General features: G+C 40.3%; 3 protein-coding genes across 3 annotated transcripts; 1 reads left to right on the top strand and 2 right to left on the bottom strand.

Moving 5' to 3' along the window:
- Positions 1-3,488: 3,488 nt before the first annotated feature.
- EEFSEC (eukaryotic elongation factor, selenocysteine-tRNA specific) lies at positions 3,489-184,851 on the bottom strand. Its single transcript, XM_063121614.1, has 7 exons — positions 184,542-184,851; positions 133,544-133,751; positions 122,380-122,476; positions 117,959-118,123; positions 74,868-75,509; positions 60,735-60,891; positions 3,489-4,399 (listed from the first exon to the last, which is right to left on the bottom strand). Exons 1-7 carry the CDS (start codon positions 184,849-184,851, stop codon positions 4,215-4,217), a joined length of 1,764 nt encoding a protein of 587 aa, XP_062977684.1. The 3' UTR covers positions 3,489-4,214.
- A 4,407-nt stretch (positions 184,852-189,258) lies between these two features.
- On the top strand, positions 189,259-214,358 carry RUVBL1 (RuvB like AAA ATPase 1). Its single transcript, XM_063121363.1, has 11 exons — positions 189,259-189,492; positions 192,225-192,311; positions 194,837-194,969; positions 196,309-196,460; positions 200,533-200,622; positions 201,451-201,600; positions 203,734-203,797; positions 205,054-205,252; positions 207,795-207,897; positions 212,570-212,661; positions 213,785-214,358. The coding sequence occupies exons 1-11, from the start codon at positions 189,352-189,354 to the stop codon at positions 213,942-213,944; spliced, it is 1,371 nt and encodes a 456-aa protein (XP_062977433.1). The 5' UTR covers positions 189,259-189,351; the 3' UTR covers positions 213,945-214,358.
- A 31,633-nt stretch (positions 214,359-245,991) lies between these two features.
- Positions 245,992-260,888, bottom strand: SEC61A1 (SEC61 translocon subunit alpha 1). Its single transcript, XM_063121364.1, has 12 exons — positions 260,777-260,888; positions 258,710-258,777; positions 257,685-257,750; positions 257,511-257,589; positions 255,317-255,448; positions 255,050-255,159; positions 253,026-253,179; positions 251,874-252,034; positions 250,210-250,407; positions 249,292-249,483; positions 248,022-248,098; positions 245,992-247,208 (listed from the first exon to the last, which is right to left on the bottom strand). The coding sequence occupies exons 1-12, from the start codon at positions 260,781-260,783 to the stop codon at positions 247,022-247,024; spliced, it is 1,431 nt and encodes a 476-aa protein (XP_062977434.1). The 5' UTR covers positions 260,784-260,888; the 3' UTR covers positions 245,992-247,021.
- Between the last annotated feature and the right edge of the window lie 13,023 nt (positions 260,889-273,911).

The following is a 273,911-nucleotide window of genomic DNA, read 5'->3' on the forward strand; positions in this document are numbered from 1 at the left end:
GTCCAATGGGGGCAATTAATCACTAACCTCTGATGCCACAAGGAAAAACAATAAAGAGCTGAACTTGAAAGTAGGAAGCTTTCAATTAACATTAGAAAGGACCTTCATTGAATGGAATTTATTTATGAGTTGACAGTATAGAAGAAACATGGCTATGGGGTGGGGTATATAGGCTTGTATTAAGTGCTTGTGTGGAACCTCCATTTGAATTCCACTTCCAGCTGGTTATGGAAAAGCAATGCCTTAGTAACCCTAAGAGGTTCTACTATGGAAGCAACATTGGTAAACACCCCAGTGTTAAAAACTTACACTTATGGAATTCGTCATAAATAGTCACAATTAGGCAGAACTTGTATTTCCTTTCATTCCCAATGCACAATTGGTATAACTGTGACAAAATAAAGAGTGTTACCATATGTGTTATTAATCTCTGGTTTCATTTACTGTGAGTCAGTTTGAGAGTTACAAACAGAAAAGTAACTCAAATTCAAATTAATCATCATCATTATTGTCATCATATTCAAGCAGCTATTGAGCTCACTGGGATATAACCTTAAATTAAGCTGAAATGAATTCCAGCAGAGGGGAGATGCTGTTGAAAAGCTGTGCCCTCCTGAAAACAACTTTATATATGGTGTGTTCCATCCCCCCACCCCACCACATGTGCACAAACTGTATGCACGCACACACTTCCCCAACCAAAGCAGAATGCATAAAGTCATGTGCAATCATCACCACTATGGCATTTTCAGGCTTTTTTCAATTTCTCTTTCAAACCTTTTACTTTTGCAGCAATTATGAAGCATTGTCTTATGCAACATATGCTAGCAGTACAACATGTTCCACAAGATTTAACTCCTTTTCTCTGCTGCTATTCTGGAGCTTCATGGCTTAATGATACAGAGTCAGTAGATCACAATATGACCCTGTTAATATTTTTAATGCCATTTTTACAAATTACACCATAATGCACCGATTACCAGGATGAAAGCAAAATCTCGGCTGCGTCTGTCTGGAGCCCAAATAAAAGAACGTTTGAACATCTGTTCATCCTACAAATGTCTTTAAAAGCTTTGATTTTCCTGTAATCATTTGGTTCCACCATTTCACTCATTTTCTGAATGTGTATCCAACAGCCTCAGGACAGTAGCCAGAGATCAGTGGTAATAGTACATTATAATCAAAGTTCCTGGGTGCACTTCTGTTTTCCTTTCAGAATTAACTAGAAGGGGATGAGGGAAAGCAGTTCTTAGCTTTCACTCCTTTAAAAAAATACTCAGCTCATAGTGGTAGGCAAAGTGAACGAACAGAAAAACCTTCAGAGAGAAGTCTAATACGAAACGCTAAAGCACAAGGATATCTTTCAGCCATACTGTGGGGTATTAAGAGTGTATAACTATTTCTATTGCCCACAGTTCACACCTTTAAAAAGAAAGAAATAAGATATTAGGTTCATGTCTACCTAAAAGCTCTGTAGTATAGCGACTTATTTATTAATTATATATTAGAGTTTTTAAGCTGCATTCTCTTCAAGAATCTCAGGTTCTCCCTGACCCATTTATCTTCATTTCTTCATTGTGAGGTAGGCCAAACTAAATGGTCTGAAATCACCCAATGGGTGTCATTGCTGTGTGAGGATTTGAACCTGGACCCCGCCAGTTGCAGTTTATTAGCCTGCTGGGTAGCCTCAAGCAGCCCATTAGTGCCCCAGCCCTTTTCTACTACATTTATATGGTTTCCCATCAAGATATAATTTCTGGACAGTTTACAAATCTGCATATTATATATGTAATATGCAGATAAAGATACTGGCCCACCTTGCAAGATTTTTACCCCCATGGATTACTGAGGTATATACAGGCAAGAAAAATGCAATATAGATAACTAGTTATTAATGAACATATTTTCAAGAAAGTATAAAATATGAAACATGGTTCTAGATGGCTGAGATGGTATTATAGAGGTACAGTCTCCCCACAGTTGTGTTACCATACAGAGGCCATTCACATCCTCATATAGCAAATTTTGCTATGAAATACTCTGACAAGAAGAGAAAGTGCAATTTTTCCTCTACAAAGATAACGTTCCCCCCCCCCCCCCACCAGTGGGTCTGGTAGCACAAGTCATACTAAGTAATAACTGAATTCGCCTGCCTAATTCCTCACGGATTATGCTGAAAGCATACCCCATAATCCTAAGGGATGTACTAAAGCTTTGGCTGGGACTCACTCACTCAGCAGAAATTGCTCAAGATCACTCCACGCAGCACTTTTCTCAGTTTTGACTTAAAGGAGCACAGTCCAAACTAGGTTAGGCACCAAATTTGCCATGTTACAAGGCTACTTAGTAGAAAATGTTCTCATGGCTGTTTTCTTTTATACTTCTTCACTGTTTCCGAAAGACACCATGAGATCACATATTATTTTGTCTTTCTACTGGAAAGGTTCTTAAAGTCAATAGTCAAAGGTTCTTAAAGTCAACACTCTCCTCTTTTAAAAACTTGACTAAAATAAGAGACAAAACTTTGAAAAACAAGAAAACTAGTGATGAAAGGTCACTATTTTGGGTGCTGAAAATTGATTTGCTAACTGATAGTTAAGGTCAGAATACTTAAAATCCCAGTCATAGTGCTTAGTAATAATAAAATGCCAAGCACTCACAATATTAAGCCATCACTTTTTGACACCAAGCATTATGCCGTACTAAGTCTAACTAAGCCTAAGTATGTGTAACTGAAATATTCTTCCTTACTTCTATCTCCCTTTCCTTCCTCGCTTATCTCCCAGGTCTTGAATTTTGTAGACTTGTCAGGGCAAGAGTCTGTCCTCTTGTACTCTGTCAAGTGCCATGCGCATTGATAGCGATATATTAAACAGTCAAAAAAATAATAACCCTTTAGAGGCAATGGACTTTGTTTTTTGGTTTTTGGGTGCTGCTGTACCTCCAATAGTGCCCAAAGATTTCCCTAAAAGAGTCCACCAACTGGGTTCAAGCAACACAATAACCCACAGTGGCTTAAATAGTCAACAGATGGTTATTTAACCCACCATGGGTTATTGTGTTGCATGGCAGGAGAATTTTAATCAAGGGTTGGTTAATTGGTCAACACTGTGCAGAATTGTTTGGGTTGCAGCTCAGGTAACAATATAAACAACCAACGTGTGCACGGCATGTGTGAGGGCAGGGGAAGAACATGTGTGAGGGCAGGGGAAGAAGCCATGGTGGCTTCTTCTCCTTATGTGATTGTCCAAACATCCTCTCGCAAAATACAGGTAACACACAATCCAATGTACTGACTGTGGATATGTAGGGAGTGAAAGCCTAGACAATTTACCTACGCGCCATATTCAGTATGGATTACATAGGCTCTATCCCTCTTATTTCTGGCTTTGTTGAGTGATGAGTGAATTCTTCTTAAATAGAGGAGGATACAAAACTGAAATGGCTGAATAAAAATCTTTATATTTAAATAAAACCACTTGCCTGTCTCAAGTCATTTTTCTGTTTAATTCTTATAATTTGACACTTTGGTAATAACAATTAGGATGCTTGCAGAGATAATGAACATAATTCACCTTCAACAGGACGTATTAACAGTAGCTTTGACTTGCTTATTTTCTCGGCTTTCTTAGAGGAAAACATCAGCTAGCAGGTTCAGAAAGCTTGTACAAAATTATTATACAAAAATAGTTCTGAAGCCCTGAAACAGCAAAGGTTAACAACATATACCATGAAATTATGTACATCCCTGAGGATGTTCTGACACTGAAGCCAGTTATAAATGGTACTCAAGATACAAACCTCATTTACAAAATAATCCCTGCTTTACCAATAACGCATTTGGATTACTAAACATAAAAGAATTTAAACACCTAATTTAATTTCAACATGAACAGTGTTTCATTTTGCCTTCCCATCAAGTCGCAGTTGTGAAATTTCACATATTGGTTCGATTCTCTGGCTAACGTAGAATATGAGGAAAATTCAAATATCTAAACAAAACTATTTGCATGAGCTGTGAAAAAAAAATAAAGAATTTCAACAGGTGCCATCTACCTGCAGCACACTATATTGGAATAGCAAAGCCAGAGAGAGAAGAAAAGGGGGGGGGGTCTGTAGGCCAGTGAGACCAACAAGAAAGGAGTTCAGTCCATGAAACTGCTTTGCAAGTTATTTTGATGTTCAACTTTTATAAAGGATATTTCAAATGTCTCTCAAGACTGAATCATTTTCTTCTGTGCATCAAAGATGTATCTTTTAAAGAGAAGAGTGATATGAACAGGCTGGACTGAGTCAACCTTGTTGCTTTCATCCTCTTTTGCTGTATCCCCCTTCCCTGCCTTGGGCTTCTTCTTGGAGATGGCAGTCAGAAGTGCCTTTGTTTCTGGCCTCACCCCATCTGAAAAGAATAAAGACATGTATTAAAAAGGAAAAACCTCTGGGCAAACATTTCAAAATTATTAGTGTCAATCCCAAAGTGGTTTGAACGTGAGCTCATCCCCCCAGGATTCCAAAGTAAGAACAGGAGTCCAGAAAATCCAGGAAAACTGGCAGTTCTACCACCTCATTTCAGACCTTCATTGACTAACAGGATAAATAAGTAAACCCCCTGAAAAGAGGTTGGCTACATTGCACACATACAGGCACATTATACATTTTAGCCTCTTCTAGAATCATCATCTTTACCATTCGAAGCCTACATTTTATAAGCAGCAGATAAGGCGGCAAACCTCATCCACCCTTAAAGGCGTCCTAAAAATAATTTTAGATAAATAAAATCTCAGGGAGAAGAGCCCTACTCTAGGCTTCTTCCCAACATGCTGGTTTTCTATGGGTACAGATTTTGGGATTCAGATTTTTTGGGTATGAGAGCTCTCTATCATCTGAGCCCCCACCTGGAATCTGAAGAGCTAAGCCCCCACAAAAATATACGTGAACCTCGACTCCTAATCGCTGGAACAAAAATAAATTAAAAAATAGGATTTTAATAAATTTGACAAAAGTTGGATAAGAATAAATAGAATGACAATTGCTTCACAATCCAGATTTTTTTTAAAAAAACATAGTATTAGTTGATATTTTATTTGACATTTTATACTTCTTTTTAAAGGGGCGGCAGTAAGTAGAATGAATTTTTTAAGTTTAAATGTTTTGCTGGTAATAATGAATATACCCCTCTTTTCTTCTTAATCTTCTGAGGTTTTATTTAAACTTATCACATTGGAGACGTTTAAAGAGATATATGGGTAGTCCAGTCCAAATGAAAGCAAGAGAGCAAAGGAGAATAAGTGCTGTCCAGGAGCTGCCAGCCGCTGAGGCCTTTCATTTCTTCAGGTGGATAACTGAGATCTCCTTAAAAGCATATTCAGTGCCACCTAGCTGAATATTCAGAAAATGTAGTTCTTGGGCAATGAGCCAATTTCAGCTCAGGTATTTCTAACCTGTGGTGTCACATAACCTTATCTCAAACACTTAATCAGCTTCTCTCCCCTCATACTGAAATTCAGAGACAGATTCTCATATCATGGCCCGACAAAAAGATTGAGATGCTTATGATTTACTGGAGACAGGACGTCTACAAACACAGGTGATCTGTTCCACTGCAGACAAACTAAATGGCCATTCACAGCTGATTGTGGCGATTCAGCACCGGAAATATATTTTTTTCTTTTAGACTTGTCAGGCAGAGATATCCACCCTGTGGCAAGCACAGCATTCTGCAAAGGCCTAAACAAAGGGAGAAGCCACTGTAACAAGGCCAGAAGTTTACTGTCTTTTCTCTCCAATACTTACAGCTGTTTTTCAGACATGACACAAGAATATCTCATGGATCACCTGACCTATGAAATATGATCACGTGAGTCCAACCTCCCACCTGTTGGCGATCACTTTTGAATCCTGAAGTAATTGTTATATGGAAGAAGATAGTAATGAAAAAGTTTAGGAGCCACTTGGCACACTGCATGTTTAGGTGTACACCAAGATGCTTCCCCAAGCTCCTTGGAATAAGAGAATAACAACAATTAATATGTAAAATGGTGAATGCAGCAACACTGTCATATAGACTGGCTGATCAGCAGCTCCCTGCTGAGTGCCTACTCAGTAGCAAACTCAGGTTTAGCCTGCATAATTCCCACATAACACTATGACATGTTGTGGTTCTTCAACAGGGAACTGCAGTCTTGTGAAAAACCAGAGCTTCTCAGAGTATGTGGGAATTATGTAGGGGAAATCTGAGTTTGCAATTATAATAAATCCAACCTTCTCTCCACCACCCCTTTCTGGAAATATATTTCAACAAAGAACATAGGCAGCTACAGATACCAATCTGCAGATGTATAACACTCCCAGGCTAACACAGCTTATGTAAAAGAGGTACTGTAGAAATCACCTGGAAGATGCATGACCAGGTCCTCCAGACTATTAATTCCTCAGTCTGAATCACCTTCCTGGAAATTGCTCAGCCCCCATAGAAATACTTAGGGTCTCTGAGGTTTTCCTTTGTGTTTGGGGAATATGGGTGGAAGGGTACTGTTGCAGAATGTCCTGCATGTGGGTCTCTGGTCGACAGCTGGTTGGCCACTTTGGGAACAGAGTGCTGGACTAGACCCTTGGTCTGATTCAGCATGGCTCTTCTTATGTTCTTCTGTTTGACTGCCTGCAAGGACTGAAGACAATGCAAAGCCAGGTTCAGAGCCCAGATGTGCCTCATCTCTTCCCCCACTTGTAAACTGTTTTGGTGATCAACCCTTAGAATCCTAATCCATCGGTGTTAGTGAGCTAGTTTGATGTTTATTTTATCTTGAAAACAATTGACCATTTCTGAACTACTCTCTAATTGATTCTTTAATAAATATATTGAATCAGAAGCTGGACTTGATTTGATTCTCTTGACAAGCCTGGATGTTGGCCTACCTACCCCTGTGATGGACTGCTTGGTAATTATACTAACCTGGTTGTTAAAGAAGTTCAAGGGAGCCTTGGAAAGGGGGGGTATCCATCTCCATAAAAACCATCATCATGGATTCCAATGTATCCAGGTTAGGAGTTATTAAGTATTAATATTCCATTGAAAATATTAATAAACATTATTTGGTGGTGGCAGCTTACTCCTGAGAAATATAGACAAAGGGTTTTTTTCAGCATGTCCTACCTTGCAGCCTGTCCAACCAGTTTGCTACAGTTACTGGTGCCCCCAAATGCCACCCCCCTACTCTGATTCTCTTAGGAACACTTTTATCCTGCTCTCCCCCAAAGTTGCTGAGGGCAGCATCTTATATGTAATGTGTGAAAAGGATTTGTCCATGAGTGAAAAGCACTCCTAACTATGCAATATCCTAAAATGGACTCAATAAAGCATTCCCCACTCCCTGCCATAACAACATGTCAGTAGTGAGTGATCAAGTAGCAGGATCTGTCACAGGTTAAATTTGGCACCTGGAAATGCAATTTGGTCCCACATTATGGGCTCTGCCAACAGTGGAGGGGATGGCTGGGAAAGAATATAATATTATATATATATATATTGCATACATTAATCACATGAACCTAAAATATCTCACAAACTAAATTTAACCCCTGAACAACTCCTCTCCTCAAGGCTACTGTACATTTTGCTTCTTTTAAAATCTATTTTAAAGTGTTTTATTCTGTTATTTTATTTTATCTTTTATACCGCTCTGAAATTTTCAATGGGGAGCGGTATATAAATATTGTAAATAAATAAATAAATATGTGACCATGCGTGCTAGAAGCAACTATTCAGTTTCTTAGTTTTGCTGTTTAAAAAAGTTTTCCAGTGTTCCCTAGTAATTTTAATACCAACTTGTTTGGCAAAGAGAGAAAAACAGAAGAATGAGAAAGAGAAGAAGCTAGTCCTCTCTGTGGAATTATGTTACCTGTCACTGGGTTTATTTGTAATTAGAGGAATCAGTTCCCCAAGCTTTCTTGCTTTGTAAAGAAAAAGCACTTTAAAGCTTTTGAACAACTCCTATTCATTTAAATAGGGCTTGCTAAGAAGGGTTTTTTGTTACCCCAGACCACCTATGTGTCAAAGGTTTTAAGTATTTGTAGACTGCTCAATATATTATACAGCAAGCACTGTTGCTATGTGTGCACCACTGATTCCACATAAAGTGTGGTCATCACACAACCTGTATATTTATCTGGGAATTCTGGGTCAGAGTTCTCAAACTTGTGCATATGAGTATTTAAAATGTGTGTACACAAAGAAACAATATCTACACTAAGTAGTAACACTGCTATAATACTGATGTACACTGAACAATGGGGTTTGCTGTGAAATGCATGGAGTTGTCCCATGCTGTGAAATACAGAAGGGATATGCTACTTTTCCAGTTACTCAAAGTAGTTTACAACAATGGGGGTTGGGGGGGGAGATTAAAAAATAATAAAGAAAATCCAATAATCACAGAAGACTTTGAACTGGAAGCCAACTTTGAAAACGTGCCACAGTCCTAGCTAAGACAAAGCAAAGAGGTGGTTGCATTACCTCTATTGGAAGGTTGCAGAGGTTTGGAGCAACCCCTGTGAAAGCCATTCTCCAGCCTGCTGCTGTACCTATTTGCCACAAAGGCACCATGGACAACAAAGATTGTTGACTTAGACTTCAAGAGGTGAGTGGGCTCATATGGGCAGAGACAGCCCTTAAGGTATGAGGATGTCAGGCTGCGTAAGGCTTTAAAGGATCAAAACCATCACCTTGAATTGGGCCCAGAAGCAAAATGACAGCCAATGCAACTGGTGCATAACAAGTTAGACAGAAATATAAACATCCCATCAACCTTAATTTACATGGGAAAGGAAGGAAGAGAGCAGAAGGAGCAAAGAAAATGTATGATAAACCAAGTTTCAAAAAGGAGCATTGCACTGCACGCTATATTCTGGGAGAAGAGAAGAGGAGGAATATAAGCAAAATGGCGCTTCATTTGCAAGCTTTTATACTTATTCAGAGAGGAAATTATCTCCAAGACGTTTTTGTAGCAGGTGGGGTAGAAGAAATATGGTAGCTAGCTAGTGCAAGTGAAATCACAGGCTGCCAGCCAAAAGCAGCTCAGGTATTACTGCAAGGTATCTAAATTACTTAATCAGATCCTGCGGCCCTCATTTTACAAACAGATTAGGCGGCGGCTGGCATCACACCCTGACAAATGGCATGTGGTGGGTTTTTTTCACTCTGGTGCCAGGAGGTCTATGGGCTGAAGAGGCTCTGTGACACCAAGCAGCACAAAGAGAGAAAGCACAAGCAGACAGGCGGAGAGGCACAATCTAGGTTTCATCTACCTCAGTGGATTTCTCACATTACACACAATGCATACTTTACATTTTACAAGACCAAGGAAATGAAGGAAAATATATCTTTCACCGAATAAGACATCAGCCCCTTAATAGCTGAAATGACGGATATTTTTAGATGGAGGTCTAGTTTAACTTACTTACATTAAGGGTCTAATCTCTTCTGAACAATGACTATGTAAGCTTGAATACATAGTGAGAAATCTGTTCCATTAATTAAGTGCTGCCTGTACTACTCGGATTTGTAGCAAATGTTAATAGATTTCTCTTCCTCTGTTGGACAATTACCTTATTTTGCCAACTTGTTAATGGATTAAATTGAAAAGATCCATGTGTTTAAAAAGCAGCAGCAGGAGAGAAAAGGAATTTAGCTTCAGAGTTCTAATACGCAACTGGCCCAACATTGCTCAGGAATAGCTTCATATATTAATACTATTAATGGGAAGTCCTGTGAGGCATAATAGCAGAAAACTTAGAAAATTCTTTCCCACCCATCACCTGCTTTTCCCTCCCAATGCATATGAATCGCCCAGAGAGCTTCAGCTATTGGGCAGTATAGAAATGCAATAAATAAATAAATATGACAAATAAAGGACAAATAAAAGGAACTATGCACACAGTGCATAGTTAAATTATGGAAGTCACTACTACAAGATGTAGTGATGGCCACCAATTTGGATGGCTTTAAAAGGGGGTTGGATAAATTCCCGGTGGAGAAGGCTATCAATGGCTAGTAGCCCTGATGGTTGTGTGCTATCTCCAGTATTTGAGGCAGTAAGCCTGTGTGCCCCAGTTGCTGGGGAACATAGGTGGGAGGGAGCTGTTGCACCATGTCCTGCTTTGTTGGTCCCTGGCCAATGGCTGGTTGGCCACTGTGCGAACAGAGTGCTGGACTAGATGGTCTGATCCAGCATGGCTGTTCTTATGTTCTTATGATTATTGCAACGTTTTTGGCATACATTATTTTGCAGCAGGCTAACCTGTACAGGGGTTTAAAGAAGCCATAGCTCTTAACCTATCATCACACTTGAAGAGATTCTGCTTGCTTATGCTTCACTACTTTCCTTCAAGTTGGTTGTGCATCAGCTTTTACCAACATGCAACCGTACTGCACTGCGGCTCTATGCCCAACAATCTTAAGAGCAGACACACACCATTTCTAGATCACTCTCTTGTGGTTTGTGCACCTGTAGGAGTAGTGCTGATGCTTCCTACAATACACCTGTTCTTGATTTATGGAGGACAAAGTACCCTGTAACATTCCTCCTGCTTCCTGCAGTTTCAGAGAAAAAGAGGTAAACACGGCTGGCCCCTTTGTGGTAAATACCATGTATGCTCTGAACAGCTGAAGGTGGCAGGAAGGAGCCAACCTAGGATCCTGATTAGTATATATTTCACAGCCCATTAAGGTATCAACTTTGCATATTTAAATGGGAAAAACAAACCCCACAGGAAAATTAATTCTAAGCAACCCAGGGGCTTAGTGTAGAGGAAAGTTTCAGCACTCCTGTTAAAGTTGTACAACATTTTCCTAACTAACATCTAGCCTTGGTTACTTTAACTCTTTTCTGAAAATAAATTGTAGCCTAGATTTTTATAATTGCAATGCAAATTTTCATCTCTAGCTTGAGTGTGTAACTGAATATAAACATATGCAATCAGAGTAATTTGGTATTCAAATTACATGCTACAAAACATAGGCTTTTATTTCTTCAGGGAACAAACTGCAAGAAATGGCAGAGGTTTCTTTTACTAATAATTCTTCTCTTCTACCATCTACTGCCTAATATTTCATATCTCTCTAATCAAGTCTAGGCAGAAGAACCTAAAATCCTGCTAAAATGGAGCCATTAACCATTGATGTCTTCCTGTATGGGAAAGCTTTCTCCCCCATATTCAACATCTGTAATGGGTATTATATGGAACGGGCATGGGAGTGCCCCTTTAGTTAAGGTGAGTCATTTAAAAAAGGTTCTGCTATTATAAACCTCAAAATCCCTGTAGAACTTGAAATTTGGCTTCTATGATCTACCCGATGAGGTCTATCGTTCTGCAAAATTTCAGACTAATCTGATAATAATTGTCGGTTTAAAAAGTTAAAAAGTGCTGAAAACTGACACATTTGTAGTTTTTACTCCAAGCTGCAGCTTGGCATATCATATATTTCTTTACCATTTTGGTGAAAGCTACTGATGTACTTTATTCAGGTTTATTGAAGAGGTGTGCCTTTCAGTGGTGTGGTGAAGTTCTAAGCAACGGTTCAAAAGTTATTAAAGTTTTTTGCCCAATGAAAGCCTATGACAGCAACTGCTGCCAAAGTTACATTGGGCATGCTCAGTTTCACTCTGAAGCTAGAGTGCTGGTAGGATTCCCAAGTTTTTCAGAGGATTTCTACTACAGAGGGCTTCTATGTTCATATTCTTTAGTTAAGGAATAGGACTTCACCAAATAAGACTACATGTTACTACACAAATTGGAACCCTAACTTGGGAGGGGGTCCTAATCTGTCTTAGCACCCACTCCCATGCCTATAGTTTATATTGCCAAAAAGGTGTCCAGTTGGAATGTGATTTGCAGGCAAAGAGTTAAAAAATCCTACCCACCAACCTAGGATTCTGAACCATATGAGGTCCCATGAGTTAACTTCTAAGTAAATAAACAAACAAAATCTTTAAAGTAACATGCAGTTTGATCCTCAGAGAATTTGGGAAGGATGGGAATGGAATGCATAGGTGGAGGGAACAGAAGGATCAGAGCCTCACAACACATTTCCGAAAACAGAAATACTGCAAAAGGGCCTGATTCTTGCTCTTACTTTCTGTGTGGTGGGAAAAGGTCATGCAAGGATCTGTTCTCACACTAGGGATGTATTCACAAGTCACACTGAACATGCATTCACATTCTATACATATCCATTAAGATGGTTATGAGAATCCAGCCCTTTTGAGTCATTATCATTGTGTGTTAGCTCTACAGGTGAAGAGGGGATGCAGAGACAAGGTCAACAGCTCCAGCCCTTTCCTTGCTGTTTCCATTGCTTTTTACATGTGTCTGCAGAAGAAAGCATCCTCTATCCACAGAAATTCTCCCAGAAATAAAATCATGATTACTGTTAGTTAAGTATTTATAATCCCATTTATTATATAGACAAACCTACAAGAAAACAGATACAAATTCATTGGGGAGCAGATAGCATTGCCAACATTGTAATTTTAAATTTCCTTTTCAAAACCCAGAAAAAAATCAATTATATATATATTTAAAAACCCTGCTGGTTTAAGTCCAGAGTTAAAGTTATCTCATCTTGGCTCAGCTCCACAAAAACAGGAGAATGGAAACTAAAATTCATACCTTAGCAGGCACACTCTGTGATCAGTGATGATGTTGTGCAATGTCACAAACTGTGCTTGCCTACAACTCACCCTCCACGCATCACACTTTTCCTAGGTCAGCAAAGATGCTTCATGTTGTCCTGGTCCTGTATTGTCTTATGAAGCATCTGGCACTGCCAAAAATGGGCTCCCTCTCACTGTTTAACCCAGCCTGACAGCTATTGAGGTAAGCAACAAACAGGCATGGGTCAACTCCCAGGAGGATTCCTCTAGCAAAACAGTAAGGCACAGATACTTCATAGGGCAAGACGGGACCAGGACAATGTGGGGCATCTTTGCTGCTCCAAGGCACTCCATCCTCTGTCTGGATCTGGGTCTGAAAGACCAATGAAAAGTGTGGGTGCATGGAGGCTACATTTTCATTCTTAGCTCTTATCCTTCACTTCTCTTTTCCCTTTACATCAGCCAAACTTTTAAAGGAAATGCTCAACCCTCACTCTCTTTTTAAAAGAGTGAACAAGCAAACAAAAACGCAGAGGTAATGGAAAAAATGGGGAGAGATGACCTCTACTTACTGGGAGAAGTAAGACAATCCAGTACTTTCTCTGCGCCTGCTTAGGTTGAGAAGGGGATAATAGCCAAGCCACTAACTAATAAGAATATTGTGAACAGGTGCCATAATATATGTTAGGACTGAGCTTGCCAACAGAGCTGGGGAGGGAGGAGGGATACATTTATACAGCTGAGCTCCAAACCCACAAAGAGAAGTCTGTGCACTGACCATATTAAGTATCAGAGAATGGAAAGTGCCAGTTTTTAATGTGATGACAATTGCACTCAAACACAGATCTGATACTACCCATGTCAAGAGCTCCTTTTATGCTGAATTATCCCAAGAAAATGCATAGGGTGGAAAACTCCATAAACATGGTGCACTACAAATATCTTAGCAACAGCATACAGTCGTTATTGAACTGTAGATACCTGCAGCGTGAAGAGATGCAAGATGCATACCCTGTATACAGAGGTTGGAAAGACCTCTGAGCCAAGGGAGGGAACCAAGACAAAATCATTCAAACAATACTGGAGGAAATGTATTATTTTAGATGTCTCTCTTGAACCATGATTTCCTGTTGTGGGAATGAGTCTTGGGCTTGCACACTGCCTCATCTTCTCTCTGCGTGGCCCTTTCTACACCTAAGGATTATCCCAGGAAAATGTCATTTGCATGCACAGGGATGATACCGGGACGATCCCAGAGGAAAAGGCAGGTGTAGAAACGCTCGCTCACTCTCTTTTTAACCAGAGGAAGAGTTTGGAAATATTCTCTTCTGATTTCAAACTAATCACAGTTCCCTGTGACATCTGAACTTAAGAAATTATACTTTGTTTAAATTATGTTTAATGAGAACAAGTCAAAATCAAACAGAAGCTTTATCCTGGCTTGTTCTCACTGACCATAGTTTAAACAAACCACACTTCTCTGACACTGGAAATAATAGGACCCATGTTTTAAAACCAGAAGTGGATGCTTTTGGACTCCTCTGGTGCATGAAAGAGGAAGAGAGCAGGAGTATGAAGCTCATCCTCATAGTAAGAAACCATGGCTTTCCATTATGGCTGAAATAAAGGCTGATATGTATACTACTCACATATTCATGCCATAATAGTTAGGTATATCTACATTCTTGCAGTTGGAACCCATTGCATTTTTCCTAAGAGACACTTCAAACATTACTACAGCAGTGATTTACACCATCAACTATGAGGGAGGGGCTGTACAGAATTCAATTGATATGAGGCATAGTCAGAGAACCCTGTGCCCCTGCCCTTATTAACAGGGAATTGTAACAGATACAGGTTGCTCTTAATCCCTGCACAGGCCCTGCAGTCTAGGACTTGGGCCTTCACATCACACCATGCTGAACCGAAAAGCTTTCTTTACACCACATACTTAGCACCACTTTTCATTAGGACTAATTGTCGCTTTCATGTGGCCACTGCTCTCTCTAGTTTAGACATGCCCACCACTGTCAAGAAACTCTAACATCTATTCTTGATTTGCTGCCAGTATCTGCACATGGATTATCTGACTCCTTTCTGGAATTCAGAGTCGTGTTACTTATTCTTATTGAAGGTTCATGAAGAATGTCGCCATCCCCCACTATTGTAAGTGGGATGCCCAATTAACTTCTTTTGTACACTCTAGCTGGAAAAACTCTGCCAACAGCAGCTTCTTGCTTCCCATCTGCATTCATATGTGACAGGAAACGGACTGAGGAGCATAAAACTCATTAATAAAACAATTTTGATACTGGAAGTAATAATTATGGGAGGAAAATGCACTGCTTTCAAATGGAAAAATGGACTTTCATGCCTCTCTCTCTCTACCTAAGGGCAGAAAAACAGAACAAATCCAAAAACGTAGCAAAGGGTTAGACAGAGTCCTCATTTACAATGGATTATTCACAGCCATTTTTCACAGATACAGGATTTCCTTAAAATGAACCCTAAAATCTTAACCCTTCACCCAATCACAAATGAGCAAGTCAGCTCTGGTAGAGCTGAAATCATTACAGTGTTAGATGAGAAGCTTCATTCTATATCAGAGAAAGGGAGGGGGGGAAGCGTATTCAAGTAGCTGAAAACTCCCACTTATAATTACAGCAATACAGAAAAGGGATCCTTTTACTAGGACTATCCAAACTCAACCACACAAGCAAGTCAGCCCTGGAATCTGTATTCCTCCAGATGTTGTGAGACTCTGCTCCCCTCAGTCCTAGTCAGCAAAGTTGATTGTCAGGGATGATGGGAGTTGTAGTCCAACAGCATCTAGAGGGCTTCAGGTTACCCTTCCCTGCCTGAAGTGTTCAGAAACATCAGCCAGCTTTGGTGTCAATGTCGATAACATGTATACGGACTTCACTTAGATGTTGCAAATATTCTGTGGAAAGAACTGAAAATTCCAATGAATATTCTATTTTGATTCAGATACTGGCTCAATTCAGATGTCATGTTTTATGATCTCTAAACCAAATTCAGTTTTTAAACCCGCATCAGTCAGTGAATGAGCAAGGCCCAAGCATCGCTATATAATACAATATCTGTTATCTTCCCTGAAGAGTTTCCAAATTCATTCTAAGAAAGGTGTTGCTCTCTCAGTTCAGAATCAGGATTTAGTCTGAGCTTTTCCTGAGCACAGGGGAGTGATTTCCCCCCATCTGCCTTCTTGTTAAGATTTTGAATACAGATAAAAATTGGAGCTACCCCTATCATTCCCAGCCTTAGAAATTCAGTATCTAAATTAAAACTACTGCTCTATATTCAAGCTAGGTATCTGGATCCTCTTGTTCACATGAAACCTACTTCTAATGCCTTGATATCTTTTTACCTGAGATTCAGGCCCTCTTTTCTCAAAGAACTCAGAACATTTTAGTTATAAAAGCAAAGAAAAAAGTTGCTGTTATATTTTGGTGAAAAATACTTTTGCTTGGTTAAAATAAGTTTTTGACTATTGGAGGAATAGTTTGGGGCCATGTATATACAGCAGTTGCTAAACTAATGTTAAAGCTGAGAGAAAAGTCTCTGGTGGCTGTTTGTGTGTGTATGTACGCACGTGCGAAGGAGAGAGACCTTAAAACCAGAACTACCAGTTTTTTTCTGTGACTTTTCTCCCCACCCCACCCCAGACTATCATTTCCCACAGGATTCCCACTAAAGTGAGGGCAGAAGGCACTGTCCTGACTCTGCTTGGTTTCAGATAATGAAGCATCATTCTGAAACCAGTAAGAATGAGGGCAATGCTTCCTATCCTTATTCTAGACATAAATCTGGAAAGGGATGGCTGTCACCAACCATTAAGAGACCCAGTTTTGCCATCACGCCAACAATACGTTCACTTCCATCTTCACTATCTTTCACAGCCTCTTGAAATGCTGCAAACAGTGCAAACTTCACATCTTGCTAATGAAATGGTGAAACTGAGGGAAACATTTCAGGCCAGCTGTAGCTAACATGCAGTAACATGAAGAAAGGTGGTAAGTGTGGACAGTCATGTTTTATCACATGGTTACAAATGCAGACTTCGGACGACATGCTAATCAACAGATGTTTCCTATTCTGTTCCTATTAGCCCCCCCCCCCCCCCCGGGTTGATTAACGAGTTGTCCGAACTCAGCCAATAAGTAGCAAGGGAGGAAATCCTAGATTGGCTTAATTGTGGGGAGTGGCCAGCCATATGAAAATTCCTCTTTTCACAAGAGCATTTTACAAAAGCATGAACCTTGGCTAAATACACATAAAATACACAGGGCTCCATCACGCCTACTGTTTTATCCAGTTTTCATCCATGGTTTCCCCCTCCATCTCCTTAACAAGTTGAGCGCTGGGCACTTTCACATCTGTGCGTTGTTGTGCTTTTTCAAGCTCATGTATCTTTTCACCTGGAGTGCTACTATGCTGGTGAAATCTCCCACTCCAGCCCTTGGGAAAAGTTTACAGAGGAGAAGTGAAGGTTTGTTTTGCTCATTTCAAAGGGTGGGCAGAGGAACAATCATTTTAACTAATTTCTTTTGTCAAGGTGGACAGGTCCCCTCCTTTGCTCCAAGATAACCAAAATGCTTACATCTGCTTAATTTTTAAAGATAGAGACAAAAATTGGCACAGTGATAGCTCTTAAGGAGGGCTTTCGGCATGTCAAGTTTGAATCAGATCAGTTCATCCCCTGATGTTTTAGGAATTTTTTAAAATTTCCTTCTTAAACCCTTTTCCTCATAGTCCACCAGTGTGAAGGATCACTTTTCCTTTCCTTTGATCATGCGAAGCTGTGGATCTCCAAGTTCATGAATACGTATAGAACTGACTTTTAATAGTGTGGTCACTAAGCTTTTTAAAAAAGTCTAAAATAGCATATTGGAAAGAATTGCTCTGCAACCCTATGCTTACTTCTGAGGTCTTACTTCTGTTCACTCAGAATTAAGTTTCTTTCTGTTCAATGGGGTTTACTCAAAGGTAAGCAAGCATATGATTTAGTATGACTTGGATGTAAATACATTTGAAATCGATGGGATTTACTCTTAAGTAAGGGAACCAGCAGATCTGTAAGGGGTGTTTAAGGGGGGAATTAAGTAATTCATAAATAATCAAGACATGAACCGATCTGATTCAAACTTGGCATGCTGAAAGCTCTACTTAAGAGCTATCACTGTGCCAGTTTTGACCTCTTTATCTTTAAAAATTAGGGAGCTGCGGGCAAGGAGATTGAATTTTCTACATTTCTTTTAAGGTGAAAATGCCTACTCAGTTGTAAGAACATAGGGTTAAATGGGACCTCTCTCCCTCCCCCTTTACAGTTGAGCGGAGATCCACCCTGCCATCCTCTTCTGTTAACAAGACCACCCTTAGACACACACGCCCCCAACAAAAGAATGGGATGGTAGGATAGAATGCAATGACAGCAATACACAGGAGGGAGAGAAAATAATCCAGACTTTCCCCACTCCAAAAAGAAATCATACGTGGAGGGGAAGAGGCAAAATGAATGTCAGATGAGTGGATGATGTCATGTGAGTACTGGGCTGCAAAACTGCATACCAGGCATGGCGAGTGTGCAATAAATTGCTGGTGTGATGGAACTCATAATGTTTGAGAGGGGGTGCGGTGGCTGAGCTGGGATTTTTACTTGCAATTCATTTTAGCAGTACTAAAAGTGAGGAGCAAGGATTGCTGCATCACTTTTTATCGTGGAAGCCACATGAAAGAAATCTACCACTTTCAGTTTTGTTCTCTCTCAAAGTCAGGTCTGATGGGTGAAGTTCTGGAGGTGCTTTGTGAATATTTGTGGGGGAGGGGCAGGGGGACATCCCAGAGAGACTAATGCCTAGGGTGTTTTTAGAGTTGCCAGTTTTCCTCAGGGTAGTTAATTTTTTGATCCTTTTCTAATAGTGTCCTAGAGAAAATGCTTTGCTAAAGTTGCAATCCTAAACGCACCTACCTTGGAGTAGTCCTGCATATAGAGGGCTGTTTAGTTCTGAGTAATCAAAGAATTTCTACATCAGATTTTGCCTCTCTGCAGGGAGTCTCTGAGACTGGGCTGGATGTTCCCAGGCTGGCACAGATCTCTTACCTGGCCATGCAAAGCATTTGACAGACAGAGAAACCAGCAATACTTCTCCAGCTCAGATTTCAATCTGAATGGGACAATAATTCAGGGACTTGTAAAACTCACCTCTCCTTTGAGGCAGCCATTAACCCCACAAAGTTCTGATTCAGAATTCACTGGCTTCTCTAATGTTTATGGAAAGGGGATGGAAATCTGGGAGTGGAAATATCCAGTTGCCCACCCAGTCCTAGATTTGTGGTGCCCTTTCACACCCATGCTTTTTCTTTGGTGCACTTCACTAGGGAGCAAAGTAAACTGTTTATGCTTAGGCTGGCTTCCAGGATGTAAAATCCCATCATACAAGTAGTTACTTCAATGGCACTACTTGAGTAGAATTTATTCTGTGCTTCTGGTTATTAGGGAAAGAGTTCTTTTTCTTGATGAGAAAGACAGAGTCTGTCTGCGAGCAGAGGAATAGCTTAGGTAAGTTCTGGCCAAAGCTGTGTTTGGAAAATCCTCACATCAAGAAGGGATACAACTCTTTCATGCACAGTGCCAATTCTACACAATGGAACTCTCCAGCAGTCCTTAAAGGCACATTTGTATCTTGGCTTTCATTGCTAGCAATCAAGAAAGAATGCAAGAAAACAAAACTGTTTCCCAACCACTGTTTGCTGGTGCCATAATTAATGTAATCAAACAATTCCACAAATTGCTTCCAATTGCTGGCGTCACTTTCATGTGCAGAGCCAGACTTTCAAAGACCGGCCCTTCTTTCCCTAAACCCTTACAGTGGGAACAAGGCTTTGCTAAACAGTTTAGGATAATTTGTACTGTAACAGGTCCCCAGGCACTCTTGACACAATTTCAATTGCCATCTAATGTTCCTATGTAATTGAAAGGCAACTACTATATTTAAATAATTACAACACTAAACAGTTCAGAAGGGTCAGTTCAGAAGTTCCCACAACTGAAGTGGAAGTCTTTGGGAAGAGTAATTTTTAGGGGGCCCTATAGTAGATGGTGTAATATTCTCTTAAAGATGGAGGTTTTGGTTCAGTTCCTTACTTTCAAACATTGCACATCAATAGAGCTTCAGCTTCAAGGCGAGTAGAGCTGAAAGATCATAAACATTCAAAACTTTACAGACCCCTAGAACATTCCTGCTTGGCACACATCCTTCCCCATCCAATATAACAAGTCAGGAGGAAAGCTAAATCTTTCTCCCCAGCATGCTAGTTTTCTATGTGGAGAGAGATTTCTTTTGCCATTGGGAATCATTCAAATACATGGCCTCCATTCTGCAGCCTGAAGTCGTCTTGCTGAGAAAGCTCTTTGCCTCTTGATTGTGTTGAGTATATAAACTAGGACTAAATTAAAATGGGGTAGCACTCATCCCGATGGAGCAAGTATGCAGTATGGGAGTACTTCTCAATTCAAATCTGTCACTGGAGGCCCACCTGTCGGGTGTGCTTTGAGATGGATTCCTGCATTGAGCAGGGGGTTGGACTCGATGGCCTTATAGGCCCCTTCCAACTCTGCTATTCTATGCCCTACCTCACAGGGTTGGAGGTGCAGACACCCTGGTTTGTCACAGTGTTATATTATGCTTTATGTAGGTTATAGCTGCCCTGGACTCTTTGTTAAGAAGGGTGGAATATAAATCAAGTAAATCAATAAAAGGTACAATATATACAGTTTTGGCATTGTGTGTTATTGTTATATATGAATCGGGCCACAATATTTTATCAAACATAAGTAATTATAGAGACTTTTATTCTTAATGCATCTGTCGCACCTCACCTACCATCTGTTTATATATACAGATGTAGGTACATACTTTAGACGCAGCCCTAAAATTAGCTTGGGTTAGGCAATCCTTCACTAAACATGGAGCTGATTTGGTCAATGTTTTTTTTAAAAAGCTTTTTGGAAAAAATATCACTGAAATTTGACTAGCTCTGGGCAGATGCCTCACATGTTTGGGTGCTTTTACAAGGCTTTGAGCATTCAGGAACCGCTCAGAAAAATCTATAGCATCACCCACACCTGTATAGATTTAAGAGTGTTGACACTTATGCTTCTTCTTCACCTGGATCCAGTTGTTTAAGAATAAAATATGCAGAGGAAACATGATCCAGTTTCTTATAACGTAGGACACCACCTGTGATTAGAATAGTAGATGAGATACAAACTGCGTGTCAAAACAATGTTTCTGAACGATGTTGTACAATTTTCAAACCTCCGCTATGCAAGTAATGCAAAGTGATATCTTGCAAACTGTACAGACCGGGGTGAGAAAGAATTGTGCGATTGATGCCCAGCATATGAGGTGGAGGGCTTATCATTCCTAAAGGTGGGAAGAGAAAGAACTGAGCTGGCCTGTGTAGGCCTCAATAACCTCACTCTATCTGCTTGCCTGTCCTGCACACCTGAAAGCCTTTAGAACACAGCCCTTGAAGAAGCTCAGCACATCGAACAGGTGGCATAGGAAGCACTTGCAAAGAACACAACAACATGGGATCAGCAGCCACGAGTCTTCATGTTCATTAAAAGACCAGCACTAGATAAATTAGGGTCTCCAGCTTACTGTTAGCTGAAACATTAGGACACATCCCAAGTGTTCCACGTAATCCTGATGGGGAACAACAATGGAAAGTTTTTAAAGAGGTTAGGCTTTATCAGACGTAATTAGTTTCCATTATCTCAGGGATGATGTGCATTTGTTGCCACTCTTCAGTGCCTGCTTGCTGATCAGAGGGCTGCAGTTAAAGCAAGGGTGACCTTGTGTTGGCTTTTCTTTTTCTTTCTTTCTTTTTTTTTTAAGATCAAAGATCACCTCTGTCTCTCATATATTTCTGTCCAAAAAGATTTAATTAGCAAGATAAATATTGACAGTGAAACAATGATGGGAGCTCAAAGCTTTACTATTTATTTTCTATCTGGGACAGTGAGTCCAGGTTTTGTTTTTTGTTTTTGTTTTTTTAATAAAACCTTTGGGGATAAATATCACACTGGAATTGCTTACTAATATTGGAAAATTCGTTCTGCAAAGGAGCTACAAGAAAACTGGAAAGTAAAGTTCCACTAAGCATATTCTATTGCCCAGGGTAGCAGTTGCTCAATAGTTGCATTCCAAAATAAATTGAAAGGGATATTTACAGGAAAGAGTGCTGTTGGTTGAATTAGTTAACAGGTAATAAGGTGGTAATCAATATAGTGATAAATGTATTACACAAGTATGCAAGGTTATCATGCACCTTCAGACTGCCATTGCAAGTCAAATGTAACCTGTAACACCCTCATGCAGCTCTATTCTTTGCCATTCTTGGGTTGTGTTATGACAGAACTACACATTATTATTTTCAAAAAGGGAGCGGCCACTAAAAACAGCAGCCCATGTCAAGTGTCCCTCCCCCTGTGGACCTTGCATCGTCTGGCGCAATGCAACCCATGTCCTGACATCATTATCTGCCACATCAGAGTGGCTACAAAAAATGCACAGCGTAATGCAAAAGCCGCCCTGGACTCCTTGCGAAGAGGACACAAACAGGACACAAGGTAAGTTGTACTACATCTTAAAGAAGGGGAGATAGGGTTTGACATGGAGCTGCTGTTTTCAGTAGCAGTCCTGAACATCATTTAATATGCATCCCATTTTCTGCTGTTTCAGGGACCAGCACAAAGATACCTGGTGCTGGGCCCTGAAAGACCAGAAGTGTACCCATGAGCTTCAGTAACATAAAACAATCCCTCAATCTTTTCTAACTAGTTGGCGGGGTGGGGGAGGGTCACACGAAAGGGAACTTCATCATATCCTGAATATTTTGAGGAAGCTCCTTAAAGCAGGAAGATTGTGCAGTAAGGAGTAACTTGCACACAGGTTTCATACAACACGTCTACAATTGTTTAGATCAGTGGTTCCCAAACTTTTTCAGGTCACCACCCCCTTGGTTCCACAAACTCATGCCCAGTGCCCCCCCCCCTACACTATAAAAATCATTATTCAGAATAGCGGTTTTCAACGACCCGCTAAGGAAGATAACAATAAAATTCAAAACAGTAACAATTGATTGTTTATTCAAAATCCAATTAACTTTTTTTAGTTTATTCAATTAAACTTGATCCAGTGATATAATCTTTTCAGTTTGATAGTCACTAAGCAAGAATATTAGATATCACATTTAGTAACTAGGGTAGAGTACCTCACTATTCTGTAAATTCTTAATATGATGGATGGGGCTTGATGAAGTGATACCAGTTTCACTGGTTTAAAGTCACTTAACATGAGTCTTAAATCACCACGTTTAGTTATCTGGAGTTGATTTCTTTGCTTGGAGAGAAGTAGGCAGACCACACTAAAACCACATTCCACCAAATATGATGTTGGAAATGCAATCAGGAGCTTCTGAACCACTCTCCATTGAGCAGGATAGCAATTCACCATTAAAAGGACTCTTCTTAAATGGTATTAATACATGTGTGGATCCCCTATTTGGCTTGGGACCAAACTACCTTCTCCCATAAAAATGTCCCTCGGTTTTAAGACCTTCTGGAGAGGTCCTTCTCAGAAAAGACCACCTCGAGCGCCCCCCTGCCGCCCCTTTGCCTCTTAGCGCCCCCTGCCGCCCCCTTGCCTCTTTACGCCCCCCCCCATGCAATCCCACCATCCCCTTTGGGAACCACTGCTCTAAAGCACTAAGTACTTCAAATGTTATTTAATACTTTAGAGTGTTAAAAGCGAGTGGCATACATGATTTCAGGAAGCCCCCCCTATGCAATCCCACCGCCCCCAAGGGGGCGGTACTGCCCACTTTGGGAACCACTGGTTTAGATGCTTGAATCTTCGAAGCAGCAGTGGCATTCTAGTTTCTAACTGCCAAGCTTCCAGCTATGTTCAGAATAATCTCAACCCAACAAGTGTAAAAATATACATTAAAATCCTCAGTTTTACTCAACTGAGAATATGCCCCTTGCCAGGCTATTTTCATACCAAAGCATTTCCCAATTATGCCCCTCCAGATGCTTGCCTGCATCGACTTAAAAGTTGACCCCAATGTCATATGGACAACAAAAAGGGGTACCTCTGCTTTGCATCAAGGTGAGTGCAAAGGGCTAAATTGTCATCAGGGACGTGTAATGAAAAAAGTGGGGGCGGTACAAAAGCTTGGTGGCTTTTATACCACCTTTCAAGAAATGCAAACAATGCAGGGGGAAGTTCAGGCTGGCAGATCTGACACAGAATAAAAAGACAAGTTGTTACAAAGCAGCTTCCAATCAAAGAGCTATATTTGTGGGCTGGTAATCCTACCACCTTGCATGAAGCTCCTGATGCAGAGTAGGCACCATGGAAGCCAGTTAAGCTGGCCCAACTCCGCAGACTTATCTGGAGGCATCTGCTGCTTGGAGTTGGTTCAGAGTTTAAGTTGGGCGATATTCATCTTCCCCTGGGCTGCCTTTTTAAAGCAATCCGGAACAATGGGACTTCCAAATAAAGAACATTTAATTTTTATTTAATTTTTACACTTCTAGGCAAGGGCCTTTAATGCGATTAGGAGGACGGGAAAGGAGGAGGCTGGATAGCAGGCTTTGCTTTTTTTATGTTATGTATATTGTGTGTAAACAAATATGCAATTTGCTTTAAAAAGATAAGGTGATTAAATTTTTATCAGACTTGTACTCTGTTGTCACCACAACAAAGAGAATTAGAAAGAGGAAAGAAAGGCCTTTTCATTTGAATTGTGTTCTTACCAGAGGTTCTCCACAACACAGCTGTACAGCCACTCAATGTTCTCCAAACAGGCCCTTTGATTGCATTTTATTCAACTTGTTTGCATTTGGAGCAATCGAAAGGAAAAGAACGCTACACATTTTGATGTCTTAATGTTCCTTAATACCTTCTTTAATTTATATTAAGCTTCTTAGCTAGGGTGAGGAATTCTTCAAAAACAATAAAGACCTAGCGTAGAAATCTTTCGCACACCATGAAAATTGAAATTATAATATATTCATGGCTTTTTGTCATAAAAAAAATTATTTTGAAGAAAGATTGAAAGCAAAAACATTCCTGAAGTTGTATGAAAATGACTTGATCTACAGAAGTAGATGAAAGTTTAAACTAATTATTACATGGCAGAGAAAGTATTGGGAAAGGATGAATGAAATGTGAACAAGAACACATTTAACACTACAGAGTTTTCAGTCTTAATGTCCTATTCTTTTCTTTATAAGTTTCTGCTGTAAAGAAATCAGGAAATGTTGGTTGTACATTGAAGAAGCCTGCCCATTTGCTAGTATATCATCCACAATAAGTCCTATTGCTCCTTGTTTCTATTCCTAAAATGGGCTTTAAGAACATCTGAAGTTTTCATAACAAGGTGCCCTATTTATATCTCATGGAGTGAGCCAAACCCAACAATACACATTCAGTTGTTGGAATTCTTAGTGATGCATTCAATTCACCCTTTCCCTTTCTAACAGCGTAATAAGGTATCAAACTGCTTCTGCCCCTTTCACAAACTGAGCAATCATGCACAGCTGTATTCAAGTAAGGGGCAAAACAAGTTACATGCAAACCCTGGCTGCTGCTTTTTATAAAGAAAAGCTTCAGAAGGTGGTCATTTTGAGTAGAGAAGCAGCAGAAAGAAATGTATAAGGCTAGGGTGACCATATGGAAAGGAGGATAGAGCTCCTGTATCTTTAACAGTTGTATAAAAAAAGAGAATTTCAGCAGGTGTCATTTGCATGTATCAAGCACCTGGTGAAATTCCCTCTTCAATTAAAGCTGCAGGAGCCCTGCCCTCTTTTGTATCTGGTCACTCTAGCTATATTCCTGCAGCTTTAACTGTTGTGATAAAGAGGGAATTTCACCAGGTGCTGCCCTGCCTATTTGTTTTCGTTCTCTTCCACCACTGGAATGCAGCCCCCAAGTGCTTCTCCAAAATTGAATCTGGTCCTTTAAGAAATTAAACACCCTGCAGGTTGTGAAATGGAAGATAGCCATACCCTAAAACTTTGAGTTAAATCCTGAGACCTGGCAGCCTGATCCCAGAAAGCACAGAAGACAGGAAGTAAGTGTAGGATATGGGAAGCCTATGAGTACTGGCCCATACTCTTGTTTGTAAAGAGAAGAGCTGAACACATTCCAGCACACACAAAGCAACACAGGAAAAAACGTTGTCCACAGGCTCTCATGTATTCATCCCTGCCATTAAGTACAAGTCAAGTCAAAACCAATGGCTATAACTATGTCTTTGGACAACACAAATCAGGGGAAGTGGAGTAGGAACAAAGAGGAAGTTGCAAATAATGTATTTGAGAAATCTTGTTTGAATGTAAAGACCAGTGGAGGGGGGAAAGGATGAAGAAATCTGATCTGAATCTTCACATTCAAATTTAAATTTAAACCAAACTAATTATTTTGCATTCCTATATAACCTGCTATTCAATCGACAGCCACCTTTTTGTACTCCTCAAATCAATCTAAAATGTTTCTATGAAAATGTAGCAAAATGTCTACACTTTAATTTTATCTTTCTTCCCTGTTCTCTCCAGGTTGGTTGTTCCTCTGTCCTTATGTATAAGTTGAAGGCAGAACTGATCAACTGTAACCTCCTCTATTCCTGAAATCTATGGAGCAATTCTGACAGGTGTTGCTTATCCACTAGGACAAGGGGGAATTTGCTACCCATTAATCTAGCCCCATTTCTCTACTTTTCTGTGAAAGAAACATTAAGAAAAAGGCTAGGCTGGGCTAGGAAAGCAGATAATGGTACAATCCCAATTAATAGAGCTTTTGGCCTTAACAGTCTCTTTATTCAACTGAATTATAATAATCCGTATGCTTATACAGAGCCAATGGTTAGGAAAAGTGGCAAGGAAGTCAATCTATATTTGAAGTAGTACAGTCATACAGATACTTCCACCACTTCATGCACTACCATGGAGATGTACCCCAATTCAAGTGCAGACACCTGTTCACTAAAGGGTTGAAGCACAAAGAGTTTAGGGGTGAAGGAACAGCTTATCAGTCAAGTACATTCTGACAGGGAATAGCAGACACCTCAAACTCAAGAGTAAATCTGGTACTCATTCTATTCTGACTGACACTCTTACCCTATAGACCATTTAAGATGGTATGGTCGACAACATTAAACATTTACAGTGGCACATCTGCCTGTAATCCTAGCATGATATGTTTGCAATCAATTTGCAGTAACACAGGGATCAGCATGTTTGCTCCAAAGCATTTATATCTGGAAACCAACTTAGCACTGAGCTGTTAACAAGTTTGAAAATCAGCTGAAATCTAAGTAGCATGACAGAACTGGGTAGCTGACATGGTGCTGCTATAAGGTTACTTATACTATTGCGATCTCAAGCTACTGGAGATTGTGTGCGACTCAAGGAAACACAAGAGTGGGGCAAGTTGTATGGGTCTTTCCACCTGGGATCCTGATGGGTTGGGGAAAACCCAAATCACTTGCCACACCAAGATGGCTGGAATGTTCACACAGACTCATCAAACATACCCTTGATTCCCCTGCCCCCTGGGTCAGTTCTGACTGCGATCAAGTCGAATATGAGTGCATTCCACCAAACACTACTGGGGCACAAGCCTCACTGAAATGAACAGAGATTGAATGGAAACAGTATTTAGTGGACTGGACCCAGTAATTTATGAGACTGAGTATGAATATAGGAAGCCGCCTTATACCATCAGACCACTGGTCCATCTAGCTCAGTATTGTCTATGCTGAATGGCAGTGGCTCTCCAGGGCTCCAAACAGGAATCTTTCCCAATCCTACCTGGAGATGCCAGATTGAAGCTGGAAATGTCTACATGCAAAGCGTGAGCTCTACCAATGTGTTTCAGCTCTTCCTCAAGATACATGGATATTGCAGCAGTCAGCAAGAAAGGCTGGCTTAGGGTCAATTTAGGACAGCGCACAGGAGTAACTAACGAAGTATCTTCTATGTTTTCCCTAATCACATGCTGTCTATAGAGTTTTCCAATGGGCTGCCAATTACTTTCACCTGACGCATTATGATACTAGAGTGTTACACATTTCTATGGAAACAGGTTCTGTATATAGGATATTAAGCAAAAGTAATAAGGGGCAGCTTTATGTATAGGAATGCTGTATACTTCTTGCCTTTCTTACAACATTTATTCAGCATACCAAACTTGTTGAGAAAGTATACTTTTAGTTAATTTCATCAGTGAAAAAAACACTTGTAATCATGGAACCTTAAGATCAGCTTGCTGACTTCTAATGAAGGTGAGTGTGCTCAGCCATTTTAAATTAGAATAGACCGGCTACCCTATTCTCACCTTTTATTGAGGCCTATTTTAATATTTCAAATATACACTACCTAAATTTGTATACTCTTTAACAGTAGTTAATCTTCAATTAAAATACCTAGAGCAGAAACTAAGATAACTGGTTTAAAAGGTAAAAGCTTATTGACAAGGGTGGAAAAGTATTCTTCATATTGCCTTTTTTAATTCTGCATATTAAAAATGTCATTTTTATGACTTAAAAAAATCTTCAGAAATAATGAAGGCTAACAAAAGAGTGAAGAGCAGTAATTTAAAAAGCTCCATATGTGGCATCCTGATTACTGTATCAGTCCCATTTCCATAACGAAGGGAGAAGTCACTGAACTGCCACTCGTCCCTTTCAGTGACAAGAAAAGGGCAAAAAGGACAGTGTGCTCCAAAGTGTCACCTCTCCAGCTCTAGAAGAAGTAGCTGACGTTGCACAGTTGCAAGTATGTGGGTGTTGGTGTCTGGCACTTCCTTGAAATACAGTAAGCCCCAGCTCCGGTGGTCCCCCTGCACATGCACTTAATTTGGAAGCAGCTGGGTTCAAAAGTTTATCCTCACTTTTTGACCTGAATGGTTTAGGATGTGGGCGTGCACTTGGAAGTATACAACATGCCACACAAGCTGAGGAAATGCACTCCCAAGATGGAAAGTCTGTGTGCAAAGGAAGCATATAGGATATTCTTTGTTTACAAGAGTTATAATATGCATATGTGGCCCAAGATACATCTGACACACACTAGAGCATGTGGCTGGCAACTAAGCACATTCATTTATGCACACCACCTAAAAAGACAAAGAGCAGCCCAAGGAATAATTTGTATTTGTCTAAACTATTATCTCTAGCAACTGTACTTTAGATCTTTAACAGGCCTATGTCCCCTGAAGTTTGCAAACTCTGAACGTTTTTCTTGATTCTGTTTATTCAAGAATTACTGTATTCAGATGATCAAGCAGATATTCTTTCTTCTCATAACTAACTGAGCATAACTAGCAACTGAAGATGCTATCGTTTTGAGTAAATATATCACACCTGCACCGCTCATTAAACTAGAATCGTTATATATTAGGGTGACCATATGAAAAGGAGGACAGGGCTACTGTATCTTTAACAGTTGTATTGAAAAGGGAATTTCAGCAGGTGTCATTTGTATATATGGAGAACCTGGTGAAATTCCCTCTTCATCGCCACAGTTAAAGCTGCAGGTGCCCTGTCCTCTTTTAAATCTGGTCACTCTAGTATAGCTCCTGCAGCTTTAACTGTGGTGATGAAGAGGGAATTTCACCAGGTTCTCCATATATACAAATGACACCTGCTGAAATTCCCCTTTCTATGCAACTGTTAAAGATACACAAGCCCTGTCCTTTTCATATGGTCACCATAAAATAAATATATATATTCCCAATATGGATATAAAAGCAATGAATTTGGTAACAGCTTTATTACCCACATGCCTACATTTCTTTGAAGGCTCTGTAAATGTAAATACTACTGATGGGGAATACCATATGAACTATTATTAGACTACCTCCATCATACCTTTATCTAGCATCAAGGTTGGGCTAGGCACTATGTAGAACTTCAGTGTGATATAGCTCCAGTCCAGAGCGTCTACACCTATTCCTATTTGGCCTAAAATCTTCAAATAGTAGACCAAAACAAGAATAGCTGAGAGGACCAGGGAGAAATACAACTGTAAGTAGTATATAGGGTTAAGGAAGGTAGCAATGCAGGATGCATGCAGTAAGAAGGGAATGACGCAGCAGGAAAGGTTCAGGAAAGCTTTCCTGAATACCTGACTCTTGAGAAGGAACCCAAAGGAGGTTAGATAAAGGATTTACAAACTTTGCTGAAGTTCAGCATCAAGGCCTTCAAGTCTATTGCATTTACCATCAAGGAAGTAGTGGCCACCATACTTTAAGAAAAAAGAATATTACAGTAAAAATAAAATAAATAAGGGCCACCTAAAAATAGTAAAATGGAATTGAAGGATCACCTCTTTCCATATTTATCTATCTGGACGTTGAGAGCTTTTGGAAAGCTCCTGCTAGGGGAGCCTGTGCTAGGGGAGGCATAATGGATGACAACGAATAAAACGGTCTTTTCAGCTGTGGCACCCATGTTAATTTTGTTTTGGCATTATCATTTTATTCTTTGAGTTTGGGGTATGTTGAGTTTGGGGTATGTTGTTTTTTCCATTTTCTTGTTAATGAAGTTTAAACATATTTTATGTTGTGCCACACCTTGTGAACTTTTAGTTTTCGGGCCTGTAAATGTTGAAAATAAATAAAAAAAATTAAAAAAAAATTGGCTTGCTGTTGCCAATTTTAATAAATCAACAAATTAAATAAACAGTTATTTCATTGTTAGGTTTGAAACATTGAAGTTATATACACAGTAAAGTGATATTTTAGTCTTTCAGATATAAAATTAAAGAGGAAATTACCTCGGATACAGAACACAAACCAAATAAAATAAACAGGCATTAGACAGACAAAATGGTACAGAAAGGAAAGTTGTTTAACAAACAGCCCATACATCAGCAACTGAAGAAATGAGAATTAACACACTAACTGGTGCCCCAGGGAGAGCATTCAGCACAAAGATCCTACAGAAGGCGAGTCTCTGTAGACCAGACTACTTGACTGGTGCCAAAAAAGTCTCCTTCTTCAAAAGTCCCAGCCGTACAAAAGAAAGTTACTGATCACAATGATTGTGAATATCTTAGCTAGGTGTAAGAAGTTTCTAAAGGAAATTCTTTATTTGTGCCTATGTAGCTGGGTTTTTTAACAGGAAGTATTTTTGTCATCTGCAAACGGAAAAATTACTGTGTATGAAAATGAAGGAATCAATTGGTATGATATGTCTCTACTTCAAGAGAACTAGGGATTGTATCCAATGGCAGTTGACCTAAAGTCCCATTCATTTCAGTACGTCTACTCTAAGTAGGGCTAACATTGGATAAAACTCGCAGCATCCTTGTAGTAATCCAAGTGGCATAATCCAAGAGGCGAAATGTATGATCCTATCCCCAAAGTAGTCAACCCTGTAAATTTAGAGTTTCCCCTAGCAAGCAACAGTAACATTTTTTTCCCCAAAGCATCAAAGATATCAGTTCTAGCTGTGGTATTATTCAATATCAAGGAAGTATTCTTGAAAAAATGTTTTTGGCCACTCACATTCCACGTTTCAGTAGAAATCCGGACTCAGACCATTTTTTTTAGAATGTATTCATTTTATTTATTTATTTGTGACACATATTGCTAAATATAATAAAATCCCTCAAAAATCACAATACAATTTAAAGTACATTTAAAATACAATATTAAAAACACAACATTAAAAACACAACACAACTTCCAGCTACTGTTAAAAAAAACTTTCAAGTAGCAGTAAAATGGAGTGGCATGATTAATTTAATTACAGCCCAGGGAAAACCTGGGAAAACAAGTGTATTTTCAAGAGGAGTTTAAAAGATGCCACATTTTCTGCCTCCTGAACTGCACAAGGAAGGGTTTTCTAAAGGGTGGGTGGCACTACAAAGAAGGCACACTATTGGTGTACTGCATGGTGACATTCTGTTCGTTTTCTTCCTCTGATAAACTTAAAGGTTGCTGGATATGTATAAGGAAAGGTGGTCTGCTAGGTATCCTGATCCCAAGCTGGTTACGTAGGCAGTACAGTTCTTTAAAAGCAGATGTTATGTGAGCATAGCTAGGTGTCCCAGTGAGCATACTAGCTGATGCATTCTGCACTACTTGCAGCTTTTGAACCATGTACAAGGGCAGTCCCACATAAAGCACATTGCAGTAGTCTAACCATGAGGTTACCAGTGTATGGTAACTGTGGTTAGGCTATCCCTATCCAGGAACAGGAGTAGTTGGTGTACCAACCAAAGTTGTTAATGGGTTCCCCGGGCCACAGAGGCTACCTGGGCATCCAGTGACAGATGGATCCAGGAGCACCCCCAAACTATGGGCCTGCTCCTTCTGAGGGAGTGCAACCCATTCAGAACAGGCAAACATCCCAATTCCCAGACCTGGGAACTGCCAACCCAAAGGGTCGTCTCATTGGGATTCAGCTTCAGTTTATTGGGCCTCATCCAAGTATCACTGGTTCAGAAAATGCACAGCCTCTCTCAATTCACATGCCTCAGAGAAATAGAGCCGGGTGCCTTCAGCATACTGGTGACACCTTGCCCCAAATCTCCTGATAACCACCCCAAATAGAATCATATACATATTAAATAACATTAAGGACAGGTTGGTGCCCTGTGGCACCCCACAGTTCAGATGCCATGGGGCTGAGGTGCAGTCACCCAATGCTATTCTATGGAACTGTCCCCGCAAATACAAATCAAACCACTGTAAGCAGTCCAAGAGGATAACATGGTCAATGATATGAAAAGCTGCTGAGATCAAGAAGTAACAGGGTAGCACTCCCCCCAACCCTCTCCCAAAGTAGATCAAAAGCTGCTGAGAGATCAGGAAGAAGTGACGGGGTCACACTCCCTCTGTGCCTTTTCCATCAGGGAAATCAAGACTGGTTACATCCCAAAACCAGGCCTGAATCCAGACTGGAATGGATCGATCTAATCAATTTCATCCATAAGCCCCTGCAGCTGAGACAACACCACTCACTTGAACACCTTACTCTAGAATGGGGTGTTTTCAACTGGACAATAGTTAGCATAGATCTCTAGATAGAATTCAAGGGGCAATGTAATATATTGGACCAATCTATTGGCCATGAACTCACTAATTGCCTGTGGGCAAGTTCCTATCTCCCATCATCAGTTGCCCAGCCATAAAAATGGGCACAGCAGTGATTTACCATGTAGAATATCCTGGGCTACAACAGCATTCCAAGCTTGGTATTTGGAGCAAGCCTGTCCTACTATGTTGCCTCAGAATTGCAGTAAATTGCAGCTGGCCCTGTCAATGCTAAAATGGCTTCAGGATGCCACAGAAGTAGGTATCCACTACTTCTCTCTATGCACCGATTTTGCATTAACTGCACATTGGATGCAATATTACCATTTTCCAAATAAGCAACACAAACCCAGGCTGCTGAGCAGGAGTGGCATCATGGTCCAGCCCACATCACCAGTATTAGTCGATTGGTCATGACACTCTAGTAGTACACTAAAAGATGTGCCTCATCTCAGCATAGTTTTCTTTCCTGTATAATAAAAACAATCTATAGGCCACACTCCACAGAACCTTTTAATTATATTCAAAGGGTAGAATGCTTCCCTGTGATGATTTTTGTTGCTGCTGCTGTTAAAACGGCTTATGTCCCTTGCTGATATTGTCAAATCCAGAAATTAAACAACATTTTAAAGGAACATTTTGTTCATTTTCTTGGCGGGGGATTTGAAAGTCTAATGTTACATCAAATATGCTTTTGTTAAGTGCTGTCAAACATGAACATAGCTTAAGGTCATAACAAACTTTTAAGTCGAATCACAGGCAGCCTGTGCAGCCCCTGCCCTCTTTGTGAGGCCTCTATGCCTCTTACAGAAGGCCAATTATGTTAGAACAAGATGTGAAGAACGTTCTCTACCCTAGAGCCATACTTGTTCATTGATTTCCTTCTGTTTGTGCTTCCAGAGCATGAATATTTTTCTCTAGCTCCTATATTCCCACCACAAAATGGCGCTTCATTAGTATCACCCCCACCCACAAAGTCTTATCACTATATTAAAAGATTTGTAATTATGTTCTGAAGCATTAGTCTTTCACCAAGGCCAAATCTCAGGTACAGGTCAAAAGAAAGTTTAATTCAAAGATCAACTGTCTGCAATTTGTGGAAATTTCTCTTTTGCAGAGATCTGCATCTTCCAACATTACTTAATATACAGCTCAAAAATGCATGGCCATATGATAATTCTAGGTGTTTAATATCACCATGGTGGGGAGGAGAAATCCTACGTGCAGGTATTGGCTTTTACTCAAATCCTAATATCAATACATCCCCCTTTGGTGCCACAGGAAAGACTATAGACTACTGCCCAGGTCTCCTCCCCTCCGCTGGAAACACCCCCTTCTCCCCAGCTCTGCACTCCATTGTACGAGCGTGGAGAAGCATCCGGCATGGTTCTCTCCGCATTGGCTTACAAGGAATGGGGCAGGGAGCACAGTTTCCTGACTCCCAGCTCACAAAGCCCTGTCCACGAGCTCAGAGCCAGGTAACCAAAAAATCCAGATGCTGTCCAGGGGACATAGGTTTGCTCCCTTAATGAAGAAAAAAATGCATTCCTATAATTTTGTGTAGAAGAGCAGCTTTCCTGCCAACAATTCCAAATCGTAAACTATACAAACATGAAACATAAGGTTAAAAACTTTGTATCAAATGGATGGGTGCATGGTTAACAAGAAAATACAAGCAGATAACATGATCAAAAATGGATGTAAATCAGAATAAACACATCCTGGAAGCGAAAACAACTTGTGTGCATAAATCTTAAACACAATTTAAGATTGTACGCTGCTCTGAGATCTTAATGATACAGGGTGGGATAAAAAGGTTTTAAATAAATAATAAATAAATAAATTTTGACTAAGAGGGAAGGTATGACAAGGGAGAGAAAAACTCTTTAAAACTGACAGATTTTGGATGCTACATCATCATAGCTAAGCCCCAATGAATTGAGTTTCTGTTGCTTTTCCTTTGAAATTCAAGCTACGACTTCGGCAAAGTAACAAGACCTTTGCCTAGGTTTCCTGCATTTTAAAGTAAGAAAATCCAACCATAGTACCAACAAAGACAGTTGTTACTATTTCTTAAAGAGTAGAGCTCTAGGAAAGCAAGGCACTTCACCAAGTGCTAGAGATCTAGTTTGTTGCAGAGGTTCTTAGAGCACTAGGTTTGGATTTAGGTTCAAATTGCAGCTCAGCTAGTAAAGATACGGAGTAATCGTGGACCAACTATCTCTCAGCATAACATACTACATGGCATTGATGGAAAATAAAACAATACTATGAGCTCCTTGGAGAAAGCACAGGATTTAAATGCAAAAAATAAACTAGGACTGAGTGAAAATGGTCTCTGAAATTCTCCATCCTCTTTGTGGACAGCAAAATGGTGATCATGGTGGTGGGCATTTTCAAGCCCACTGCTTCCTTTAACAGCATTAAAATATACAGTGAGCTGGGATCCAGAGTCTCACCCAATATTCTCCACATTCATGAGCAGTGAAATGGGGGGTGGGTGGGTTTAAATGATTTTGCCAAATATTCTTGGGGGGGGGGTGATCAAACTTCCCAACAGCTCGAGGGGATCCCAAAAAAGAAAATTCTCTAGAAATCACTAAACTAAACACAGCAAATGCAAAGGAGCCCTAAGTTACCTAAAAAACCAACAGCAGAATTTTCAAAGTGACATATTAATTAAGAAACTTAACATGAGAACATAAAAACGTAAGAAGAGCAGTGCTGGATCAGATCAAGGGTCCATCCAGTCTTTAGAAGTGGGAAGGGAGCAATCTCAGCCTTGCAAGTACACAGAAGTAAGAAAGGAAGGGGGAAGAGTGCCGGATTTTCCCACTTCTTTCAACTCTATGTACCTTTCCAGGCCTGCGCTGAGCATTCCCACTAGTTAAGAACCTGACTTTGTTTGGGGCTTGAGATCAAGTTGTGCACAAATGCCATAAACAAACATTCTCTGTTGTTTTGCAAAATCTCTCCCTGCTACATATTTTTTTCCTTTTTTAAAAAATGAGCTTGGCAATGCATAATGAGGTCCTTATTAAGGTGCATTGGCTGTGTATCCTCTATCACTATTTCAAGCCACTGAAATTTGAGCCACAATCTGCTTTGCCTGGGTAGAGGCTGAAAGGAAACAGTTTGAATGTGGGCATAAGGGGGGGTTGGCATTAATTATTTTAATTGATATTGTGAGCTGCCTTTGACACACTAATCTACCTCCTACCACTGCTGTCTTGCTGAAGGAGCAGAGAGTTGCTCCTTCTCTTCTTCTACAGGCAACACAAGTCAGAGAGCTGGAGGCTACTGAACTGCCTAGATGCTTTATGTAGATATAATCCACAGGCCACTGGAGAAGTGAATAGGGAAGAGCTAAGAGGTAAGGATTACGCCCGTTAGCCAATCACTGTTTCTCACGGAAAACAACCATTTCCAGGAACCACCAATCAGCTACTCTCTCTGATGCAGCTGAGTGAAGCAACTTATTTTGCTTTTTCACTGAGAGTACGTATAGAAGTACTGAGCCTTGAGAGTAACCTCCTTTTTTCTGATTTTGTTGAAAGAGTGGCAAAGTGCGTGTGCATGTGTATGTGTCTGAGAGAGAAATTTTGTGTCACATTAATTCAGAGACACATAATTTTAAAGCCATTTGATCCTCTGTGCAATGAGGTTCCAAAGGAGTGCTTTGATGTGGCTGTTTGCCTTGTGATCTTCACATGCATATGCCTCAGTTTCCCCTTTCTGTGGTATGGGCTGCTGGGGATTCAAAACACTGTTCACACTTTGGGGCTCCTGCCCTCCTCCCCAACAGTCCCAGTGGGCACCAGCCATCACTGTGAGCACACTTCATAAACCTTAAGAGAGTTCATAAAAATAGAAAATATTTAGATTTTTTTTCTACTTAAAAACCAACCAACCAATGTAATGCTAACAATAATGTACAGTTACAATAAATACATCTCTAAATGGCTGTTTAAAGAGCAACAACTGAGAACACTCCACAAATCCCATGGCATGAGATGACTAGATTACCCTCCTATCCTACTCATCCACTTCAACCAATTTCGTCAAATCTGGATGTGGAGTAGTCACAATACTATGGGTATCAAGCCAATTAAGGCTACTGAGACTTTTCCATTCCTTACTGCTTTAAATCATACAAAACTATTTCCAACAACACATTCTCAGCTCTCATTTTAAAGAAATCCATCCGACCAAACAGTTTTCCATTATTTGCCATGAAAGTTTCCTCCTAGCAAATAAATTCAATTTGTTGTGTTAATCTGTAACATCCAAACCTCCCCACAAGAGACTCTCACTGGAACCATCTCTCTCCCTCTCCCTCAAAAATAAAAACACTGCTACCATACAAAAGTACCACCCACTCGTATGATTGTGGTTGAATATTCAGTTACATAGCAGCACAGCATAAACCTTATTCCTTGAAAGGAAGGAAAGATCTCTCCAGTGTAGAACTGCAGCAAAAGTCATTCTTAGTGGTTTGCTGACAAGACAGATGCTTCCCATCAACGATGTCATGTTTGTATTAAACAACAGATATTTTTTAACATATTGTGTTACACCATCCATCTCAGTAAATTGCCCATCTTGTAAAATTATTTTAATTATACTATTTTCTCTCCACTATCTTTACCATCTACAATTATTTATAGTATTATTGTCTTGGTTTCTAGCCTTAGCTATTAACATTGCTGCAACAGTTCCTAGATGGGGAGGCTTCTTTGATTTATTGCTTAATAACTAGCCTGAAATGCTCCAACAGGGGGTTGTTTCTTTCATAATACATCCCTCCCTCCATGTTCGCCCAAATATTCTGGGCACTGCTTTTGTCAAGGAAACAAGACCGGCTTTTCTAGTCCATGGCAAATCTTTGCCCTGACACTGCCACTTATTTGTGGGGAAGCACAGTAGTATAACCTCTGAGCTCCGTGGGATTAAATTTCAGCGTAATGTTCTCGGTAAGAATCAGAGCAGCATCACTAAAGTGCACCGGGAGGGTAAAACGCCAACCATCGAGATGGATGGTTTGTTTTTATTTTTATAGAGATTTTCTAAACTTCAACTTTCACCCTGTGCTCTTCCCTTCATCTCACTCTTTCCTCCTCCCTTCCACAGCCACCTCCAAATGCCCATCTGTCAGTTTCCTTTAATAGAAACCTATAATTCCTAGCTAATGGATGCACTTGGCTAAGGAAAGATAATCTCCTCGGGTTCGCTTCAGTTGTTTCATCCCTGTTATTATCATATTAATATTGATTAAATGCAAAGCGCAACGTTTAAGTGAGCCCGCACACATTATTTAAGGGAGACAAAAGCATACAATGTTGGGCCTGCACACTAATCTACATGAGAAAACAGTCTCCTCCAAAAATTAGCTGGGTCTAGTTTGAAGGGTGCATGGAGCAGGGAGCTGCCTATCCCAGCTATACCCTACATTGGTGTTGCAATGCTTCAAGGAGGCATGGGGCTAGGAGGAGACATCAATGCATGGAAGTTACTATGTCCTATTGCTAGGGGTCATATAGCCAAGCTTGACTCCATGTACCTTTGAAAATTGACCCAGGTTGGCATATATTTCATCTGAGGTTATTCATGCCAACCACAAGTACTTTCAGAGGAATATCTTATATTAGAAAAACCCCTATGTGTGTCGAACCCAAAGGGTCACCTGGATTTTCTAAATCGCAGTGGAATACTTGAAGTAAAACCCCATGACAGAGCGATTTAGCTTCTCTTGTAATCCCTTCTTCTGTTTTCAACATTCACAGAAATGAATAATACTTCTGTGCATAAGGTTAATTTAACAATGTATAGCAAGTACTTAAGAGAGGAAACTGCTATCACCAACCAGAGCCAAATGCTCCCAAATAAGGCATGCTCTTGAATTGAAACTAATTCTCTTAAATAACATGCTACAAATTTCTAAAAAATTGGTGGAGACAACAAGGAATTTATTTTATTATTTTCAAATTCCTAAATTAAATTCTCCTCAGTTCTTGGACTGATTTAGGTCCTCAACAACCAGGTCTACCCATAAGCCCACATCCCTGGCTGAAGATAATGCACCCTCCACACAGTAGATGAACTAGCAAAGACACACCATCCCGAAAGCTCACTAGGAGGACGAAAAGTGACAAGCTGTCACACATAGAAAAGAACTATCCCTATCCCTATAGCCTTGGCTGGAATATCTTCTTTAATGTGCTGCTGCAGAGTAAAGGAAAGCAGACCTGGTCAAGACAGCTACATCCAATGATTTGGCCATGCTTCCAAGGCAGCAGCTTTCCTTCTGCTCCCTGCCAGCTCAGGGCACAAATGGATGCCAGCCCCGGACACTCCTCATCTGATTTCAGGAGTAAATTAATTCAATTTTTCTTCTTCACCATCTTGGACTTCATCAGCCAGGTCAAAACTTTGGATTAGACCCAACATACAAAAAGTTTGCAGATAATGTGGTACAAGATTTAGCTTGATAAATAAATAAATAAAGGGTGGGACATAAACAGCAACAAATAATAAGAGTGCAATTGTTTTGGCCCCTTCTCTTGGCAAATATCAAAATCTGTTTCAAATATGGAGCAGTATACAATTTTGTAAGTAAAATAGATACTATTGAAAACTAGGCACCATCGAACAGCTAAGGAAAAACAACAAGAAATAGCATTCAACAATGTACATTATCTATACGATTCCTATGCCTCGATAAGACATATAAGATATCATATTTACAGTGAATAGAGGCTGGTGGAGTTTAACTCAAGTCAAACTAACCATATTCCAAGTTCAATTTTAATTTAATTAATTGAAGCAGCATTAACCCCTTTACAATGCATTTTTAACTTGCGCTAACCCAGCTGGAGCAAACCACTTTCCCTTACGTTATCAGATTGCCCTCACCACCCTTAGGATTGAAGCATGTGTGTCCAACAGAAGACAAAGTTTAAAAACCAATAGGCATTTTTCCAGATTTTTTCTCCCTATACAACACCCATCCTACATCCCCACCTCAAGATACTAATAGCATAGCACTCTGTTCCCACATTAATTATATTTTATTTTATTGGGGGGGGGGGAATTATGCTGCTGTTCAGTAAGAACTCTCAGGGTGGCATACGATCAAATAATAATGAATGGCTGCCCCTCCTACAGAAAAATGCAGTGGTTGTATTTGGCATTTCAAAAACAAATTGGAGGAGGTGTGCACCGCAGCATCTAGCACCCAAAAGAACAACAGAACAACATTTTCCTAAATGCTAAAGGTGGGGAGTCATGATGCTTTTCATCACTTTAAAATAAAAGTGGGGAACTATATGAGAATTCCCACATTTATGTGGCATAGTAGTTGAGTTTTCAAACTCCACATAATTTACAGGAATTGGGGGTGGGGAATGTGTCAATCATAAACACTGATGTCACAAGAACTAAACATTGATATTGAATGCAATCTGCTGTTTCAGAACTAGGAAAATGCCATTTTCTTTCACCGTAAGCCTTGCCTTACAAAGAGGCATCTGAATTCTGCACAGCAAATAAACAGAAAAACTATCTCTTAGGTTGCAGTGCTATATACTTCTACATCAAGCATAAACCCACTGAATGCAGCAGGACTTACTCCCATGTAAATATATAGAGAATTAGGCAGTAAAAAAAAATTAGATTCAGATGTCAAAAATACATTTTTAAATGAGTATTTCTCAAACCTCATCTTTAGAGTCTGATCACTAGCCATAGAATGCTGCATTTCCATTTGGGAGATGCCTCACCTAAAAAGGAATGCTAGGAGTTGGGAGTTATACCATGGCTAAGACAACTCCCCTGAGATGTCAAGAAGGCTAACCTAACCTTTTGAGATCCATATAAACAAGCAACTGAACATGGAAAGCATTGAACCAAGGGCCTGTTGTTTACCTAACCCCTGCACTGCAAGAGACATCAATCCCTGCCTTATTAAAGAAATGCATACACCAGCCCGGCATGCCTGCTCAAACAGCTCTCTCATATTCACAGTTTCTCAGAGGTCGGAGGAAGTTCTAGAGAGGCCTGTTCCATAAATAAATCCTTCTGCTTGGCGATAACTAAATTGTATTAAGGCTGGCTCAGACAGCTCCAATTAGAATCCTTTGGTGGATGGACTAGAGAACTCTATCCTAGATTGCTCACAGATAGGGGCTTTCTCCTTATCCCATTCCAAGTCACCTCTACCTTGCTAGCAAACAAAAAGTAGCAGAGAATCTGCAACAGATTTCCAAAACTGCACTAATAATGTAAGCACAGCAGAGTTTTCTCAAAGCTGGCCGTGTAAGTGTGACAGACCTAGGTCAGTATTAAATCACAAAGAATTCCAATTTATCCCCACAGATCAGGCCCACAATCACTTTTGAGTGGTCCCCGCTCAAGATACTTGCCTTTGGGATAAGGAAGGGTCCAGAGGCACACAGTTAACATATTTGTTTGTTTTGCAACACATAGAGTTTTCTCTACACTACGGTTGCCCTGAGTACTCCATTTTAAAAAATAGCTCTCCTTTAAATATTAACTTGCTAATTTTCTATTAGTGATATTTCTGACCAAATATGATATAATGATTCACTAATAAAGTAGCAGCACAGTTCTATGAAATAGTGGGATTCTATTTTGACTCACACACCAAGAGAGGGTTAATGTGTGGTGTAAGATTAAAGAGTAGGTACATACAGAGAGAACAGGCACTAACTATTTGGTGCCACAATGTTCCAAGAGGAGGAAAAATGGTTAGTTATTGAATTCAGATGAGCTCACAGACTCTGAAGTGCTGCTACTCTTTCTTGCTAGCCTTATGGCGGCAACTCAACCATAGTGCATGGTGAAAGGGATTCACTGAGCTGCTACCTGCAGAAACCTGTTAAATGGATAAAGCTGCTACACAAAATTTTTGCTTTATTAATGAGCATGCTCCATTATCTTGCATTTGTTCATGGGGGCTTCGCCTTATGATAAAACAGTTTGGCTTGATGCTGGGGAAAATGTATTCATGGCAGTTTGTATTCATGGCAGCCTCTCTACAAGCATATGGAATTTTAACTAGTGAAATCCTACAGCCTACTAAAAAAAGCCCAGAAGAATACATACAGGAGACACATATTCCTGTGAACCTCCATAAATCTAGCATGCCAACAGGGAGTTGGAAGGAGGATAAGGGTTCAATTAGTGATCAATGAAATTAAAAAAGATAGATCAGTGTCATGATCTGAGGCCAGATAGCTCAGAAATCTAGAGCCCAGGGTCCATGCACCAGAAAAAAAACACATTAGGGAGTACACACACATTTCCTTGATGTACAAATTAGACAGAGAGAACTATGTTTCTGTGGTACTCAACAACTCTCCCATGCCATCAGAAAGTCTTTGCGGATTGCACTTGTCTTATACAGCTTATTATTGATGGTCTTCTACCAGTTTTGTAGCATTTATGAGTTTTCACCACTACTGACATCTTTTCCAGTGAAAAGGCAACATGCAATTAAACACACAATTTTTCATTACACTATATATTCCATTTAGGAATAGAGTTTGTATGCTGGGCTGAAATGTCACAATGATTTGGTGAATTTCATTGATGGCAAACTTTTTAGCACTGAATGCATTGGACTTCGATCTTTTGCTTGTGCAATGTCACTTGGACCAGGCAAAAGCATTTTGGGAGCCTTTGTCAGAACTGAAAAGCAGTATAAAAATGTTTTCAGCAATAAAATAGGTAGGCATGAACTCAGCCAATTGACCAGCATCTGGCATCGCTGAAACATTTTCTCTTTCAGAATCATCAACTTCACAAACTTCGGATTCACTACTGCTAGACAATTCTTCCTCCTAGTTCATTCCTGATAATTTTGATCTTTCTGGGGAACTTTGTGTTTGTGTGACATCAGAATCTCCCCCACACACATACACTTTTGTAGGGTTTGTGAAGTCATTATCTAAAGCAGGGCAATTTATCTTAGAACGCATTGTGAGGCAGGAACGTATCATCAGTTGTATAATCATCCCTTGATGCTTATTAGGCTTAGCACACCTCTCTCTTAAAATCATAGTTACAGAAGATGTGATTTTCTCAAAGGTTGGGTGAATAGTTCTTGTATATGCTTTAAAACAACAAAAGAAATAATTAAGTCATATCTACCATATACTGTTTGGTGCGCTATCTATCTGCTTACCCATCACAAATACCCCCAAAGTATTCTTTTCTCCATAAGCAATCCTCCCGAACTGTAATATGCAATATTCTCCACATGCACGCACACACACACACACGATTGTTATTATAAAACAGCCGATCCACTTGATGGCGTTTTGTTTATTTTGTGAACCTCATACAAAAATGACAAGTTTCAACAATATGTGTCTCCCTCAAGAAGAGTAAACAAAGAGAACGTCCATCAGATGGGGGGAGTTTGCTTCCACATTCAAAGCATTTGCGAAATGGGGCTTTAACGCCCATGCAGTCCAGTCAAACGAAGTGTAAAATGAAATTATTTATTATTATTTTTGTAGAAAAATAGAGAACTACTAACACAACTAATTACTAACACTACTAAGAATTGAAGAAAACCACTCGGCAAATGCTTTCTCAAAGACGTGTCAAGACGTCTTGATAACAATTCGGTCTCAGAGAACTGAAGGGAAGGGCGGGAACCCATGGACATGCGCAGTGGATGGTGGGGGAGGGGTTCCCGCCAAAACTGTTTGCCTCAGCTTTAGAAGTTTCCCAATACGAGCTCAGAGCAGGCACAGAGCCTATATGTGTGATGCACATGAAGAATTATACTTCTCTGCCACCATTGCATCTACTCAAAGCCACTCAATGGAAGTTTCTTTTTAGCGGGGGAGGGGTCTCCTGTTAGACATGTGGCCTTTGGCCTGTGATTTCCATCATATCTGGCTGCCTATTTGCTATCGGACAAGGTTTAAGGTTCTTGTAATAGCGTACAAAACCCTAAACAACCTGGGACCAGGATGCCTGAGAGAGCACCTTCTCCCTTTATCAACCTGCCCGGTCACTGAGGTCATCTGAGGTCATGCTCCTGGTGGTTCCAAATAGACCTATCGTCTGACTGGAATCCACCAGGGGAAAAGCCTTCAGTGTGGTGGCCCCCATCCGATGAAATTCCCTTCTTCTGGAGGTCAGGCAGGTACCAGCTTTGTATTCCTTCTGTGCCTCCTTTAAAACATCATTGTTCCAGGAAACCTTCCCTTAATGACCAACTGCAGTTTTATTTGCACTTTTGTTTCTTTTAAAAATGTAAAAGAAACAGCTTTCTCCGCTGTGGCACCCCGGTTGTGGAATGAGCTCCCCAGAGAGGTCCGCCTGGCGCCTACACTGTACTCCTTTCGTCGCCAGCTGAAGACCTTTTTATTCACTCAGTATTTTAACACTTAATTTTAACTTAAATTATACTGTTTTAACTCTGTATTTTAACCTTATATCAATTTTGCTGCGTGGTTTTATCCTGGTTGTGCTTTTTATATTGTATTTTGTATTTGTGTTTTTTAACTTGTTGGTTGTTTTATGAAGGTTTTAATTTTTGTGAACCGCCCAGAGAGCTTCGGCTATTGGGCGGTATAAAAATGTAATAAATAAATAAATAAATAAATAAAATACTTTTATTGTGTTTTTATTCCGTTTTTATTCTTTTATTCTATTTGTCTGAAATTCTTGAATGGGGAGCAGTATTTAAATATTGTAAATAAATAAATAAATAAATAAATATCTCCCATACTGTTTAAAATATACATGAAACTGCTGGGAGAGATTATTCCATGTTTTGGGGTTCTCGGCTGAGCTAGAGATGTTTAATCTGGCCATAAGCACACATGCCGTGATTACAACCTAGCCAAAATGGCCATCTAAGAAACAGAAGATGGAGTCAAGATGAATCAGAGAAGATTGGACAATGAAGTGATTGAAAGGGTATACAGAAGTAGGCTCAGTCTGTGCAGAAGCAAGAAGTGAGGAATAGCAGAACAGGAGCTAGAACACCGCTTGAAACTAGGACATGATGGCTGCATTTGTATGTTATGCGAAGGTATGCTTTAGTGAGATGTGAACAATCTCAGTCTTCTCCTATGCTCACACACTCCCTTCCTACCCTCACCCTGCTGAATGGCCAGGAGCAGTGCAGAAGCTTCCACTTCTAATTTGTCATGCCGTTCAGGTCCAGGTAACATGACAAGCTGTGGTTAATCAAAAGCAGAAGTGAAAGCTTGTCAACTCGTCCTTCTGGCAGCTTGGGACAGGGAACATTCAAGCATGAGCAGCCTAGAGTCATTCACATCTTGCTAAACCACAAATTAGCATGACGTCCCATTGCAGCCCAGTTGACAGTTTCTGCATTTCATAGATCAGCATGGGGAATTGGGGTACACCAAAAGAGAAGCACTCAAATTCACACATCTTGGTGAAGAGCACACAGCCTAAACCACAGTTCTGACCCAACCAGAAGTCATGACAACATAAAGCCCTACACGGCTTGGGACCACAATACCTGATGGAACGCCTCTCCTGACATGAACCTATCCGTACACTGCGCTCAACATCTAAGGTCCTCCTTCGAGTGCCTACTCCGAGGGAAGCTCGGAGGATGGCAACAAGGGAGAGGGCCTTTTCAGTGGTGGTCCCCCAATTAAGGAATGATCTCCCCGATGAGGCTCGCCTGGCACCAACATTGTTATCTTTTCAGCGCCAGGTCAAGACTTTTCTCTTTCCCCAGGCATTTAACAGCATTTTGTAAACCTCCCAGAGAGCTTTGGCTATTGGGCGGTATAGAAATGCAATAAATAAATAATAAATAAATTTAACAATGCTAAGTTTGTTTGTTTTTTAACGGACCCCAGAACTGTTGTTTTTAAATGGATACCATTGTTTTTATACTGTTTATGTTTTTGATGGTTTTAAATTTTGTATACTTTTTAATGTTCACTGTTTTTAACTTTTCTAAACTGTCCAGAGAGCTTCAGCTATGGGGCGGTATATAAATGTAATAAATCAATCAAATCAATCAATTGATCATCCTTTTGTGATATTCACTCAGTTTGAAAGGTCACCCCATCATGTGCTTAGAAGGTAGATAAGATTTTCTTTTGGTCAATGCCACAGTAGTAATACTAATAATAAAAAATTCCAGACTTCCACCTCCTCTGTGGTCAAGCAAGACTTTTATACTGCCATAGTTTAATCCGCTCAAGAAACGATCATAAAGGAAAGTGATGCTTTCCTGGCAACCAGCCTCTTTCAGCCTCTGTCCATGTCATAGCGGCCAAGTTTTACAAAGCGGGAAGATGGAGATTTATGCTTGAAGTACCCCCTTAAGGATTTTCATTTTTTGTTTGTTTTAGAGGGTAGGGGAAGAGAGACTATGAAAGAACAAGCAGAGCTAATCTCCAGCTTTTAAACAAAATGCAACTTACACAGTTATTGTTGTTGTTGCTGTTTGCCCTTGGGATTTTGCATTCACCTCTCTGCTGAAATCCTCCTGGCTCAGCTTCATCTGATATGCAAAGAAAAAGCAACCCAGCAAGCCTTGTGGCTAGTGGCTCTTGTTTTTCTTTTAATAAATAGGAAGGCCTGACGCAAAGAAACCCGCCTAAAATCCATTTGGTCTAAAGACCAAGATTATCCTGTTTTAATGCAGGGGATTGCAAAAAGCAGGATCTCCCCTAACAAGTAAGCATACTAAGTGAGAAAATGTTGTCTGTTGGATTGCTTGAACATGTCAACTCATCTCTGGAGAGCTAAGCTGCCTTATTTGTACTTGTATCCATTAAAAACACACACTCTCATGAACTTTCTAAGGCACAATGTGTAATGTGCATCTTCGGCTAGGGAGCAGTATATAAATAGTGTAGATAATGAAAGAAAGAAGGTATGAATATAAAAACTGACTTGCCCATTACTATTGATTTGACAATGAAACTAATTAACTGAAAATTCCAGTAAAATCCCCTTCACCACAACCTATCTGTGGGCATGCTTTTTCTCCCAATCACTGAACTATATATTTTCTCTCTCCTCAACCCCAGTATAGTAAAGAATTGTACCAAGCAACCTGTCTGCATGGAAATACCATGAACTAAGAGAAATATTAAAGGACACACTTTGACTGACAGTCAGCCCCTGCAGTTTGGCCTATTTTCTGTTGTTCATTCCTAGTAAAACAGAATCCCTGGCATGCCTTTTTCTGAGACATTGGATGCCTTTCTAGCACATATGTATACTAGACTTGTTTGTCTTTCAAATCCCTTCTCTTGGATTTCTAGGGGTTAAATAGTTAAGGGAGAGACAGAAGGCATCTCCTGATTCTAGTGCGCACGCACATGGGCTCAAAATGTCAATGCACTGCTTTTTTTTCATCCCCTATAACTGCCTTCCCAGATAGTAAGTGTTGCTGAGTGTGTTTGAGCTGCATTCTTTCTATAACCAGATCCATCCTGAGATTACACATTCTATTAAGTATTCTTAAACTGCTGATAGATTTATTTATTTTTAAAGAAAGGAACTCTGATGGTCAGTCAAGTTTTAAGAATGGGTCAAAGCCTGGTGCTCAGCCCCAAATCAAACAGGCTCTTCAAGTGTTCCTGCTGAATGCAAGAAAACCTGGGATGGTTTGAAAGGAACACTTGAAGGGCCCCGGTACATGCCAGTCTTCTATCAGCCGCTACCCTTCCTCCCTCCCACCAAGAGGATAACAAACCTTACACAGGGAAAGGGAACATGGTAGCAGGCAGAGGAGAACTCAGAAAAAGGCAGGTGGGCCTCTCCTACAGGAAATGATGGACTGAGCTTCTTTTCTCATCAAGGGTCATGGGTCTGCAATACAAGCCCCATTATCCCTGGTAAGAAAAGACCCACAGAATGTAATTTTCCACCACGGAAGTCCATTGGACACATAGTTGAGTGATCCTGCTTCAAATTCTCAACCCATCCTGAGTCAATTTGATAACACTCCCTGTTTCACATTTTGCTTTGAAGACATAACTTGTGAGTGGTGTTCAAATTTTCAGTGCAACTTTCTGATAAAAACGTTCCAAGTCTTAAAGAAGAATATAATATATACAGATATACTTCATGATCCTTCCTAAATTTGTCAGCACTTGCTTGTTTATAATTTTTATGAAATCAGTATAGGATTTTTGTAGCATTTAGAGTAAGTTTATTTTTGACCAAAAAAAAGTATCTCAGTAGTATACAGATGAGACATTTTAATTTGCATGTTAAATCAATATTTCACAAAAAAAACCAATGGTATGTTATCCTCACTGAAAGTAATGCCAACATTTTCTTTTGAATTAAAGAAAGTGTTCCAACTTTTTAAAGACACAATAAATCAACAACAATAATATACTCCATTTAGGAAAAGTAAAAAGGCAAACAATACATAGTAATGCAAAATGAAAGAAAATACACCTTGAAGAACAGCCAGGCCTACAAGCAAGTTTGTCTACCTATCTACCTGTTGAAAATGCTCAACATGCCTGAAATTAATATAGAAGAAAACAGCTGATATTTCAACTTGGTTCATTTGTCCTTTCTTATGAAAAACATGATGTTCTATATTTAAAGTCAAACCAACTCAGAAGTGTTCACTGAATGGTTATGAATATGTTGGATATGCACGACTTCTTCTGAATGAAAAACACTGCTGCTTTTAAACAATATGTATGTATAGCAATCTCTAGCTATTCAACTCAGAAAGAGTAGGGAAAAACCCTGCAGGCAAAAGTGCCACAGAGCAACAGGAAGAACAAATCTTTTCTTAACAGCTACCTGATTAGGTCCAAGTCAGGACAATGAAAACCAGCCTGAAAGCCTGGGAATTATCTAGTGTATCCAAACCAAAAGGAGTTCAAAAATGAAAAACGACAACTTTCAATAGATGTAATGCAATAACAACAAATTGAATCCAAGCATGCTGTTATTCTATGGCAAATGGTAATAGTAATTGATATAGTAACCGAAATGGTGCAATTGACCCTGACCATCAGTTTCTCCACTACACTTAGGGAAGATTCTTACTTGCTAGCAGAGTTGTGGAAACTGTTTCCCATTGGCTCCTGTCCATTCTCCTCTGGTCATGTATGCAAGAAGGAGCCATGCGAGAAGGTTCAATAATGAGAGTCCTTAATATCTGAATATTAACCTCCCAGCCAGGTGGATGTTTTGCATGGGAAGCAACTTAGTCATTGATATCACTCTGTTACGGACAATCAGAGTACCACGGGAAGAAGCTGCTGGCAGGTGTAAACCAGTCCAAACATGATGTCAGTTCATGAACTAATAAGCATCTTCTCTGAAACAACATGTTCCTTGTCTTCAAATTTACTCTTCTAAACTACAATGCTAGGCATATTTTTGGGGAGGAAGTCAGTGGGGCTTAATGCCAAGTAAATGTGCATAAGATTGGGCTGTGTCATACTTTGCTGGTTGATCCCAACATGATGCATCCACATCTTTCATGTCTGCATATTAATGCCTAATTATCATATTGTAGACTTCCTATTTCCTTCTCCATTTCCATAACCAATCAATGCCCTTTAATACAATTTTCTTGTCCTTTTCTGAGCCCCTTTTCATTTTCTGAAAGACAACTCAGATAATACATGTTGAGAGGAAAGCAGGGCAAGGAGAGCAGGAAATACCACAGGAAAGAAGCAGGATATCAAAGACACTCCTTGACAGCCAAAAACACTGCTCAGCTCCCCTAAGGATTTTAAACTCTCAGCAAACATTGCCCACACACTGAAAAGCTTCTCTTTTCAACCTTGAAGCTAAAATCTATTCTTTATTTTTCTTTTCTCTGATAATTTTTTTATTGAGTATTCAAAATAAGATACAGTGAGAAAAAGCAAAAATGAAACACATTAATACTACTTCAAAATCCCTCCCCACGCTTGGTCCATTTCAGAGTTTTTCTTCCTCCATCTTTCATTTTTCTTTTTCTATTCCAGGGTAGTATATTAATCAATCGTTTACTTATATATATTCTTCTTTTCATGAGTCCAACAAATTTCTGTAAGCTTCTGCCATAGTTATTCTGTTCAATTCTTTTTTCATATAGTCTATGTATTCTTGCCAATCCATCCTGAAAGTATCTCTTTTCTTTATTCCTCTATATACACTTAACTTCTGTGTCAGCTTTTCATTTATTGCTATATCTCAGTTTTCTTTTTCCACATAGATACTGTCCACATCCGAGCTGTCTTCCAATTACTTGCTATTAATTGCCTTGCGGCGGTCAACAAAAATCCAATTAATACTTTTTCTTTTATCTTTCTATTTTCTTTAACATACATATTCAATAAAGCTAACTCTGGTGTTCTACAGATCTTTTGGTCGGTAATTTTTACTATTTCTTGGAAAATCTTATCCCATAACTTCCTAACCTTTCTACACTCCCACCACATATGAATTTGGGTTCCACTGTTTTTACATCCTCTCCAACACAAAAGTGACAGATTCTTACTGATTTTTTGCCAACCTCACGGGTGTCAGATACCACTTCTGGACTAATTTTAGCATGCCTTCTTTTATTCTTGTGGATGTTGTTTGGAAGGGGAATCTCTCAAAAAAATATTCTCCATTCTCCATCCTCAATCTCCTCTTCAATGTCTCTTTCCCATATCTGTTTTATTGTTATATTCCCCCTAATCTCCTGCTTTATTAAGATTCTGTATACTTGTGTTATTATGCCCTTATCTCCTACTTTGTAATTGTCTATAATTTTTACCCATTCTGTTAAGTCTCTTGTGCTTTGCCTTATTATCTTTCTGATACTTATAAATTTACTCATTTGCATCCATGACATTCTTGTATTTTTTGTACATTTCTTCCATATTTCCTGTGTTATGGGATGTTGCTGTTCATAAAAAAAATCTCTATTCGTTATTTTTCAAATGCACACTGAGAGTCCTACAATACAGTCTTACACATGTCCACTCAAAAGCATACCACATTAGTTTTAATGAGAGCTATTCTCATGTAAGGTTATATAGGACTGCAGCCTTAAGATGCAAAGTTCAGCACCTGTGCTTGAAGAAAATATAGTTCTACCATTATCTCTTATTTAACAACTATTTCTCCAACACAATAAAATGCTCTATGAAAAAGGGCAGGTTTCCTCTCTGTGCAATCTATTCACATATACAGAATGCACATAACTGTTTTTTTTTCTTTTCTACCACAGTCTGTGTGTGTGGTGTAGAAACTATTATGTGTCTCAAACTTAAGTCATCCCTCAACAATTTAAACTTCTAAGTTGTACTCATGAGAAGTGGGAGATGTTTGTATGCAGGCATGTTTACGGAATCTTCAAGAAATTAATTAAATTATTTCTAGAGAGGTTATATGAGCAAGCTTGTATGAAAGGAACTGTTATGTGAAAGAACAAGAGATATAACAGTGTGTATGTGGAGAGAAAGAGAAGAGGGGAATGCGACCAGCTAAACTTAATAAAAAAAAATCTTTTTAAAAAAAACCACAAACAGGATACAGACATATTAAAAAAGCAACACTGACCTAACAATGGAATGTGAACTATATTTGACTTAAACAACGTCATATTCACTACCCTTTCCCTTACTGAAAAGTTGTTAGCTCTTAAAGAAACAGATATCTAACAATTTCCCAATCATGCTTTTTTTTTTTCACAGTTCATGCTGTTTTGATTCTACAAAACTGTCTTATTTAGGCTACTCTACCTGCATTATGGGTGGCCAGCTTCAGGCTAGAAAATGGGTTGGAGAAAAGGTCGCTACAATATTCTGTCATGTCTTGTAAAATGCCTAACACAATCCATCCCACAAATGATCTAGGATGCATGCTGAGAATTGCAAGACTTTTTCCCTCTCTCTAAACAGGCATAGGATTGCACCTGTAGTGAATGAAAAATAGGAACAGGCAATCCTATATGTTATTATTTGATTTGTTGTGCAACATGGGACATTGCCACGGAGGTGACATCTAAGCACTGGATGGAAGAAAGTGTGTCTTTTGTTTTGCTGAGAACAAAGGATAGAAACACAACATTCCACAGTCTCAAAAAGACCTCAATGCCTGTTGAGACAATCACAGCTTGTGCTACTTGTTCCCCAGATGGTGGCAAGGATACATTTGGTATGACAACATTCTGTTACTTGGAAATATGGTCTACTAAACAGTCAACAGCTGCCAATATAGTCTAAGGTTTCTTGCCTTATACAAGGATTCTTTCAGACTTGACACTACAAGCTACATGGAAACATGTAGTAGAGCTTTCTCCAGTGACTGCAATATTAAAACTCCTTACTAACTGGAATTCCCAGAGCTAACTCCCAGACATGCTTCCTGTTTTGCAAACTATCACTGTGGAATGCTACCATTTGGACATAGTCTTAGTCTTATACTTCAATTTTACATCGAAATAAATAGGGCTTATCGAGCCCTATTTGCATGCTATTTATATATTCCAAGGAAGCAAAATGAGTGTACTAAACCCAGCTACTCCAAAGCCCATCAGAAAAAGTCAGTTCACAACTAATTTCTTTTCTTTTTATATATAGCAATGTGGAAACCTAAACAGATTATCTTATTTTAACCATTTATGTAAATTAAAAATAAGGTTTAAACAACAACAACAACGTATGCCCACAGGGAAACGAAGAGAGCAGCATGGCCATAGACAGAGTGTCAGACTTGATCCTTAGCTCCAATATTATTTATTTATTTAGAACATTTGTATTTGAAGCGGTGAACAAAAAGATAAAAGATACAAAATCTTCATATAAAAGATACAAAACAGGACAAAAGAATAAAACACCAAGTGAAAATAATTACTATTTCATGAACCACCCAGAGCAGTTCAGCTATGGGGAGGTATAAAAATGTAATAAATAAATAATAAATATTTTTAAAAGAAAACAGAATTCTGATAAAATGTGGCTGAACACTCAAGGAAGGCTTTCTGAAATAAAGGAGGCGCCAGAAACAGCACAACGTTGGCACCTGCCTGTCATCCAAAGTCAAGGAGTTCCATAGGAAAGGGGCCACCACACTGAAGCACAACATATGCCACTCAGAGTCGGTTCCAATGATAGATTGTCAGCTGACTTGAGGAAAATACTGTTCATATGAGCAATTTAACTTGATACTACAATCTCACACAATGCTGGGGCTCCTTTCCTGTGAAAACTAAAACGAGAACTTGCCATTTTTGTTTTCATGTACGGCAAGCCATGAGGTTGCATGAGTTCATGGCTCATGTGAGTAGACCACTCATGTAAGCATCTTCTCCCCCTCAAATCAGCCAACAATATACTGTTGGTTGGAACTGATACATAGGCCTTTTGATAGACCTAAGGTTTATCCTGGGATCGTCCCGGGGTCATCCCTGTTCATGTAAATGACACACAGGATATCCCGGGAGCAGGCAGGGACGACCCTGGGATGACCCCGGGATAAACTTTAGGTCTAGCTAAGGCCATAGTCTCAGCTTCCAACCTATAAAATGAGGAAACCAGTATTCTGATGTCTGAAAGAAATTCGGACTGAAAAGATGGCCATGTGTAACATAACTGGGCACACCCGAATCTATTCTCTGCAAGTTCTAAAGTTTGCAGTTTGCCATCTTTTTCTTTCACACCCAGTTTCTGCCAGTCCCTCCTATACAGTGCAGCTCTCCCACAAATTGCCCTGAGGGGGGAGGGCCCTCGACAACAGCATAGCATGGGTCACAGAAGAGATTCATAGGATGGGTTCAGTGAAAGTCAGGGCCCTACTTTGTGAAGACAGAACTGCTTTCCACTTCCGCATTAGCACCTTTGGATCTAAACTATTGTCTGCAAAATCCCTCAGGGTCTCATGACCAGTCTACTGGATTCTCCTCTAGATCCAAAAGAAAAGTTATTAAAGGAGCACATTAGAATAGTATATTTCATGAACATTTTGTAAACATCAGTAGAACTTAATTTTCACAAGCTGTGAAGTCTATGCGTTAATGATACTAAAGGCCGCTACAGATCACATCTCACAATCAGTATAATGAACACGTAGTATACTGTAATGAGCCAGAGTGGTTAAAATGCTGAGGTCTTCCTCAAAGCTAACAAAACACTGGTCATGAAAAAAAATGGTTTTGCCAGTCTAAGAAAAGCAATTAGGTACAGTTTAAGGCATTAATAAACAATATTTTAAAAATGTTCCATCAATAAATATCCTATTGAAAATATTTCAATTGCCATTGCATAAACCAGTAGATTCAGAAATTAAACTTTTTAGTAACAATGTAAGATTCTGGCAGAAATGCTAACATATATAATTTAATAGTGAAGTTACGGGTTCATCTATATTTTGGTTTGACATTTTCAGGAATTTATAAAATAACACTGAAATCTCTTATAATGTGTGAACAAAATTCAAACTACACCTTGGCAATGAAAAATTAATATCTGTGCTATCATCAGCAGCATTTAGTTCTAGTACTTGCATATGCTTGCAAGATGACATCAGTGATTCTTGTTGCAAAATGTTTCTTGTGCATTACTTTTGCTTTTTCCATTTTCCATTTCTAGAACTAAGGAACATTTCTTACATACATTATCTATTTTTGATCCTATTTTTATTCACGCTTAAAAGATTTCAGTTTGGGTGTTTTTTTAAAAAAAAATCTAACCCAAATATCAATGTTAGTTATTAAAGTGACTTATATTACCATTTCTTCCAGAATTTTACATTCTTACTTGCACATAACAGACACCATAATGTGAGGTATCACAGATGCACACATTAATAATTTATTTTTCCCATTTTCCATTATAGCTCACTTTAGTGGTAAATGTGCTTGGGGGAAAAATATAGTAAAACCTTATAATTACAAGCTCTCTGCCTGAAACCAAAATCGCTAATAAAGGCTGATCAGAGCAACCAGGTTGAAGGCAACTCCTTTCTAGATGTCTCAGAGATGGTTGACCAAGGATACTTATTTCCCCAATTTTGTTTAGGGTTTTGTATTTTAATTTTTAAAAAAAATCAGCATGAGGGAGAACTGTAAAGAATTATGCTTGATTGAATATGCCTGACTGAACGGGCTAAATATACTAAGAAATTAAAAGGAATACCAGCAATTCTTTTCTAGGGGGATGGGTGTTCCCCCTGGCTTCTGCTTTTCCTTTTGAACACTATCTATAAAAAGTAGGAAGGGGGCATGGTTGTCAGTTCTCATGCTGGAAGCCAGGGAGCTGTCTACAAGATGGTACTGAAAGTCCCTCATGTGGACTCTCAGTTCACAACTAGTAGTACCTTGCTGTGTTGGAAGCAATATGGAAATGTCTAACTATCCAAATAGCCCTCTGTAAGTATGAATTTAATCATCCAGCTTATGCTAAACCCTGAGTTTGAGGGAGTCTGAATGTGGCCTTTTATTCTGAATTTGCTAGCACTTTCGTGTTCTTTTCTCTGTTTGACCCTACAATAAATATTTACTCTCCTCATTATATAAATGCTCTAGGCTGATGAAAAAACCCTGCAAGCTCAGTATTATGTCTCAATGTAACATTACTGGCATTGGAAATTAGTCTTAGACAGAAGAGCTTATTGTGAAAGGTTAGGAAGACCTTGCATAATACAAATGGGGGTAATAAGAACACAAAGAAGAGCCATGCTGGATCAGACCATGGGTCAATCTAGTCCAGCATTTTGTTCACACAGTGGCCAACCACCTGTTGACCAGGGACCTGCAAGCAGGACACATGTGCAACAGCACCCTTCCACCCATGTGCCCCAGCAATTGGTGTATATAGGCTTACTGCTTCTGATACTGGAGGTAGAACATAGCCATCAGGACTAGTAGCCATTGATAGCCTTCTCCTCCAGGAATTTATCTAACCCTCCTCTAAACCATCTAAACTGGTGGGCATCACTACATCTTGTAGTAGCAAATTCCATAGTTTACCTATGCACTGTGTGAAGAAGTACTTCCTTTTATCCTGAATCTCCCACCAATCAGCTTCATGGGATGACTCTAGGTTCTAGTATTTTGAGAAAGGGAGAAAAATGTCTCCCTATCCACATTCTCCACACCATGCATAATTTTGTGCACCTCTATCATGTCTCCCCTTACCCTCCTTTTTCCAAGCTAAACAATCCCAGCTGTTGTAACCTTCCCTCATAGGAAAGATGCTCCAGTACCTCGATCACTTTAGTTGCCCTTTTCTGCACTTTTCCAGCTCTACAAAAGTATGGTGACCAGAACTGTGTACAGTATTCTAAGTGTGGTCACACTATAGAGAAGTATAAAGGCAGTATGATTTTGGCAGTTTTATTTTCAATTCATTTTCTATTCATGTCTAATATGGAGTTTGCCTTTTTTACAGCAGCCACACTCTGAGTAGCTATTTTCATCAAGTTCTCCACCAGAACTCCAAGTTCTCTTTCTTGGTTGGTCACCACTAGCTCAGAACTCATCAGGTTATGCTTGATGTTTGGAACTTCTTTTGCCCCAACATACATCATTGCTTCTGCCCATGATAAATCCTCATTTGAAAGTGCTCCAGAATGCTCTTCATCTAAGTTGGCAGGTGTCAGTGAAATACCTGAAGCAACCTTTCTGTAATAAACAGAAAAGAGGCTTCTTATTTCTATTTGCGTTACTTGTTACAATCCATGGCAACCTGCTGTGAATGGGAGGGGCCGAGATTTTGTTCCCTCTTGTTTGTTCAGGTAGGCAATGGTGGTAGTGTTGTCTGCTGTGACCTGTAAAAGTCCATGTTGAAGGTTCAGTTCGAAGGCTTTGTAAGCCGCCATTAATTTTAACTAGTTTATGTGGTTGGTGCATCAACATTGGTCCAATGTCCATGGACTCGCAAGCCCTGATACTGGGCACCCCAGCCGAGGAGGGAGGCATCTGTTGTTACTATTTATTTATTTATTTATTTATTTATTTATTTATTTATATGTATTTAATTTATATACCGCCCCATAGCCGAAGCTCTCTGGGCAGTTTACAATGCCTTGAACGCTGTGAGAGTGAAAAGGAACTCCCTGATTTAGAGAACTCAGCCGTGTCCACCACTAGAGGGAGGCCTGGATGAAAAGTGGCAGATTCATCTTGGTATGTCTGGGGTTCTTGGTGATGTCGAACGTCTGGAGGAACCAAAACTGTAGAGGCTGCATTCGGAACCTGGACTGCTATACAACAGCTGTTGTCGAGGCTATAAGTCCAAGTAAGTGTTGGACATTGAATGCCCTGACCTGAGTTGCTTTCTTGATACTTGTTGCGAGCTATGTTATCTTTTGGACCTGATTTAGTGGGAGAAAAAGCCCTGCTGATGGTAGAGTCCAATAGACCGCTTAGAAATTGGATGGTTTGTTGCAGGTGGAGATGAGACTTCTTATAATTTATATACAGGCCGAGTTGACACAGAAGGTTGATTGTGATGACGATGGACCTCTGTAGTTGGGGCTTCGTCTTTGCAACAAGGAGCCAGTCATCGAGGTAAGGATATACCTTGACGCCAGTAAGCCTGAGATTTGCACAGACAGCCATGCATTTCAAGAATACTCTCAGTGCGGTGGAGAGACCAAAGGGAAGTGCAGTGTATTGTGGTTAATCACGTCTCTGACAATAAAACACAGGTTCTTGTGGTGGGAGTGATTGATGAAGACATGGAACTAGGCATCGCAGAGATCGATAGATGCGAACCAGCTACCTTCTTCGAGAAGAGGGAGAAGAGATGTTAGCGAGACCTTTCGGAATTTCCTGACACAGAGTTAAGTATTGAGGTCACGCAGGTCCAGAATTGGATGAAGACCTCTGTCTTTCTTTGGTACCTGGAGTAAAACCTATTGTGAAGGTTGTCAGGTGGGACGTTCTCTATGGCCCCCTTGCGGAGCAACAAGGAGACTTCTGATGAAAGGGTGTTGTTGTTTGAGGTATACTTCACAGTGCCTAGAGGAGGGATGTCTTCGAATTCCAAACGGTAGCCTTTTTCTATAATAGAGAGGACCCATCAGTCGTTGGAGATAGCTTGCCAAGCTAGAAGAAAAGGAGCCAAACATTCTCTGAAAAGGCTGGGGTGCTCTGTTAACTGAGTCTGGCATGAGTCAAAACCTCTTGCAGTTTGAAGGATCGTTTCTTTTCAGGAAACCCCTTCCCCTGGAAGTGGGAAATTGTCTTCTCTGCTGTGGAGGTTTCTGCTGAAAGGAAGATTGTTGTTGATGGTATTGATCCTGAGAGAAAGACGGTCGAGGTCAAGACCATCGGTGATGTAGTGGGATATAAGGCTGTTGGAATCCCATTTTTCTCACCATCGCACGAGCTTTCTGAACAGCATCAAGTGTGTTGTCAATTTTATCATTAAAAAGACCGGAACCATCGAAAGGTAGATCCTCAATTTTTGCCTACATCTCTTAGGAAAGACCTGCCGAACTAAGCCAGGCGTGTCTACGCAAGGCAATGGCTGTGATGACGGCCTTTGACCTGCAGTCCACTTTGTGTTTAGATGTATGAATTTGTTGGCGGGATAGTTTAAAGGCTTCATTATGGAGGCGATGAGCAAGAGTGCACTTATCATCAGGAAGATGATCTATTAACGTTCCCATTTTTTCCCATAACAGGAGCTGGGAACCAAACATTGTGGCCTGGTAGTTGGCCACTAGCAAACCCAAACTGGCAGAAGAACAAACTCGGCAACCCAGGGGATCCAGACACCTTCCTTCTTTATCTATGAGTGAAGCATGTTGACATGGGGTCTTGCCTTGGGCTGCCTCTACAATAACAGAGTTCAGGGCCAGGTGCTGAAAAAGGAAAGCAGCTCCCACCTGCTGAACTTTATAAAGGCTATCCAGTCACTTTGACGTTGGGGGCATCAATGTTGGAGTGTCCCAGGAATGTTTGATGGTGTCTAACAGAACTGGAAGCATCGGTATTGAAACTGGATGGGTTATGTCAGTCGACACCGAGTCAAAGACTGGGTCTTGAATGGTGGGGGCAGATTGCTGAACAGCAATTCCCAATGCCTGAGCCATACGCATGACCTGGTCTGCAAACTGTCCCAGGTCCTATGACAGGGAAAGAGCTCCCTAAGCAGCAACATCTGCGTCCAGAGATGAGATTGACGGATGAACGGACAGAGAAGCAGAAGCAGAACAATAGTCTTCAATATCCGATGGTGGGTTGGCTGATGGTAGAGAAATGAGATCTCACACCTGCTGAACAGAAGGACGGGTACCGCCCACGTCAGGGAGTGAAGAAGGAACAGGATCAGGCTGCTGCGCAAGTAGTTGTTGCGAATGCTGGTCCGTCTGGTATTGATGAGCTGGAATATGTCTCAAGATACAACGTCGATACTCTCGTCGATTTCGGTAATCTATGTCATCATAGCAATGACGATCATAAGAGTCCCCACCTCTCCTATCATAGTAGCGTTGAGATTGTGGTTTGTAATCATAGTACGTGGATCGCTAAGAAGAGCGGCCCATATCAGAGCGCCTGTCCCATTCAGGGGGTGACCTCGATCGGTGTCGACCGTATGATGGAGGATAATAATCCCTGCTCGATGCTGCCATAAACATCGACTCCAGCGATTGCCGCAAATGATGTCGTTGTGGGTCTTCATGCTGTCGCGAAGGAGAGCAAGATTGATGTGGGGATACGTCTGTAATTTCTCCTTCAGAAGTTGAAGTGAGTGGGTGAGGTTCCAGCTCATTCCAGGATTGCACTGTTGGAATTGGTGAGCAGAGCAAAGGCGGCAGAGATGGTATCCCCAAAAGAGGCTGTATGCAGGGTGATCAATGGCCAGCCCCGGTCATCATAGTGATCGGCATTGGAGCTGGGACCAAAGCATCGGTACCGATCTCTTGAAAGTCTGATTGCCATTGGGGAGACCGACAATCGTCAGGGTCAATGCGTTCAACAATTAGAGGCCGCTGAGGGGACCGTGAAGGTGACATATTGGTCAACATGGTCTTGGCTACCTTTTTCTGTTTTCTCTTTTTCTTTTGGTCAAGAGAAGTAGTAAGTTTAACAGACTTAGCTTTTTTTGACAATTTCTTAGCTATGGTTAAAGTCACAGCTCGTGTTGGAGATGCCGACTGCCTACATGGTCCTGCTTCTTGGAGAAGCAAAGATGGAGGAGAAATACTGCCTGAATGTTGCGGCTCAGCAGAAGTGTCAACCGCCTGGAGAGTTTTGTCCCACATAATAGCTTTAAGTCAAGCGCAGCGATGCCTCAGAGTCTGCTTGGAGAAGGCCTGGCAAAACAGGCACTTCTCAACAACATGGCCCTCGCCCAAGCACAAGAGGCAAAGGGCGTGGCTGTCCGACGGTGGAAGCTTACTTCCACTTACAAAATGGGGCCCTTAAGGCCATATGACTCATCCGTATTTTTCTGGTGGCAAAGTGCAACCCAAAATGAAACTATATTCCTAAATACTAACTAACTAATTGTGGTTTTGTTTTTTTAAGAACACCTGAAAGAATAAAAAAGAGAGCTTCTCCAAAACGATGTTGCCACGATGGTGGTAGAAAGAGAAATGAGGAGAATGGGCGGGAGCCCCTCTGAGCATGCGCACGGCGCCCTGGGAGAAGGGTTCCTGCCCAGAACACCTCAGCTCTAGAAGTTTCCTGATGTTGCTCCACGCAGGCGCAGAGCCCACGGTGTGATGCACAGAGACCACGAAGAAGAAGCTGCTGTGCTGCAAACACTTCTGTCCCTCCCGTTTCCTTTTTCACTGAAAGGCTGCACTTTCCACAGGTACTGTAAATATTCAAAAGAAGGATTCCCCTTTTGGTTATGCCCTAAAAACCATTTCCCAGAGTGAGTGAATTTGATGATACCTACTATTTGTTTACCGCAGATACCTCCTTGGAATTTTTTAGGACGTAAGAAAAAGTTCTTCTGAATGTATCAAAGCAGCAAAGGAAACCACTTACCTGGAATACGAATTTTAAACTTTCCACTCTGCCCAAAACCACCTTCTATTATGCCTTCCTCTCCTGTAGATAGTTTGACCTTCAGTCCCACGAAAATTTGAATGTTGGTCTCCTTTTTGAACAGTGAACGACCAATCACACTGTAATCATCACAGAACTACAAATAAAAGCAAAAGGAAATTTCTAAGGTTTTTTTTTTTTTTTTTTTTTTTTTTAAAGCTATATTATATTGTGTTAACTGTGCTGAAGCCTCTACACTGATTGCCTGATTGATTGTGATGGCATGGAATGGTCAGGAACATTCAAATTTTTTAGGAAACATAGATACCAGCATTTTTATAGTCCAGTTTCTGTGAAGGAAGGGAGAGTTGTCAGTTTAACTGTGATTAAAATTGGCTGGCAGGAGCTGCAAGGGAGGTCCGAAGGCTGAGAACTATGGGCCAAAGATTCTGGGGGCATAGGGTTACAAAATATAAAGACGATACTTAATAGAACTGTTCTACCTTTGAGGTTGTACAGAAGGGGAATTCTGCCAATTCAGACTTCTATTGTAACCGCAGCAATATGACATATTAACCTTAAGGGAACAATGAAGGCCAGGAAGCAATGGCAGGAAGGTGCTAAATTTCATATTCTGATCAGAGCTAAGCAACCAACTCCTTCGCTGAGCCATTGCTCATATAAATCTACCTTAGCTATTCTCAACTCCGCACCACTTTCATTTCAACAGATTCTTTTGCCTGCCTGAATAAGGCAAAGTGCTACCAACACAGCTTTTAAAAATTCACCTTTCAAAGGAGTATGTAATCACGTTGATGTGTTAAACCCAGTGTCTTAAACCAGCTGTATTGAATTTTAATTTAAAGATTATTAAACCAGTGGGAGTCACCATTCCAAGTTTGGATTCGTAATTAAGCAATCGGGTACAAGAGGCAGCAAGCTTGTTACACAGGCAAAGATAAACGACCCTCCCCGGGGCACTAGCAAAGGCAAAGGTGCAACCAAGTGAGCCTAATCCCTAAGGTGTGAATATCTTTGGATGTTACTAACCCCTGAAGTCACTGTGCCTCTGTGTCATAAGAAGAGCCTTTACGTGAAAAGCAATAAGGAAAAGTTGTTATACTGAAGGGAAAGCTACCATTAGATTCTCCACCAAAATCAACATCACATTTCTGTGTCACGCTAAATAAGAAATACAGAACAAAACTAATCCTTGGGTGTGGAAGAAGAGTACTATTTAAAATGCAGGTTGCAAGTTTTTGAGTTGCATATAGTTCTTCTTGTAGCTAATCTGTATTGGTAAAAACAACAACAACCAAATGTCTTCAAAATATTGTTAGAATAAGTCATAAAACAGACGTCACGAGGTTCATTGAACAGTATTAGATTTGGACCTCAGAGGCCCTGCCTCAAATTGCCAACTTAGCAATTAAGTCACAAGTCAGGTAGTTTTGAACATGTATTATTTGTTTTTATTTGGGGCCCAATCCAGCCAGTCCCTTGAACATGCACAGCTGCCTTATGAGCACTCTCTCCAATCCAAGGAGGGCTACCGAAAGAGAGGGAGAAAAGAGGACAAGATTGACAATTAAATTGGGCTCTTGTAAGTGATTTCCCCCAAATAATTTTATTTATTAAAACATTTGTTTATTTATTAAACCATTAACAAGCTAAAACCAGTAGAAAATGTAAAAGCAATAAAAACAATTACAACTATGCTGCAGCTTTAGGCAAATTTATCCCGCAAAGGCTTTGATAAAAAGCCGTGTTTTAACTTGGCACCAAAACAAAGCCAGTGTCAGCACCAGTCGGGCCTCCAAGGGGAGGGCGCTCCACAACTGGGGTGTTACAACAGAGAAAGAGAGAAAATTATACTCTTCTTGTCAACCAACAGTCCTCAAAGCAGATAACAATATTTTAAAATAGTAATACAATTCAATAATAGAGACATCAATAATAATGTACACAGCAGGCGACAACATAAAATAGAAGAGCTATAAAATCCTCCCCCGCCCCCCCAAAGCCACTATCTTCAAGCTGAAGTTCCCAGTTTGTAAAACTGGAGTATAAATGGCAACAACGTTGCTCTGAGCATGACTTAAAGAAGCTGTGACCAAAATTCCATTTGCCTATCCATAGTGATAAACAGTGACCATTTTTATTTTTGCTCTACAATCTACACCTAATATAAATTATAAATTTGCATGAATATAATATATTAAGCCTGGTTTAGAAGAAGCAGACAATTATTTCTGTTTGCGGGAAACCTTATCTGACCACCAATTGTTTCATGGAAAGAAGGGGGGCATGGACCATTCGCTTTTAAAAATTACGTGATCAGAAATGTCATTTTCCCCCACCCCTAGTGTGAACAATTGTTGTGTTCAAAGTGTCTTTATTTTTACATGGTCCTCACCTTCTTTTGATATGTTTTAGAAAAGCTTATTATTTGCTCCCACTGAAACGCAACTCTTATTACTGTACCAGCATTTTAGCTCCAATCACTGGATTCTGCCTTAATCCCCTCTGAGTTTTCAGAACATCTACTACAGCAATCGCTTTGCCCATTAGCTGAGCAGCCTTTTGGGCTTTGGTTCTTCTCAGACTCTCCTCCAGTTTCTTCTGGTTATAAAATATGAAGTTTAAAACCTAGTGCTGCAAAGACAACAACGGATATGTACTCTTCTTCTGAGGCAGCAGACAGGGGCCTCGTCGTGAGGGCAGACTAATTTTATTAACTTCAGGGAAACTTCAAAAAGCTTAAGGGCTTTAATGCCAGACAGAGACGACCCCAAAAGTCAGTTTAAGTGCTGCATAAACAAAGGATTAGGTCAAGAAAAAGCTGAAGGCTCCTTGCATTTCTTGTTTATATTGTCATATGACCTAGTGGGAGTGGAAGAGGGTTGCCTTTCTGACTTTAATCCTTCATGGTGTACAGTGGCGCTTCAGTTCACTGACCTACATTACAATAATATTTTTTTAAATTTATGGGCAGAGGTGCAGCATCAAACTCACTTAAGGAGTTAAAAAAAAAGGAAAATGAACAGAGAGAAAAAGAACAAATGTTTCTGACTAGTAAATTCTCCCTCTCTTGCTTAGGTTAGCTCAGCAGCTTAGAAAGGGATTTCAAGTTCAAAGGGACTATTTCTGTTGCTCTTGTTTTATGGCTTAGACTAGAGGACACAATAGCATTGATTTTTATGAAATATTCCCTCCCCCTTGGCTTTTGTGTTTGCAGAAGGGGGAAAAAAACAAATAGTACTGTATTAACATAGGTGAAGACTCAGTCACTCTCCCTCTCCCTTACACACACAAACTTTAATACAGAGTACACAGTTTTAAAATCCTTTGATTTAAATATTATTTGCATTGCAGTATTATGTTTGCAATGCTGTAGCTACGTTTTGCGTGATGACATCCAGCAAAAAAAACCCCTCATGGTTTAATTCCACAAGAAGAAGGAAAACACACCTTAAACAGAGCCACCTTCTCCTCAGAGACTGTAAAAGTCAATTCTAATTTTAGAATAATGCAAATTACAGTCAGTCTCTGAAATATCTAATTGCTCATGTTTGGAAAGTAAAAGGCATCCACACAATTTTCTCTAAGGCCACAGGGAGGGTGGACACAGTGGACTGGGGAATGAGAAATGGAGCAAGGATTTAACGGAAGAAGGATTAAGGTAGAAGAGGAAGTGGGGGGGGTTGGTTTTTTTCCAAATTCTAGAAATAATGTAAAACTAACATTTTCACATCGCACAGGTCAGATACACATTAAAGAGGCTTCAACTTGCCACTGTTCACACTGCAAAGCTAGTGCAGGAAAGGTCAATAAAGGAAAGGAAAATAAAGCTGTCAACCCAACAACCATTTTTCAGTTAATAAGTTCAAAAAAACTGACTACTGCAATATACAAAGGGATTATTTGGAAGCAATGCTAAGGTATAGTTTAGCATTGTATGAACAGAACTTTGGCTCAGCAATTCTCCCCTCCTCTCTCCTTCTCTGATGCGACCATAAGGAGAACTGAAGCTTTTATTGTCATTTTCATTAACTGAAGTTGAGAGTTTTGTCTGAACCTGAACACAAAAGTTATATTCAGACACTGAGCATGAATTATTAGAATGTAAGCCTATGCGGTAGGGTTTTGCTATTTTATTGTTTTACTCTGTACAGCACCATGTGCACTGATGGTGCTATATAAATAAATAAATAATAATAAATAATAATAATCCCCTGCTCAGTGGAAGAATCCAGCTTAAAGCATCCCTAACAGATGGCTGTCAAGCCTCTGCTTGAATATCTCCAGTGAGTCCCCAGTCACCATAACCCTTCTGCACCTCTTCCTGCAGGTGGGGGTTGAGTCACTTAAGTCCTTGAAGATGAGAGTCTTCCTTCCTATCCAGCGTAGCCTGCTGCAGTTGCCCTCCAGCATGATTATCAGATCCACTCTAATTGGAAAGGTTCTGAAAGTGATTTCTTAGTTTGAGTGGTTCAGAAAGTGTTCTTGTTCTCCTGCAGTTTCTTCCCTTCTACAGTTCCTATATTCTCCCCAGACATCCTCTTCCTGTTTTGTCATTGCTCTTGTGGCTTCTGTATCCTGGCCTAGGTATCCACATCTTCTCTAATGAAGCAAACTGTGGAAACTCACTGCTTCAGTGCTCTTACCTTTGAACAAAGAACCAGTACACATGCTGCAGAGGCACATACCTTGATCTCGAATGTTTCCCTCTCCTCTGGTGTGGCTGCAAGGAGGAGATTAGAAGGTTTTGCTTCCATTTTGAATTAACAGCAGTTTAGGGTTATGCCCAAACTTTAAATGTTAGATGATCTTTATTATGGTTTACTGAAACAAACCAACTTCATAAACCACAGTTTGAAGTTTGCATGTTTCAGTAAACCATAGTTAAAACTAACTACCGAATGAGCTGGTTCATACAATCACAGCATTGCTTAATAAGCCAAGATATAAACTAGCTTTTTGGACACACATGCAGCAATTTCACTGTTGTCTTTGCAGTAAGACTGAAGAAATCTGGAACTCTTAAAATAGTCTCTTCTATAGTTTCCCATTTCATCCAACTTGGGAAAGTATGGTTCATCACTTTTGAACAAGCCTGAATATTAAACTAATTTCAAACCTAGGTTGTCAAAAGTAAAAGGATGCATGTGCACCCAAAAGGTTCACCCATATCTAGGCTTATTAAACTATGATTGTCTGAATACAACTGATGGCCTAAATGGCCCCTTCCAACTCTTTCATTCTATGGCTCCCTACTGAGAGGTACGAAGGCAGCAGAAAGTCAAGTGCACCTGTAAACTTGTGAAGTATGCTTTCTTCCTGATGTGCAGGACCTACAACGTGATGAAGAAGATGCTGTCTTCTCAAGCCCACCAATCATTATCTTGATCTTTCCTTGATCACCCATGTGTGAATGAATGACACTACAAAAGCACAACTATGAATATATCACATCTGACTACGAAGCTCTGGACAAAAAGGTGAAGTGGTATTCACTCTAAGGCCATAGCTAGACCTAAGGTTTATCTCTGCATCGTCCAGGGGTCAAACCTAGGTGACACACAGGGGATTCAGTGCTCAGGCAGGGGTGAACCCTGGATGATCCCAGGAGAAACCTTAGGTCTAGCTGTGGCCTAATTCTCCCTGTAAAGCATAGAGGAGTAAATGAAAAAGAATAACTTCACGGAAATGGCTGGTTAGGCAGATGACATTGATGACTGAAGGTTGATCTATTGGGTGCTAGTGTATGGATGGTGTTGCCTTGAGTCAGGGAATTGGACTAAATTACATTTTGGTTCCTCCCAAATGAGTTTGAATTTCTATGAATCAGACTCATGGATCCTGCAATAGACTGGCTTTTCCCCAGTTGCATGCATTCCATGGACTTGCATACCATTTTTTAAACTTCCTGGAATTTTACACTAATTCAGTCAATGAAAAATATATAAAAGGTAAAAACAAAAAACAAACAAAAACGCTGGCAGAAAATGAGCATTTTCCCGAAGGCTAAAGTGTCAACATGAGCATTTTGGGGGAATATGTGCAGGAGGAGGGGGAGATTTGCACATTTTCAGAAGTGCAAATTTGCCAAATGCAAATTTGCACAAATTCAAGAAATTGGAAAATATCTGATTCTCCCAAGAAGTGGATGCTGGAATGAAAGGCACCTGACAATCTGCAAAATACAAGCAGAACAGATTTTACAAAATCCATACATTCCTAATAGTAAAGAGAAATCATAACAATCAATTTAGATAAAAATCCCCTGTGGGATTGATAAAAATCAATCCCACAGGATTGTTACTTTTTAGAATGAGGGCTCCAAGATCAGAGCCCTCTACATAGCCAAAGAAAGCCCGGCAAGTGGGCTGGATGGAAAAATGAAAGTTAAAATGCTTCCTGTTCCACCTTAAAAAAAAAAAAAAAAAAAAGTGGGCAAGGTGGGCAATAGAGAGGCTCATGGGTCTAGTGGATCCATGTCTTTCCTTCCTCCATCTCTCCCCACCCAATGCCCCACCCCAAACCTCTGTTACAGTTATATTCTTCACAAGAATCTCAACTGGTATTTTTTAAAAAATACATAACATTTTTTACTGTATTCTCTAATGATAGACAACGGATTCTATTTCAAATCTGATCATATAAATCTATTTTTGGACTCGTGCAATCATGTGAAACTCAACTATACTCTCATCATAACCTGATAAGCTGATATAATCTTATCAGCTCTGTTACTAAGACAGATACTCAGTAAGTGACTCTTACGCAACTTTAGAAAAAATAATCACAACTGTCCAAACACCTGTGCAAGCCAAAACTTTTTAGTATATGGCTTAATCTTATAATAACTAGAGCAATGGCCATAGACACTTTTTATCAGCAAGCCCTGCCAAATTCTGCTGCATCAGCCAAAGCAGATAATTATATTGTTATCTTAAAAATAAAATATTCATTGTTTCTTTAGAACTGCCTTCACTGGAAAGTTTTGTGACCAATTAATCAAGCAATGTTGATCCATATTTTGTAAATTAACACATCCTTCACTTCTCTACCACTAAAATTCATAGTCGTCGTCCCCATCTTTTGAACACAAACGGTATTTCAAATGAGAATACCATTATCTCCACATTCCTGAGCTTTACAAAATTGCTCAATCGCAAACAGAACAGCAGCCAAAAAAATAAATACATCTCTCATGCTCCTATTTTACTGTGGATTTTAACCTGTGAAAGCATTGTGCATTTTTATTCACTGAGTGCCCTCATTGCTGTGTTATTATCACATTTAGCAAGCCATCAGCAGCCAAGCACAACCAAGCAAACCCATGTTCAGACTTCAAAGCAGCTGAAACGTTAATTGTGGTAAAAGCAGGTTCTGCTAGGCAATTCAGTTTACTGCCAAATGCTGACATCACACACACACACACACACACACACACACACACACACACACACACACTATTTATGTAACTGAATGTAAATGGCAAAATTAGGGAAAAACTAATTCACCAATTCTGCACCCCACGTACAATTGTCAGCACAGCACATGGCCAGCAAGGTGCCCTACAAAGTTTTTTGTGTTGCACACAGACCTTGTTAAAATTGTGCATTTATTTGATTTGTACCCCTCTTTTCTATCAAGAAAAACAGCACTCAAGGCAGCTTACAATCACAGATGGCTTACAGTCATAAAATCCCCATGATTTCTCTTTTATTGGAAAAAAGAGAAACTCTATGATTTCAGAGATGCTTGATAGCAATGTAAGTCTGAAAGCAGGTAGGCATAAGAAAGACTAGAGCAGGGTTATGGCATCTGATTCATTGGATGAATGCAGCATGAGATGTGTAAATGGTCATTGTGTCGTTACACCCCACAAGTCAGTTGCCAAATGTATGTATGAAGTTTGTAAGTCTGTGGTGAGTTTAGAATGTTGGCCTGAGTGGGTGGAGTTAGAATGTCTTGGGAGGGGGAGGAGTGATATATAAGGGAATGACTGAGGGGATTGAGGGAGACTTTTTAGGTACTCTTAGAGTCTTTAGCGCTCTCTGTGTGTTAGCTCTTGGTGTTTAGAGTACTTGGGTCTGGAGAGTTTGAGGATCAGTGTAAAGATTGGTGTCTTTGGAGTGTGGTGTGCACATAGTTGATGTATATTAAACAATACTGATAATAAAGAAAGCTCCAGAGTGATTGTGTGAGAGAAAGGAAAGCGTGTATGTGAATGGGTGAAAGGATTGGATGAAAGTTTTCAAAAAGTTTTTATTTTGAAACAAAGCTTGTGAACTTTTTAAAATAAATTTTAATTATTTTGTTTTAACTACCACAAAAATCCCACATGTCTGTTTGGCATATATCATCTGAAGTTTATACATTTAGCACCCACTCTGACAATAATTCACCTCAGCACATATAACCCACAGCGTATTATTTTATATATTGAAATCCTTCTCCATTTAACCCCTTTCTCCACATAGTTTGGAGAAAGGCAGTGTCTGTCCCTCGCCTCAGGCGTATCAAGCGGTGGTGCTTGGCTTGAGCAGGGAGTAGCTGCGGCCAGGCCTGGTGTACAGAGCCTGTGTCGTGGCAGTCATATCCTCACCCATGTTGATCCTCCTGCAGACTTGGGGCATGCCTACACCATAGGGTGTAGAGGGAGGGAGAGGGGAGGATCGTGAACTCACCAGCTTCCGCGATCCTCTCCCAGCATCTAGATGGCTGCATGGCGTCCTGGAAGGACATTGCGGCCGCCATTTTATTTATTTTTAGAAAGAGGGAGAAGGAGCGCAACTGCGCTCCTCCGCAAAAGGTAATAAAACAACAACAGCCCTGAACCTCCACCCCCGATGGGCATGGACTGCCTCTGTGCAGCTCCAAGCCCATTTTATAGTCCCTGCTACACGCAGGGAGGATGGTAGGAACCAGGAGCAGGGGCCACACGGCCCGCACACCGCAGGATGGTGCCTGGACTGCGGAAAAGTTGGATTTTCCTTGGTTCCTTATATCCCAGGGAAAGTCCTTGGGCGTCCCGGGTTGCCCCCAGGATCCCTTGTGCGTCATCTGGATGCACAGGGGCAATCCAGGGACTACTCCAAGTATAGGGCTGGTGTAGACATGCCCTCGGAATATTTTTCTAGTGTATCTTCACCTGCCAAAGAGCTTTGTGTATGGTTTCAGCAGGGAGCAAGTCTCTTTGAGGTAATAATGGGCTCAAGTTACAGGAAGCCAGATTCCGGCTGGACATCAGGAAAAACTTGTCCGACAATGGAACCAGTTAGCTAGGGAGGTTGTGGGCTCTCCCACACTAGAGGCATTCAAGAGGCAGCTGGACAACCATCTGTCAAGTATGCTTTAGGGTGAATTCCTGCATTGAGCGGGGGGGGTTAGACTCGATGGCCTTATAGGCCCCTTCCAACTGTACTATTCTATGATTCTATGATCACCCCTGTAATGTAAGTAAATTAAGTTCCAAGATGGAAGAAAGGTAGAATGTAAATGTATTAAATAAAGAAACAAGTCAGTATTATTATCCTTATTGTGCAGATTGGGGGGAGGGTGGGGAAAGTGGTAAGAAACTGTGGCTTGCTTTACACCACACTGCGCATCTGAGATTGAGATGTTTGAAATGGAAGTTTTCTAAATCACAGGTCACACTGGCCTCTTCTTCTGTGGACATGCATACACACACACGCATACACATGGTGTGGAACTGTTTTTCCACTCTGTGATTCCATGGCATTGGACTGGTGTATGCGTGTGTATAAGAAGTAATGTCACAGGCAGGGTGGCCTTCTCACCTGCTGAGAATCAATTGGGTGGTAAAGATCCAGGCATTACTGGGCCTGTTCACATGGTTACTTCCATACACTGTATTTATATATTACATACACACCAGAACTGTGTTGGGCGCAGGTGAAAGGAGGCACTTTTAGCCACTATGCTACATCATCTCTATTGAGAAAACTGGGTGTGTTTAAGCATTTCACGGGGGCTCTTTCCATGTGATTTGCAGAGCTAGGGTTTCCACTTTATGGAAATGGAGTGTTCAGAAAAATACACTTCCTAACAACCATGCATTCCTTTGATAGGATAACCGGAGACATCTGATAGCATTTATAACATTGTGCGAAGCAGGGGATCAGTGACACCACTAGGATAAGAAGTGGCTGGTGGCACTATAAGTAGTAAAAACTTGGTGGCAAGTCTTTGCTACTACCCGAATCCAAGCTACAGAAACCATGTTTGAGCAAAATAGTTTGGTGAGCACCATAATGGTCTCTACCAGCTTCTATTCATTTGTCATAACAAAACTAAGGTCTTTGAGGAAACAATGGGAGTAGGGTACTATAATAAGGAAAACATCAGACAATTATCGATAATCGCCTAATTTTAATTTCTTCAAGACAAACTGGTCATTTAAACAGTGAGAAGAATTACATGAATCTTACCATCAAGGATGAAGAACATGGTCATCTAAAACTATATTAAAGTAGCATGTTTTATTTGTGACGATATCAATAAAACCTGATTTCAGGAACAGACTCCCTTGAAACCAGCAAGCTATAGACGGCATGCCTCAGCCTTTCCTTCATTCTTAACTGTTTCAGAAGTTATGAAACTAATTTGTGCCCTACAATGTTTTTAAGGGAGCACCAATTCCTCATGGATATAAAACATATATTACCATTATTATTTAGTGCCTCACTAGAACATTGAGAATGGGAGGGCAATCACCCATTTCCTTCCTTGACAAAGAGAATGCAGTTTTCTATCAATGCCAAGAATAGACACCGTAAATTCAGTTATTCTAATCTCCAGACATCCATCGGCAGCAGGGTGGGATCATCTAAATCATTATTTCTATTAAACTAGAGTCTGGACTTTACTTTAAGCACTCAATGATTTCATCACCCATTTGTTCATACTCTCCCTCCCCCGGGATCAAACAATTAGCTGCAGTTTTCTCCAAAAAGCTTATGCAAGCCCCCTAGTGATCTAATATCACTAGCTGTATAACCTAGAAAAACTGTACCTCTGTGTCTCTTATGAACCTCTAAGTATCTAAACGACTGTGTCCTTGAACAGTTGGGTCATGGAACCAACCCAAGGGAAGGCAACACCCAGGACCTAGTGCAAGATGTGAGATGCAACTGGAAACAGGGACCACAGTGCTATCGGATTTAATATATATTTAAGTGAAAAATTGCCAAGGAAGTCCAACACAGTCACATTTGATTTCAAAACAGGAAACTTCTCTAAAATGGGGAAACTGGTAAAAAGTAAACTGAAAGAAGGAGTCAAGAAGGTTAAATCTCTCTAAAATGCTTTTAAGTCACTTAAAACCACAATAATAGAAGCTCAGCCAGAATGTATACCACAGTTTAGGAAAGGCAGCAGCAAGTCCAAGAGATCACCAGCATGGTTAACAAGCACTGTCAAGGAAGCTAATAGAGAAAAGAAGGCTTCCTTCAAAAAAAAATATGGAAGTCTAGCTCAAACAATGAGAACAAACAGGAAGACAAACTTGCACAAAGGAGATGCAAGCAGAAAACAATAGAGATGCAAAAAAGCATTTTGAGGAGCATATTGCTAACAATATCAAGGTCAACAATAAAGAATTCTTTAAATATATCAGAAGCAGGAAGCCAGACAGGAAGGCAGTTGGATCGCAACTAAGTTAAAAAGAGGACCAAAGGAATATAAGGAGATTGCAGAGAAACTGAATGAATTCTTTTCTGTCTTCACTGCAAAAGATGCAGGACAGATACCTGTCTCTGAACTGATGTTTTCAGGAACAGAATCTCAGGGACTGAGGCAAATAGTGATGAGAAAATATGAAATTCTCAAACTTGCCAACAAATTGAAAGCTAATAAATCATCAGATCCCAGATGCTTCCATATAAGACTTCTTAAAGAACTCAAATGTGAAACTGCTAATCTTCTTACAAAAAATATGTAACATGTCCCTAAGATCAGCTTCTGTACCAAAAGAACAGAGAATGCCAGTGCGACAACAATTTTTAATAGAGGGATCCAGAGGGATCTGAGAAATTACAGGCCTGATAGCTTAACATATGATTCATGGAAATTAGTTGAAAGCATTATTAAAAATAAAATTAGTAAGCATATGGAAGGAACAAGCCATACAGAAAAAGAATCAACATGGCTTCCGAGAAGGTAAATCCTTTCTCACGAACCTTTTAGTGGTCTCTTAGAGTGTCAATAAACATGTGGATAGGATGATCCAGCAGACATTGTTTATTTGGATTTCCAAAAGGCCTTTGACAGGATTCAAAAATAAAACTACCTTATACAAGTTTATGCTGCAACCACACTTGGAATATTGTGTACAGTTCTGGTCGCTGCACCCAATAAAGGATACTGTAGAATTGGAAAAGGTGCAGAAAAGGGTGACTAAAATGATGAAGGGTCTGGAGCAACTCCTCTACGAGGAAAGATTACAACAGCTGGGACTGTTTAGCTTAGAGGGGGGGAAAGTGAGGGGAGACATGATAGTGGAGTGCAAAATTATGCATGGTGTAGTGATAGTGAATGGGGAGACATTTTTCTCCATCTCTCATCATATTAGAACCCGGGGTCATCCCATGAAGCTGATTGGTGGGAGATTCAGGACAAATAAAAGGAAGCAGTTCTTCACCCAGTGTATAGTTAAACTATGGAATTCACTTGATGGCTTTAAAGGGGGATTAGACAAATTCCTAGAGGATTTATTTATTTTTATTTATTTATTACATTTCTATACTGCCCAATAGCCGGAGCTCTCTGGGCGGTTCACAAAAATTAAAAACATTCAAGATAAACATTCAGGATAAGGTTATCAATGGCTACTAGTCCTGATGGCTATATGCTACCTCCATTATCAGAGGCATTATGACTCTGTACACCAATTGCTGGGGAATATGGGTGAGAGGGTGCTACAGTGGCCAACCAGCTGTCCTGCTTGTGGGTTTCCCATGGGCAGCTGATTGGCCACTGTATGAACAGAACATTAGACTAGATGAATCTCTGGTCTGATCCAGCATGGCCTTCTTATGTTTTTTTGTTTGATTTCCTCAGCTGTCATAAAGTGCCCATATCATGCTTCTGGAGAAGTTTCCAGAACAGACAATTTCTAGCCCTATTGGAAATACACACAGACTCCAACAAAAATGTTAGCAGAACCACCTCCATTTTTAACAGGAAACTGTAAAATCTCCATTGCACACCAAGCAAAATGTCATAATGCCCTGTATGAGAATGTCTCCTTGTGTGCGTCCTTGCATCCTTGATTACTAATATAAACAAGAGTCCTGGCTCCAGCTGTCTGTGTCGAAGTTAACTCTCTGTAACTTACTGTCAGGCCAAAGGTATTGTTTACAGGACTGTTTAGCATAATTAGCTATGCCTCAGTGTTATGTTCTGATTGGTTAATGCTGCTACTGGGCCCTGCCCCTTGAAAGCTTTAATATTGTACCATATTCCCTATGTCTTTTGTCTGATTGCTCCCTTTGAAGAGACCAGGCCTTGATTACTAATCAATAAAGCGCTTTTGAACCCTCTGTCGTTGGAATGGTGGAGTCGTGCTTAAGGGCTGTTTGGATCTCGTCCTTGGGTGAAAAGAACATTGATCTAACAAAATCATTAGGTTGGATCCAGATGTATTCTGCTGAGGTCCACTGTCACTGAAAAAGGTGTTACCCCCCCCACACACACACAATTCTCCCTTTCACCCCTCAGCCTCCAACCCATTTCCCATGCTGTTCTGTGGAACATCATGAAAGATGGTGCCAGGTGGCAGGACTACACGAGGAAGTGGAAACTGGAGAAAATCACACCACTTCCTTCCTCTAGCAGGAAACCTCCACTAGATCCCAGTTCCCTTTGCAAATGGAAGGAGCCCTTCTGTTCATTAGAGGGATAAGTCTAGATCCCAACTATTGACACTGTCAGCTTTGTTCTAGCTGCATTTCCCCTATTACTACTCCTCTGGCTCCAGGTTAACAGTGCTGACCTCAGTGTTGCATACCAGAATCCCTCTTCTTTTCTCTTTGCCGTTCTAGGACTTTTGTAACAACCAGTGGCTTCATGTGACCCTCAAATTCTATTATACAAACTTACCCGTTCCACTTGCCCTTCCTTATGCTTCAGCTTGTAAACTTTGAGCCTTGGAAGACATGTCTCTGTGTAGTTTTTATCTTCCATTCCTTGAAGGAGCACACCATGAAATGCCAACCTGCAAGTGTTTGCATGAATATCAGTATCCAACTTTGAGCCAATCACAAGACACAGTTTAGGACAAGTTACTGGTTTTTCAAACTCAAGCAAGGCCCATTGTTGTTTTGGGAGCAACCTTTCTCCGGCCTGGTCATTCTCCTTGTTTTCCTCTGAAGGTTTTGAGTCTTTGGAAAGATGTTCTTCTTGATAAAGATATTCCTTTCCAAAATCAAAATCATTCTCCAAGGGTTCTTTGCTGAAGTCATCAGGTGCAGGGCTGAAGAACATCACTCTTCCCATAACAGTTTCATGGCCAACTGTGATATGAAACTTTGCCTTGGTCTGAAGACTGCCTCGGAAATAGGAGATTTTCTTTAAAGAGATGATAGCAGCATGAATTGTCTGGAGAGATTCAGGTGTACACACCAGACCTCGTTCCAACAGCTTTGGATCAAACTGGGTTACACAGATTCCTACCCTGTCACCCTGGATGGCACAGGTTACTGGAGTATGAAACATCTGCATGGACTTAACTTTCTTCGTCACCTATTTATGTGGATGGGGGGAAGCATAAGAAAAAATGTCACATTTATATTGTTTATTGTTTGGCTATTTGTGCATTATGCATTTAATAATTAAAAACATTTATACCCTATTTCCTCACACACAAAAATCATTTAGACCATGAGTTATTTCCAGACATGAAGACATTGCTCTTTTGTCGGGATTCATAGTAATTACTTAAGAAATCTACCGTACCCTCTAAATTATCAAATGAATACTTTCTCCTTAAGATTTCTTTTTCGAACTTTTGTCTCTTTGTACTAGAAAACAATACCAGGAATTGGCATCTGAATTGTAATAGCTGAAAGGACGCAGCAGATCAGTTTGAGTTTGCATAAATAAGGCATTAGCTGATTTATTGTTGAAAATGCAACTAAGCTAGACAGTAGCAACCTTAGAATGTTTTTTTAAGAAATACTGCCCTTCCCTTTCCATTTTCCTATTTTTTCCCATATGCATTTGCTGCAATCTCTTAATTAGAATAGCTGCATTTTTTTCCTGAGGTTAAGAAGTGCCTCTCTTAGATTATGTTGTGTTTAATATTTGTACTTCATAATATGCTATCTATCCATTAAATCAAAGGAAATATGTTTTGTTTTAACAAACACATATGACTTTCTAAGCCATAGAAAATGAGCAGCAATAATGTTTGTTATCATCTGGAGATTAATTACCCATTACTCAGGTCCTATAAACCTTCTTATATTTATCCTTTAAGGCAGAGCGGGACACTATTTTAAGATGGGGGGCAAATTGCCCTCACAGGTATTCCACTGACCAGATGACAAAAGGTTGATTGACTGCCCAACTTCACAAGTTCCTGCATCCCTGCTGTTATCTCCAATATTTGATCAAAAATAACTGGGGGGGGGGTCCGTGAGCACTGCTTGCCCTCTCAACTGGGACAGGAAGCACTGCGCAAGGGAATCCCCCATTATCTCAAATCACAGAATGGAGATAACAGCATGGATTCCTCAAGAGGGTGGGGCTTGGAGGTCAAGCCCTGCCTCCTGGAGGAAGCCAATGAAGGCTGTAGCTAAGTGGTAGAGCACCTGCCTTGCATGCAGAAGCTCCCAGGTTTGATCCCCAGCATTTCCAGGCAGGGCAGGAAAAACGCCTGCCTGAAACCCTGGGGAGCCTCTGCCAATCAGTGTCAACAATACTGTGCTAGATGGACTCAGTCTAAGGCAGCTTCCTATGTTCCAAGAACCAGGGCTCTGCAGGCTGATGGGAAATCTCCATGCATGAGATCAGGCCTGCAGTTCAGAGGTTCTCCATTCTTGCTTTAAGGACTGTATCCAATTGTGGTCACTCTACTGATGGAAAGCATCTACCAGCAGAAGGGGGGGGGGGCGATTTTAAGTAATTCCCCCTCTGCCCCCCCCCCAAATCCGCTTCAGAGGTTTCCCAAACCCTTCAAAGCAGATTGGACTGGAGCTGTAGGACAAAGTGGAATCACCAAAAATCATCTCCCTCCCCATAATGCAGACCCGGGTGGTTGCAGGCAGCACATAGAGAGTTTGTGAAAGACCTGGTGCTTTTCCCTATTACTTCTATGTCTGTGGGTTCTGTCCCAGCTGGGGGTGGGTTGGAGGGAGTAGGGTCTTTGGGGGTAGGGCAATGGGAGGCTTTTTGCATTGAGAATTGTGGGGTGAGTGGAAAGCGAGGGAAGGGGAGAACATAAGAGATGTGTATTTTAGCTGGTCACTAAGTCCCAGACATAGGTGTTTACAAAAATGCTCCTCCCGTCTCAGTGACCCTTTTATTCCTGATCGGCCACTGTGGAAACAAAATGCTGAACTAGAGAAGCCTTTTGAAAATTAGAACAATTCACTGAGACAGTTCATTGTACAGAATGTTACCTCATTGTGTGCTCCTCTTAACTGCAAAGGATGTGAAAAGAATAGAAAGCAAGAGTCTAAATAAGATCATCTTCGTCTTCTCTAACCCTAAGAAATCTGAAAGGAACATAGGGAGCTGCTTCAGATTGAGTCAGAGCCTCGGTTCATCTAACCCACAAATGTTGACACTAACTGGCAGGCACTCTCCAGGATTATTTCCTAGCCCTAGCTAAAGATACTGGGGGTTGAACCTGGGACCTTCTGCATGCAGACCATGTGCTCTGTCATTGAGCTACAACATACCTTGACCTGCTCTCCATTGGCACTGCTACATTATGCTCCCCTCTTCCTTTCCCTTATAAGCACCGTTTTGCCATGTAATCTCGTTAAAGTATTCTGAATTCTTAAAAAACAAAATTACTGCATATATAATTTCAAGAGTGGTAGCTGTGTTAGTCTTTTGTAGCAAAATCAAGGAGTCTTAAAGACTAAGAAATTTATTCTGGCATAAGCTTTTGTGAATGCTGTCCAACTCTACATCAGATTCATGAAGTATATTAACCTCAAACTGGCAGATTTATATACACGTGCTGGGCTGGGAGAGATGCACACCGTGTTGTCAGAGCGAATTCAAATGTACAGACCATTACCTTATCAGCTGCTATACACAAAGACCTGTTTGCACGTTATGGAGGCAAATCGTGGGTTATTTAATGTCCAGGTTGGGATGCCACACTAATAACCTACAGATGGGGCATTTGCAAGTTGTTTATGCAAACCAGAAGCAGCTTGTGCGCAGCGCACATCCCAGCAAATCACAAGTTAATTAACCATGAGTTAACTCACGATTTGCCATTGTGCCATGCGAAGTGGCTCCAAACATTGTTTAGTGATAACACAGACGTCATTGCAATGGTAAGCAGATTAATATAGGCAGTGGGATTTTAAAAAAGAGAGTTGAATCTCTTGATGAGTTGTACTTCAGCAATCTTGCTTTGATATCAGTCTCTGAAATTCCTTTGTTTAAAAATGGCCACCTTAAGGTAATGGTCACGATCTAACTGGTTCTGGCTCTTTGCTAGGCCAATACTGGGATGAACACAATAGAAAAGTCCATCTATAGGAACATATAGGAAGCTGCCTTATACTGAGTCAGACCATTGGTCCATCTAGCCCAGGACTGTCAACACTGACTGGCAGCAGTTCTCCAGCATTCAGGCAGGATTCTTTCCTTGCCCTACCTGGAGAAGCGGTAATTGAACCAGGGACCTCCTGCATGTCAAGCATGTTCTCTATACACTGAGTTATGGCAGTCAGAGGTAGCTCAAATGTGTGATTAAAATACTCTCCAGTGCATGTGGAGACCCCACCAATCCAACCTGGCTTGTCTGCATACTAATTTGGGACAGTTTACCTTATGTTAGCATTTTTTGTTAGCTTTAGCATTTTTCTGCATTACTGGGAAATTCTCTGACATTAATACACAGCTTGCAGTTAAATGCTGCTTTAATAAATAGCTTTCTAATTGGCAGAGGACTTCCAATTTGCTTGACTCACACCCGCAGTGAATTTGTTGCTTGAAATGCATCTACCCAAACTTGCCAAACAAACCTGGCACTTTTCACAGAGGTTTGTGGTGATAAAGTGAAAATCACCAGAACCAACGGAGCCACTTCACGCAAACTGCTTGCCATGTTCATGTCTTTGTTTACACAGAGCAATTGATATCATCTTTTATAAACCATGGATCCTATAGAAAGACAACTCAGGATAAAAATCAAATGGACACACACTTTGCCTTTAAGCAGGCTACTAAGTGGTAAAGCACAGATTTACCAGGCATGTAGTAGGTTTTCCAGAGAGAAGTCTGCGGAGCAGCCAAGGTCAAAATCTGGGATAATAATCAAGTAGAAACACGGTCCAAAAGCGGGAGCAGGTCAGGAGTCAGACTACCTATTGTATATAATACTTGTATCTTTCTCCATGGGGCTCAGTTTTCTCACTCTGCATTTTATCTTCACAACAATCCTGTGAAGTAGGTTAGATAGGAAATGAATCTAAGGCTACTGGGAGAGCTTCATGATTGACTGGGGATTAGAACCCAGGTCTCCCCAATATAATATAACACTACACTAGCTTGGCTATAAAAAAAAACTATGTAACCATCTTTGACAACTTTTGAATTTAATTTCACAACAAAACTCAACTAAAAGGCTTTCTCTGCAAAGGAAATTACTGTTCCTTTTCAAAATGAAAAAGCAATGCTGGAACTTCCTAAAAGTGCACTTTTAAATGTCACTATTTTGGTTCATCATAGTCTCTGTCTGTCCCCCATCTCTTCTACCCCAATCGCTAAGGTCATTAAAAAAATAAAAAAATAAAAACGGCACATATATTTTATTAAATTTGGGCAGTCACTCCAGAAGAAAATACGGTTTCTGTCCAAGACCAATTATATAGCAACTTCAGGTTCATCAAGAGCAATCAAGTAGCAGCTTCAGGTTCATCAAGAAACCAACCCTTCCAGTCATTGCAAAATCTACATAAGCAGATTCATGTTTAACAGGGGCATGGGTGAACAGGGGTGGCATCTTTTAATGCCTGGAAATAAATCAGGAAAGAATGTTCAATATTTTATCTGGATGATCACATTAATATTTCTAAGAATGATGTAGAAGCTTGTGAAATGGCTTTGGTGGAGAAGAAGGACTGTGGAAGTCCATGTGTTCATATACAGATAAAAAAAAAACTGCAAAAAGAAGAGATAAATTAAAAGCACCCAAACTGTTCAGGCCCTTAAGATAAACAAATGTGTTCAATATAAAAAAAAAAAGAACCTGTTATTTGAAGACCAAAGGAAAAGCCCACTAAGATTTTCAAAGCAGTTTAACTAATAGAAAACAGCATACAAAAACTCCACTAATGGCTTTTTCTCCCGATACAATGAAGCTTCTTTTCCTTTATTTATCCAACTTTCATTAAGTTATCGGTACTCCATATGCCATAGCTCTTAGCTTTTTCAGATAAGAGCCAAGCATCCTCCTACCTCCAGTGCTGTCACTGCATCTTACTGATACAAGAGATAAACACAACCGGGCCCTTCTGACAGTAAGTGGAATCACTGCAAATTCAGCTAAGTACTAACTTATTATAAAATGGAAAATAAAAATAAAAAACAGATTGCAACACATAGTTAAGATGCTTAGTAATTGAAGTGTTTATAACGTGTTAAATTCCTTCAACCAAGACATTAACACAACACGTAATCCACTCTGTTAAAATGAGAAGGCATAGGCACTTGAGCGAGAACTGAGAACACAGCCCAACTTGTGTTGTTTCCTCGTTGCCGAGAGGCAGAACTATGGCCTCTCTCCTCAGCAGTAGGGTCTGCTGAAAAGGAAAAAGAAAAAAAAACAACGTTCTGGTTGCACCCTAGATTCTTCCACAGGCACACATATTCCTGCTCTAGAGTTTGTTCAACAAATGTCATTCACACAAAATATTAGCATTGATTGACCAGGAAAGGGGAAATCATTCAAATCACTTATTTGATCTTGCATTAGAGTATAGCAACAAGACTGTATTATAAAGGTCTGTTTAAATGACAACTCTTTAAAATATCCATATTGGTACTTCAAGTCTCTAGAGTACCTGCCCCCAGAGACAAAATTCAGTCAAAATCTGACCTTCTGTTTTGAAATAAATTCCTGCTCTCATAGTCATGAATAAAAGATTGTAAATGTGACAAGAAAGTTACTGGCATGGTATTATCTTCTTGGCTCTGGTGACAGCACAGACCATTAGCTCTGAAAGATGTATCAAGTGTGCCATACATCTTAGTAAGATGCTACATCCTAAGTCTAAGATTGAACATGTTCACTACTCTGTGGGATCCTGGGAAAAACACAACTACAACCAAAGGACTTAAACACAGAAGCAACTAAAAAGCACATGCCTGTTTTACCCAACTGATATGGCATTTCCAGATGTTTGAAAATACGTAACTCCCTTTCTTCACTCTGCTCCATTAGCTGATTAGTAGACGAATAGGACACAGATTTGAGGGGCTCAGTGGCAGAGGGCAACATTCACACTGAAGGCCATGTCCCAGTTACATCATTACCAATTTTAAATAATTAACAATTTTCCTGCTTCAGTGTTTTCCTACTTCAGGTGCTTCTTCCCTCCCACCCCCCACCCCCCAACAATGCTTTTCAGAGCACAGGTGATTGAGTGGTGAGCCATAATAATATCAAAATACAAAAAGGGAAAAATATTCAACATATCACAGTTACACCAATTAAACAGTAGCTGGACTTTTAATCAGGGAAAACTTGCCTCAAGAAGAAAGTAATGTACATTAATCATAACAAATGCTCTTACAATACACTGGATTATTTTGTTTTGTTTTATTTTGGAATTTAATCCATAATATCCCCAAAAGTAGGCCTTTGAATTTTATGACTGTTTTAAACTGAGGACTACGTCAATATGTTCATGTTACAGAAGAGAACATGTTTCTTTTATACGGTATAATAGCAGCCTCTAAACATCTGGGAGCAAAACTCAGATTTCTCCTATCACCTGTTAATCTCACTCCCATTATGTCCATTGCTGGTCAAAGCCTAGAGGGGTAAGCACCTGAGAACCCTTCCCTACACTGCCTTGAAATCCCTAATGAAAGAAAGGAGGGATATCAAGGTATTCAATGTCTGTATTGATTAGACATATTTATCAATCGCCTCTCCACTGAATGGGCAATCAAGACAACGTACAAATTACACAAAACAAAAAAATAAAACACTCCTAATACATCAATACAACCAACTAAAACAGCAGCAGAGTTTTCTTTCAGATAAGATGGAGAGCAAACAGTAAAGCCCATTAAAAGTACCACAGCACAGAACAATACATGTATGTACCTAACATACTCTAAATAATGGGACATATAACAGGGCCTTGGATGATAATTGTGAGGTATGGGTAGCTGACATGTTTCAGTCGTCAATTAAAGAATAGTATTGGGTGAGGTCCAGAGGAGTGTAAGCACACCATTTGTGCATCCTCAGGAGTTATTGGGAAGGATTCCCTTGTTGCAGTTCCCAGCACTAAACACGCTAAACACTAAACACTAGATCAGGAAATGTTGATCTAGGGAGGTTGTGGGCTTTCCCACACTAGAGGCATTCAAGAGGCAGCTGGACAACTATCTGTCAGGGATGCTTTAGGGTGGATTCCTGCATTGAGCAGGGGGTTGGACTCGATGGCCTTGTAGGCCCCTTCCAACTCTGCTATTCTATGAGTCTATGATTCTATGATCTGTCGAGGTCAAAAAACAGCAGCCCATTGCATCCAAAGGAAACCTCCTTCTAGTGCACACTCACCCTCTTTGATTTGTGTGTCCCTTTGAACCTCTCTCCCAAAACACTTGAACATGCCTTTTCAATTCAGTTCAGTTTAAAAAGAGATGTGGTAGCGGGAGCTGCACCAAGTAAAAGTCACTTGATAACTCCAATGGGCATGTAGACAACACACATCTGAATCACAACCATGGTCAGAGAAATAATCAATGTTGCTTAAAAGGTTATTCATTCCTGAGTGTTACTATAACATAACCACCCACCATTATTGGGGAAGGGAATCCTGGGAGGTATGGTTTAGCTGTGCACCTTTATTTACTCTTTTGAGTCACTCTCACATTATGCCATTGTGCATCTGCTGTGAATTCACACTCTGAGAAATAAAGAGTGTGTTACTGATCATACTATTTCTTATTCAGAGGGAGGCACACCCAAGGCCCCTAATTAACTGGAAGCTTTTCATCACTTGCAACTTGCTCTAGCTGTAGATTATACCCTCAAGAGACTGAAACAAATTAAGGGGTTGGTTTCTCAGAATAAATGACAGCATAAATACGCATAAGATGAATTGTGAATCTGCATAAAGCAGCTATGTTTCTGAGAAATTCTTCTGCAGTCTTGATCTTAAATAATGAAGACTTTTGTAACACCTTAAAGACTGACACCTTTATCATGACATAAGCTTTTGTGGACTAGTATGTACTTTATCAGATCCAGGTGATCATAGCTTCCCTAATAATTTATTCCTAGACCAAAGATGTACAAACAAGGGATTTTCTATATTTTCTAGAAATATAGGAAATCACCACAGAAAAATAGCCATGAAAAATAAAGCTTTCCAAAACAAATTTTGATGCAACTTTATAAGGAAAAGCTAGTTCAGAAATTCATATAACAGGACAATAAAAATGCAAAAGAAAAAGCAACAGCTCAAGAAAACAAAAGAAAAACAGCATCTATTGAATCCTCCTCAAAAAGTTGAAAAATTTAAAATCATAATCATGATTCAGTTTGAACCAAGAAACATCTGCCTCTGCACTCAGCTGGGGGGAAAACATGAAGGTTTAAAGGTTTTGACATTCTGTAGTGAATCACTACGTGACTGTCAGTATAATCCCCTCACATCAAATAGTTGAGGGAGTTCTCCTTCTTTGATCGCGCCTGGCTGTCCGCAGGAGTGTCAGCAGTGGGATAACTGATGGACCACACAGCAAAACAACAGGCTGGTTATAACTTGTTTGTTTGTTTTTATTTCAGACCAGGTATTTATTATTTATATGTACATATCACTATATACAAGGAAAATGGTGAAAAGTTCAGTACAATTACTTTAAATATTCATTTAAGGTGAAAAGCTATCTTAGGAGTCACAATATACATTCAAAGGTATGTACGTAAATGAAAAAAATCCTCACATTTTGTTAGAAAACTGACTAAGTAATCTAAAACATCAAATGAGCCATGTACATGCACATCTACAACAATATACATGCCACCAGAGTATGTCACTGCAAAGACACAGAACATGGGAAACGTGGTCTGTTCTTCTGTAACATATGTATTATAAATCAGCTTAACATTTAATACCAATTAAACTTCAAGTTATCAAAACTTCTTTCAAGCCAGATATTTTTCTTTCTCCCTGACTCCCTCACCCATACACAAGGGAAAAACCAGGTAGTAAAATTAAATGCTGGGAAAATTATTCTTCCAACGAAATAAACCAAATTCCTCTTTTTTTAGCTTTAGCGTTAGGTTTAGAACAATAGCAACACTTTCATCCAAAGACTTCAAAGTGTTCCACAAAATACTACATCACAGTAAACAGAGGGCTGAAGCGTTTATAGAAGAACTTCCACAGGGATGGATTTCCCCCCTCCTCTTTTAACAGGATATTTTTGTTTATTACTAGTCTTTGAAAAGCATAAAAGAAGGGAAACTATAGGCTAGAGAAGTAAAACTTTTTATGTGTAAGCAACATTTGGAGCTTTGTCAGGCGGCTGGTTTTGGTAGAATGTGTGACATGTAGCCCAATGTGAGTAATATTATATCTCAAATAAAAATCAGCCCATGAATATACATAATCCAAAAGGTAATTCTCCCAATCTCTGAAATGTAATGGAGCTACTCTAGATCACTGAGGCATGAATATTTACCGTATTCAGGCTTTACTGCTCTCGATCTGGGTTCAATTTTGCAAATTAAAATGAGAGCTGTGTGGATAGAGAGATTAAAGAGCATCCCAACGCTTGCCTGTTTCCTTGGTGTGGCAGCAGTGATCCGGTTACCCTTCTGTTAGGTTATTTCTTTTTAGTTAACAGAGTAGGTCAGAAGCAATTAAGAATGGGGAGTAGAGGTCACAATTAGTTCATAACCTTATAGTTAAAGGATCAATTAAAAACAAAACAACACTCATAACTCCACCACCACCCACCCAGTACAGAAAGCATTTAAAATAAAATCAATACTGAAAAATAATATTGTCAGGTGTTTTCACTTCTTCTGGAAAAGTACTGGGGGTGCCACTTTCGTGAACTCATTTCTTTCTTATAATGCATTTCTTTCTTGTAATATCTTTCCTTGCTTATGACATCATCTTGATAAAATAAGCTCTGTATTAAAAACTGTCATATGCCCCATTTAAAAGGGCCACTGAAAAAGGAGCACAAGCAATTCTAAAGTAATTCTGTTTCCATTAGTGGTGATACATACTTATATTTATTTACCTGTGGCAAATTTTGCTTGAAATGTGATAAAATAGAAAACTGAAATCATGAACTTTGGGTATAAAAACAATGCAAAAACAATACACAGATACTGGTAACTTTAAAATAATATTGATAATTATATGTTACAATATTTTTCTGATAGGTTGTGAATAGAAAACAGCATCCAGAAACGTTAGGTTTATATAACTTTGGCCAAAAAAAGTTAAGTCAGTTGCTAGATTATGTGTAATTTTAAAATTAGTCAATTAAAACAAAACTGCGCTCCTCTCCTCCAAAATGTAAAAGGCAATAGATTAATCTTTGGAAGAAAATAAATAGGTATTCATGGTGCAATCCTAGGCTTCAGAATCACAAAATGGCTGTAAAGTTGCCATTTTAAAATCCTGGAAAGTAAGATATAGACTAAAGAAGAAAAGATTTTCCTCTCCAGTATCGCAACAAATAATTTTTTTAAAAAAGATACGTCTTAATAGCACCTTACAAGGCAATAATGTTGCAAATCTGATAATGCATGATTAAGGGCGCAATCCTATGCATGTTGCTGGCTGAGGAATGCTGGAAGTTGTAGGACTTTTTTCTGTCTAAACATGCATAGAATTATACCCTAAATGAATTACACATCCACACAGACAAATGTGTGAAACCAGGAAATACAGGTTCATCATTGTAACTTTGTCCAAATATACTCACCTAGGGGAAAATACTGAAAGCCTTGAGGCACCAGCACAACCCCCCAAAATGACTGTTAAGAAAATGCATCTAATAAAAGCAATAGCGCAAGCCAAAATAAAACATTTATTCAGTAACAAAAAACACGCTTTATTATAATTAAACAGTATGTGATGCTTTATGAAATATACTGAATTCACTGTTTTTTAGCCTTGAAGTAACATCCTGGTACCAAAGGGTTACTGTCATTTGAAAACCTTCACCAGCAGTCTTAATAAACGTTTAATATTTTTCTTTCTACTTTCTTAAAGGCCCCAGATGTGTTCTTGCAGATCAAAAGAGTCTAACTTATAAAGTTAAACTAAATCAAGGGCTTTTGTTCCAAGGCATCGTTGCTGAACTAATTATTCCTGGATGTTGTTTAATGAAACAGTGGTGCCATATATTAAAACATTTAACAGGATGAGTTGTATGAGTTATAGGAAAGGTCTGATCTTGGCATATAAATTTAACCTTTTCTTCAAAAGAGATTAAACAAACTACTCAGAACTCCCTAGCATCAGTATTGGGAGACCTAAAGTAAAGGCACTAATCTATATGAAAACTAAAGTATATTGCAATCTATTTATTTTTTATGGCATTTGAAGATGGGGGAGTTGACAAGTTCCTTAGACTTCTTCCCCAACTCCTCAAAATAAAAATACTAATTAAATCTTTCTCAAAATATTTCATTCTGAACCCAAGCCAAAATAATAGGACTTAAATGCAGCTCCTAGAAGGGGAAACATGCTGCACTGAAATATTATAAACTCCTATAAACGTTTTCCCATACAGCCAAAAGATTTTTCCTACTGATAGGCGTTTTGCTTTTAATTACCCTGTGACACAAAAGAAGATACCTTTTGACCAAATTAATAATATTTTCCCCGTTTGTCTCATGCAATCAAACATGCAAAGCCATTGGATGTAATTAATTTAAAGAAGTTTTCCATCAGAAAATGGAAACCACCATGGAACTCCAAGAACCTCTGTGAATAGGCTAGTAACGGCTTCCATAAGCCAAACACTTCCCTCCCAGTTATTTTCTTTATTGATATATTACAACCTGGCCAAGGAGGATTGTTTGCCATTGGTAGCTTACACACAAAATATAATTCTAGCCCTAATAATAGCACCACATACTGGTCAAAAGGGCAATCCACTATCACCCTACCGTCATATGAACTTCCCACGCGGTTTACCAGGGATGGAAATAAAGACTGGCAGAATCTTCCTCTTCCGTGTCTCTGAAACCTATGTCCACAATTTAATTTGAGATTAACATTGCAATCATATACATGCGTACCTCATTGACTTCAATGGAACTTACTCTAAAGTATGTGGGTATACAGTTGCAGCCGAAGCTGCTTTCCAGTACTTGGCCCCATTCCCATGGGCCCCTGGTTGCTGTTGCTTTTAGAAAACCATAGCAAGCAGTCATGGTAGAATTTAAGCCCTTAAAACTGTGGATTATTATTATTATTATTTATTTATTTATATAGCACCATCAATGTACATGGTGCTGTACAGAGTAAAACAGTAAATAGCAAGGCCCTGCCGCATAGGCTTACAATCTAATAAAATCATAGTAAAACAATAAGGAGGGGAAGAGAATGCAAACAGGTACAGGGTAGGGTAAGCAGGCACAGGGTAGGGTAAAACTAACAATATAAAGTCCGCACAACATCAAGTTTTAAAAGCTTTAGGAAAAAGAAAAGTTTTTAGTTGAGCTTTAAAAGCTGCGATTGAACTTGTAGTTCTCAAATGTTCTGGAAGAGCGTTCCAGGCGTAAGGGGCAGCAGAAGAAAATGGACGAAGCCGAGCAAGGGAAGTAGAGGCCCTTGGGCAGGCGAGAAACATGGCATCAGAGGAGCGAAGAGCACGAGCGGGGCAATAGTGTGAGATGAGAGAGGAGAGATAGGAAGGAGCTAGACCGTGAAAAGCTTTGAAGGTTAACAGGAGAAGTTTATATTGGATTCTGAAGTGAATTGGAAGCCAATGAAGAGATTTCAGAAGCGGAGTAACATGGTCAGAGCGGCGAGCCAAGAAGATGATCTTTGCGGCAGAGTGGTGAATAGAAACCAACGGACTGATGTGAGAAGAAGGAAGGCCAGAGAGAAAAAGGTTGCAGTAGTCCAACCGTGAAATAACCAGCGCATGAACAAGCGTCTTGGCAGAAGAGACAGACAAAAATGATCGAATCCTGGCAATATTATACAGAAACAAACGACAAGATTTAGCTACTGCCTCAATATGAGGAATAAAGGAGAGCGAGGAGTCAAATATAAAGCCAAGGCTACGAGCTTCCTTGACCGGAGTAAGTGTAACATCATTGACAGTAAGAGAGAATGAAAGATGAGGAGAAGGTTTAGGAGGAAAAACAAGCAATTCAGTCTTTGCCATATTAAGTTTCAAACGACGATGAAGCAGCCAAGCTAAGATATCTGAAAGACATGCCGAGATACGATCGTGAACATCAGGAAAAAGTTCCGGAGATGACAGATATAGTTGTGTATCATCGGCGTACAGATGATATTGGAGGCCATGAGATTGAATAAGCTTGCCCAAGGGCAACATGTATAAGGAAAACAACAACGGGCCAAGCACCGAGCCTTGCGGAACCCCTACTGAAAGGGGAAAGGAGGAAGACGAGCTGATTCTCACTAAAGTTGTGCCAATGGAAGTCTACTTGTTCAATGGTACTTCCCTTTCCTGTCCTCCCCACTGCAACCCTGTGCCCCCGCCAAATATGCTTGAGAGGATCCCCCAACCCTCCTGAGCAGATTTGTGGAGGGTCTGTTCTACTAGTGGATTGACACAGTTGGATACAACCCTATATCCAAACCCTGCAGATCCACCAATCAAAATTCTAGCCACTTAAAGCTCAGCCTACGTCCCTGACATAGCCTGACCCAACACTTGTAGCCTAATTAACAGATGTAAAAGCTGGAGCTCCTTTTATTGATAACAGTAGCTGGTATTAACTTGAAATAGAAAGTTCACAAGGTCTTGACCGAACTACTCCACAACTCAACTGTGGCAGCTGCTATGAATTTGCACACCTAGCTCTCCACACTTCCGTTAAAAGAAGTTCACTTTCACATGCAATATAGCCTATGAAATCATAAAATCTCACCTAACAATGTTGAACTGCTTGGGTTTGGGGTTTTTTTAAAAAAAAATCCCTTCATTTGTTTGCATAAGTCTTTTTTATTAACTCATAGAAGTTTACCCGTTATGATAGCTTGGGGTACCTTTGTATGTAAGACTGCTTATACATAGTAAGCATGGAGAATCATTAAACTTGCAAAAGAAAAGCTGTCCAAGTTTACAATTAGCCTGAATAGTAAAATAAACAGTTCAGCTTGCTTATTACATTCTGTCCCTGTTACTGCAGCAGCATTTAAATGCTAGATGCTTAGCTCCAAACTATTATCTTTTAATAAATCACCTACCTACCTAAATCTTTAAGCTATCATGGGGGGGGACGGGGGACGACAAATTCTTCTATTTACATTTCTGTAGCCCTGGTACATTTCAGTCCAAACAAGATACATGCTAACAGAGTGCAAATTGGCAGGGGCAGGATACTTTATCTGGGCCCAAAGGTCCAAGAAGGTCCCAGGTCCAAAGACCCAGGAGGAAAAAAAGGAGGCCATGCTTGAGGATGCTTCAATTTATTTCCTTGTACAGGGCATCCCGATCTTATGAGATTTGCTGAAGCCAAACAGAAACAATATTAGAAAAAGAATAAGCATCATGCTGGCCCAGGCACTCCTATACACTAGAGAGAAATAGAAAATACTTCTACAAAAAACTCTAGTGGCTTTTCATCCAAGAGACAATAGCCATTTTTACACACAACACTAAATCCATGGTTTGACACTACATGCATGATCTGGAATAAGCCCATGTGAGCTCCCGTGATCTACCCCTCCTCCTGCATGGTTGAGAGTTCTTCAGTAGTGTTTAATTTTGCTTTCACAGAATCTTGGATTGCTGGTGACTACAAACTACAAGTTAAGCTTTATAACAAACTCTGATTAGTTTAACAAACCAGCTTCATAACTCATGATTTGAAGTTGGCTTGTTTTCAAACTGTTAAATTTTCTGCTATAAATCACAATTTCTGGTTCATACACATCAAGAAGTGAGATTCTGTGAAAGCAAAACAAAATCCTGGTGAAGTCATCCTCCTGGCTGCATGGGAGAAACCCACATCTTCCTTGGGCACATTCTAACTCATATACGTAGCGCTATACCATGGCTTAGCAGGGATAAATTTATATGTAAGATGCTCTCTCAAGAACTACATGTTCCAGAGTTACTGATTTCTGCTGGTATTTCCTATACATAAGGAGGAATCAACAAGGTGTGACTGCTGACTGGCAGCAGGGTAGAGTGACAAGCCCATAATAATCAGGGACAATGTCTACTGAAAGTTCGACTGATAGGATTTACAAGCCCAAGACCCTGTGTGAGTAAATGTAGGTCTCCATCAATACTAGAGCCCAGGGGCAGAGAACAATGACTAAGGACTTTCAGCACTCATGTCTCATATGCGTTCATGGCATACCACCATGTCTGACTATGAATACAAATCAGGCTGCCAGAAATAGAAAAAGCTTTAACTAAAGGAACCTAAAGAACACCAACCAATCTTACCATTTTTCAGAACTCACTAGGGATGGGACTGGGGAGAGCTGTGTTACAAGTTTGTGGCAGGCCCAGAGAAATCATACTTGGCCACTGAGTATCAACCTGTTTCAACAATTTATCGTTCGGTGAACCACAATACGTCAGCAGCAATGCAATAATCAATGCTGTACTTCATGCTATGGCAAGAGAGCATTTTCAAACCTGGAATCTGTACCAAATTAGAAGGAATTACATTTCACTTTAGTGCAGACAATCACTTCCATACCGTTTACAGGCACAAAATTAATTCCCAAGACGGCCAATATTAGTATCAATACACTCGGACGAGAGAATGCACTCAGACGAGGTGAGAGAAACTCTGTTTGTGCCATCGGGGCTTGGCAGACTTCTTAAGGGAGCTGCTGCTGCTGCTTTTGTTGTGTGTGAAGGTTTATGTGCGGACTTTCAGGCAGCTTGACGGCATCTGCCCAAGGTGAGGTGTGTGTTTTTTCCATCTAGCCCAGCGGTTCCCAAACTTTTTCAGGTAATCGCCCCCTTGGTTCCACAAACTCATGCCCAGCACCCTCTACCCTACACTATAAAAATCATTATTCAGAATAGTGGTTTTCAACGACCCACTAAGGAAGATAATAAGAATAAAATTCAAAACAGTAACAGTTAATTGAATATTCAAAATCCGAAGCACCCGCCGCAGGCTTGCCGAGAGAGGGAGGGAAAAGAGAGTGAACGCCTCTGTTTTGCAGCCGGTGTGGCGTGGCACACCAAGGAGGGTATGTCTCTTCATTAGCGTTTTGGTGCTTTTGAAATATTTCAATTCACCGTTAAAAAGACTCTTCTTAAACGGTATTAATACATGTGTGGATTCTTCCCCTAGATGGCTTAGGACCAAACTACCTTCTCCCATAAAAGTGTCCCTGGGTTTTAAGTCCTTCTGGAGAGGCGCTTCTCGGAAAAGACCACCTCGAGAGCCCCCCTGCTGCTTCCTTGCCTCTTAACGCCCCCCTATGCAATCCCACCGCCCCCAAGGGGGCAATACCGCCCACTTTGGGAACCACTGATCTAGCCTCTCCTGGTGTTCTGTTGCCCCAAGAGACACCCAGGAGAGCTGCCGTGGGGATGAGTCTTGACTCAGGACATGGGACCCTGGTAAGAGGAGGGTCTCTTTTGTGTTGCTTGGGCTGTTTGAAGTGCTGTGTGTGTGTGTTTGGGAGGGGGGTATTTCACTTTTTGCTGTGATTTTGCTGTGGATGAGCTGTCTTATTCTTAGGTCTCTTAATGTGAACTGCTTACTGAATTGTTTAATGTAATTATAATATTACTGGTACTAGATATTGTTAACTAACCTACTGGTATGTCTTATGCTTATTTAAATTTTTGATATGTTTTTGAATTAATATTATATTATAATCATAGGTACTGAGTGTGCTTTTGTGAACCACTTTGAGCACAATGGATTGGAGAAAATGCAGCATACAAATAAACTGAAAATAGACTTGGTGCCTGAGTGGTCTGTCCCAACAGCATGGGGCATTTTTGTTTGAACAAACAAATAAAAATTGTTATAAGAAAAATGTATCTTGCTGTTTATAACTCACCTCCATTTCTATAGCAGCTCTTTGATAGTACTGCCCCTTGCTAATTGGGGCCATGCAGATCTTTTCAAATGACTAGAGCACCAGGTGACAGGAATGAACAAATAAATAAATAAAATGAAACATCCGACATTAAACCTTAACAGAATCCTCAGAGTAACTCACCAAAGTGGTTTTACGGTGCAGGGAGGGTGAGGTCCCTCTGAGACTCCCTGGCATAGCATAGGCTGAGATTGCCTCTCTGCTACCCATGCAAAAGCACAGTAATGATTCACTAATACAGCTATTTCTACGGGGGCAGGGTAGTTGAGTAATGCAACCAAATGGACAGAAGCAATCACATGAGCATTTTCTCACAAAATTGGTACCTTCCTAATGGAGTTACAATTGGATGGGAAAGGCCTACATGAGTGACCTGCCTATGTGTTCTCACTCCCTCAGCATGTAACTGCAACTCACAGAAGTGGGTCCCGCACTGCTAGCTGTGCACATGAGGGGATGAGACCGAGACAAGGAGCAGGTGTGACAGAATATTAGGCTGCAGTTCCATTGCCTCTTCACACACCTGAATCACACTTGGATTCAGGGGAAGTACTAGTCAAGAACGAGCCTGCAGAATCCAGGTTGGGATTGCTTAGCCTGGAAAAAAAAGGAAGGTAAGGGGAGACATGATAGTGGTGTACAAAATTATGCAAGTCTGGAGAATGTGGGTAGGGAGACATTTTTATCCCTCTCCCATAATACTAGAACCCAGGTTAGAACCCATGAAGTTGATTGGTGGGAGATTCAGGAAAGATAAAAGGAAGTACTTCCTCACACAGTGCATAGCTAAACTATGGAATTCACTACCACATGATGTAGCGATGGCCACCAATTTGGATAAATTCCTGGAGGAGGAGGCTATCAATGGCTACTAGTCCTGATGGCTATGTTCTACCTCCAGTATCAGAGGCAGGAAGCCTATATAAACCAGTTACTGAGGAACATGGTGGGAGTGTGTTGTTGCACCTGTGTCCTGCTTGTGGGTTTCTGGTCGACAGTTGGTTGGCAACTGTGTGAACAGAGTACTGGACTAGATGGACCCTTGATCTGATGCAGCATGGATCTTCTCATGTTTCAAACACAAACACACACACCTTGAAATTATGATATGTTTCCAGGTCTTTGAAAAGGCAGTAGGCTAAAAATCTCAATTAAAAAACCAAACATTTATAACAACAAGCCACCCAAAAATTAAATTTTCCTTCCTTAAGGCAAATAAGAGCTGCGTATGTTACTGAACATTCTCTATTCACTCCATGCAGTATAAAATCTGTACAGCACCATGTACATTGATGGTGCTATATAAATTAATAATAATAATAATAATAATAATAAATCACTAAAATTCATTTTTCGTCTGAAAACTGTAAAAACCCAACATGCAAACAATTGTTCCACCAAATTCATTTGTTTTACTTGTTACAAATTAAAAATCCATGGAATGTTAACTAACATTTAATGGATGCAATGGCCTTAACTAACAAGACTTATTTCAGTCATTTTATCACAGCTATAATGCTATTGGAAAAACCAAAGGATTTTGTATCTTTTGATATCTATTAACGGCCGACAGAAAGCTCTGGCGTGGGCTGGTCCATGAAGTCACGAAGAGTCGGAAGCAACTGAACAAATAAACAACAACAATGTTCATTAAGTCAATAGTAAATTCCTATAATGTTATATATTAATAAAAAGTCAAATGGCTTTCTGCCATTTGGAGGTGGGGTGTGAATTTTCATGTGCATTAAAAGAGCTGCAGTGCCCCAATGTCATAGCTCAGAGTATACAAGAATAATCTAATCTGACTCCATATCTTGAACTACATAGTGGCAGTACGCAATGCAACACCACCACCAACAAAATTATGTTGTACTAGTTACTCTAGTGTAATGCCAAGAGCATTTGCTGATGTGATGGGTTTTCCGGGAAACACTAGCAAACACTGTTACTTACACTAGCACAACATAATTTACATTACTGGCAGTGTCACACTGGATACAGCCAAGGACAACTGCCAGAGTTCAGACAAACTATTAGCTAAGTTTGTCTCTATGATATATCTTTGGTAATTTTTAATGTTTAAGCCATCAGAAGAAAAACCAACTGAAAAAAGAACTTTAGCTGCAACTTTTTTTTTCCTTTCCAGTTTGCTAGGATTTCCATGGACCAAGTGCATTCTGTATAAGTACAATAGTTTGGGTTAAGGGTTTTAAAAGGGCTTCTGAAATATTTTTTTCATTTTTTAAGACTTAGGAATTGTACTGGCACTTAGCAGAAAGGAAAGTACTTTACAATTTAATATACATTCAGTACCAGTATTTTTTTTTCTGCATGTCTTTGGCTCCATCTACTGACTTTTAATGTTACAAATAATTGACAAGGTCTGGAAACATTAGCAGTCTCTAAAATTCTACTTTTTCAAGTAATTTTATCTGTTGGATGATCAAAAATAGATCAATATGATCAAACCTTCTGGGTTTTTGACACCTATTGAAAACAAACCTTTTCCAACGAGCATTCCCAGGAAGGTAATCCTTTCCTCTGTATGAAGACTTGTTTTTTGTACATCACTTAGAAAAGTCTTCAATGTAAGTGATTCATAAATAAATGAATAAATAAAATGAAACAAAAACCAACCTAAACTGCCCATGTGAAATGGTTTGAAGCAGCCGGAGCAATTTTTGAGTAGCACTACTCAAGGAAGTTTAGGTAAGAAAACTGTATTTAGTTACCAGTAATTGGGGGATTTTGAGACGTTGAATCAAGTTTAGCCAAAAGAAGAGCAACAAGTGAAGGCTGAATTTTGTAATGTCTAGAACTCCTGATTGCTTTAACATAGACAGTATTGGAAACAAAAATCTGAAAAACCTATGCAATGTTTGCCCCATGCATATTCCAACTTAATAAATAGGCAGCTGTGTGCCAAAGGTTCTCAGCATAGGGACTCAGTTACACCTCCCTCCTAGCCATGCAGCCCACTGGGTGACTTTGGGCCAGTCACAAACTTTCAGCCCAATCTACCTCACAGGATTGTTGTTGTGAGGACAGAATGGAGGGGAGGAGGATTATGTATACTGCCTTGGGTTCCTTAAAGAAGAAAAACGGCAGGATATAAATAACGTAAAGGCGTCAGCCCAACAGTCAGGACTAGAACTCCTCCCTGGCCCAAGATTGCTTTCACACATGAACCTCCGTTTTTATACTAGTTATCTGGGTTTGCCCCCTGACACACAAAACTTTGATGCTTCTGATTGGGTCATCTGAAGTGCTTCCTACCTATTTATCTCACTGTACATCACAACCAGACTGTCATTTAAAATCACTTTTGAGCACGAATACCAGTATTTCGCAATGCCCTTTTGATAAAAACTAGAGGGCTAGGAGGGCATCAGACCGCCTCCTACCTCCACCCAGTCCCTCCTTCACAGACTTTATCTATTAAAAATGAAGCAGCACACAGCAGCACGTCCCGGGCATGTGCAATAGGTGCACATGCTCAGAACATTGCCCAGTCAAAATTATATAAGTATTTTCTAGCATATCCAGCATACACATAAAGTTTCCTTGTCAGAAACCTCTATTTTAGGGAAGTTGTTCAGTTGAATGATCCCGCGAATGCCTGCAAATACTCAATAGCGCCTCCTGGCTGTGGAGCCAGATACATCAATTAGAGAGCCCTCACGCCTTTCATTATGGCTTCAAGGGCACCATTGACATAGCCCACTGCCAAATGGAGTAAAAAGAGAAAGGGGGGGGAATCACCCCACACACTAAACCATGTGCCTGAGCTGCAAGACCAGTGCCGCAGGGAGGAAGACAGTTAAAGAGCAGCAGCAGTAGCTTCTTTGATCTACATTTGTTTTAAACAAGTGACTGAAACGAAGTGTGTGTGTGTGTGCGGCAGGCAGGCAGGCAGGCAGGCCAGTTTAACAAGCAGATTCAAACTTAAAAAGGCAAATATCATTTATTCAAACATAAGTCCCACTGCAATCAAAGGGCCTGATTCCCAGTCCCAGGTAAGTGTGTATAGGATTGCAGCCTTAATCTCTTTGGGGTGGGGGTTCTTTTTCTTTCTCTTTTTAATGGCTACTTTTAAAGATGTGTGCTTGCTTGGGCATTTTCTTTTTCTTTTGACTGCTTGTGGTTTGCTGGGCTAGCAATTCTTGCTCTTTTTTGTTCTGCTTGTAAAAAAAAAAATACTTGCTTGCAATGGCGTTTGCTTTTTTAAAAAATTGCCAGTGGTTGGGAGAATATTTTTTTAGCCTAATAAAAAGAATCTGTTAGCTGTTGCCTGCTGGCAATGCCAAGGGATTTATTTCCATTTGTACAATAAATAATCATCATCACCTGGTGGTTGGATTCTGTACTATGGCTGACGTGTGTGCACATGTTTTTTGTGTTTTGTGTGTTGTCACTCAGGTGATTCTGGGCTACATGGATTGATCTTAGTCACTCAATTTCCTGTGCAATGGAAGTTTATTTCATTTATGTATTTATTTTTATTATTATATTTATATCCCAACTCTTTTCCTCTTGCAAGGAACCCAAGGCAACTTACACAGTCTTCCTGCTCTCCATTTTATTCTCACAACAACCCTGTGAAGTAGGTTAGGCTGAGAGTCAATGACTGGCTCAAAGACACCCTGTGGCTCAGTTCAGACAACACGTTGGTCAACGCAGTGTGAAAACTCCACTCAATGTTTGAGTTTTTAGGGAGCACTTCCCATACATGTTCTAACTCCACCACTGTGTGACTGCGGGCTACTGTGGAGTTGAGTAAAATCCATTGCAACATTTGATTGACAGTTCCTCCGCCCTCTCTCCTCCCTCAGTCCTCCCAATGGTATCCCATCAGCCATTGCTGCAAAAAAACCAATGCCAAATGCTCTCCTAGAGCAGCACTTGCTCCTTTCGCCACTCTTGCCAGGGAACTCTGTACCCAGTAGGAAAAGTCAGAGCCCTTCAAACAACATGCAACACAACGGTTGTGCAGGAACTCTTCCTCTGCACAGCATGGATATTCAGTGTGTTTTTCAACAAAAAAAAACTCCACTGTGGGGTGGAGTTTTCCCTCCAGACAACATATTTCTCAACAGTGGTGTAAAAACTCCACCATGGAGTTCTAAAACTACCATTGAGAAATATGTTGTCTGGACTGAGCCAATGAGTTTCATAGACAAATGGGGACTAGAACCTGGATCTTCTGAGTCCCAGTCCAACACTCTAATCAGTACACCACACAGGCTCTTCCAGTTGTTACTCAAACAAAAGAATATGGTTCAAAGCAATGGTTTTGTATGGATTCTTCTCCCCCCACTACCACCACCCCATTTTACACTCATGATCTTAAAGTTCATGTGCCTCAGCTTTCCCTTTCTGCTGGATGCTGTGGATTCAAAAGACGGCTCTGCCTCTGGCGATCCCTTGGCTCCACCTCTGGTGAACCGGTTTTCTACCCCACCAGTTCCAGTGGGCACCAGCTGCCACTGTCTCTGTCTCTATGTTCCTTAGAGACACGTTCAAAAAGTCTAACATGAATTCTGTACTGAAACGCAAGAACTTGTTTTTCAGTTGTAAACAACCTATAGTAGCTTCTTTTATTTCACTATAGTGGGATCAATCTTGAAAGCATATTGGAGCATAATTGTTTGAAAATCCATATTTGGATGTCACCTGTATTCTACACATGTACCACACAAGACAACTGAAGAGAGCATCGCACTATTTAGGCTACAGACACCACTGGCAATACACTGGTGATTCCTAAGTTTTGGTTGGAATTTACAACAAAATTTGTTAGACGTATTTAAAAAACAACGCCTCCGAAAACACTCACAACACAGAAATTGACTCAATATCAAATGAAAAATTAAATAAAAATGCTTTTTATAATTATGGGGCTTTGGTTGTCACCCACTAGAGTGGCCATGTGTCCTCTTTAAGAGAGGGCAGTCCTCTATTTGAAGGGTTGCCAGGACTGTCCTCTACTTTGAAGGCATCCTCTGTTGAAAAGGCTGTCCAGTCTAAGTCCGGTTTAAAGATAAAGGGCCATCAAAAGGAAGAGCTGGGCCTTGAAGCTGCCCATCCACAGCACTTGGACAGCAGATTAAGAAAAGCACACAGGTCACCTGTTCAGTCTTCCACATGATGGTGAGATGGACTGTGTTTCCATTAAAATTACTGTAATTACTTTCAAATTTGCATCTATACACATAAATTAGCACATGCAAATTTTATGCAAAGCAGTGCCTTCTTTTCTGACAATGTGTAAGTGAACACCCTTATTACCCACTATTATTATTATTATTATTATTATTATTATTATTATTTATATAGCACCATCAATGTACATGGTGCTGTACAGAGTAAAACAGTAAATAGCAAGACCCTGCCGCATAGGCTTACATTCTAATAAAATCATAATAAAACAATAAGGAGGGGAAGAGAATGCAAACAGGCACAGGGTAGGGTAAACAGGCACTGGGTAGGGTAAAACTAACAGTATAAAGTCTGCACAACATGAAGTTTTAAAAGCTTTAGGAAAAAGAAAAGTTTTTAGCTGAGCTTTAAAAGCTGCGGTTGAACTTGTCGTTCTCAAATGTTCTGGAAGAGCGTTCCAGGCGTAAGGGACAGCAGAAGAAAATGGACGAAGCCGAGCAAGGGAAGTAGAGGCCCTTGGGCAGGCGAGAAACATGGCATCAGAGGAGCGAAGAGCACGAGCGGGGCAATAGTGTGAGATGAGAGAGGAGAGATAGGAAGGAGCTAGACCGTGAAAAGCTTTGTAGGTCAACAGGAGAAGTTTATATTGGATTCTGAAGTGAATTGGAAGCCAATGAAGAGATTTTAGAAGTGGAGTTACATGGTCAGAGCGGCGAGCCAAGAAGATGATCTTTGCGGCAGAGTGGTGAACAGAAACCAACGGACTGATGTGAGAAGAAGGAAGGCCAGAGAGAAGAAGGTTGCAGTAGTCCAACCGAGAAATGACCAATGCATGAACAAGAGTCTTGGCAGAAGAGACAGACAAAAATGATCGAATCCTGGCAATATTATACAGGAAAAAACGACAGGATTTAGCTACTGCCTCAATATGAGGAATAAAGGAGAGCGAGGAATCAAATACCAGGAAGGGATTTTTGTCTCCAACAGAAGTGCTCTCCCCGCTGCCATCACATTCTTTGGGGGCAAGAGCAACAAGTGGCACTGCTGGCTGGAAAGGACCTGCTCCAAAACCATTTCGGGTGGAGGGGTGGGGGAGGGAGCAGGAAGGACTTAAGTGGATTTTGTAAGTACATCAGGAATGTGCCAGCCGGGGGGGGGGGGAGAGGTGCCCTGCAAGATGCTTTGTTGTTGTTGTTGTTGTTGTTGTTGTTCACTTGCTTGAAAAATTTGGTGCTATCTGAACTGCAGGCACCTTATTCACTTATCTGCGTGTACTACACCACTCTCATTTTAATGCAGACTTATGTATAGCAATCTGGTATGTCACTGATTGTGAGAGGATTTCTTCCAGGTTCATATTTCTTCAAATCTCTTTCAAATAGATTCACTTGAGAGAAAATTCTCATCCTATTTGTATAAGCACTCTGGAAAAAAAAAAGATTTTTTGTGGGAAATGTTCTGATGCAGTAATGACATTGTAGCGTAAACCTATTTCTCTTCCAATTTCTCTTTAGTGCCGCTTTCCAAAGTAAAAAACAAAAAAAAAACAAAATGCAGACATGTTTTATGACACAACCATAAACGTTATTATTTCCGTAGTATCAGTGCATCTCACCAATATTAAAATACTTAAATCACATACCAAGTTGTCAAGTTATTCACATTTTACAATGAGACCACTACAAGAGAAGAAATAAAAGACTAATCCTAAACTGAATTAGGAAGCTTCAGAATCAACAGAGCTGGGAAATAAAAAAGGAGATCTATTGAGGACAGAGCTATATAAAACAAAACCAAGTGGTATTTTATTGTTTCTATTAATGGCTCCTCTTTTTTCCATTGGGAGTTCCAAAAAGTTCAGGTTTTGGCCCTTTTTGTCATCCCCCCACCCCACGTCACATATTTGTTATCGTCATTATTTTTATGCTTATAACCTACAGCTGTATCTTTCCACCCTGGGTTTGTCTTTTTCTTTACTTAATAGCTCTGCATATCTCTTCATGGAGGCCGAATGTTTTGAAATTGAATTAATTTAAAACTGAACTTTTGATTTGTCTTCCTACATGTCCTTCATATTTTTCTCTCTTTTTTGATTTCTTTCTTCACAAGTTCACAATTTGGGTGTTACTTTGACTAATCTTACAGATAAATCTTTGTCAGTACCAACTATTAGATATCTCTTAAGCTACAATTATTTTCTTTTGATGTCACAAAAACTTTGTTTAATTCTCTTATACTATCAAATTTGATTTCAAAGTCCTTTCATTTGGTCTTCCTAAACATTCTCTTCTATTTTCAATTTTGCAGTTCATTTGTAATTCATTTGATTTTACTTGCTTCTCATTTTGCCAATCTTTCTCTGCTTAGTTCAATCCTAGATTGCCTTCCATTTGGTAAAGAATTCAACTGTTAAACTTCTTTTGCCGGCTTTTGTAAGCTTTCATGCTTAAAAAAGCTAGCAAATGGTGTACACTCTGACTTCAGCTAGGTTGCATCTGTGGCACCATGACCACTTTCTTTTCATTGTTAGCTTTAAAGGGAGCAGAAGAAGAAAGAGAGAATTACGATATGCAAAGAAGAAGAATGGCTCTTATGTCTCCAATAGTTCTGTAGCAGAAGTACTTTTAGGAGGTGTCGCTTTTCTAGTACTTGCCTGGTAAACTGCCTCTACTAAAATATCTCCTTCTATGCCTCACTCAAAAGGTTCAGAAGGCCTGCTGTTCTCCTTTGTATCTAGTCATTGTAGAGAGAAAGATGGACATATGCAGAAAATAACTTAAATTGGGTCTTATGGATCAGGTTAGGAGCAAAGAGTAAATGCTGGATCTCACAAGGTTGAGGACTACTAGAAGACATGAAGCAGAATAGGAAAGGAATAGGGACAAATGCAAAGGAAAATGGAGGAGAAAGCAAGGTCTTGACTCAATTAAATTTTATCCCAGTATGTAATCGTGTAAAAATTACACAAACTTCTTGGATGTGCAACAGGAATTCCGTAAAAGATCTGAGAATGAGCTAAGAAACTAAGTTATACTGTGCAACTCAACTCATTTGGCTACCATGAGCTAATTCACGCATGTGTTTTCCCATGTTTGAATGACATTTCACCCCCCACTAATGCATTTTGGCTATGACTTTTGCCAATGCAATAGCATCGACTCATGCTGTTATCAGCATAACACCCCAGAGTTCCTGTCACTTCCACATCACCAGCTGCAGAACTGCAGCTCCTTGGCAATAACTGTACCCAATCCTATAAATTATTTCCTGACACAGCACTTCATAGCATTAGACCATTTAGAAGGGGGATGCATATATGTTACTAAGAAACATGATGAAACTGGCATGGTGTTCATTATTCGTTTTCTCATCTTAAACAGGTCTGTGTTTGGGAAGCTGCAGGCAGGACTGTTTCCTTTCTTGTCTTAACTCTACAGAGCTATGGTTGCAAAGCAGATAGATAACCAGTGCTGGAAGCTGGGGGCACACTGCCCCCTTCCTCCTGCTACCAACTGTCTCTGCAGTGGGGGAGGAAGCAGCAGCCAGGTACCTCTCCATCGTGCCTGGATCCAGTTCTAGCTGAGAGCCCCCTCCCTCCTGCTGCCAACTGCATTTGCTATCATTTTTGTTCTATGAAAAAGTAATAATTTCTATGCTATAGCAGATCAAGAGTTGATCAGGACTCCATTTCCCACAATGATCTGCTGGATTCTTCTGGGGAGACCAGAGGCAGGGTGTGAAGGCAAAAGCACTCCTCCATTGTAGGCTCTCCCTTTCCAGAGACACACTGCACAGGGGTGCCAGTAGCATCTGATGGTAGTCAGATCAAACAGGTGAACTCTCATCCAGTGAGGAAAGGTCAGAATAAGCAGTTATAGTATAGACAAAGCAGACAGGTCAAGGAACAACAGGCAACATCAAGATATAAAATATAGGACCTTGGATAGCTCCAAGTGGGTCTTGTTAGCTGGAACTCTCTACTACAAGGGCAATAAGAAGATATTGCATGAAGATAGAGCCAACTGAAGCCTTATGAAAGAAATCTTAGGGTTGTGGTGGACAGCTCAATGAAAATTTCAGAACAGATAAAACAAGGTACTTCACACAGCACAAAGTTAAACTATGGAATTCACTACTATAAGATGTGGTGATGAACACCAATTTGGATAGCTTTAAAGTGGGGTTGGATAAATTCCTGGAGGAGAAGGCTACTAGTCCTGATGGCTATGTTCTACCTCCAGCATCAAAGGCAGTAAGCCTATATACACCAGTTGCTGGGGAACACGGGTGGGAGGGTGCTGCTGCACCATGTCTTGCTTGTGGGTTCCTAGTTGACAGCTGGTTGGCCACTGTGTGAATAAAGTGATGTACTAGATGGTCCCTTGGTCTGATCCAGCAAGGCTATTATTATTATTATTATTATTATTATTATTATTATTTATTGCATTTTTATACTGCCCAATAGCCGAAGCTCCCTGCGCAGTTCACAAAAACTAAAACAATTCAAAGTATAAAACAAACAGTATAAAAACATGATATAAAATACACATTAAAATGGATTAAAACATGACATACATGATTAAAACATCCTGAAAACATTCTAAAATTTCACTGGATAGGCCAGAATTGATCAGACTTTATTGCTTTTTAAAATTCTAAAAGACTGTCAAGTTGACAAATCTCATGTAGGCTGCAAGACCTATAATGTGGTCAGCTCTACCCCCCTGTTAAAGGGCCCTCAACTGATTTTGTAGCCTGAGCCAGAGGATGATGACACAGTTGGGAGTAAAGTCCTTGAATTTCCTATGCCTCATCCTTATCAGAATCCTCTGCTGCACGCTGGAAGGACGAAGTGGCTGGTGATCAAGGCAAACAGAAAATGCATAATGTAGCTGCTGGAGCTGCATTATGGAATATGTGACTTCATTGGCTTTCAGTCCTCTTCCAAGCACAATTCAAAGTGCTCGTTATCACCTTTAGAACCCTGAATAATTTGGGACTATGGTATCTAAATTATTCCCTTTCCCACATAAGTCTGCCCTTCCATTGCAGTCATCTACAGAGGTCCTACTCTTAGTTCCATCACCACTAGAGGTCCAACCAGAGTAGATTTGGGGGAGGGGTGAAATGCAGGGGGAATGGAGTGAGGAAAAGGAGTCGCTGGAAGAGAACCCACTAATGGTGGATACAATCCTTAGGGAAACATGACAAGTTCTTTTCAGTTGCAGTACCTGCACAGTGGAAGGCCCTGTCTTGGGAGATTTATTGGCTCTCTTCTCCATTGGCATTCCCAATTTTGGGGTTGGGCTGGTTCCCCCATCCCTCCTGGGGTTTTATGATTTTAGTTGCTTACTCTTAGTTTTCATTGTTTATTTTTAATATATGTTTTATTTATCATTTTGTTGCTTTAGTCGGTTTTTATAAGGCCCCTTAGGAGTCCCTTTAGGTTTAAAAAGAGGGATATAAACATTTTAATCAATAAATAAATACCTTTACAGATAGTTTTGCTTTCTCAGAGTTCAGGCTTCCTGATAGTTTTCACCCAAATTAATATATTTTCTGAAGTCATGCTCTTTAGATTTTTATTTTTTTTAAATGAGGATAGGTAATAGGGCTATAGACCGATACTAACACTATAGCTATAGTCCTAAAATGTAACTTTTCACAACAAGTGATAATAGGATGTGAACCTGACATAATCAAATATAAACACCTTTGCTAACACATTTCTATCTCAACCTCATAACAGTCTGTTACCATTTTATTCCGTGCCTATAAAGATAAGCTGTCATTCCCAGCCTTCCAAATAACGTCAAATTTCTCTTAGCAGAGCAACAATGCACCTTGATGGAAAGTTTCACAGGCAAACTAAACTATTCCATGCAACTGAAACCCAACCAACAAATCCAACATCTCACAGGGCAAATTTTACTGAAACACTCTGCCCCACCTACCACCAGAGAGCATACTGCTGCATAGCAGAAGGGCAAATGAATTAACCCCAGCCTAGTAACTCAGCAGGTAACCTGGAACAAACCAGATGTGGCAGAAAAATATTGCAGATGTTAAACAAATAGTCTTCTCCACAGCCAGGTACCACCTTTATTTCTGTTTTTGACTCTTTCATACATATATATATTGTGGAAGGATATTAGTATAAGCAATACAAAGCACTCGTGTCTTTTTTCTGCAAATGTTTAGATCATGATTATATAAACATAAGACGGATTGGTTTGTACTTAGCAACACGCATACTAAAGCACTGGCACAAAATGAAGGCATTGCTTACAAACTCATCACCTCTCTTTTTATAGATAAAAACATGGAATTCAACTTTATAGGCATATTGTTCAAAAACATACAACTCCCATATAAATTTGAAAGTGACTTTAAGAACTTTCCCTACTTTAATACGCTCAAAGAATTCCATTTTGTTTCTCCCTCAAAATTCTCCTTTGAAAAATTTGACAGTGAATATTCTCAGTTCAAATATTCCCTTGATGTGTTATGCCTGAACTTCAGTCCCAAAGATATTTGGTTTCAATATCTGATATCCTACAGAGGATATCGGATAATATTTTAAGCCGACATACAATGGCATTTTGTATCTTATAGCATCTGATAAATAACACACAACAATAATATTTGACAGTTGACAGGTTATGAAATTTCATATTTGAAGCCAAATAATCAAGAGATGGCAATGCTAATTTTGAAGTAAACAGTTCACAAAGTGCAAATTTAATTTCTGAATTCAAAACTACTCAAACCTTCAACAACAAAATGAGGGGGGAAATGCCAATATTCACTTTAGCTCCACTAATAACACAATTAGAGGAGGAAAAGTTTTTCCAGCCAAGTATCTTATTCATTTCTGCATTGATCCCTAATGTTTACAATCAGATCTTATGACATTTCCACCACACTGAATAACTGTCAGCTTTGGGAAAGCTATAGTACATCTACGAGAACTAGCTAAGACTCAAAGACCCTCCTAATTCTCTGTCTCTAAGTGAGTTTTTGGACATGTTTCTTGGACAGCAGCTTCCCCATGCTACATGGTAAACTGCTATTAAAAATGAAAGGACTTTCAAAAGTAGTTTGCGATATGGCTCGCTGGAGATGCCTAAGTTCCTGGGGACAGCGACGTAGCTCTTCAGATCTTTGCATTATGAGTTTTGTTGTTGCAACGGGCACAGCAATTAATGTTTACAGCTTTTATTTACAACTGATGCTAAGTTGACAACTTGGACTGTTTAATCAATTAAAAACTAATACAATTAATTAACAAATATTTTAATGCAAGTACTTATAAAAGCTGCAGATGACAAGCATCCTCTTTTTAAAAAAATGCATTGCCTTTTTTCTCTTATGTATAGGAAGGAAATGCCTCTTCTAAGGTGGTACGTGTTGCAACATGTGTACATCTTCTAAAACAGAGAGTTGGATCCAGCATTTGCCTCTGTCCTCCATGGACAGCAGGGCAGCTCCCACCTGCAGAAGGCATCCAATGCAGCATTTCTGGAGCATTTCTGGAGCATTTCTGCTGATGAAATGAGGGATGGGCCATTTTTGTTGATTCCCATCTTCGCCTGGATTCCCCTATCCCTCCCCTCCTCTTGAAAATCTGCTGTGAAGGATCACCCTCCGGAATGGTGGTTGTAGTGGCACAAGTATAGCCTCCCCACCCTTTCCGCAAGTTGGGAACATTTCGAGAGGAACTCCGTTCAGGGGACGCTACTGCCAGTGGAAATACTGGATCCAACCCAAAAAATGTTTCAGGATTCAGAAGTTCTGCTTTTACCCATATGCAAATTAAAATCAATAATTTGACTAATCAATTAAAGGCAGTATGATTAATTGACTAACAGCACAATCCTTTATAGTTCACAATCCTAATTTTTTCAATGCGGTTTACTCCCAGACATCTGTGCATAGGACTGAAGTCTAAGATTTCTTTAAATCTTAATCTCTAACAAAAAAATACATTCCACTGTTCAGAAAATATTTCTATATTTAAGTCTTCATCCCGCTATTATTTGAAAACGTTTGTATTTATACTGACCTGGTTCAGAGTATTATACAATTTTGACAGTATGCCTTTAAAAGACCTTTGATGGAAATAAAATGATTGCATATCTCTCAATGTCCAAAATCGATATGTTAATAAAACACTGGTCTGTACTATGATATTGTAGGCCTTCTCATCAGAGATTAAAAATCCCTGAATGAAATGTAATTCAACTTTCCCAAGACCAAAGCACTTATTTCTTAGGCTCAGCCTCAGAGCCCCTCATCTCTCTATATAGCGATAAAGGCATTCATAAACCACTCCTGCCTCAGTAGCCTCTCTACCACCAAATGTGCAATATGTGAATGATAGACTCAATTAGAGAGGTGAACGTAAACTACTCTCTCTCTCAGCCTGCGCATTCTCCCATTGCTGGTTTGGTGGAATTTAAACCCCATATTCAGCTTCCAGAACCTAGAGGTCATTCTTCAAGGTCATTCCATTAGCTAAGACCTGCTTCTGCAGAGCTCCATCCTTGAACCTGTTTTTAGTGTCAACCCAAGATTTAATCTTCAGGCCTACAGAGTACTAACGAACCCAAGACTTAATTTTCAGACTAGGAAGTAATAGTGAACATGTGCAGAGTTCACTTTTTATCATTAGGGAGAAGCATGCAGAAAGTGTTTGCTTGAACATCAACACCTGAGTTTTTGACAGCATCCTTCTGCCTACAAAGCTTTTTATTTTTCTCCAAATGTTAATTAAAAGTATGCCAGCAACCATGAATGTTCAGTTTAAAATTGTATCAAGAAAGGGTTAGAGTTAAGAACAGAAAGGATCAGGCTGGGATTTAAATGGGAATGGGGGAGTCACATGCATGCAGAATAGAACCCCCTATTCCATTTTTCTCTAGTGTTTAGTTCTTAAATAGAAGTACAGCAGCTCAACCTTCTCCAAACTTTTCCCCAATGATGAAAAACTGCATATGCTCAGAAGGACTCTTCATTACTATTTCACAGGCTTCCGGGACTAAATCTTTGCTCTACAAACAGGTTTGTGTCTGAACCTTAGAGACTCCTATCCCCAAATTAAACTCTAAAAGTGGTTTGTGTTCATTTTATGGAGCAGCCTGCATCTGGGTTCTTGCCAGCTAAAAGCAAGCAAACAAATCCTCTGGAATTAAGACATGCAGTTGTTTTCAAATGTACCATATGAAGAGTTAATAAAATAGCAGTGACCAGGCCACTCTCTCGTTTGAAAAGATCGCATTAAATACATAAGCACAGGAGATGCAACGTATGGTTTATATTAGGAGTGCTCAGCTTGGCGGCACTCCCTCTGGCTTTCTTTCCTTCTCCTCTGACCAAGAAAAAGAAACAAACTATCTGTATGTGTATTATGTAGCTCTCCCACTCTGTACCTTAACCTGGTCCTGAGTGAAGTAAGTCCATCAAACCAGCCCCGCTCCTAAATCACATTAATTAGCCAAGAGCACCCCTTAGACACAACTATCACTGGGAAAAGAAATATTGTACCTGAATTACAAGCCTCAGACGTTGGATATGCATCTCACAAATGATATGCCCTGTCCAAAAGTTCAAAGCATTAATCTCAGTTTCCTCTTATATTTATTTATATTTCGCATGCAAGACAAAGGCAAGACATTTTACTTTTAAGTCAAGATGAGCACCAAACGTTTACAGAATATATTTAAAATTCTTGAAGCTTGTGATTAGTGATTTCATTACGGTAGAAGATGCTGATCTCTGCAGGGATGAAAAAGTGAGCCACAATATTTGGGGGGAAATTCCTCTGGTCTCTGAATTAAAGCACATCAACTACAACTTACACCCAAAGAGTGTCAGCTAATTTTCTTCGACACAATGGTACCATAAACCGTCTAGAAGAATATTTCCCATCAGCATTTGTGCAAACAATGTGACTGGACTAATCTGATAAACTCAATCCAGAAATCGAAAGACGATTAAAGAAATCTAAGCAATAATTGCTTAAAAAGAGCATTAATAATTTAAATGAAGCCAGTTTCAGTGGTGTCTCACGGGGGAGACAAACCAGAGTTGGAACTCGGAGTTAAACCCTGGGTTGTTTAGCTGCTCCGAGTTGCAGTGGGAGCAATCCAGTAATCTGCATCCACACGCTGCAGCATTCACGACAATCCAGAGTTTAAAACAAAACAAAACCTAGGTCGTTGTTCCGTGAGAACCAGGCCTATGACTGCTGGCCAGAAACAAGTAAATATAGTCACAAATATGTAGGCTTGGATACCAAGATGGTCACATCTGTGAACTGGAATATGTTTGTCATTAAGTTTGAACAGCCTCCAGCACATCATAACTGCAAGCCTGAGTGGATTGCCTTGGAATAAGGCATATATAAAACACTACAAAAAAGGTATAATTTAACTAACACAGATCAAAATGCAGCCATCACAAAATTAATTGAAACAAGTCTCACCTACCTGCCCTTCAGCCTAGTTAAAGTGTTTTATATACTGGCAGAAGTTAATCCGTGGAGAACACGGGGCGGGGGGGGGGAGGTTAAAGGGTTGAGATTGCTTTACCAAACCACTTGATTGTAACTTGCAAACAGTGGGTAGCATCCAACGGTAGTTCTACATAGAGTAGAGCCATTGAAATGAATGGGACAGGTTAAATTAAGTCTCATTCATTGCAGTGGGTCAACTCTATGTAGGACTACCATTGGATACTATCCAGTTGTCGTAATACTCACTAATGTGCAGATGAGAAGATTGTTTTGTTGTTTTGTTGTTTTGTGTTTTTTTAAGCAGGTACTTATTTCTGTAGCATTTGTTATGAGTCTTTGGCTTTCAAAATGTTGCCGTATCCTCTTGGAAGTATAATGAAAGCTTTAAGCATTATGTATAAGCTAGCTTTCTAATATTTATTACATTCTTATTATTTGTGTGAACTGCCCAGGGAGAAATGGAACAAATAAATAAATAAATAAAATAGCTTTTTCTCTTCCCAGAACTCCTCAAATTTCTCCAAAATTATGAAGCCTTTGGATTTAACCACTTGGTTGTCATCACCAGCCAGAAGACGGAGTACATACATGTGACTGAAATGGGTGGAGGATTCCATCATGTGAGCCTCCAATTGAAGTCTGAAGTCATGCATCTGAGACCACCTAATCTGATCTCTGATGTATCTCTAATGTATCACTGAAGACTACACCTCAGTGTTGCCAGGGCCCCATCCTCCACAAATCACCCTGCAACCTCCCACTAAAGGTCCATGTACTTTTAATAAATAAATAAATCACAGAAATAGGATCTTAGGAGCGTCTTAATACACGGCTTAACTTAAATGTGGGACACAAAAAACCCAGTCTTGTGGGCAGGCATTAATAAAAATGTTAAATAAGTCTATTAAAACCAGCAGCCCTATTTATTATATCATACATGTGATTGTTATGAAAACTAGCTCCTCTGCCATTCCCAAGAAGCTGTTTTTTATCTTCCTGCATTTTTTATTGTTAAAACTTACTAAAACATGGATGATGCCACAGATGTTATACCACAACAGCAAAAGGGCTTATAAGAACAATATTTTAAAAAGGGAGAAATTGAGGGGTGGGTGGTAAAAACGAACTCCTTGTCAATGACTGTGAGGGCAACACAATCCTTGGCAAGGGGCTTGTTCCCCCCCCCCCAAATTACCACTTTAATTGTTCTCAGAAGCCCATTTGTACAATAAAAAAGGCACGATCCCCTCCATGCCAGGGTGGGGGGACACCCGAAAGGGTATTTCCACTGGAGCACCCCTTTCCTCCTCCACACCACACCTGCCTACTTCCAAGTAAGCCATTTCCCACAAGTCAAGGGAAAGTCTTTCTCCCATGGCTTGATTTTTAAACATCAAGTTGCAGGAGAAATCATTTTCCCGACCTGTGGGAAATGGCTTACTTGGAGGTAGGGTGGGGTGGGGGAGGAAAGGGGTGCCCCAGTGAAAAGACACTCGTGGGTGACCCCACACCCTGGCATGAAGGGAGATTCTGTTGGGGAAATAGGTCTTTAAGACCTTTCCTCCAACTCACCCACCCACCCTATTTATTCTGGGTTGCGCCCCATTTCTTCTGAGGAAGCCGGAGTACCAGGCATGGTGGATGTGGGTGTGGGCAACCCCTGTCGCCCTTCCCCATGCTTTCCCCCCTCGCTTCCACAGAAGAAGCAGGACGCTTTCCCAGCTCCCTGTAGGGATCTGCTGTCATTTTTGACAGCTCTCAAGAGCAGCATGCAGAGAGCACAAGGGGGAACCAGCACTACTATTCAGATAGGAGGACTGAGAGAGGGCAGGGGATCAGTTAGTCAATGCACAGTTGGTTATTTCTCTGACATGTGGGGAGTACCCGCAACGTAACCAACTGTGAGTTGAGTATTAACCCACTGTTGACTATTATCACGTAATTAGCCTGGGGAGCTTATTGAGAGAGTATGTAGTAAATGTAGAATGGTCCTTGTCAGATTAACTTCTCTGATTTTGATTTTTGTTTTTTTAAACTATTGTACTAAAATACCAATAAAGGAATTATTTATGTTCTGTTTCTTTTCTATGACTGTGGTGGTTTAACATTCCTGGTTATTGGTTATTAGTTCTACCACTTATGTTTTTGCAAGTTTAGCAAGCCAAGAATATACATCATCAGGCCATTCACAGTGATCAATAAACCTCATGAGTACCAGCATGAGGCATATCCTCTCCTTTTGTTTTTTTCACTCTCTGGTGTTGCCCTTCCTTTCTTTTTGCATCCATGTAGCGTCAGGTCTTCATCCCACTATTTCTTGTTTAGGAGAAGTAGCAGCAGCACACACAGCAAAATAATGCTGGAACATGCCTCCTAGAAACTACTGCCTTAGGGCACCAACTATGGATTGCCTATTTGCACTGTGTTTAATAAATTCAGCTTTTTAAAAAAATCATAGAATCATAGAATAGTAGAGTTGGAAGGAGCCTATAAGGCCATTGTGTCCAACCCCCTGCTCCATGCAGGAATCCACCCTAAAGCATCCCTGACAGATGGTTGTCCAGCTGCCTATTGAATGCCTCCAGTGTGGGAGAGCCCACAACCTCTCTAGGTAACTGATTCCATTGTCGTACTGCTCTAACAGTCAGGAAGTTTTTTCTGATGTCCAGCCGGAATCTGGCTTCCTGTAACTTGAGCCTATTATTCTGTGTCTTCTGGGATGATCGAGAAGAGATCCTGGCCCTCCTCTGTGTGACAACTTTTCAAGTATTTGAAGAGTGCTATCATGTCTCCCCTCAATCTTATCTTCTCCAGGTTAAACATGCCCAGTTGTTTCAGTCTCTCTTCATAGGGCTTTGTTTCCAGACGCCTGATCATCCTGGTTGCCTTCCTCTGAACATGCTCCAGAAGGAGAAAGAGAGAGATTGAAAAGGAGAAAAATAGCTTTCAACCAATGCTGGGTCAGTTTATGGCATACAAATGTACCTTTACCGCAACAGCGCTTCCCAGCCAATAAAGACAGTGATGACAACCCAGTTTTCTAATCAAGAGTTGACTGCAAAGTTTTTGAAATGACTGCAGTAATAGGCCAAAGCATTCGCAACCTGACATGTCTAAAAAGGAGGGGGGAAGGCATATTCCATTGGATATCAACGCTCAGAAACTTTATTCTTAAAAAGGCAGCAGCAGCAGATGTGTCACATCATGTACGCTCCTCTAGTTTATTAACTTGGATATGTGGCAATTTAAAGAACTTAATGATCATTAAGGTAATCCCAAAGGCCAGTCAGAACTGTGTTATCACCACATTTTCATAGTGCAAATCCTAGGCTCATGCTCTTCAATATGGATTTCAAGTACTGTTGAGCAAATAGTATTAAATTGCCTCATTGGAGAACTGTTTGCTGCGTCAAATGTTTTAAGCAACACACACACACACACACACACACACACACACACACGCTTCTCTCATTGCAGTTCCAATAATCAACCCCAGATGGCAATTTACATAGGCAACAGTGTAAAGGAATCCGTGTGCTGCTGGCGTTCTCAACCTCAATCAGAAAGTATGGGCGTTCGAGAATGTCACTGTTTATTTTTAATTGCTCTGTCCCTCCTTTGTGCAAGTTCAAGCGGTCACAGATGTCGGAGTCTATTAGCAGAATAGGTACGAGATGCCACTTTATTTGCTGAGAGGGTTCCTTGAATTTGGAAAGCAGCTGTTTTGCAATGTCCCCAATGCCCAGTGGGCACCAGCTGTCAATCTCAGTTAGCAAAGGGTCAGGGCAAAGAAAGGTCAAGGAGTGTCACAATCCACAGTGTGTTATAAAAACTGCCTCCTCTGTTACTTTGTAGGACTGAGAATGGCATAACCTCTCACAGGTACCCCAGCATAGCACTCCATGGAGCAGACAAGGGTGGGAAAGCAAATGTAATCAGCAATTCTAACTTCTAACCCTTTATGTCTGTCTGTCTCTCTCTCTCTCTCAATATATATATATATATATATATATATATATGGGGAGATGTATCTAAAGCCTATCTTAGTGGCCATATGTTGAATGCTGAACTACAAAGACATTCTATATAACTAAGGGATAGGCACAGGCAACAAGCTAAGCATAAATTGAAAACATAATAATAAAAATAAACAAAATTAATTATTTGATGGCTTTGTTGAATGTAATGTATTTATTTATTGCATTTATATCCTGCCTTTTTTCCTCCAAGGAACCCAAGGCAGCATACATAATCCTCCCCCTCCCCATTTCATCCTCTCAACAACAACCCTGTGAGGTAAATTGGGCTGAGAGACAGTGACTGGCCCAAAGTCACCCAGTGAGCTTCCGTTGCTGAGTGGAGACTAGAACCTGGATCTCCCGACTCCCAGTCCAACACACTAACCACTAAACCGTGCTGAATCTGACACAATCATAAAGAAATGGTGCCAATACTGTATTTTAGGGCTAGATTTTGCTGAGTTTATTATACCTTGATACCTCTTTTTGAATGTTCCTTTCTGTATGTTATTTTACAGTTATGACATATCAGCTGGAACAATTAGTACAAAATCAAATGCATGTATCAAATCCATTCGTTTCATAAACTGAGTTTAGACAGCTCACACTGAAAGTAGGTATTTTCTGGATCTACACACACCCCACTCATCCCTTTAATCTGATCCTTTCTTCACCTACAAGACACAGTTTAATAAATTGCCACCATCCAGCTCCGAGTGGTGGTCCCTTCTTCCCCCAACTGCTACTTCTGGAAAACATTTTGCCCTGAGAGGATCAGAACTCAAAACCTGAACTCAAAAGACTGCAGAATAGAAGAAAGAAAAGAGGAACAGGCCAGCAAAGAACAGGTCACTTCAAAGAGCAGTGCAAGCCTGAGTACAATTGGTTCCAGAATAGTATGTTCATGTCCACCCGGGCAACAGAAACAAGCATCAAAAGCATGCTCTTTTCCTCTTCCTTCCCAATCCCTTTCCTTGTGCAACACGTCTTTTTCAAATGCAAACCTGAGGGCAGGGGCTGTCTAATAATAGGTTCATGTAAACTGTTCTGGGAGCCTCTTGACTGAAGAGCAGAATAAAAATACTTTGAATAAATAAATAAATAAATAAATATTGGCCTTCTTCTCTACTGCATTCATACAGTTCTCCTATGGTTGCACAAGAGTTATGGCAAGTAAAAACATGTTTTCCTCATATTATTGTTTACAGGTGAAATCTTAAAAGGTCACCTGAAAAATTGCATCTCAGAGGTGATTGGTTTACAGTAAAGAGCATCTACAATGTTTTTAATACGATCAAGTGGTCAGTAGCCAAAAAGCCCCACTTCTCATTCATATATTCCATTTCTCATGTGATATTCCATCCCACCAATTGAGTGAAAAGAAGCCCATTTTGCTTATTTTGTAGCAATAAAATATAATATATGGCTTAAACACACTGAAAATGCTAAATCTTTTGAAGTCAAGAGGGGGACTTCATTTTTCGGAAAGTTTTCCATTACACTATGTAGAGGGCTGGTGGGAAGCAAAATCTGAACATCTGTAATATTTAGGACTTGCAATGAAGAAATTGGTGATCTCAGAATAGCTCAAGTAATATGTCTAAGACTGCAATCCTATGCCTATTCAAATGGAGTAATCCCATTGAACACAGTGGGGCTCACTTCCGAGTTAAACACGCATAGGATTTAGTTGTGAAGACTAAAACTGTAAGGACAGGTTGCTTACCTGTAACTGTGGTTCTTCAAGTGGTCATCTGTGCAGTCACACATATGGGCTCTGCGCCTACGCGAAGCCCCGCTTCGGGAATTTTCTATAGCTAAGAGCCATTTTGGGCGCGAACCCTCCCGTCTCCACTGCGCATGTGCAGTAGGGTTCCCGCCCAGATTCCCCGGTTCTTCTGAGACCCAAACTCTCATCTGAGGAATATAGACACCTCCAGGTGTACCTGAAAAAATTACTTGAAGTAATATTAATAATATTTGATGGACACCAAGAGGGGAGTATGGCAGGCGGGTTGTGTGACTGCATAGATGACCACTCGAAGAACCACAGTTACAGGTAAGCAACCTTCTTCTTCGTGGTCTCTGCGCATCACACATGGGGGCAATTAGCAAGCTTTACTCACTGGAGGAGGGTTGGTGTTCTTATGTGAAGATAGATGATAGCACTGCTCTGCCAAAAGAGCAGTCAGATCTGGACCTGATGTCAAGTTTGTAGTGTGATACAAACGTCATTGGTCGAGCCCATGTTGCTGCCTTCCACATTTCGGGCACAGATACCCCACGGTGAAAGGCTGATGATGTGGCTACAGCCCTTGTGGAGTGCCCCCTGATTGACGTTGGAGGTTCCAACTTTTGCAGTTGATAGGCCAAGGTAATACACTGCACCAGCCAAGAAGAAAGTCATTGAGATGACACTGGCAGGCCCTTGTTATGCTGTCCATGACACAGAAATAAACGTTGTGATTGACGGAAGGGAGCAGTGTGATCCTTATAGAACACCAAGGCCCTTCTGACATCCAATGAGTGTAGTGTCTTTTCCAAAGGAGATGAGGGAGAGGGGGGAAAGGCTGGTAGGACAACGTCTTGGTTAACATGAAAACTAGAAACAACCTTAGGTAAAAATTGAACATCTGGCCAAAGAACTACCTTATCCAGGTGGAAGACTAGGTAAGGTTCGTCTATTCTTAATAAACATAGCTCACTGGCACGCCTTGCAGATGTAATTGCCACCAGAAAAAACACCTTTAGGGTGAGAACTCGTAAGTCAGTTGTTGCTAGTGGCTCGAAAAGCTTTGCTGAGAGTGCATGCAGAACCACAGATAAACTCCATGTCGGCGAACAAACCCCTCAAAAAACATTTAATAGTAGGGTGCGAAAAAACCCTAAACCCATCAATGCGGTTATGAAAATAAGAAATAACTGCTAAATACACCTTTAATGAGGAAACTTTAAAGCTAACAACTCGGCCCACAGTTTGTCAGCCCTATGCCTCCTTGTCTGCTTCAAGAAGGCTTGGCAGGGAGGGCAAGCGTTGACTTTATGTCCCTCTCCAAGGCAAATGATGTAAAAATTGTGGCCATCTGCGGATGGTAGTTTCATCCCACAGCAGGCACACTTTTTGAATGGCGCCTTGGGGCTCATGAGGTCCAAAGTAGAGTTAAAGAGAAGAGGAATGAGGTAAAAAAAATATTATTATTATTATTATTATTATTATTATTATTATTATTATTATTATTATTGGAAGGAAAGTTGAAGAGTAATAATAGAGAAAACAAGAGAGAAAACAAGAGAGAATAAGGTAAGTCTTAGCTATTTGTTGTTGTTTTATAACGAAGAGGTTCCCAATGAGGCAGTCATGAAAACGGTCGAAGAAGAACTGGGGAATCTGGGTGGGAACCCTACTGCACATGCGCAGTGGAGACGGGAGGGTTCCCGCCCAAAATGGCTCTTAGCTATAGAAAATTCCCGAAGTGGGGCTTCGCGCAGATGCAGAGCCCATATGTGTGATGCAAAGAGACCACAAAGAAGAAGCATACATAATTACACCTGAATAAATGGCAACTCTTATGTTTAGGTTTAGGGTAAACATTTCTTCTATGGGCATCAACATGGCATTTGAATGTTCAAAGAGTGTGATGTTACATTTTTTATCATGTTAATAACTACTAGTATACCTGTTCTCCATGCATTTTAGAAGCATGTTGTACTACTGGAAATACACGGAAAAGAAATTACACTAGTTTGTTTCAACTTTTGTTCAAAGGCTGATGTCACATAACGTTTTATTGCAATTTCTCATTGTTTCCTTCCCCAATTCAGGAATGTATATACTTTTCTTACAGTCACCTCTTTTTCTTAGGCAGGGTGAACAAAGCAACATGTATTATTAAAGTTGTCTGTTTTCCCTGTCATAATAATATTTTTCTGAATGATTTCTAGTATCTTTTCCAATACTCAATCCCACAAGGACTGAACCCACAAATTGGATCCTAGGACATATCATCTCACCGTAGCAAGATTTAGGAACGCTCACCCTGTGTTTTTGATTCCATTAATAACATGTCCTGAATTTGTTCTCTTCCCATTGTTTTCCGTTGCTAAAATCAGGTGAGGCTTTCTATTTGGCAACCTTGTCTGTCCAAAACATCCACATCCTTGTTTCTGGGGCTTCCCCACTTCTTAAAAAAATCAGGCTTGGGCTTCCATTTCCCTTGCAAATTACATTTTTTGCAAATCAATTTAATGATGGAGTAGGGATGGACAGACTCACCCGCCCACAGCTTCATCAGGGGCTCGCAGAGCTGCCGCCCACCACCCCTGCTTACAGAGCTGCAGGAGCTTCTTGACAGCTTGTTGAGCACCAGATGAAGCTACAGATGAAGCTACAGGGCTGTCCATCCTCTTACAGAGCATCCATTTTGTACAAAAATGGCAGGTTGGGCATTTTCAGGAAGAGGATGTTGCGTATATACCAGCGTGAGTACTCCATTCAAGCCTGTAATGTTGCATAAATGGCTCCTTAATGGCTGCCATTTATGCAACATTCCCTTCCCAGAAAAGCCGAAACCACTATTGTTCTGCAAAATAGTAGCTCCGTTAGGGGTGCGCAAAGAGCAGGTCTAAGAGTACCCCACAGCAAGCAGGGTCCCAAATAGCTTGTTATGTTCCCAACAAGGAAGGTTACTCAAGTTGATTATATAAGCTAGGACCAAAAAAGAAGGACAAGTAAGCCCAGTCTTACTTTCTGCATGTCTCTCTTACCCTCTTTTATGGAAAGGTTAGAGCTAGAAATTATACACTCACCTTTAGAGCAGGAATCTCCACATTGTCCCCAATGCTAACCGAGCCTGAAAGAATTGTTCCTGTCATCACAGTGCCTTGACCTTTAATGGAGAAGCAGTGGTCAACGGCCATGAGCAAAGGTCCCGAGGGGTCTCTTGTTGGTAGGTAAGCCTCTGACTTCAGGACCTAAAAGCAAGAAAAAATAAGCCCAATGAAATGTCATCTCAGGCATGAAGAAATGGAGGGAGCAGGTAGATGATTGATTTAACCATTAGACAGTTTTCCTGACTCCACGACTCCTGCAGCAAGGTTGGAGCAGGCCAATGTCAAATAAACTGTGCATGCTACCCAGGAGGTGCACACTTAGCAGCAGCAACAGGATTCGATTTTCTGCCTTAAAGATTTGGTGCAGCACAATCAGCTTGGTTAGCAAAACAATGTTACAAAGAAAGATCCTGCCAAAGCAATGCAAACACTGCAGCACTACAGTGAAGAATCCTTGTATCCTCTGAGAAAAGGAAGGGCGCCTATATACTCAATTCTTCTCAGATCATCAAAAACTCCCAAATGCAGAACTTTGCCCCTGTCTTTATCTTTGACAATTGTGACTAATTTAAAGTTTATGTTGCCCTTTTGGGGAGAAGTCACATTAACTTCTCTAGATCTGTTTTTCTCTGTCTGTGTGTCTGTCTCTCCCCCTGCCCCTTGTCCTTCTCTCTCTCTCCCACTACCTTAAAAACAAAAGCTTCACTGCGCTCAGTATAATATCACCAAAATGAGATTATAGAATGAGTCTAAAAAGTATTTTTATAGAATGAGTCTAAAAAGTATTTTTAAAAACCCAAAAGGTTCTAAAGGTTGACTGTATTTGGTTGTGCATAAGAGTGGCCCTGAGGAAGAACTCGGTTTGAAATGTGTTGGGTTCAATAAAATGTTCTCTTGTGTTCCCCCAACCCCACCCCGCACAGGACCTCAGCTCTCATCCATGATTTGCCTGCTACGGCTGAATGGCAATACTTGCAACTGAACATCTGTTAAAATTTAGATTTGGCGTTGTCACTTTTACAGCTTCAGATCCTCCTTTGCTATTGGAAGCACTTATTGAGGCTGATCACTTATATTGACTCATGATCCATGTTTGTAAATACTTATCAGTGAATAAATATGATACACAGGGTCTTAAGCAGGAATGGAATAGGGAACTAGCCTGTCTAATTTTGCCTAATCAATGGATCGCCACTTTAGCGTCTATATCGAAGTGTCTATGGATCTCAGGTTACATTGCATTCAGCAAAAACTCTTGTTCTGTGTCAATTGGGTGTCACAATGTCTCTTTAATAAGTGTTTGTCTAAGTCAGCTAATTGCTTCTTTTAACTATATGTTTTGGCAATGTCCAATAGTTTCCTCTTTTTTGGAGGAGGTTATTATAAGGATAAACTTTGTATGGGAATACTCTATAATATTTACTGATGTACATGTTCTCTTAAATTATCTAATTGCTTCCTAGAAGTTAACACGCATCTGTGAAAACTTATTCTCCATGCCCTTTTGACATCTAAAAGACTGATTTTACAACATTGGAAGCATGAAGGCTCACCTCCTATAATGCAATGGATTAAACAACACTTTCAAAATTTGAAGAGATAGTATATAGCTGCTTGTGAATTGATATATGAATATTTGGTCTGCTTTGTTAATGTTTATGTATAATTCTTAGAAAGCTGTATTTTCATACAGAGAGAGAGAGAGAGAGATCACATCTGATATGCATATATCTATGTCTCTTGATGGTTTGGCTTGGTTTTGTTGAAATTTCACAATAAAAAATTAATAATAATTTTAAAAAGAACTGATCCTTATCCATGGAACGTGAACAGCTTGGATGTGGAGTTTCAAGCAAACCAATATTTCTTGGTTTCAATTCACCTCCCATGAAATGGAACAACTGATGTCCCGCTCTCAAAGGTTTGTTAATGGCCAAACCTGGCAACAGCTGCAATCCCATACACACTTATCTGGGAGTAAGTCCCACTAAATACAATAGTACTTACATCTGAGCAGACATCTATAGCATTGTACTGAAACACATTGCAAACCAAGTTACAGATTTGAGGACTGATTTAGAATTTTTTTTAGGTGGCAGTATGGGAGGGTAGAAAACTGTGACCTTGGCTCAGATCTCCAATAGTAAGAATTTCAGAAAGCCCAGATGAATTTAGCATAACCCTGGTGTGTGCTGTAGGAGTGTGCATCTAGGTTTAAATCCTTTTGCAATATATTTATGTTATACTTTATATTAAAGGCCTGTGATCTCCTGACTTCAGCCTGAACTAAAATCAGATATTTCTAGTCTTGCTTGCTAGAAGACATACAGGATGCTGAAAAATTTTGTCAAGCACATCACCTATTTTCGGTTATAATCAAAGCTCACATCAAGCAGGCATTAAATATCTCATTGCCTTCTGAAGAGCTGATCTTTTAAAAAAAACTACTATCATGGTTAAAATTGCAAGTTGAGAAACTAGGACACTTTTTACAGAAAAACTACTGAACTTAGAATTTAGGCAAGTTCTATTTGGATAAATAAATCAGGACTGTTAGGAAAGATACTTCCCAACAAAGATGGTTTGGTCAACATGGGATGTGAGTGTTTCTTTATCAAAACATGCTAACCTGTTAAATGTATTTGGTAATCAGTATTTTCCAAGTTGATAGTTAACTACAAGCAATTTTAGTATGTAATCTGAAAGCTGAAATATCCACTCAAAACCAGGGGGATACATGCATATATAAAACAGTGCTGGAAACATGGGAAATTGTACATTGATTTTCTTTGAAATGAAACCCTCTGAATAAAATAAAAATATTTATCAAAACCACCTACTCCATGTCTGTATTTTTGCCTTTTAGGAGGAGGACATCCTGTGACAGAATTGGGCAGCCTAAAGAACCCTAGGTTTTGATTATGTATCTCTCACCATTCCTCACACATACACAAACAAGACATATAGAGCAGTAAGCATATTGTGAAATAATAAGACCAGGAAAGAGGAAATGGGGAACTGTTTGGTGGTAAAACACAGGGTTTATATGCATAAGGCCATCCAGTTGATGCATGGCATTTCCATTGAAGAAATCTTGGGGCTTTAGACAGAGTTTGAAAACTGACACCAATCACAGTAACAGAGCACTGACTCAGAACAAGGTGACTTCTACTTTACTTTTAAAATAAGTATTATTTATTCAATTCATTTATTAAAAGACTTTCAAGATCTACAACTAAGTTTTCCTCACTCCTTTTACTAAATGTACACTGCAATCCTAGGCACGTCTACTCTTGCTTCCATGTAAGTATGCATAGAAATGCAACCTTAGTTAAGACACACACATTCATATACACACAAACCTTATATCCTCTGATTGAAAATCATTTTTTGGTTCAAACATCATTGATTTTTACCCAGCACTGTCAATTTTGAATGGTATTCATGCAGAACATTTATTTATTTATTTATTTAAAACATTTGTATCCCGCACTATATCATTAAGATCTCAGGGCAGCGTACAGATAAAGCATACAGTATAAAACAATAAATATGCACAGTTAAAAACAAATTAAACCATAAACCAAGTTAAAACAATATATAATTTAAAAGCAGTAAAAGCAGTTAAAACAGAGCCATGCTGGGTCAGATGAAATCCCTATCTAGTCCAGCGTTCTGTTCATACAGTGGCCAACTAGTTTCTTGTGGGAAGCCCACAAGTAGGACATAAATTCAATATCACCCATACCTGCTCAAGTTCCCCAGCAACTGGTACTGGGAGGCATACTGCCTTCAATACTGGAGGTGATATATACTCTATGAATTTGTATAAGCCCCTTTTGAAAACCACATAAGTCGGACATCACTACATCTTGTGGTCGTGAATTCCATAGTTTAACTATGTGCTATGTGAAGAAGTACTTCCGTTCATCTGTCCTGAACCTTCCACCACTCAGCTTCATCCTGGGTTCTTGTATTTGTGCATCTCTTTAAAGTCAACAGTATGTACTTCTTGAGGGAAATACATATATGCTGTCAGTAGCTTCCATATGTGAGGCAGAGCCAACACATAAGCCCTATTAATATCGAACTCTCACGCATTCAGAGCATGACCACATAGAAGTCCATATGCACATAATTATACACACATAGGGGTACCTTTCATGTGTTCAACTGAACACATGGGCACTGGGACCTTGGCCCGAGGGGCACAAAGTTGTGGTGCCATTCACTCGCATATTATATTACCAAAGGATTGCTTTGGTAATATAAACCTCTGATAAAATCCTTTCAAACCCATCAAAACTCTATCCTTCATACATGAGGATTTGTAACATGCCAACAGATTTCAACCATCAGATCATATTTTTAAGGAACAGTATTTCCAAGGCACATACCTCAATTAATTCAGAAACTCCTAAAGGAATCACAGTTTCTGGGGCTTCTGGTCCACCAGGCTTTGCTGCAACAGAAACTACAGGACATCCATGGAACCTGACCAAAAGAAGAAGAAAAAGGGATTCCGTCTATGAGCCCAGTTGGTTGTTCTTTTCTCTTTTCTTTCTTTAAAAATAGATGTACAGTCTGCTCTTCCCAAAGTGGCTCAGAGAAGAAAATAAATTCCATTACAAAATCACAAAATCCCTCCCCCTGTATTTATAAAAACAAATAAACAAATCAACCATTCCCTCACACCAGTTAACGTTGTCATTGTTGTTTTTAAAAAAGCATAACTGGACCAAATACAGTTTGAATGGTCCTCAATCATTCCAGACCTCCCTCCTCTAAAAATGAGAACATTTTCTATTTCTTGCAAATGGACTACTGACCAGCCTAGCATTCCATGATACTGTTCAATAGTAACCTGAGGGAAAACCTATATGACCTAGCTTCATCCTTCCCCATTGACTCTCATCAAGTGAATGAGATTGATTCCTTATTCTCATCTGCATAACTAGCCTCTCAAACAAGTACATCCTGCTTTCAGCAGGAAAACAATGTTGCTTTCCAGGTTTTTCCATGTTGAAAACCCAAATCAACAGCAGAAATTTAATCACATATCAGAACATTTCACCTGGCAATGATGTCATGGTACAATGAATGATGGACACTTCCATATATGAAACAAAATCCACAATGCTAAGCCAAGTTTAGTTTTAACCATGTTTGTTGAGCAAGCCAGATTCAGACTTGCAGACAAGTAAAGTAATCATGTTTGGCAAAGTCCTGGTGTTTTCTATCAGCCCCTTCTGGCAGTATCTGGGTGATATCCAAAGCACCCTAGCATCAGTAAAGGACTGGCCTATCTTCACCACTTCTCCAGCCCACTTACCGTCAGTCATCCGCACAAGCTGTTGCCATAAGCCGAGCAAACTTATTTCCCTTCCCACCGACCTCGACCTCGTTCCCCCTTGTTAGTGGAAATGGAAAACCACAGTGGTATTGTCTGACATTACTTGGACGTGATGGTTCCTTAGCTCGGTCACAAAGGCTTTCAGCACTTTCTGGACAGCAAGTAGTTCTAGAAAGTTGATTATAAGCTCCTTTCTCTCTGTCTGACCACATTCCCTGTATGTTAGAACTTTGCAATGGGCACCTCATCCCAGCAGGGATACATCCATAGTCAGTAGACTTGTTGGGTGATTCCGATAGAATGGAACCTTTATCAAGAGGTGTGTTGGCTTTATAATTTTATCTTTAATAATGCTTTCTGTGAATTTACCTGGAAATTCCTGTGCATGTTAACCCTTTCCTGCCACCAGAGATGGTAACTGAAAAGTCTTATAGCCAACACTACCTGCTGTAGCCCACTCTTGATTTTAACACAATATATTATTATCTGTCCACCAGAGATGGGCAGTGAAGATGCTTAAGACTGATATCATCATCATTTCCCTCTCCCTAATAGCAGAAGTCACATCCTGTAAACAAACCAGGCTCCCATGGTTCGGTATGAGAGCTCCCTGGGGACAGGTTTGTTTGCTCCATGTTGTGATAACACCTAGCGAAATGCCTTGAGAGCTTACCCAGCAATAGAGCTGAGAAAACATTTAACTGGTGAAAGGTCAGAAATCAGTCCTTTGTTCCCTTTGAGAGTTTATCAATTTTTACTATGTGGGTGTCATAGGGTGTCTGCTTAGACTAAAATTGTCTTTTCAACATGCAGTCCTTGATAGATGTTCCTAACATACACATTTCTATACTGCCAAATAGCCAAAGCTTTCTGGGTGGTTCAGAAAAATTAATGCAAAATAGCAGCAAAAGCATAGGCGTTCCAGCAAGGGCAGAACTCTAGAAAATAGAGGAATTGACTGTGGAAAGAATATTGTTCCCAAGAAGAATAAGGAGGGTTGAGAAGTTGGGGGGGGGGGGGCAAGTGAAATCAATTCAACCTAAGGAGAGATTCCTTTCCCCTCTCTGGGTTATTGAGAGAAATAAGCCAGGATCTGGGTTCTGTCATAATGAAAAAACATGGTTAAAGCAAGCCAGAGTTTATAAACCAAGCCAGAATTACTTAAGTGTGCAAATCAGGCTAATGTGCCTTTATATGTGTCATTATGCCTTTTCTGACTTTCCAAGCAAGTAAAAAAAAAAAGCCCATTCTTCAAAAGAGATCACTTATGGAGCATTTCAGTAAGCAGTGTCTGTTTTTCAGATGCTATAACCTTCTCTCCCCAGAATTCGTTTTATTAAAAAATGCTAAGCACCTCACTATTGTATAAACTTTCAAAATATGGACCAGAAGCAAATTTGTCAGTGATGACTTCTCAGTCCTGCACACAATTTGAAACAAGATGTCCAAGATCTACTCTTATTCTTAACATGGACTAGAAATCTGAAAGCTAATGACATAGAAATGGAAAACTGGCAGCATTTTTTAAAAATATTAAGAAAAGTATAGAGGCCAAACTTAGATATGGGAATTCAAAGAGTATGTGTTTCTACCAACACTTCTACAGTTAGCCAGGCGTTAGTTTTTAAAACTGAAATCTTAATTCAGTTAAGTCACATACTCTGGAAAGCATAAAAGACAGTACCTTTAATCCTTGGACTAATTGCATGCAGCCCTCTGCCTAATTTCATGCAGGTGGGGTGAGCCCAGAGGGAGAAAAAGGAGGCCAGGTGAGAGTGGAGAAAATGAAGGGAAAAGATGGATCGGACGGAGCAATGGAAGGGGGAAGACCTCTACACATGATCAGTTCAGACCATTAGCAAGTGTGATCTGTGCTTCCCCCAGTAGCCAACTAGGGCAGGCAGGAGGAGGAAGAGGAGAAAGAGAAGGGGGGAGAGAGAGAGAGAGAAGAAAGGCAGTGGGGAGAGAATGAGAAGAAAAGAGGCAGTGAAAAAAGGGTGGTATAAAAATAATATAAATATTAATAAATAATAAAGAGAGAAAGAAAAGAAAGAGGGCAGCTGCAGCAGAAAGTGAAGGAAAGGGTGCTGCTGCCTACTTTTAGGGTCTACCCATCCACTGCCAGCATGAGAGGGAATGGGGCCCTTGTCAGAAAAAAGGTTCCATGCCCCTGCAATAATCCTTGAACATCCTACACTTTTTGGCTCTCCTTTCATTGTCAGATTTAATTGTCACTTAAGTTGCAGAGCTACTGGCAGTTTTGAGAGAGACTCAGATGAGGGGCCTTTCAGCCCCCCACACATACTGGTCGCCCCCATCATGGGCACCCACTTTTTTGTCCTTTGTTAGGTGGTAGGACACTCTTCTCATACACTTCTTGGTTGCTGCTGCCACATTTTTTCCTGCTTTTCGGTAGCAGCATTCTCCTTCCTCCCTTGCTGGGCTTGACTAAATTAGGGATGCATGAGAATGTTGTCTCAGCTCACAAATCATCTGAACTTGCCTGTTCACAACCCTGAATGGGAGCACATTTCTTTGAAAAATGTTCACACAATTCTGAGCTTGCAATCACAGTCGAAAAATGTGTGTTGCACACTTCAACATGCACATTTCTGGGGGGAGGCACAAAATACTCATTTTTACGCTACAGTCAATGTGGGAAATGTGCATGCTTTTGAAAAATACACACAGAAATGTGCACTTTTTTCATTCTAACAAACCAAAACATGGATTGCAAATGAAAATGGGAGCAAGCCAAACTGAACTTCGAAGTTCAGAGAATTTCAGCAAGCTGGAACATCCATGGTTCTTCCATCCCTGATGCATGCTACAAGGCAAAGTGCTGTGAAGGCTGACTTCAAGGTGGCATCCGCACACAATTTTACTTGAAATAATTTCTCCCAGTCTAGTGAGATTGACAATGAATTCAACCAAACAGATGCCACATTTTGGGGCATGGAGCCAATGACAGCCTTCCTTGGCCAACTGAGAACAGAACTTCAGGGTCTCAAGCAGAGATCTTTCACATTTAACTGGAGATGCCAGGGATTGAATCTCTGCATGCAAAGCATGTGCTCTCCTATTGAGCTATGGTTCCTCTTCCCCAACCCTGTTTTGGAACTCTCTACAAAAAAGGAGCAATACCATTATCAGCTAAGTACTTGGTATTAGCATTTAAAGAAACATACAAATATACAAAAAATTGCATGCTCAGGATGCCAAATTTATGCCACTTCTGCGCTTTCATCATGATCAGATTTTGCCTAATAAACATTGGGTGAAATCTAGCACTGTCTATCTGCCAATAGAAATGTCACCACTCATGCAACAGGATTCCCTTCCTCTCCTGCAGTTCCCTTCACTCTCCCACAAATCTGCTCTGGAGGGTTGGGGGACCCTCTGGGACACATTTGGGATGGGGGGGGGTGCCGGGCGGAGGAGAGAAAGGGGAAATCCCACTGGCAGGAGCAGTGAGATTAGATGTCACTAGTCACTGACATTTTTTTAAAACAAGCTTTTCCATCTTAAAATTTAATGTATTTATTACATTTCTATGCCACCCATTAGCCAAAGCAAATGTTCCCTGTTTTAACAAACTTCTTAAACAGGCCTATGGATTTACTTAAAACAAAAAACAAAGAAATAAACAAACAGAATGACAATAGTTTATATTCTATCATGGTAAAAAAGAAAAAAGAAAGGGAGAAAAATAGTCCAAATACAGTAAATGCTCAGTTCTAGTAAGCATTCATGTTCGGCCACATAAAAATAGTAGCAGAAATGTCTGAGTCAAAGGCATGTCCTTTGCCTTTTTGTTTTCAGGCTTGAAAGTCTTAGATTTTCATCTCAAAGGGGGCAAGCTCGGGGGAAGGGAACTTTTTGACAAAGCAGGAATGTTCATGGGAAGTTTGATTCTCAAAGCTGCTCCAATGCAGACCCCACTGGGATCATAACCCAAGTGTGTTGCCCTTCCACTGAAGTTATCTAACACTAATCCCATATGCAAGGTATTTTCTCTGTTTATGTGCCATAAGCCTAAGGTTCCCAGGGACAAAGGATGATAAAAATGTGTACTGAGAATTCTAGTGATTAACCATAAAGCTTTTGGAAATTCAATTATTTTTATCCAAATACTTTTGGGCAATCTCTACTAATACATATAAATTAATGTTGAATTAGATGCTACGTTTCTTTCAGAGGCAAAGGCTGAAAACATTGCATATTACTTTTACAAATGTATTTACATATTGCAGGCCTTGGGTACAAACAAGCTCTTTCTACAACTACTAGTATCAGCATCAGAATACCAACTTTTCAGAACTCTTTATCGGTATAAGTATTATTCAAGTGTCATTTTAAAAACACTAGGAAATGGTATCAGCAAGGAACAAGATTACTATTTGCCTGCTAATAAATGCTTTCGATCTACAGTATAAGCATGTATTAGGAGTTAAGTAAAGTATTAAATATGCCACAGGACTGGTATGAAGAGGAGATGAAGCAGAAAAGGTATTATGGGCTATTATTGCGTGATTCATTTTAACCTTGTGCCCATTTGCTCCTGACATTTTCAGGTATTTCCACCCGTGTTTCCTGTGGGGTATCAAAGTTTACACAAACAGAGACGACATCTTGGGTAGGCTGAATTATAAAAATGAAACAAATAAAAATAACGTTTGTTTTTAATCAGGAAGCGCTGTGGCCCTTGACAAGCACCAAGAAGGCGGCCTAGGGGCACTTTGGTGCCCATCACCGCATTGCCGATCTCAGGGGAAGCATTACATGCACAAGCCACAGGCTCCTGCACTCCCTTTCCCACTTCCCTCTTTCCTGCACAAAAGCAGGAGATTGAAAACTTCCACTTCCTGTTTTAAACTAACTAGTTTCTGTTATGTTCAAACCCAGAAAACTGCTTAGTTTAAAATCTAGTTATTATTATTATTATTATTATTATTATTATTATTATTATTATTATTTATTTATATAGCACCATCAATGTACATGGTGCTGTACTAGTTTAAACTTAAGAGAATTTTCCAAGTTCAAACGTAACAGGGTTGTGCTTAAAACAGAAAGTGGAGACTTCTGATCTCGCCTGCCTGCCATGCATCAGAAGAATGAAGGAAAGGAAGAGGCATATAAACCCAAAGCTAGCTGCCACTCGTGCACATAATGCTAAACAACCACTTGCTGTTACATCTGAACTGATCCACAGTCTGGTCAGAGATACCCTACATTTGAACACTAGGGCTACTGTGCCGCTAATGGTTATCTAAAGGAATCACAGCAGAGAACTTCAGCAAGTGCAGCTTTTCACTTGACATTGCCACTAGGGTTTGAAAACCTCCCAATGCCAACATTTTCTTCATCTACACAACTATTATAAGCTCTAATGTCAAAAGGCTGGCCACAACACTTGGCTTAATCTGTGTGTAGAGTCAGATGATTCTGCCTCAATGCAAACAGTCATCTCTTCCTTTCCAGCTTTACCATTCTTTGTCCACGGCTGTGAAGTCGCCTGAGGGTTGTCAAGAAGGATACAATCCACCTCCAGCAGACCCTGTCATCTACATGCTATAAATCTGGTCTGATGCTATATGATGGTTTGCATCACTAATGTTGTAGCAAATATTCAGTTAAACTCACTGGAAGTCCTTAAGTGCCTTTCTGTATTCATCTGCAGCCCCCATACATTCATAAGAGCCTACAGGCATTCAAAAAGAATGAGAAAGGAGCCCTTTGTGTGGAAATGTATGCTATTCACTCAGAAAGCCAAAACTGGCAACTACAAGAACCACAGAACTGTACAGCAAAAGGGCAACTAGTGTAACTTCCTGCACCATCTAATCCAGGATTTATTTACTTATTTAATAGATTTCTAATCCACCCAATACCTAATGGCCTTTGGATGGATTACAACCAGTAAAAAAAGCTGAAATGCCATTTTAAAACAGTCAAAATATAAAATACAATACAAATATTTAAAAGTATAAAATACAATTTAATGCAAAACAATAAGCAGCACAGGAGTTGATAATTAATAATTGTTAATTAACAACCCATTTTAATGGTATTAAAAAATAATTGTTAATTAACAACAACAAAAAAGCCTACCCCCCCCCAAAAAAAGCCTATGAGATAAAGAGTTTAGTTCAACTGGCTTGTGCAAATGAGAGCTGAGCCACATGCTTAAAGTGAATGCACATATCCACAAAATGACATCATGCAATCTATCCCGGAGGGGGAAAATCCTTATGTGATATTAATAAGGCAATCTGCAATAAGCTAGAGAGATATACAGAAGATTGCTGAAGTATCTTAACATGATGCACAAATGACAAGACTTCCAAGACGTTAAAATACAACTTAAATACCAATCCCAAAGAACATTCTGCTTTTACACCTTCACAGGTTACACACAGGGGGTGGGAGGAATGAAGGACTCTGGGAAGGAGTGCTAAGACATGGGTCTTTCCAAGCCCATTTTAATGGTATTAAAAAAACTACTACACCACCATTACTGAACTGCAGTTCAGGCTGGCCAGCAAATTCTGGTACAGCCCAAGGGCCGGTGCCAGGCTTTTTTGCACCCTAGGCAAGGTGAGCTGCTTTCACCCCCACCCCACCCCACTGTACCCCCCACCACCCCAGGTAGGCGGAGACAGGCAGGGATGAGACTACGTTACCTATCCCTTGCCCGAAGCCCTCCCGGCTTGGCAGGACGCTGCGGTGGGGTGGGCAGGTGGGCGGCTCCACATTCTGACTTCCAGCATGCCCGGACGCCAGAACGTGGAGCTGTCTGTTCGCCCCCTCCCCCAGCATCCCGGCTTGACTTTGGCTGGGAGGGCCCAACCAGGGACGCTGGGGGGGCGGCGGAAGGCTTCGGAATGGCGTGCCCAGAAGCTTCCCTCACTCAGCCAGAGCAGCTCTGGGAGTGGGAGGGCGACTTCCGGGCGCGCCATTTGGTGCCCCCATACCTTGGCGCTCTAGGCGGCCACCTAACTGAACTAGCTCGTGGAGAGATACACAAGCTCTCTGCCTCACCCTCAGCCAAAACATATTTGCATTTTCTTTAAACTGTCGCTTAACATTGCCTCAGCTGAATTTGGACAGATGAAAATATGCATGAACCAACCACATCAGGACCGATTATAGGCAACTATTTATTTGATCCCTTGCCTCTACAGGTAGGGCAGGAAAAAATCCTGCCTGAAAACCTGGAGAGCCGCTGCCAGTTAGTGTCAACAACACTGGGCTAGAAGGACCAGAACCATGATGGCTACAGACACTCAAAACTGGCTAGTTGTTGAAAATCAGGAGTGTTTCAAAAATTCAAAATAAAGGCAAAGCACAAATACTGATGGTGGGGAGAGGAGAGGAACGCAGTCATGCTCCATACTTAAACATCAAACAATTCACATTATTTTGGTTAAAATACTAGAAAACAAATGCTCTAAATCACAGAGATGATCACCTGAAAAATAGGAGAACACATGACCTTCAGATTTAATAGTGGAAGAAGGAAGATCAAGCATACTAATTTATTATCTCTTTTTCTGAGGAATGCACTTGCTCCTAAACTTCCAAGATATGCTGGAAGGCATGGTGGCATGGCTTCTAAGAAAATATGTGGTTCATAGGGACACAAGGGGTTTGGAGGTGAAAGGGCTTTTAATATGACATTTATATCTTTGATGTATATTTACAGCATTGGTCAACCCTACAGACAGAAACCTAACAGACAAATTCCTTTGGCTATTTGAGCATTAAAGACCACATGACATGTCTCTAGAATGGTCATTTTCTCTTGATTTAAAACTAGGATCATATTTAACTTAGTGCCAGCCAAGTAGCACTAATTTCAACTCATGTAAAAGCAAGAAAATCTGTTTTATTTTCCAAGGATAGCATTAGAGACGAAGGATAAACTCAGTTTTAAATATTCAGTTTCACAAGCTTCTCACCTGAATATTCACCTCAGCTGAACATCTGTGGCCATCATGACCAAACATAACAGATGCATCACAGATGTATTGTAAGCCAAACTTTCTAGCAAGTAAATAACATTTCAGGAAATCCTTCAGCTGGTATTGCTGTAAAATTGTTTTGTGGGTTTTTAGGTTTGTGTGTGTGTGTGTTTTTGCAATATTATTGAAAATAAATTTTTGCACAACACTGAAGCCAGAATTACCTAACTGATTTCACAAACAATGTCCAGAACTATTAAATTCTATCATGCATTTAATGTCAATCAGAAATTAGAGCTTTGTCACTTTAAGACTGCTCAGAGCAAAGTTAGAGATATTTACTTACCAAAAAGTAACAAGATGAAAGGGAATCAAGCTACCAAACAGGCTAACAAAAAACAGCTCATTTACATCTGCTTGCCCTCCAACAACTATCCTGAAGGAGAGTTTAAAAAGATGGGATTTTGTCTCTATCAAATCTACAAGTAGAAAGTTGACCTTTATGGTATGCTGATGAAAAGCAAACAGAGCAAAGAAGAACAGAAAGACTGATAAAACAGTAAGATATTTCAGATTGTTTAGTGGAACAAAAAGACACTATCCTGCCATCAGAGTAAGACATAAAATGGTATATGCAATCCAGTTGGGCTGGCTTTTCTTTTTCTTGTTTTGTCCTCTTGTACTTGTCAAACATTCTGCTTTCAAAATAGATACCCTCTTTACTTCTGCTGCAACCCTCTGAACTTGAGAGAGAAAAAACTGAATATAGCAGGTGAATAGTGAAGTTTCCTGTGTTTTACTTTCCAATCTTCCTACCAGTGTGACCTTGCAAAAAGCACTTAATTATTCCATTCTGCTTCCCCACCTGTGGCCAAGTCCTCAACAAAAGAAACTCCCTTCACAAGCAACTTGCAGTTGGGAAGGGACTGTAGATATTTCACTAAAGAAGACTTTTTTTCACTAGTTGCTGGCACAGCAGTGTGCCGGTTATATGACAAACTAACCCACAAGCCTTTTGTTCTAGTAACAATACTAGCCCACAACCCCAAAATGATATGAACCAGGTATCACTCCTGGATGGACATTTTCTGAAATCGATGTGCAATACTCAAGTCCTTCCAGAATGTGCAAGATAAGTGTTAACCAAAAAATTGTTGTAATCCTTCCACAGGTAAGATTTCTGTTTGATCATCACTAACGGTCATTTTGTATATTTAGGAAAATTCTTGAAATCATTCCCCATGGAGGTACACATGTGGAAAGGTAATCTATAGAATGTGCTCATATAGGATCCCTTTTGCTGTGGCTAGTACTCTTGACAGCTTCAGTTCAGCAGCGCCACTACATACTCTCCTGCCACCAGAAGTGGGAGAGCACACACCCCACCGCCCACCATTGCTGCCCCCACGCATTGCTGCTGCCTCTGTCTCCCTTTCTCCCCCTGCCCACTATGGCTGTCTCCTCCCTCCCATGCTGCATCTGACTCCCTCCCTCTTTGCCCTGCCAAGTCTGTCTCCCTCTCAACACACTGTGTCTATCTCCCAATCTTCCCCCAGCAGTCTGTCTGTCTCCCAGTCAACCACCAACCAACTTCCCTCATTGCCACCACTGCCCGCTCTGAAGAAGCTTGAGCCGCAGGCAGCCAAGCTCTCCAAAAAGATAATCAGGGACACCCCTCCTCTGACAATGCCTGGCTCTAAGGAAGGACCTGTCAGAACCAGACATTTGGGCCTGGCTGGCTGGCTCTCTGTAGAGCCGTACCAGCTGCTTTTCTGGATGACATGACTCTTCAGAGAGCTCAGGTGCCCACTGCTCACTCTGAGAGGATCTATAAAGCAGGTGGTGGCAGCAATGGGGGAGTAGTGGGTGGGAGACATGGCAGTGGTGGAAACAGCAAAGGATGGGTGGGTACATGGGCTGGCAGCATGCAGCAGCAAAGGGTGGATAGGGACCCCACAGTGGCAGGTCTTCCTGGTGGGGGAGCATACCATTCACTGCTCCTCCCATCGCCTGAGGTGGGGCATTCATCTCACCTCCTAAGTAGGATGGTCCTGTGATTTAAGGATTTTTTTTAATGTAAACGTCATATGGGAAGTTGCATGGATGATCCATGCTAACCATTTTTTTCTGTGTGCACATACCTATGGGATTTGCCCAAACACACAGCATGTGGTAACATGGAAAAAAGCGGTGACAGCCGTACAGCATGTGGTGTATAAACAATTTGGGTTGGTTACTTACTTAGTGTTTTCCAAGGTCTTTTGCATTTTCTTGGTCATCTTCTCAATGGCAGCCTGTCGTTTACCCTCCGGGAGAAGATCTATTTTGTTCAAAACCACTATCATCTTCTGACATGCAATCTGCCCAATCACCAAGCATTCTGCTGTCTGGGTCTGCATTCCTTTTGTAACATCTATCACAAGCATCATCAGGTCAATGATTTGGGCACCTGAAAGATAAACCTAGGATCAGTGACAAATTTACAAAGATTGAGCCATTGTCTCTCTAAAATGTGTGGCTGTGAAAGCTAACCATATATGTTATACCCAAACAGAACAGGTGGCTTGGATGAAATTCCACAGTGAACATTCTAAGTTATCTACATATTCAACCAATTTAAATGCTAGAACAGAAGATAATCAAAACAAAGAAGCAGAAATCAAAGGCTCCTGAGTGTTTGCACAAAAGGGCCAGTCTCACATAAAAAAATGGAAAAACGTTTCTCTTCTTTAGCATGTCTCCCTATTTTAGAACCCCACAGCTTCGCTTTAATTTTCATTGAACAATTGGGACATTTTTTAAAACGTTTGAACTGAAAAGGTTAGGTGCTATTTATTCAAAGGCTTGACAGCCAAGTATTGAAAATATGCGCTAAATGCTGCAGTGTTCCACAGCAGTTAAGACCCCACTCTTGTTTGGCTACTGAATCCCGTGTGCCATGAAAAACTCCTTCTTACTATATAAAACTCAAAGGTGTACCATTATTTCAATAACTTGGATCCGGCAGTCCTAATGCCACTTCAAACTTTCACCTCCAGGGTCTCCACCCACCCACACCTGTCAATATTTCACCCAGACATATGCTATGGCAAGGAACATACATCAGCACTCACTGTCAGCCACAGAGGTTTCGAACTGAATCCTGCATTTCAGCAGGATTCTGACCCCTGTACTCAAAGCTTGAAGTTGGTTTAAGATCTTGACTTATTCCAAACTTGGTAACGATATAGTATTCCAGTTTGGATATAATAAGGAGTTATAGTTAATTGAAGACTTCCAGGTTTAATCACAACCCACCAAGAATGGAGGAGGGAACGCCGGCACAGTGTGGTTGGGTGGCATAGGTGTATTGAGATACTTTCCTAGTGGGCTGTATATAACTCACTCTCTATTTTATATTGGTATGGATTCAGATTTACTCATAGTTTACACTCAATGAAATCTATAGGAATTCATGATTAACTTGTCCCATTGATTTAAATGGGTCTATTCTAAGTACTTGAAGGTACCATCTATTTAAAGGGCTGTCCAGTCCAAGTCTGATTTAAAGATAAAGAACAAGGGAGAGTTGCCTTGAAGTGGCTGATCAATAGTTACAACCTGGACAGCAGTCTGAGCAGGCGCACAGGCCACCTGGTCACAGTCTTCCCTTCAGTGACACTCAAGCTATGAACTTAATCCTTAAGAAGAGTGCAACCTCTTCCAGAACAGGTTGAATACCACTCACCCAGACTGCTGAACCACCTGCTCACAGTACCTCTGTCTTGCCTGGATTGATCTTCATTTTATTGGCCCTCATCCAGTCCATTACTGCAGCCAGGCACTGATTAAGCATTTCTACTGCCTCACCTGGATATGATGAAAAAGAGAGATAGAGCTGTATGTCATCAGCCAGCATACTGATGGCACAGTACTCTAAATCTCTACATGAGCTTACTCAGTGATTTCATTTAGATGTTAATAGCATGGAGAATAAAATGGAGCTCTGTGGGAGCCCAAACATCAATGACATGGGTCAAGCAGAAATCCCCCAGCACCATCTTCTAGAAATGGCCATCCAAATATGAGTCAAAAAACTGAAAAAGTGTGTCACCTGCACGCAACTCAGACAACCTCTTCAGAAGGATACCAACAGTATCAAAAGTTGGAGAAGACCAGGAGAATTAACAGGATGACACTCCCCCATCTCTCTCCTGGCATAGGTAATCCCTCAAGGCAACCAAGGCAGTTTCAGTGTCTATATCAAGCCTAAAACCCAATCTAGAAAATTTGTTTCACCCAAGAGTGCCTGGATCTGACTGGGCAATAACCTCTTAAGCATCTTGCCCAGGAATGGGATGTTAGCCACCAACTTATAATTATTCATATTATTCAGGTCTAACAATGGGTTTTCCCCACAAGATGTGATCTCACTACCACCTCCTTCAATGAGATTAGAACCACTCCCTCTAATAAGGAGGAATTTATAACCTCCTGAACCCAGCTGTTTATTCCTTCCCTACCAGATGTAATAAGGCATGAGGGGCAATGGGCAAGCAAACAGGTGGTTGGTCAAGTATAACCAACTACCTTGTCCACATATTCATGCTCTAAAACCAGAAAGTCATTCAGCAATATCAGACCAGATGGTATACTGGACACCTCCACAGATTGATCTGCCTGAACTGTGAAATCCAAGTTGTGGTGGATATGAGTGCTTTTGTCCCCAAATTGTTGTGCAAACATGTCACAGCGGGCTGCCAAGGGTTCTATCAGATCTATCAGAATCCTCAACATCCCAAACCACTTAGAAAAGCTCTGACAGATAACATTGAAAGGACACTATGGTGAAGGGGGCAAATAGCTTTTTCACGTCCATCACCACCACAAATTAGGCTCAAATAAGGATTTCTTCCTCATGTTCAAACTGATTCAAGGTATGTACCAGTCACCTCACAGCTTGCTTCATTGCTCTCAGCTTAGATGTATACCAAGAGGCTGAATGAGTTCTGCAAAGTGGGAATGGATGCTCAGGAGTGATTGTTTCAACTGCCCAGGTTAACTCCATAACCCACAGAGAGATCAGGGCTTCAACAGAAGCAATCACCAAACCGGCTTGGAAATCCATTGGAATCCAGTAGTGTCTGGGGATGGACCACACTAATAGGTTCTCCATCCCTTTACAGAGAGGAATAGCTGCTGCAAGGCTAAATCTCAACAGGCATTGGTCTGACCATGACAAGAGAATCAATGTAAAATACCCCACCTTCAGAAATTATACTGAATATTTCTATATTTGCATCTATACACACACATTCACACGGAGAGAGAGAGTTTTGGACACATCGATATCCTCTTTTGCTCTCTTTTTGGTGATGGGTAACTCAATGGCCACCCTATCTGCTTCCCATGACATCTCATATTTGTGGCTGCCCCACAAATATGGAGCTTCCTCCCCCTGGAAATATGACGAAACCAAACATTTTTTTAAAAAAATGTTAGACATCCCTAATAAAAGGTGTTATTTTACTGACTCAGTAAACACAGAAGAATCAGAAACACAAACAGTGAAAAATCAGCCACACAGTTTGTTTTATCTTGCACGGTTTTTTTCTGTTAGAGATTTCACAGATATAGCAACTCCTGAAAACAAAGCGACAACAAACACAATGGAAACACAATCCTGACATTCTCGGGAGATTGCTGCAGGGTGTAGTACTGGATTTCCATTCTCATGTAGAGATGGGACTCATAGGGTGCTGACAAAATAATAATTCTTTTATGAATTGCTGGTTTATATAAAACAAGTGGGCAAATAACTCACCACCAAACCAAATTTATGACAATGAAAGATTACCAAGATAAATTTGAGATCTTCTGCACGGATTAAGGACTTAAACAGCAAGGGAAATATAAAGATGAACCTATATACCAGCACACTATTATGCATATAATCTCATGAGCAGAAGGCTTTTAATTCAGGTATGAAAGCACTATCAGAGCAGCAGCGGTAGGGACATCAGAAACAATGACAGGAATAAAACAAGCTGATGCTATCTCGCCATAAACCTGCACAATGTGCTTAGAGAACATCTTCCAAAGACACTGTGGGGAAAAGGAATAAAAAGAGAGTAACTGAACTGATTCAGTTTTTCAGAGGATATTGTTCCATACAGATAAAAAGTGATCTGAGAGATGAGAAAGTTCTTCAGAAACCACCAAAGGCAGACAAGTGGGACTCAAAATGAATCTGAATGAAGCAGACATGCAGAAGACTGATCTGCATACATGAAAGCATCATTGAACAGGAAAATGATTACAATCTATCATGGATACCGCTGCCGTGGATCAGATAGAACCATTTACAAATTAGGAAAATCTTCTATTAAAAAAAACACCACATTTTAATCTATGGAAGAAAAAAAAATCCCTTCCCCTTTCAATCTATGAGTTTTTTTCTCCAGAGAAGCTGCTAGAACTAATTCCAAAAGATCTCCAAATGGAGCGAGACTTAAGACTTTTGACTTAAGGATCATCCTCAATGCACTTTTAGATCAAGACAGAAGCCAGAGATAAGGCTCCCTAAGACACAGACACACACCTCTGGTCATCATTTTACTTATCAATAAAGTGGAAAAACTCATTGCATGAGTATAGTAAATAGACATTAAATATGCTTTATATTCCTAGGTTTCCTTCCGAACAGGAAACAGCAATACAACTATCATGGCATGTATGTGCTGCTACAGACAAGTCTCCAGCTCCTTTCTGCTTCCTCTACAGTATAGGAGAGTAATAACTGACCCAGCATACCTTTTGGATATGGAATAAGGATAACTATTTCATGACTGCACACACACACACATAGAAAATGGGTGTGTTCATTATGCCATAAGTTATCGAAATTCAGGATAATTTGAAGTGTCTTTGAATATTATCAGGGGAACAGGAAGCATGAATGACTAGTACTTCCCATACTCCACACTTCTTTGTAACATCCAAACTGTAACTCATGCTTTCTCCTCCACAGTTAGATGTACAAGTTCCACATGGACATCTCACATGTGCAAGTTACACTTCAGACATTACAAAGAATAGAGAATAGGAAGGGTAAATAACAAGTGCTTCCTGTACCCCCACCACCAATCCTGATTCAGTATTAAAATGGCCCAGAATTCATGAAAAGAAAGCAGGTTACACCCATGCTTCTCCTGGCACATTTGCTAGGCTGAAAGAATCCAAAGAAAAGGAGGAACTGCTTGATGGTTATCCAGCAAAGAACTGGCATTAGAAAACAACAACACCAACACCCAGAATATAGGATGCACGCTCTCTCAAACACACACATCCTGGGATACATCTGCAACCGTAAAGTAAAAGGCTGTTAACTCACTACTGGAGTCACCATAGGACATAATCAGAGAAGTGAAAGATATATTGGGATAGACAAACCTTTCGCTGACTATGAATTTTTTCATAGAACTTTTCAAACATAAATTTGTTCAGTCCCATTTCTACATCAGTTTGCAAACAGTTTTTTAAAGTCCACATGAAAATTCATATGCATTTTCATGAGTATCAAATAGACAGAAACAGTTAAACCCTTCAGCAACATACCAGTTTATATCCAGATGCCTGCCTGAATAAAAACAGTTTTGCCTGCCAGCAGAAGGACAACAGAAGGAAACCAACTTAGCATCCCTTGGCAAGGAGTTCCAGAGCCTGTGAGTGGCCACCAAGGAGGCCCTCTCTCATGTGCCCACCAAACATGCTTACAATGGCGGTGGGATTGAGAAGGGTGTCTCCTGAAGATCTTAAAACACAGGGAGGCTCATATGGAGAATGCAGTCTTTCAAATAACCTGGTCCCAAATTGTATAGGTCACGGACAACACTTTGAATTGTGCTCAGAAACAGACCAGTAGCCAGTGATGCTACTGTAACAAGAGAGTCACATGCTCAGTGTAACCAGGCCTGGTTGACAGTCTGGGAAGAGCTGAAGTTTCTGAACACTTTTCAAAGGCAGCTCTATGTAGGACACATTGCAAAAGTCCAAACCTACATTTTACAGTGGTATCAGAGTCAGAAAAAAAATGCCACCTAAAAGTGTTAAAATTACTAGAAAAGAAAACACCAAATTTCATACAGTGCGGAATACAGTAAGGAATTTCCATGCATAGGAAAAATAATGACAGATTATTTATTTATTTTTAAACATTTATATCCATCCCTATATCAATAAGATCTTAGGGCGGTGTACAGATAAAAGCCTTGGCAAGAGAATTGAGGGTTATTTAATTAGAATAACAGTGCAATCCTATGCATATTAGAAGTAAGACCCACTATGTGCAGTGGGGATTACTCCTAGGAAGGTGTGTATACGATTGCAGCCTCAGATTTCTTGTAATATATAACAGTACAATCCTATGCATGTTTACTCAGACTTCAATGAACTTATTCCCAGGTAACTCAGTATAGGATTTCAGTTTAATTGTCTTAAATCTTTTTTAGCTGTTGAGGGTTCAAATGCACATTTACATGCAAAAGAATCTAAGACAATCCAACTTTCTGTTTCCAAATCATAAAGCAGCTTTGAAAGGGGTGGAGTGAGAAATCAGCAATAGAAGTTGTATAACTCTTTCCTAATCCACCATTTAAATTTGCATAATTACCAAATAATTTTTCATAATATTCAAACTGGTCTGCTGGACATGTGGACTCTAGTATGGCAACCTTACCATGGCACAGCTGTAACGCTTAAAGTCCCACAACCACAGGGGTGGAGACAATCACAACGGGTATTCCAAACCGATACTGAATAGAAGAGCGTGTTGTGTTCTGTATGCCATGTTTTTGTTCCTTTAGTCCAATAGTACCACAGGAACTTCTTTACAATCATCCAGTTAAGTAGGCTACCAATGTCAAAATAGGATCTCTTGCAGGCCTCTCCTTTTATTTCTCAGTATCTGAAGAACTACCACAATTAATTTTTTTATAAAGTTGTTGCACATAACTGGAACAGTTAGACTATAAACTCCAGGCATGTCTTGTCTGTCCAGGTGTTTTTATAAGTGGATCCGAACACCAAAGATGAATTTTCAGCTACTCATTTCAAAGCGTACGAACTTTTGAACCCTAAAAATGAAAACTAAAGGAGGTGCCTTGAGCTTGGCACATGATCAGACTCCTCCATCACTATCTATCAATATCAAAAACTGTAGATGCCTTGATCTCCAAACACAATAAAATTGAGCAAGTAGAGGAAAAGGGAAGAGGGTCCAAGTGAGAATGAGTTAAGAGGTTTCACATGTCACAAGAGGATTGAACATAAGCACAACATTCTGACTACTTGCCTCTTTAAGCTACTGCTGTGTTCTTTTTTGTTTGGGTAATCTCTTTAGTTCATTTTGCACAAACAGCACAACCCCTCTTCACAGGCAGTGCAAATAGCAGAAAATGGAATTTAAAACGTAGAAATAAAATAATTGTGAGCCATGGGCTATAATTTGATTTCATGCTATACAAGAAAATGAAACAGCATTGCCTTGAATATATATTTTTTAAAAAAATATGTGCTTTTTACCATGTTAGGATTTCCTCTAGCACAGAAAAGAAAATGTGCTGTTCTCAAGTATCATTGCTATTCGGGGGCAAAGCTGTTTTAATATGCACTTCCCATTCTGGGGAAGAGGAAATTCTTCAATTAATAAACCGGGTGGACTGAGGCGAGTTTTAAAAGGTTTAATCAATTTCATCTGCACTTAGGATAAAAAGACTGACTATTCTACTTCTTTCCCCTCTCCATACTAAACCTTTCTCTAAGAAAAATATCATAAAATAAATATTTTATTTTAAATTCTTTGAGGTTAATATCTCCTGTTTCAGGAAATATTGTCTATTTCATGCAGTGAGTATAAAACTTCCCCCTCCACCCCTCTTAACTTTTTTTGTGCTCCAAATCCCTATTCAGAAGTACATAAATTATTCTACAATTCATATATAGTAACACCTTGGGAGATGCTGCACGCTGTACAGGATTTTTGTAGGTACCTTGGGGGAGCTGATGGGGTCAACAAGGAAGATTTTTTCCAGGATATGTAAGCCTTCAAAATCCCACACTAAAGGGAGGGGGCCAAGAGTGCATGAACTATACATGAAAAAATTCTCTGTAAACCAATGCAAATCGTGTATCAAAACCGGATGCCGGAGCTTTAGACAGACAACATTTTGAAAAGAAACAGGAACTCCCAATGTGATTCCAGCATCCCATAAGTATTTTGAGGCATGCTGTTGCATATGGAAGGTGTCACTAAATCCTGGTGGCCGGAAGTAGGGGGCAAACAAGAGGGAATCAGCCACTCCTTCATTTCTCTGTCGCTTCCTATGAAAATCCAAGACTGCAGGAGTCAAAGATGTTAGGTTAGGTTAGGTTAGGTTAGGTTAGGTTAGGTTAGGTTAGGTTAGGTTAGGTTAGGTTAGGTCAGCTTTCCCCAACACCCTGCCCTCCAGGTGTGTTGGACTACAACACATAGCCTACCCCAGCCAACAGAGCATAGCTGGCTGGGGGAAGCTGAAAGCTGTTGCCCAACACATCTAGAAGAAACTAGGTTGGGAAAGGCTGGTTTGGAGAAGCCTTTGAACAGGGAATTGCATATATTTAATATTCAGAATTTATTTATGGTGTTTCTAAACAGCCAGACGTTACAGCAACTCCTAACATTATTATACCAAGGTGTATAGCTTTCCAGGCACCATCCAAGTTAATGTTGTTGAGCTATAAAGCCCAAACCCATAACTTATCATCATACAGACCAGTACATTCCCCAAGACTCATTATCTTCTTTTTTCAAATATACATCTATCAATAGTGTGGTGTAGTGGTTAGAATGCCAATGTAGGACAGAGGAGACCAAAGTTTACATTCTCATTTAGCCATGAAATTCAGTGACTGACCTATGGACCAGACTGTGTCACAGCCTAACCAAACTCACAGGGTAGTTGTGAGGGTAAAGTCAGGGGAAGGAACACCACATATGCATCCTTAAGCTCCTTGGAGGGAAGGACGAGTGGGATATAAATGCAATCATAGTTCATATAAGAGAGAGGGAAACATCCCATTATACATCACCAGAAGCGGAACCCAGCATCTATCTAGCTATTCAGATGATGGGGTAAGCGAAGGATGGGGGAGAAACTTGTTCAGTTTGCATTTTAGTGTAAACCTACCAAATTCACATTTTCCAAACTGAAACATGGTTATCCTTTGCATTTGAGATTCTCCGCATTTTGCAATCCAGTTCCCCAATTAAGAAATGTGTACAAAATGCATACAGGCACACAAGTGTGCATATATTAATGAAAACAGTGTACCAAAATTGCATTATGTTATGAGGAATTGCTTGCAAAAAATACATATACCGTATTTCTTCGATTGTAAGACGCCATCGATTGTAAGACGCACACTAATTTCAGTACCACCAACAGATTAAAAAAAACCTAAGACAAACCCGCGATTCTAAGACGCACCCCATTTTTAGAGATGTTTATGTGGAGAAAAAAGTGTGTCTTAGAATCGAAGAAATAGGGTATTAGGAGAAAGGCATGTAAATATGCATATAAATTTCCATGCTCACTTTCTAAAGTGAACTGCGATGCAGGAACAGACAAAATGTATTTAAGATTAGAAGTATGAGAAACTGAGAGAAACTAATATTGATAGATGCAGCCATCCCTAGATGGGGCTATGTACACAGAGGATGGCTCAATTCTCAGAAGTTCCTACCTAATCCGATAGCACAAATTAAATGCCCTATAATTTGAGACACAGCCAAACCCAGCATCAGCGGTTGGCCCATCAGGCATTTGCTGAGGGCCAAAGTCCTCCAAAGGGCCCATCAGTTGACATCCCATCGCCCCCTCTCACCCTTTTCCTTGTTGAAGCAGCAGCAAAAAAAAGGCTGGCCCAAAGCTGTAAACACCGCCACACTTTGGGGTCCTGATATATTGTAGGGGAATTAAAATGGCAGGCACAGCAGTAGCACTTGCCAGTAAGACCAACTTTGTTTCTGCTGCTCCGATAATGTAAGGCTGCAAGGCGAGGGTTTTTATTTTATTTTATCTTGTACACTGCTCCGAAATTGTCAATGGGGAGCGGCATATAAATATAATAAATAAATAAATAAGGAGATTGTGGTGTTGAATGCCCCACCTGCAAAGGCTGCTGAGGATCTTGCAAAAGCTGGCAGTGGCCCTGGACACAGACATGCAAGAGACAAAACCCAGGCTCTTATCTCACTCACTGAGGTCAGTAAGGATAGGCAACAGGTACAGCCCTCAACCCAAAGGTGTCCCTGAGTGCACCTCTCTAATTTCCTGTGAACAGGAGAACAGCTGCCATTTAGCAAGAGCTGCTGCAGCCCATACTTCTTTTTGTCCTTCTCCTTCTCCCATGGAATTCATTCTTAGGTTGCCATGGCTTAAACAAACATCACCACATTTTCAATAGAACCTGTAAAATTTTGGGAGGGATACTCTCTCTCTCTGTCTCTCTCTCTCTCTCACACACACACACACACACTATGCGTCTTGCCTAAATTCATAATTAAGAAGCTGCAACTCAGTAAATCAAATCAGGTCCTAAAGGTATGGTAGTGTACTATCTCTACAGGAATTTCCTGTCTGATCACCAACTCATCCCTGTCACTCATTCAGACTGCTGCTTACTTTCTAACTGGGTATCCAAATCTCAACGCATATGAGAAATAGTAGAAATAAACACAAGCTATGTATTACAGTATAAGCGCTGAATAAACAACATCAACATGCCTCTTTACATAGGAAAACCTATTCCTACTCTGAGCTCATCCCTGCTCTGAGGGGCTTACAAACAAAAGCTCTTCACATATTACTTGGCAAAAGACCTTGCAAAACATTGTCTCCAATAGCTGTAATACATTGTGTTGTGCTCCCCAGTTGCCCAAGCAACAAGTCGTTTCAGGGTAACCATTTACAAAGTACGTTTCCTCGAGAAGAGAGTGCACTGGATGTTTAAATCTTATAATTTTCAAATGCACAAGTTGAGCTGGGGGAGCAAGCTGGCACCCGGACAAGCAGAACTGAGTTTAAACCAGCTTCAGTCCCACAAAAACAACAGTGTACCCCTGCAGTTCCCCGAGGTTGCTTCTCGCCAGCCAGTTACAATTTTTTTCTTCAAAATGGCTTCTTTTTTTCTTCTCTAGTTAGATTCTAACAGCAATGCTGGCTGCAGGGTGTGAGAAATTCCTGTGACTTGAAGTAACCAACGCCTATCAAAGCCCATTAAACACGCATCTTCAGCTATCAAGCTATACAAAAGCTTACAGAGAAAGTAATATCTTCACAATAGAATATTTATGGGCTCACAAGGCTGGTGGAGGAGTTAGCATGTGCCCTCTTCCTCTTCCATCTCTCTTTTCTTAAGAGTGTACCTTCACTGACCATCAGGGTTGTTGAAGCCGAGGCCTGTGGACCAAGCCCAGCCTGCCAGAATTCCCCGTATGGCCACCACCACCCTTCCTTTGTCCCACCCTTTCCTCTGCCCACCAATCTTTGGGTGGTTTCCTAGTTTTTAGCACCGTATTTTCCTATTCAAAAAGTTTGAAATGCCTCTCCTAAGGCTAGGTTACTGGAAGTAAAAGCTTTAAGCTAAGCTATGCTAGTATTGGTATTTTGGTCCTGTCCCTTTTGCCTTTCACCCCCTCCTCCCTTTGCCCACCACTGGAATGTGGCCCCTGCAAGCTTTGCTGAAATGGAATTTGGCCGTCGGGCTGAAAGAGGTTTAAGACTCATGATTTATGGAAACCTAATCTCAGCAACACTTCTAAGATCTGAGGATCCTGAAGTCAATAGAGGAGACTCCAGGGATACAAATGATGATGAGAGTTTATGCAAATACTATTGGAAATCCACTAAGAAATTGGTAGCTGGCTGCTACAAAATTAGGCTCATTAAATATGCTTTTGGCATCCCTAGCAACTGCTTAGAACTCCTTAGGGAAGCCTGTTTCACACATTATGAAAAACCACAAATGGAACTGAAGTTTCCTGATGTAGCTTTTGATGTGCTTATTCACCAATATTTGCTTTTGAGCATTAGGAGGAAAAAAGCACTGAGGCCATTTATTTAAGCATTCAATATTACAGTCATGATTAAACAGTTATGATTTGCAGCATGGTTAGATATCTCACTATGGCTACTACTGCCAATGACTGTAGCTGCTAATAACTACACCAAGGTATCCACACCATCTACAATATAACAGAAGTAACACAAATACCATAACGTGGTGGAAACAGTGATGGCCATAAGCAAAAGCATATATGACTGTTACTTTCCCATCCAGTTTTTGAGTGGTTTTTTTAAATAGACGAATCCAGATTGCAGATAGGATCACTGTTGAAATACTTCAGCATCAACAAACATTTGTTACTGCCTATTACTAAAGCAGTCACTAAGTTTTCAGATCATGTCCTTCTGATGATGATGATATGTACTGAGCTTAAGCATCGAGCAATTAATACCAACTCACAAACACATGGTATGAAGGAGAGAGAGAAAAACAATAATTACATTTCAGCCAGAAAATGTTTCCTTAAGTGCCAGAACACCTTTTTGGATTTATCATAATATTTGCAGGGAAAGCATACCATAAACCAAGTGACTGGCTTCATGAGAAGCTGGGGATCTTTATTAAACATGCCCCCAAATATGTAATCATCTAAACAAAAAGAAAAATCACAATAAATCCACTAGAAGCTCACACATTTTTAACAGTAGAAAGAAACACTTTGAAGGATGCAGAATAAATCAGAGTAGGTCTTATTTTTATAGAGTAAGAAACATTAGGGGGTTGGAATTAGAAATTTAATCAAGGCATACCAATTCTATCTGATTGTAGTAGAATTCTTTTCACTTATTTGAAACATACCTCCATCAGCAATTAATATCTCTATTGTACATCATTAGCCTCATAGCACATTGACTATGAAATTTGGGAAAGGGGAAAGGAAGGAAGGGGGTCAAAACATAGGACTGAAAGCCTAAGCAACAGCTGTAAGAAACCAGAACAATCCCCCGCCCCACATCCCAGATCTGAAATCATTGCAAGAATTCAGTTCAGCTGGCCTTAACAAAATGAAACAATCATAGAAAATAAAATAGAAAATGTACATGGAAGCAATTATTTTTTATAAGCGTGCAAGTTTGTTGAAAGACCTAAAGAAACACTTTCAATAAGATTAAGGTTGTTGCTTGAACACAATAATCTTCAAGCAACGGGTATATCAAGGGATAGTTGTGGGATGAGGTTGCCTCCGTAGCTTTTAGTCCCTGCTTCCATCAGTCCCTGGCCCAGATCTTCTCCTTCCTCAAACATTAATAGCCTAGTCCTCCTTGCCAAAGTCTTATAATGATCCAAACAAGATCATGAAAAACATGGATGAGTCCAGTTTATGGCAAGTGCAAAATATAAGCTTGTTTGGTACATGCTTTTGTTTGCTGACATCAGCCTTGTCTACAGATCTCACAAAAGAAACTGAGCAGTCTTCAATATGTTTTGAGAACGCACTTCCACTCATGAGCACTAAAACCAGGAATATGTATTTCAGACTGCATTGTTATACATACTTATCTGGGACTAAGTCCAACTGACCTCAATGGGACTTACTTACTTGTGAATACATAAGGACAGAATTATGCTGTTAGTTATTTAAGTCAGTCCACTACTCTCCTTCACTTAAGACGACATCGTGACTATTCAGATATGAACCACATCCTTCTACACACCTTGGCATCTTATCAGCCATAGAACTAATGAGCCTTGCCCAAAAATGATCATCACAAGCAAATATTACCCCTTTCAATTGCTCATTAAGCCCTTGACATATTTATGTGTTGCTCTGGTGGGTGTTATTTTTCATTAAATAACATTTTGTTTGACAAATGCACCAATAAAAGAAAATTCTTATACTATAAAATACTGGTTTACAGAAACAAAATAAAAATAAACCCTTATTACACACAAAACAACCCCAAGAGAACCTGATACTAATGAAAGTTAAAAACTTAAGAAGAGCCGTGCTGGATCAGATCAAGTGTCCATCTAGTCCAGCACTCTGTTCACACAGTGGCCTACTGGCTGTCAGTCAAGGACCCACAAGCAAGACACAGGTGCAACAGCACCCTCTCACCCATGTTCCCGAGTAACTAGTGTATACAGGCTTACTGCCTCTGATACTGATGGTAGCACATAGCCATCAGGACTAGTAAACACTGATAGCCTTCTGCTCTGGGAATTTATCCAACCCCCTTTTAAAGACATCAAAACTGGTGGCCATCACTACATCTTGCAGAAGTGAATTCCATAGTTTAACTATGCATTGTTAAAAGAAATAATTCCTTTTATCCGTCCTGAATCTCCCACCAATCAGCTTCATGGGACAACCCTGGGTTCTAGTATTATGGGAAAGGGGGGAAATGTCTCCCTATCCAGATTCTCCACACCATGCATAATTTTGTACACTTCTAGCAGGTCTTCCCTTAGCCTCCTTTTTTCCAAGCTGAACAATTCCAGCTGTTGTAACCTTCCCTCATAGGAGAGATGCTCCAGCCCCTTTATCATTTTAGCTCCCATTTTCTGCACTTTTTCCAACTCTAGAATATCTCTTTTTAGGTGTGGGGACCAAATCTGTACACAGAGCTCTTCACAAAGGTGCTTTAACCATGTTAAATAAATTTGTGTCATTGGCAAACATGGCCACTGCTCACTCCTAATTCCAGATCATTTATGAACAAGTTGAAAAGAATTGGTCCCAATACAGATCCCTGTGGGGCCCCACTATTTACTTCCCTCCATTGGGAGAATTTACCCTTTATTTCTACTTTCTGCTTTCTGTTCTTTAACCACTTACTGATCGATAAGAGGACCTCTCCCCTTATTCCATGACTTCTAAGTTTTTGATCAAAAGCCAAATGTGATTTCTTATTTGATACAATTATTGCTAAGCCTGACTTAACTTCAGCAGGCCTAAACAGCAGTTCAAAACTCTGGATTAACTCCACATTCTTTAAGGAGCTGATATTGATGCCAGACCCAACATCACATCACAAACATAACAACTTTCTCAAGGATATTCATATTTATTTATTTATTATTTATTACATTTTTATACCGCCCAATAGCCGAAGCTCTCTGGGCGGTTCACAAAAACTCTGGGCAGTTCATAAGGGGATTATGGTAGGGTGACCATATGAAAAGGAGGACAGGGCTCCTGTATCCTTAACAGCATAGAAAAGGGAATTTCAGCAGGTCTCATTTGTATATATGGAAAACCTGGTGAAATTCGCTCTTCATCACAACAGTTAAAGGTGCAGGAGCTATTCTAGAGTGACCAGATTTAAAAGAGGGCCGGGCACCTGCAGCTTTAACTGTGGGGATGAAGAGGAAATTTCACCAGGTTCTCCATATATACAAATGACTCCTGCTGAAATTCCCTTTTCAATACAACTGTTAAAGATACAGGAGCCCTGTCCTCCTTTTCATATGGTCACCATAAATTATGGTGACACCCATCCACTGTTGTTAAACCCTAATCTGTGTTAGTCAAAAGAATAACATATCTAAAATGGAGACCCCTCCTTCAGCTAATATGGCAAGTAGCCCCTGATAAATCTTATTCTTTTAGAATGAATAGCTGCTTAAGAAAAGTAATCATATGAAAAGATAAATGTACCAGATACAAAGGTATTAAAACATTACTGAACAATTGGTAATGAAACTGCCAATACAGAATCACCTATCTGTTGGGTAAAATGCTTAAGAGGGCTATCACCTCACTTGTATTCATTTTTCACTTCAAACTCAAAGCTTGGAACAAATTACAGGAGAGTTTCAGGAAAGAGGTACCCAACCAATGGTTGTGTTCACATGTAATGTTAAAGCATAGTTTAGCATAACATGTACCAGCTCTGGATTTGTGCGTTTACCACCTCCACTCTTCCATTGCAGCAAGGAAATTAAAAGCATCAGTTTCCTTTTTCAACTAACCACTAGTTGAACATTATGTCCGAACCTGGACAAACCGTTGTTAGTTTAATGTGGCTTGTTTCAGTAAATCATAGTTAAAACTAACCACACATCCTCTATCAGATTCTCAGAGAATAAGTACATTACAGACACTTGCTAGAGAACTTAATTGGCAAATGACTAAGACCCAATTGATGCCCAAATCTCAGTTAAAGCTTTTTGTGTTTGGAAAAGACTTTCTGACTGATATATTAATCATCAATTCTTCTAGATTTTCTAATGTATCTATACATCAAGTCAGATAATCAGAAAGTCAGTAATTCCAACCTTATTACTCTAGCTCCATATAGGAATGGTTTTAGAGAATTAAGATTTAAAGTTATGCCCTATACTTTTTCAGAAGGCATTTATAAGTAATTACCATTGGAACAGTGTTTTGTAAAACAGTCACTGAAGATATTGTCCATTATGAAATGCATTGTCTTCTTTAGAAGGATCCACATACAAAATATGTGACTGAATTTAGGCTTAAAAATAATTTTGTTGTACCTAGTGAATTACATGTTTTCTGTTGTTTGATTATGAAAGTGATGTTAGCATGTGTTTTTCCTTATTTGCGTAGGCAGCCAGGAAATAGAGCTGAATTTGTTGCTCAACCACGAACGTCCCTTCTATTCTTGTTATCCTAGATTTGGCCAAAATAATAATACCTTTTCGTGGCTACAGAGGAGACGTACACAAGCCCAAGGCTCATGCATATATCTCTAACCCAGGAGTGCGAACCAGTGGTCCAGAGGCCAGTTCTAGTCAATGAGGCTTCCCAGGCCCAATCTGTTCTATGAAGCCCCACCCCATCCTGAAGGGCAAGTTTAATGTTTAGTAGTTTAATATTGCATGCAAACTAGGCCAATGTGAGAATGCATCTTAAATATTATAGAATACACCATGAATGGGATTGACTTATATCTAAAATCCTATAACAGAGAAACATCAGCAAAGGCATTGTTTTTTTAAGATAAAATCTACCCATGAAATCAGAGAACAAAAGCCATGTGACTGACTGACCAAAAAAAGCACTAGCAATCCATATGTGGAAGTCTGCAACCACAGAGATATTCGAGCCTCCTAAACAAAATGCCCATCTTATCTTTTGCAAACAGAAGGTAGTCAAACAGAAGTATTGCCTTGCTTATTTTTTTTCTATCTTTGGGCTATTTTACATATTACACTGGGAAAACTTAAGTCTGCCAGCCAGGACATCCAGTCCTGCATCCCTGAGAAATGTGACTGTACACATATTTGTTACATTCATGTTCTTCTCATTTTCAGACACACATTTTAAGTTATCTTAGGTCATGTGTGAAGAGGCCCTTAATTTTTGTATCCAACAGAGCTCCAATATTTTATTCCAAGGGTTCAAAACCTGGAATTAATCCAGATATAAATTATATTCAAGCTGCAATACTAAGCATACAGTTGTCATATTAAGCCACATTGCAATCAATAAGACTTGCTTCCAAATACATCTGCTAAGAATCAAAGTGTTAATAGTGAAAAAGGTGAAAAATATGGCAATGTGAGTCCTCAGAAAGAGTGATATAACAAAAAAACTTGTTCAAAACATTTAGAACTGAAGATGCAGAAAAGGCAATTCAGTGATGGCTAACTTGAGAACAGAAGCATATATCAGGCATTACCTATACCAGTTTCCATTATGTTTATAGAAATAGAGCAATCCAAGGTTGCTATTATAATCACATTGTAATGCATTCAATGTCACCGGATGTGCCTCAAGAAGAACTCCAATCAGTTCATTTTTAAAATCCAGCCACCTACTTGCAACATGATTGTTCTACTCCAAAACCTATTTTAGAATCACCTCTGGTTGGCACACAAAAGTCATATTGCAAACAAATACTCAAAGTATACCCAACACATGTCTTCTCAAACAGAGAATGTGCCACATCCGAAATAATTTAGGATTATCCTGTAGCCTGCTGAGTTGGTACTGAATATTCAGTAGACGTGTGATTAGTTCAAGCTTCAGTTTTCTTGTTGGGAGGTATTTTGTTTTGGTATCAAGGCCATATGTGCTCATACGATGCTTTGGAAAATTAAATGTAACTTCGCATTTAACCTTGGGCCTTACCCAGCTGACCATAAATGGCATCTATGACTCAGTATAACTTTTTTCTAAGAGTTCAGAAATGCAAATAGGCTGGAAAAGACTAATTTTCTAAAATACAGTTTTAATTTACATCAGATTTATGCATGCTTGTTGTGAAGTTTTCTAATAAATGAGTACAGGCAAATAGGACTACATGTAGTCAATAAATCCTATATGAAGCAGAAAGTTTCATGCCCCCAAAAGCTTACACTTCAAGCAAAGTCCTCATAACATCACCAATAGTACATCACAGATAAGTCTGTCCCTGTCATAAGTCAGCCCACATTAAGCAGCTCTGGGCCCATTAACCAGTACCAGAAGTGAAGAGCTAGTTCCCAAGATAAGGCACTACCTGAGATCTCCACGTAATCTGAGAATATCTGGAAGAAACTTAAGGATTTTGCCAACACTAATAAGGCTGTTCCCATCATCTATTCAGCAGGCCAAATGCTTTAGATTCCAAGGAGACAGAAGCTTCCTACAGAGATAATGGCCAGGTTCAGATGTATTGCTAAACCATAGTTTAGTGTAAATGAGAATGAACTATGGCAAGCCTCATACTCATGCGCTGAAGAACTCTTAACCATTCCCATCCAGCACCCTGTAAATATACCTTACAGACACACCACAAAAGTGAAGGAAGTTACCCACAAAAAAAGCAGTTGGCTGGAAGCACAGACCTTACTGCTTTAAGAATCTACAGCAGTGTAGGTGTAGGGAAAGGCAAACACATCAGATGGTGTCAGATCTCTGCTGGCAAAATAACTCAGTTACTGGATTTTTGGGGATTGGTTATTAACTCTGGTCTACATGATAAACAATCGTATTGCCTTCTTCCCAGTCATCACCGCCTGAACCATTGCTTGTTTGGGAGCATCTCTGTGCCTTGACCGTTGGCTATCTAAGCTCGATCACTTATCTGTCAGTAGCCAGGCACTGGTGTGCCACTACCCAGCTACCTCACAACCAAAGACTTCTGTGGTCCCACAGATACTAATCTTAAAGAGGATGAGACACCTGCATCCTTCTTCTTAAGGAGCTTCCAGCAGCGACTACAGCAGTAATTCCAATAATTCAAAGTCAGTTTACCATGGTGCAAAGTGATTTTTTCCTGGGGACTGTCAAAAATTAAATAAATATTTCTTATAAATAATTGCTAATTATTCAGAAACTCTCCCCATGAAACTCTCCCAAAGTCCTTCAAGAAGCTGAGACCACCAAGTTTTAATTAATGAATACACACTTATATAGTTCTATTTCAGTCTTCAAAAGCACATCACATAAATTGGCCCACTTCCAATTTATTGTCCTCCTTCACATGCAAGGGGAGGAAACTGAAAGCTTCTACTTTTGGTTTTCAATAAAATGCAGTGTCCTGTTACATCTGAACGCAGGATAGTGTTCTAAATGTGGTAAGCTCCAAACAAATGGTTTTAGATCCTATTTTGTTAACTAACCACAGTTTAAATAAACATCCGTTTCTTGAATTCAGACATAAAGCCAGAAATTGAAGTTTTGAATCTCCACCCCTCACCCTCTCAAGAGTAGGAGGAGGGTCAGGGGAGCACATGAGTGTCAGGCTTGCCATAGTTCATTTTCATTTACACTAAACTATGGTTTAGCATTACATCTGAACCAGGCCTTTATCTCAGTAATCCTTACAATAGAGGTGGCCAACATGTGGTACTCCAGAAATTTTGGGACTGCAACTCCCATCAGCCCTATCCAACACAGACAATAACATCTGGAAAGCCGTATGTTGCCCATCCCTGCCGAATAACAACTCGATAAGGTACATTAATAATATAATCATTATAAAGAGAACTGAACCTGAGAGACACAGGACACTTAATGAATTCATGGCCAACGTGAATTTTGCTCATAGTCATCGCCATTAAACTACGACAGTTATCATTATACATGATACCTCTTGAAGTAATAATACCATTCACATGGTATTCTGTATTTGTCACTGAAACATGAACTATGGCCTCAGCTAAAGAGGGAGGTCAGAGGGAGGCGATCTCATGATTTTATGATTGTGAGATCGTCGCCCTGGTTCACACGTGGCACGCGACATCACGCCTGACATTTTGGGTTTTTTTGTTAAAGGGGATGGAGCGCACATATTTTTTTATAAAAAAAACTAATTTCCCCCACTCTCCCCACCCCACCCCTGATGGGCACAGAGCTCCCCATGTCACGGTTACTCGTGAGGAGCTGGGACAAACCACGACACTGAGCCACACATTCCGTGGTCTGGGGATCATCCTGAGTCCACCAAAAAAGCCTTGTTACTGAGCAGATAAACACATGGCTATTTCCCATTATTTGAGTTTAAAATATGGGTAGATGTGTGCTAATGCAGAAGAATGAGTGCACAGCCTCCAAAGGATAAAAAAATATTCAATAGAACTGCAAAAAAAAAGGTTCACAACACTATGAACTTCCTAGTAGGAAAGCTATGTGGCTCCTCACTAACAATGTCAAGAAGATGTTCATGGCAACTTGTGAAACCACATTCCATACAGCAATAACAAAAGCAATGAATGTGCTATCTGAGAGAAATATATTTTCTCAGATACAGTATCTGTACTTTGAGTGCACAGAAAATGCAATATAGTAATAATAATATTTTGCATTTAGATAGCACATTGTAAGTGTTCAACCTTGAAAGCACAACCTTGAAATATGTGTGGCCTATGTGCAACAATGTATATTTATTGCACATAAAAACTGATTCTACAGAAGGGCTGCAAGACTAAGAATTCTTGTTTTGTACTGGGGGCGGGGGGGCAGAGTTACTGCTCACCTTTATAAATCAAAGCAAAATTGATTCCTCAAGTGAGCAGTCCCAAGATGCTACTAATTGATCCACAGAGTTCACACAGATCTTTTAAATAAAAATGAAAAGCCAAAAATACTGCTTAGAGGCAAATCCAGAAATGTGTTTTTTAGTTTTCTCCCACCATCTCCAACACTGGAATAACATCACTCAGGGTTATAAACATCTGTACTCGCGTAGGGAACGTACAATACATTCAAAAAAACTCAAGGCCCACATATCCTGTAGCTCTGCACTTCACAAACAAAAGGTTGGGGGAAGAAAGAGGGGGTGGGGTACAGGGAATAAAGGCTTAAAGATTAAAGTCACAGGCAGAGACAGACGGCTCTGTTTTTTAATAACTGAAAACATGAGTTGTGCCTGAATGTGTTCATTGTTTTACAGAAGGGGGGAGAGTCTACGCATGCAGGACTCACTGGCGACAGGGCTGCCTTTCCATCAAAAGTAAGAATTACCCCCCCCCCCAAAAAAAGAAAAGAAAAAATGACTTCCAACTCAATGCCTTAATTTCCCCTCTTGTAATGTTTAATGATGCAAGTCAGGTAGAAATCACCAAGCTACCTCTTCTGTCTCCTCCTACCCTTGCTCCTTTCATTAAACTGAAGAAAACTCAGAGAGAAAGAAAAAAAATCAAGTATTGACAAGCTAACACACAAATTAAGAAGGATTCAAAGCCGTTTATGTTGTAAAGCAAAAACATGCATTCATCAATGCACAATTTTCATACTTTTATCTGAGTAATAGCATGTGACCTACTACCTTTTTCATGACTATTTTTTAATATTAACTTATTTAATACAGAATGTCTTCATCTAAATTTTATTAGGAATGATTGGGTTCTTAAGGTTGTATTTACAACTTTTAAGGAACAGATTATCCATCTCGTGTTTCTTCAACAAAGTGAAATTCATATTGTTTTCCTACCACTCTACTTTTAAATTTCTTAGGTCTGGATCATCTGGGAGAGAAAAAAATGCTTAACAATTTAAAAATATGGAGAACTCTACCTGGAAAGTGAAAAACATAAAATTATAATTAATTTTTTAAAAGAAAAGCTTTGTTGTTGAGGGGGAAGGGTGCATAGAAGAAGGAAGCTGGATTTAAATAGTGAATTGAGAACCTGAAAACAAAAAATGGCCAATTCTTTTTGACTGTATAAAGTGGAGTACACTTGATGCCATAATTTGATTTTTTTTAAAAAAAAAAATTACATAGTAAGAAATTATTAGTAAAATATATATTTTTTAAATAATCTTGCATTTGGAGCAAGATTTATAATTCAATATTGAAGACTACATGAAAGAAGAATGCATTATAGAGAAGTTATAAGAGATAGAAACATGCTATTCACGGTCATGAAATACACCAATGAACACGTATTTAAAACATTGCACAACCATGACTACTCCAGTGAAATGATTCTATGTAGCTTTATGAGACAAGGTAGAATGTTAAATGGAAAGAGATCTGCACTACAACGCCAGGAAAGCCATCACCACCAGATGCAGTGCTCTGTATGCATATTGCAGCACAGGGCAAACAGTGGTCATGCTCAAGAAACTACTCAAGTACAACAATCCTAAAAGCATTTCAGCCACGGCTACGTCAGTGGAATTTTTGGAATCTTAACATCTCATAGCAACCTTTTAGAATGGTAGACAAACTTTAGCAAGTGGCACAGCATGACTTATTGTCTTGATTGCTACCCCAGAACATTGCTATGGTTAGGTAAAAGCATCAGGAGCCGTTTTTATCTATGTGATGAGAGTGCCTATTCTCTGCTCCCAACCCCCACTTAGCAACAAATCCAAAGGTTTTGACTTAGAGTTGATATCCCCAAATTAATGCCAACTTCAAAACAGCATTCTTCAAAAAGTTAAACGTAGTGGAAAATTTACTCCCCAAGACCAAAGCCTTGCTGTCTCCAAAACAGCTCCAGGGCAAACCAGTAAAAGACAGGGTGGGAGGAGGGTTAGGTCTGTACTCTGTTGTTCCTTACTGTTAGGAAAATGTAACCAGGGTGGTAATTTACGTTGTACAACCAAATTGTACATGAAAGTTTTGAAACAGCCCATTAAACGTAACATTATGGAACAAGACCGAAGGTCCGAGTGGAACGCATTAGACACGCATTCCAAATCAAGGTTACAAGAATTAGTCTACCAGGCAGCCAATTGTCAGCAGGCAGTGCAAACGGTGAACAGTTCCTACCAATGAGGCACCCTAATTAGCCCATGGGCTACACTGGCAACGTACCAAGAAGCCAAAGAACACCACTAATTTGCAGAATGAACCACCCACAGCTGGCTTGTGGAAGGCTGGTCTATGATGAAAAGATCCCAAGAAATTGCTTTGACTTGATAAGAGCTGATAAGATATTGGAACATAGGAAAACTAATCAAATCATGTCTACACAGGGAAGGCATTCTCTGAGATCCAGTGCATACATTAAGAGACTATACTTTAAAGTTCTAGAGCTAGTCATCTGACTGCAGAACCCTCTCCTCCCCTCCAGATCCTGTGGTTCCCTCTCTGATCTTAATGTTAATTCAGAAATTCAGCCATGATGGCTTTTACATGTGTATTTAACTGGTATCACCCTAGCTCCTAGAATCATAGAATAGTATAGTTGGAAGGGGCCTATCAAGACCAACCCCCTGCTCATTGCAGGAATCTACCTTAAAGCATACCTGACAGATGGTTGTCCGGCTGCCTCTTGAATGCCTCTATAGAATATGTCTTCGTTCTTGGAAAGGCTGCATGGGTAAGAGACTCATGGCAGCTAGGGACAAATGGAACCTGATGCCAGTAACTGGCCTTTACTGTAACTGAAGTTCATGACCTTTATTGTACTCTATTTTAACTCAATCAATGGAAGTTTCCCTCACCTAAGTAGAAAAACAATGGGAACCTGAATAAATGTTAATGTCTTCCTAAATTACCATCCCAGTCAAGCAAACTATAAAATGGAATAACAGGCTCAAGTTAAAGGAAGCCAGATTCCAGCTGGACATCAGGAAAAACTTCCTGACTGTTAGAGCAGTACGACAATGGAATCAGTTACCTAGGGAGGTTGTGGGCTCTCCCACACTAAAGGCATTCAAGAGGCAGCTGGACAACCATCTGTCAGGGATGCCTTAGGATGGATTCCTCCATTGAGCAGGAGGTTGGACTCGATGGCCTTGTAGGCCCCTTCCAACTCTGCTATTCTATGATTCTATGATTCTATAACCTACAAAATGTCCAGTATAAAGCCTTGGTGGGAAATACCATCTAATCCTGAAGCAACTTCAAGGTAAATCCAGCACGACCTGGTTATCCCTGATTTCTTTAGTTCTGGGAACCACTACTTGTTTGTCCCAGCAAAATCTACCTTTTGTCATGCTTAAATGAGCCAGTCCAAATTCAATCAAGAAGCCAGAAGGCTTCTATTCATTCTAGGACCCAATCCTTTGTTTTGGTATTGTCTAAGTTGTTGTCTCCTTTATGCTCCTAGCCTGAATACTATAACTGCTCTTCAGTCTAGCAACCTTTTGAGAGATTCCTTCCATGGAACTCAACACACTCAGGTACTCAGCCTATTCCTCGTGATTTCCTTGCCTCTCTGTGCTTATTTTCTTCATGTTAGTCAAGGGCCTAGGAGATACACTGGTTTACTGATCCACATTCCAAATTCTATTTTTATAACTGCATTTCCCTAATAATGGCTTCGCCATCATCACATTTGTGTGTATGCGAATGAAGGCTTCCGTAACACAGTGATTTTCTAGCCCAAGTGCATTGCCCCATTCTGCATAGTGAATTGGTAAAGAGAAACCTTGAGACACCTAAATAGCCCTGGTCACTCTGGATTTCCAAGTGACTGTGACCAACTGGGAAATGAAGGTCTCTTTGCTCTTCTTTCTCTCAAACTGGTAAACGTACTCACACTGATTTTCTCTGTACTGTAATCATTCTAAATCTCTAGGTTCTGGCCCTCATATGACATCCTGTGCCACTGAAATTCAAGATGCCCTGTTGTGCTTAGGCCTCCAAATACCCTCCCCAGTCTGTATTTGGTGATGAAAATCCCCCGCTTCCGTCTGCTTTCATTCTATCACTGTTGCTAGGATTCATAAAGGAAAAGTCTGCCAGTCCATTGCTAGAGTGATATACTAATAAGGGCTTTCCTTTCTGGAAACATTTATGGTACAACAAAACTGACATGATTTAATCTGAATTTTTGTTGGTAACCTAATTTCCCCACTTTGTCTAAGTACAGTGCATAATCTGCCATGTGCGCAAGCCACGGGGGGGGGGGGAATGCCAATATTTGGGTGTTTATCAAGTATACGTTTATAGATATGAGTTTGCGTACATGTATGAATGAAGATACATGTTAAGATAAACCCTAATATCAAAACACAAGTGAATAGTGAACTTTGGTAAACCATGGCTAAGGGGATGAGGGAAGAAATTAGTGCTGAAAAATTAAAGGAAGGAAACATTGCAATATAAATGACATTACATGAGTAGTTTTAGGAAATTTGGTAAGCTTTTCTTGAAATATATGCATAATAACATAAGAAAAGCCATCAGACCAAGGCTCCCTCTCATCCAGCATTCTGTTCTCAGGGTAGCCAACCAGCTCCCTGTGCGAAACCCAAAAGTAGGATATGAGTGCAATAGCACATTTCTGGTCATATTGACTCTGAAACTGGATGCAATATATAGCCATCAAGACCAGTAGCCACTTTGATGCATTTGTTTAATCCCCTGCAGTTCAGCATCTTTCCACTTCATAAGGTCAAAACACCTTAATTCATCTCTTCCATGTCCTCCTTCCCTATTTTAACCTTGCTTTTTAGTTTTTGTCTGAATGTCACTTTATTTGTATTGTTCAAAATTGCAATTAAATGCATTGCATAGTTCAGCATGAGAACCAGTGCGGTAAAGTGCTTAGAATGTTGGACTAGGACTGGATTCTAGTCCCTACTTGGCCATGGAGCTCACTGGGTGTTCTTGGGTCAGTCACTGACTTGCAGCCCAACCTACCTCACAGGTTTGTCGTGAGGATAAAATAGAGGCGAGGAGAATCATGTATGTCACCTTGTGCACCTTGAAGGAAAGGTGGAATATAACAGTAACAACAACAGAAGATTCATTAACTTTAAATAACAGCCATGGGAAGAGGGGTGATCAAGATTGTAACCATGGCACTCAAGCAGCAGGTCAACACTTTCCTCCTGCACTGCCATCCCAATGAAAATCCACCCCCATCTCGAGCGGCTATTTGGCCTGGGTTTTCATAAAGATTACAACAAAGGGTTTAAAAAATACCTTCCTCTTTGCCACATCGCCAATCCTAATCCAACTCGGCTTTTCTTTTAATTTTTTTTTTAAAGTATCACACAACACAAACTACACATTTACCATAATATATACTCTGGCTGAGTAACAGCAAACATTTACAAGAGAAAGTACTACTACATAGGAGTCAACAAGTAAACCTATGTACTCAGCCAAAGAGGTTATGGATTAGCATTTCAAAAGCAAGGCCTATTGTGGAACTGCAATATTCTGTAATGAAAGCCTCTTCTCCCTTTTCATTCAATGTTATGGAGCTCTTGTGCAAGGAAATAAAGCTTGTAAATCAGGCATGAGCAGGTTTTAGATTTGCAAGATCTACTTTATTTTTCCTAGCACACTGAGAGCCATCAGCCAGAGCCAAATGCAAAATAGTGGCTTGGGAGTGGGGGTGGAGCCAGATACAAAATGGTGGCTTAGGAGGGAAGTCAATTACCAATTGCAGTCGTTCATCCATGGACAGGGATGGCTTGCATATACAAGTACAACCCTACATCTGAGTTACTTCAGTTCAGAGATTCTAACAATCTAAGGAGCAGGGGGTGGGGGATTTGTTGTTACTATTGTTAAAAGACTGAGTCAGGAAGTGTTTCCAATACTGCAAATCCTCAAGCAATCTACTAATAGATCTTGATCTACCTTTTGTCCATCTCTGCTATATGTTAGGCTCTATGAATATATGTAGAATAACCCATGGCCACATTGCGTTCAAATTACAGAGATAAGGACTTTTTAAGCAGAATGCTTAATCACTGTTCTAAAATTCCAGTTTTGCCAGAATTTCATTTCTCATCATTTTCCAGTCACACCATAAATCATACTAGTTCTCCATTCCAACTCATCTAATCTCATATCACTTGGCTATGATCCAAAAGACCATGCACAATGTTCCAATAATACATTTAGCCTTTTCAGGGGTCAAACCTGCAAAAGCTACTCTTGGTAGTTGTGAGTCCCTCCAGAACAGAACGCTAGGGGCTGCAGCCAAAAGGGGAACCAGCAAAGCCCCTCCCATATTTTCACATGAAATGCTTCCTGTTTCCATTCAAGGCTCCCTTAAAGGCACCCTAAAAATAATTTTAAATGTATAAATAATCCTGGCTGCCTGGATCCTGAATTCCTGGAAAGAAGAGAACAAATGTGATGACAGGTGACCATAGCTTTCCTCCTTATAGCAGTGAACCACAGGCATCTGATACTACTCAGATGAAAATCAGCCAACATGCCTTTTAAACCTGACTCTTTCACAGTACTGAGGGTCCTTGAACTTGTATATTTCTGAAGCTACTTTTGGCTGTGGTGTATTATTGTGATTGGAAATATTCCTAGATTTGATGAGAAAGGAAATAGGGGAGATAGCATTTCCTTCTAACACTGAGTGGTAGCTTTTATTTCATCTCATGCTGAAGAGGAATTTTCACCTTCCTTCAGAATCTTCAAAAGGTAGCCTCATTGAAGTTTAACAAATTAAAATGTACATATTGCAAACCAGTTAAAGGCATACTGTTAGCTGATTAAAGAATCTTTTATCTCTCAGCAGCCCTAATTCTCTTGCTTGCATTAATTTTATGCTACTGTCATACATTTTTTTCTGTTGTACCACTTGCATTCCTCTTTCAGGAAGCTCCTCCTTTTCCCATCTTCCTGCTCAAAGATGGAAGTAAAATGGATCTCAAAGTTGAAGGTAGAACCCAAAGAAGAGAACTAAACTGAAAGACAAAACTGAATCTTGGGTGAAAAAATTGTAGTGACTGGTAAATTATCTACTTGTCTAGATGGATTTTCCCCCAAACTTTTGTAAAATGAAAACAAAAAAGCTGTCAAATGTTCAAAATGTAAAATAAGATCTTCCTTCACTTTTAAGACATGTATTCATTTAAACAAAACCAGGAATGCATTTCATATTTTCAAATATAACCCTCTATACTTTAAATAGCCTTAGAGTAGAATATATATATATATATATATATATATATATATATATATGGAGAGAGAGAGAGAGAGAGAGAGAGAACCTTAGAGACGGAGATATATTATTTTATTTATATATTATATAAGACATCCTATAACGGAAGTTATTTTTAGACACTATTCAAGATTATTTCATAACAAGAAAGTATCAAACTATTCAGAGCTATTGATAAAATTTACCCAAAGTCTTAGGGAACTACCATGCTCAATGATGTCCTAGATAAAAGAGAAGTTTGCCAGGACCCCCATTGTCTTGGGATTCCTATCCAGAGACCTGTAAGGAATAATGGGCAAACTGCAAATATCACTATCATTTATGTAACTCACCAGTCCCCCTCGTCTGCTCCCAGCCATGGTTCTTATCTACTGTGTTTCAAGTGCAATACTCCTACTGTGCTCCAATGACCTGTCAGTTGAAAATGGCTCATTGATGCACAGCTGTGGCATGACCAAAATGGAAGCAGGAAGCTTGCTCCTCCCCACATATTTTAAGGAGCCAGATACAAATTTGTAAGGAAAGAAATAACCATGAATTTTCAAGCTCTTCCTTAAAGTAAAAATCTGCTTCCTCAATTGGAAGGAGAATTTTATGTAGGAAATAGATTGTGCTATATTTAATTAATGAACACATTACAACAGCCACAACAGTCAGTGTGAAAATGGTGTGCTTCTTAAGAGGCTCCTATGTATTACATGCTATTAAAACCCATTTCCAGCAGTCCATGAGCAAATATGCATAATAAAAGTGTATGGACATTTTCTAGAAAAATGAAAAATGCATTGCCTACCCTAGAAAAGCTACAGGTATTAACAGAGTACTTTGCCTTCTGTGATATTGGGAATATTTTCACCTTCAGTGTTTTGCCAGTATAATTTATCATTTCATGTTTCAAAAGCAGGAAAGCACAGGAATTCTAAAGTGAACACATAAAGGCTCCTTTAACTGTTTCCTTTTTTCCTGGCCTGGAAAAAAGATAATAAAGTTTTATTTCAAGCATGATAAAGAAAGTATGAGGCACTTTAGGCTTCCTACCTTTCCATTACATCTAAATCTGTAATCCCTCTTTCAGAAATTACACAAATAATCTTTATATATTATTTTTTAAAAATCAATATCTTGGAGATTTTAATAATCAGCTACATATCCTGTACAGAACAATTCAAACCCATTATCTTGTGATTCATTATTCTGTTTGATACACTGTCCAAACCTAAATGTCACACATACTCAGATAGGACAGTGAGAATTCCCTTCAGACTGACGACCCTTTTGCATTGGTGAAGCCATGTTTAAAACAAGATAGACATTTTATCAACAGAAACTCTCCAGTTCAATGGTGACTTTGACCAATCCCTTTCTCTCTAAAAACAAGAAAGACCTTCAGCATTTTCATGCACATAGCCTATAATTCCAACCCCATTCCCTCCACATCAACTTCTTTAAATCCCACTATGTACTACAACTTTCATTTTATGAAAGTTGTAATACACAGTGCTTCACTCCCTCCTCCCACAACTAAATTCAGTCTCTGAAATAGAAGGCTGGCAATATCTCTAGGGAACTGAAAAACTATGTGCACACACACACACAGAGTCTATTCAGAACATACATTGTTTTGCCTAGCTCATGTGATTTGGCTCTTGGGAATGCTAGCATCATTCAAGTTATTTGATGGAGAAACAGTAAACAGCCAAATTAAGAATCCTAGATAAGCAAGAAAATAATATGGTATAACACAACACTTATTCTGTACAAATTGTATCCTTTAGAATTTTAGTATTTAAATATTTGCAACATAAAAGGCACTGGGATATTTTAAGCAACCAATACTTCCATGGAACAAAACAAGTCAAATCCCACAACCATAAATTTACTTAGCCACTTTTGTCTTACCAATCCAAAAAACGCAAATTAGAAAGTAAGCAATTAAACTTGTAATCCATTTGGTAAATTTGAACCAACAATGTCTCCTTGAAAACAGAAGGTAAAGGATTTTGATTCTTTGGCACACAGATGACAAATTTGAAGAGGAAAATCATATTTACAGCACAATTGCTTTGATCAACTTGACAAAACAACCTATTATTTTCTACATTATATTTTTCCCTAGAATAACTAAAACACCCACTCATTTCTTGCTGTTGTTATAAGCAAAGCATTTCTGTACTTGCTTCTAGATAAATTTATAAGATTGAGGTGTCAACGCCAAAGAAAAGTTAAGTTCAACATACGTTATGCTACAAAATGTAAAGACTCAGAAAATTTACTACAAAATGATCAAATAATAATGTGTTGTTCCTATATTTGTATTATGTGTTATATACTGAATTTGAGGCTATTACTGAAAATTGCCAACTAAGTGCATCATTTGAGATGGTATAGTATTGTGTGTCTGTGTTGGTGTGTGTATATTTCTTTGGAACTGAACTTCAGAACTCTGTTAGTGGGTATACAGTTCTCAAAATGTAAAAGAACCAATCTTTCTTTCTATTTGTGAAGCAAGATATCAATCAGAACACATGCAAAAACATGGCTTATGGGGTTTATTTTTGCAGATTTCACACATTATTTGGCATGGCTTGCTACCAGACCTCATAGAAACAACTCATTCATTTGGCTTTCTCACCACCATAGTATGAAATCCTAGTTTATATAAATGTTCCAATTTTCCTGTGTCAAAAGTCAGAGAACATGCAAATCCAAATGTCATTTAAATATAAGACAAAAATATATGTATATATGAGTCTGTTATATGCTCTAACATATACAATGGGCATGTTATGTGTGTTTTTACAGTTACAATAAAATTTTGTAACTGGAAGCAAGTTGGAAACTGCATAGAAAGGTTCTACTTGAAAAGAACACTAAAGTTTTACTAATTTACTTCCAAAAAGAAAAAAAAATAGTAGCCCAACCCTTCCACCCAGACTCATGTCATGCAATGAACTGCTAACTGCTGACACTTCTGGCTGAAGCAACCAACCAGAGCTTATGCACTACTTTGAATCATGCTAAAACCTCTCAATCTCTGTACTAACCTCTTACATCATACACCAATGGATAGAATCAGTTGAAATAGGACTTGAACAGAAGAGAAGAAGTTCCTAGTGGGTTGCATCCATCATTTTAAATTGCTTTAAAATTTGTTTAGCAGTCATGGCTTCCCCCAATGAATTCTGGGAACAGCAGTGTGACAGAGAGTCAAGCTCCAACCCTTGTGCATTTAAAAATCCTATCGTTCCAAAAGAATCCCGTTTCCATCAGAGAGAAGAAGCAGAGCACATAGTCATTTGGGCTAAAACATACAAGGAAGTTGTTATGCTATTGCCATGTAGTTCTAAGAAAGGGAAATGGCACCTTGATTCTGTTGTCATCCGAACCAGCTGCCTGCAAGTAGCCACCCGTGTCGACAAAAGAAACACTCCAGTGGTGTTTTGAAAGAAACTTTACTTAAGGGATAAGTAACTTCCCATCCTAGGATAGGATGGCTCAGTTCAGCCATGTGGACAGCAATCCATGAGGCAGAGAACAAAAAAAAAGGAGAGGGAGGAGACAGGAAAGGGAAAGGCAAGCATCCCAGTAATCCCTGCCCACCTTGTTCAGGTACACATTAACTCTTTAGCTCCAGGTTCAGTGACCTGCAGCCCAAGTTCTGCTAACAGATTCACCCTTCTTCTTCCCTCTCCTATGAAGTGTTGAGCACCCATCTCCAAATGGGCAAACACCTCACCCATCCTTTACCATCTTTTGATTGGATGTTTGCTTTCAACATGCTCCTCCTGTAACATGAGTTAAATGGAGTAGCTTTAGTATGTCTTTGACTGTTTACTTTGGAGAACTCTGCTTGTTCACTTCAACTTCCAAAAAGGTCCCGCGTACCTCTAGATGTACAAAAATACTGAATGAGTTCACACATCACAACCACACACCCTGCAAATAAGCCACACGGTATGGGCTGTCATTGGAATAAACCACAGTGAGCCTGATGTTGTTCCCCCCACCCCACTTCCCCTCAGTCCTCCTGCTGGCCCTAGCAGGTATCTTAGGGGACTTGGCAGCAGAACCCGTCTTGTCTGCCGCAAAGTCCTCTTCACCATGGGAACCATGCCCCCAGTCGTGGTTCCCGGCTTTAAAAAAAAATCCCTCCCCAGATTTTTTTTGTTTATTATTATTTTTCAGCCATGGTAACATGTGCAAGTGTCCCCATACTTTTTATTACTATTATTTGTATTTTTGGAGTTGCACAGATGAGCAACTCCAATTGTCCAAAATACATAAACTTGCCTTGCCTGTTACCTTGTATGTTTCAACTGTCAAACATATAAGGTAACTGACACAAGGAGATTGTATATACCCTGATTCTACAGCTTTTGACAGTTGACAGATGGGGAAATGGGGTGCAGATTACTCCCTTAGCAGGTTGAGCCCCAGGGTTTTATTGCCCCGATCCTTTGGGATGCCCTGCTTTGAATCCCCACTTTCCTCAGCCTCCAGTATGTTATTTCATAGAGATCTAAAAGCCACCCCCTTTTTTGGCATCATTTAGCACTAACCGGAACTAATTTGAGAACTACCAAAGGAGCTGACTCAAAGGTTGCCTTGGTTAGTGTGAAGGGGACCGAAAAGGCTATACGATGAGGCTAAAAATCTACAGATCTCTGTGAAAATTAGTCTATAGATTCTAAGCCTCTTCTTATAATTACATTTCACAGATTTCTAGCAAACAATGAGATTTTGCTAGCTTTGAAACTTGTTGCAGACATACCCAGTCTCTCACAATCAAGTGCCCATTTAAACTGCCTCTAACACTCTTCTGTAGCTTATATCCAATCCCCTTTCAAACTTTTCAAACTTTGGTATATCCCTCTAAGGAGCTCCAAGCAGCCAATGCCGATCTACAAACTAAAGAACCCGGAACCTCTGAGTCACCCCTGACTTCATATGGATTGACCCTTGGTCAATCCATATGACCCTATTGTGATCACCACAGGACAACTGTATATATAGTTGTGTGCACATGCTAGAGTCATACTTTAATATGTAGTAATATTATTATGATCATCCAAACAACAAGCCAGGCTGAGATGCTAATGGAATTAGTTAAAGACCTTGGAGTAAAAGATCTTTGAAAATCTTTGACTATCTTCCAAAAGGGACAGGAAAATAGGGAATAATATTGATAGAGTAACCTTCTTGCTTTCCCAGCTCACTTGAACATTGTTGAATATTAATTGTTTTCAGCCAAGAAACCTGCTGAAATTGCTAAGTGTGGGCCAAATTCAATAAACTAACAACAGCCCCTAACTGCAAATGCTTTGCTAAGATAAAATTATGTTTAATTAAAGAGTACTGATCGCTTTTTAATGAAATGCTGAAGCTACCAAATGAGCCTGAATATGTAAGAACAAGCAGTTGCTTAAGCTCAAGTTTTTGGTACATAAAAGCACAGAGGGCAAAAGATGTAACAGCTGAGAAAGACTTTCACTAGAAGCATACAGTCTCATTTCCATACAGAGCAAAAAGTGTGCCCATGAATTCATTTATTTTTGGAAAATTAATCTGTTAATTATTTTTCCTGCTGCAGGGCAAATTGGCATTTGACATCAATGTACTAACTTTCAAGATTTCATCAAGCTGGTTACTGTAAATTGCTCTATGGCAAATCCTTATGACTGTGGTATTTCAGCTGAACTGACATTGGTTACTTTTTATACATTTTTATGCTCTATGTTTGACCCCTAAGATTTACTTAAATTAGTTTTGCAAACATTATCCCTTTAATCACCTTCTCCCTTACCAAACTGTTGTATTTCTCATTCACTGAACACTTTTGTTCTGCTCTATAGTGGGCACCCAATTATACGAAGTTCCTTGAAAGGAACAATTCAGAAACAGTTTTTATTCACTTGCAACACAACATCTGCAACACAGTACATAGACTTCCCCCTCTCTCTCTCTCATTATCAAAATAAAACAAATAAATAAAGCTAGCTAGCACCTGTACCACTGCCTGAAATGTAGAATCCCAACATTCACAGAAAATAAGAATTGCCTTGAGGGATAAGACAATTCTGTGTTCAGCACGGGTAGGTCATAGACTGTTGGGCTTAGTTTATTTTCTCTCTGTGCATTACTCTCTGCTATGCAGAAATGTGAATATACAAAAAGGGATGACATGACTATATTTGCAATCCTGCCAAAAAGTAGCTACAGGGAGGTATACTGACCATGCTTCGATAAAAGGCATGGCATTGGTCCTGTGTGATGGGGAAGCAAAAAAGCACCTGCAAAACAATCTTCAGAAAAATCATGTGATAAATATCACTTCAATCAATTGCATGAACATGATCCCTACTTCAAACCTACAGAGTCCATGGCATGGTGTGAAGGCTCATGATATAACAATCTTGGTGGAGTTAAAATAGGTCTTGCATCTGGGTCACTGACTGGATGTGAAACTACCAGGGAATCCTAAGCATCTTGCCTTGAGCTCCATGGGAAATGGTGGGAATACTTACACAAGAAAAACATGCTAAGGATGCATTTAACTGGAACATATTTATAATTAAATTATGATCTGATCTTGACAAATAAAATCTTAGAAATTATATTGGGTGAGGAAAAGAGAACCAACTTACAGATACACAATGTAACACAAATTCACCAGGAGAGTCCTATAAACAAACATTCATAAACATTTTAAAATTAAGAACAGTTTTGTAAATACACTTGCAGAGTTTTTAAAGTTATCAATATAGCTTTTATACTTACACACTGACCCAGTTTGCATATCATGGCAGTTTTGTTTTCCATATAAATAGAAAGTAATCCCCCCACAAAACAGGATACATCAAAGTAATAAAGTAATAAAACTTTAAATGGATAGGATGTTCCAATATATCAATGATAGGTTCCAAAATACAGATTATGTTTTTGTGTTGCAAATACTAGTGTACTTCCTTCCACATTCTGAAGGGAAATGTCAATACAAACTCACCATCTGAAATTCAATTTATAAAGCAGCAATCAATAGAGTTTAATACGGAACAATCGCAATACCTTTTATCAAAATTCAGCAAAAATAAGATGTGGCTCATACCTAGAGCTCTCATAAGATCAAACTGGCAGGCACAATATGCTCGTCAAAATAAAAGATCATACAAACCTTTTGGGGAAAATTTGAAAGTACTTTGAAAGCCAAGAGCCCTAGCATCTCCATTCTCCCACTGCCTTTACAGTGGGCTGTAGCTGAGATGCCAGGGCACCGGTTCGATCCCTGGCATCTCCAGATAGGGCTAGAAAAACTCCCACCTGAAACTCTGGAGAGCCCTGGCCAAACAGTGTCAATAATACTGGGCTGGCTGGACCAAGGGTATAAGGCAGCTGCCTATACTCCTAACAGAGCAGAGCTAATTAGTAAAATAAAATAGCACTGCACTTGTTGGTTTAACAATACCAAGTTGCTGAGATAATTAAATCCTCACCAGAATATTGCACACACAAATTTTAATATCAGTTATTGTATAGAAAACCGCCTGTATCTATTAGGGGTGTGCAGAGCGGGTCTGCTCCTCCCCAAAATTCAGGGCGGAGCTCTGATGAGGCGAATCCCTGACTCGATTTTCAGGGCATCTCTGACACTCCCTGCACCATCAGATTACCTGGAGGAAAACTGCTCCATTTTTGGAGAACCGCTCTATTATTATCAATGGGAATCAACAAAATTGCTTACATCGCCGTCATTTTTAAAGATAAAGAGATAAAACTTAGCACCCTGGTAGCTCTTAAGTAGAGTTTTAGCCTACTTTGTGGGATTAAGATTGGCTCTTAGATTATTTATTATTATTATTTATTACATGGGTTGATGCGTGCTGTTTGTCTTTCTTGATAAGTCTGCAGTGAGTTCTAGAAGTTTCATTTTACAGCCATTAGATGATGCTTCTGTTATAGTCAAACAAATGTAATGCACAAGGCACACAACTACTAATATATAATAAATATATAATAAATAATATATTAATATAATATTTCTTAATATATTATAAATAAATATTTATTAATATTTATTAATATATTAATATTTATTAATATATAATAAATTTCAAAGCTGAAGTAAGAAAATACTTTTTATCACACATATCAATTTTTAAATTGATATACGTATAATATCATCGCTGAAACATGAAATAACATTGAAACAGTTTATATTAACAAGCTGACACGGCTGAATAAGGAGTGTTTAAACAAACAGTTAAACAGCCATTACAGAAGTACCCAGCAAGTAAATCACTTCATAAGCGCTTCCTAGGAGCAATCTACAGGAGCAATCTGGTGCAGACAGAAAGCAATTTGAGGTCCTTTGCGACACACGACGTTGTCACCAATTCACAGCCAACCAGCCGCTTACTTCTTGAAAAGCTGGATTTTCTTAAAGTCCCTTTAATCCATTTTCTTTTAAACTTAAAAAGACTCCCGTAAGCTTCTACTGCAGTGTTCTCCATCCCTCCACATTAAATCCTGGCTGTGCCTCTGTGACATGGCTGTGACCCGGCAGTGACATCGTCAAGGGGTGGAGCTGCCGCTTCCCCTACCCATTCCTTCTTTTTCCTGTAGTAGTTGCTTTCGCCAGGGAGAGTCTCTATCCTGCCTTTCTCATCCATAAAATCATGGCAGTGGTATCTCTCCCCTTCGCAATTGCGCATCACTTCCTTTCGCCAGGTGAAAGTATCTAGCTTGCCTTTCTCATTCATAAAATTTCTGCAGCGATGTTTCTCGCCTTCACAATTGCACAGTGCGTGCCTTGGCGAGTCACAGTATGTATCCTTATTTCAGAGGGCTGAAGCAAGCTGAATCATGGAGAGGGGCGGGAAACCAGCCTCTCTCATTCACTGAGTGACACCTCCAGAGTGTTTAGTTTTCACAATGGAGCAGTAGTTGCTTTGGCGAAACACAGGATGTAGTTTAATTTCTGAGTGCAATAGCAGGGGGGAGCATGGAGAGCTCATACACTGAGCAGGGTTGATGGGGCCGATGATGTTCACTCCTGCTCTGCCCACCTGGAATGAGAAGTGCTTTCATGCAATGCGTAAAAGCGGGTTTTTACATGCTGTATATTCCGTTTTTCTTGCTTCGTGTGTCCTTGGTGGACCCAAGCCGATTTCATGAAAATCTAAATCCCCAAAGTGCTGCTCATTCCATTTTCATGTAGAACCCCCCTCCCACTAGAGGAAAAAATAGACTTTCCCCACGCTTTACAACGGAGGGACCCTGGAGGTTGACGACATCTTGAAGGACCCATAAACTTCTGTGAGTAACCAATCTTGATTGCATGATGTAAGCCCCATGTGGAGAAGCCTTAAGACTGCTGAGCTGGATAATCCCTATCTAATATGCATACTTGGCAGTGCAAATCCATACTATGTTGTTCCATCTACACATTTCCTTTTTTCTATATCCAGTGCCACCAAAATAAACACACACACTCACAGACCTCAACAGAAGTCCAAACCTTTGCCTATTCGCAGAATCTATCATACTCCTGCTCCCACAGAAGTGTTCTGCCTTACCATAATTCATAGACCAATACATAGGTACCGACTCTTGTGACATAAATCTTCTCCAGCAATCCAGTCCAATGGTACCCACCCTTATTCACTCTTACAAATTCTGACACCAAACCATTCATTGTCATCATGGCCATTCTCCAATAGTAGTCAAGATGCTACAACAGCAGCATGCAAATCCCATGGCAGACTGAGGCATACCAGCGGTAGTTATTCACTCATTTAAAAGCCACGCTTTAAATCATTTCACATACTAGAATGTCAGAGTGGATAACCGCTACCCGAACACCACTCAGAATCCCCCAAAGTCAACCACAGGTTCAGGTAATTGTGACCTCCCACTTTACAACAGAAATGCATAATTTCCGTATTGGTCTTTGATGAAGGGACCACAGACTTGAAAAGAGGAAACAATTACCCTCATTAGAATTTCACCCAAGCATGAGATTTAATCATAGGCCATAGACCTGCCCATGGTTTGGGATGATCTCTCAATGGAAACAAAATGATTCCGTGCAGCGTGGGAGGGAAGGCTCAGCTGACATTGGTCAGCTAGAAACTGTACTTTTTCTTCAGAGAACAGCAGCCAAATATAAGGACTCTACGATGCCTCAACTTGTAAATCACAAACACAGAAGAAGAACCATTTCTTTTCCTTCATTCCAATACCATTTTTGCCTATTTCTGAAGACCTTCTTGTCTAGTGAAATACAATGCTGCCTACTGCAGCAGCAACAAAATAAGAGATGGAATTTGTTTAACAGAAGTACACATTTTTTTAAAATAAATTAAAGATGACAGGGACAAAAAGTCATTCTCTGTTACCCACACTCCCTACACTTTCCACTGGATGGGTTTATTAACAACGTGTGTTTTTTTTTTAAAAAAAAAAAACATTGTATAGTTCTTTCATGCTTCCAAACCTCCATTCATAAAGTAAATATGCAGTGATGACTTAATTCTTCACGTGTCTATATTGTGTAGCATCGATCACAAAAAAGTCCACAACAATAAAAGGCCCGTCTACCCAGACATGCTTGCATTAGTCATCAATGAGCCACAGATGACCTGAAAGGGGGGAAAGTCTCTTGCAGTTTACAAAAGCTTCTTTCCTGCTCCCCTCAAGGAGAATCAAACAAATGGTTATTTACAAGCCTTGTCAAGCAAATCAGGTTAAAATCCTATTCTTATAAAAAACTGACAAAAGATCTGAACACAGTAGATAGGAAATGTTATTTGTTAATTGCTCTCTTTAGGCTAGGCACCAAGCAAAACAACACACACACACACACACACACACACACACACACACACCCCCCAATGGCTTCTGTCTTCCAATTCTGCCCAACTAGCAGCACAATACTAAGCATGTTTACATAGAACTGTTATTCCTAATGCTTACTTCCATGTAAATGTGTTTAAGTTTAGGCTGAAAAAGCACTTGAGTGACTCCAAAGCCTACATATGCTTTTACCTGCTGAAGGTAGTCCAATAATGTATCACCAAGCCTATTTTTTACTCTCTAGAAGACAGAAAGATCAAAGGATATCCCATTAAGTCCAGAGGAAAGAGTAACCTGAAAGCAGGTGTGGAAATAAAAAATGTCTCTTTGGGACATCACAGGTAAGATTGTCCTTTAGGAAGGTCACTTTTCCAGCTTTTCCAAGAAGACCAAATTAAATGTTTGCACCCAAGAAACTATCAGTTTGAAATGGAAACAAATCTTTCGGAAAGTAAGTTGAAGAGTTGTGTTAATCCAGGAATGTCAAAATGTTGGAGTTAGCGGGTATATTTGCAATTCTGAGAGTGTCGTGAGCACTTTCACAAAATGGCTGCCATGGGTAACGCCTGACGGTTCATAAAAGGCTGCCATGGTGGGCATGATGGGTCACAAAAACAAAAACAACTTGCTCAAGAATCTAAGTACAAGACAGGTAAGGGCTGAGCTCCAAAATACAAAACCACTCTTCTGAAATTAAATAAAGGAGGTGACAGAGGGCAGCACTTCACTTTGCTGCATGCCAGACTTCCAAGCAAAAAGATTTCTTTTTAAACCTTAAGAAATAAAATTAAAACCAGGGGAAGCAAGGAACTTGGTGGGCACCAAGAGGTATCTGTGGGCACAAGTTGCCCACGGGCAGTAGGTTTAGTAAACACTAGTGTTAATCATACTGAGATTGGAAGCCAGTTGATTGGAAGCCAGCCGCTCTGACCATGTTACTCCGCTTCTGAAATCTCCTCATTGGCTTCCAATTCACTTCAGAATCCAATATAAACTTCTCCTGTTAACCTTCAAAGCTTTTCACGGTCTAGCTCCTTCCTATCTCTCCTCTCTCATCTCACACTATTGCCCCACTCGTGCTCTTCGCTCCTCTGATGCCATGTTTCTCACCTGCCCAAGGGCCTCTACTTCCCTTGCTCAGCTCCGTCCATTTCCTTCTGCTGCCCCTTACACCTGGAACGCTCTTCCAGAACATTTGAGAACTACAAGTTCAATCGCAGCTTTTAAAGCTCAACTAAAAACTTTTCTTTTTCCTAAAGCTTTTAAAACTTGATGTTGCGCAGACTTTATACCGTTAGTTTTACCCTACCCTGTGCCTGCTTACCCTACCCTGTGCCTGTTTGAATTCTCTTCCCCTCCTTATTGTTTTACTATGATTTTATTAGACTGTAAGCCTATGCGGCAGAGTCTTGCTATTTACTGTTTTACTCTGTACAGCACCATGTACATTGATGGTGCTATATAAATAAATAATAATAATAATTAGCTTCTTTTTTTATCATGCTTTCAAGCCAAATAGCGCTCACACCCCCAGCTACCACCTCCATCCAACACTGCACAATACAATAACATTAACATTAGTCTCTGACCAAGCACTTCCTATAGTCATATGTACATGTGCTACTTGCACACACACAGAGATGCTTATGGCTGGCTGCAACCACGCCTAACGCTGGTAATGCTGATAATAACAATCTAACGCAAAACTAATCAGCTTGGGCTTGAAACAGAAATCATAATTCAAATTGGGACCCGACACTAATCATTTGATGTTCACTTGAAGAGATTAGATAGGCTGTGCAAGAACATTTTGGTAGAAGTAGAGATAAGAATATGGGAAGCAGGAATTATTGGTATTTACTCTGCCTGTAATGCTTAGGGAAGCAAACTATTTAAAAGGAGCAGCACTTCAGAATGGCTATTTACCCTGAAATTTACAGATAGCACAGAAAATATTTTCTCACAGAATGCACAATATCTTTGGCATCATATCTATCCTGTAGGCTTTTCTTGTCTTTCATTGCAGGAATCTCACTCAATTTTGCTCCATTATGGGAGGCGACCCAAGGTACACAAAGCATGCAAGAAACCAGCTGAAAATTACCACCGAGAAGCTTTGGTCCTTGCATCTTGGCTTGCTCATACTGCCTCTAGCAAACCAAAATGGAACAGTCACTCTCTCCAAATTCAGTGGAAACCTGGAGTTTGGATTTATTTCCTCTGGAAATAAAAATGCAGCTGAACTGGAAAAGGTATGAAAAAGAATAAATAAATCAGCAGATTCTGGAATGATTTCTACACAACATATCATGCCTAGAAAAGGCCGCTAAGCAATGGTATGAGGGGGAAAGATTCACAAAATCTAGTTAAGGAAAAGTATACTACTAGATGCTACTTTAATATCTGTAATTTGGGGGGAAATATATAACAATAGTACTATTATTACTACCACTATACTGGCTAGAAACTTGTTCCATCATCCATGTGACAGCACTTCAAATATTTGAAGATGGCTACCACATTGCCTCTTAATCGTTTCTTCTCCAAACTAAACATAGCAGTTCTTTCAACTCTTCCACACAGACCTTAGTCTCCAGACCTCGCACCATCTTTGTCACCCTCCTTTGGATATATCGAATGTGTCGACATCTTTCTTAAGCTCCAGAGCTCAGACAATGTGAGCTGATCAAACCAGAACGGAGTGGTACCATTATTTCTTGTGAAATTATATATATTTTCTCTCCTCCCCCTTCCCTTCTTTTCAATAATTGGCCTGAGAAAGAGTTCTATCACATTTGAAAACTAGTTCATGGCTTTGTGCATTTCAGCTGCTCCTGATAAAGCTTCAGAAATGTAAACTATATTTACATTAAAGTATATTACTTTAAGCACATGCATTTGCCTATATTTTAACAGATTAGAGCACTATTTTAAGAATAAGAGTTATTGAATTTTTGTATTCACAAACAGATGGATTTTCATCCTGGTATGACATTTAGACTGTACTGTCTTTTCACTTAAGTATCTTTCCTTAAACTACCTCTTAGAACGTTTATTCACTCCAGGGAGATATGCAAGTGCATGTCTTCTTTAGGGAGAAAGTTTATTTCAAGATGATAATAGCTGCTCTGAAAGTCACAATGCTAAACAAAAAACATTAACTGAAAACCTCTGGCCTTGGGGTTTTAAAAATCAACAGATAGTTTACACTACAGCAATTGCCCCATTCTTAAATTCCTCTGCTGCTCCCAGCCTAGGCCTCAAAGCCCAAAACATAATACTTGTTACACCATTGTGGGGAAAGAGGGGAGAGAATTACAATATAGTTAGAAGTTACTATATTCACTTTACTATATCTGCTTTATTTGTACTATGATTATAGGGCATCAGTGTATGTATTATTATATTCTGCAACTTGTTTTACTTTAACTGTTTTGATGATCTTGACATATATAAAAAAATTGTCCCCTTTACTTACAAGTGTGAAATAAGCAGGGTTTTTTCCTGACTAAACAATATTTAACACTACTTAAATAGTTAACATTTATTTAACGAAAAAATAAAAGGCTTCTTTTTCTTTTGAAAGAGAAAAGTGTCTAGACTCCCATCAAAGTCAATAGTATTCTTTAAAGAGGAAATTCATCAGACGAAGTGTTCACTTTTTCTTTAAATCAAGTAAGAAAAAAACCCTTCATTGAACAGAAAAACCGGAATTCATGTTTGAACTTCAGGCTAAGCAGACCCTACGCTTTATTTTCTCCCAATCCAAATCCAATGACCTGTTACCCTACACATTTATCATAAAGATCCTACTTCGTAAGCAAACACTGCCCTCTTGTGCACTACAATATCCAGCAGATGGATTTTGCCTCCTTTTTAAAAGTAAATGTTTAATACAGGCAGCAGATAGTGTTACAAGTTAATAGCAAATAAAACACCTAATGCAAGGATCCGGTCTAACAGAAGAGTTGATAAATGGTAAATACAACCTATATTCCATCAACAATCCAGATCATAGAATGTGCAACATGTTTACTCAAAAGTAAGTGTCCACAAGGTTGCAACATAGCAGAGCAATCCTTATACATGTTTACTCAAAAGCAAAGTCTCATTGTGTAGAATGGGGCTTATACTCCCTTGCAACTGTATTTAGGATTGCAGACTACAGGGGAGAAATCCACATCTTATTCTCTGTACTTTCATTGCAAAAAAAGACTGAACCAAGTGACTGGTAGCAAACACAAACTGGAACGGGCTACAATCTGCAACAAGTGGAAGGAAGTGGCCAGCTTAACCCTTTCCTTGTCCTTTACGTTTCCTCCCTATAACCTACCCAACCAGTTTTCTCTAGTTAAGGTGGCAAAGACTGATTTGGAAACAAAGCAGCACAGGTAAGGGGTACATGCAGCGGGGAAAGAATTAAGCATACAGTCCCCTGCAAATCACACTCCCTGCATAACGTTTTGCTACAAAGATACAGCAACTCTGGTTACCAGACCTGTTTTTACTGCTGAATACTATTTTGAAGCCCTACATTCTTCTACACAATCAAAAGCACATGAGCCAATTTCAAATCAGCTCCTTAAAACTGCTGTAAAAACATTATATAGCATATTAGCAGAATGTAAGGCCATTTTTTAATATATATTTTGCTAGCCAATTTTTGGTGTAGATGTGTTGCACAGATGAGAGTATGTAAGATATCCTTTACCATTCGAGCAGTCTGTAGAAACCTAGTCTATGTTAAAACCAACAAAAAACCCAACAACCTAAGGGTAGATACCTAGGGCTGTTTTCATCATGTTGCTTACTTTAGAGCAAGAAGTGAATCTTCAGTCAACCCTTGCCCTGCTTTCCAGGAGCCACTGTGTGAACAGAGTGCTGGACCCTGGGTGTGATCCAGCATGGCACTACTTAGGATCTTATGGGGAAATGGTTCTGCCAATACTAAGTATCCTAATAACTAGATATGTAGGCCAATAATTGCTAATTTGGAAGAGTAATGAGAGAGGCTGAACACAACAAGCATTTAGAAAAAACAATGAAAAGTCTTCTATGATAATCTTACACTCTAGAGCTGGAATGTTTTTGATAATAGTAATAGCGCCACAATTTCTTGGCCTTCCAAGACTTCCACTGTACTTATTTGCATCAGCAAAACTGTTTTGCTATATTTAATTCCGCCTTCTCTCCCACAAGCTCTTGCAAGAGTTCAAACGCCTTGGCCCCTTCAATGTATCAGGTATGAATTAATGCCCTTCCTTAAAAGAACACAGCAGCAAAGTGGAAACAGACACTTGCAGGCAGGCTTCTTTGAAAAGATCTGCAGGGACAAATGGTGACAATGAAGCTTCGGTCAAAAGTAAAAAGGTCAAAGGTTCAGACAAGTGTAAGGAATTACAAAACTACAAGTTCATCTAAGTTCCTCCCACAGGTTTAGACAGTCTAGTTCAAGCACTAGCTGTTGAATAAAAATGCTCCCAGAATACTCTGACTTTAGCACTTCCACGAAGAACAATAGGCAATATATATTTTTGAACGTTCTTACAGAAGCTCTTTCAGTTAATACAAAGTCAGCAAGACAGAAGTGTATCTTAAAAAACAGTTTAACCTAAAATAAACAGTTCAGCAGCTAGTGCTCTGTGCGTGGGGGGCAGGAGGGAGGGAGGCTAAGGTGAAGTAATCATGTTCTTCTGTATTAGTGTGCTGACCCTTTGTAGGGCATGAAATTAACTATCAGCAAGTAAAAAATCTGCTACTTGTTAAACTACTTTGCTACGCAGAGTGCCCTTAAAATAAAATATGGGGATTGAGTTTCTTCTGAAAGATTAACTTGTATAACCTCTCAGCAGGTTTTCCCTATCACTGAACTCTAGCAGAAATTGCTCAGGTCCTAATTGGAGATATAGACATTTTACAGGGATGTACAAAATAATTAGGAAAACTGGACTGGCTAGAATGCCAGCCATCCCTGATCTAGAAATACATTTTAGCACTAGCCATTTTAAGTGTCTCTAAAAAAAGAAATTTGATAGAAATGCAATGGGGAGGGAAATGGAGGCTGAAACCAACATTTAAATCCAACCTTGACTATAAACTTAATCTTACTACCCAACCTTTTAAAAATGTCAGGGGTGGAATTCTCTATTCCTAGCATGTAGGTAAAAAATTATTTTGATTTAATGCATGATATGCTTTGTTTTCAAGGGCGATGTCTATAAGAAAAATGCAACCACAGAGAATGAAATATGACTTCCATCTTCCATTTCTCTTCTATTTTGTTAGTGTTCAAATATTCTGCATTTATTTAAACCTAAAGTTTTGTCCCTAAGGAAGTTTCTTAGTGCTGTCTTGAAAAGAATCTGCAAGGTCAGATAGTACCCGGCATAATAGGATATGTCCCACTATAAGAAATTCCTTTAGCAAAAGTTCCTAGACACAACAAGATGTTAAAGGATGGAACTTGTAAGAAAAGCTTTAATCAAAGATGCTGCCACCCTGAAAAAGTGTTCAATCAACTTTGGCCTTATGTGTGATTGAATACACAAAACCCTTTTTAACCCAAGGATCTTTAGTTCTCTAGATGTAATAAGCAATCCTGACATCTGAATGGGACCTAAACAAGCCATTTCTCCAAGGCACATTGGATTAAGGAAACATGTGTATTTAAACAGGATTTCTTTCTACAATGTAGCAGCAAACTGTGTTTCATTAAGCACCTGTCAAAAATGTTCAACACTGATCATTTTGATATATAAATTGTAAGATGGATCATATCACTCAGACCAAGTGTACAAGTGGAAATATAAAAAGAAAATATATCTCCAGCATTTTGTACAACTGAAGGTCCACAAGATTGCTTGTAATCATCTTATCTATTTCTTACCTTCATTATTTATTTAAAATATTTCTTGGCTGCCTTTCAGGGACGAAACCCTCCCAAGGCAGCTTACAGCAATAAATTACATAAAATCAATTAAAATATTAAAAGTATATTAAAATTTCATGCTCTAGTATTGCAGGGGATCAATTCCCTGATCAAGGCCACAATCTTGAAGCATTTTTTTTTAATTTCCCACTCTGCTTTTAGTGAGGCATGTTGAGAAAAACTGCAGCAGAATCTGCTTTTTGAAGGTTTTGCACACTATCTTAAGTTGTCCATTTTTAAACCTGCCAAAGAGCATGAATATAAATCACATAACAATAAATGGAGAGCTTTCAGTTACAATTTTCTTTGCATTTGGTCACAAAATACTACTTTATACAAGGAACTGTATCCCAGAGTGCAGGACATGGAATAATGGTTTCAAGTTACAGGAAGCCAGATTCCAACTGGACATCAGGAAAAATGTCCTGACTGTTAGAGCAGTACGACAATTGAACCAATTACCTAGGGAGGTCGTGGGCTCTCCCACACTAGAGGGCTTCAAGAGACAGCTGGACAACCATCTGTCAGGGATGCTTTAAGGGGGATTCCTGCAAGGAACAGAGGGTTGGATTCGATGGCCTTATAGGCTCCTTCCAACTCTGTGATCACCAACAATCATCTATGCTCCAAAATAAGATTTGGGCTTCCTTTTAGCAAGAGCTATGCTTGCCAGTTTAACTATAAAGTGTGTGTGTGTGTGTGTGTGTGTGTGTGTGTTGGGAGCTAACCTTTTACACCAAAAGCACATGGGGGAAGGGAGTGGATTGCTTCCCTTCTTCACTTTAACTGCCCAAACTCCATTGTGTTAAGATATTCACTCCCTGCCAATTCAGTTCCAATACTGAAGCAAAGCAATGTCTGTGTGTGTGTATGTGAAATATCTTAAAGCAGTGGAATGTAGGGAGGTATGGCAGGGAGGGACAGTTTTTACTCCCTTCCTCCATTTGCTTTAGTGAAAAAAGCTAACCCACCACCACCAGGTAGCCAAACTAATAAGCACGTGTTTAGTAAACATGCACACATCTGGTCTGAAATCCTAGTGATATACGGCGAGATACAAATGTCTTAAATAAATAAATGCCTGGTACACAGGTGCAGCATTTCAAACCCTGCAGTCAGTCTGCACATAGCAGCTGGAGAAAAAGGCTATGACCCAACTCTTTATCAGGAGGGTTTCAGAATCACTCAAATCCTGTACACTGGGTACTTAATTGCTTCCAAATACAATTCAAGGCACTGGTAATTACTATAAAGCCATATATGGCATGCTCAGTGGCTTAAAAACTGAGGGACCAGCATGGGAGGAGGGAGCTGGGGCACCAAGTTCCAGAGAAGGTTATTAATTAATTTATATCCACCCTTCCAATATGTTCGCACTACTCAAGGTAGCTAACAAAAAATGAACCAATAAAATCACAAGATTAACATATAAGGTGAAAACAATAAAACAGGTAGAGCAGAACTGCACCCTAAAATAACTACATAAAAACCCTCAGCGTTGCAGGTCAAACACCATCCAGAATAAAATAGTTTTATCCATGCAACAAAAACAGTGAAACATGGGGCCAAATGAATTTCCCATGTCAAGATGTCCTCTGATCAATAAGCAGGTGGCACCTTCCTCCCCCACTTGCCAACACGATCTTAGACTTAATGCCTACAACTGCAGAACCTTACTGATTCATATTGAATTTGTGGAAGTGAGTGCATCCTTACTGCCCCATCATCCCACTGTCTTTTGGAAAGAAAGATCAGATAGCGCTACTAATTTGTTTTTATGCTTCTCCGAGCATGGCTTTAGGAGTCGGAAACATTCTATATACTCCAAGTGTGAATCCTTGGGGCTGCCTATATGCATTATTTGCCCAGCAGTGGCTGCATGGTGGCACTGAATCGGTTATAAGACACAGCCACCAACTTGTATCCACCATGGGGATTTTCCCCGAAGCTGAAAATTTTAAAAGTCAGGGACTTACCCCAGCTTTTTGCTTTGAAGCAAGGTCACCACAGTCCTACCACTGTGTGACCTTGCTTTGATATCGAGCTGGAGGTGTGCCAGTATCCACACACAAGAATGAGGTATCAGCAGGTTTGCAAGAATTCCACAGTTTGCAGAAGTTTAAAAATGCATATTTAGAAAAGACCCTAAGCAAGGGGAGACCAGAAATAGTTCAATGACGACTGTGTATGCTCAGTGGGCACAGAATACTTGCTGTGGATTGGGGGTGGGGTGGGGTAAGAAAACCAGAAGGGAGTATATTAGAATTTATATTACAATGGAATGGAATATATTAGAAAAGTGCATGACTAGCTGGCAACTTGAACAGGAGCACTCTGTACTAAAACAAGGTTGAATGTGGGTTGTTGCTGAACCATAGGTTGTTACTGAACTGTAGGTTGTTGTGTGAACCCAGCCATGCTAACAAACCACAAACAAACCACAGTTCACAACCCAACAACAAACCATGGGTTCCCTTTGTGGGTCGTTCATGGTTAACAAATGATGTTGTTAGCACATCTGGGTTCACACAATGTAACAACCCATGGTTCAACAACAACCCATGGTACAATGACAAAATGGTTGTCATGTTATGCGAACCCAGGCACTTTGTTGCAGGTCTCACTTGTTGTTCACTACTCTTCTAATCCCAGGGTGGAATTACAACCCCAGTCTACAAATCTTTGCATGCTGTAGCAGGTTGACAGGACAGAATAAAAAGTTCTTGGCACATGACAGAATAAAAAGTTCTTGGCACATCTGTATAAACAATTGATGGTGATGCTTCCAGAAGATGGCATATGCTAGCAGGGTAAGATAATATGACTCCAGGGATGGATGGATGAAATAAATTTCTTTTATTTGTTCCAGAGACATACCTGAAGTTGTCCACAATCTATTTTAAGTTCAAGAAGGAGCTGTGTTGCCTGGAAACAGCGGCTGTGCAAGATCTCATATTTCCTTTAGGTTCCAATCCTATACATACTTACCTAGGAGTAAATCCAACTGACCACAATGGGACTTATTTTTGTGTCTATATGTATAGAATTGCACTGTAAGAGAGAGAACTTGCAACTAATGACGGTATCATTCATTGATATACAACTTACATGAGTGCAAGTATCAACAACTTGGGGCTTCTATGGATAACTTGAAAACAATTCACACCATAGCCCAGTATTATTTTTCTCAGTTTTTCAAAAATATTAATGAACTTTAAATAAAAGCCCTTGTATCCAAATAGTCTACTACTTATACCCTGTTATACAAAATATAATATCTAAGCTCTAAAGAAACAAACATTAAGAAATTAATATAAAATGTAAACTGGAAGTGGGTTAGTCCATGAGAGTTTGTATTACAATAAATCTATTAGTATCTAAAAGGTGTCATAAGACACTATGGTGTTTTTGTTTTGCTTTGGCTGCTATAACAGTGCAATCCTATACATTATAAATGTTTACCCAAAAGTAAGTCCCATCGGGAAGTCCTTCAGGGAAGTGGGTACAGAATTGCAGCCTAACAAAACTTCCCCCCTGGAAGTGATGTTTCCCACATGGTTGAGAAACAGTGATTTCCAGTACCATCACATCCATAATATTCTATACATGTACATGCATAAAGGAAACATTTTTCCTAGGTTTTTTTTACCATCCATACCATCTGTGTCCAGAAATGATGAACAATTTACATTGCATAATGATGAAAGAACATGCCCTGTTGAGAACATGCCCTATGAGATCAGCTTATCAAACTCTCATTGTGACTTTGAAGTTGCAGTGCTATGCATATCACCTGGGATTAAACCCCACTGACAGTAGGATTTACTTCTGAGTAAATATGCATATATTAGGCTGCAAAGATCTTACTTGAGAGTGACTCTTCTTAAAGTCAATGGGACTTATTTATGAATAAATATGCTTGAGTTAGCACTATAGGTTTCTCTTTTCACAAGCGATGTTGCTCAATCAGGGCTCGCATCAGGGGTCCCTGATGGGAGGGACCACCAGTGTAGATGCATGACTTGCTACAGCAATCACCATCATCAGTGGAGGGCCTCCTGGCAGGTCTGAGCCTTCCCCACTCTGTGCCATACAGCACTGGCAACATCAACACTTCCTCCCTATGCCCTTTCTCCTCCACCCAGACTTAGATGGCAGGTGGCATTTGGGAAGTTGCCACTTGCTCCCCTGCAAAAGCAGGCATGTAAGTAGGCTGCAAAGAACCCCTATTCCATAACTACTGCTTCTGATCACTTTCTTGTCTTCTCCCTGTGTGATAGGGATTGAGCCTGCTGCCCCACCTAGAGGGAGAGTGCAGACAAGCAAGTTCAAATGAATTGTGGTAGCCACTCACAAGCACTCTGGGCAGTGTGGTGAAGAGGACTGGGCTTTGCACGACAAGCCAAGGAGAGGCAGAGATCACCTCTATCTACTCACTTTCTTCGTGGTGCAGTGAAGAAGACTGGGGAACTGGGCCTAAGCCCCACACTGCACCACCCAGAGAGAGAGAGAGAGTGCAGGCGAGCAATTAAGCAAAAGGAAGTAGTGGTTGGCTTCTGCCTGTGCCCACTCACCTGCTCTTTCAGGGAGGAGAGAGGATTGGGCATGGAGGGGGGGGGAAACTCCTCCTATAGTGTTCATAATTTCTCTCTGAAAAGCATAGTGGGACTTGGGAAAGACTGGGCCACACTCCACCAGCCAGAGAAAAAGCATGCACACATACAGGTGAGCAAGGGGAAGCCACTACTTAGACAATCCTCTCCAGTGTTTTGCAAAGAGGACAAAGTGCCAGCTGCTCCTTCACACGGTGAGAGGAGGGTTCAGGCTGTAGGGAGGAATTGTTCTTGCAGGGCAATACAGACATACGGAGCGCAAGCCGTCATCTCTACCCAGTAGCCCTCCATCAGGCAAGTGGCTGAGTGACAGGGAGAACTGGGGGAGGATGGGAGCCCGCCAGATGCATGTTGTCAAGCCCTATACTCCTGGAGCCGGTCTTGTGCCCAGCTGAAGAAATGGGCTACATTAGAGTCTCTCTCTCTCTTTCTGCAGAGTGCAGACAAGGAGGGGGTGGCCGTTTCGCCTGCTTCTCCCTCTTACCTCCGATAATGGTGCGGATAAGGGAGGCGTGTCCCGGGCAATCCACCAGCGTCAACTGCAGCTGGCCAGGCCCGGGCCCCAGGTGTGGGGGCAGCTCGGTACAGAGACAGGAGAAGCCTAAGTCCAGGGTGATGCCCCGAGCTCGGCTCTGCGGGGCCCGGTCGAAGGCGGCGGTGGAACCGATAGTGCTGAGGGCCCGCGCCAACGCTGTCTTGCCGCTGTCGATGTGGCCCAGGACGCCCACGTTCACATTCAGCCGACATGGGGCGCTGGGCTGCGGGACGGGGGGAGTAGCAGTTGCACCGGCCATGGATGCCTCTAACGCTGTTCCCTTCTCTCGCAAGCTAGTCCGGCTCCTAACACAACCCCGCGGCAACACAGGCCACGTTGAGACCGTTCCGGCAAACCGCGGGGCGCAGCTGAGGAGACTTCTCAGTCAGTCAGCCAGGTTGGGAGGTGTTTTGAGGTTTTGCTTGACTTTGCTAAAGCATCCTCAGCGACTACAGAGCAGCTCCCCGATTAACACCCTGTGAAAACCATTCTGTCCATATTCAAAGTCAAATACTTCATAACGATTTCAAACAACACAGCCTTAACGGTACCTTAAGGGCATTTGTGGACACAACACAAATACAGTACTTCCATTTGCAAACATACATCCACACTAATATATACGTATATTTACATATGTAGACTTATATGTATATAATCCAACATACATTGATGGGGATATTAAGGGTGCAATCCTATGCATGTTTAAACAGAACTAAGTGCTACAACACCAGCATCCCAATCCAGCATGGTAGGACTTTTTTTCTGTCTAAACATGCACCCTAAGGAACTGCCAGGGAAAACAATCCATAAAATAACCAACTCTAAGCTAATAGTTCACTAGAAGTGAAGATGTTAGCCTAAAAGAGAATGATAGGGCCAGGACCCCAGTTCCTGACTTCAGTAGATTTTTATGAATTCACAACCATTAATCTGCTTGCAATTAATGCACATAATTACTAAAACAGTGATCTACTGAAGGACAGTTTACAAATTAAAATAAAGACAGGCCTTGGTGTTTCAACCAGGAGTCTGCCTATTTCCCTTAACATTTGAAGGGCTTTCCATGTCTGCAAAAGTGTGAGCGTGTGTCCAGGCTTTAAAGCGCTTTATAACAGTTATAAAGCACTTTAACTGCTTTAAAGCGCTATAAAACTGTTATAAAGCGCTTTAAAGCAGTAGTGTAGATCCAACAGTGTTATGAGCAAGTGTATGTATGGCATGAGACCCCATTACATACAAAGCACATTCTGCAGATTGCAGAAAATTCCAACACACTTTGTAAGATCATAAGATTGGAACTTAAGGAAGTGAACAGCAGCAGTAAATGAAACGCTTTTGTTTAATGTTTTATTGTTGCAGAATTAAAAGTAGAGGTATTTGTACATCCAATCTTCCTTCTTTTTTAAAAAGCTGAGAAAGTTCCCGTTTACTTTCCTGGACCCTCCAAAGGGGGACCTCCAGCAAAGTTATGGAAGCGGGGGGGGGGGGAGTCCTAAACTTGCTATTACTAAGGTTACAAAAATACAAGCCTTACAAATCATAAATAAAGAAACAGAAGAGGGCACAAAAACATTTTTCCTCTCTTTCTTAATTAGATGTAACACCCTTCTCTCCAATTTCCTTTTCTATACATTACACTGCTCCTTCATAAAATGTTGCTATTAATTGCCAGAGTTTTCAAAATCTCATGGGAGCAAGGGCAGGAAGTCAGACCTTTGGGATGGGTTAAAATGTGAAGGTCACTCACACACTTACACTCTCTCCTCTCTCCAAAAATAATATACTATTTGACAATTTCAGGGTTCAACATGTCCCACTGAAATTTGGAAGCTTATGTGAAACTAGGCTATGTCCTGTAACCTCAAACGTTTAGTCTAGAAAAAACCGCTCTGAAGTCTCAAACTCCCTCCTTGGGTATCACATGACGTCTGTGCTAAAGAGGAGGCTGGCTATTCAGACATACACACTCCACAAGTGGGTTGGTATGCACAGAGAAACAGCAGAAGAGATGTTGGTGAAATAAACTGATTAAACCCAAAGACCAACAGGTCAAGTTTTCTTAACAGTATTCTTTTTCTGGTTAGTGGAATACTGAGTTATGACTTGGGCCTTTCAACCCTGAAAGAAACAACAAACCCCATTTGCATTATTTTAAGAAACAATGTTGACAATAGAGGCAAATGGTTTGTGCTTGCTTTATCCAGAAAAAAATACTCTCCTCTATGGTTCCTTCCAGATTAAATGGCATGCCCATTCATTAACAGGAGCGCTAGGCTGAACCTTCAGTATTTTCCTCATGATTATAACTATTACCATATCAGTTGTATTAGATGCCTCATAACTCTTGTGTGGTCTGAAACAATAATCTTGAAAGCAAAATAAGAATAATTGGGGTGGGGAGGAATCATCAGCATACGATGGATTCCTGTTTGAAACAATGGGGCAAACCTATTAGGATAAGTACTGAAAGGTGCAAGCAATATAGCTTAAAGGCTGCAATTCTATGCACACTTTCTCTGCTACATATGGATTGATGGTGGTGCCACCCTCTTTGTTCATGACCACCTTATAGAGTGCATGTCAAGATGGCTGTTTTAGATGTTACACTGGGACAATTTCCCCATTCATAGGAAGACCTGTCCAAGTATTCCTCCTGTGAGCTCAGACAAGACAACAAGCAGCCCTCAGAAATATTTGTCATCCATATTTACTCTCATGGTTACATAACTTACAAAGAAGAGGGTATTTTGTCTTTCTGCTAGCCATTTTGTTGGTTCCTTGAGTGGTCACTTATGTTTGTAACAATAAATTAAGCATCTGTAATTAAAGAAATCATGCAATGCAATCCTAAATATTTCAGACACATCCAATTGAGTTTATACAGATTTACTCCCTAGGAAGTGTGCTTCGGATTGCTCCTTCCACTGATTGTGTAAGCTTAAATTGATTGATATGTGAATTTATGTAAATTTAATCAAACCAATAGTTTTGAAGAAAAAGACATATTGTCTTTGTTTTTAGATGGTGTGCGAATACTTCGTAACAGATACCTTGTTAGAAGAGGAATTTCTATTCACTCTTATACAGGAGCAAATGTGCCTTTTCAGATGTCATCTGCAGGTTTGTGAGTACTTGCACTGAACATATTTTTTTGTTTAATGAAATGTGTTGCCTACTTAAACAGGTGTGCCTTTTGATTTTTAACTGATAAATCAACTTACATTTTCAGCCCAACCTAGGAGGCAAAGGCAATATCTCATAGTTCCAGCTACATAAAAAAACCAATTTATATTGGTCAGAAGCCAAAATATTGTCAATTTTTCTGCTTAAACTTAAATAATGTTGCATATGATTTGAGCCAACCTTGGATATGCATTTCAGTGTGTGTTTTTGCTAATACCTAAAACCAATGTTGCTGCCTCTGCCAGAGTAGTACACCATATTTGGAGGAAGTGTCTTTTTGTTTTGTATTTCTTAAACTTCACAATTGCCTGTTGAAACTGACAGATGTTAAACACAATTTATATTTAGCACCCCTTGCTCTTGTAATTCCAAGATCATAGAGGATGAAGATGATGCAAGGGCTTGTGCAAGGCAAATGGCATAGACAGCACACAGATTCAGAACATCTTATAAAGTCTTTCCTTATAACACGTACAAATAATTCACATATAAAGAACAAAAATTATAAGGAAAATATAACTAATCATTAACTTGCAAAAGAAAATAATGCTTCTGTTTCCCTAAATGTAAGGCTTAACCTTTTGAATTTATTTTGATAAAGGCACCACACGAGAGTATTCATTCGTCAAATGGGGAGACATTGCAAACACATTCTGAAAGTTAAGAGTACTCCTTCACACGTGAACAATTCTTTTTATAAACATGTAGAGATCTGGTTCCTGGTTGAGAGCCAGTGTGCTGTACTGACTGCAGAGATGAGGGTTTGAGTGTGGAAAATTCATTTTATATGCTCAGCCATGAAGGTCACTGGTTGGTTCAACCTAACCTATCTCATAGGCCTAATCTACACCAAGCAGGATATTACACGATGAAAGTGTTGTATAAAAGGCAGGAGCTACACTACTGCTTTATAGCAGTATTGGAGTGCACTGACTACTGTTGGGGCCCATTGACACGTACCATATATCACTTGCATAGTGCTATATCCTGCTTGTTGTAGATTAGGCCATAGTTATTGTGTTGAAGGGCAGAACATAAGTTGCTAATAATAACAGAGACTGCCTCGTTTTCAAAATATAAGCAACAAATGGAATGGAATTTCTCCAAGATTGGAACATGCTGAAACTCTTGTCTTACTAAGAGTTTTAACTAAGTCCATATATATTTTTATTTCAAATCCAAAAGACCCTGTTAGTCCTATCGCTGCAGTGCCTAAAAGCTAAGCGCCCCAAACAGTCTTCCCCAGCTTTCCTCCTTCTTACATGGTACTATCTTTCTCCAGTCACCTGATCAGACCGGAGCGTCTTCTACGGAGCACAAAGCTGATCTGCCCGGGCGGAGCCTAACGCCTGTTCTCTGAGTGACAACACACTTGTCCAAAGGAAAGCGAGAATTCGCTCACGGTATCCAATGGGTTGGTGGGGGCGGGAACAAGGCGCTGGAGCGCCGGGAACCTTGGTAACGCGCGGGCCTTGCACGTTGGGGTCGCGTGTTGAACCGGAGAAAAGGGAACGAGAGGAGAGACGGACTGAGTTTCCCGGGGCCTCCTTTGCTTCTGGTCGCCAGCAACGGGATGAAGATCGAGGAGGTGAAAAGCACCTCGAAGACGCAGCGCATCGCCGCGCACAGCCATGTCAAGGGTCTGGGGCTGGACGAGAGCGGGGCGGCCAAGCCAGCGGCAGCCGGGCTGGTCGGGCAGGAGAACGCGCGGGAGGTAAGAGCGGCTGGGGCGCCAGGCCTCCATCCTTCCCTCCCGTCTCTCTCTCTCTCCCCCCCCCCCCCGCCCGCCGCCTCCGGTAACCCCGTTCCCCCATGCCCTGCGACCGAGTCGCCTGGCTTCTTTGCGGGCTCTTCGACTGGAGACCAGCGAGCTGAATCCAGGAGCCACCAATGACTGATGCTTCTCATTGGTGCTGCTGTGAGACTCCGTGGCCATGCTGGAAGACCAAGGGTGGCTCAGTGGCGCAGCCCCTGATTTGCATGCAGGAGGTCCCAAGTTCAATTCCCGGCATCTCCAAGTAGGGCTAGGAAAGAAATCCTGCCTGAAACCCTGGAAATCCGCTGCCAGGCAGTGTCGACAATACTAGACTGACTCAGGCGTCTTGTGCTCTTACAGAAAGACGGGAAGAGGGGAGAAATGATGTGTGAGAACTCGGAGGCTGCCTGTCTTGCTCTGTTTCAAACCACGAAATAAGCTTTGATTTGACTGTACTGAACAAATGGAAAGTTAGGTGTTAAGGTCAGAATCCTAGGAGTTGGAAGAGTCCAGCAGCAGTCAACATGCTGCCCTCCAGATGCATTGGACTACAACTCCCATAAAAACCCATCCAGCATGGCCAGTGGTCAGGGATTATGGGAATTGTAATGCAAACTACCTGGAGGGCACCAGTTTGCATACACCTAATCTAGTTCAACCTTCTGCTCTGATGTTAGGCATCCTGTACCATCCTGCCTGTCTTGTTCTTTCTTAAACTCCTAAAGAAGGAACATTGGTAACCATCCTAGGAGGGTTACCTCCATGCTGAGTTATCAACAGCTTGGAAGCTGGGCCAAATATTTAACCTAAACTTATTTCTGCTTAAGAAGATTACTTATTGACGTATCTCTAGTGAGAAGATTGAGTTGTTAGGACCATGAGAAGCCACTTTATACTGAGTCAGACCATTGGTCCATCTAGCCTAGTATTGTTGACACTGACCAACAACTGCTCTCCTGGTTTTCAAACAGGATTCCTTTCCTTGACCTACCTGGAGAAGGCGGGGATCAAATTTGGGACTTTCTGCATGCAAAGCATGTGCTCTGTCACACTGAGCTATGCCCCCTCCTTCTCTACCTGATATACATACTGAGTGCATGTTACATCATTGGGGAAGTATCTACTTTGATGTTTCAGGCCATCAGGCATTCAGCCTCTACTCATTTTCCACAGAAACACAGATGTTAGAAGTAAGCCTCTCCATGTCCCATACTCCATGCCATATCTGCTGCTATCGGGCTATAGCAAGAAGGAAGATTGGCAGCAACAACCTATTTGTATTGGCAACTTAGTCCTTGAATTTTTAATAAATAATTTTACCCCTCAAGCAACAATTCTGCTTTAAATTCCAGAGACCAAAAAACCCAGATTGGTACCTAGGAAGAAGAAATACTTTGGTAATGTTAAAAAGAAAACTGAGACTCGAGCTAAATGTTCTCAGAGAAAATAGAACTACTGCTATTCTGTGTATTTTCTTAGCAATGTCTAGAATAGCACAACATGTTGTATGTTTTCCTGCCCCATTTTCACCTCCCATAAATGTCTGGGGTCATCAAGTGAAAAACACACACCAGTGATGTCATATACATTTTGTGTTATCCTTGACATTACTAAGAGAAGTGAAAGAAACATGTCTTATTCCTCATGGAGCAAATGAAACATATTTTCCCCTGATGCAAGCATAACTTGTACTGTCCAGATCTTGGCTTGGTATCCTATCTACTAGCATCATACTATATAACTGTGTATAACTAGGAACAGTTTGTGATAACCTCTAGCTTTGGTCGGATTTAAGTGTACTTTATAGGACTTAAATTGTGTCTAATGTAGTTATATTTGTTTTTAATGTCTTCAGAAGAAATATTACGGGTAGATGACTCATTGTTTCTACAGTCAAGACCTATAATTCTTAATAAACAGAATCAATGACAGGATCAAATACATTTTGCTTCTTAAAGAAACTTTCATAGTTTTTCCAGTATCAGTTTGCTTGACCCAATTGCTTTAGTACTTACAGAGTTCATATTTCTTTATATTCAGACAAAGGCTGCAATCCTAAATATACTGGACTAAATCCCCTTGAATATAATGGGACTTACTTTTGGCTACACATGCATAGAATTATACGGTTAGGGTTGGTACTTCGGACACTAGCCATTTCAGCCTCAGACAGGTGAAGTGCTATAGTAGAAAACTTTAGTATTTACAGTATTCCTGGGGTCTCATCTTTCTTCAGCCATTTTTAATTCCATCATTTTAAAATGGCGATGATACCCGACATTTAATTGATTTGTTTAAGCTAGGAGTCATAAATTTCTCTTGTACTTATGAAATGAAAGTTTTCATCTGCAATGCCTCCCATCCCTAAAACTCACAAGGGAATTATTAAAAATAATAATGAGTTGGATCCAGCCTTTATTTCTCCAGTGAGAGCAGCTGTTGAGCAGAATTCCACCCAGAACTCTCCCACCAGTTGAGGGGAGAGGGCAGTCCTTGCCCCCCATGTCCCTGCAGGCCCTGGCACTATTCCCCGCTGTAACAGAGGGTCCTCTGGCCTTCTGGAGCAGATTTTTGGGGGACTGCAGGGGGAGGGTGCAATTGATTGCTTCCCCCCACTTCGATTCATGGGAGGGTTGTGCAAAATCCAGCCCCGTGTGTTTCCTATTAACTATTGTATTTTAATTTTGTAGGCTTGTGGTGTTATTGTGGAACTGATCAAAAGCAAGAAGATGGCTGGGAGAGCTGTGTTATTGGCAGGACCTCCTGGAACTGGCAAGGTATCAGTGCCTTAGATACTGCTTGTGTTGAAAAAGCTCCGTACTAGTAGAATGACAAGCACTGGTTACATTAGCGAAGTTTTTGGTGTGAAAGTATTAAATATATTTTAAACATTGATACAGGTCCTGTGCTATTTGCAATCCTGCAATTGAAGGCAGTGTCAGGAGCTGGACTACTGCTTTATGGCGGTATTGAAATGCACTGACAACTGTTGGGGCCCATTGACACATACCATATACTGCTTTCATACCGCTGTATCCTGCTTGGTGAGGCTCCTGCCTTTTATATACCGCTTTCATAGTGCAATATCCTGCTTGGTGTAGATTAGACCCCAGAAACATACCTGAGCAAAGAAACTATATATAATGATAATATTGAAATAACAATATTAAACTTGTATGAAAAGGAATCAGTAATTTATCAAACATAACAGCCTAAATGGAAGCTATTTAAGGAGAGGAGGAGCCAAATGGAGCTTGTCTCTCAGCAGAGCTGAGTGTGTAATTCCCACAGTCACATCTCTCCATTTGCTGCAGCCAGTTCATACCTCACATACAGTTGCTTTGGCTACATTGATACAGATAGCTAGTTAGAGATAAAGTGAGGAAGAAAACTAAAGAGTGGGTGCCCCTTTTCTTTTCCCAATTTGGTGATGCATTGCAACTCTAGTTGTGAAAGTAGAGGAATGAAATGCTGAATCCTGAATAATAATCCCTTCAGGAACATGGCTTCTATGTAAATGCACTGGTGGCTAAAGTCAAAGTGCACCACCAGCGTATCTGTCTGTGGAAACTTCCTTTTGAAGCCATGATAGCCTTGAGTATTATGATTGGCCCCCGCTCTCTGGGCTTTTAGAAAGGGTGGGAAGTCACAGCTTTTTAATTTACCATTTAAATTAAGGAGTCAATGTTTAATGTCCTTGGTTTTTAAGTTTTTATTGCTTTAAAAATTGTTTTGCACTGTCTTGATGGCTTTTTAGCAAATAAATAAAATGTATTATTTTAATAATAAATAAAATAATGCTAGAACTAGAAAATTACCATAGAATCATAGAATAGTAGAGTTGGAAGGGGCCTAAAAGGCCATCGAGTCCAACCCCTTGCTCAATGCAGGAATCCGCCCTACAGCATACTTAACAGATGGTTGTCCAGCTGCCTCTTGAATGCCTCTAGTGTGGGAGGCCTTTAATGTGTGTTGACCTTTAATGCTATATGGTCTGGTTATCTCAGTAAGTGTTTTTCCCTTTTGTCCTCTGTTATCTCTCCCTTCCCTCGGGGGTTGGGTCATGATCATCCAGCAAAGCCCTATTCCAGATACTTTATTTATTATATTTATTTATTTATTACATTTTTATACTGCCCAATAGCCGAAACTCTCTGGGTGGTTCACAAAAATTAAAACCATGAAGAGCATAAAAACAACCAACAATTTAAAAACACAAATACAAAATACAATATAAAAAGCACAACCAGGATAAAACCACACAGCAAAAATTGATATAGGTTAAAATATGAAATTAAAACAGCAAAGTTTAAATTTAAGTTAAATTTGGTGTATATATATTCCTTCTGTAAACATAGATCCTTCCTCAGAACAAATACTCTCTTTTGTTGTTGTTCTTATTATTTTGCTACTACCTATCAACTAATTTTAGCAATTTCAAAGCAATTTATTATGCTTTGTTGCAATTAAAGTCCTTCAAATAAAATCTCAGTGGGTTAATGGTTAACATTACTGAGACTTTTGCGGGGGGCAAAGAGTCATATTCTGAAAGTTTCGCTGAAAAAATTCACATTCAGCTAGGAGTAAGTCTTTCCTCTAGCGGCCCTTGAATTAAGGAATTTCATGTCCGGTGAGGTTAGAATAAACAGGTTGGATCCAGAATCTCCTTCAACAAACAGAAGTGCTTCTTCCATTCACAGAAGGGACCAAGATCCAAAAAAAGCTCCCAATGAAAATGGGGGAGTATTTTTTTTCCAAATCCCCTTGCAGCCCCCATCTGCACCTCCCACACACATTTTTTTATTTATTTATTAAAAGATTTGTATCTTGCTTTATATCATTAAGATCTCAAGGCAAGATACAAATAAAATTGACTTAACAATATAAAATAATAAATAATATACACAGCTAAAAATGTATATTAAACCATTAATCAAGTTAAAACCAACATAAAATTTAAAAGCAATAAAAGCAATTGAAACTATGTGCAGCCTTGATGAATTTAAGCTCTGAAAGGCTTTGAGTAAAAAGCCACATTTCAACTTGGTGCAGAATGTCAGGCCTCCAAGGGGAGGGCATTCCACAGCCAGGGTGCCACAACAGAGGAAGATCCCCAGCCTTCCCAAGCAGTTTATCAGGGTCTGCGGAAGGAAGGTGCTTTGAACCCTAGCCAAAATATGTATTTTATAACATTTAAATTTAAAATTTGATGGGCATCCAGTTTCTACAATTGTTTTAAATTCTTCAAAATTTGTGGATTTAAGTGTATAATAGCACTATCTTCTGCCTTTATTTTTTATAGACTGCTCTGGCTCTAGCTATTGCTCAAGAGTTGGGTAGTAAGGTTCCCTTTTGCCCTATGGTTGGAAGTGAGGTGTACTCTACTGAAATAAAGAAAACAGAAGTCTTGATGGAAAATTTCAGAAGAGCAATTGGTAAGTATCTTAAAACAGGAAAATAGATTGTTAATATTTATGTTTTCAACTAAATGTGTATATTCAATTTGTTTGATTAGAACTCTATCTCTTGCTTCAATACCTTTTAAGCATTGTTGAATCTTCTGTAGCATGAAGTGTGCTTTCTTCATTGTAGCAGTTTAGCTAAATCTTGCAAGACGGAACCAGCACAAGAAGGATACTCTCCCCTTTTGCACTCTTCTTACAGTATGTTTCTAGACAAATTAGGGTAAAATGTTTGTTACTAACAAGATGAGTAGCTTGGCAATTAGGTTAATTTTCTCTTTAGTACTTGTGGATTTATCAATTGAATTGTTCTAAGTTTCCATTTGTCAAGAGGAACAGTTGGATTTGCAAGCAAAACATTAAGCATCTGGAATCTTCCTATATTACATACTGCTGACAGTTGATAGAACTATCCCTTGCAGAGCTTTGGATTGCTCAAAGATAGCCTAATTGTTTTTATTATTGCGTCTGACGTCCGTTAATTCCCCTGGGCTCTGTATCATGATTTACCATAGACTTCATCTAAGTATTCAGTGGCATTAAGGTGAGGAAACATTTCCATCAGTCCTTGCAACTGAAAAAAGTGGCCCATTGATTTCTGTAAGAAAGAGACTTTCAATCATCTGTGGTCTTTAAGTTACAGTTAAATTGGCAGGGTTGAGGGGGAGAGAGAGCACGGAGATGGAGAGAGCACAGTCTGCAATATTTCCTTGATGTGATGAAGTCCCCTGTCAGATTTGGAAACTTGAACCAGCAGTTGAAACCTGTGTCATCCATATTTGTCATTTCTAGAGATAGCAATAATTTACCAGCCAGCCACATTGTTGGTGTTCAGCATTCCCTGGATGTCAGGATGAAGATGCTTCTAAACAAGCATTTGGTGCTAATGAACGATAGAAATCTTCTACTCCCACCTGTTGAATTTTATGTCTGATTCACCTGGCAGAAGTTATTATTAAAACATTCCTATGAGAAAATTTCTTTTGTTTTCATGACTGTAACTGTTGGGACGTTTTTCAGAACCGGTAACTGCCTATTCTGCTTAATAGAAATGCGTTCTAATTCTTGACCAGTTATCCAGATTTCACTCTGAAATGATATTTTGGGAGTTGCAAGTAATTGTAGGTTCAGGCTCCTGCTAGTAGGTACTGGAAAGTGTTCAAAAAGGCTGTGAATATATTAGAGATTAGAAATAACAAATGGGTCTTGAATACAGTAGAGTTGGCAGAGATGACTTCAGATGGCAAAATAAAGAATAGTCCAGCATGAATAGCAGTTAATTTTTATAGCTTATATAATCAGTATTTTACAGGATTGAGGATTAAAGAAACCAAGGAAGTTTATGAAGGTGAAGTCACAGAATTAACCCCGTGTGAGACTGAGAATCCTATGGGAGGATATGGTAAAACCATTAGTCATGTCATAATTGGACTCAAAACTGCAAAAGGGACCAAACAGCTGAAGGTAGGTATGGTCACTTTTCACACACATTCCTCAGCTTCTTAGCAATTGTATTCTAAGTTAAAGGGGCAAGTAAGTGGATTGATGCATGCACTGTCTAAACCAGGGGTTGGAATCGTTGGCTGCAGGGTTTCCCCTTCTGATCTGCAGTGTTTCCTTCCTTAGCCATACCCCTCCACCAAGCCAGGCCCCCTGGAGGCTAGCGGGGATCCTTTTTAGTATGCCACTTGCCATCCTATTTGGAAGGATAAGCAACATGCTAAGGGCTTCACCTGCCTTACATCCTCCCCAGTGAAGAAAGATGCAGGGCAGATAAAGCCACCCTGACTGAGACACTGGCTGGCAGTGTACTCCATCAGCCAGTGCTTCAGTCAGGGCAGCTTCACCACGCACAGGCTTTCCCGAGCTGGGCAGAACCCAATGCCAGGTCCTTAACTGAAGTGTGGCCCCACACCCTGAATCAGTTGCCCTGTTGATGGGTCATGGGGGAGTCCTCGCCCCTCCCTCCAAAATAAGGTTTCCCTACCCCGGTTTAAACAGTTGGTTATTTATTTGCTTGTTTGTTTTGGTATATTGACCCCACCACATGGCCTGACAAAGTCCTCTAAGTAGTTTACCATTTCACCACTTGAATTGATGAATACTGTCCACTCTTGGTTCAGAGAATGGTCTGAAGGTACATAATGCAATTCTCCTGCTGATGTTAAGTAGGTACGGCCTGGTTGGGAAGTTGTACAGAAACCATAGGCTGCAAGCCTATGCACATTTATCTAGGAGCGAGTCCCATTGAACTCAATGGGACTGGCTTCTGAGTAAGGACATATAGGATTGCCAAGAATCTATCAGTCTTGGTTGGCCTTCCTGTCCCAGCCAGAAATTACAGCTGCCAGTGCACGCACACACATACCCCTGTTAAACCAACCCCACATCCAGCTTTTACCTTTGGAAAAGCTAAGAAGGAGAGAGTGACCCATATACTCTGTATGGGACTTGAGAAAATTAGGGAAGTGTAGAACGGAAACACCCAGGTGTCAACACAACACATCAAACCTTGGGGATCACCTTGTTAGTTGGTCAATCTGCTCCACTTTTCCCGACCTGTCAAAGGCTGTCAAATCAGCCTATATGCAATCTCTTTGTATGTTTCATACTACACATCCTTCCCTTTTACAGGTAAAGCATATAAAGGTGTTGACATGGCAAGGCTATATATATTTGTCAGCCACACAAGTGCACACTTGCAGAACTGCAGATGAGCAACAACAAGATTCCAAAAATTACGAAGTCACAAAGCTGCACAATTTCCTGGGGCCAGGAAAAAAAGCTCCAAGGAACAAAAATGGGGTTATGATCAGAGGGTGGGGAGGGAGACAAGACAGGCAGACAAGATGGGTTCTGTAGCCCAGGACCCTGGGATACTGGGTGGAAAACCAAGGAGGAAGGAAGAGGAGAACAACCCACAGTGGGTTGTTCCGAAAAGAACCCACACTGCATAGCTTATTCACAGGTTGGGTTGTTGTGTCATGTGAACTCACCCTATGTGTGTACCTGTTGGCAGGTACAAATATCTAGTCTTCTCTTCAACTTTGGAGCTGGAAAGGTGAGAGGGGATCGCTGTGCCATGCCCTCCTATCTAGCTTCAAAGTTTGGAGGAAAGGGTACCACTCATCACATTTGCCAGTGGGTGGCACTGCACTCGCTATGGTGAGTGGATTTATTGAAAGCTGAGGATTGCCCTGGTAGAAGCAATATATGCTTGATATAAGACAACTGCAGATAGTAATGTATGCTAAATTGCAGTTACATTGTCTTGTAGTTACTCTAAAGCATTCCATTTTAATAAATATGACAGCACCAATTTGCAAACTATTGTCATTGAAAATTAAAGTAATAGCTGGCATTCAATAGCTGCTAGCCATAATGGCCATATACTACTTGCAGCATTTTTCTGAATACCATTAGGAAAGGAATTAAAAATAAAACTGCCAATGTCCTACTTCCCTTATACAAATCTATAGTGCAACCACATTTGGAAAATCACCTTCTATCCAGGCTTTTGATGTAGCACCAGTGTCAGCTGTTTTAGAACAGGTCTATTGTTTTAACTGTTTAAATTGTTTAAATTTTTCTATGTTAAAAAGTTTAGACTATTTTTATTGTTATATTTTGCATTTTTATGGTGGGTTGTTGTAGACCACCCAGATCTAGGGTAATATAGAAGCAAAATTAATAATAATAATAATGCTTATAGTTCTGGGCACGGCACTTCAAAGAATATTGTAGCATTTGAAAAGGTGCAGAAAGGAGCAACCAAAATGATCAAGGGGCTGGGAGCAGCTGCCCTATGAGGAAAGGTTGCAACGTCTGGTTCGGTTTAGCTTAGAAAAAAGGCAAGTAAGGGGAGACATGATAGACGTGTACAAAATTATGCATGGTGTGGAGAAAGTGGATAGGGAGACATTTTTCTCTGTCTCTCGTAATACTAGAACTCCGTGGGAGATTTAGAAAGGATGGTAGTAACATAGTTAAACTATGGAATTTTCTACCCCAGTATGTAGTGATGACCACAAATTTGGATGGCTTTAACAGGAGGAGATTAGACAAATTCATGAAGGATAAGGCTATCAATGACTACTAGCAACGATAGCTATATTCTACCATCCATATCAGAGGCAGTAGTCTAAGTATGCTAGTTTCTTGGCAACACAAGCGGGATGGCGCTGTTGCACTCATTTCCCACTTGGAGACTTCCCATATGCATGTGGTTAACTTCTGTATGAACAGAATGCTGGAAAAGATGGACCCCTGGTCTGATTCAACATGGCTGTTCATATGATGTGACCTGTTACAGTAGCAGAAGAGGGCTGTTGCCCTCGTGCCCTGCTTGTGGACTTCCCGGATGCATCTGGTTGACTGCTGTGAGAAACAGGATGATGGATTATGTTGGCCTTTGGTTTGATCCAGCAGCACTGTTCTTACATGCGTAATCTGCTTCACACCTTATGCTTTTGCTATGTAGAAAACACATCTATGTAGGGAAAAAAGCATGGAAGCTTGATGTAAATTGATTGTTTGTGTTTGGGGTCAGGCTGGTATTGCACATACATGTAGTGGAAAACTGTGATTGGCATCCAGAGGAAGGAAAAAGACTTGTGATCATCACACAATGCCTCTTGCCCTACATGGATGTATTTCCTGTGTACAGAAGCTATAATATATGAAGAAGGCCCAAAGCATTTCACTGGTGAGGCAGCTGAAGCTCTAAACCTATATCATCTTGATGTGACTTATGTACATGCTCTGTTTACATTTATAATTAAAATCAAAATCATTTGCAGCAGCCTTTGCTCTTTTCTGCCTAGGGAATCTGTTTAGCCATGAGACTTTTGAAAATGCAATGTGGCTGGATCCTTCATTTAAAAAACAACCACACCGAGTCATAAAATAGTGTGCGATATTCTGGCTTCTACTTCATCACATTTATATAGCTGCAGAGATGCAGTAGACTGAAAGAAACAATAACATTGCACGCAGAGTATGTCCCAAGATCACATGGTCCAGATGTGTCCGGGCACAAAATAAATTTCAACCACCAGCCGAGAAATGAATTGCCACGGTGTTCTCATGTAACACTGTTCTTAAGAGAAATATGCTACAGTTGAAAATTAGACAGTTCTAATACCCCCTGCACAGTACAATGCTATAAACTATAAGAATAATATGGTTGCTAAATACCTTAGGTCATTGTTTTTAGATATATGTTTCTGTGTATGTTGTATGTTTTTGTGGTTTAAAAATTTGTGTATTGGTTTTAATTGTTTTAATCTTCTGTAAACCTCCCAGAGAGCTTCAGCTATGGGGCAGTATAAAAATATAATAAATAATATTAATAATTCATTTCTAAAACTTGATATGACTATCATGCCTTCTGAAACTGACTCCTGCTTTCCTACACTGAAAATTAGCTTTTATTTCTTCGTTTCTTTTTAAAGACGCTAATGTACTTTTTACTAGAACTTGTTTTGAGACCTTTGCATCCTAATATAGTCAATCTCTGTTTATTCTCTTTCTCCAGTTGGATCCCAGCATTTTTGAGAGTCTGCAGAAGGAGAGGGTGGAAGCTGGTGATGTGATTTACATTGAAGCAAACAGTGGAGCTGTCAAGGTAAAGCAAAGAAAGCAGTTGAGCCTCTGACATAGTGTGTATTCTGACAGGGCTTCCCATTGCCTTTGGTCAAAGGTCTGTGTCCTAACAACCTTATCAATCCCTTTAGGAGAGCAAAGATTTTTCTCAAGAAAAGTGTAAGGTACCTCTCCCACCCACTATGCATGGAATAAATGCCACCAGTAAAGCGAGTGATCATTTGATTAACAAGCAAGGTCAACTGTTTGGGAGCTCTGGTTCAATTGCCCTGAATGGTCTCAGTTCATTTTTATATTTAACATCAAGCTTGTGTGTGTTCGTTTTCATATCGGATATACAAGTGAGAAGAGAAGATTCACAACAACTTTAGTCACACTCATAAGAAATGCATAGAGCCTTTAATCTTTATCTCTGTGGTATTTTTGCCATAAGATATGTGCATCCAGAAGGGGATGCTGCATTAGTTAGCATGGTCTTCATATCTGATTTAAAATGTAGTGTAGAGAGATACTTGGTGTTTAATGGATGAGCATAATATTTTGTATCAAACAATAAATCATCCATGTCCAAAAGAGTCTGGGACAGTTTCTCCAATCTCTAGCTAATCTGTTGGATTTGTCCTTTAGCAAGCATTTTGTGCGTTCTGAAGAATGAAGAAAATACCAGGTGATTCCAGTAGGATTTCATAGCTCAATCAGCCGTTCATTTTCCAAGGACAAACATGGCATTTTCAAAATTGTCAACCAAAACTTGTTAGGATCATAACTGTAGAACAAGACCTTTGTGTATGTCATTCTGCATATTGGAATAATGCTAACTCTTATGTGATTTCCAAATTCTTCTCTACAGAGGCAAGGCAGGTGTGATACATATGCAACTGAATTTGACCTTGAGGCTGAAGAGTATGTTCCATTGCCAAAGGGTGATGTGCACAAGAAGAAAGAAATTATCCAGGATGTCACCCTGCATGACTTGGATGTGGCCAATGCTAGGCCTCAGGTGCTGAATTCTACTGATCGAGTACTTTATATAAAAAAGTTCACTTTCCTGAAACACAAGGTCCTTTAGAGGAGCTACAGTATCTCTGGGGTGGCTTTTGCATTCAGACCCAGGAATAAAAACCACCTGGGTGCACATGATTCTGATACTCAAAGTATTCACTTCCCATTACCAGTAATCGCCACCAAGCCTAAATTGTATAGTTCTGTATACATAGTTTTTTTTTAACCTACCGGCTAGAGTGCGACGTTTTGAATATAATGTAAGCAGCATGTAAATTTTTATGGGGGAATGGATCACAATGAGAGGGCTAGATAGAACAAGTAAAAATGAATAAAAGTCCAGAAAACCTAAAATCAAACGGCATAATATCAAAAAAGGGTGGACTTGAAAATTAGTGAAGTAGATACCACCGCTCTGACAGGATTGAATGACAGAAACTGGTGTCTGTCATACAGGGATGCCTAAACCCTTAGGCAAAAGCATAATCTCTGTGTGGTGTTTGCTAATTTGTTAAAAAATAGTCAGCTCTCAATTATGGGTATCTAGATACTTTTTTGGAACATCTAATGGGTCTGACCTATCTTTGTTAAATGGCTGTAACACATTAAGTCACTTTTTCTGAGTGTTTATGGTTTCAACTCTCCACAGTACATCGGCCCTTCAATTTGGCTTTTAAATTATAGAAGTTCTGTATGAATGCTGCAGTATATTAGGTAATTTCTTAAAAATTTTCCCACTTCACTTTCTCCACTTTTGGGAGTTGAAAGGGCTATTTATTGGCACTGTTGAGCATCAGAATCTTTACGTGAAGAGAGAATAGCTTCCATGCTATTTACCCCCAACATATTCATTCTTTATCTTGAAATAAAACTATTCTTATCCCTCCAAAAGTAAGTCTTAAAATTATACTTTCTTTTGAGTTGGGCGCAAGTTGGCAACTTTTACTACCTTCTTGTTTCTTGAAAACTTTTCATCAAAAGAGATGATTCTCCTGAAGCCCAATTACACCACTCTTGCAGAAGTATAAATGTTCTTCACACTGCATAGTTAAGTTGTGCAGTGCAACTCATAACAGTGCTATAGTGTTCTTGCTGTCAGCATTCTATCATTATGCCATAAAATGAGCAAATACTCATGAATCCCCATGATCAACTGTGGGCTGACGAAGATTGTGCAAAAGTTCCAGTTGGACCTGTATATATGGGACCTATAGACGTGACCCTGTGAAAGGGCTGCTATGGTTGTCAAATCACGTGGCTGTGGGAATAGCCCTTCTACCCCAATCTCTTAGTGATGTCAATTCATAGAGCTGGCACTTTATTTATTTATTACATTTCTATCCTTTTTTTCCAAGGAGCCCAAGGCAGTGCACCTGATTCTCCTCTCTATTTTATCCTCATAAAAACCATGTGAAGTAGGTTAGGCTGAGAGACAGTGACTGGCCCAAAGTCATCCAGTGAGTTTCATGGCAGAGTGGGGATTAGAACCTGGGTCCCCCAGTCCTAGTCCAATACAAACCCCTGCATCACACTGGCTCTCATCGCATGAAATCAGTCCAAAGGACTTGCATTGTTTGGTCAGAATGTGGTCACTTCTGGCTGGCTGAAAGTCTTAAGTCTAAATTAGCAGAACATTTTCCCCCTGAAACTTTTATTTCAACTTATTCGTTATAATTGTAAAGATCATCAAATGTGTTTACTAGTGTATATACTTAAAATGCCCATAATAGCTATAAAATATAATAGATGATTCTCAACTGATAAATAAGGACCATAAAAACACATATTGAATATTTTAAATTGATAATATTGATATAATTTCGAGACAAGTATTTTCTCTAGGCGATTAACTGTCCCTAAACGCCACATATTTTCCCATTGTGTCTTGAACTGTATCATCAAGTCCCAAAGTGCACATAGATGAGCAGATGTAATGAATATATACTGATCTATACACTTCTGAATTATATGTAGGATGCTAGAGTGGTAGACTAGTAAACCTGACTATCCATTAAGGACTTGAATACACAATTTATTTTCAGTTTGACAAGACTATATTGTTCATAGCTCTTTCTTTACAAGTTGTCCATTAGCAACACACACACATTAATTTACAAATTTGTTTCTATAGGGTGGGCAGGACATCCTCTCCATGATGGGACAGCTGATGAAGCCTAAGAAAACTGAAATCACAGGTACAAAACTGCTGAACTTTTGGCGTGATTCTGTGCTTACATGGAATTAAGTCCCATTCAACTTGGTGGGACTTTAGTTTGCATAGGATTGCATCCTTACATTTTAAAAAGGCAAAAGAAAGAGTAGTCAGAATGTACAGGGGAAGTGTGAGGTGTGCTGCGTGATGCTAATGAAGTTGAATGGTTTTCAGACGATAGTATTTTTCTGGCAGTTCAGTGACTAGAGTCTAGTGCAATCTTCCCCAACCTGGTGCTTTCCAGGATGGGAAAGATGGGAGTCACTGTCCAGCATATCTGGAGAGCACCAGGTTGTTGTTGGGGGGAGGGGGGATTGGTCTAATGCAATGTTCAGGTTACTCTTACATGAAAATGTTGCATAGGGTATTTCGTTGGGGCTGTGGATTATTTTGGGTGCTGTCTCCGATTACCAAAGAGAGTCTTTTAATACCTGTAGAGAGGTACCAGTAGACCATCTTGTAATACCTTAATTGGTATTTCTTTGGATTATTTTTTGTTGTTGTTCCCAGACGTTTCCTTCTATTCTTTAAACAAGCTTTATTCATGGCGTGTTTTGCATTTCTTATATTGTGATTTTGCATAAATAGGTGTGCAGTATAAAATGGTGCCTATTTTCAAAATTCCAGTGCTTGAGAATATTGTCAGGCTTTGTAAATGTCAATCAGAGGTAATTTATTCAGAAGGTATTCAGCCTCTTTTAAAGTTTTCCAAAAACTGCTTGAAGGGGGCTTGACCTAGGTGAACGTGTTGGGAACAGCACAGCACAAATAAATGGAAGAATACTGCATTTTTGGCAGGAAACAAATAATGTACACTCAGGGCTTATTTGTGGGATAGAAAATTCAACGGCAGAAATGTTCATTTCTCTATTGGAAACCTTTGATACAGCCTTGAGTTGAACAAACAACCATTTTTACAAAGGAATTTCAAAATATTGGAACAGAAAACTACCTCCATCCAAATGATTGGTGTTTTTTGTCCAAAAATAAGCAACTGGGTACTGATTGATTTGGGTGCATAATTATGAGAAATCGCTCCATTTGAAAGGAGTTATATTTTATTTTTACTTCCCTTATATTTGTGTTTGTGTGTGGGGGGGGGTACTTATCTGTTCAGAAAAGGATACTGATAAGATGAGGTAAAGGGGGCATCCCACATTGTACCTTATCTTGGAACTTTCATTAAAAATAAATAAATCCCAACGTTACTCACATTTCTAACATTTATCTTTCCTTTAGACAAGCTTCGAGGAGAGATCAACAAGGTGGTGAATAAATACATTGATCAAGGCATTGCAGAGTTAGTCCCTGGTGTTCTCTTTGTGGACGAAGTTCACATGCTGGATATTGAGTGCTTCACATATTTGCACCGAGCGCTGGAATCTTCTATTGCTCCGATTGTCATCTTTGCTTCCAACCGGGGGAACTGTGTAATCAGGTACAGTGCTTAAAGCTTAGTCCTGCATGGTTCTCGTCTTCCCATAAGCCTCAGTGTTAGCTGCTTCAGCACAAAGAGCTATGATCTTTGGGAGCTTTTTATCCCTGGTGCTGATACATCTGTGATAATCATCTTGATGGGTCACAGCCATATCTGTTGCTGCAGGGCTGCTTAAGGGCTACACTGCAGAGGAAACATTCTTCACATTGGAATGACCAAGAATTAGTGAGTTTCTTGTAGAGTCAGGTTTTTTGCTTCCCCCCACACACCGAAAATTCCCCCACCCTTCCCCCATGCATGCACATCTTTACTTCTGGTGTATTCCTTTACTATTTTGCCCACAGAGATCTTTTTTTTTTTTTAGCTCCGGAGCTTCATTACTATGCTGCTGCTGCTGCACCTTTTGCCCCTCAGTGTGGCAGTCTTCGTAGGTGCTTGTGCTTCATCACATAAAATCTGGTTTCTTTTTCTTTCTGGCAGGTCTTGGCTTTGCTTCTCCAATGATTTTGATCTGAACCATTTTGCCCATGAACAAGTTTACATTTTACATTATGATAAAATATTATTAAATACATACAATCTGCTTGTTTCCTGTTCCCTACCTACCCCTTTTTCTTTTTGTATTGTGTCTGTTAGATTGCCTGTGGGCAAAGACTGTGTTGAGTTTTAATCTTTGTTGCAGTACTTCAAAACCGTAAGATGCTTTAATAACAACGATAATGATAGTTAAAATAACAAAGCCACTACCCGCTTTCCCTTTTCAAGATGTAGCTGTTTCCTGTGTGGCATACTGATGCTAGCTAAAAGCTAGATAGGTGGCTTTCACATATTACTGGTATGACTTCTGTCTTTAATTAAATATACTAGCTATATCGTTCAAAGATCCATCTCCATTATTTTTGTTTACTCTTGTATCCCTTTCATTGACCCAGTTCTCATGTCACAGCAGTAAATCATGGATTATTGAACCAATGATTTGCTGAGACTTGCACTGTCTACAAGCTGCTTCTGGTCTCTGTAAACAACCTCCAATCAGCCTAGAGGTTGTGCAAGTGATGTTCCTGGAATTTTATTTGCTTTATTAAATGTATATCTTACCTTTCCATTGGTATGCTCAGCAAATTGGTATGCCAAGCAAAAACACTACATGAAAAGTGACAATACAATAAATTGCTTTTGTCTTGATATAAATCAATATAAAATAATTGAAATAAAAGTCTTTGGTGTGTCATAATCCAATAGAAATTTGAGGGGTGCTTGCTGCCTCTACTACTAGGAATTTGCTGCAGCAAGCCAATCAACTGGTGTGACTTGCCCCTTTCTGCTATTTAAGACGCTGAGGGAAAATGGTTAATATCCACGTATACCTGGAATATCCATGTAATAAATAAATATTACTTTACATCAGGGTGAAAGGGTTGGAGATGCTAAAGAAAAGGACATGCTGGATCCATATTTCTCTCTGGCATCCATCCTTTCACCCTGTCTATCCTATATGCTATACTCTTACTTCATGACTTTTGAATAGTCATAAATTACTATGATGTAAAGTTGTATCCAAATATTTGGAGTAATGGCTTAGCAGCTAGCACACCATGAAAACTTAGTCTTGTTGTCTGTTTCATATTTGGCTTGCCTTCATAGTTGTTGAAACCAAATGTTAGTTGAAAAGTGAACCTCACAAAATTAAAGACTAGCCTTAAGAATGACAACAGTTCGTCTTCAGACTAAAAAAAAAAATTACAATGGCATGCCATAAGTGACTTTGCCCCCATGTTATTGTTAGCCTGGCTTCCTCCTAACGATTCCAATCAAGCTACGTATTCCCTCTGCTTTTGCAAAATAGAGTTTGGCCCCATGAAGTGAAAACTCGTGTATTATGAAGTTTCCTATTTACCACAATTCAAATGTAAAGAGTTTTGTACAAGACATGTTAGTAGGAAAAGAATTATGCTCATGGTTCCATTATTAGAAATGGAGAAAGAGAGACATAAATTATCAATATTACACTGTTCTTTTGAGCACTGCTGCTTTCTCCCGCCCCACTTAACACCACCAAATAGAATCAATGTTTTCTAATCATCTCCTGAAATGAGAAATAGTTTCAGGTGAAACTGCAGTGCCCTCTAATGGAGAACAGAAGTTTTCCAAAGACATTTTCTTGTTTTACATAGCTAAGGTGTTTTGGTGGGGTGGGAGGCAGGCATATACATCAGTCAAATGCTTCAAAATATTTTTACCAAGATTGTAAATTAAGATACCTTGTGATGATAAAGGATTTCAGCAAGTTTATTCTGTAACTTGAATCCACATTTTTCAATTGACTAACTCTGTTCCATGGAATACCAACCACTCCAATATGAAGTGCAGTGGTGGGGGTATGCAAGACTGCCCCCACCCCCCTTGAGACTTTGTGCCATGAGCCATCAGCTACGACAATTTCTTTTGTATGTTGTTGTTCTTGAATGTTAGAGGAAAGCCTTTTCCTCCCATTCATTTAGATGATAAATAGAAGCCTGGGCTTTTCTTTATACCTTTGCAGAGGTACAGAAGATATAATCTCTCCTCATGGGATACCTCTGGATCTCCTGGACAGAGTGATGATAATTAGGACCATGTTATATACACCACAAGAAATGAAACAGGTAACGCTTTTTCTTCTGTAAAGTTGGGGTGGGGGAGCAAATGTGTCTCTGAACCTCAGCTGGTAATTGGGTGGGGTGGTGTCTGGAATGGAACTGGCTTCTTGCCTATTAAATTAACAAATATTGAAACATGACTGTAGGAGTTTTTTTATTTCCTTTTTTTAGTTTTTAGGTTCTATACTATGAAAACTAAACTTTGCATCAAGGCTCTTCCTTGGACAAAAGATGCATCTAAGTGTGAATCTGTAGTACATGTTTCTTGCATTGTAAAGGCATCTAACATGATATTTTGAAATGACGAAAGCTATGGCTTCCTCATTAAGTTAATTTTTATTTTAATCTTTCTGTGCTGTGCTCTCTGCCATTTAGGCGGCACCGAACATGGCTTACAACTAAAATACAACCCCCAATAAAATCATAACAGCTCTACAACAAACAGCAATTTAAACTGTCCTCTGAAAATTCCATAGTTAAAAAACATACATCTCTCTGCAGAAGCAGCACTAACAAAAATGCTCCCAAACTATTACACTGCATGTTAATCTCTGTGTGAAGTGATGTCTAAATTCACTATATCTCAGCTGATATTGGGAGCAGATTTTCACTAAGCCTACTTGTGATGGCAGTGCTGCTTACCGATTCTAATACACTTTTTATTTTTAACGTTATTTTTCTATATTTGCTCAGTTTGTAACGGCACCATTCTCTTTTAGTATTTTATATACTCCTGGGGTTCTCATCTTTTGTCAGTGTTTTGCTTACTGTATTCCTTAATCTATCTTTCAGTTGATCTAGAAACAACAGGACATGGTTGCTGTTTTTTACACTTCCCAATGGAATTCTTGACTTTAACAACTTTCCAGCATGCAGTGTGATATTTCTTAAGTTCCCAGGACTTAGCTGTGGGGCCAATCTTAGTGTATGGAGCTTTGATTATAATCCTTGTGTGCTATTATGAGGCATCTTGTCAAAGATCCCCCTCCCCTCATTAGCGTCTAAGTGCTGCAGACTGACACCATACAGGAGCCATTACGGTTTATCATGTCAATTCTTTGTATTATTTAGGAGATAGTGTCAATGGCGGAAAGCATTGTCACCAGATAATAGTCTCTGCTGTTGGATAAGTGCCAAGGTGAAGCAGAGGCATTGAATATAAACGTGCCAGCAAAGCCTCGTATCATTTGGTGGGAGGCTTTTGTGTAGTGCCTTTTTTCAAAATATGCTGTGGTATTGATACTTGGGGTGTTTTTGTGTACTTGACAGGATGGCTGTAGCACTTTGCTGTAGATTAGAATAGAGTTGGCCAGAGGATACAGATATGTACAATGAGTTTTTAATCTGTACATTAACATAAAAATACAATTCAGAAGTTCTGTCATTCTCAGAAAGCCTGAAAGTTCAGCCGGTGCTTCTATACTGTCACCCACATTGCAACTTGCTCTTTCAGAGACACAAAGGAGGAAAGTGGGGGGCGTTGGATAGTGGTGCATTATTTTTATTTCAAGTAGCTTTGCTCTTTGCTAAGTTCAGCTCAGTCTTTACACCATTGATATATTATTATAAACTATATCTCATTGAGCCACCCTTGAGCATCCCCTGTAGACGATTAAATGTTTTTTTTAAAAAAAAATCTAGTTTATAAACCATCAACTTCTTAACAGGTTTGGAACATGAGTTGTGACTGAATGAATTACTCATAAGTAGAGGAGATGAAGAAATCACTGTTGTACTACATTCACAAAAGCCATAAGTTCTTGCATTAAGTGGGATATATTATGGCATTTGGTACTTCCATAAAATACAGACTTCTTCCTGGGTTTCTTTAATGGGAAAACTTACCATTGGATCTGTTTCTCTCTAGCAAGGAAAAGACAGAGTAGCAAAGTGCTGTTTCTGCCCACTTAAAATGTATTATTGATGAGAAATCTTAGCAATTTTTGCTAACCATTTAATGGTCCTAGGAGTAAGCATCTGCTTTTTCAGTGACAGTTCTATTCACTTTTCAATGAAACTTAAACTTATAAATGCCAGAATAGCTTCTGAACCTGTTTTTGAACAATTGTATGTTACCATTTGTCCCACTTTTGCATTTCCTTTGGACAGGGCTTTGGACAGTTACTTAACTTATGTGTTTAATCTTCCTTTTGTAATTATAGAAAAACTGTCCACAGTAGAAGAGATGAAACAGGGCATAGAGGAGGATTCCCGGTCTTTTCTTTTTACCCTTCCTCTCTCACTTCCATCCATACTTCCTCACCAGATGCAACTAAAGAGATCTGCTTCCATACAGTATCAGTTGCTGAACCAAGAGCAGCAGACCTAAGTCAGATGCACATACAAGAGCACATCCATGCGCTTGTGTGCTTCCCATCCACTCTGCGTTGATTTTATTGGAATTGCACATTTGGATATGCATCAAAGTGGAATGTTCCATTGAAAACCACACAGATGTGGATGTTCATGTGGCTAATTTATCCTGCAGCCTTTTAAACTGGGGCGAGGAGCATTACCTTCACAATTTTTAAAGGTCTTACAGAAAGGGGAAGTTTGACTCTGATTCTCGAAAGCAATTCTCCACCTACACCCACCCTATACAGACTCAATCCTTTAAACTGAAAGGGGGACTTCTGACCTTGTAGTTTAAAGGCTCCTTTGACATGCCTCTTTCAAGAGCAGTGCCCTCTCCTGTAATACTTTATACTGCATATGGGGCAGCCTGCAAGCCTCAGACAACTTTCCTACATGCCTCCTCTCAGCTGACTGGCCCTGGGAACATCGGAGGAGCGCAATAGCCTATGCATTCCTCAGCTGTTCCTAGCACCAGTCAGGTTGGGAGAGGTAAAATGCATGATGGAATGTCAGAGATCCAGTGGTGCACCTACCTCCCCCCCATTCCCCAGTGGATTAGCATTGTGTGTGGCTGTCAGAGGGATGCAGGGAGCAGGACCCAGCTACTGCTGGCATATGGCAAAAGGTTCCCCCCCCCCCATTTAAACGGAGATGGGACAATCTACCTTGCAATTTCAAGGATCCTTTGTGGGGCAAATTTGAGGTTGGAGAACAGACACCTCGTGATGTGCTCAATTCCATGTGCATGTGTAGTTTTTGGGCCGGGAAGGCTTTTTAAGCGCAGGACTTCCCTGCATAGCACAGCATCCCTCCATTTTGTATGGACTACCACAGGTCATTGTCCTCACCATCCCATCCTTTGGTTTGGCACAGGTGTGCCTGTACACAAAATACCCACCTTACTGCTAAGGAAAGCAATAAGGTTTGACTCTGTAATCCAGACTGATCTTGGGGATTATATATTCTGAGTTGACTATAGTACCCAGTAAACTGTTGTTAACTATACAGAGTTTATTTGCTGAATTCATTCTTATTATTTTTCCAAAGATCCAAAATATTAGCTACTATTCAGGCCAGAAGTCTTCTGGTTTTTTTAAGTCTTCAAATTTGCTGTAAGTCGCCATTGCAATTCTTAAGGGTTGAAATCGAAAGAGCAGTTTCAGTTCAAGTGAATTCAAAAACTTGTGCACAATGAGTGTATTTTTTTTTTAATTGGAGTTTGCTATGTAGGTTGCTGTTCAAGAAAAACAAGTCCAGAGCCCATTTGGGCACAGAGTTCTTTGGATCATGGCCACGGTATCTGTTTTTTCAAGAGAGGATGTCAGTATTGAATAACAGGTAGAAGCTCTGTATGACCCCCTCCAACAAAAGATTAGCCAGATGTACAAGATTTCTTAATCTTAATCTTTCTGTCAATTTTGAACACTCCAAAAGCAACTTTAAATTGTAATATACTTTAAAATCAGCTCTCTACTACGTCAAGCCCAAATTCTCTGCTCTTCTATCCCCCCGCCCCAGCCGCACACACACACGCGAACACACACTGATTCCCTTGGTGCATTTTTATGGCTTTAATTTAAACGAGTGCTTCTTGATATCTTGTTTACAAAGCTGCCAAAGTGAAAAATACCTGTATTATATGAGACTCGCAGTTCCAGAGTTATCTCAACACTACAACACAACATCATTATCCAGTCTGCCCCTTATCACTCAGCTGGTAATACGGACTGCAGGGAGCCTAGTGCCACTTTTGTTACAGCTCTATATGCTCAGGCTTATTGGTGATATCTTCTTCTTCTTCAACTTTACAAAGATCTTCAAACTGGTACAAGCTGGAGACTGTTCTTGATAGATTAGATTTATCTGAGTGGTTTTGTGAGGGTAGGTGAACCTTACAGACTAACTTCTTTATTTATTTTACCATCTTATTTGTCAAGAGGCTAAAAAGTCTGGTATGGATTTGAACAGCGAAAGGATAATTGTGATTTTCCATGGGAATTATGCTGTACAGTATTCCAGGTGGTGTATTGGTGATCTGTGATTCTGTAGGTCAGCCCATGTTCATTCCCCCAAAAGGGGTTCTTAGTGAATGTCCCAGAATATTTCCTTGTTTATAAGCCTAGAGGATCTCTGGCTATGTCCCTATTCCAAATTGGATGCACTGAAAGTAGAAAATAAAATAAACCCACCCATGTTTAAGCGAGGTTTTATACCCCTACAGTGCCATTGTATATTGCGTTCTGTACTCAGTTTTAAGAAAAGCATTTTAAACATACAAACCTGTTACAAACACATTTTTCTAACTTATTTTTGTCCTCATTAGATCATAAAGCTACGAGCCCAGACAGAGAGTATTAATACTAGTGAGGAGGCATTGAACCATCTTGGGGAAATTGGCACCAAAACGACATTAAGGTAAACTTATTAACTATGAACTTGTATTTATGACTGGTTTGGGAAATGGCATGAAGGCGGGCAAGAACAGATCACTACCAACAAACCATTGTGGATTTCTGGTGAAATATTTTATCCATGTTAATGACCAAGCTTAACATTCCTCCAGCTCTGCATAATCACTTTCACCCCAGGAACCTTCAATTTCTGCATTTAAGGTGGATTCTTTTTTTAAACATTCAAAATACACACAAACAGAATAATCATAAATATCCTGTGTGGTACTATAATTAATATAATTGTTCATATTATTAATGAATGGAAACTAACTTCTCTTAACTATTTCACACTACTTCTTGACATGTTTAGTAAGTTTGGCCATCAGGGCCAAATGCCAGGTCATTAGTAGCCACTCATTGATGACTGGAGGATTAGCATTGCTAGCGTTGATGAGTGAAGGCTAGCAATATTTTTGCCACAGTTAGTAAATCCCAGAGCAGCTCAAAATAGTCATTGCTAACAGAGTTCTGTAAATATCTTCGCAGATTGCTTAATGGATTCTGCAGAGGGTTACTGACCATAATACCAATTATTGTTAAACATCTTTCCAAAGCTGTCCTATTTTATGATACAGACACTCCATTAGCATGAAATCCTCGTTGGGTTTAGAAATCAAATCGTCACAGTTATTGTAAATATCTGCAAGGCGATGAGGAGTCCTGAAGATAGCTATTTCCATTCAGCCAAAGGGATTCTGAAGTTGTTTTTCTCAAACCAGTCTCCCATTCCACATCACAAACTGCTTTTGAAAACTCTCGAAATTCCAAAAGTTGTTTGTGATCTGACAGAGTGGGAAAATTCAAGCCCGTTGCTCATCTGCTGTATAAAGTACTGGACTATTTATAAAACTACGTTTATGGACTGCTTCGGGGAACCCTCCAGAGCAGATTTGGAGGCGTGGAGGACAGGGAAGTCCCGTTCTGCCAGTGATATCCATTCTGCTGGTGGACCAACAAAGTTGGATCCAAACCATAGTATTCATAATAAAGAATATTTCTATACCTGTCTCTCTTAGGGAGTGTTCTCTGTTCTACTTTGTAGCTGTTATGTTAATTTGACATATGCTCTTTTTATTTGGACATAGGTATGCTGTGCAGTTACTCACACCAGCCAATCTGCTAGCCAAGATAAATGGGAAAGACAGCATAGACAAGGAGCATGTTGAAGAAATAAATGAACTCTTTTATGATGCCAAATCCTCAGCAAAAATCCTGGCTGATCAACAGGAGAAATACATGAAATGAAGAAGTTTGTTTACCTTTGTAGTCTTCAGAGTCTCAATTTAACATATTCCAAGTGCTTGAAGAAAGCAGACAAGAGAAATGTTAACTTCTGTTGGAACTGAAAAGTACATAATTATCAAAATACTCTTTTGTGGAAGGATGTAGAATCTCCCTTGTTCCCACTTCATTGAGATGGAATGAAATTATTTCTCAGCCTGTAGTATCTTGCATTGTGTGCTATATGACATGGATGCGTGCTGGCGTGCCTTGTGTTCATCTTTTAGATTTGGTCTAAATTTCTTTATGGGTTTTATTTTAAAGTAATTGGGGAGGTGTTTAAATTTTTTGAAAGTTTTTTAACAGGCATGTTTTGGTGTGTTGCTCAACCTGTGAACTTTTCAACAGAGGATAACCCAGTAAAAGTTATGCTCTTGCCTGCTTTGTCATTTTCTGAAACCAAAGCTGAAGGGATGCGGGGAGCATTCTTCCAGTTCAATTGCTGAATAACCAGACTTGGATGCAGTGATCTAGGGAGGTTTCCAAGGACTCTCACTGTTTGTTTTACAAGGAGTCAGAGAACAAGGTTGCTTTCATAATAGCAGAGCTGAGAATTTTTTTTGGGGGGGGGGGTCATGGTTAACCGTGCAGTTTGTTACTCTCCTGGGGCACATAGTAACTGCCCCAGAGTGGCAAACTGTATGTGCACCTACTGTGTAAAGGGAATACACCTACATGCACCATCTCTAGAACTTTGCTATATTAATAGATATGGCACATGCATGCATAGCTCCATTATGAGTCCCAAACCAGGTCAGGCGTTTCACATAGTGCTGTGGCAGTGGGGTGGAGCAATAACATGGCAAGTGATGCTGGGATTGGGCAGACTGCTCCTGGACAGTTATTTATAAGGCTAGTCTTGGCTATTAAGAGTGAACCCAGTGGTTGTCTTGTCTGAAAAGAAGTAATGCGTGTTTCTGAAATCATAGAGTTAATAGGAGCAAGAGGTCATTTAGTTCAGTCCCCTGCTCCTTCTTAGCATGATGCTTGGAGAGGTGGATAGCATGAGGTGACTTACACAGATGAGCCAAGGTTACATGCTACAACCAAAAGCCCTTCCACTGTGTAATGTTCAAGTAGTGCTTTTTTTTAAAAAAAAATAGTGCCAACTTTTCTTTGAAAGAGGGTTGTCTGCAATCATGTTTGCAAGCAATCTTTTTTTCAAATCTGTAAGCACTAGCTGCTGCTTATGCTTAAGCCCAAGCCTGTGTTGGATTGTGGCTTGTATCTATGAAAAGCTTAGAATTGGTTGGGAATGGAAGAACTTCCATAGCCTGTACACTTTCTTATCAATAGTCCCTGTTATATATGCCATTCACAAAGCCAGTCCTTCCAACAATAAAGGGCACACTCTTGAAAATATTACAGACTCATGATCTTCAATTACAAATTTTACATCATTTTTAAAACTTGTAGTTTATTGCACACAGTTTATTTTAAACTGCAGACTACAAACCATCATAAAGTACATTTAGCTGCTGAAAGTATCAAATCAAGATCTGCATACATTTCTATTATGCAATTAATAATGTTTCCAGCCGGGTTTTGCCAGCTAAGTCCTTTGTGGACCTAATTTATTCTTTTAAAGTGAAATATAATAGCTTGTCATACAGCTGTAGTGGTTTCTTATGATTAAGTCTTTTGCCTCTGAACCTTTCTTTCAAGTCTAAAGCTAAATGACAGCAGATCAAATTTATTATAATTGATAGAGAGAATAAGCTAGAGTAGATCTCACGCTTTTTTCTTTTTTAAAATAGATTCCCTCCCCCAAAAAGCTACAGTACAATGAAGACTTATGAACAACTCTGTGGTTTCTGAATTTGGAGGGGTTATTCATAAACTTGTCAAATATGCTATTGGTAATTCAATGCTTTTTAAAAGTGTGCCCACTCCTGAAAATGGAATGCACTTTACTCACTGTTTTGGCACCTCCGTTTACAAAGCTGTGTTCCTGTGTGATTTTCATTGTTTCTTAGAACACGTGCAAGTCGCTCATCATTCCAAGTACTGTGCAAAGGGGGAACTTCTATATCACTACTCACCCCCCACTACTAGATTTCCAAATGTATTTAGAAATTTCCATTGTCCCTACAATGGAATACACCAATTCTCCCTTCCCATATCACTCAGAAGTGTGAGATGTCCATGCACCAACTTTTCATTGATTCTTTGACTGTGCAGAGCAGCTGCATACCTGAGTAACATATTCAAAGTGAGCTAGTTATTTAGTTATGTATTTTTAGAAAATATATATATTCTGCATTTTACAGTAAAAACAATTGCAGCAGTAGTGTTCAGGACAGCTTACATCATATAAAAACAAAATGACATAATTGTGAAGAAAAAAGGAAATGATAGCAACAGATGAAAATCAATTAAAATATTGGAGTTGGCCATTAAAACCTAACCAGGCAAATTAAAAAGTATGTCAGATTTTAAAAGGTCTGAACTATGTAAAACATAAATATTGAGAGGGCTAAATCAACCTCCCTAAGGAAGGGTGTACCACAATTTGGGTGCAGCCAGGAAGAAGGCTTTCTCATGCATTCCAACCAATCTAGCAACAGCCATAGCTGAGATGCAGAAAAGACCTCTGTCTCGGATCTCGGGGAGCTGGTAGAATGGTACAGGAGGAGACAGTCCTTTTAGGGCTTTAAAAGGCAATCACCAGCACTTTGAAGTGGCTTGGAAATGAACTAGTAACCAGTACAATGGAGGATATGTACTCCAATATAGTTGGCTTGTTACGTGCAGAACCTACTGACATAGGATTGTCAGCAACCCTCTTCTATGTAACATTTTTTTGAAAACAAAATCCCTTGGAAGTGAAAAACTGATAAACTTCTATATTAAATTTATTAAAATTGGTACAGTAGGCGGGGCCAGACCAAATTGCTTCCCAGTATGTGTCTGTCCTGTAGGCTGGCCCATGTTTGCCATACAGCACAAACGTTCCTAGTTTGTAAACTCGGACCATGGCGACCTGGGGACTGAATCCATCTGATCTCTCTATTTCTGGCAGAGTTTTTGATTGGGGATGAGGGTTGGGGAGAGAAACTCCCCATTACCCCTTTTTACCCAAAGGGGACAGGACAGTCAGTGTACACTTAATTCGCAAGTTTGGGGAATGCAAACAGTGGTTGTCTCTGCCTCTTAAAACATTTCATTTGGTGCTTGTATTCCATTTGTTCTCAGAAAGCACATGTGGGAATGACCCACCACCATGTTAGTTGTCATGGATGAAAATCAGCACACTCATTTTGTAAAAGATGACCAACAGTTTTCTGTTCTCTTAGTGGAACTTGTAGTTAAAGGTACCTATTAGTGCTTTCCCCCCAATTGCTTCACACATCTAGAAGGGTGTTTCAAATACTAATCAGAATTGTCCTTGATATCCAGTTGAAATTATATATTTTATTAGGGAGCAATTTGAGAAAACAGAGGTTCCTCTATTCATAAGTAGTTAGCTATAAAATGCCTGTGATTACAGGGTTAAAAAAAATCCTTGAATGCTAAATGATACCTGAATTTTTATCTGGTCTATTAAGAGATGTCCATCAGAATTATAGGTGTCAAAGCTTTGCCCATGAAAATGGCTATCTTATAACTGATAAACGGTTCAATTGAAAGAATAACAGCATCGCACACTAAAGCTGTAATTTTCATTTTAAAATCAATAATTGAAATAAGAGTGTTTTTATATATGGAGGGCTGGATAATCAAGCAGGGGGGAAATCCCATCTCGGTTGGTTAAGGTTTATTATTAAATGTGGAAAAATCACTGCATTATTTTAATTCAGCTCTGCCCATTTTCCAGAAGTGCTGCACTTATTGCATTAATCTTCAGAGCGAAGTTTTTACGACCGATTGCCTGCAGACTATGAGAAGTTTCTCCATCCATTAACCACAGGGAAACGGGCCCTGCTGGGTAGGAAAATATTTGTTACATCTTATCAGGATGACACATAATCTAACAACAATTACAGCAGGCCCATATTTTGTACTATTTCAGTTTCAGTGTGAAAAATAGTTCTAATATTAAACCTGGAGAGGGTGGGAGCTATAGGAACAAGTTGAATATTATAAGCTCAGCAGATGTGATTTTCCCCCAGGTTGTGGGTCTCGACATTATTGGGATCCTGCCCTAAGCAAGTGAGTATACATAAATCCAGCATAGGTACCCCCTATGCAAATGACACAAGGTGCACCAGGAAAGAAGCTTGCAAGATGATTACATCCATATCCATAAGAAATGCTGGATTGTGTGTCCCCCACGCTTTTCTTAATGGAAAAGCTCTTTTAGGCAATTTAGGTAAGTCTCATTCTCCCAAAGGTTAAGAATGTATGAAACTCTCCCACCTACCAACACCGCCCTCCTCACATCATAAAAGTAGAGGGGGGGAACCCTTTTTTTTGCCCACTGCTGGTATGCAGCTTCCTACATGCTTGACTGGACGCACACACATTCACACATTTCATTCAGTTTTCTCTCTCCCTTTCTCACATATCGCCAGTCTCCTTTTTCCCTTTCCTGTACTTATAGAAGCCTGGAATTCCATGCCTCAGCATGGAGAAAGAGACGTTACTGGTCCTTAGAGGAACCCATGGCAGGGGAAGGGGGCCACACCACGCAAAAGGACCTGTCTGACATCCCAGCACCATCCACTCAGATCAGAGATAACTGGGAATTCTTCCAGAGGAGGAACCCATCCCTGTTTTTAGCTGTGTATACTGTTTTATACTGTATGCTTTTATCTGTACACTGCCCTGAGATCTTAATGATATAGGGCGGGATATAAATGTTTTCAATAAATTTAAATAGAGGAACTCAAGGAGGTTCTACAATTTAAACGCAGAACTTCCACAGACAGGAGGCTCCTCATCCCTGCTATATACCATCAGCAGAAAGAAGGGAGGAGGGCAGTAAAGGCAACTTCTTTACCTCAGCACTAGCATGGAAATCTGTAGGACCTTGAGAGGGGGATGGGGTTTAGTGGAATACTAATGCACCAAATACTTCATATGTTGCCATAGATAGATGGGGCCTTCAGCAGAGCCTAGTCAGATTCTGCTTACTGAGCTGAAGCGCACGTGCGCACGCGCGCACACACACACACACAGGGGGCTGCCTAGATGCTCTGAAAGTCTCATGGGTGTGCGGTGGCACTACATCAGTTGTACGACGCAGCAGCCACTTCACAACCATTGTGGGGCTTTCCCACAAAGCTCCGAGTTAAAAAAAAAAGTCAGGGACTTACCCTGACTTTGGGTCTACCTAGATGGCACAGGGTTGCTGCTGTATTTAAAGAAATCCCACATTTCTCTGCTGCAGGGTGGCAGCGGCTAATCCTGATGCAGAGAAAGCCCGGGGTTTCCGCCAGCCATTCAACCCACTGGGCCCAGGCAGATGGTGTCCAATCAGGGGTCGACATGCGCCTGGGAATGCCTCTGCCACAATGCCAGGGCGAGGTTAGATAGCGGATGTGCCATATTTACCTCGCTCCAGCAAAAATGTCAGCGTAAGTTCCTCATGTTTTAAACTCTCAGCTTCGCGGAAAAGTCCCACAATGGCTGCTGTGTTGTATAGCCGATGTAGTGCCACCATACACCCACCATGGGGCTTTCAGAGTGTCTAGGCATCCTCTTCTTTACCAGTGCCATCTAGGCAGCCCCAGGGAGGGCAAGGACTAAGTGCGTCGGTCTCTCTCTCTCTCTCGGATAAGCCTTAGGAAAGCTAAGAGTGCAGAAAACTAAGGGGTTTGGGATTGATCTCCATCTCTAACAAAATCTGGGATCTAAAGAGGGGAATGCTTGTGGGGAGGAGCTACATGACTCTGGAGCTTCTGTGTGTGCTTCAACGGTTCCTACTACTGAAGAAAACAAGTAGCTGCTTAAATTAAACAGCAACTTGTCTTTTTAGCAACAGGAATTGCTGTGCTAAAATTTATTTATTTATTTATTTCATTTCATTTCTATACCGCCCAATAGCCGAAGCTGTCTGCTTCGGCTGTTAACAATCTCTGCAGGTATAATCATCTCTTACTGGTGTGTGTTACTTTGCATTCTAGCCAAAGGACCGACCCTTCTGCTGCACTAATTGGATGCAGGGATGGTGGGGGCAGTTAGATTCCTCCCCAGGCAAGGAAGGCTTGTCTCATTGTGAGAATGTTTGCTCAATGCAGACAAATACTGGTTGGGACAGCATTGGGATTTGTTCATAGCATCAGTGTCTGGAATCTAATTTAAAAGCATAGGACAGTGTAAGAGGTCACCAGTAGGCTGTTTACTGCTTTCGAGGTTAGCCCCTCTCAATGTCTTTTAGCAATACAGTAACATGGTCTTCATCAACTTCAGTGGAACAACAGGGTGCCCAGGACTATCAACGCTACTTTACTGTTCAGCCATCTTAAGATGCAAACCATACCTCAGTACATCAGGTTCTGATGTTTTTCAGTGTCACCTTATGAGGATGATGGATTTTTGTCATTATTCACAGCTCAAATGCCCAAGCCAGTTAGAAAAACAGGTGTAATGAACACCACAAGCAAGGGATAGATAACGTTATCGTTAATTAGATATTCAGTCTGAGTCTGAAGTAATAACATTTCCTTATCTTGTTCATCCTCAGAGGGTGTGTGTGTGTTGTGTTCCCATTTTACAGACAGAAAGCTGATGCTGCTAGACAGATAGTTGTGGAAAGTTACCCAATAACCTGCAACTGAGTGCTGCTTCTGATATTATACTTCCTGCTCAACTTTTGAAAATATATTTTAGGATGTGGCTGCAAAAAAAGCAAATGCTATTTTGGGCTGCATTAATAGAAGTATAGCTTCTGAATCGTGCGAGGTACTGGATAATGATAATAATAATAATAATAATAATAATAATAATAATAATAATAATAATAATAATAATAGATTTATTTATTTGTTACCTGCTGCTCCCTCTGGATCGAGGCGGGGTACAACACAAATGAAAACACCATAAAATACATATAACTAATTAAAACATTTAAAACTAATACATTATTAAAAGCAGCACATTATTAAAAAGGCATCTTAAAATTCAACGGGGTAGGTCTGCCAGAAGAGATCTATTTGGCACTGGTTAGGCCTCATCTTGAGTATTGTATCCAGTTCTGGGCACCACAGTTCAAGAAGGATTTGTGAACCGCCCAGAGAGCTTCGGCTATTGGGCAGTATAAAAATGTAATAAATAAATAAATAAAGGATGCAGACAAGCTGGAGCGTATTTTAGGATGCTTTTAGGGTGTTTTTTAGGAAGTTTTAACAATGGATACTCTGTTTTTAATCAGTATTTTATGTATTTTATGTATTTTTATACTTACTATTGTTCCCCGCCTCGGTCAGGATGGAGAGTTGGGTAAGAAATATTATTATTATTATTATTATTATTATTATTATTATTATTATTATTATTATTCAGAGGAGGGCAATGAAGATGATCAGGGGTCTGGAAACAAAGCCCTATCAGGAGAGACTGAAACAACTGGGTATGTTTAGCCTTGAGAAGAGAAGGCTGAGGGGAGACATTCTAGCACTCTTCAAATACTTGAAAGGTTCGCTTGGGGGATGGTGGGTTCGGAAGTTTGGGAGGAAGTGAGGGGAAAGGAGGGAGGGTATAAGAGATAGGGGGCTATGGAAAAATATCAAGGGTCATGTGTGAGGTTGGCATTTGGGGGTGGGTGGGATGGAGAAAATATGGGGGCTGTGAAAAGCAAGGTGAATGGAGAATGCAGGGTGGGAATTTGGGAGCTGATGTGGAGGACTGTGAAGGTGTGGTTTGGAGGATAAGAGGTAGGTTCTTTGTGGGACTGGAGAGTGGGGGCTTAGGAGAGAATCAGGAATATTGGGGGAAATGTTGTCTATTTAAAATTGTTTCTAGCTTTTTCTATTTTTTGTGTTAAAAAAATTAGACTGTTTTTATTACATAGAAATTTTCAGCTCACTTTGCTACCCATTTCCAAAAAAGGCAGAAAACGTCTGGATTGGCTCTCAGCTAGCCTATTACCCTTTCAAAACTAAGTATAATGCATTTCCACTACAAAAGCTAGGAGATAATAAGTTATACTACAACAGTTAGTAACCCACAAAGACTGTCTTAGCCTAGCTCTCCCGTAATATCTATGCTAGTCTTCTTTCCTTGGAGGCTTTTAGAAATGACCAAACAAGTTGCTATTTAAAGGCTTAAGGTTGACTGATCCTAAACCATTTTCATGTTACAGCAACAGGAGATTTTTTTTTTAAAAAAAAGTTGAACTTCCTTTTTCACCATTATAATCGGCAAATTCTAGAATAGTGGTTATGTTAGACCAAATCAAAAAGGAATCATGACACTTTAAAGCAGTGGTTCTCAACCTGGGGCACTCCAGATGTGTTGGACTGCATCTCCCAGAATGCCCCAGCCAGCTGGCTGGGGCATTCTGGGAGTTGTAGTCCAACACATCTGGAGCGCCCCAGGTTGAGAAAGGCTGCTTTAAAGCCTAATTCACTGTGGCATAGTTTTTGGAGGACTAGAACCTGCTTTACTCTTCTTCTTTTAAGATTAGCATTTATTTATTTTAAACAAGTATTTTAGTTTAGAAATGTAAGTTAGCAATGATATAAAAACATAAACGTAAACACATGTAGTCTGTTTTACATTATTCAACACAGGTTCCATAAATAGTTTAGAACTGCTCTGCCTACAACAAACACTGTTATACATTTTAATCTCTATTACAGCCACAAAATGATCAAAAATCTGCAAACAGATTAAAAGGAGACACCTTTTTTAGTCAATACGTGTTCATCTTTTAATGTAACCAGTCAATAGGCAAAATATTGCAGCCATAGCTATTTGCAATAGGGAAGGTAAATAGACTATTTATAGTCAGATCTTTGCAGAAATAGAATAGCCTTTACCTCTATGACACATCTCTTCCGAACCCCACTGTCCGCCGTAACCCTGTTATGCTACTGTAACTTAAACTCCCTCTAATACTCGTGTGGCGCAGAGCGGTAAAGCAGCAGTTTCTGCAGCTGAAACTCTCCCCACGGCCTGAGTTCGATCCCAGCGGAAGCTGGTTTCAGGCAGCCGGCTCGGGTCGACTCAGCCTTCCATCCTCCCGAGGTCGGTAAAATGAGTACCCAGTTAGCTGGGGGAAAGGTAATAATGGCCAGGGAAGGCAATGGCAAACCACCCCACTATAAGGCCTGCCAAGAAAACGTCAGCGAAAGCTGGCGTCCCTCCAAGAGTCAGTAATGATTCAGTGCTTGCACGAGAGGTTCCTTTCCTTTTCCAATACTCTGCTAATGTTTCTGAGTCTTGATTGGAAGACTGCAAACAACCCAACCCAAGATAAACGTCATGACTTCTGGATTCAAGACTAATTGGCAAATCTTGACAAGTGAGGTCTGATTTTGAATTAGTGCTCAGCTCATAGTAGAGTATGTAAGCCTGCCAAATACTCAGATTGGCTGATATACTATTTGTCCCACATCATAATTCAGTCATGCTAAAAAAAATCTGGGTGCAGTGAATCTAAAGTGAGTCTCTAGGTTCTGCTTCATGTTGCTGCTTAAAAAACAGATTGACATAGTTTCTCTGTCCCTGCAAGGATATTAACTAGAGAGTCAAGTCTGTGTGTATTCATGTATTTAAAAAGGGAGAATGAAATACTGTAATCAAGCATGCCAAATTCTCTGCAAAAACAGGATTCTGTGATCTATATAAATTATGCAAAGTTAGAAAACATGTATAATTTATTTTACTGTTTTATTGGCTTATATCTGATTTGGGGGTGGGGTAAAGAACTATATGCAATTGTAGCCTCACCACCCTGCCCATGGAAATCCTCAGTCACCCTTCTGCCATCTGAGATCTAAGAAGATGCTACCAACATCATTTCAAAGCATATCTTTGCAGCCATAACTGCTAGAAACTTGCCTTTAAATAAAATGGAAGCTGAATTTTTTTTTAGGAAACTCGATTGTACTTCATTCTGCACTCCTCTGTAATTGCAGCAGGCATATGCCCTCAGTAGAAGCAGAGTGGAAGAAGAGGAAATTCTAATATAACAGCTCTTTAAACATCTAATAAATTATATTTAATCATTTAAAGGCCATTGCATGGGTTTATCCTTATTCCATAGAGCTGATAGAAAGCTTAACTAGGGTTTGCAAACTGTAGCAAGTTCTTCATTTGGTAGTATACACAATTATTTCTCTTTTACTTTTAAAGTAAGAATGACTCCTTGTCAGTTGTGCTTTTATAAAAGCAGTGTGTGTGTGTGTGTGTGTGATCTACCCCCCCCCGGGCCCCCCCCCACACACTTCTTCTCTCTATTCTTAATATAGAACTATGAGTGACTATAAAAGAGAAGACAGATATTCTATGGATGGCTATCATCACTCCCAGGGAGGTTGATAGTAGTGGTTAAAGCTAAATGTAGATCTGCACATATCTTCATTTAGCAGTTGTAGCACCTAATAAGTGGAACACTACTTTAATGCTCCAGTGCAAAGAATTGTCACAACCTCTTAGATTTCCAGAATAATTGTGTAATTTGCTTGCTTGAATTCTAAATGAAGATTTATGGAACTTGGAATAATACATATATTATGTATTATAATAATTATTATTATAATACTTGGAATAATACATATATACATGCTGCACTGAAAATAAAGTAGAATTTTTGAGGAAGACATACAGTGGACATACTGGAAGGTGGACATGTTAGGTGCACCATTTTTCCTGACTTTTACTGGGCTGATTCCTCTCAGTACTGCATGTTTCAGAAGTATGCTCTTGGGGAATAAAACAAAGCTCATGGCCAACTTTCCTCTGACTTTGTGCTTTCTTGCCCTTTTCCCAGTTAATTTGAATAACAAAAGCACCACAGATCTTTCTACATGCTAGTCAGGTGGATATATATATAGTTCCCCCCATAATAATCTGGGGATATAAGCATGTGATTTTCCCATCACAGATACTGTATGTAAATGTCTCCACAAGATCTCAGTACTTCACAGCTGCACTAGAGACAGCTGAAGATTCAAAATATATTAATGTAACCCTGGCTGCGTCAGCTGATGAAAACAGGTTGATGTGTCAAAGGGAACAATGCAGACCTTTGGCTAAGAGCTCTAACAATATAGAATAGAATATATTGCCAACGTGGAAACTGACAATGTCATTCTGGGTCCATATCAGAAGAGTAACCGTATTAGCCTGTTGCAGCAAAATAAAAAATAAAAGGAATTCTTTGGTACATTAAAGTTTAACCAATGGGTTGAGGCTTGAACTTTACAGTGTACTTTTTTGATCCATTACAAAGATGGAGGTACTATGGAAGCCCAGCCAAGAGTATGATCCAACTAAAGTTACATACTTTAAGACTGCAATCCGATGCAATGTGGCAGTGAACTCAATGGCACTGACTTCTACATAAACATAGAATTGGATCCTGATTTACGCTGGATCAACTGTGCTTGTGGAAGTAGACTTCCCTGCCCCATCCTTCCTGATGCAGCCCCTCCAGCTCCATGAAAATGCTTACACAGAGAATGGTGGGGGGTCTCCCAAAATCGGTCAGATAAGCAGAACTCATCTTTCTCTCACAGAAGGTCCCTTTTACAGAAGGCAGATTCTGGATCAAACCCACATAAGTTTGTGCTTTCAGTCTGCTCTGTTTTAATAGGAGACAGCTAAGAATGTACTTCGCTCTCCTCATTGAAATCAATGGGAGTTTGATGTGCATAATACTGGCTAAATTGTACTTCTCTTAACAGATTAAGAAAAAAGTTATGGAAACATGAAGAATGCATTTCAAGAGTAGAGATAAATGCAGATATATCTGCATTTGTAGTATCAAAGCAAATTAAAGTACTACTGTTTGTTGCCTATGAAGTTCTGGGGAATGAAGCTGCAAAGGGTTACCTTGGAATTGGCCCTTAACTTTTGCAATAACATTTTGCAAGAGATGACACAAGAAGGAACCAAAAATATGCAGAGGCTGATAAGACACTCTTTTCATAGAGCACTCTTGGGCCTCCATGAAACAGGAAAACTGAAAAGGAGAAAAAGGGATGACAACAGTGGCTAGATTATGCTCAAAATCCAATGCCACACGTTGGGTAGCTGTGCTTTTTCAGTGAGGTGAAAGCCCACCTCGAATCACTGTTAGCAATTGCTTCTCAGCACAGAAGAAAAACAAAGTTTCCAAAGTTGGCTGTTCTTGTGGGGTGGAAGGCGGGAGATCGTCACTCCTTCAGCATGAGAGCATCATCGCTCTGAGGTGGCATGAACATAACAGGAAGTTTCAACCCAGAGGTCCACTTGCGTGCACGCACACACACACACACACACGTCCACACACCCCTCACACAATCTATATTGATGGCGCTGTCGCTCCCAGCAGCCGCCATCACCTCCAGCTTCACTTTTTGATTAATGCTCTTCCAAACTTTCCTTGGCTCCCTGCACTCCCACTTTCTGTCACACTTCTCATTATGAATGTATCTTTGCATCGAGGGAAGCGGGAGGAAAAATTGTTCTTTCAGGGTGACAGCTGAGCGAGGGCTATATTATTAAAGGTACCAATCATAGGTGCCCAGCTATCATCGCACGATGAATGCACTTGTCAGGAGACCGAGGCGGCTGGGGGAAGAGAAGGAAGGAGGGAGGGAGAGAAAGAAAGTGGCGGGACAGCCTCGCTCGCTTTCTCTCTCTTCTCGCCGCCCGCCCCCCTCACCCACCATCCCCGCTTCTCTTTCTCCTTTAATGTTGGCCACCTCTGCTCGCCTGAACTTGGACCTTCAGCGGCGACAATTTCTCTGGCCTCGACAGCACGATTAATTTCTCCTGCCCTCCGCAGGGCCTGTGAGAGCTGTGGAAGTCCAGCTGGCCTGCTGCTGATAAGATGTACCTTTTGATTTGTTTTGTCTTTGATTGCCTTTTCTGTCACCTACAATGGCTTGCCGCCTAGAGACCTTCACATTGCCTGACTGACGGATCTATTTATCTATAGGCCTCTCCCAGCTTCTCCCGCCTGGTTTCCCCCACCGCACTTCCCCCGTTCTAAACCTCCACCTCCCTTCTTTCCTTCTCTCGCCCCCCACCCCTCCCACTCAAACCACCACCTTGTACCACTGAAGTCCTAGCCTAATAGAAGCCGTGAAGGCTCATCCACCATAAAATACATCTGCCATCCTCCTTCTCTCCAAGATAAAAGCCTGTCAGTGTTACTTTCCAATTCCAGGCAGCTTGATTAATGGTGAAAAGCCATTGCAAGATCGACTTCTGGTTTTTACAAGCGCTGTCAGCTGGCCCAGGGTTATGCGAAACACACACTCATACAAAACAAAACAAAATGAGAAAAGGTTGGGTGGGGAGGATGGAAGAGGCGGACGGTGGGGGTAGGGGGCTGGGGGGAAAGAAATGTAACCAAATCATATGAGGTTCAAGACTAAATAAAATAGAAGCCCAGAGAGCCATCAAATGGCTGTCACCCGGGTGCAGAAATATGTTCGCTGGCTCATTGTACCAAGGCAAATTATGCCAATAATAAATCATTGTTGAAGGAAGATGGTTGATAAATTTCAAAAGGGGGTGGCATTCAGTGTGGGGGTACTGGGACACCTGCTACTGGGCTTGGTATGGGGGGAGATTATTAGTCTGTCATTCACATACACATACACACACACAATGCTATGAGGAGATAGAGGCAGCGGGCCTAGAATTAACAAGTACAGAAAGAGGGAAATGGGAACAAGAAAAACAACTACTTAAAATTGTAATGCAGGTGTGGACATAGTAGTAACAAGAATGGGTTTGGAGGAATGTGTCACAGCATTCTATGGCCCAGAATGTTTGATTTTGAAGAAACTGGGCCAAGAATGTTGGCCCAATGGAATATCTTTTGTGATGTTCATTCTCCGGAATGGATACAAAGACTGCAACACTCTAGAGCAAACAGCATTCCTATCTACAGTGCTTTCATGTTATGCTACGCTAAGAGATTAAATAAATGTAAGTGATGCCAAGAAACAGTGGTGGCCCTCCAGCTGTTTTAGCCTACAATTCCCATCACTCCCAGCCAGCATAGCCAATGATGAGGGACAATGGGAGTTGTTGGTCAAAACATTTGGAGGGCCACAAGTTGCCCATGCTTGCACTGGACAACTCCACCTGTCAGGGAATGTGAAGTCCCATAAGGTGATTTTGTTGTGGCCGTCAATATAAGAATGTAAGAAGAGCCCTTCAGAAGCAGACTAACGGCTCCATCTAGTAGAGCATCCTGTTTACAGCCTTGCTTAACCAGTTGATTCTGAGAAGCCCCTTTTCCACAAGGCGCAAAAGCAAATGCCCTTTCCCACTGTTGCCCACTAACAGCTGGTATTCTGCCCCTGAACTTGGAGGTTCTATTTAGTTATCATGCTTAAAAAAGCCATTGATGGATCAATCCACCCTTAATTTGGATAATCCCATTTTGAAGCTATTTTATGTCAGTGACTATCACCATAATGTTTGAGAGCAAAACCCATCACTGTGCTTTGTGTAAAAAAACATAGTCTTCCCTGAATTTACTGCCCATCAAGTTCATTGGCTGATCTAGGGTTCTAGTAATACGAGAGAGGAAAAAACATTGGTTGACTTCGTCAATACCATTTGTAATTTTGTAGAAGTGTATCATCATCTTCTCTCTCTTTATCTAAAGAGCCTCCAGACACTTTCACCTCGTTGCATAGGAAAGGTATTTTAGCAGCACCCTGCTAAAGTGCCTCCCTGTTCACTTTTGTTGCCTTTTCTGTACTTTTTTTTGGGGGGGGCAGCTCTCCAATATCCTTTAGGAGACACAGTGACCAAAACTGTTCACAATCTTCCAAATGTAGCCAGACCATAGATTTACAACACAAAGAAATTATGATAATGGCCACTGGATTAGCAATTCCTTCCTAATAAACTCTAGAATAGAATTTGCCTTTGTTTATACCCTGGTCACTCTCACCTAGTCTACAGCAGTCTTCTCTGTGGTTTTTAGTCTCCTCACATGAGCACTCTCTGCCAAGCTGATTCACCTCTCATATTCTGATTCACATGACACCCTCTTACTCAAATCCTAGCTTCCTGTCTGCTCTGGCCTAAATACATTGGCTGCATATCCATGTTCAGGATCTCATGCTTATCTTTAAAGTCCCCCATTGCCTTGACCCCCTTACCTTTCTACTAATATATTCAGAATGATACATCCCTTCCCATGATCTTCACCCCTCCAGCCCCAACACCTCCAATAGTCAAGAGGTCTTCTACTTCCTCAGTAAAGAGGCCTTTTCTCCTTTGCTCACCACATGCTTGGAACTGCGCTCTAGAACAGTCATATGATGCCACCTCAAATCCATCCTCAAAAGTCACCTTCTCTACGAAGCCTTGGGAACAAAGTCCTAGTTCTCATGTCCTGCTGCAAAGAAGGCTACGTCCAGACAGAAAGTAATCAAAAGACTTGTGTAACTATTCTTCTAGTTCTTCTTTTTTCCTTAATGTTTCCCCCCCGCCGCCCGCCGCCCCCCCCGCCCCCCCCCCCCCCGCTAACAAAAAAGATGGAAGAAGCAGTGGGAAAGCATAGGAGAGCTGCAAATGGAAGGCGACCTTCTCTGGACCCCTCGTAAAATTCTGTGAATGAGACAGAGTTATTATACAGTAAAAGTATTGTCTGGAACCAGCCTAAACATCTATAACTAATAAAGAGCCTGTTTGGTGTAGGGGTTAATGTATTGGACTGGGACTCGAGAGATCCAGGCTCTTGTTCCCTCTCAGTCATGAAACTCACTTTGCGCCTGTCACTGACTCTCAGCCTAACCTACCTCACAGGGTTGTTGTGAGGATAAAATGGAGAGGATGAGAACTCTGTAAGCCGCTTTGGGCTCCTTGCAGGAGGAATAAAGGTGGGCTGTAAATCTAATAGAAGAAAATAATAATAGTAGTAATAATAATAATAATAATAATAATAATAATAATAATGCAATAGCATTTATTTCCTTGTATACCACTGCCTCAACACTCTCATTTCCCCAGTTGTTTCCTTTCTGTCGAATTTTAGGTTTAGGACAGGGACCTTTCCTTTCGTAGTCTGCAAATTGCCATACACCCTGATGGCATAATAATGGCTATTTCCACCACCCACAGGGTCAACATTTTCCAACCACAGCCCCAAGACTCCTTTCTTTAGGATTCTTCTCTCAAACCCCTCCACACATTACATGCCAGAAATGCATGCCATCTCCCCACCTGTCCCAGCAAATATCCTGACAGTTTTGAGAAGTTACCATGCGTACCAATGCACACACAGAAAGCTTCTATACGCAATATACCCTTAGTGGGCAGGGTGCCTCCTCATGTGTAGGAACGATGCACATGGATAACCTCTTCTCACAGACATTCATCAGGGGAGGGAAGAAGAGGGCTGCTGTTCAGGTAGTGAGTGAGGCTAGACTACATGCTGTCCCACAAATCTTTCCATGTGTAAAATGAACTCAGAGGACTGGTTCAGACAACATGCTAAACCATGCTGCTTAACCACAAAATGGTTAAGGGAGTCCTTAACCATTTTGTGGTTAAGCAGCATGGTTTAGCATGTTGTCTGAACCTGACAATAGAGAGGTTTGTGTGAACACCCCTCTATTTATTTATTTATTTATTTATTACATTTTTATACCGCCCAATAGCCGAAGCTCTCTGGGCGGTTCACAAAAATGAACCGCCCAGACGGTTCAAAAATGAACCGTCTAGTCGCAGCCTGCTGTCATATGTTCAGTATATATGTGGTTAGGATTTTTTGTCCCAGTGCACATCACTTTGTACTTACATTTAAGCTGCAATCCTACACAATGACCTGGGAGTAAATGCCATTGCAAACCTGGTCCATCTGGCTCAGTATTGCCAGCACTGACTGGCAGAGACTCCGCAGGGTTTCAGTCAGAAGCCTTTCCCAGCCCTACCTGGAGATACCAAGGACTGAGCCTGGGGGCTTCAAGCAGGTGCTCTACCACTGAGCTTACATCTCAGTATACATGTATAGAATTTCACTGTTAAGCTCATTTGCCTTTTTGTGGCCCATTCACTCAGTCTGGACAAATCCTCTTGAGCTCTTTGCAGTCTGCTTCTGTTTTACTGTCCTGAATAATGCAGTGCAATCCATAAACGTGGCCACTTTACTGCTCATTCCTAACTCCAGATCATTTATGAATGTTAAATAGCACCAGTCCAAAACTGATCCTTGGGGAGTCCCAATCTTCTAAAAGTTGGTCAGTCAGGATTTTCCTGCTAATACTTATTCAACATCTATCTATGTACTTAATAAATCTAGCTTTAATAACACTTCCTACAACTTACCTGGGACAGGGAGATGGTTAATAGACCTGCAGTTTTCTTGCTCACTCCTTAATACCTTCCTAAGAACTGGGGGGTTGTCTCTATACTATTTCTTTGTAGCAGGGAGTTGCATAGGCCAGCCTACCTTAACTGAGGTACAGGGATCGGCTCTAAAGATATCAGGACAGCTGCCCCATTTCAGGCAGAGTTTGCTGATCCAGGGGCTCTAAGTCCGGGTTGCCAACAAGGTGCCCATGGGCACCCTTCTTGGCACGTCTCTCAAAGTCTACTTACCATCTCCTGTTATTTCTTCTCCCCTTTCACACACAACTTGTATCCTATCTCTGCTTCCAGTTTCTTTCATCCCTTCCTCCTCCTACTTTTACATTCACATCCTTTTATAACAGCTTCTCTCTCTCTCATGCCCTTCCACTTTATTCCACTTTTTAAAACATTATGATTAAGAATAATAAAATTTGCTTCATTCTCTAGCCAACTCCTGCTGCCTCACCTGCCTGTGCAGTGTGCATGGTGCAACCATGGCATGGAAACAGTCCAGCCAAGTGGCCCTGGGCATTCTGCAGCACTGAGGCCCACCTGAAGATTGGCTGAGACTGATTTGAGGAACACTGCAAATAGTCCATTGTAACAAAAGCAGAGTCCTGGAGCATCCCATTTATTGCGTCACAACCTCATTTCTTATTCTTCTGTGGCATAAGGTTGTGCCACAATAATGTTTGCTTTTAAGATGCCCCAAGATTCTTTTTTTAAAAAAGTTAAGATATATAGATACACACACACACACACACACACACACACATATAGATATAGATATAGATATAGATATATATAGATTTATGAATTATTACATGAAAAACCAATGAAAAGTGAGGAACATATGGTTTCTGGAAAGTACACATTAAAATAAACCATTTCCTCAGCTTCTGCTTTCTCTGATGTGCATTTTTGTATACATAGTAGGGATTGGGTCTAGGCAAGGCAAAATCACTCCCCTCTTGTCCTGAGACCTTACGAAAAGCTTTATCTGGTTCTCATGAGATATTCAAAAATTGACAACAACATTTTCAGGAAGTATGCTACATTTTTGAACTTAGGCTGCCATCCTATCAAAGACAAGGCTTTGAACCCATCCCCCCTCCCAATCAGGGTTTTCTGTAGAAATCTGAAATGGTGTCCCTAACTCTCCTTTTTCTTCAGCATACATTTATTTTCAAATATACAATGCATTCACTGTGTATGCATTAATGCTCAAAAGAGGACAATCCATTATAAGCTTTAAGCAGTTCATTACAACTTTGCCTTTAAATCCATTAATAAAAGTCTTTAGCTACTCCGCTGCCTTAAATTAAAGATGCCAAAAAGTCTATTTGCATCAGAAAAATATTCTTCCCAGCATTGCATTTGAGGTGGGAATGGAATGGACAAACACTTTCATTTCCTTTGTTACTTACAACACATACTTGCAGGGCTGGTCCAATATGTTATGCTGTCTGAGGTAAAGTCAAGATAGTGCTCCCCTCCCTCAACCATTTTATGTACAGAAGCTGTTGGGATATCATCTACTGCAGAGGTGGGCATGAGGCAGTTCTCTAGGTGTTTGGGGCTTCAATTCCCAGAAGCCCTTGCCAGTATGGCCAATGATTAGAAATGCTGGGAGTTGATATCCAAAACATCTGGAGCTCTACTTTCTGCCCACTCGTGTTCTACTGCACTTGATGGTAGCAGTTTAGTGGGGGAAGGGTTACTGGGCAGCCCATGTGGCACACACAGCTTTGTCCTCCAACTCCTTGGTGTTGCTCACTCACTGCTCTGCCTGACTGCCTCCCACCCCCAGTATCTGCCACCTCAGATGGCTGCTTCACTCTGCCTAATAGCAGGGCCAGCCCTGCATTCTTGCACATTTCCTAGGAAGTAGGCCTTATTTATCACAGTGGAACTGGCTTGCAAGTAAGGGTACTGAGGTATGAGAGGCAAAATAATATTTGTGTAAAAAACTCAAGACTTCAAGTTGAACTCCACACAGAGAAGATTTACAGGGCTAGTCAGGCAAAGATTTGAATCACCTTTCTTTTTCATGTAACAAATCAAAGAAAAAGACAGGAAACATCACTTAAAATAAGGCCGAGATTACTAGAGTGACCATATGGAAAAGAGGACAGGGCTCCTGTATCTTTAACAGCTGTAGAGAAAAGGGAAGTTTAGCAGGTGTCATTTGTATGCATGCAGCACTTAATGAAATTCCTTCTTCATCACAACAGTTAAAGCTGCAGGAGCCATGCCCTCTTTTGTATCTGGTGAAGAGGGCAGCTTTAACTGTGGTGATGAAGAGGGAATTTCACCAGGTTCTCCATATATACACATCATACCTGCTGAAATTTCCTTTTCAATACAACTGTTAAAGATACAGGAGCCCTGTCCTTCTTTTCATATGGTCACCCTGCAGTTGCCACCATTTTTCCTGGCCCTGCTTCTGTACCTTTAATAGCTTAAGAGCCGCCCAACCTACAGAATTTAGCAGGGAAAACTTTTTTACTGGCATGAAAATCCATGATGGAAAAAGCTTCACCTGATAACTTAGTGTATCAAGCTGCTGTTAAAAAGCAGAGCAGCAGTGCCAGTAAGAAAAGAAAAGATAGTAACCTTATTCTCTCCTTGCTTTTGATAAGAGTCCCCTGCTCTCCTAGCATTACCAACATAAGGGTTGTCTCCTTGGGTTGCCAACATAAGTTAGTGGTAGGATTCCTGTGTCTGACAGGTTGTGTGACAAGCAGAAATTTGGCAGGAGAACCCTTTCCCATTATTGCAGATATATGTCAGATAATGGGAAATAAGAAATTAGGAGAAAATACAAAGAAGGGAGATAACTCCACCCTCCTTAAGGAAATACATAACATAGAAAACCTAGTTCACAGAAGGGGATTGAAGCAGCAGGAACTGGAGAGGACAGTAAGTGGCAAGGTTGTGTTGATAATATAACATGTATATTATGGGTGATGTTGATGTGTAATGCTTGGGTTAATATAGAGCAGGGGTGGGGAAACTGTAGCCCTCCAGATGTATTTGACTACAACTGCCATCACCCCTGACTGTTGCCCACCTGGCTAGGACTTCTGGGAGTTAGAATTCCCCACCCCTGATGCAGAGATAACACAGGCCTGGAATTTGCACCATACTGGAAAGATAAATACCACTGGATCCTTAGTTTGCACATAGTTGGGACATTCAAAAACAAGCAAGCTGTCTAGGGTTGGGCAGAAAGTAGGTCTTCAGATGTTTGGACTTCAGCTCCCTGCATTCCTGACCATTGCCCATCCTGGCAGGGGCTTCTGGGAGTTGAAGCCCCAAACATCTGGAGATCCAACTTCTATCCACTCTCGATCTAGGGTATGCCTTGTGTTTTGGCTCCTCCCTTCCCCATTATTTTAAAAATCTAAGATAAGCATATTTCTCTTAGTGGATTATTTTAGGGCTACATTTATACAAATCAACAGGTCAGGAAACAGAACTGCACCCTATATATTTCATATATCTCAGCTTGGTGATTGATGGGGCAGAGTTTGGGCAATGGCACAAGTTTCTAGCCCAGAAAGAGAGCATTCCTTCCTTCTTCACTATCAGATAGAAGCTAAGGAGAATAGCTCCAGCTTCAGATGAAGTGGATTTCCAATTCAAAATCTGTTTTGATGTACACAAAGCAGAAATGGGAGAATGTGCTTCTCTTCAATTATATGCAGGCTACAGCAATATATTTTGTCATTGTATAATGTCTGCATTCATTCCTACATATTGTAGTGTGAATAAGCCCAGGCAGATACAGGCAGATACAGTAAGGACATAGCAGTATAGATAAGTTTCAAAGGCACAATGGTCAGCACCACCTTTGGATATTTATCTTAGGGCAGATAGCCTCAAGGAAGAGCAGCATTTACAAAGGCAGAAAATGAAAGTCGTAACTATTAACCCAGCACCTTAAAACAGACTAAGCACTTTAGAAGTAAACAGACAAGATACCTGGCCAAAGTGGCTTAAAATGTAACAGATGAATGGGAAAAGCAAAGAAACAGGGAAAACAAAGGATGGAAAGAAATTAAATTATTGCATGAAGGGAGAAGGGGATTTTATACCCTAAATGCCAATATAAAATCAACTCTCACGAATGTATCTGGGATAAAAGGAGTGCAATGTAGCTTCCCAGTTACTAGCACCTGAATGCTCCTGACTTCAGAGAGAGAGATGTAGACAGATGCTGTCAATGAGCTACAGATAAGACTCGTATTAACTATATAGATCTTCCTACCCACACCCTTTCAAATTCATTCAGAAAATGTGCACTGAGGCTATTCCTCGAACTTAGCGTTACCATTATTCACTTGGCTTCGGTCACATGATCCTGTGCACTACACACTGGCCGGAACATTTCTTTTTGTTTGTGGCCCTAGCAGCCGTCAAGACTGCTAGCTGCACCACTGGTAGCGTAGCGTATGGAACTCTTTACCTTGGTGAGGGGGAAAGGGTAGGTAGGTTTTGATCTTGCGCCCCTCTTTACTCCTTAGAGCATTCCGCACACATTCACAGGGAAACTGAGTATAATAGGCCCCATTGTCAGAAAACTCCTTGATCTTTTCGATTCAAATGCCAATGATGAGAGAGCTTTGGCAATAGCTGTCACAGTGGGTCCGTGCGGTAGCCTAACTTGCACAGATGTGAAGCATAAATGAGAAATAACAGAGGAGAGAGAGAAGAGAGGCTGGAAGGACTCAGGGAGAGCCAGGAAAAAAAGGTGCAAGGCAGAGGCACAAGTACCTGGATTCCCTGTGAGAAGGAAGCGCCCTCCCTTTGAACAAAAATCAATGACTATGAACACACACCACTATATTAAGGAGGAAAATGCAACTAGCTCCAAAGATCATGTTGAAAAATCACCGAGAGAGACTTTATAGAGACAAGACAGAATGGGAGGCAATAATTGCCAATATATTGTTGCCAATGTAAACCTCTTCCTTTTTTGTGTGCCTCCATAGTCTCTGGTGAAACCAGTTCTGCAGCTTTTTGTAACATGTAGGAGCTGGGCAACAGGTAGAGCCGAAACATTTCACTTCCAGCTAGCAATTCAACAGTGTAGGTGGAAAGTGTATGCATATGGCAGTTTGCAAGTCACCTGCAGGAATCCACTTCTCATGAGAACACTCACAGTTAAGAGACTTTACAACAACATGGTAGCTTCAGGCAAAGTCTACTTTTATGTGGATCTGACAAAACATACTCTTCAGAACAATTGATAAAAGAATTCACATTTGTAAGGATTTCTCAGGTAACCTATGGGACAATACACCCACTTCAGCCAATGCTAAAATGGTGCTTTGGCAGGATAAGGGAGCTTAGTCAAACGATAATAATAATAACAACAACAACTTTATTTCTTACCCACCTCTCTATTCTGATCAAGGGGGGAACAACAGTAAATATAAAATACATAAAACTGAAAACATAATATACACTGTTAAAATATCCTAAAATCATTTTAAAAAACATCCTAAAATTACACTGGATAGGCCTGCCAGAAGAGATCAGTCTTTATAGCTTTCTTGAATGCTGATAGACTATTAAGTTGAGGAGTCTCCTCCGGCAGGCCATTCCACAGTCTGGGAGCAGCAAAAGAGAAGGTCCTCTGGGTAACAGTTGTCAGTGAACTGTTCATTCATACCTTTTCCAACTTCCTAAAAAAGTTCTAATATATTTGCAAATCTTCTCTCATGTCCCAGAGAGGTCCGCCTGGTGCCTACACTGTACTCCTTTCGTCGCCAGCTGAAGACCTTTTTATTCTCTCAGTATTTTAACACTTAATTTTAACTTAAATTTAAATTTTACTGTTCTAACTCTGTATTTTAATCTTATATCAATTTTGCTGCATGGTTTTATCCTGGTTGTGCTTTTTATACTGTATTTTGTAATTGTGCTTTTAACATGTTGGTTGTTTTATTATGGTTTTAATTTTTGTGAACCGCCCAGAGAGCTTCGGCTATTGAGCGGTATAAAAATGTAATAAATAAATAAATAAATTTAGGACAATCCTCAGTTCTCTCTCAAGTTGTTAGTCACTTAGGAATACAGGGCTTTTCTACACAGGTATTTATCACGCACTCATTCCCTACTCACAGTTGTTTACTGATTCTTTAGACAAAATTGTGACCCTCTGATTTTATTTGTGTGTCTTTCAGGAAGCTTTTGGGGGGGTATGAAAAATGTGGCATTTAATTGTGAAAATGCAAGGAACTGCTTTTTTCGCTTCTTTATTTGTGCTATTCTGCTATACCATAGTGCCACCTAGAAGTTATGCAGCAGAAAAGCAGGAAAGGAAATTATTTTTGTGTAATGCTTGGATTTCAATTCTGTGGCAAAACTGAAAGTAACATAATTTTTCGATCCGAGACTTTGTGTAGAATAGCTCAGAGAGGTAGAATGTAATCTCTTGTTTTGTATGGACGGAGGATCCAGTAGTGGCAGTGACACCATGTTGGTAACTTGTATTTGAGGTGATGCAACTTCTATCCAGGATTGGCCCAAGGTATTTTGCTATCTGATGCAGAATAGCAAATTGCACTTTGATTCTGGGGTGGGACAAGAGAAAGACACTGGTACTCAAAACTGGCCAGGCACTTCAGACAAAAACTCATGTAAGCATCTCTCCCTGATAATACATTAGGGGTGCAATCCCATGCATATTTAGACAGGAAAAAACATGCTGGCTGGGGAATGCTGGGAGTTGTAGTCCTTTTTTCCATCTAAACATGCATAGGATTACACCTTAAACTAACAATTTACTGCCCTACCATGTTATCCCCGAATTGGTTCCCTGTGGCAGCTGCTGCAGCCTTTATTCATACATGCAAGTCACCAAGTGATGCAGATGTATGAACGCTTACCACAGAGAATTCTCACACCTAGAAAACATTTTGTCCACGTTAACAAAAAATAGAATTAGTTGTGTTTATTACAAGCAGTGCAAGAATTGTGACAGGCTCCACTGCAGTTCTAAGACAAGGCTTGAACCCTGGTAGTCACCACATTTGTAATGTAAGAAGAAAAATACCAAGTGCTGATATAGCTTTAACTCTAAGCTAAGATTTTTTTTCTTTGTGTACTACATTTTTGAGGAAGACATACAAGAAAGTGTGTCCAGCCATTTCCCAGCAGTCAATAAAAGGGTTGAATTGTGTTAAGTTTTTCATTCCAAAATTTGTCATATTCCTTTTTTAAAAATGTGTTTTAATAAAGGCTTATTATAAAGCCTATACTTGACAAAGTACCACCCTCAAGCAAACAAAAATCCAGTGTAGACAAGAAGCATGTTTCAGATCTTTACAAATGTTTTGTATCCCTGTGTGAACTAAGTGAAATAATATCCAGATTACAATCACTACATCATATCCTCCATATGACGAGTTTGCACGGCACTTTGAAGATAAAGTCGCTCAGATTCGTCATGAATTGGACACCACACTTAATGTAGCTCCACTAGTAGAGGCGTTCAGAGCGCCATCCGGTTCAGTTTTATTGGATGAGTTTCAGTTATTGAGGCCTGAGGATGTGGACAAGGTGCTTGGCCAAGTCCGGTCGACCACCTGTGTTCTTGACCCTCGTGGCTCATTACATCAAATAAGGAGGGGATCGCCGGCTGGGTCCAGGAGGTTGTAAATGCCTCCTTGAGAGAGGGAGTGGTGCCGGCCTCTTTAAAAGAGGCGGTAATTAGACCACTCCTGAAGAAGCCTAATCTGGACCTGGAGGATGTTAACAACTACAGGCCGGTGGCTAATATCCCTTTCCTGGGCAAGGTGCTTGAGCGGGTGGTTGCAGGACACCTCCAGGCACTCTTGAATGAAACGGATTATCTAGATCCATTTCAATCGGGTTTCAGGCCTGGTTTTGGAACGGAAACTGCCTTGGTCACCCTGTGGGATGACCTCTGTCGGGAGAGAGACAGGGGGAGTGCGACCCTGTTGGTTCTCCTGGACCTCTCAGCGGCCTTCGATACCATCGACCATGGTATCCTTCTGGATAGGTTGTCTGAGCTGGGAGTTGGAGGTACTGCGTTGCAGTGGTTCTGCTCCTACTTGGATGGCCGATTCCAGAAGGTGGTGCTGGGGGATTATTGCTCTGTGCCGTGGCACCTAAGCCACGGGGTTCCACAGGGCTCTATCTTATCCCCTATGCTGTTTAACATATACATGAAGCCGCTGGGGGAGGTTATCCGGAGATGTGGACTGAGGTGTCATCAATATGCGGATGATACCCAGCTCTACCTTTCCTTTTCATCAAACCCAGGTGAGGCAGTGACTGTTCTGAACCAGTGCCTGAGCACAGTAATGGACTGGATGAGGGCTAATAAACTGAGACTCAATCCAGACAAGACGGAGGTACTGTTAGCGGGTGGTTCATCTGTCCGGCGAGGTGATGTTTGCCCTGTCCTGGACGGGGTTGCACTCTCCCTAAAGGATCAGGTCCGTAGTTTGGGGGTGCTCTTGGATCCAGAACTGTCACTTGAGGCACAGGTGAACTCAGTGGCAAAGAGCACCTTTTATCAGCTTAGGTTGATATACCAACTACGCCCTTATCTGGACAGAGATAGCCTAGCTACAGTTATCCATGCTCTGATAACCTCTCGCTTGGATTACTGCAATGCGTTATACGTGGGGCTGCCTTTGAAAACGGTCCGGAAGCTTCAACTGGTACAAAATAGGGCAGCCCGTTTACTAACAGGGACTGGCCGACGAGATCACATTATGCCAGTCCTTTTCCAGCTTCATTGGCTGCCAGTCCAGGTCCAGGCCCAATTCAAAGTGCTGGTATTGACATTTAAAGCCCTAAACGGTTTGGGGCCAGGTTATCTGAAGGAACGCCTCCTCCCATATGTACCTACCCGGACCTTAAGATCATCTACAGGAGCCCTTCTCCGTGAGCCCCTGCCAAAGGAAGTGAGGCAGGTGGCTACTAGGAGGAGGGCTTTCTCCGCTGTGGCACCCCGGTTGTGGAACGAGCTCCCCAGAGAGGTCCGCCTGGCGCCTACACTGTACTGCTTTCGTCGCCAGCTGAAGACCTTTTTATTCACTCAGTATTTTAACACTTAATTTTAACTTAAATTTAAATTCTACTGTTCTAACTCTGTATTTTAATCTTATAATCAACTTTGCTGTGTGGTTTTATCCTGGTTGCGCTTTTTATACTGTATTTCGTAATTGTGCTTTTAACCTGTTGGATGTTTTTTGTGGTTTTAATTTTTGGGAACTGCCCAGAGAGCTTCGGCTATTGGGCGGTATAAAAATGTAATAAATAAATAAATAAATAAATAAAATCCTACAAGAAACAGAGAACATTCATTATTGGATGGATTAGAAATGTAATAAATATTATTATTATTATTATTATTATTATTATTATTATTTATTAATAAATAATTTAATAAATTAATAAATTTAATTTAATAAATTTAATAAATTAATAAATAATAATTATTTATTAATAAATAATTTATTTATTATTATTATTTATTATTAATAAGCAAGACATGACTACGTTGGTGCATGGGCAGCTCTCTTACCACTTGCTTTTAACTTCTCAGTACTCACTTCTCTTCCAACCAAGTTTGTCTACTGCAATGGAATTCTACCTTCTGCAAATCCCTTCCAAACTGACTGCTGAAAAATTCACTTATGTCCGACCGCAGAAGATGGTGGAGAGTATTAGGTGGAGGTGAGGGGTTGGCAAAACCAGTTCCCATAGGGCACAGTCACTTACATCAACTGAGTGCTCCCCAGAACACAGAGAATATTTATTCTTCAGCTAAGGGGAAGATTGGTAGTGGCGGTGCTTTTTACCAAGGAAGTTTCCTGGGACACTCTTTGTTCTATAGCAAAATAAAAGGGGGGGGGACTCTAAGGAGAGGTTAGCACCAAATTAGTGCCAAAGACTGTCAAACAATGGTTATAATGTTAAAATTTATTTTGCACATAAGATTTGTTTTCTTGAGGTAGACTTTCAGTTCTTAATGGAGCATCCACCAATGGTACATGCACATTGTTACATTAGCTGCTGGTTTTTAACATACTTAAATGCCTGTTGTATTCAGAGTGGTCAAAAAGTGGCAAAAGGGTAATTTAACTCTGCCCCTTTCCATCAAGGCAAATTAGTGAACTGCAGGTCCAATGTCTATATTAATACAGGGCACAGCGCTTCCATTTAAAATGTGTTTAAGAGGATGGAAACATAGAAAATCAAGTGACAGAACACCACAGGATCATCAAGGAGAATTCCAGGCACTGCGTGGCAACTTTCAATATCTTCTCAATTTCTAGTGGTAGTAACACAGATCTGGCTGGTTTACATGTTACTTAGCATCAAGGAACTTAAAACTGAAATAAAACAGCATCCTCTAGTGGATATTCACATGTTGCAATTTGAATGTTTCTTTCAAGGATGGTTTTAAGTACAATACACTTCGGTACTTCTAAGGAACCCCCTTAACAAAACAGTCCTTGCTTGAACACTGGCTAGACTTCTCTCTCTCTTTCTGCCCTTTCATGAGGCGAGCGGCTTGCAGTATCGTCCTTTGAACTGTGCTCAGCAAACTGCAACTTTTAGGTAAGCAGCCCATAAAATCTGGAGATCCCTATCCTATTTGGCAACAGCCAAGGAAGAAAGAAGCCAACCAGAATGATTAACAAAGAAGGGGTATATAGAAACATCACAAATTCTTTTCTTCCTAACCTTGAACAGACTAGAACATTTTCTGCAAAGGGCTGCTGAGTCTTTCCTTGGCAAGGTCTATCCTCTAAAATACACACACTGCCTTCAGGCATAGCAAAAGTCCAGTCAGGTCTCGAAGTTAAGAGCATCATGAAAAATTGCTTTAGAATCCAAGGTTTGGCTCCGATGATTGAGAGCCCACCCAACATCCATGCTCCACATCAATGGTGTCGATCTGTTTTTAAAAAACACCATAGAGTTGTGTCTCCTTCCATTCTTACTAGCTAAAACATGGAGTAGAATCACAAATCCCAGCCACCACCTTTCATTCTAGTCTGTGTTAACACAGCAAGACCTTGCAATTTATCATTCAGCTTTCTGTTCAGCTGGAAACGCAGTACAAGTCAGGAACCATAATTGTGTAGAAAAGTTTTTGTACTTTGATGTCTTTAAAATGGTTTATGAATATATTGCATAAAATGTGCTGGTTTTTTTATGGTTCCTGACTTATATGCTGTGCCTTAGTTTTATATGGTCAGGAATAAATTTCCCATTTTTGTTCCAATAGCATCCTGCTCAGCATCAATTTGGCAACCGCTACAATAGAAGATTTTGGGACTGAGGTCATTTACTTCTTAAAAGTTATCAATCAAGGGAAGACCCCACAACCAGCATAAGAATGCAATGTTTAAGAGTAGCCTGAATTATTGAGCAGGGGGTTAGACTCGATGGCTTTATAGGCCCCTTCCTAGTCTATGATTCTATGTGATTGTAGACAGAAATTAAGACAGGGAAACAGCTTGTTTCAAAGGCTCTAGTTGGAGTCCTTCCCAAACTGTCAAGGATGAAGACTGAAATGTGATGTCACGCTCATTGTTGGTCTTCTCTAGCACAAGCATTTGGGTTTACTTTTAACTTGGTACTTCTGGGTTCACTTTCATGCTTTGCCTTAACTCCTCAGATCAGATGTTATTTAGTCAGTGTGGGATTGGGATCACAGCAGCCTACAATTCCTTGGCAATGCTCACACCATGCTTGGAGCGATATCCATGTTTTAGACCTATAGGGAGCCCACAGAAATCCCTCGCCTCTAAAGTTATGCTTTATTCAACAAGAGTTGTACTTCATAGGAGGTAAAGGAGGTCAGTTTCAAGCATTACGTTCCCATTTTATTATTAGCTGAGCAAAATGAGGCCTCGGGTTTATGGGGCTGTTTGGCATCGTGTTTGCAATGTAGTACATCCACAGAACACTGGGATACCACCAGTTCAAATACCAGTGACACCCATACCCAGATTCAAAGTGGGAAGGCAAATGAAAAAATATGGTACAATGCTGTATCTCCGTCAAAAACTGAGATTTTGGAATGAAAGTTAACTTACATACTGTATTTTTTTTTCAGGGACAAAACCCTGCCTGCCTGACCTCTGAACCAATTTGGAAGGAGACAGAAAACAGGGTGGTTGTAGTCCTGTATTGCAACCTTATGCCCACTTACTTGGGAGTATATCCCATTAAATTCAAAGGACTTCCCTAAGCAGAAGTACAAAGCTGCAAGATTAATCAGGAAGGGGCCAATTCAAATCTCACCTCTACCGTGAATTATTTAAGTGGGGAAGTCATTCTCTTATACTTAGTCCCTTTATCTGAAGTGCTGAGGACACAATACTGACCCACCTTATAGGTCTGTTGTAAAAAAAATTGCAATGAGACAATTTATGTCAAACAATATAAATGCCAAGTATTATTTTCACTGTGTTGTATCTATTATGCATGACAAAGATACAACACAATGCAACATCCAACTAAGATGGTGAGATTAGTGTAACATATATGCATCTTTATGCATGCTATGCTCTGTTTAAAGTTCAAACTCTGCATCTATTGGGGGCGGGGAGTACAATGTATATTTAGTATGTGCCTTAAAGATACTGGAATGAAAGGAGGTGCAGGTGTTGAGGATATTTATACATTTCATATAGAAATCGAAGCTTGACCCTGCACCTGTTTCAAACAGCAAACACTTTGCTATTGTTTTGCTTTGCAAACTTCTGCTTTGCTATTGACAATCTATGCTTAATTCAAGTACTTCATTCAGGCTGTGCCTATTAGGAAAAACCACATCCATGATCCAGCACCACCACAGAGGACACACTTTCAAAATGGGGCCTTCAAGGCCATGCAAAAATGTACTAAAAAATAGTGAAATAGGAAAGTTTATTTTTAAATTTATTTTTAAAGGAAGAGATAGAAAGAATTCTAAGAAGAGTTTGAAGTAGTTTGAAGAGAAAACTCAGCTACAGCGATCTCACATGGAGAAACTTCCCTACGAGGCACCAGGTGAGGCGGTCAACAAAGGAACTGAGGGGAGGGCGGGAACATTAATTTTTTAGCTGTCTATATTTATTGTTTTATGCTAGATGCTCTTATCTGTACGCCGCCCTGAGATCTTTATGATATAGGGCGGGACACAAATGTTTTAAGTAAATAAATAAATGCCAGAGCAGGCACAATAGACAGTGGAGTTCCCGCCAAAAGTAATGATACTCATCTAGAAAATATCTTCCAAAATGAGGCTCAGCCCATATGTGCGATACACAGAGATCACAGTGAAGAACACACAGTCTTCCTGCAGAGTACTTTAACAAGTCTCTTATCCTCTATTGCTGCAAGGGCACACAAGGCCCAGTTTTTATACCTTAAGATTGGATATGCAGCGCAACATATAGCAAAACTGTTTCCAAGAACAGTACAGGGGATTGACGTATGATACAGAAGAAAGACTTGTGCAGTATTCCTTGACAGTGTAGCCCTTCTTTCAGGAGCAGGGCTTTAAAACAAAACTCCAGGACTGGATAGATCTAGTGGTTGCAAATCAGGACAGAATTATCCACTCCTCCGTTTTCAGCAGATGGCATTGGGGCTTCAAAAAGTATGCCAGAAGCCACTCTCCCTACTTTCAGATCCTGACATTTTCTTCCTTGAGACAAGCCTTTAATGAGTTACACTTTCAGACAATGGCCAGTACATTTAAGATGGAAGGTTTGCCAAGCTGTGTTCACTACAAGTTATTTTGTGAGATGTATTCATCTCCAAGATAGAAATGTATTGCTCCGTTGGTAAAAAAAACCACGTCTGGTGCAACCATCTGAGAAAATACTAGTTATCAGAAAATGACCCCTATGTCATCTAATGGGTGGCCCTGTTTGCAATTGCAGCTAAGAAAATTAAGGTAAAGTTTTTTAATTCTATTTCTGTCAACTATAAAGGTGGTGACCTGTTTTAACCTTTTGTAATAACCTATGGTTTACACAAATAAACGATGATGATGAAGTGAGCAGTCTCCCCCATGCCATTAGCTGTTGTGTTTCCTGTGCCAGACTATTGTAATCCCATGTGTGGCATTGGTTGAACTGCATGGCTGAGGTGCCAAAAGTTTCTGGTGCCTGTCTTTCTCAGGGGTAGCAAGGTAGAAATCTTTGCATATCACAAGGCAGTAAGAAAACCAGGCTGGCAAATACAGCTCTATATTAGAAGCAAATATTCCAGCACTTTCTTGTCAGGGGTGGGGACCTAGGCCAATGGCACCTTGACAAAGGGAACGTTTACATTCAGGCTTTCTTTTGTACCAAGTTTTTCTTTTATTTGGACCTATATAATACAGACACATACCTTACAACCACTGATATATCCTAATAGAAGTTGAGTCTTTAAGGAACGTTAAAGGAGGGCGGGCAAAAATCCCTAAAGACTTGAGGGCCACTTCTCCCAGTTGGTAGGACTCGTCCCAAAAGCAAGCAAGAGCCATTCGGCCTCTGGAGAAGTGCCAGCAGTGCACCCCAGTCAGGTTGTAAGAGCACATAAAGCATTCTTTAGGAGGAGACAGGGAAGGTATTTCTATACAGACACCAATGTGCATGATTTGTGGTCACTGTTCCAGAACTGGAAGAAAAAAAGTTCTGGAGTGATATGCAAGTTTGATCAGAAGCAACTTCGGCATACTCTTCAACAAGCAGGTAACTAGATGAGTGTAGCACTCCTACCTGCTAAGCTAGAATTCAGTTTAACATGACGGCAGGTAAGAATTTGTTGAGAGTGTGCTAACCTCCAGAAGAAATACTGCATTGCACGATTCTTCTCGGGATATAAAAAGAATACAGACAACTATCTAGGAAATTTCAGGCTTTCTGTATGGCATTGATTTGTATAAGGTCTGTGTTTGTTCAATTTACAGTTCCGAGGCAGGATTATTTCTTCCCATGAAGTAGCCTGACCTGAGATTTCTATGGACAGAGCATATCATCATCCCCTTCAGAAGTGAGGCAACAGTCAGATGCCAACAGTCCACACTTACGCACATGAACCAGAGTACCTGACCAGACATCTGGCAATCTCAAATTTGTGGTACTCTGGGGGAAGAGTGAAGTCAGCTGCTTACAACAAATCAAGGGTAGGTAGGAAATGGGGGGAGGGAGCAGAAAAGAGATCTCTCACTATCAAAGAGACAGACAATATATTGCAACAAATAAACTTCCATCCCATTCATACACTGAAGCTAGAAAAGTTCCAGCAACCCAGTGATAGGATTTCCAGAGTGGGGGTAGGGGATGGCAAGAGCCATCAGCCTAACCTAGATTTAGGAGAGTTGCTTTGAACAATAATTAAGAACAACAAACTTCTTTTCTAAAAAGGATATTTTTTGCACATGTTCCAGCAATTTATAAAACGTCAACTGAATAATAACAGAGTCTGAACCAAAGGAATGTGCTTTGGAAAACATTAAAATAAGTGTTCCTATTAATGCAATGTGCCCATGTTACTGTGTTGCTGTTAATCTTTTTATCCTGATTTTTTTTTAAATCTTCTAACACTCTTCACCCTCCCCTAGGGTCCATGGGACAATGCATTTAGAATAGAAGCGCTCCCATGCTGCCAACTTCGCTCTGCTCCTTTACAAAGATTTCAAAGTACTGGTAAATAATAGTGACAGCCAACAAGATTCCAGTGCCTGATCCAATTGCCCCAAGAAAGTCTGCCAGAACAGAAAGGGCACCAATGCAGAGGCCACCAAATGCAGCTGCTGTAGGAATGTATCTGACAAAAGACAGAAGGAAAGAAACTCAAGTTAGACCCAAGTGTTTAAGGAGATACTATCAGCATCATTTACAGACACAGCTACCACAAAACATTATGTATTGGATATAGTATTGGGTATAGTATTGGAATTACAGCCCAAGTCAGTGTAAAACAATGTCTGTATACAAGATCTAGGTAGTTAAAAGACAAAGTGGTTGGATCCAGAGAAAGTTACCCTGTGCTTTTAGATCCTACCCAATGATCATGTTAAAGGCTGCTTGGGTATAGTATGATGCTCAAGACTCATGCACCTTATCTAAGGTATGTACATACATATAGTCTCTTGCGTTTTAGGTGCAAATGGGAAACAACTCTTTCCCCAATCACTAAGCACGTGTATCTTAAGTAAGCAAGTGGCTAAAAACATGGGCAGATCAAATATAAACAATGGCTCATGGATTTTCTACTAGTGTGTCACAGAATGAAGCAGCTAGAAAACCATGAAGGTTACTTCTGGCTTCCTCTAGTGTCAAGATCATTACCGAGTACTGATTTTGCTTTTTTCAATTCAGCAAACCGTGAGAGCTAAAACAATGTTTCTAAAAATAAAGCAGAAATTCTCAAGAATGTCATGAGTATTCTTTAAAAAACTAGAATCTCATTGGCATCTAAAAAACCTGAACACTGCAAGAGCTTACAAAAATTAATGTAAAAATTCAGTAGAGGCACCTTCCATGAGCAGGGCATCCATGGAAGACAGATCCTGGATCCAACCCATGACCTTGAGTAGCAGTATAGACAATAATGAATCTGTGCATATTTGTAACTCACCTGTTGAGTTCATGAACCATGGAGGTTTCTCTATGACCCCTCATAACCATCTGTTGCTCTTTCAGTTGTTTAGCAACCTGAATCAGCCAAAGTAAGGGAGTAAAAATGTTTTAGTCTTCCTTGAGGTCAACTGATAAAACTCATTTCCTGTGATTAAGCAAGAAATCTCAATGCTCATTTAAGAACTATGAAAAAGGGCATGACAAGGCTTTTGAAGTAGCAGTATTATGAATATTTCGGAAAAGCAAAGTGAAAAGATTTAAGTTGATATGAACCATGTTTGTACATGCTGTTCATAGAAAGCATAGTAACTTTTCAGGTAACAGACAAAAGGCTGGTTCACATGATTAAACAGCCCACAATGGTTTATTTAAGCCATGGTGGGCTATGGTGTGTGCCAATGGCCAGTTAGAATATTCACCTGGCCACAGCTTGTCATGTCGTGCGAACCTGGGCAGCGGGGTTATGCAACGACAGGCCATTGATTATAGGAGGGTTGTTTAACCCTCACACAACCTCTGCCAACCAGGTTCACATGACACAAGTTCTAGGAATTTTTGACCCAATTTTAACAATCAAAACTGCCTTATTTAAGCCACAATGGGCTGTTTTGATTGTATGAACTAGATCAAAGACTCCTAGAGTGCCACTATCAGTCAGTGTAAACAAAGAACTGTGCCTTCTGCTAAGTGACAAAGCAGGGGAAACATGATAATTTCTCCTCCCAGGGAAGCTAGACTGGCTCCCTCTTTGATGTGCTTTCAGAGGCAGGCAAAAACTTTCTTGTTTCAGCAGGCCTTTGGCAAATAATCTGGGCCTCTGTCTATTCCAAGTATTTTAAATGTTTAAATGCTTTACTATTGGAACATATTTAATATTTATTTATTTATTGCATTTTTATACCGCCCAATAGCCGAAGCTCTCTGGGCGGTGCACAAAAATTAAAACCATTCAAAGTATAAAACAACAGTATAAAAACATGATATAAAATAAAATATAAAAGCACAACCAGGATAAAATCAGCAGCAGTGCAGAAATACAAATTGAAAATAGCAAAGTTAAAATTAAATTTATAGACTATTAAAATGCTGAGAGAATACTTTTAACTTGTGTATATTTCTATTTATAGGTTTAAAATGCACGTTTTAAATTTTGTAATGCTGCCTTAAGGCCCAGCATTGGGCAAAAGGCAGGATATAAATAAATAAATAAATAAATAAGAGAGAGGAATGAAGCATCCAGAGTTGCGGAATTCATGTTCTCTACTTACATCTTTGGCAGAAGAGCCAGAGACCTCAATCCAGGTTTTAGAGAAGAAAGCGCAGGAGCCCAACATAAACACGATATAAACAACTGCATGGACAGGGTCTTCCAATACCGAAGTAAAAGACTCAGGAGGTGAGAGGTAATAACAAAGGCCACCCACAGGGTATGAACGGGCAGGACCTCCAGTTGAAGTATCCTGCAATGGAATTGGATAGTTTTCAGATAACAAATTTAGCCTTAAGTGTACAGGTATTACGCAGCTGCTAAAGGCTACATTCATTTCACTTATGCCTCTAGCATATATGTATTACGGCCATAATCTTTTGTTACACTGTCAAGGTTTCTTTATGCAGGTGGCCGGTGTTAAGAAAATTCATTATGGTTACTGTGAGAACATATAGGAACCGACAAGGCTTCTAAGACAAACATCACATATTGATCATTCAAAATAATCCCATACATTACTCAGAAGTAAGTCCCATTGAGTTCAATGAGATTCCACACACACCCTCCAGACTATGGAATGAGCTCCTCACTAAGTCCTGTCTGGCGTCAACATTCATCTTTTTGGCACCAGGTAAAGACCTCCTTCTACTCCCAGGCATTTAATGGTATATGATGAAGCATCTACGTCTGCGGTTTTAGAACAAGTCTACTAGGAAAACATTGTTCATTTAAATTGTTTTTAGCTGTTTACGTTGTTTTGATTTTTCTATGTTAAACTGTTTAGACAATTTTTATTACGTTGTATTTTTATGAATTGTAAACCGCCCGAAAGCTTTGGCTATGGGGCGGTACAGAAATGAAATAATAATAATAATTGACTCAGGCTATTCATGTGCACCTTTGCTAAAAGAACTAAGCAGATTTATCTTCACAGTTGTGAGATGTAAGGCAGAGCATATCACAAATAGATACTTACAGACCAAGTACCCAGCAGGCTAACCAATAAGTTGCCACTGAAACGAGCAGAGAGCATCTGTGAGATCACATACAAGTTGGACACCAGCGCAGACTGAAGAATGATGGGAATATTGGAGGTGTAGAATAGTTTGATTGGATAAGTATTGTACTGGCCACGGTAGCGAGCAGATTTTATAGGGAGATCCACTCTGAAACCCTGTAGAGCACAAAAATGAGAGCTGAATAGGAAAACAGACAATCCTTGCTAATAGCGGCCTTAAGCAAATCCCCCTCAAGAAACCTTCAACAAAATTATCTCAGAAAGCTTTTTAGAAGCAATCTACTCTTTAGCACACTTTGTGTAAGACAGCCAGAGGAGACATGAAAGCAAATTGAATGCACTCTCTGCCTCATGAGTTTCAATATGACCATGGTGGGCTTAGCTCTTAATCTAGGTGTTTTTTCTGAGAGATACGTAGTGCCCAAGGAATTTGCAATATAAGAACAAATAGTGGGGAAATGGGGAGGTGAGCAAATGCCATTACAATGTGAGCAAATGCCATTACAATGTTTACAGTTTGGTTACAGTTGGGAATGATTACAATGGTAAGTCAAAAGCCACACAGAAAAGATGGGTTTTGAGGTGAGATTTGAAGGAAGGGAGAAAAGCCACATTTAGGATGGGTAGGTAAGTATAATGGAAGTTTATGGCACTGTGGTAGCTAGGCTGGAATGGATTGTGTATCCAGGGAAAGCATGAGGGAAGCAAGGGAGAATGGGTGGAATTAAGGGAGCAGGACACCTGCAGTGGGCTGAGAATGACAAAATTGGAAGAGAGGAAGTCATGGGCAGAGCTAGGATGAGAAACAAGGGCCAAAAGGTAAGGTGAAGCAAGACCAGATAGCTTAAAAAAAAGGATAAGGGACAATAGCAGACTTCTGCGTGCAGAAATGGATTTCCCCTTATCCTCCCTTCCCCCTAGGCTCCCCCAAATCTGCTCCAGAATATCCCCCAACCCCCTGGAGCAGATTGGGAGGGTGCAGCAGGAGGAGAATGATCAGTTTGGATGGCAGCAGTGCCCATTTCACTGGCAGACAGACACAGTTGGATGCAATCTAAAAAGAATGGAAGGGGATGGAAAGCCAGTCTAAGGAGGGGAATCATATGGTCAGAGAGACTGGAGAGGTAAACTATTTTGGATAAAAATTAGTCAACTGAGGTGTGAGTGGAAGACCAGAAAGGAGAAGGTCCCAGTAAAGGCAAGAGATGACAAGAGCATGAACTAGAGCTTTAACTAACTTTTAACCAGTGTTACAATGACAAAATCCTTTAACTCACAAACAAATTTGCAATTCTGTGAAGTTATCTTTGCAGAAAGAAGGTTTAAATGTAGACAGGTTTTGGACAACACTTAAGAGCTATTCACAAACGTAGGCACCTGCTAATGATTTTATGAGGTATCAACACCAATTCAGAATAGAAAAACCTGATTTGATTCTAACAGACATTTTCTTTACCTTCTATCCCTTGTATAAGCATCTACACTTTATATATTTGGTGAAGTACTAACAACCATTTTACCACCAGAGCAGAAACAAGCAAACAGGCCATCTCCTCCCAGGGCAGATATGGAACTATTCTTATACTGCCTAGTTCTGAACACTATTCCATAGTTCTACTTACCTGGAAGTAAATGACAACAGCAAAGACAAATATGGTGGCAATCAGGTTCATAAGATTGGGGAGGTTCTGACGGTAGAAGGCTTCCCTGAGAGCTCTGACTTTATCTGTGCGAGTAGCCAGCAGATGGAACAGGGCAATGATGGCTCCTTCAAACTCCATGCCTTAAATGGGCAAGTGTGAAAGAGATGGTCAGTTGCAAGTAATTCTATTCATTTGCCTTTTAAAACTGATCATGTGCAAATGCTCCCACTAGAGGAACCTCTCATACCCCAAATGCTCCCGCTGAAGTGCTACGAGATTACCATTTCAAAAATGTGATTCAAGGACAACTGATGTGGGCAGTATCCTCTACACATGCAGCAGTGACACCTCCTCAGTCATGCGAGTACTCATGACTGCATGAAGAAATGTTAGCATAAATCAGGCTGTACACAGATACAGCCAGCAGCAGTTTCCATGATTGCAGAAGCCATTTTCACAGCCACCATGATCTACAGAAATTGCTGTGTTGCACGTTGCTAACAATCACACACAAACCGTGGCTAGTGCTTGGTTATGCACACGTTAGTACATGTGCAAGAGAAAGTTCCTTTGCAAACCAGCTCTCACATTGATGTTTAGAAGAAATACTAAATGGGTATTTATAGACTGGGGTAGCCAATGAAAAGCACGAGATTAGCATTGCGATACCCTGAAGTCCCATAGACCTGAATGGAGCTACCTTACACACACAGATGGGTGTTATACATTATACACAACTCTGCACTATATATAGCTCATTTCTGAACTACAATTTCTAATTCTCTTATGAGCCAATTTAAATGATTAGTCTTTCTAGTAATACATTACTTAAACGTCACTACAAAATGTGACAAAGTGTTTGGTATTTTCATAGAAGCAACTAACCTAAAACGTGGGTTTACCACAAAGTAGTATCTTTCTTGATACTTAATCTTGTGTAAGGAAGGCAAACCTTTGATTATAGGTCTCTGGGTTTCATACGACTTCAGCAATGCTAACAAAACAGGCAACTGAAATACCTCCCTTGTGTTTCTCAGTGGCCCTGTTTTAATCCCAATCCTATCTGCACAGGGCAATGAGTTTGCCATTGACATACATCCACCCCCAAAAAGTAAACATGCATGATGTTACCTCGCCCGGTGTTCACTGTGGTTGGGCTAAAAGCCTTCCATACAATAGTTTCACAGATATTAGTGGCAATGAAGAGGGAAATTCCAGAACCAAGACCATATCCCTTTTGCAGAAGTTCATCCAAGAGAAGAACTATCAACCCAGCAACAAAAAGCTGCAAGAACAAATAAGAATTATTCATTCAGGGCATTAACACTACCAAGAATAATATAAAATCATTTAGTAAAAGCACTGTTAAATGGAAGCCAGTGGTTTCTATAAATGCCTGCTCCCACAGCACACTCATACCAGGGCAGCCCTTTTGATGAGAGGTTTATGTTCTTTCAGGCAAGTGTTTGCTTGAATTTTAATAACACTTAGTTTTGGTTTAAATAGGTATTACTGAAAGTATAGGTATCCACTTCTGTGAGAGTTGTAAACTGCTGTTCTTCCTATGTGAAGTAACATGAAGAATATCATATAAACCAAACTTTCCTAGAGCATTTAAAAGTTAGTAGCCTCTAAGGGGTTTTTTCTGTTCTAAGAAATCCAGTTAGATTTTTTTTAAAAAAATTACCTCATAAAAGCACTGTAAATCCTTAGCACTACCTGGTTATTGCGTTTTATGTGATATTACACATTCTTTTATTGATAAATTGAACTGTTGTAACTGTTCATTAGTTGCCTGAGAGCTGCTGAAAGCACAGGACAACATTTAAATCAATAAGCTAGGTATCTGCATTACAATGTTTATCATACGTGTTAAACCAAGGTTAGTTCCACTTTACAGAAGGGGAAAGAAGCTTGTGACTAGCTTCCTAACTAAGCCAAAGACCCTGTTCAGATGATACACTAAACCACAGCGGTTAAGCATTTTGAGCTAAACATTATGGATTCGCGTGTTGCGTGAACCTTTCCTAGCCATAGTGGCCACATAACCATAGTTTAAACATGCTCACTAACTACTTGCTACAAAAGATTTAGCAGCCTAATCATGCCTTAGTGTGTTGTCCGAAAAGGCCCAAAAGCTGAGCAGATATTTGAATCCACCACCGTCAACTGAGCTACACTAGCTCTACTCACACAATACTGTTTTGGTGGCCTAGATGTAAAACAGCAGTGTAGTCCTGAGCTATGTAAGGGGAAAGACTGAAGCTCAGTGGCAGAGCACTTGCTTTGCATGCAGAAGGACCTGGGTTCAATCCCTGTCATCCCCAGGTAGGACTGGAAAAACTCCTGCCTGAAAACCAGGAGAGCCACTGGCAGCCAGTGTTGACAATACTAGGCTGGTTGGACCCATGGTCTGACTCAATATACATCTGCTTCCTAAGTTTCCATGACATAGAAATCTAGACAATTTAGAGTGAATCCAATGCTTAAAAACCCTTTGGACACACAGATGAGATGGACATTTCAATGTAAATACTGAAACGACCTATACCATCATACAGCATGACAATTCCTATATTGTGTCAGACTAAATGTTCATCCAGCCCAGAGCTTCTCTTTGGTAACACGGCCAGCCACTTAACCCAAGAACCATTCTGAAGTAGTTGGTGTCTGTCATCATGCATTTGTACCTAGCATCTAGTAACCAAAGGTATATTTATTTTTCATTTATTTATTGCATTTCTATACCACCCAATAGCCAAAGATCACAAAAATTAAAAACACAAAGTACATTACTCTGAGAGATTTCATTCCTAGCTATGAGGGCCAACAGCTATTACAAGCTGACCTTCATAAATATGTCCATACTATTTATGAGGCACCTAGCAAACAAGGCACTGCAGGCTTACAATATATTCAGAGGTATGAGCCTGCTCCGGCTAATAATGAAGGCTTGGGATGACTACCAAGAGCATTCCAGGTTTGATTAAATTCTTGCAGAAATGGGGGGGGGGCAAATAGTTTGTGGTTTGCAAGATAACTCTGGCTTTAAATCTTCTGAAATGCAAGTGTCTGTAACAAGCTTTTCTGCAGTTTAGATTACTATAAACCCCGTAGAACCGCTCAATGTGTGGTGCAATGTAAAAAGAAGTTACCTGAATGGTGATAAGCAGGCAGATTCCTGCTCCCATCTCTGATGGGTCTCCATACATTCCAGTCATTACATAAACGATAGATTGCCCAATGGTGATAATCATGCCAAACACTGGGAAATGAAATCACAAGGGAAAAAAGACTGAATTAACCTAGTCTCCAACCCCAAATTTCCTGAGAGGATGCAATTCATATTGTCCATCATCAGCATCTGCATAAGGTATTAGCCAAACTTGAATGCAAGCTCTTTAATAGCTCCTGCTACTTACGTTTCTGTGCCCCATTGAAGAGAGCTCTGTCTTTTGGAGTGTCCCCAACTTCAATAATTTTGGCACCAGCCAGCAACTGCATGATGAGACCCGAGGTGACAATGGGAGAAATGCCCAGCTCCATTAGTGTGCCTGTTGGAAGTGAAAATCAGAATGACACCCAACAAGCCGGGGGGGGGGGGGGGGAGAATAGCTGCACTGACAACCACTCCTAACTCATCATTTCACAGATAATGCACAACTTTGACCCTCTAAAGAGAGAAAAGTAGTCAGATTTGCAGCTGAAATTCCAACCCTTGCAGTTTTCCAAATGATACATCACTCTTCTGTATATTCATATCATGGTCACATTAGTGGAGGCTGCTCTAGCAATACAAGCTAAAAGCTGTGTGGAAAGTTAAGCCTCACTGCTTCATTCTTCAAAAGCAATATTTTCTGGCCTATTTAGTAGCACAGTAAATTAATGCAGCATTTTGAATGCAGGGAAACAGTGCTGATTACAACTAGCCTGCAAACAGACTGATACTATTTCATGCCAAGTATTATAGAGAATGCCCCCGAAGAACTTTGAATACTGCAAATACATATTTCACTTATTCAATTTTTAGAAGTTTATACTGGAATATAAAATGAGCAAAAAATGGAAAACTGGGAGCAGAGGTTTAAAGAGAACACTAAGAGGAGCAAGAAAAAAAAACTAAAATAGACATGGCATAAGCAGAAGCTTGCTGTAAGCGACATTCAGAACTAGCTTATTATAGTGTTTCATCTCAATCTATCATCTTATTACCTTTCTATCTTTCAAACACACTGCTCTGCAGAATTGCCAGCTTCACAAGGCTCCTTCCCCCATCAGCTGTCACCTGGCAGCAGCCTTTCCATCAGAGCTCTGGGGCAAGCGAGCAAAGGAAGGAAACCCCACTCTATTCAGCTCTGCTTAGAGACCAGCAGCCCTTGGCTCCTCCCTTCCTTGATCTGTAGCACCCAAGCTGGTTGTTATAAGAACTAATACCCAAATTTGCTTCCCTCCCCTCTCCAAATGCCTTTTCCTTCTATATTGTGTATTTTAAACTGTAAGACAGAGGGCAGGGACAGCCTTATTTTACTACTGATCTTTCTAAACCACTCTGGGAACCCTTTTTGTCTGAAAAGCAATGTAAAATGCTTCAATGGAATAAATGTAGATTACAATGTAGGAAGAACAGGTGTGTTGTGTAGCGGCCAGCAATGTGTGTTCGGAAGTCCCCAATTCAGATCTTGCCTCAGCCATGAATTCCTTTGTTGGTCTTAACTGAATTACAATTTAATTACATTTAAAGCCCTAAACGGTTTGGGGCCAGGTTATTTGAAGGAACGCCTCCTCCCATATGTACCTACCCGGACCTTAAGATCATCTACAGGGGCCCTTCTCCGTGAGCCCCTGCCAAAGGAAGTGAGGCAGGTGGCTACTAGGAGGAGGGCTTTCTCTGCTGTGGCACCCCGGTTGTGGAATGAGCTCCCCAGAGAGGTCCGCCTGGCGCCTACACTGTACTCTTTTCGTCGCCAGCTGAAGACCTTTTTACTCACTCAGTATTTTAACACTTAATTTTAACTTAAATTTAAATTATATTGTTTTAACTCTGTATTTTAACCTTATATCAATTTTGCTGCGTGGTTTTATCCTGGTTGTGCTTTTTATACTGTATTTTGTATTTGTGTTTTTAACCTGTTGGTTGTTTTAATATGGTTTCAATTTTTGTGAACCGCCCAGAGAGCTTCGGCTATTGGGCGGTATAAAAATGTAATAAATAAATAAAAAAATAAACTGAATTAGTGTCTCAGCCCCAATCAGCAATATGACAATAGTACTGACTTACATTACAGAGTTATGGTAAGGATTACAAGAGTCTTACTACCTTCTCTGTTTTATATTACAGCAGCATCATGGTCATGGACAACCTCCAAATCCCCATTTCTCAATTTCAATATCCAGGTCGTGATTCAGCCAAAATTACACATATTTAAATCCCAATAATATCAATGGGAAAGCTAGGCAATTGCAAAACTCTCCCATTTAACTCATGGGACATCGAAGTGCTTATCTTAGGTTAGGGATACGATCCAATCAATTTTGTACACAATATTTAAGTGTGAAACCTTGCAGCAGATAGAACTATTTGCTAAGGAAGACATTTCTGTTTGAAGCCAGAATTACCTCTGTTTGAAGCCAGAATTACTCTCATCCAGTAGAAAGGATCTGCTGAGTCTGATGACATAATACCAAACAGGGGAATCTGGATTTCCAAGAGAAGACAAGTAAAATTAATACAGGTTTGGCTTTCCAGTTTTGGTTTGAAAAGGGTGGCTTGAAATACTATCATGAACATACCTGGCAGCAAACCAAAAAGATGAAGAGGGTGATAGCTGTCCATAGTACCTTTTCTTTAAATTGGATCTACAGTAGAGGATGAAATTATAGAAATAATTGTTGTTACTGCAGTGTTTTGGGCTAGAAGAAAAGATTAATTTACCATGAGTGACAGACAACATCATGCCAGTAGAAGAACGCTCCAGGAAACTAATTTCCTTGCCTACTTCTTCCCCTGATAGTCCCCAGAGACCTCACAAAATGCTACACTGGGGATGATGGGAACTTCCCAAATGAAATGGGCTGTGGTACGGGTGGTCTGAGGGCAAATGGAGGACTCCCTGAAAGTCAGGTGGAGGCAGCTGCATCCAATATATGTTTCTCCATTCTCTACCATCAGCCACGGGACCAAGGGCAATTAGGAAGCTGTACCCCCACCTCTTAGGAAGAACATCATGGCAATGGGAAGACAGCCTGGCCCCATTCATCAACCAGACAAAGGACAGCTACAGAAAACTTTCTTCCCCACTGCCCTCTCTGCCAGAAACAGCACTTAGATCCATCTTATGTGAACCACCCAGAGAGCTTCGGTTATGGGGCGGTATACAAATGCAATAAAAAGAAAATAAGGAAAGAAAGAACTGTCAGTTACCCTGCAGAAGCAAGGGTAAGCACATGATTGCCTCCACCAGCAGAAGAAGACTAATGAGTCAGTTGCAGCACCTCTGTCCATGCAAGACCACCAGCAAAGGATAATCACTGTGGTCACAACTAAATATAAATGCCTGTTAACAATGTATTACTTCATTCTGGCATTGTCAAACTGATCACCCTCTCCTACTTTTGCCCTTCACTACCCTTTCCTTTTGCATTGTCCTGGTTTTTAAAAACATTTTTAAGGCTGAAGTCAGGGTCTAGGTTTCTCTTTTTTTAAATTGATGTGAGTTGCTTTGGGCAACAATACTTTTCTGGAAAACCAGATAAAACAAATTAATTAATTCCTCCCATGATCATTAACTCCTATAAATATTGAAGAGGATGCATACCTTCCTTTCTGGCTTTTGGATCTCAGGCAAGATAACGCAGAAGGGCTTGATTACTTCAAGGAATTTAACTGTGAAGAAAGGGTGTTGTTGTTGTTAGAAGTTGATTGACAAGCTCAATGAGTATCAGCAAATTCATCAAAAGTGGGAGTTTTAGATCTGAACATGGAAGACTTGGATTCATATCTTGCCCAGCTACTGTCTTACACAGTGACCTTGAGGAAATCAGTCACATTCAGAGTTCATTTTCTCTTCAAAACCCAGGGCTGGCTGACAGACATATTTCCCACTCTCATTCATCTTCAGGACTCAGACAATAATGCAAAACAGGTCTCCATTAGTCCAATTTTCACTTAAACTAAGATCATATGCAGTGAGGCAGCTATAGGTTCAAATCTCTTGCTTCCAAACCAAATGGCTATTTCTATTAAAACTGTGCTTTTAATACTAATTTATGAAGTCAAAGGCAATCAGGCAACATAACGTCTTATAGCTCTCTATGAGAAAACTGGCATACCTGAATCACAAGTGTTAATCGTGACTTCCCTACTAAGAATGACTTTGTAAGGGTACTGTGATAACAACACTGCTGATGTCAGCATTACTGTGAAGCTCCACAAGCATTAAACTTCGAGCATCTCCTTCAGATCATGCAGTGCTTATCATACAAGGAAATGTGTTTTTACTAGGCATGTTAGGAAGTTTTTTGGTCTTGTCTACAAAAAAAAAAAAGTGAAACTAGGAAGAGCATCAGGAAGTATGCTACTAGCTAACAAGGAAAAGCTAAGCAGCAGCAAAGTTTTTTTTAAATCCTAAAACCGAAAAAAAGCAAGACAAAAGCCTTAAGCACTATTTCCATGAAAGCATAGAGTAATCTGTTTCATTATTGTCCTGAGAGAATGAAAGATGTTAACATTCCCCATCATACTGAAATTGATTCTAAAATTCAACTAAAAACTATCTGGGACAAAAACTAATAGCGCCCCCCCCCCCCATATTGTCAAGTAAAATAACAGTTGTTGTTGTTTATTCGTTCAGTCGCTTCTGACTCTTTGTGGCTTCATGGACCAGCCCATGCCAGAGCTTTCTGTTAGTGACATCTTCTGACAAAGTCAAGAGACTGGCTATCATCACAAAACAGGTACAGTTGTATCAAAAGAACAGATGTCCTGGGAGGAGCCTAGTGTGGCTTTTCTTGTGGATCATCATTGCCTCTTTACCCTTAAATAATAGATAACATATGTGAAAAAGGATATTTGTATTGGGAAGCAGAAAGCAGCAGAGAAGGAAGCTGCTGATAAAAAGAATGCTATTTTCACACAAGGACTGCACTTAGATGAAAGTGTAGAACAATTACTTCCAAATATTGTGAGCTCTATTTGAAAATAAATAAATAAGAGGTTTTCCTCCCAAAGCAATACTTTTTTTTAAGTACTTGTGCCTTTGTAAAGTATTTCCAAAATCCAATATCGCAATTGACTCAGATCTTCTCATATAAGAGTGGAGTGTCTAAGAGTGGATCCCAAACAGGCAGTGATTTGAGTCTCACCTCAGACTATTTTCTCAGCAAACACATCCCTCATCTGCAAGGTGGGGATGACGACAACACCGGGCTGCTGTGAGGATCCCAGGGAAATGCCAGAGAACCATTTTGAAAACCTCAAGATGTGCCACCAAAGTATTACTACTAGTGCTGTTTTACAGGGATGTTCGCTTTTAAATTCTTCTGGACCTCAAGTGTTTCTCTAGCAAGACACAGAAACGCCCTGACCACGGATCATCCCGTCAGTCAAGGCCCTTCCAGTCAAGGAGACCCCGCGCCTGCCACCGGCTCTTCAGCCCATGATCTTGCGGCCTCCTGCTCCTTCCAGATTCCAAGCGGCCGCGGCCGCCACCCTCCCAAGCCGCCATTTCGCCTCCCCCTCACAACCAGCCGAGCCTCCCTGGCTGCGCTGCCTCGTCCCACTGGGAGCAGCGCTCCGTGCTCTCCCTCGCGGCTACACTAACGCAATGCTCGAGTCTCTCCCGCGGCCCTCCTCAGCGCCAACGCCGCAGCTCACGGATACTCACTCCCCATCTCGGCCGCTCTCAACGCGGAAAAGGAAAGGATCAAACAGTAGCACTGATTCCAGCTCCTTTCTCAGAGAGACACGTCAGTTGATTGAACCTTCTCGGCCCCCTTCCGCTTCCTGCCACGCACTGGGAGCCGCTAACGAGAAGAACACCCACGCAGGCGCAATAGAGCTTTTTCATACTCGAATCGAACGGCTGTAGTCTCTGCTCCCCCCCACAGGACTACAAATCCCGGCAGCCTCTGGGACCAGCAACGCCTTCTTCGGAGTAACGTTTGCGGTGCGCGTCACAGTAGTACGTCACTTTGGATTCCAGCAAGCCGTCCGTGACCCGGGCCGGCTTTGCCTTGTTGAGGGAGAAGGAAAGCGCTTTCTCTTAGCTTGTAGTACGGGGTTTTCCCGGCCGGTTTTTGTTTTTTGCTTCACGGTGGCCCTGAGGAGCTACGAAGCGTAGCGTGTAGAACGCTAAATATTGCCCGTGGCTTGCTGGGAATTGTGGTCTTCTATAGCCGCCATTTTAGAAAAAACGAAACAGGGACAGTTTTCCACGGGAGAGTCAGCTTTTATACAGTGGGGTGGTGGGAGTTTGGTACGCGCGCGTTTATTTTAAGGACTGCAAGCAAAGTCCTGTAGCAGCTGCCAAATTAAAATAGCCAAGCTAAGACGCGTTTAAAAGTAAGATTTTGTAAATAGGGACTATGCAAGTGGACCTGCAACATGTTGCACTGGGTCCTCAGCTCCTAATAGTGATCCTTTTCAGATGTCAGCCACGTCATCCTCCACTAGGCCATTAGAACATAAGTAATGTCGTGCTGGATCAGACCAAGGGTCCATCTAGTCCAGCACTCTGTTCACACAGTGGCCAACCAGCCATCGGCCAGGGATGAACAAGCAGGACATGGTGCAACAGCACTCTCCTGCCCATGTTCCCCAGCAACTGGTGTATATAGGCTTATTGCCTGGAATATTGGAGATAGCACACAACCACCAGAGCTAGTAACCATTGCATAATTTCCATCCCTTCTCCCTAGTTGGGAGAGACTAACACCACCCTGCTTACCCACTCAGGTCTCACTTATACATACCATATCGGCTGAAGGGCGATCTTATTATGAACCAATCTGGCATTTAAATGCAGCATCCAGAGAACCAAGGGCAGGCTGATACAACAACCATCAAACCTGCAGGTGGAAGGACAGCTGGAACAAATGTACAGCTAACTGAACAAATGTATATGTTGCAGAAGGCGCCATCTTAGAAGAGGCTTCCTTCCTTGTGAGAATGAAGGGGGAATGCCTCTTTAAGATGGTGCTTTCTTTCTATTGTTTTTTTAAAGTATTTATATTAAAAATGACTAATTTTTAGTTGGTTAAAAAGATTTTTAATTGATTGATTAATCACTACACATTTGCAGCCCTAGTCAAGATAGAGGTAACATACAACAAGGCAAACATTGCCTTCCTCTAGCAGTCTATCATTGTGTCTCCAACTGTGACCAGCCTGATGCCTCCAAGAAGCTCAAATGTAGGGCATGATAATGAGAGAAATCTCTCCCTTTTCTCCAGCACTTGGTAAATAAAGATAGACTGCCTTTGAACAAGGAAGTTCAATTTCCAGCTATCATGGCATGTAGCCATTTATATACCAACCTATCCTCCATTAATATAGAGACATGATCTTGGACATTGCCCCTTAAGAGAATTGCCAGTTTTCAAGATTGCAATGCTTTAAGGACAAGACAGAGGAAGACCTTATTTGGTGTGAGATGTGGGAGGGGGGAGCATTTAAACCAGTTGAGGATTGGAGGATGGAATGGGCAGTGAATGTTACAAATAAAACTATCACTCAATTCAATTTCCTAGTAGAAAAATAATACTATCTATCTTACAATGACAAAGAAATAAGCAGTTGAGATGTTAAAACCTGATTTAGCCATGGCATATTGAAGGATGGCAGAACAATAAAACTTGGCCTGTTGCTGCCTTATTGTTCTTGTTCCTAAAATACATATAGACATTTTGATTTGCCACTGAACACTCTTGTGTGTGTCAGCAGTGGATAGTTGGGGCAAGTAGATGGAATCCCTCTTCTGTATCTGTCCAGTAAAAGGAAATCCACCCTCTTGTCCAGGTTGTCCTGTGCTAGACAGTGAAAGATGACTATATTTCCCCTCAGGGAGTGCAGCTTGTCTTTTCCATACTGCAATATCTACTCTTTCTTCAAGCTATGCAGCCCAACAGATTGTTTATGCTAGTATCCCTTGTCTAGGAGATAAGAATCCCTAATAGAAGCAGATTGCAGTATTCATGACCATGAGGAGCTGTCAGATTTTGAAAGCTGTTGTTGGCTTGGTGAGAAATAACTCTAAACACGTAAGGATTTTTACTTGGCATGTTACTGACCTAATGGGAAATGAACTGGACAGCTAAGCCTACACCTCCATGTACTGTCTGAGGGGCAATACCAGCCTTACACAAATCACTCTTTGTTGCACCAACAAGTTTACAACATTCACAATCCGGAAATCGTCAGTGTGTGGTGAAACAGTGGGCCTACTCATACACCTTCTACACACACGTGCCTGCGCACGTGCACATACACACACCATATTGTATGTGATGGAGACATACGCAGTTAGGGTGAACTTAGGGTGCTTCCAGATGAAGCATTTACAGCACCATTGCTCTTACTCATTAATAGAATGTTATGGGGAATCCAGATGGCAATGTAGCAACCCTCCTGTGTTTTCCCACTGCTTCTTCAATCTCTTTCCAATAGGGAAAAAAGATGGAATTGCTACACAGTTGATTGTTAAGTGTTAGGAGCCCTCCATCTAGAAGCACCCGTACACTATCTTTATACTTCTTGTATAAAGATGGTGTACGGGTGCTTCCAGATGGTAAGAATCAGGCATCCATTATGTTGTACATACATGAAAGGCAGTTTTACTGCCTAGGCTAAGCAGGTTTGGCCTTGTAAGCTAACTGGATGAAAGACAGCCTTGGAACCCTTCATAAGACAATCTGAGTGCTTCAAAGTAAGAGTGGTTCATATGTATAATAAATAAGTAAAATATGGAGTGGAGGTGTACTCAGGCATGCTGCCCACCTTGCTTACAGTGACCAGGATTACACAGCATGACAGCCCTTGGTTTAAACAATGAGCAGAATCTTCGTAGGTTGGTGAGCATGTTCGAACTCAGACGGCTGGATGTTTAGAGGCTAAACAACCCAGCAATTAAGTCATTAGTTAGTTGATTAAAAGTGGAAGTGTTGGGTGTGCAGGAGGCAGCAGGCTCACTATCTACTGAGCTCTACTGAGATTAAAGGACTGGCGGTAGGAGTTAACAGTGGATTGTACTAAAAATATGAGTCAGAAGTGCAATGCTATTAATAAAAAAGAAAGTAAATGTCATTTTCAGGTTACATTAACAACAGCACAGGAGGTGGCAGCGCTGTTCTTTTTCAAACAGATTAAAGTTTACTTGGGGAGTATTATGTGCACTTTTTAGTCATCACATTTTAAGAAAGCATAGTACTGAACTTGCTTTATTTAGAGAGAAGATTATGAAAATATGATAGTTTTCCATAATTTTATAGGATTTAAAGGATTAATGTCATCTCATTTTTCACATTCATATGTGTGTGTTTTGCTATCATGATGGTTGATAAGATGCATGAAATAATAGAAATCTCATTAATTTTGGAGTTTGAACTGTAATGCATTCTTCTATTATGTTTATTTAAGCTTCATTGGTTTCATTGGTGTGTGTATGAAACTGGAGACAGTATTACAACCTTAAAGCACAGTCTAGTGTGAAAATATTGTATGTGTGCTCAGTTCTGAATATCATGGGTGATGATGTTGATGCATGACAACTACTTCATTCTGTATAATGCATCAGTTTGTAATAATGTCTTTATATATCTGAAAGACTTTACTTGGATAATAAGTGCCAAAAGGATTGGCCAACTTATTATCACTTTATAATATTGCCATTGAATATGTGTCACAACATGGGCAAATACTGAGCTATGAGTTTTCTCCATAGGAGTTGATATTAAATAGAAAGGAGTTTAATCACAGTAACATTATGTAGTTTGGAAAACAAACCCAATTACAAGTGCAGATATTTTTGATAGACAGCAAACAATTTCTTACAAGACTGCCACATTGGACAATCAGCATTATATGTTACCATTTTCCCGGTTTTTCCCAATTGTCACTTTATTATGGAATACTGAGGGAGTTCCATTCTGAGCCTGTGTCAACATTCTCCCTTCCCTCGGAACTCTACACTATTGTCTTGCTTTGTGTGGGCATACTCAGAATTCTCACATGGATTGGCCAGTGGCTGTGGTAGGGGATCTCAGCTGACTTTTTCTCAGTGTCATGTCCCTTGGGAGGTAAAGGTGATGTGGAGTAATGGAGGGAGCCAATCTCATCAGAGGGGTTGTTTGGATTGGGCTCTGGGGAATGGCACAGCAGGTCTAGTACTTTAAAAGCAATGCCTAGATATCAAATTCTGAATGCTGGTCAGTACCTCCCCAACTTGCCTATAGCCTGTGCATCTCATTCTATGTGGATTGATTTTGGAGAGGGAGAGTCAATTTGACTGGACCCACTATTTTTGGGTAATATCATCATTGCTATAGATCCTTTCCCATCCTGCAATTTGCAGTTTTAATCATCTGCATACAGACAGACCAAGAGCATCTCTGCCTTAAGGGAAAAACCCACACCCTTACCATTTTTTCTTCTGGGGTTTTTCCACATTGTTTATGGCTCTTTTAGATGATGACCAATGGTGACCAAGTGATTTGAATTGAAAACTTCAAATGTGAACCGCCCAGAGAGCTTCGGCTATTGGGCGGTATAAAAATGTAATAAATAAATAAATAAACTTCCCCTCTTGGTAATGCTCCATAAAGTTAAATGAAACAGCGCATTCTAGTAACCCATGATAATTCTAAATAGTGAATTATCTCTGATCTTTTAAAAAGTGAGATTACCAGGGGAAAGCGCAAAAGACATCCTGCAGGCTGATGGCATCATGTAAAGGACCTGCAAACTTCCATGAGTGGCCAATTATGAGTGTGCTATAAGTCGCTCATGTAGAGAAGCTCCAAGTTTATCTACAGGGTAAAGATGATATTGCAAGATTTGCAATAACGTTGTGAGAGTAGGAAATCCTGAAAACAAGGGGAAACAGCTACAACTTTCAATAAAAACTATTTTCTGCTCTGCCAGATTAGCTGTAGCGAGGTAATATTATCCATCTGGTAGCTCCTGTTTTTATTCACATTGTGAACACAGTTGTTGTTACTGTTACTACTACACATGAAGGGATATAAACTGGCTTCACCCTATAAAACGAAAAGAGATAATTTGTCAGTAGTTGTCCTTCATTTTATCACTACTGTGTTCTGACATCATAGGGCAATGTAGTTACTTGAACGGGCGATGGGAGATTTTATTTGGAGCATCTGGACTAATTGCAGTGTAAGGTGGAGTAACTATGGTAAATATGGTACAAAACAAGTTGCACAGTTTTGTGCAATCTGAAATTTTCATGTGAATATGCATATACTGCTCTGATTATTTCCCACAAGAGTACTGGCAGTAATATTCAACTTAGCCACAAGGTGGGAGAACTGTTTAACTTATGAACCTGTGTTGCTTAAAGTTTGTATGAAATATACACATATGCTTAGCATATACAAATTTTATCCTAATTGCATATCTATAGGATGATGGCATCCAGAGACCCATGCACATAAGCCCAAGTGTGCGAGGAGTTGGTTCTTGCATGGAATAGCCACAACTGGGTTGTGCAGAGATACCTGCTTGCCCAGGAGAGCAGCCTGAGAGACAATTCAGATGTATCACTGGTACAGAGAGAGCAGGGAGCCTCCATATCTTGTACTTTCTGTCTCTATGCTTCTTGGTTTGTTCAAAATGGAACTTTTGCATCTCCCCCTGCGTAAGGCACTTGTGTGCTTCCTCTTGCTTCACTTCTCCATTGCATCAAATAAACTTAGTGTCAAAGACACCACGAAGCACACCACAAAGTGCTCAGAGTCCAACACTCCCAAGACCAAACCAGAATTACTTGGAATATCATTGATTTTAATGGGGCTTCTTTTCCAATTAGGCATGCTTAGGCTCCAGAACGAAAAACCTTGGGTGGGGGGGAAACACATGTGTAAAGAAGCTGATCTTAATCCCTTAAAGAATCTGTGGCAAATTAAAAGCCCTAGGAGCACCTGAAGGGATTTGAGCTCCCTCACCCTTTCCTCTCTCCCATGTGAATCACCCGCCCTTTCCTTTTCAACATTAACATTGGGACTAAGCCCTACTTAGTCTGCTAACCCTTTTGCAGCAAATGGTTAGTGAGCATGTTTAAACCGTGGTTATGTAGCCACCATAGTTAAGAATGGTGTTCGTAGCACACTAACTCATGGTTCAAAATGCTTAACTACAGTGGCTAAATGTGTAGGGCTTTAAAGGTGATAACCAACACTTTATACTTTGCCTGGAAACTAATTGGCAGCCAGTGAAGAGATTTTAAGACTGGTGTGATATGGCAACTACAAAAGCTTCAGGAATTTATTCAACCCACATTTCAATGCAAATTGACCTGATCCACACCTCCTGGACTAATGTGCTGATCAGATTGTGTTTATCTTTCAGACTTCACACTTCTTCAAATGTTGTGATGCAGTTCTTGGCTCAAACATGTACCAGAATGTGTCTAAAATGTGTATTTTAAGATAAAATACATTTAGAAATATGTACTTTGAGAGAAAATAAATTTAGAAATCCATATTTTGTGAAAAAATACATTTTTTCCGGATATGATCCACACTTTCTACCTCCAGTTCATTAGCTTTCCTCATCCTTTCATTGTTGCACTATTTCAACATTGTTTATCTTCTCACCTGTGCTTGCTCACATTTCCTTGTATTGCCACGGACCTGGCAAAATCTCTTTTCACTTGTTCGCTCTCCTGCTGCGCCTGCCGCACCCTGCCCTTTCTCCTTCCCTCTGCAGTTCATTGGTTGTTGTGGTTGTGATGGACATTGTGATGGAAGTGGGTGCCTCCCTTGCTCTGGTTTTGTGGTCTAGCATTTTAGTGATTTAGGGTTTTATCGGCTGGGCCCCATTTCTACCTTCAAGATGCGATAATGCTCCCTTCTGTACAGGGTGTAGAGCAATGAGAGTGGGGTTGGAGCTGTGGAAGTCCGTTTGAGCCACTCAGCACAAGTCTGTTTGTTCGAGCAAATCAGCACACATCCCCAAGCAGAACGAGAGAAGGAATTTGAATGGCACACTAGGGGAGAACCACCTCTGCCCTCCTCTTTCAGCTGCAAGACTGCCCTTCAACAAACACGTCCCTGACAAAAGTGGGACATTCTGACATAGCGTGAGATCAGCAATACACAGGGATGGAAGAGTAGTTTTATCCCATGTGGAGAAAAAATACCATACTTTTCCCACCCTAGAAAAACACGGAAAATGGAGGGGGAAAGGCGAGATGACTGCAGGTCAGGGACGATGTTGTGTGAGGGTCACAGGGCAAAACGGTAAATAAGGCAGGATGAAAGTGCAATAAAATGTTGATGTGGTGGAGCTCCTTAACAGTTGTAGAGTAAAAGAAATTTCAGTAGGTGTCATTTGTATAAATGGAGAACCTGGTGAAATTCCCTCTTCATCACAACAGTTGAAGCTGCAGGAGCCCTGTCCTCCTTTCCATATGGTCACCCTACCCAAAAGCATTTCCCAAAGGCCAATGGATCCCCCTCTCCTGTGCTGACTTTCCCAAGAGAAAGCATCCTTGAAGACAATGTGATTTACTTCTGAGCAGACCTGCATTTCAGCTAGTACTTTTTTGAGGCAAGGAAATGAAAAGAACAAAGGAGATAACTGGGAAGAATTGAAAAGACATTCCAAACTTTATTTTTTAAAAGAAAGCGGGGGGAAAGCAGCGTTCAGTTCATTCTCGGTTCACTGGTCAAGGCAGAGAGAGAAAGAGAAAGAGAGAGAAGGAAGAAGATGTAAGTCCTTTGGGAGAGGGAGGTGGAAAACCAATTAAGAAACTAAGGTTGATAGTTTATGTCCTCCCTCAAAGCTGCCGCTGCTTTGCTTGTAAAGGCAAACTGGCATCCCAAGTAGCAAAGAGTTCTGCAGAAGCTGTCTATACTGTAACACGCTGCATGTTGCCTTCTTTGCCCAGCACTTGAAGCAATGTAAGAGGGCCATTATGTTATTCACAGATTCAGACCTCTGCATGTGCTCAGTGGCAAATACTGTTTTAAGAAAAACAAAACACTACATGTCTGATCTTGCTCCCATCATTGCCAAATGGTAAATTGAAGACAGGCATGCAGAACACTTCCTGCTCTCAATGTCTACTCTGCCAGAACAAAAGTTACAGTATGGCAAGGTTAGCATGCACCAAAATAAATACTGCAGGAAACCCCACAAGGTATTTTTAAAGTCTTGATTAAACTGGTCTGAAGAAATCTCGACTACACAAAATCTTTTACAACAAGAGGCTGTTAATCGTTATATCTGCTTTCAATTTCTTCACAGAATTGAGGTCCAAGCTCTGCACAAAGAGCTTTCCCTTTCCTGCTTTTCTGCTGCATAACCTCTAGGTCAGCCTTCCTCAACCTGGGGCGATCCAGATGTGTTGGACTACAACTCCCAGAATGCCCCAGCTGGCTGAATGAGATTGCTGTATTAACATCAGATTGATTATAAGTAGCTTAATCCTTCACCTCCAAAACTGCCAACGCTTTAGCTAAAGCAGAGGGTGTTTGTATTGTAGTACACTAGAAAAATTAATCTCATAGGATTTATGTAGTTAGTTCATTCTATCTTCAACAGTCCCCCCTACTTCTGGTTACTTGTTAACAAACATTTGATGCAGGATGCCCAAAATGAACTCTTAACCCCCAAGTTGTGGTTTATATCGCATGAATTGGCATGGAAGATTCAGAATTTTGTTTATTTAAACTATGGATCATGAGTTATGACACACCCAGTGTTTCTCCCCCCCCCCATCCCCATCCCCAGTTATGAAAAATGATGGCACTATAATAATATTAATAAGGGGGAAGGACATGATCATACATGGTTAAGCAGCCCCTCCCGTTCCACTCTGCTAAAACTGGCCACCTTCTGCTGCAATTTCTGTTAATATTTTTAAATCAGGAGACTGTTATATTCATCTCCAGTGTAACATCTAGTTGGACCTGAGGGCTCCTCTAAATGAGTGATTTATTGCATGCTTGTGATTGGCCACTCATAGAAGTTTGCAGGTCCATTACATGTTGTCATCAATGACCACAATGTCTCCCACACTATCCCCTGGAAATCCCACTTTTTAAAGAACCATAGACAATGTGATAATATCTGCAAAAAGCAGGATCTCCCAGTATGTAAATTCGGTGTTGTGCAATAATTCTATACTAGATGGTGCTGTCTCAATGGAAGTGAATGGAGCACATGGAGAGAAGTATTCAATTCAAACCACATGGCCACCTGTGGTGGCCCATGTAATTGAGTCTATTGCAATCCCAGAAAGAAAGTGGAAGCAGAAAGCCCTGGTAAGGCAATGGAGTTTTTTTTTAAATGTAGGAAAGCTCTGAGTGACACAAAATTGCCGTCTCAAAGCACATATGCCATGTCAATTATAAAGTCAACACTATGTGTACCAATTTTAACAAACACCTGATATGACAATCTACAGCTTAGGTTCAACTGTGTATATAACAGAACTGATTCTATGTATTTAAAATCCCTACAATTTTTTTTAAAAAAAACCCAAAAACCCTACAGCAATTGGAGACACTTCCTGTTCATGCAGTATTTTATCTAACTCCCCAAAATAAGCTTTTCCTTGGAATTCTTGTTTGCAGATGAGTTTGACCCTGTCGCAATAATATGGAGAATCTGAAATCTCCTTAAATTTCCAAGGGTCAATTAATTCCTAACCAGCATCATAGATATTTCCACTTTCCATCTTTAATTTCCTTAGCTTAGCTCAAAGGTTAAATACAAAAGATACTGCTTATTTTATTTAGCACCTTGTTCCTCCTAGTATTGGCAGTAGGATTTCTTTGTCCGTTCCCTGTACAATTCCACTGAAAAGCTGGTGAATCTGTTACAGTCTAGTCTTCTTCTCTCTCCTTGCTCCCTCAAATCCACATTTGAATCCTCTGCTGAGCAAAAACATACACACCACATTTTTCATAATTAGAGATGTTGGAATAGTTAGATAGGGAATTAATTTCTCAAGGAAGAAAGGAACAAAATTAATTCAAGGTCAAACTAGACATGACACAAGAGATCCGTAATTCGATTGTCCAATGTCTTCTTCTTCTTCATCATCATCATCATCATCATCATGAGGAAGTAGGTATCTAGAGGAGGTTGAATTTAACTCCTGCACTGTTTCTCTGACTGAAATTTTCCTCCCCAAGAAGCTGCTATTAGGTACAGAGGGGAAAGATATACATAGGTGTCCCTACATTAAAGGGAAATCATGTTGTCTTACTTGGGCTTTGCTTCCTGCTTCTCTTGCGCAAGTGTAATGGGCTGCATTACACAAGTGTAGATGGATGGCCACATGATTTGTAATTGCAAACCTCGCCTCCTCTTGGTGCTCATATATATTAGGGTTAGCATATGAAAAGGAGGACAGGGCTCCTGTATCTTTAACAGTTGTATTGAAAAGGGAATTTCAGCAGGTGTCATTTGTATATATGGAGAACCTGGTGAAATTTCCTCTTCAGCACAACAGTTAAAGCTGCAGGTCTTCTTTTAAATATGGTCACTCTAGTATAGCTCCTGCACTTTAACTGTTGTGATGAAGAGGGAATTTCACCAGGTGCTGCATGCATGCAAATGACACCTGCTGAAATTCCCTTTTCTATGCTACTGTTAAAGATACGGGAGCCCTGTCCTCCTTTTCATATGGTCACCCTAATATATATACTAGAATGGGACAGAGCCCTCTAATGCGTGTTTTGTAACACAACTTTGGCTGCACAGGTTAGGAAGTCCCACAATATTACAAAAGAAGTGGGGTATCCAGGGTTTTTTTTTAGAATGAGATAACTGGGGCAAGGTGCGGGAGATGTGCAGGAGTTGATGACATCATCTAAAGGACCCTCAAACTTCTGTGAGTGGCCAGTCATGAGTGTGCCATATATTGCTGGTGTAGAGATGCTCCACGCCTTTGCAGCTAATAGCAGCTGGGCAGGGGATTGAGTTGCAGGAATCCCACAGAAGGAAAGGGTTAATCTCTCCCTAGCACCATGGCCAAAATGCAAATCCCTTGTCTCTCCTGGCTTGTTGTATTACCAAAAGAGATGTCAAGAAATCAAAGCTTAGTCTCAGTCAGTGTGGGCTGGGTTTATTTCCGTGACAATTAGCTTTGGCCATGTCAGAGACATATGCAGGGAGCCTGATATACCTTAGAGGCATGGCAATTTCTTTTTGTTGGATGTTCTCCTGCTTTCACAGCAGCTAACGACAAAATTCTATTTAATTTCAATCTGAATTGTCTCCAGTCTCCAGAGGGGGATGTGTTTTCCATCCAGGTTCTGGAATTACATCATTCTTATGACTAAACAGACAGAATACTAAATAGTTGGTCCCTAAAAAGCTTGAGTAATAATTTATTTGGCTGTATGACTGTGAAGATTTATTGTCCTGCTCATGAAAGAGGCCAGCTGACATACTGAGTAGATCATCTGTACAAATTCACTTGAAAGAAGTGCTTTAAATCCCTCATCTACTTTAGATTATGGACCAGCCAGAAATGCAAAAGTCGAGTCCACTGAGCTATGGAAAAAAAACCAAACACACTTGGAGGCAATTCCCAAGTCACTTAGGACACAGTTTTCCTTGCTGTAGCTCTTGGAACTATTTTATTTCACAAGGAATTAAAAGGATTGAAATAGTTAAAGGGATAGCAAGGAGAGAGATGTTTGACCCTATCCCCCAATTTATTTATTTTAACTTTAAAGCACCAACATGTGGCTATGATTTTGATCAGAGCAGCAGCACTGGGGAATGGCTGTTCTCAATCTAAATCCCTTCCTCACAATACGCTATTATTAGCTCCACTTGGGCAGGGAGGATGGGTATAGATCACATGATGGATTTGTCATTCCATAAAATAGTTACGGATAAAACTTATAAAATAGTTACGGATCCTCATTCAGCATTTCTTTAAAGGGAGGGGGGAAATGGGACATGTACCACTGCCTTTTTCACGTCATCGATTTTGAATCGATGGACCTTTTGCCTTATGCCAGGGCTTCAGGACAGGAAAAAGTACCAATATAAAAATACACATTTGACCATTCTGTCTCGGAAGGCTCTTTATCTGAAGAAGCTGGAGAGGGATGATAGAAAACTATGAATAGAATCCTGCTTTCAAAACTCAGACATCTACTTCAGCTAGGGAGGGATGAGAGGGAGAAAGAACTTGATATTTTAAGAACATGAATGCAGGAGAAAGTGAAATGTGCAGATCCACCTATGAGCTCCTTTATCTCCTAACCGAAGGATGATCCTATTGCTTCCCTATCTAATTCTTTTCACTTCCATTTCTGTTCTGAGCCTGAGGCCTGCTGTGCAAGACAAAAAGTGGGCAGGATCACGTAATTCGTAAAATGGAAATTTGCAGCATCTCATTTTTTATTTAGGGCCCATGGTTTTAACTCTGGAAATGGTTACAAACCTGTGGTGAATTCCTTATTGGCAAGTCAAACATTTGTAGCCAATTTGGTTGATTCACTTGAGGGGTGGCCTTGGAGTTATGGGAATAGAGTAACCTTTCCAATCCCTTTCAATAGATATTGAGTCAGCAGCAAGGAAAAAGGGATAACACAAAGATGTCCTGTTCAGAAATCCAAAACTCTTTACACCAGTCCTGGGGTCTTCCAGATGTGTTGAACCACATATCCTGTCATTACCAGCAAGCAGAGCCATCACGCTGGCTGAAGATGATGTGTTGTAGTGCAACACATCTGGAGGGTACCAGGTTAGAGAAGGCTATTTTAGACCATCAAGGGCCTGACCCTCAAAGAAGCTCCATTCTGTTTGCCTAGTAT

The sequence above is a fragment of the Elgaria multicarinata genome, chromosome 3 (assembly GCF_023053635.1).
Source record: "Elgaria multicarinata webbii isolate HBS135686 ecotype San Diego chromosome 3, rElgMul1.1.pri, whole genome shotgun sequence".
In the NCBI taxonomy this organism is placed as follows: Eukaryota; Metazoa; Chordata; class Lepidosauria; order Squamata; family Anguidae; genus Elgaria; species Elgaria multicarinata.

Bases quoted from the DNA above. Each gene is read 5' to 3' on its own strand.
- EEFSEC (XM_063121614.1), bottom strand. From the start codon at position 184,851: ATGGCCGGTGCAACTGCTACTCCCCCCGTCCCGCAGCCCAGCGCCCCA. The intron at 122,477-133,543 runs GTAAGTAACCAA...TCTTTTGGTCAG, and splicing joins AAGACCTTGGAAAACACTAA to GTTCCATGGATGTCCTGTAG. The intron at 118,124-122,379 runs GTATGTGCCTTG...TCTTGCTTTTAG, and splicing joins GAGTTTCTGAATTAATTGAG to GTCCTGAAGTCAGAGGCTTA.
- SEC61A1 (XM_063121364.1), bottom strand. The intron at 257,590-257,684 runs GTATGTTCATGA...TTGGAAATCCAG, and splicing joins TCTTTTTGGTTTGCTGCCAG to ATTCCCCTGTTTGGTATTAT. The intron at 247,209-248,021 runs GTGAGTTACAAA...GTCTTTTGTCAG, and splicing joins ATGGTTCATGAACTCAACAG to ATACATTCCTACAGCAGCTG.
- RUVBL1 (XM_063121363.1), top strand. From the start codon at position 189,352: ATGAAGATCGAGGAGGTGAAAAGCACCTCGAAGACGCAGCGCATCGCC. The intron at 194,970-196,308 runs GTAAGTATCTTA...AGTATTTTACAG, and splicing joins AAATTTCAGAAGAGCAATTG to GATTGAGGATTAAAGAAACC. The intron at 203,798-205,053 runs GTACAAAACTGC...TCTTTCCTTTAG, and splicing joins TAAGAAAACTGAAATCACAG to ACAAGCTTCGAGGAGAGATC.